General features: G+C 39.2%; 1 protein-coding gene across 1 annotated transcript; it reads right to left on the bottom strand.

Annotated features, from left to right (window-relative positions):
* Positions 1-72,781: 72,781 nt before the first annotated feature.
* Positions 72,782-271,804, bottom strand: LOC131560121 (BMP/retinoic acid-inducible neural-specific protein 3). Its single transcript, XM_058808788.1, has 8 exons — positions 271,699-271,804; positions 253,372-253,657; positions 162,916-163,106; positions 153,449-153,639; positions 135,462-135,567; positions 132,842-133,078; positions 111,222-111,444; positions 72,782-74,154 (listed from the first exon to the last, which is right to left on the bottom strand). Exons 2-8 carry the CDS (start codon positions 253,605-253,607, stop codon positions 73,038-73,040), a joined length of 2,301 nt encoding a protein of 766 aa, XP_058664771.1. The 5' UTR covers positions 253,608-253,657; positions 271,699-271,804; the 3' UTR covers positions 72,782-73,037.
* Positions 271,805-288,358: the final 16,554 nt, after the last annotated feature.

Here is a 288,358-nt window from a genome sequence, read left to right as displayed (position 1 = left end):
AACTTGCCTGACTTCTCCAAGTATTAACTGCTGAAAGAAGCAATGTCCAGTGTTTAATCCTTGTCCCAAGACAGGGGAATCCTGTGAAAAGACCATAAATTAAGGAAATAACTCTAAATTGGCATTGCATTAAAGAATTAACTGATCTCTACTTCTGAAGTTTCTGCTTTGCACAATAAGTGGCCGCAAAATTACTTCACATGTGAAAATCTTATTCACTTCAGTAAATGTCATGCTCTTAATACAGTCACTTTTCAAATACTATTATATCATACAATGTTACAGAAAATAATAAGGCTGTTTTATAATTAGAACTATGAAGGATCACAATCTCAGATTACTCATTTGCTTGAACATTTCTTTACCACCAACTGTCTGTGCGACATTTGAATGTCACAAAGCTCCTGTTATTAATATTTGCCCAGTAGTGTGCAATAATAGTTTGTACATTTGCAATGAGCTCTTCTGAGATCCCATGTAAGCCCCAGATATGCTCAGCTCCCTGCAGAGTCAGGCATTGTCCTTAGGGCTGGATAAACAGCTCCAGGGAAGGGGTAGGTTCAGCTTTTTAGGGTGAAGAGAACCAGGTATAAATGAGCTGAAAGAAATACATAAAAAGTCCCAAGAATAGAGGTAATGAAATGAAAGACAAAGTCTCAGATGTCACAAGGTAATACATCCCCACTAATTTCCTCCAGACCCACAAAGTGAAGGAACCAGGTTTAAATAGGGAAGGGGATGGGCAACTTGTTAGTCACCATCCTTTGGTTTTACAGCTTGATGCTCTTAGGCCTAAAAGAGCTGGGCTTTAGGAAAAGTGGTGGAAAATTATCCTACATGGGTATAATGCATATGTGCCTAAAGAGATGTTTCAGTCTCTGTTTCATGTTCTAGTGCGTAGAGATCATTGCTACACAGAATCATAGAATTACAGAATATTCTGACTTGGAAGAAACTCACAAGTATCATCAAAGTCCAACTCCTGGCCCTCCTTAACATACTACAAGTGGGCTCTTTTTGACTCTTCAGTTCTCACCCGGTGGAGTATTTTTGGTCTTGATTTTTTTCTCTTGGATTTCTTATTTTGTATTTTTATTTTTAATTGAGGTTTTACAGGATTTGACAACCCCAGGCTCTAAAGTGACATTATTGTTCAAAATAAGGAAAAGCAATAGATTGATTTATGCAACTGAATATATTCCAGGATATAATTGTTTTTAAAATTTATTAGTAGTTTTTTTGCAGCATAAAAAGTCCTCTTCTGTATTAACTATTAACAAGATACTGGAAAACTTTGTGTTAATTCAGGAAATGTTAAGACGACACCTGCCATGCTTCTACTGTGAATTCTTATAACTTTTACAAACACCACCAGAAATCTAGAAAAAAGTGATTTTTCACTAATGTTTTTTCTTTAACAAGAAGGTCCTAAGGCTTGTTCACTAAGTGCAGGATCTGGATGTAAAACTTGTGCAATTTGTCACAGCTTGTACCTACATGCATGACAAATTTACTGTTCCAAATACGATAAATATCTCTAAGCAGTAGTAAGAAGTGAACAAAAGAAATATTTTCTATAAATCATCCATTTAAAAACAAACACATCTTTTTCCTTCTGTGTATCTTGCTAAAAAGAGCAACAATAATTCATTAAACATTTTAAGCCAAAGAATGTTTTCCCTTGTGGACATTAGCTCTTTTTAATATTTTGCTACAAACATGTATTAATTTCAGATTAACACTCACATAGGATCTTATTTTATTTCCAAGAAATAGATTAAAATGGTAGAGGGTGGTATTGGTAGTGTTCTATGCAGGGCCAAAAGTTGGACTCTGTGGGTCCCTTTCATTTCAAGATATTGTGTGATCCCATGAAAATAATAGTAATAATTGATATCTGAACTGTTTGTTATGTGGAACTCTTTTAGTCTTCAAACATAATGAAATTGGAAAATTAGTGAAACAGAGGGAATGTCATGCCTGCGGTCTTGTGCACCATTTCACATGATGGGAAAACAGTTCCTTTAAAAGAAGCACCAATAGGAAATTTTTTCCTGAAAACTCTTTACTTCAAAGAAGTAAAAATCCCTCATCTCTGGCATGGAAGAATATCTGATAGATTTTTTTTGTTCAGACATCACACCAGCCATGGATTTTGTTCAAAGCACAACAGAATTATTCTGAGGATTGAAAGTAATTTAAAAAATTGTTGACCCTCTCAAACTATTAATTGCCAGATGCTAATTCCAGATGTTATATAATTTGTACTTTATCTTTTTGAAATAGCTGCCTTTGAATGAAGATACAAACCAACCAATCTATAAAATGCAAAGTTTCTCAGGTTTTTAAAGTCAGATTTCTAAAGGAATTTATAAAATTTGTTAAGTAGGTCTTTTTCTGATCATCCATTGCTATGTATTTATAAATACTATATAATATGTATCTTTTAATTTAGCATCCATTCTATCTTTGTCTGGGTTGTTTCCTTTCTTGTTCCAGACAGACATTAGGAATCTCACGCAGCTCCTACTCCTTGTGACAAAGTGCCACTAAAAACCTGCAGGAAATTTTGAGTCTGGATAGGGAACTATTTGCAAGCAAAGTTCTCAGCTGTCTCTTTGCAACCAGAAAATTAAATATTTTCCTTTTGTTTTCAATATTTCATTGTAATTTTGATTTCTGACTTGACTTTTACTTTGCAATTTCAAGTGGTGTTTTTTCTCCCATGAGTATGATGTATTATCTTTTCTTTACACAGTATCCTTTAACTTGCAGATCTCTACTTTGCATTATGTTTTTGTCATTCCTGATGTATTTCACTTTGCTGTAGGCTATGAGGTGGGACTAAAGTCTGTTGGAAAGACTTGCTGTACCATTTTCCACATGGGTATTTCTGTTCAAGCCTGAAGTGATATTTAAATGTCTTCTCTAATTCAAGTTTCATAATCCTTTTTCTGAAGCAGAAAGTTAAATGACATTTTAATGTAGCCCAAAAGTCTAGAGAATTGTCATTATCTTTCGAGGTCCTGAAAGAGAACACGTGCTTGGCAAGGGCAGCTGAAACTGCAGGTTCCCACAGCCTGGACACTGCCTGTCCTTGGGGCCCCCAGCAAAGCAGCTGCTGGCTTTGTCTTTGCACTCCCAGGCTCCTGCTTGCTCCCCTCCCAAATGAGCAATGGCCAGGAGACGTGTGCAGAGCTGCCCGGGCTCCCTGAGCAGGCCTGGCAGCAGCTGCAGCACATGGCGTGGCAGCCCAGCCCTGCCAGGCTGCGAATGGCTTGGTGCTGGCACAGAGGGCAGTGCTGTGGGCTGAAAGGCTCCCTGTTTGCCAGGGTGTGCAAAGGGAAAAGGGAAAATCCTCCTGAGCTCAACCACAGGGACCTGCAGCTCACTGAAGCTGGTGCTGAGCTCCTCCAGCACCAATCTGGTGCTAAGGAGCTGAGTCATGGAATCCCAGAATCCCAGAGTTGTTTGGGGTGGAAAGAACCTCGCAGCCCATCCAGTGCCACCCCTGCCATGAGCAGGGACAACTTCCACTATCCAGTGTCCTCCAAGCCCCATCCAGCCAAGCTTTGGACACTGCCAAGGGGCAGCAACAGTTTCTCTGGGCACCCCGTGCCAGGGCCTGCCCACACTCACAGGGAACAATTCCTTCCCAATAGCCCATCTATACTCACTCTCTGTTTGAAGACATTCCCCCAATCTCTCATAAATGTGTATTTCCTTATCACTTGTAATATCCTCAGTTTCTTCAGTGTCAGGGTTCTGATCTTTGCTAATTCAATAACAGTAATTTACTAATAGAAGTGATTTTTATTGCAGGTCATTATCACAAATATTAACAAGGTTAGATAGCTTAGGGATGAGTGACTGAAACACTTCGTGTCTTTAAATAATTGAATTTTAAGTACAACTTTTGAGGAGATGACCCCCTCTTTTTCCCACATCTTTTATTTTAAATTAAGAACTTTGTTCCATGGCTGCAATGACCCATTTGAAAAACTGTTGTCACACGACAGCAATAATTATGATTTTAACTCTCTATTACAGATTCTTCACATAATATTGTTGCAGTAATGTATTTAATAACTGCCCCAATATAATTCAAAGCTGAGATGTTTTCTCCAAATATAGACAGCTGAATAGCACATTTAATTCCATTTATAAAACCTCTGATCAGCAATTAATGATGGTGTGTTTGGAAAGAATATGCTTAATCATGCTGTTTAAATTTGCATTTTGAGTTTGCAAATCCAGAAGACTACAGACATTCACTAATGACAATTACAGCATAAAAGGCAGGTTTTGCATTACAAAAAAATTAGTCTAAAGAATGGAAGATAGTATAAAAAGGATCACAAAAGAAAGCTGAAAAACACAACAGCCTTTCTTCTTGATTTTTTGGGGAAATATAAATAATTCTAGATGTCACTTCTCTAGGGGTTTAATTATTACTGACAGACACCAGCAAATGAGGGTTGATTTTGAAAAGTGTTCATTGACAATCCAGGTGGACATCAGGAAATAAGTGAAGCAAAGACCCAAAGCAGTAAATTTCTCTGAAAATTAAAATATCCCTATGGTAGTGTTGTTCACAAATTTGTACTTTATAAAGAAATTATTTTTCAGAATGCTAACCATTCCATAACAGTCCCAATTTTACTTGTTCTTGGATGCACTGGGATCTTAAAACCAGACAAAACCAGACAAAACCAAATAAATAGTTATTTCCTTTTATAGTTTCTTTCTTTGTGGTATATATAATAATAATGCTGTTTCTCTCAGCACTCATCTCCTCAAAACTTGTGTTTTGACGCCTGAAATTTCATTATTTGAAGACATAAAGTGTTTCAGTCACTCATCCCCAGGCTACCTAACCTTGTTCATATTTGTGATAATGTCTTGCAATAAAAATCACCTGTATTAGTAAATTACGGTTATTGAATTAGTAAAGATCACAACCCTGACACCAACGAAAAAACTCCAGAGATGAGCTGTTGGAATACAATTTTATAAGTGGCTGCAACTTTCACATAGTTACAATTTAAACTGGGAAATTATAAGATGAAAGAATGGTGAATATTCCAGTTTAGAAGGGTTGGTTTAGATGGGCAACTGGGAGGAAATACTTTTCTCAGTGAGGTCCCTCCTTACTCAAACCATTCTTGGATTCTGTAGTTGTCTGATGGCACCAGAAAGAAAGAATTCAGGGTTCTTGGGGATATTGATGCTATTTTTATCCTGTGCTATAGACCCTACGATCTTCACTGTTCATAAAATCTTTACAGAATTTATTGTGAACATCTATTGTCAGATGAATTTTTATGTTTGTAATCCCATCTGTTACTCATTTCCCTTGCTGCTAGGATTATTTCCCAGGAATAAGGAGTCTTAGAGTAAATATCTGTCTTCAGAGTCTCAATATCTGCTGGCTTTAGACAACATTTTTTATCTCTGTCACTTTTGCTTTACAGAGACTAAAGAAATTGGCATTTGCAGAGTTTAAAAGAGGTACAGGCACAGAAACACAGTTCAGGCATCATGCAGAAGGCAGGCACAGGTCAGGCTGTCCTGCCAAGAAAGGAGTTCACTGCCAGAGCCTTCAGCAGAACAGCTCTTGGGCAGTAAATTCACGTGCTTTTTACATGCTTTTAAGATTCTATTGGTTTGAAAAGACAGGTGTCTGCTAAGGAAGGCAGGAGCCTCCCCTGAAATGGAAAATATAAACCCCCTCCCTCTGAATTATTATAATTTTGAAATTAAGGGGATCTCAGGCAAAAATATGGGAATAGGAATAACAGTTCTTTATTAGGGAAAAAATTAAAATAAAATTTAAAATGGAGTAGTACAAACCAACACTGCCAGTCAGAGCAGGAGCTGCCCCCTGTGTGTCAGGGTGGTCTCCCAGCCCCACCCCATGGGGGCTCAGCCCTCCTGCAGTGCCAGCTGTGCTTCTGCTGGAGCAGGGATCCTGCACAAGGGGAGAGTTTCCCTCTGCAGCTCCAGGGCTGCTGGAGATGGGCCTGGGCTCCCTCTGGCAATGCAGGGCAGCAGAAAGCTGCTCCTCTGGGAATGCGGTGGGCAAAGACTGCTGTGGGGTCCCAAACCTCAGATTGGATCCAGGTAGGAATGCTTGGCTCCTCCCCTGGGCGGAGCATCTCCCCATGGGATGGTGGAATTGGATCAGCCATGCAGGGACACTCACTGGCCATGGACAGAAGATAATTAGTAAGTAGTGGCCCATGAACAGAAGAGATCTCCTGGAGGGAGGATTGGTTGTGGGAGAGATAAAGAAACCTGCCCAATGAACAGAGGCGAACTGTCCCACCTCTAAAAGATACACACAATACACACCCCCAGCTAACCTAAGTCAAAGATTTAGGCTATTTTTCCTACTGAGGAATCTCCAAAGGAGATTTTCTCCAGCTCTGAGTTAGTTTGCACTCGATGTTGACAAGATATGAAATCAAACGTTAATGTACAGGTAATGAGTGAGAAATTGCATGTTTGCACTAGTGGATTGCTGTTCATTAGCACACTCCAAGCACAAATCCTCATCAATCACTGCATATTCACCACGGCTGCTCTGCTGATTGCCAAATGGATTGCTGTACCAGAGGAAAACCTCATCCTTTATGCCATGGTCATATTTCTGTGCTTAAAGGCTGATCAGGAGGTTTCCTGTCAGACCAGGGGCTTAGAGAGGGAGGGTTTTGTTTGTTTTATTTTTGTGTCTGGCAAATTGCTTGCTGGTTTGAAAATGATATCAAGTTTTGTCTTCATCTTGATAAAGTCTTCCCATTTGAACATTAAGACAAGTTGCAGTTTGTTTACAACTATTTATTCTAAAACCAAGCATTCTGATTCACCATTCTAAGAAGTTTAAACAACAGAAAAAAAGTCTATTTTATTTTTTTTTTCTTGATTTATCTCTGCACTGCTAACATCTTCCTTTTCCAAGGATCAGATGGCTGCTGAATTCCACCTCAACATGGATGCAACTGCGTTTAAAATACCAAGATCATTGTTGACTCACTGTGGACAGATGAAAAAACAAAAATCTGAATGTGACAACAGCCTGATAGCTGGAGAATGGGAAGGAACCTTGCTGTGCCGTAGGCTGATGAGTCAGGAAGGCTGAATCCTGTTTGAACAGGGTTTTATGGCTTACAGTTTTAACAAGATACCAAACAGGCAATTAAAGACATTTGTGAATATTCTAGTTAATGAATATATGTGCCAAAAGTAATCTTTTACATAGTGAAAAATGACCCTATTTCCTGCCAATTTACCATTCTTGTGCGTGTTTCTCTGTGTGTTACACATGCATACGGCTTTCATTTTCAGTATTGTAACGCCCATAAGGGGTCTTTTTTGCCCATTGCCATTTAAGAAGCCAAATAAAGAGTATTTATTAAACTCACAGGGTTCTTGTTGCTGTGCATACCTGACTTTACAGACTCTGATGAAGCCAAAACTTGCAACCAATTCTGATATTCACATTAGGCAAGCTATCTTGCTAACAGTGGAATATTTATTTTTGGTTTTTACCCACAAATCCTTACATTTCTGTTTTGATTCACTCAATTTCTGAAGCTGCTTGTGCCATCATGACATATCTTCTATTTAATTAAACTACGTCTTAGGCAGTAGTAACTTTAGGTCGTTTGTATGTGTTTGCATCGTGTTTTTTACTCTGCAGCAGTATTTATGTGGGTGTTATTAAAGGACCTGCTCAGAGAAAGATGCCCCAAGGAGTTCTGAAGAAATGTGTCCATGAGAGCAGGACAAAGACATGGAAAAAGCATAAAAACCATCAGTGATTTTTTTGTTGCTTATTTTTGGGTTTTATTCTGTAGGATTTATTTGGGGGGGGGGGGGGGTGGGGTTGCATGGATTTTTTTCTCTCTTTTTTTTTTTTTTCTTTTAATATTAACCTGGAATTGGGCAAAATGAAAATGAAGAGTTTTCACTTATAAGTTATTGAACTGTTTGACAGGAGATGCAATCTGGTGTTTGAGTTATATTTAGCCTGTGTCAGTACTGATGGTCTGCATCATCAGAGCATGAGATCCCATGCAAAAGCAGCTCACTCAGGGGACAGGAGGCAGAAGGTGGAGACTGCTTGCAGAACCAGGATCTCTGAATTCCTTATGCCAACTTTGCTCTTTCTTCAAAAAGAAAATAACGTGACTGCAGGCAGCAAAATAAATGAGTGAAGAGAGAAGGAGACAGATGGTAAAGCATTTTTAGTACTAATAATGGGAGCTTCTAGAAATGCCACTTGCTGCGTGAATCACCACCTTCTTACATATATTTGCTTTATTTTAGGGGAAAATAAAGAAACCCTCTGTTTCATACAGTTTAAATCTAAATAATTGTTTTCTGGAGATTAATTCATGAGTGCAGTAGACCTTTCTTTACAGTCCCATACATTTGAAATATCTACTGTGAGAGACCATGAATGATTTCACTGGAATTTTTGTGGATATGGTACATAATCACCTTTGAAGGTGTGGATTTCAGGACTCCACACTGTACAAACACAGTTACCAATGCAAATATTGTTCATGCAAGTATTGCATAGATTCTCTCAGATGTGTGATATGCAGGAATGAAGAAAACACTACTTAGGCAGTCTGAGAAAGGCTTACATCTCATGAATTAATAACTTAGTGAGAAAAAAGACACTTTAAAACCTCTTTCAACCTAAGGAACATTAGAAATTTTGGTAATTTTTTTACAGGGGAGACAGGTGTTTATTTCCTACATTTTAGTTGCAGCCTTTTAAAACTTCATATTTTACTTAGCATATTTTCTCCCAGACGAGAGCACAGAAGGTTTTCCTTAACTGCCAAAATCACAAAGAAAACATGTTTTGTCTATTTTTATTACATATAAAATATATAGATATTTATTTAGACCCCAATTCTTTCTCTGGCATCTATTTGCTTCCGTGTAAATTTATGTATTCTGCATATTCATGTCCACCTTTGGGCCTGTAGCGACAAGACTGGGGCAACTCTTTTGACCCAAAAGAAGGTAAATTTGGATTTGTGTAGAGACCACATTTTTTATTATAACAATGGGGAGGCCCTGGCACAGGGTGCCCAGAGAAGCTGTGGCTGCCCCTGGATCCTTGGAAGTTTCCAAGGCCAGGCTGGATGGAGCTTGGAGCAGGCCTGGGATAGTGGAAGATGTCCCTGCCCGTAGGCAGCTACTGGATTTGGAATGAGATGGTCTTGCAAGTTCCTTTCCAATCCAAAACACTCTTAGATGCTATGATTCCTACATACATTCTGTGGATCTATGTACTTATATAAATTCATCTACTGAATACACGACCAAATATTTGCAATAATTAAAAAAAACCCTAAATCTAAGTTTTGTTAGGTATTTCTGTTGCTCCTTGGGACAGAATCATGCTGCTCAGAATAGGAAGGGAATCTGATTTTAGTAAATTGAATGTGGGCATGCTTTCAAGTAATATAGTTATTAAAATCAATATTTCTTTTCTTCATACATTCTGATAGGCAAAAAGAACCTGAATTCTTAAGGACAACACCAAAGTATAGGAAATACAGAGGAAAAAAAGCTATCTGGAAACCTTCTGATAGAATGTCTCCAACTCATTTTCATAAAAAAGATTTGTTAAGTCTAATTTATTAAACTGTCTGCTCAGATATTCTCAGAGCACCTGAGAAGCTGGGGCTGTTTTGTGAAGATTAAAAGACTCCATTTAATTCTAAAACATTTTTTTCCTCTACTGTGATGCAATCCTTTGAGGAGTGTGGTATTTCCATTTGATGGCTGCAGCAACTCCAGCATCCCAATTACGTAATTGATTTTTACCTGGTTTTGCTCAAGGAGAATCAACTTCTGAACTAATCACTATGAGCTTGCTAAATTGGCAGATGGAATTTGCAGTGCATAATGTATAAGACAGACACTGACATGTTTCTCATAGTTCTAAAAGAGAAAACATGAGTTTGCTTGGTTCTCTGCACGTCCTGAACATCAAGTTTCACCTGAAGATAGACGGAATATCCAGGAACAAGTTACTTGGTATTAAAAGCATTCTCAAGATTTTGAGATTTGACATTGACTCTACACTGGCCCATGGAGATCCTGGAATCAGCTTTGTTATGGGCAGTAGGTTGATGGGAGTAGTTTTATGGAAGTTAGTTCACTGTTGATTCCCGGATTTTGGGTAATTTTAGTGGCTCTGAGTAATGGCTTTTTATTGCTTTTTTTTTTTTTTTTTTGAGAGATTTGGTTATTGCTAAGCCTGGACTGGAAGAGGAGTTAGGTCCATACACAATAAACAAAACTCTTGTCATTCAGCAATGAAAAAATGCAGGTTTTAGAAATATGTGGAATAAAATTGGAGCCTGAAGACAGAAACCAAACTCTTCTTAGTAGCAGTGAGGGCAGGATTTTATCCACTGTCTTGATTCTTCTCTATAATGCATCAGGTCATTCTTAGAGATGTTTCCAAACATTCACAGAAGATGATGTCTGGTGTCCTGACAGTATTTGGAGTCATACAAATTCCTGTTCTTTTTTAAATCCAGAGCTAAGAGCATGTTCTACTAAACCTCATGAAACATGGTAATAATAGGAAGTGATACTCTACAGACTCAGAATCCCCTGAGGAGATTTTAGAAAGTTAAGGATACCCACTTTGTAAGTAGTCCTTCCTTTTCTGTAGAAATAATGGAAAGGGCAAAATTTTCCAGGAGGGCAAAAGAGATTCAACAAGCCAACTTCCCAGAAATTCCCCACATAAATCCTTCTTTAATAAGTTCAAAAACAGCATTCCTCGCTTTGGTGAGGCTTTAAAATATCTCCAAACTTGTTCCCATACTCTCTGCATAGTCAATGCTCCAATGTTCAGAGCTGTGGCAAACAAAATGACATCAAAAAAGCAGCAGCAAGCCTTTATAGATGGTTTTTTGACATGAAGCAAATGCAATTCAATGCTGACAAATGCATGGTGTAGGAGCTTGGTTGCCAATAGAATAACAAATAGAAAAAGAATTAAGTCTACCAGCCTGAGAGGGCTGAAAATCATCTTAGCATGTACAGACACGCAAAGGCTTCACAACCCCTTTGCCCTCATCCTGCAGTGTCTAGTGTCAATCTTTTTTATTATTATTATTTTGCTTTGTCCTCTTAAAAAGCCTTTGACTTTGGTTGGTTGTTTGTTTGTTTCTGTGTTCCCTGTGCCCTTTCCCTTTCAGGGCTGGGTGAGCACAGGTGACACAATGCTCAGTCTGGCTCAGCGGTAACTGCCCTGGGATGTTTGATACCCCACACACCAACAATGAGTATGGTTTAATGCAGTCTCACTCCAAAAGCTGGGTTAGACATGGCCTCCTCTTATTTACAGTGGTCATTCACAAATACCAAGATATTTGCATTTATTTCAAATTCATCCTGCATTCTCAAAGCCAAGCTGGTTTTGCGCTCATGTGTTAATCACGAGAATTTCATTTCCTTAACCACCTTGTGAGGCACTTCTGCTTTGCAATCTTATCATACATCAGTCAATGTAAAACTATCAAATAATCAGGTCAATAAAATACTTTAAACATAATTCTTGTAATAAATAATTTTCAGTACTGTAAGAGGATGAATCACTGTAAAAAGGAACTAAAAATAAGCAGCACACCTGTCTAGACTACAGCCTAGAGAACTCTGAGATGCGTAAAAATGTTTGTCAACTAATATTATCCTGACAGGAAATACTGGCTTTAATAAAGATAATCCAACCAAATATATCTGGCTCTTAGGATATCCAGGCAGGGGCTCAGCCACAGCAGCAGCAGCCCCCGCAGCGGGGGCACAGAGCCGGGCAGCTGCCCCGCACAGCCCCTGCTACGCCCCCGGGCCCTCGCCCACCCATCTGGGAGCTGGCCTTGCCCAGGGGACAGGGGCTCAGCTGGGGGATCTCCTGCCAGCAGCACACATTGGGGAGCAGCCCTTCCCCAAGCTGGACTGGCGCTGCCTACTGCAGACACAGCCAGAGGAAAACAGCAGCCAGCAGAGTCAGAGCAGTGAGGAAGAGAGGCCCCCCACGCCCCTCACACACAGAACATGGGAAGAGCCCTCGGAGCCTGCAGGCCCGTACCCCTTAGAGCGCTGCCGCTCTCCCAGCCCCTTGCTCAACCACCTGGAAGAGCTGGAGCTGTGTGGAGCAAGGTCAGGAGTGACGGCACTCCTTGAAGAGCTGGGCAACGAGACGCAGAACTGGTCCACGCTTTGCCAGGACAGCAGTAGTGGGGAAGAGAGCCTGGCACAGTCCAGTTCTAATGACCCCAACAAATCGGAGTCTGACATCGGCCCAGGACAATTCCAAAAGCTCTTCCTCCAAGACACGGATCAGTTGGTGTCCCATGGGAAAAACAGGAAGGGCCAGGAGTTGTGGCAGCAGAAGAGCAAGGACGTCACCATCTGCACCATCTGGGTCAACCCCCGCTACCCAGCCCTCATGCAGGAGCCCGGCTCACTGGAGACAGAGGAAGAGGACTCAGACCTGCCCAGAACATCTCCTGCCCCACTTATTTACAGTGACTCTGCATTTAATTTCTACAAACATGTTTCCATTTCTATGAAAATTATGGAAAATTTGAATTCTATACAATGAAAATTTCCATCCAAAATTCCTATACTCTGAATATTTAATATATTGACAAAGCTTACTTTATGTATAATTAAATTATATTTAAGCACATAGTCAAGCCTAAAGCATAAATGTTAATACTGGTATCTGGAAAAGGCTAAAAAACAGCTGAAAATCTACATCGTTAAAGCATCACATATATCTGGGAAAAAAAAAATAGCTGTTTTGACAGATTGGTTTTATAAAAGAGAAAAAACCTCAACCACTTCATTAATTCAAAAATAAAGTTTATTCTTGGAATTTATAGACCTGTTTTAATTGCTGTGGGGTTTTCACTTAGGTATAAAAATATAATTTTGATCGCTCAATAAAGTAAGAGCCTCAAAGATCTCATATTGAAGGGTTTTTTCTGGTAGTGGATGAGGATCACATCTGTACCTGACATTTCCCATGGAAATGATATTTCACATTTTGTTGAGCTTTTAACATTATAGTCATCAGAGTTAATGTCATTTGTGACACTCACTCCAGAGTGAGACTAAGTAAAGCCTGCAGAAAATGCACTTGATTAAGGAAAGTGGTTTGTTAGCCTGGAGAGATAGAAAACTTTCACTTCCATGCATTGGTTCCTTATTCCCTTCTTGTAGCAATTAATCTTTGTCAGACACTTGACAGAGCTTGTTTCAATATTTCTCCAATGAATTTTTTCTGTCATTTTCTTCTCCGTTTCAAATAATCTGAAGTTCAGAAATAGTTTTTGTACTGTGATTTTATGGTTCCTATTTATAGAACATGAAGTAATCCCTGTATAGCCACCTGTAAACCAAATGACAAAGCTTTGGTTCCTGAACAATTATGGCCCAAACTTCAGGAATTCTGCACTGAGGGGCATGTCCAGGGAAGGGAACAGAGCTGGGGAAGGGTCTGGAGCACCAGGAGGGGCTGAGGGAGCTGGGAAGGGGCTCAGCCTGGAGAAAAGGAGGCTCAGGGGGGACCTTGTGGCTCTGCACAACTCCTGACAGAAGGGGACAGCCAGGGGCGTCGGGCTGTGCTCCCAGGAACAGGGACAGGAGGAGAGGGAACGGCCTCAGGCTGGGCCAGGGCAGGCTCAGGGTGGACACCAGGAGGAATTTCTGCATGGAAAGGGTGGTCAGGCCTTGTCAGGGACTGCCCAGGGCAGTACTGGAGTCCTCATGCCTGGAGGTGTCCAAAAAATATGTAGACATGGCACTTTGTGTTATGGTTTAGTGGGCATGGGTGTATGTGATCAAAGGTTGGGCTTGATGATCTGGAAGGCTTTTTCCAACATTAATGATTCCATGATTTTGGGATATGTGATCCCACAGCTCAGAGCTCTGGGTTTTTTCCCCTCATGTGGCAATTTCACAAAGTTACTTTATGGCTTTGAGCTCAGCACTGACACTTCCCAAACAGCTTCCTGATGAGCTGTGTGTCCATCCAGTCCCTCAGCTTATGCTCAGCACTGATGCAGGTGACCTTTGATGAAGTGACAGCAGGAAAGGGTCCCACCCTCTCCACTGAAACCCCAGCAACACCTTGAACAGGTTTTGAGGCTGTACCTCCTAACTTTACACATTCTTTTAGGCAGCAGGACAATTTTGTCATTTAAGCAAATTAAACAAACCAATTTGCAATCTGAAGCATAAAGCTGAGGTTTACTCCCACTAACGCACCTTAAGTAAGATTATGTGTTACTCTGGGTGAGACCTGTGTTACACAAAACCACAAGACTGACGTTCATGAAGAAACTACTAATTTTTTTTATACAGTGCATTCCATTATTTCATTACTTTTTCCTGTGATCAGCATTGAAGTCACTGATTTAAGATTGACAGATAAATTGTTTCTTTCCCTTTTCTTTCACTTTTGCAGAAGTGTGACATTTGCTTCCTATCCCTCCAGATTCCTCTAAGGCATGATAGTAATATATATGTCAGGTAGAAATTTCCCCTCGGTTGAACTTTTAATAAAAGCAGGATCTTGACACATTTAAGATATTAAGGACCAGCATCCACTTTTTCTTTTTCTTTTTCTTTTTCTTTTTCTTTTTCTTTTTCTTTTTCTTTTTCTTTTTCTTTTTCTTTTTCTTTTTCTTTTTCTTTTTCTTTTTCTTTTTCTTTTTCTTTTTTTCTTTCCATAAGTTAGTACAATTTTTTTTATCTCCAGCTTTCTTATTATACATACATATATATATATATTATATATATATATATATATATATATATATATATATATATATATATACACAAATAGCATTGCATCAAATCTTTAGAGCCAAAGAGCTTTCAGCTTTCTGCAAGTTAATCAATAACTATGCCACAGAGAAATCTTAGAAATCTGGACTACTATTATATCAACAAGCATATGCTGTTTACTAAGTCTAACTGCAAGCTGATTTTAAAAGACAGGGTAAAAGCCACCCAACACAGCATCTGTTTATCAGTAGATATATCATTTTCCCATTTTGTTTCCTATGTCTTTTCCACCTAATTGGTATATTTCTGTATCCAGAAAGGCAAATCTACAGATTCTGTTGCAAGCAAATTACAGAGCAATATACAGCAAGTTGTTCTCCTTAGGAGATGTCACAAAAACCACTTATCATTCCCTTGGTTCCAACACAAACAAAGTCCAGATCTCTATTCCTTATCCCCTATGTTCACCTTTCCTTATCCCTTATTTCCCTAGAACTGAACAGATGCATTAAGTGCACTGATAAAATCTGGTGTAAAAAATAAGATTAAAGAAAATACAGAGAAAATTCATTTTTGTGTATTTCTAAGGTAGATATACAATGAGTATTCCTGTGTTATGTACCTTGTGAACAGAAAGATAAACAGAAATCAGGTGGAAAGGGGAAAAATCACGAATCCAAGGAAAAGGGGAAGAAATATTACTCAAATAATGGAAGTCTGGAGCTCAACCAGATGCGTATCTGGCACTTCCTGTTCTATTGTACTGGTCTAAAGGGAACCAATCTGTGTGGTTTTGTCATTTTGAAGATCATCATCATCATCATCATTTCCCAGATGTGTTGGAAACCAATTCCAGCTTACAGACCAGATTTGAAGAAGAGAACTTGTAGTGCCAGTTCAAGCTCTGAATCAATTCTTACATTGCCTACCAGTGAACTTGAGGAAAATGTGTACAATATCTTCAGTTTTCTACCTAACTCTTGCAATCTGTAGGACATTAAAATAAAACAAAAAAATAATACTGTTAAATGTCATTAAAGAACTCAGGATTATGGATTATTGGGCTGTTTGGGATGAATCTTGCATTTTCAATGATTATCTATCATAGTCAATGTAAGTTTGCTGTTGAATTCAAATAACTCTGGTATCCTGCCAAAATCTATGTGGAATTGAAATTAAAGGCTTGAGCTAAGAGTGTATCCATCATGAATAAATAATGTTAACATATATATATTAATAAAAGTACAGCATATATATTTGTATTTCTCATCTGCCACTGAACAACACTTAATTTTAATCACTCTTGACATAGTAAGACCTTGAAGGGCTGTTATAGTTCTTGTAAACATTTCCTGATGCAAATCAATGCGACGCAGCAACCCATGACAATAAAATGCTTTGAACTTCAACAGGATGAGTTGAGTCAGAGACCTCTGAAAGGTTGGGTTATATTAGGAGATGGAAGTTGAATGACAATGCAAGAAGTGAAACACTGCTTCTGAAAAAGAATAAACAATGGGCTCCTTGAAAGCACAGATTATGCTTAACTCTGTAAGAATCAGAGAATCATAGAGTGGTTTGGGTTGAAAGAAACCTCAATTATCAGCTTTTTCCACCTCCCTGCCATGGGCAAGAAAATTTCCATGAGGACATATAACTGTGAAAAATTACACTCACCTACAGCATGCTGCAGTTTCTATGATTCCCTATATTTAAATTAAAACCCCATGACATTTTGTAGATGCCAAATTGAAATACTAACTCCAAAAGTACTTTTTAAGGGTGCAAGTTGTGGTGGGGAGTTGCAATAATTGGATTGGCTTTATATCAGAAGGGAAGAGTGTAAAGGACTTCCTGGCAAAGTGTGAGCTAAAAGAGTCTCAGAGCCTTTGGTCTGCTTGTTTGGGGTTTATTTTAATGTTTTAGCATACTTTCATACATTTCATACACTGATTTGGAGAGAAAAATTCATAGGCATTTTGAAATGCTTTAAACTGTGAGTTTGTTTAATGCTGAGAAACATCATCTATGTTCCAGAATCTTAGAAGATCTGAGTTTGAATGAAGCTCTGGACACCATCTGGACCAACCATCCCACTAATTCCACAACCTTTCTGGATAACCTGTTTCCATACTCAAACACTCACAAAGCAAAAGGAAAAAAAAAAAAAAAAAACAACCCAGCCTGAAATTTTTCTTATGTTTAAGTGGAATTTTCTGTGTTTCAGCTTGTGCTGATTTGTCTCTTCTCATGAATCTAGGAACCACCTAGAAGAAAGAGTTTGGCTACTTCTGTGCCACTGCCTTCCCTCCTTGGAAACTACATGAGTGTTTTCTAGTAAAAAACAATAATGAGAACAAATGCAAGGAAACAGCGTGTGAAATTGCTTCTGGTATTTCATCATTCAAATGTATAAACTGAAATGATGAGACTCCAAGCAGGAGGGAGAGTTGAATGCTAAGGGAGGAGACAAGAATTGTGGGAATAAGCAACAACTGCAGTTGTAGATATTTTGTTTTTATTTTTCAGTAATGAAGCTGCAGTTAGGCTTGCCCTACTTGAGGAGACCATGTATTACAGAACCATGACAGACATTAATCTGAATTTGGGAATAGGTGGCAGCTGTGGACACAGACAACTGTCTTAAGTGTATTAAGAAAACATCTGAGTGTGAATAAAATGTGACCCAAGAGATTGAAAATAGAGCAAAGCTTTATTTACTAATTGCTATATAGTCTTAGGTTATTAATTACTATATAGTCATAGATAATTAATTGTAATATAGACAAATTCAGTGAGGTTATGACATTGCCTACAGAGGTGCTGACAATGAGCACCTCCCACTGAGGGAAATGAGAAAGCAAAGTTGTTTTCTCTCCCTACAATCAAAATAATTATTCATATGTTAGTTCCCAGATACTGATTTTTGCTAAAAGATAGTAAAACACTGACCAGTCTCCCTTTAATTATTTTACCTATAACATTTCATGGACAAAAGTACCTTCTAGAAACAGTTGGTACCTTGAGCAGATTTTTCTTTCTGTTTTACATTGTTGCATAAAATTTGTGAGACCATTTTCTCACCCAGATCTTCTTTGACACATCATTTTATTTGTACTTCTGACTAAGCAAGGTGCTCAAAATAGAGAGAAAAAGAAGGGGGAAAGTATCTTTCCATATAGTAGTAAATAAAAAACTTCATAGAGTTTGTACTCAGTCATCAAAGGGGAAGTTGTCAAATCCTTCAGAATTAAAGTGAAAGGGAAAAAAAAGCAGTGGAAAGATATCACTGAGTCAAAAGGAAAAATTGATAACAAAATCCTAGAGGTTATCTGTGATCAACTCCTTCTTTTAATGCTTTATTTAGTCCAGATCTGTGCCAAAAGCTTTGGTTAAAAAACATTAGAGCCATTCCAAATGTATTCTGGAGGACAGAAAATAAACTCATCATTTTTATGCTGGAAAATGACCAATTCTTTTTTTTTTTCCTGTTTCTTTTCTTAAATATATTGCCAAAAAAAAAATTACTAATCATTATATCATGCAGTTTATTTTTTAAACATAAGGGTTTTGTCATGAATAACCCTGCAGTTAATTGTGAAACACTGAGTAAAGTATTTTCTCAAATGTATACATATCTCCTGTTTCCACTTATTATCTTGGTGTGTATTATCTTGGTTCTGGGCATTTAGACCCCTGTCCTAAAAGCTACAAACAACCAAACCTGGCATCCACATTGTGTTACAAAATGGAATCATTCAGATAATCAGATAAAACCTACAGAAAGTTCTTTTCTAGTGTTGCACTTTGTTTAAATGAGTAAAATTAGAAAGAGAAAAAGTAAATAAATAAGTTACTTAAAAATTGTTTAATCATATAAATGCTATTGTGCAAATAATTTGTTTTTCAATAATCACAGCAATTGATTCCTAAAATGTCCAGTGATGGAATTGTCATTTTACTTGACAAAAATACATAGGTAGAAGGCAAGTTTTTGCAAGCCATAATATGAACTGACAGAACACAAAATTCATCACTTTAGTCCCATGATTGTCTGAAAAAAATTGTATTATGCATAGTTATAAATATCCATAATTGCATTCTCATTTCCATTTAGGCAAATGAAAGACATTTACCATCAAGGAAAGGTATTGTGAACTGATAATGGAAACAATCTGATGTTTGTTGAGAGATGGCAATCAGGAGGTGTGCAAAAACAAACCCCTTTTGAATATGCGTGAATGTGGCTCGAGTATCAGAAATTATCACTTCCACTGTAAAAGTTTAATTATCAGAACAGCCATTCTGTAAACCACAGACACGCTGGGATGGTAAAAAATTCTATGAGAGCTGATTTTTTAGTGAGACAATTTGTTTTGCTTCGTCCATGTTCACAAAGAAATGTGGAAGTGCAAGACATCCCCAAAGCTCCCTCTGTCTACATAAAGTCCTTGTGGGAACGTGTGGGTTTGGAAAGAGGTTTACCCACCTGCTGTAATAGCAGTTCTTCCAAAAACCATTCAGTGAAAATTCCACTCACTTATCCAATGGCTTCAATCATTCCTGAGTGAAAAAACTTCAGAAAGACAACCTAATTAAGTTTAATTAAGGAAGAGGAAGCCTCGGGCTTATCTGGTTCTTGGTAAATGTTGTCTTGAGACCTGATGTGTCAATGGCACGCGTTGATGCTGGTTTCTGATAGGATTTTATTGTATCTCCAACTGTTTTGAGATAACTCACTAACATCAAAGTCTCTTTTCCTTTGGGGGAAGCAATCTTTATAATTGGAAGCACTTCCAGAGCAATCATCCCAATACAACATCTCCAGAGTATCCAAAGGCTATGTTCTTCCACTTGACTGCATGACCCACTTTGCAAACTCAGGAATCTGTTGGAGGCCTTTCCACACATGGCACCAACAATGTAACAGGAGACAAGGGTCCTTAAAGGGGTGAGAGCACATTAGAGTCAGAGGTTGGGGCAATTTACCAGTCTGGAAATCATCCTAAACAGCAAAAAAATCTAGAGATCAATAGGGTTCATTTTTTAAAGCTGCTTTGGGTGGGGAAATTGAGACTCAAAAAATTTTATTTATGTATTTATTTATTTATTTATTTATTTATTTATTTTAGATATATATATGTATCTATCTACCCAGAATTTTAAGAAATAGAGAAAAAATAACGTTATGAAAATAACCATCAATTAAATTTTTTTGTATCCTATAGAAATAAGTAATGTGGAACAAATTATTATTATTATTCAATCCTGGGTCTAAGAAAACCTGTGGCATATGATGTTAGGTGTTCAATGTTTTTTTATATATGTCTGTGTATATATATATACAGACAAACCTATTTCTTTATATATCTATATTTATGTATATATCAGAAACACTCATCTTGGGACCAAAATGTCTGCAGTATAGAGAAGACTGTCCTCAGGAAAGCTTTTTTTCCTATGGAAAACTGATTGAGGCAATCTGAGGCACTCCAGAATGACAATTGGAAAGGAAAGAGCCAAAGAAGGCATGGATAATTCTCCATGTGGAGCAAAAACCAAGTCTGACAGACCTGATCCTAAAAGGTTCTGTTTTGAGAGAAGCACGTGACACTGAGAAAGGCAACAGAACACAGAGCACTGCTAAAACAGCATTACACAAACTTTAAAAAAAGGTTGTGTGTGGTTTTGGTCTTGTACTGAGCATCTGTTTGTATTTAATTACACTGTTACTGAAGTAACACTGACTTCTTGCCTCCTAAAGTTTGCCTGTTGGTAAGGTTAACACCACATAATTTTATCTCCACTGTCATTATGGGATCAATAAAGACACTTAGGACCACCACCCATCTTCACCTCTCCTGAATTTCAAGGCCAAATATCAGTTGGTCATTCTTCAAATGCATAAAATCATGGGGCCTCACAAAAGTAAAGGAGACTCAGTTCAAAAACTGAGGCCAAATCAGATAAAATAAATGCTTTTCCAAGTAATAGTTCAAGTGGTTTAACAGTTCCTATCAGCACAAGTGAAAGATCTTGGAAGGAATTAAATAAACTGCTATTAAGTAAGCAGCTCCTCAAACTAAGTAAAATCATATTCTTAAAAAGAACTGAGATTTCTGGAGAATTTGCAGGGAAAATGGGAAATTTATAAAAATTCATTTAGAATTCATTTCATACCAGAAAAATTCCTCAAGGATCTGTAAAGAATCTGCTTTAAGTATTTAGATGTCACCAGCTACCTCTGAACCAGCTGATTTCTGAGTGGAAGAATTCCTAAACATGGACAGAATCCTTTTGACAGCCAGCCACATCCTCCTCAGATATTATCCTGTAGCTGATTTCTAGCAAGTGCTGGAAGTGTTGGACTCTGTACAGCTCAAGTGTGTACAACAAACAGCTCAGGGAAACCTGCAAACAATGAATTATGGCATTCCAACCTCGCTGTGGTGTGCCATAAATCAAGAGCTGTGCATCCTGCTGAACCAGCAATGTCCTTAACCTTGCTAAATTCCTGATGTGTAAATATGAAGACTTAACAATGTGGCCTCAGAACAAATTTCAGGGTCAAATATAACACCAAAATTATTCAGCAAGGAGGCAATTTTCTATTTCCAACCAGTGGTACCATAAATGAGGTGCTGCTACTTAGCAGGCAGCGGGCCAAATAAAATCAATTCTGGTTTAAGCACCAAATGTAAGCAGACACTCCACACTTAATGTCTAGTAAGTATCTTTCCAGAGTGGAGACAGATTTATCTAAGTCATCAGGAGCTGTTTGATACACCTATTATATTTGGATGTCATCAGCATAAAGACAATAATTAAGATTGTGCTTATAGAACCAACGACCCTGCCTGGAGCTCACGCTGTGCATGTTAAACAGCACTGGACTGGCATTTCCAGGCTTTGTCACTACCCTAACACTTATAACCCAGATTTTTAAGAAATAAAGAAAAAATAACTGTATGAAATTAACCATAAATTAATTTTTTTGTATCTTATAAAAATAATTAATGTAGAACAAATTATTGTTATTCAACCTTACCGTGGGTCTAAGAAAATCTGTGGTTTATGATGTTAGGTGTTGAATTTTTTTTGGTGATTCTTTTTTGCATTTATTTTACAATCTGCCAAATACGTAGGTGCACAAGAAATACTGAAATCCTGCTCCCTATTCATGTTGAATTAATCAAAACTACTAATAACTGCATGGAGTGGGGGGAAATTTAGAAAATGAACACACAGTATTAGGATTTCTAAACTGCTTGTTTTGCAGCTCTACTTAAATACTACCACCTAATTAGTTATCCACTATATAAAAGGGGAGATTAAAGAGATACTTCTGCTCTCAGGAGTAAAAAGTCTGTTTAGAACTTTGAATTTAACTTTCATTGTTGAAATTTGTTTCAGGCTTTCCTACAAATGATTGCTTTCTATGTCACAGGCATGAACTATTTAGCGCTTGTCCACATGTTTCCAAGCCTTAAAATGTGAAGAAAAAAGTTTAAAAGAAATTCAGAGGAATAGATTAATTTATTCTACCCCCTTTTTAGGTTACTGGTGGGTTTTTGGTTTGCTGGAATTTGCATTCTTTTAATTAATTGCACTGGGAGCTGTGCAGAGGAGAGGGGATTTGGGGAAAAGCTCATAAACAAGCAAGTAAAGCAAAAGACTCTACTTGAAATACAGCATTAAACTTCTGAGTTCTGTTTCCTTTTCTGTGAGCAATATAATGTGTATTTAATGTATTCATCACTCACTTTAACCTTCATATATTCACATGAATAAAAATGTATTTAGTCTGACAGCTTTTTTAGTTTATATAAATAAAGAAATGTATTTTTAAATTTTCTCTGCAGCTGAGCAGAAATGCTCTTCCTGAATACTCTTTCTTTCTTAGTGATGCCTAGATATGAATCTGATAAAAAACAGGATAAAATAGGAGCTTGTTTTGCACAGAATACAAAATTCATCAGATTTTTCACAGGTTTTTTATTATTTTTCACTGCTGCTGTGCCTGTTTATTTGAGAAACCTGACAGTTCTTTAAAATTGTGTTATATATACACACAAAATAGCTCAGGAAGAAAGAAAAAAGAGGAAGTAAAACAAAAGAGAGAATGTAATTGTGCTGGGTCAAAATTTTTTATGAAGTGAGGTAGAAGCAGGATGGCACCATCAACTGTCCTAAAACTATAGGAATATCATTATTTGATGTTCTGGAACCTCTTCTTTTTTCCAGGTAATAGTAAGAGAAATCTTTTTTCTCTTTTCTTTTCTCTTTCTCTTTTTCCTTTCCCTTGAGTTTCTTTTTCTTCCCTTGAGCCTATTGCAATTGGAAACCCCACCAGAATCACTGCCTTGGAATATCTGAGGAGGAAAATTAAATAAATTCAAACCCTTTGATATGACACAGCAAGAGACCCAGTCCTCACTGTGGTTTTGTGGACTCACAGCACCCAAACAGAATTACAAATAGATTTTGCAAATTCTATTTTTTCCTTTTGTCTCAAAAAAAAAATCCTTCTGAGAATCTGAGATTTTATTCTGAGGAGAATTAATAACTGAGTTTATTAATCTTAGTCTATGGAAGTATTTTAATTCTCAACCTTTAAAATCCAGTGTCAAGAATGCAGATTCTGTCCCCTTTATACAGGGAAATAAAAGTAAAAATGAATATGTCAACAGTACCCATAACTGCTGACAAAGTCCAGTTTGGGCATCATTTTTTACACAAACTGACTTTACTAAATACTTCCTTCAGAAGAGAACACAAATCTCTGTTTAGAGAATAAACATTTCCCTACATCAAATAAAATAAGCAGATTGCTGTTAAAGTGCTACCACATTTCTAATAATTATAAAGTATTTTCATGTGAAGTTTGAGAAACAGCAACATAAACTTTCCATGCCTGGAATAAATTTAGTTAAATTCAATGTAATGTGAATATCAGAGAATTATTCATAACCCTTACAGAAAACTGTCTGAACGCTCTGAGGACAAAGTACATTTTCACTTCATCTTTATTCTCCTACAGTACACAAGGGCAAATGAGGATTTATGAGAGAAATACATGAGGAAATAGTTTAAGTGAGCCTGACTCAACAAATATTTATATAAATACATACAAGGTTACTAACATTGGGCTTGATAGTGAAGATTAATTTCTAGAAAACAGCAAGAAATATGTTTTCTCAGGCTTCAACATTGACATGAGTTGCTGCATTTTTAAGATGAAATTCAACCAAGTACCTGCTTTTGAGAGAAAGGATTGTGAAGATGTGAATCATGACTTTGTAATTCTATGAAAAATTTTACAGATATTTGGTGTAAACACCTGGATTATTCCCTCATTCTGATGCTATAGTTATGATCCTGGTTCTGGAAGGACCTAGAACCTGTTTATTTGTGTTACAGGGTGACTGGATGCAGTGTTAATCAGATTATTATTGTAGTTGTTATTATGTTCTGGAGGAAGAACATCTTGCTGGACTAAAGTGTGAGGTCAGAATCCCTTCCTTTCAAGTGGATTTAAAGTTAAATAAACACAACATGCATTTAGACATGGCACACAAGTCAACAGCCTTCCAAAATGACCATGCAGAATATTGAATTTATGCACAAATTGTACAGTTCTGTTGCTACACAATGTTCAAGATGTCACTGTGGTGTTTGATAAAGAAGGATGTAGGACACATTTTATGGTACAAAATGAAAAGGATCCACCCCAGTTTATTTCATGAGTCTCTTTTCATTGAGTTTTTAAAGAACATTCCCTGTCTGTCCCCAATTGATCAGTAACAAGTTGTCACCCTGTATTGATCAGTCACTCAATCCCCCTGTGTGTACGTGCACAGAGTTTTTTGTGAGAGATAGTTTTCATTTCTTTATCTAACAGTGTAAAAACAGTTTATACAGGTGGCTAATGTTTATCACTGTCCTGGAGTTCTTTCTCAGGAAAAGCAGGTTGTTTTCCATAGTCTTAGAGCTCTTTCTCAGTGAAAACAAGTTGTTTTTCACTGCTGCAGACTCTGTTCTCATAAAGAGCTGTCAGTTTTCTCATGGCTTCTGTCAGCTCGGATCAGGATTCAGTTTGTAGGCCTTTGGCCTGCTGTTTCACCAACACAAAATATGTTAAGAAATGTTAAGAAATACAAGTCTTTAGATGCCCTACCCTTTTTCTCTCTCTGTCTCTGTCTCTCTTTTTCCCTTTCTGCTCTCTTTTCTATCTCCCTTAGGTAGGAACACTTACCCTTCTTGATCAATAAATGGTTCTCAGATCAATATTTGCCATCTTCACCCTTTATTTTCATCTCAAAAGTTATCAAAAATAATGCCCCCCAACTCCTCATTTTACAGGGGGACAGGACAAGTACTCATAGTGTTCTACCTGTCATTTCACTGATGAATTCTCCATTCAGAACCAAAAGTCCAGATATATTCCATACCCGGGCTGTCATGCATGCCACATCTAAATCATGAGACAACACATTTCCTGGTGTTCATCCCTCAAAGTTTTGATGAAAACCCAGAAAGACTGTGCAGACATTGTTTGAATTTTATGATTTTGGGTTTTTGTGAAAGTCAGGATGTTCATCTGCCATGAGAACAGAGTTCAGGCAAAGAATCAGAGATTCACAGGTGGAAATATCCCCTAAAGTCATCAAGCCCAAACATCAATCCAGTGCCACCATTCATCTTTACGTTCACAGCTAAACCAGTGCTACAGCCACACATTTTTTTAATATTTCCAAGGACAGGTACTCCAGCACTCCCCAGGGCAGAGTGTTCCAATCCCTGAACATGTTTTCTGTGAAGAAATTTTCCCAGTATCAAAACTGAGCCTCCTCTGGCCCAGCCTGAGGCCATTCCCTCTCCTCCTGTCCCTGTTCCCTGGGATCAGAGCCTGTCCCCTCTTGTCAGGAGCTGTGCAGAGCCACAAGGTCCCCCCTGAGCCTCCTTTTCTCCAGGCTGAGCCTCCCCAGCTCCCTCAACAACTCTTAATCAGATTTGTGCTCCGAAACATCAATTTGAAATACTTTAACCCTGAGCAAATACTGCTCAGCTCCATGGTAAATAGAGGAAATTTCTCTTATTATGTTAATATCTACCCACAGTGTGGACTATACAATTGTGCAGATCTTTGCAAGCAGTTCTTGCTAGGTGCATTTAGTTTAGATCTGCCCTTCCCTACATCAAGAGTTCAATTTTGCACATTAAGATAACTAATCTGCAAAAACAAAAATTTTTGTTGGCCTGTAAGTGAAGTTCCAGAAGACTTTGGTACCAGGATTGCTTCACCTTTCAGAATATATATATTAATAATATTCTGTATCTTTAGTTTCTGCATCTTAACCAGCAAACCCATAAAGGTATTTATATATTTATGATTCTGACAGAAAAACTCTCTGAGTATTCCCTGATTCTCTGGCACTGTGTCTGTCAGAGAGGTAAGACAGTCTAGTCTCCTAATGAGGATCCTTGCTGTACAAATCAAAAATCTCTCTGAGAAAAACTCTGGGAGAATCAGCTCCTGTAATGCTTTGTTCTCCTGAACTCCAAATAATGCTTTAATCTTGGATCAACAAATTTTTGAAGCTTTTTTCTAGTTTTAAAAGCCACATATGACTATCTTGAAGGAACATTGACAGTCTGAAAATATACTCATAATAACTGCCATTTGTTATGAAAACAAACAAGCATTTGTTTCTTTACAGAATCCTGAAGAAAGTGAGTTGTCAAATAAACAATTTATCTGAGTATAAAAATGTCACAGAGAACACCCCATGTCTAAAACATCATGTGAATTGCACCATCAGACCACTGGTGAAGTCAGATATTGCTAATCCATTATGCAGTATTTTAATTTTCTTGTGATGTTAGGTAACATCACAAATATGCTGATTTTCTACTCTAAATGTCACTTTCCAAATCATGCCAGTTTGATCTATATCAGTTTTTCCTAATTTCTCTATGTTTATCTTATTTCTCATTTTGTGTAGGGACAAAAATCTAATTCGTGATGATCACTGTAGCAGCTGCTTCATTACACTCACTGTGTTTGGTATCCTGATAGCATTTTACTGCAGCTGATTACTGTGTTTTAATGGTGCAGTAAATTCAGGAATACTGTAGAGCAAGTGCCTTTCTTAGAATAATAAATTCCTTTCTGTAAAAAAAAAAATCTAAAGGAAAACTCAGTCTCTATGTTCTTATTAACTCCTTCTCCTACCAATTTAAACAGATCTCATATGTACAGAAGAAAATAGTTTCTGTCAAATTCTTTAAAAAAAGTCATCATCTACTGCTTAAATTTACATTTTACTCTAAAGAATCAAGATTTTTGTTTCAAGGTCTTGCAGCATCTTGTTGTTTGTAGTCACAGAATTATTTCTATGGTGGGACACCACGCTACAGAAAATAACAATGTGACATCAGCAGCATGAGTTTTCTTGTAAACATTTGGGAAATTTAAACTCTCCAAAAATGTGGATCACTTTTGCCATTCCTGTAGCCCTGAAATGCTCCTTTTCTGCACATATTGAAATCATAGAATCCCTGGAAGTGTCCAAGGCACTGTTGGATGGGGCTTGGAGCAGCCTGGGATAATGGAAGGTGTGCCTGCCCATGGCAGGGGAGCAATGAAATTATCTTTAAGGTTCGTTCCAGCCCAAAGTGTTCTGTGGTTCTGTAGATGATTGGCTCAACTCTTCCCAGTACCAAGTTTGCAGAGGAATTTAGATCAGGGCTGATATACAAAGAAACCTGAGTATAAGCCCCCTGAGAAATCTGTGGTACGAAATACAGGTGATACTTAGGTGTGCATCACATTTAATTGCAGTTGGAGGGGGAAGACTTGGATCACAGTTTTAGACACTGGTTCTGACATTCTCTCTAAGCCCATCCTAAATTTGCAGAAATTCCACCCCATCATCTGTTTCCTGCTTCTATTTTTCACTGAATATCTAGTTTCCAATTTCCATCTTGTGTGAACAACATAGTGCCCAAACTGACACATCAAATAAAGGAGAAAGCAATATTTATGTTTGGTCTCAATTACTCAAGTTTTTGCCAAGAGAATACTAAAGCAAAGTCAGCAGATAATGATCTGGTGGATATTAAAGATGTTTATTTTAATTAATTTATCCAAAGTCTTTTGTGAGGTCACCATTTGCCTTGTAGCCATGCAGAACCAGAAATTTATTTCTCTTACTTACTCACTGGGGTTTATTTGATTTCAGATTGGCTTTCACCATTTCAACAAGGGAGTGTTATTTCTGCCTGAATTTCAGAGGGCATTTTAAGAATTGCTTAAATTACTTAATCACTTTTTCTTCTTTGAAGACATAATATGCTGGGGAAAAGTAAATCTGTTACCACTTTCTTGCTTTGCTAGCTTCTGCAAGTTGAAGATTGGGGTTCTTGATGTTGATAAGGTTGGACTCGATAATCTTGGAGGTCTATTCCAATTTTAATGAATCTATGGTTCTGTGTCATATTGGAGGACTGAGGTTTACTTAAATGGAGGCTACCTTGGAATACTGGCCAGTTTCCATTACTATGTTCCTTAAGAAATCTTTCTGTTTAGTATTTTCAATAATTATTCTTTCTAAAAGATTCTGCAATTGTGTAACTTGCTGAAGCACTTATGTCAGTCTGAAATAAATTGTTTTGTTGTGTGAAGTACGTAACCTCTGGAACACCTGATTTTTTGCAATGTAAATGTTCTGTAGAGACAGAGTTGCTGCTGGGTCTAATGAAATATCACCTGATAAACATATTCCTCCCTGTCCTAGCACAGTAAATATTCCAGGGTCAAACCCTGACCCCACCTGCACAAATCTTGCTCACAAACATACCTCCTGGCCCAATGTCCAACAGGGACACAAAAATAGTCACCAGCTTAATTGCTGCCAGAGAAATATAATTCAATCTTCATCTTTTGGTACATTTAATGGGTTCAATGTCCACTAGTTAAAAAATAAATATTTATAAACAAGACAAAGTGTCAGTGGCTTGACGTCCATTTTTAGTAATGAGAAGGATAATAATTTTCAAATGGGTTCCTAATTATGAATTCTGCCCAAAACACATCCAGTTTAATTAGGCAAATGGAAACTCTCTGTCCTTGTACATGTTTTTAGAGCAATAGGACAAAAGCTGGCTAACACAGTTATGAAAACAGAGAAGATTTCAGTGCACCCTTCTGTTTTGATTTATTTATAACATGACACTCTGCTTTTTATAGCTGCCTTCCTAGAGAAAAATCTCATCTAGGACAAGTGCAAAGTCTTCAGCAATGAACATGTCGGAGATCTCAACTGAGATAAAGCTTCAGGTTAGAAGCAGAAAGATGAACTGGTTGGTTTCAAGGAGATGGATAAATTGAAGTAGTTTTCATATACTGATGTTATTTTTAAGGGCCATCTAAAACACTGAACAGCTTCATACATTCTTCCAGCAATTAATCATCCTAAGAGCACCTTAAAATTCAACTTTGGCATTAGATTTCTTCAAGTAGCTTTTATTTGTGACCTGAATTAACATCTAACATTTGTTTCATTATCGAGTTTGCCATATATCAAGGTTTCTCTACAGATTGTTAAAAGTTCAGCCTGGCATCTGCTTTACCTGGTGTTCCACTGATTTACATTGGAAGTTTTTCTATAACAAATATTTCTCAGACAAGAAGATGGTATTAAGTCTAGCAACTCCTGGGAACTTTGGTTTGCTAATAACATTAACAGTATACGTTGGCACATTCTATATTTAACTCTATCCATTCTCTGCCCAGCATGGATTTGCATCTGGGATTGCCCCACGCAGGTATAGCACAAGCACTTGGCCTTGCTGAACTTTATTTAACCACTCAAAAGCAAAGTGAGAAAATTTGAAAAGATTTGGGCTGTTAACACCTGCTTCAGTGAAAAGGAAGGTGAAAAATTGGAGAAAGATTTTGTAAACTCCCTTGTCTTATCTTTTCTCACTGGTATCAAAAAGAAACATTCTTAAGCTGAGATCTATATACAGAGAGATTTATGTCCAGATTTTCAAAGATTTTGAAGAAATCTTTGTTTGGAGTTTTGCTTCTTAGTAGCTATGGAAAAGCAAGCTAAAGCACAATGGTTTTGATGCTGAGCAGCTCCTCTGTTCCTCTAATCCCAGCCTGGAAATGTGAGAGCACGTAGCAAATCCTGGGAAAACTTTAGTACTGGATGCTTCCAAGCAGGAGAGATGGAGCTCTCTGCTTGAGAAGGGCTCTTACAATGCAACAGCTCAGACCACTGAGCAAACACGAGGTGAGTGCAAGCAGCTCTTGTCACTGATTCCCCTAATCAGAGCAGATGGCCATTGCCATTACCTCATTACTGCTAATTAAGGGATGGAGGAGAGCTTGTCTTGCCACAAATTGAAAGTAATGAGCATGAGTAAGATGGTGGATATGTATCATGTAATGATTCATGTAGTGATATAGAATACAGTCAAAATGTGTGGAGTATATAAAAGAGACCCTGAAGCTTTTTAATTTATGGATTTTGTTTTCTTATGCAAGCAGGGGAAAAAAAGAAAGGTTAACCAAATTGTGTTGGAGTTCCTTTATTCATCTTCAGAGCTAAGGGACCTAACCCAGATCTCTCACGCCTTTGTGTTCTATATACCCTCTTCTTTGTGTATAAAAAAAAATTGCCTGTGCTGTGCTTCCTTGTTCTTATTGATGTTTAATGATAATGTAGTACATCATTGAGCTTTCCTAATGTTTTTTTTCTATACATTCTACTTGTTCAGCCAATTGATTCTTTAGCAGCTTTAATCTTCTCAATCCCAAATGCTAGCTGATCTATAAAAGCCAAGAATTGGAAAGTGGCTGGGTTTTCATGGCTGCAATAAATTAGCTGTGAGCAACTAATTTAGTTCAGAAAATGTAAATGCATCAGCAACACTCTGAACTGCTGAAGTGTTGTCCACTAAAACCAGGGGAAAGACTATTATTGACTGGGACAGGCTTTGGAGCAGGCCTTTAGCAGGGAAAAAAAATGGCAGGACTGAAATAGAGAAGAAAAAGGAACCAGATAATAGATTTACTTATAACTCCCTTTCTCTGCCCGCCTAAGTGCATGTCCAACCTCTCTATTTCTGTTGTATATCCAAGTAATGTGATATTGGCCCAAGGATGATTGTGCATATCTGAAACTTAGAAGATTTACAGAGAAATGTATTGCAGACACTACAAAAAACATACAAAAGTACTATAGTTTGTAAAAAAAGCCAAACAAACAAACCACCCTTCTCAGCTGTACTTGATAGTTGCCACGAACTGATATTTGAAATCTTTGTCAGAGTAAGTTTAATTTGCCAACAGATCTTTTTCTCCTAAAAAGTAGAGTTGTGCAGCTCAGCTCCAGGCATTTCTCAATAAACACACGGGAAAAAAGCTCAGGTGAATATTTGACTGAGAAACATTTTCAAGCTATCTGAAGAATTTCAGTGTAGGAAGGAAAAAATAAAAACCTTGAGGTAAAAAATAAGAGTTTGGTTTACTGGTTAAAATGTTTTCTGAGTAGACAGAACAAAAGGTGTCTAGGGGCAAAATAGTTGGTTTTACTGGTAAACATATTCTAGCACTGTAGATTTCTCTCCCAGTCTACATGTTTATTAAGTGTTTGCCAAAGGGAGAATGTGTTTTTCTCTCTATTTGAATTTGTCAACAATTAAATTTATTCATAAAAGGACAGTTTTATGCCTACTGACTACCAAAGCTAACTTTTGCTTTTAAAAACTGTCCTCTTCAAGAGTGACAAAAGGTTAATTTATTTTTCAAAATACGTCACATATGCATGAGAAGTTAACTGTCAAGATCTTCCTAGGGATTCTTTCAAATTGTCCATTTTATGCTCAAAACTTCAGAGGCTTTACAGAAGGAACCTTGAGAGATGGGGTTTTAGAACCCTCAGGCAGAAGCATTAATGAAGTACTAGAGGTTTCATACCCAAAATCATTTGAGAAGATAGTTTGTCTTTATTCTCCAGCATTGCAGCTCAAAGGCTGTGTTTTGCAAGACCAGGATCTGAGGGTTTGACAGAAAAGGTGAAAATATGTCTGATTTTTAAATTGCACTGAACTGCCATACTTAGGGGTTGATGCAGAGAACTGGAAAGAAAACCCCCAAAAATCCTCAAGAACCCAACGAGACAGTTCTGATAAATCATTGATCTTTTTGTATCATGATTTTCCCTGGTTTTCTTCCTTGGTAAATCCAGCCTACAAAGTTTTGTCAAAATAAACCATGGTACGGAAAACTGTGTGGAAGCATGCTTCAACTTGAAGAAAGCTCATTTTTTAACTTTATCCACTGCCTAACAATGCTGTTAGTGAAATAGTTCTAATCTTTTCAGAAAGAAATCATTGCACTAGATAAGATTATCTTTACATCTATTAACTGAAAATTCTTTACTCATCCAGGCTGGAATTAACCATTTTACAAAAGACATTTTGACCTTATTTTTGTCCAAGTTTAAAACTGTATGTTTCTAAACACTGCCAGCACATAAATGTTCACCTTTGTAAAATTGCAATCTCTCTTACAACAAGCATTCTATGTCGCTTTGCCTGGCAAACTTTGACTTTCTGTCCAAATGATCACATTAATCACCTAATAGTCTTGTGATTACCACTGTAAAAGTATCTGAGAGTCATTTCAAAGACTCCCTTCATAAAACTGAGTGCAGTGGAAGTTGTAAACTGGTCTGGCAAATATGCCTGGAAGATGCCTGATTACTTTTTTAATGTTCAGCTCTTCTGTGGCAGGGGAGGACATCCAGCAGGGCTACAACATGTAGAAGATGTAATGTAGAAGAATTTCCATAGCAGTCTCTGGGACCTGGGGCAATCCTTGATGAGGCAGGAGTTGTAGGGATTTGGAGAGTCTGGTTTGGGGAGTGGACAGGATGTCAGCTTTCTGAGGCTTTTTCACACTTCTGTGGGTGTTCTTTTGGTTAAGTTAAAATCAGGATTCCCAGTTGCGAGAAGGAAATTCTGAGTGCCAATGGGACAGTTTGATGTTGAACCAGACACCAGCAGATCCCTATTATGTTTTGCTTTTCATGTCCTGGCAAAGATGGAACAACACATTGGAGCTGTAAACACATCCTGTTGGAAACAGCATGGGTGGCTTGGTCCTGAAATTCACCTGTACCTCACTTCCACCTGTAGGATGGAGGTGCAGGACGGAGAAGGATGCTCTGCCCAAGTGGGGCCAACACAGCTCAGATAAATCCCTGTTTGGAGATGGGGATCACTTTTGGGGTTGAAGGATGCTGAGAGCAGCCTGGCTCATCCATCCTGAAGTTAAACACCAGGGAAGAACTATGTTTCCTGAGTTCCTGACAGAGGAACCAACAAATTATAGTGCTGATATCTGATCCAAAGCTGCTGAGCTGGCACAGCCTGGGGGCATCTGACTGACAGTCCAACACTTCACACTACAAAAAGTCCCAATGTTTAGAGGAGGGATCTTCAGCTCTTTCTTGGCATGTGTGTGGAGATTATTCCCTGGAGTAGGGACACCCCTCAAGGTCACTCCTCAAGGCTGAGCTGAAGAGATTTGCCCATAGTCATTGGGATGGGTGAGTGACATCAATCTCTACTGAGAAATTATTCTGCCAAGTTAAATATCACTGTTTCAACAAATAGTGCACTATAGAAGTAGTCAGAGCTACCTATACTGTGCAGTAAATAATTCTGATTAAGATCTGTAGTCTAATCATTATAATTATCATCATTAATCTAAATAAACCATTTATTCTATTTATATAAACATATTTGATTTGCCATCCTTAATCCTGGGGGACAAAGTCACATAAAGGCTCAATCACACCTGTACAGCCCCTGCCCAAGCCTGGAACTGGTATTGGATCCAGACTCCCCTCTGGGAAGGGCTCCTTCCCATATTGAACCCTGCTGCTAATAACCCCTTTGTGCCTGCTGCACATCCTGGGGGTTTCTTTGCCTGGCTTATCCTGCTGTGCTTCCCAGCAGTGCCAAGAGCAGTGCCTGTCCTCAGGTAGCCCCTGAGGAGTGGAGAAAAGCAGGTATCTATTTGCACTGATGAAGTTTTTAGGGTTCCCCTGCCTGCCAGAGCGCCTCTGATCCCTCCTGGATTTATGGTTTTGGTGATTAGCCCTCAATCCCAAGCCCTGACATTTAAATTTTGTTTCCAAAACACGCAGCCTTCCCATTTTTACACTCAGTCTTTCATTGAAAGTCTTGTGGGATGTCACTGATGGAGCATTGTGTCATATAAATTAAATGGTGGCACAAGAGAATTGCAATAGAACACAAAGAAGGATCCAGGATTACAGCTAAGCAGATAGCTTTAATTAGAACTCTACCTTTTTAAAGGGTTATTTTGAAAAATTACAGTGCTAAAAATGAAACTGTTGATTTGTTTTGCTTCTTTCTTGCTAATTTTAACAGGTAGATGTACATGAATATGAAAAACATTTGTTATGTTCACTGCTCAGTAAATTGTGGATAAATTCTCAGTGTTACTGAAAATTCCTGGGAGGGACAGGTGGAAAAGGAAGTCTTTTTTCACCCCTCCCAACCATAGAGGCAATGTGAAAGATGGCATGGATGAAAAAACAAAAAGAAATTTTTTTAAAGAGCATTTATAGAAATATTTCCTCTGGTGCAGGAAACCCAAGGTTATGAATCAGTGATGCCCTGTTGTAAAATTAGGCTCTAAAAAGCAGAGAGACACATAAGACTTACTTAAAGCTTTTGTGCATCTCTCCTTCCTTCTGGTGACCTGCTGTCATGGCACAAGAATTCCTTAGGTCAAAAACATCACTTGGCACTCAGGGAGAGAGGTGAGGCTACATCTGCCCTTCCAAATCAGCCCTTGTGACAGTGGGGTACAATTTTATGTTTCAGCAATTCCACCTTTCTGATATTGTGCTAATCCAAAGCCCTTCCATCAGTTTGGCATCCCTGGCTTGCTGGAATAATGTCAGGGGACATCTCTCTCATTATCAACACCTCTGCAGTTCCAGATCACTGAAATGTGCCAAGGCAGATGTTCTTAAGACATCGATGGCTTGGGAAGAAAAATGATGGAGGAAGCCAGTAAGTGGCAAAATCCCAAGTAAGTTTATTTAGCAGCTTTGAAGGAAGATGAAATCATGGAATAACAGTATCTGCAGGTGCCCAAATCAAGAGACATTACCCCAAGTGAAAAAACCTTTGTTATCCTTTTGAAGAAAACTTCAAGCTGGCTTACAATTAATAATGGGGCTGTTTGGGACAGGGTAAATAAAAAAGAACACATTGCTGGGGGGAAAGAATTTACTCAATTGCTGCTTTTTTTGCCAGAATTCATAGAATCATTGAATGGGTTGGAAGGTATCCTAAAGATCACCCAGCTCCAATCTCCTGCCATGAGCAGGGACAGCTTCCACCAGAGCAGGAGGTATTGAGTTACAACAGACACATCCTGTCATGTTCAAACCTTGTGATCACAAGAACAAATCCCAGGATTGCTAACGGATCACAGCCACCACCTCTGGATTTCAGTTTGTAGAATTCATTCATCTTCTGGAGAGCTTCTAAGTATTCAGCAGGCTGCAAACAGCAACTCTCCCTTATGACTTCAGTCTATTGATTTTTATATTTATGCCATAGATCCTGCTCAGTCCAAAGAGAATTTTCCCCCATTAGAATGTAAATAATTGATATGTCTATTGATTTTGTTTAATGTTTTTTTTCTGAATTTGTTTTCTTTATCATTAACTTAATGTAACAGTGGGAACAACATATTTTGACTGTCATGAAAGGTTACTCAGGGGAAAATACAATTCTTTCAAGTCTTTTCAGAAGTCTCATTACATTCTGTTGCAGAAGTTGTATGGGAACATAAGCACATCTTTTATTCTTTAAGTTTTAAAAAAAAGGGCGAAACAAATGAAAATACAAACAACAAAAAACAAACAAAAACCCCAACCATCAACAACAAAACAAAACAAAACAAACAAAACAACCATGCACACAAATACAAAAATACAAACAAACAAACAAAAATAAAAACGCAAAACAAAGAAAGAAAAAGCTGCTGCTCTGCATGGTAATCTCATCCAAACAGAATCCACATGATACTCTTTGACTTCAGAATGCTTAAAAACATCACAACAAACAAACAAGCCAAACACCTGCCGTGCTTTAATTGCATTTTAAGCTATCCATTTCTACATTTTCAGCTCACCTGTAACATCAACAAATCTAATTTTGTATTAATAAAAGAGAGAGTGGTTCATGTAATGTGCTCAGAAATATTCTCCAAACTGAATCTTCCAGGAAAATGGCCAATGACACAGGATCAAATTCATGATTCCAAAGAGATCCAGGTTCTATCACCTTTTCTGCTTTTCCTTCTACTCGAAGAGGACCAGTGAGTTCTTGTTTTGGATTTACTCTGAGCAGTTTTCATTCAATGGCTGATTTGTCTCACCAGCCCAAACAACAACAAATCCCATGTCCAAGACCAGTGCATTGTTATCCGACAGCATTGGCTGGACACTGAACAATTACACGGCACTGGATGTATCCCAACATCTTTCCGTGATCAGATTTATTCTGTTTGCAAAGCTTTTATATTTTTATACAACCTTCCTGCATTTCAATCCACATCAGGAAACTCAGGTTCTCTCAGTTGCTACAAAAATTAGGAGTTAGGACTTCTGGAAGTTACTTTTCCCTTTATATTTTATTTTATTTCTTTTTATATTCTATAAAAGGTCTGTGCCTAGCTAAGATGATGATAGATTATGCAGATATTTTGAACAAGTTGCTGTTATCAGGTTTGTAAATCAGGCTAACAAAGAAGAAGCAGCAATGAAGGAACAAGAATCCACCATCTCAATTTGGCTTTCTTCTCTAAAGAATTCAATAGCCAAACAACTCAGAGGCCTTGAAACAGTGACCTCAAAACACTTCAGCTGAAAATCTTGGCAGAATAAACATGCACATTTATTTTTAATATATTCCTGAATATAAGTACTAAACTTTGGAGAGATTATTTTTAAAAACCTCTATAATCATCAGATACATTTCATTTTCAAATTTGCTATGTTTTTTGCATTTTTTTAAACCTCTATAATCATCAGATACATTTAATTTTCAAACTTGCTATGTTTTTTGCATTTTTTAAACATATTTGAGACTGAAGCAAAGGAATGCTTTGTCTCCATTTCATTTTGAGCTCCGTTTTCCTTTTCATATTGGCCTGACACAGTTCTTTGTTGTAGAGTGACTTTTCTTGCTTATTCACTGCTCTTCTCCAAACTCCCACTGCCTTTGTCTTGGTTACAAACATAAGGATGTAAGCCTGAAAACTCCTGCTGCTCTGTATTGGGTCATGGTTTTACTCCAAGTTTCGCAGTTCTTGGATTTGGCAGTCTGGAAGTGCAAATATTCCAGGTATTGATTAGCTTCTCGGAAAGTGGTTGTAGAACAAAAAAAAAAGGCAGAAAAAAGGAAAATGGAAGTGATTATAGGCAAAAATGTGCCTTTTTAACAAGGAACTATGGTGAGGCAAGGGCCAGTTTAATTTTTTTAAAAATGGTAGATAGAAATGTTTAAAAATAGAAATTAATAATGCAAAGTTATAGAATATTACTATATTCAGGTGTTTCTTGGGATTAAAAAAAAGGTCACCTTGTAATATAGATTTAGTATCAGTTCATATAAATGCACAGGGAATTATGCACTAGAAAAATAGTCCTGTGGCAAATGAGTTTATATTTATAGAAAAAAGGTATAAACATGTTTACAGTCAAGTCTACTTTTTTACTTTGAAAAAAAATCCATTCTAGGTCTACATTCTAAGAAAAATATGTTTCTAGCTCTCGAATTCCTGCTACAGTTTTGCAGCTCATTTCTACAGCGCAAATAAAACAGACCATCTAAGTGACTCATGATATTTTTTAGAGCATGGTCTCAGTGAGAACTGGTTTACAGCCAAGGAAGAGGAAAGTGGAGAATCATTTTAAACACAATTCAGAATCACCACCCTGATTGCAGGACAGGGAAAAAAAAAATAACCCTCTTTGGGTTGTGTCAGCATCAATTTAAATTGACACTGCAAAGCTGAGGAGCCATCTGGAAGATGGAAAAATGAGTGTCAGCAGTCCCTTTTGCCTGGACAGGAGCAGGAAGTGCCTGGAGAGGAATGGCTGATCATGACACACCCATTGCAAGCCCCTTTTAGGGAAGGATGAAAAATTCAACTTTGATGATTAAATTCTTGACATCTTCTCTGGGTGGAGGGACAGTACTCCATTATATCCCTGTGATAAGATGGGAAAGTGAAGTAAAAATGTGTTTCCCCTGGCAACAGGCAGAGCTGGCCAGGGCTGATTTATACAGAAAAGATTAAATGAGAGCAGCCCCCACCCCAGCACATTTCTCTGTATGTTTGGTGGCTGTACAAACAAGCCCTATATATAATCAGCAGGCCACTGATGAATAGAGGTACTTGGTTTTGCTTACAACTTATAATTAACATTTTATCATTTCCTATCACCTTCTTATGCTCAAAGGTGCTATCATGGGCATTTAAATGATGATGTTAGTTTGTCATAGTCCCTGCAGCCATGAACCATTTTAATTGTTGATGCATGTGGAGAGATGATTGATGTGAAAAGGAATTCAGAGCAGTAAACTATTGCACCTCAAACATCTCCTTCCCATATATCACTCTACACACAAAAGCTCACCAGATTAGCCTTGTTTAAATATTATTTGCATTTAAATTGCAGGATAGGTTATAGACTGTGTATTTTATGAAGGAGGCTAAGTGCTAAAGCCAGCAGTTACATATTCCTCTAAACACTGAGATTTACAGGTGCACTTTGAAGGCTGAGTTCTAAGCAGACTGCAGAGTCAAGGACATGAGAGGAAAATCTCATTTGACTGCTATAACATTAAGGGCTGGGAGATGGGGCAGGAATGCACCCACTCTGTGTTCTGAACTGTGAACAAAGGGAAATATTCCTTGTTCTGAGGAGTGTCTCTGTAAACACATCTTCATTCAAGTATTGTACAGCCTTAACAGGGTTTTTTTATGCACTGAATTGTTCTGTTCTTTAGCAGTTAACTTCAAAATGCTGTGCAGAAGGGGACTATGCTGATAGACTGCTACCAAGTCACTTCTATGCAGAGTTTCAGTAATGAAACCTCTAACTGTACATTGATGCTAAATGCCATTGTTAGGAGGCCCAATTATATTTTTTTCCATGTACAGTAGGTCACTCATTCTGAATAACAAATCAGCTTCTTAGCCTTCCCTAGAAAAAATTTATTATTCAAAAAATTCATTTTTTATTTTCATTTTTTTTCTAAAGGTTGTTTTAAGTTTTATAAAAGCATGCTTTTCTTTTTCAAGGTCTTGCTAAATTCAGTGCCAAGTGCTTCAAATGTGTATTACCCTTGTAAAAGAAAATAATTTCCATGCAAAAGGCTATAAAATGAAAAACAGAATTTCAATTTTTCTGTGTGGGTTAAAATCTGTAGGGTTTCACTTTGTTGTGTTAACAAAGGATTGTGCATCATAAAATGACTCTTGAAATATGTTAGGGAAGGCTATGGGAATGCTCTTGGAAGAATGATAATATCAAACACCTCCTTTGGAATCATGTCTGCCAATTCAGAGTTTTATTGATGAGATCCTGGAAAACCCTGGCTGACAAAGAATCTGGTCCTAATCCAGAAAATAATGAAAGAATGGAGTATCTGTTGGGGGGGAAAAAAGTGCCTACTGGCAAAGGTGATTATTGAAAGACTTCATCAAAAGAATGAGGCTGTGTCACTGGAATGCTGGCTGTGACTTGCAGGGGATCAGGAACAGAGCTTGGGAAATGGTTCATGATGAAGGAAGAGCTCATTTAAGAAAGATGAGATCTTTTTTCCATGAAGTTAGAGAATCACTTATTGGAAACGTTCAGCTACACAATTGTAATAACTCACAAGCAGCTCAACAGAACTTTTCCTGCTCCATCAGCCACTAAAAGTTTGTGGTGTGCAAGGCAGAGGATTTGTGATGTGTTTGCTAAGGCCATGGGGCTGCTGCAGCTGCTCATAGCCTCCTCTCAGAATCTCTGCTGGTCAGAGATATGTACAAGTCTGACTCTGAGATATGTACAAGTCTCTTTTCCCAGCCTGGCAGCCAGAGAAGGAGTCAGAACTCTTCTGTTCTCGTTCTCAAGGTTGTTTATTTTTTCTTATCCATAAAACTCTTTCTCCAACCCACTGAGGTCTGTCTGGCAGGTTGGGTTGAGGCACACTGCCCATCCTTGGGGCAGTGTTATCTTTTATACTGAAAACTACATGTACACTATTTACAATAACTTCCTAATATCCATCACCTATGTTAGACAGTGAGTTTCTACTCTAAACCAATCCAAAAGTGCCACCATCATCCAGAAGATGGAGGTTAGGAATAAGAAAGAAGAAAGACAGGGCACACCCAAATTCTTCCCTCTTGGGACCCCAAGCCCCCATTCTAAAACCCTAAAAATCTATTTTTTCACCCCATGACAAGTTCACTATCATTCTGGTTAAACTCTCTTGACTTGTAATTCTCAATAAAGGTGGTAATTGTTTTTCCATGGGTCAAGATCAAAGGCACAGGGGTCTTGAGCTCTTTGTCAAGGTCTCTGAGCCCCCTGGCAGTCTTGAGTCCTCCAGGGCAGCCAGAGGAATTTCCTGGGTTCTGACAGCCTCCAAGACAAACTGCTAAACAAAGAAATGAAGAGCAGCATCAATGACACCTCTCTGTGCAACATGCACAGCAGCTCCAATGGACTGGGTCATAATTAACGGGGAAATATTTCCATGGTCTCATATTTTTCCCTTGTCATTCCTCTGTCTGTTACCTTCCAATTTATTTAGGGTCTGAGCCTCTCACTCTCCCCACACTGATGCTGGTGAGTTTGTGGCTGCTGCTGGAATGAATTCTAACCATTCTGAGCACTTTGACGGCATGAGGAAGAGCCCAGAACTGGACTGAAGACATGTTGAGAGACTGAGAGAATCAGCATTCCTACATCTGAAGTTGCTCTCCCCATCTTCTCCCTGCACTATCTCGCTTCACTCCAAGCCCATCCCACTCCTTTTGGAATCTCACAATCCCAGGCAGAGTATCTGGAACAGTCTCTGCTCCCCCAAGCAAGATGCACACACCAAAGTTGTTGTGACCCAGCAAATAAGATTTGTGATTTCACGTCTGTGTTTACAGAAGGTGGGAGGAATACTTTGAGCAATACATGTGAGATGTTTGTATAACTGTCGAGACTCAGTAAATGATTATTCATCGTGGTAGTGTTTCCAAAAAAGTGTCTGCTATTTATTTGTATCTCAGATTTGCTTCCCAAAATAATAGGCAGCACATGAAGTCAAGGGCACTGGGTTCACTGATGCACCAGCTGCTCTCCCAAGTGGAATTTGTTACAAACAGCCAATAATATGTTCTGTACTAAGATGTTTAAAGCATTTTTTATTAAACTAGGAATGCTAGAATTGTGTATATCTCCTGGTATTTCATTGAGGTTACTGGCCTTGTGTCCAGGGGGATAATAAGATGCCAGAAGGCTGCAAGAAATGCAAATAAAAATGATATGTAGTCCTAGGAGTGTTATTTGCAATACTGCAGTATTTTAATTCTCTAGCACCAGCCTTGGCTTGAGAATAGAAGGCTAAAGCTGAGAGTTACTGATGTACATCCTCAGCCTCAGGGAGAAGATTTTTTTGTGTGCTCTTTACACCATTTGTCTAGTGCTCTATACCAGGATGGTTTGGAGTAGAATTTCATGTTGCCAATTTTTAGACTGCTTTAGAAAGCTCAGTTAGGAAAGCCAACATGTTAAAATACACAAGTTAAACTTGCTCTGGTTTACTCTGTGGGGAAACCTGTCTTTCTCCTGTTCCTACAACAAGAATGCAATTCCTGGATATTTAAAATTGGGAATAATTTTCTGTTTCTCCCATTAATAGTTTTAAATCTTTGGAACCTAAGACTTTGCCTTTTGTGTGAAGTGGTAGCTTCTGTTTGCCATGAGGGCAAGACTACAAAGGTTCTTATAAGTTAATTCCAGCACAGCATTTATTCAAGGACTGGCCCATTTTACAGCATGGGGAACAGAAAACTGATTATTTTAACCCAGAGTAATTGTGAAGTGCTTTTGGGGGCTGTGGCAGAGGGTAAGAACTTGTGAGATTCTAAATGAGCCAAGCATGGTGCCTTCTCTTGACAAATAAATCTGCCAGGTTAAATCTAATCTGTCAGATCAGACAGCTCTCTGCTGCACAGAGTACTGGCAATCCCTTTGTCAGACTGCAGAAATCACCTGCAAATTTAACTTAATCTTTACTCTCAGTATTGTTTAAAATAATAATAATCATATATAGCTGATTTGGTTATAATACCATCCAGAAACAAATAAAAATCCGTCAAATATCTTTTATGGAAACCATGTAGGCTGCAGTCTGCAGGGCACATTTTCCCTTCTTTGGCTATATCGTCATCTTAAGGAAGATGTCATGGTGTTCAAGTGCTCCTAAGAGTTGTGATTTTAGAGAAGTGAATTTGAAAATTGTGCCTGGAATCAGTTACAAGAAAGCACATCGATTGTCAGAGGATCCCTCTGGAGGTGTATCAGGTAGAATATTAGGTAGAATATAAGTAATCAAAATTACTTTAATTTTCAAATAGAAATATTATTTTTGACTGGATAAATAGTGTAGAAATGCAGCACAGAGGAAAATTTAAAGGAAAATCCTTAAAGTCAGTATATTTGGGGACATCCCCACCCCTTAAGATGTCTAAGGAAGGCCTGGATGTGGCACTCAGGGCTCTGGGCTGGGTGACAAGGTGGAATTGGTTACAGCTTGGACTTGATGACCTGGAAAGGCCTTGCCAGCCTTAATGATTCTGTGAAATCCTATTTTATATTTTCACAGCATCCACTACAAATGATTCCCACCTTAGGGTGAGGCTTTTGGATCTTACCAGGGTTGAAATGTTTACTTATAATAAATCTTGCAGCAATTGTTGTAGGCAATATATTACTACCTCTGATAGGACCCATCCAACAGGAGAATAGTCTTCTGGTTAGCATCATCAGGGAAAAGAGAAAGTTAATTTCATGAGCTACTCAGACATAGTAAAATTACCAGAAAGGAAAGTTCAATTTCACTTTTAAGGCCTTGAGAACGACAGTGCCCTGCTGACCAAACAGGCCCTGACACCGAGAACAAACGGCTGCCCCTGTCAGGGTAGGAAGTTTTCTTGTGAACAATCACAGGGATTTTTATTTTTTCCCCCCAGATTACTGGAAGAAATAAGCTACTGTAGCCAAAGGCCACTTTCAGGGAGCTGAGACTCCACAGCTCTGCTGAGCTGGATTACAGAGTTGGATCCACAGGCCTGCCTTCAGCTCAGCCCCTCTCAGGAGCACCAGTGCGATCTGGACATAAATCACAGAATCCCAGACTGCTTTAGGTTGGAAGGGACCTTAAATCTCAATCAGTGCCACCCCTGCATTGGGCAGGGACACCTTCCACTGTCCCAGGCTGCTCCAAGCCCCATCCAGCCTGGCCTTGGACACTGCCAGGGATCCGGGGGCAGCCACAGCTTCTCTGAGCACCCTGTGCCAGGGCCTGCCCACCCTCACAGGGAATATATCCCCTCTAATCCTGCTCTCCTTCAGCTTAAAGTCATTCCCCTTGTCTTTTCACTACTACTCTAAGCTCTTGTAAAGTCTCTCTCCTTCTTACTTATCTGCTCCTTCACCTGCTGGCCGTCCCACTTAATTTGAATCATCCCAGAAGCACCAGTGGGACTGGGACATAAAGTCCCATTAATTTAGAAAGCTGACAGCCATATTCCATACTTGGAACTGGTAACCCAAGGTTTAATTGGCAGCTATTCCCATGGCCTCTCTGGCCACCAGCCTGTGTGGCCATGTGTGCTCCACACAAACAGCTGGGAACGTGTCACCACCAACCCTTCAAAGGGCACAGATTTCAATCTCAGCACCTAATTAAAGTCTGTTCAGAGAGTTTGATATCAAAGACCAGCACTATTTGATGTAGGCAGCTTTTCCTCTGTGCTGCTCTGATCACCTTCCTTCCAATTGCTTTAGTTGTTAGCTTTTTAATTTTTTTAATAGAGCTATGACCTTGCAAGCTCTTGTGTGAGTTCTAATGACACCACCAGAATCAGCTTTCTCTGGTTATTGCCCACCAGCCCAGATATGCAGCTCAGTCATGTTTAATTCAGGAAGATATCAGCATATCTCCTGCCATGAGGCAGTGAAGGCCCCCTCAAATGTGCCCACCTCTAATTGGTCACTGGGACAAGTGGTCTGCACACACGGACTCAGGGAACATCTGCTTATGGCATGAAAATGGATTATTTTAGGTTTACAGATCAGTGGGGGAATGAAAGGTCACATCAGCTGATATGTAAAATCCTATCTGGTGGTATGCACCAGCTAGTTAAAAAGTAAGGGTTAAATTAAATATTTATGTTAACTGTAAGCCTTAGCATAATCGTTTGCATTTCTAATTTACATTGAATTAAATGAAGAGGACTTGTAAAGGTATTTCTGAATTACATCTACAAGAATAGACAGGTAAAAAATTAATATACCTATGTAATTTAATGCATTCCATACTTATTACATATTATTAAATGTTAGAAAATGAAAAAAAAATAAAACCTAAAAGAAAAATTGTATTTAACCCTCCTGTCCCATAATAGAAAAGCTTCTGAAGGACTCCCTGTAGAACCTCTTCTAGGTTTCATTCTTCCACATTCATTCCCAAGAAACTGATGCAATGCAAAATGAAATAAAAAGGATTAAACTTCATTTTAGGTGCCTAAAGAGATAATCAGCTGAAAAATTGCATTCTGGATTTAGAATTCACAAGCCACAGAGACATGTGCGAGCATGAAAGTTTCAATAATCTGAATGTGTTATTTCTTTACATTTCCATGTTCAAGCATCACACAGTATTTGTTGCCCTAGAAGAAAACCCATTCCTTCCAAATTTAGTCTGTTTGTTGGTTGTTGGCACTTTTTAAATAAAAAACAAGCATGTTGTCACTTCATTAATATAAAACAAGTGGCACCAAACCCAAATGCCCCATTACACATCACATTCATTAAAACAAGTGACTTATATAGACATAAGTGGATTTAATTTATAATATGCTTAAAAGTGGTGCCAAGTCACTCAAAAATTAATTCCTGTTTTTATGAGATCTGTGCCTACGGCTTCATCTTCCCTCTTCAAATAGAGAATTCCTAGGAATTTGGGGGTTCTAACCTTGATCAAACAACTCATTTCCAGGATATATCTTGACAAAATACATTTGCAGAGCAAGCATGGTTTGAAAGTGTTTTCTAATTACTCTAGTTTCTGTTCCATTTTTGTGTGACTTCCTTAGATAAGTTTTTTCCCTACTTGTAAATTTTATTTCAGTGCTTCACTGGTGTGTTCTTGGCTTTCTGCAGCTGCTGAGGACCAATATTTTCTCCAGCACAGTTACTGATCCTTCTTTTGGTTTTAATATTCTTTCTTGAGAAGAAATAAGCTTAGCAGGATTTCAGAGCCCTCAGCAAATCCAACTCTCCAGCTACCAGGATGATGACTTTTCTGCCTACACATTTCTGAACAACAATATTCTGCATTTTCCTTGCTCATACAAATCACTAGAAAGTTTTAAGCAGTGTATTTTTTTTCACTGCTTTTGAGAGAGGGATAGAATTGAATCTGCCAAGATTTTAAAAAGTTTTTAAAGGGCCCTACCAGTTCACAGTGGGAAATAAGTTGGTTTATACTGTTGTCATTTCTATAACATTTTTCATCTTATTATTTTGGGTGTTTTCTATGTATAGAAGAAAACCACCCTCTATGTACACATTACTCATTATAGTGTCTACCATTTTTATAAATTCCAGTATTTAAGGAAGTGGGAAAAGCAGAATTAGTGCTTCTCTAACCCGTAGGAAAAAGGTATGGGGTTTATTCCACGATTTTATTCTAAGCTGATTAATTGTGTTTACAGTTATAATTTCCTCATTAAGAAATGGAAATAATATTCCTATTCCTTTTCCAATCTCAGAAGCTATGTAAGAAGGAATAGATCATCAGAAGTTTGGCAAATGGTTCATCAGACAATACAAGATGTCAAGTTTAGTAGGACAGGCCTTTCACAGCAAAAGACTGGCACTGATAAGGCTAAAAAAATGTCCTCACCTGTCATGGTCAGGATTGTTGAAGTTTTCTTAACGTGGACCTGAATGTATTCCTTTGTGTCATTAGCTCCATCCTGAATGATGGGTTCTGTGTAAATAATTACCACAGAAAATAGCTCCATGAAATGTCTTGTTTAAATGTGTTTCTTTATTTTTTTTTAAATTGTCTTCAATGTCATGGTGCTTTTAATCTAAAAACACAAAAAGAGAAGGTCATGACCCGGAGGGTTAGTGAAGACACCTAAAATCAATCCATCCTTCCTTCCTTCCTTCCTTGCACAGTAGGGACAGAGGAAATTTCATTGTTTCTATTTCATCCATCAGGAAATTAAAATTTGGTTTACATGGATTATGAATATGATTATGGAAGAGACAAGAAATTAATCTAGAAGTATTCCTGGTTTTATTTGTGGTGTGTTTTGTCCCCTTTTCCTGTCAAAAGAAAATCCTATCTTACTTTCATATTCCTATTTCCTTTCTGCTTCTTGTTGTGTAAAAATCATAGAATATTGGTGATTTAAAACCTCCACATTGGGTTGAATGACACGACTCTGGTTCAGCAGCCTCTTCTATATGTTTATTTCTAGATGTATAGAATAAATCATAAATTACTAAACCCCACTAAAAACATAATAGAGAGCCTAAATAAAGTAATAAATTGTCCAACATGCTTATGTAAAGCTCCAAACCTTCTCACTGGGACAAATCTTCAGGATCTAAAAAATCCCAGGGGTTATTGCTTACAGAGCTCTGGAATCCTTCTGCTGACAATGTGTTCAGCATTCATTTGAAAAGCAAGCCAAACTACATCATAAATTTTTCAAGAAAACAATGGAAAAATGGGATTTATGATCATTGACTCTTGCTGAAGGCTTATCCTGTAGATCTGTATTTGTCATTTCGATTGCACAAAGTCATTTTTCAGTTTTTCATGGCTGGCTGAAGGGCTAGAGTGCCAATGGAAACATCACGTTGAAATAACAGATGTCAGAAATATTGCACCAGGAACCAGGAGCTACTTTAACAGACCTTGTAAAATATTGCTCCTTCTTATACTGAACATAGGGGTAAGAGCATTTTTTATTTTCTTTTTAAGTCAATTGGCACTTTGTCTCAACTGGAAGCATAGGCTGAGGTTGTGAGGGAATTTCAGTTTGAGCCAGTGCATGTGAAGTTTTGTTTTCAAGGCAGTGAGCTACTGGCATCAGCTTTTGCTGAACAGTAAATAAATTGGCTATTTAAAGTAGATATATTTTCTACTATTCAATAGTAGCTACTATTAAGTTGGCTATTTAATAGTAGCTACTATTGAATAGTAGAAAAGCATTGTATCACTCCTTTATAGCTCTTCCACTGAAAAATATTTAATTCCTATCCTCTCTTGTATTCATCTAAAGAAACGTTATTAATTTTCTATCCAGGTGTGCTTTGCTCAGGGAATATTCCCCAGCGCCTTTCTGGCTTGAGCTATGTTTGAAGGTTTTCCCAGCATAAGTATGTCAAACAAGAGTGAAAAATAATTTCCTTGTCAAGTGCATCTTTGCAAGAAAATAACTGTAGGAATAAAGAATGTAGCTGGGAAAGGGTGAATTGTTAATGGTTAACCAATTTAATGCGGCTTCTTGGTTTATAGGTGTTCCATTTGATGAAAATATCATTGAATTTTATTTAGGGTAAGAGATCAATATTTCCCTGGTCCTGCACTAGAAAATGCAATTGTACATATATATCAAGGAGAGTGCTATCACTGTTAAACAGTGATCCAGGCAAGAAATTTTTTTGTTATTATTTTTTCTCCTATAAGAAAATTTGATTCAGAGTTTGCTTGGTATAGTTTTCATGAAGATCCTGATTGTGAAGGGTTAAAAAAAGCAGACTGCAACTACAATGAGAGAAACAGAGAAAATAAAGTTTTGTAAAACAGAGAGGTTCTAGTTCCTTTCAGCAGAAAAAGTATTAAATCAGAAATGGAACTCAAATACTTAACCTCAAAAATTTCCTGGCATTTATTTGTTGATCATTTTGAATAAGGGCTGTACACTCTTGTTATATAAATATTAAATATTGTAACAAGCCAAAGGCATTGCTCCTACAAAAAGGAGCAATATTTCATGTGGTGGTTTAACCTGCAGGCAGCTAAACCCCACAGAGATGTTCATTCATCTGTTTATTCATTCCCCCAGTGGGGTCAGGGAGAGAATCAGAAAATAAGTAAAACTCCTGGGCTGAGAAAAAGAAGGTTTAGAGGAAGAGGAAGGGAAAGGGAAAGGGAAAGAGGAGAAGGAGAAGGAAAAAAGGAAAAGGACTTCCTTCACAGCTGACAAGTCACCTCCAGAGGCGGTGCCTTGTGCTCCTTTCCCAGTCACTTGGTCATTGCCCCATTCCCTAGAAGGTGATCCCAGCTGCTTGGTTCCCTACCCTGTAACTGCAGGCTGTTGTCCCACATGGATTATAGGTGAAATCTTTTTTCCTGTCCACTGAAGGATGAGGATCAAGTGTACAGAATCAGGAATCACAACAATAGGAATGTGCTGGTTCAACATCCCAACTACATCCAAAATTTTCAAGAGCCATTGTAGCTGGCTTGGAGGAGAAGGGAAAGGTGAAAGGGTAGAAATGTCCTCCCTTGACTCCCCCATGGATTGGCACTGAGGAGAAAAGGTAAAGTGAGAAACTATTAATAGTTTCCCAGAGATATTTCCTGGTGGTAATGCTGAGTACAAATACGAGATTAGTGTCACAACCAGTAATTTTATCATATCATCAGCCAGTGTTACACAGCACAGAAAAATAATAACCTTAATCCAGCCCCCAGAGATGCCAAACAGCACAACAGGGAACATTCACAGGAGGTGAGGTGCTACATACCATGACTCTGGGAATGAGCACAGCAAGGCTGAGATCAAATAAATAAAGATTGTGACCAGCCACTATTAAAATAATATAATGAATTATTATAAAAATGTGGGTTTGTGGTCAGATTTATCATTATCTCAACACTTCATGCCCTATATTGGGTGTTGTGGTTTACCTGGCAGGCAGCTAAACATGACAGCCAATCACTCATTCCCACAACAAAGAGGCTGCAAAGAAGCACCATGTGCCAATGCTGGGGGTGTGAGGCATCCCAGCCCATCCCAGATCAATTCCTTGGTCACAAATTACTGCTGCTGCTGCTGGTTGAATGTCCCCTTCAATATAAAGGCCCAAAGAAAAGAAAAATAATGTAAAATTTTTAAAAATCCTCATATTCCTTGCTAGAATAATTTCATATTTTATTCTGCAGTTAATTATTCTGCCATTGGTTTCCTTTTTTAACTTTGCACAGTTAATAAATAATTTCATATAATAGGAATATATTGCATATATTAATAGGTAATAGGTAATAGATAGTAGATAATAGATAATTAATAGATATTATAAAAATATTCAATATTATAAATAGGGAATTAATGGCATTCCCAGGTTGGAAAGGACAACACTCTCAGGCACAGGGTGGGATTGTTGACATGTCTGTGCAGGGGCAGGAGTTAGACTTGATGATCCTTGTGGGTTCCTTAAAATTCAGGATATTCTGTGTTTCTGTGATATTAATTTTAAATATTTTTCAGTTCACAACAAGTTTCTGTTAACTTTTATGCAGCCTCCATTATTCTTTCTTTACCCTTATCAGGCTTCTAAACCAGGAAAGCAAGATTGTGAAGTTTTCTTTCTCTGAGTTACTCATAAATCATAGGACATTATTTATAAAGGGAAGAAAAATAAAAATAATGAAAATATATATATATCAGTCATGCATCAGCAAAAATCCCAGTGAAACCTTGAGGAATGGAAGACAAACAGAAGAGTCAGGATGCAATGATGGGAAACAGGGAAATGAACAGAAAAATACAGTGAGTGAAAGTTATCTAGTGAGAAGAGGGAAAAAAAAGAAACAATGAGCATATTCAATTCAAGGTCCATTACTTTTGCCTGGTGGGTGTTACAACCCCACTTACAGTCAATGAAATTACTCCTATTGACTTGGAAGTGTTTTCAATCAGGCCTAAAGCATAATACCTGTACCACTTGTTAATCTAGATGTGCACCATTTAATAAAGTTGAAAGGTTCTCTTTTAACCAAGAAACCTAAAAGTTCTGAATGCATTTTCATATATTTGGGGATGTGTCTAACCCAACACATAGAGCAGCAGCTCTGCAAAACAATGCCCTGAGGCAGACTGAATTCCAGCACACAAAACTCAGCAGCTCCTGTAGATCACTTGTGCATAGGAATTACAGAGACTGCTCTGAATGTAATTTCCTCCAAATTCTCACTGGAAAATAAATTACTTCAGATAGGATGAACGATCTTGTTAAAATAGTCTTTTGCAAAATGAAACTCCCATGCTAGGCAGCTCTGAATAAGTTCTGGTTGAAAATAGGATATTTTTTGTAATATTCTGTAATTTAATTATTTTTAATTTTTTTTTTTATAGTGTGTGATAATATAGTATCTGTGCATACTGAGACTTAATGGCAAAGTATGATATAGAGAGTCAATATATATATATTTTAAATAGCAAAAAATTGCTCCTGCACTGACAAGAGCATCTTTTTGTATCTATGCTCATCTGAAATACACAATGTATTCAATATATCACAGTCTGAGCCATTCATTCCAACACTGTTACTACATTATTCTGATATATCATTTTTACTATCTTGCTACTTCCTGAACAATCATAATGGAATATAAAATCTATATGCAAGTTCACAATACTTTTTTAAACATTTTTCTAAAGCCACTGCTTAAATCAGTTGAAAATGAAATGCTACTTGTTAAAATAATATTTTCCTTCAATGACAGCTTTTGGCAATTTGATGGCGCACGAAAAATTACATCTTTCAGTTCTGCAGGAATATCTTCTCACAGCACTCAGATATTTTTTCATCAGACTCTTTTTAGAAGAGGAGAGAGATTTCCAGCAAATATGCGTTTGCTTTCAAAGAGGATTTCAATGGGGATTTTTAACATGAATTTGTTATTTCTTTAGTAAACAGAGAACTTCTGTTCACATGGAGCTGTGGAAGCTCCTGATTAGAACTGGTAGCCACCAGCTTTTAGGGAAGTCACGACTTGTGTTGATTTGATGTTTACTTTGACAAAGTCTTACAGTGTTTTTTAGACAGAAATAATTCAGGAAGAATTTGAACTATCAAGCAAACGGAAAGGTTTTTAGGAGGGTAGTACTGGAGACTGAGAACTTTATTTTTTCATCTGAACTGTTAATAAACACATTTAATATGCACATTTATTCAGAGAATTGGCAGAAAAAAATACCTTATGATTACTACTGTTATTTTTTTAGAAGATCAAATGACTTGTATGAAGAAAAATAACCACCATTTTCCTTACAGAGAGGAATGGTCTATCAGTGAGGGTTTACTTTTGTGCTGGTAATATTTCTGCAAACTTGTGCTGATTCACAAAGGTCTGCTCTAGTTGAACTGGGTAATAAACTTAAATTGGGATTTATTCAGCCAGAACAATGCTCTTGACTAATCTAAATTGTAGCTGTGCCTCCCATCTTCAGAAGGCTTGGTAAACTCTTTTTTTTTTTTTTTTGTATTTTTGGCTCCTTTTCTTCCTTTTCACACCCAATGATAGAAATTCAATCACTACTCTTAGCCTGAAAGTTGTCCATTTTAAACACCAGCAGAAAATTTAACTCTCCTGAAACTGAAGAAGAAATGTAATTCTTTGAATTCATGACTTTTTTTGGCCTCTTTTTATTCTTTTTTTCATGTATTATAGGAAAGGTTGCATAGCTAAAGCAAAAAAAATGAGCTTTTGTCAATTATACAGCACTTACATCAAGTACTTCAATTAACAGTGACACAGAATAATTAAAACTGTTTACAGGTTAAAGTTCTCCTAAATATTTTTTCCAGGTCAGAAGTATGTACATTTACATAAAAAGGCAATGCACCCTCTCAATTCAAATAATATAAAATAAATATATCTATTCTGGCTACTACAAGGAAACTAGCAGCCTGCATTGGTACCATCTTTACCTGTATATTTAATCTTTTCTCCAAGTTAGAAAAGGCAAATGCAGAATCATTCCACTCCCAGTGTCATGCTGCTCTAGCCTTATTTTAGGTTCCTATTTGTTGGTGGGAGCAGAGCACTCTGCTCATAATTTGAGTGGTTACAACTCCAGAGTGCTGCACCACAGCACTCCTTCCACAACCTGAGCTAAAGAAAAGCTTTAGAATCATAAATTTAGAATACTCCAAGCTGGAAGGGACCCACCAGGATGATGAAACCAACCCCTGCCCAGATGCCCCAAAGACCCCACCCTGGGTATCCCTGGGAGTGTTTTCCAAACCCTCCAGGAGCTCTGGCACCCTTGGGGTCTCTTCATCCCCCTCCTTCCCACTCTGCCCCCACTTTTCCTTGCTAAAGGAATCAGCTAAAGCTGACCACACACAAAATCAAGAATTCCTAAAGAAATCATGCTCAGAACACTGAAACAGGCAATGAGACTAAGACAGAAAAGGAGTGGTAGCCTGCACTGGGTGCAAATAATTTCAGATCTTGCAGTGTGAGAAAAAAGCACATTATTAGCCACAAGTTAAGGAAATCTGCCTCGACTAACTGCGATCAATGAATTTATTACACCTGCAGAGCACCTATGTTTTGGCTTTTGTGAGGCCTTTTAAATGTTTCTCTAACTAAACTTTGGTGATCAAACACTGAAGGTGCAGGCACAGTTTTTCTCCAGGCACATCAAGGTTCCCTTCTGTTGTTGGGAGCCATTTCTTATGAACAATTTTTAATTAGAGAAAATCCAATAATTAATTTAGCGAGAGCTACCTGGATTATTTCAAAGTCCTTAGAGGGACTACAAGATCATTAATTCTCTGTAATTTCTCCTGCATATTTACTCTGGAAGGAAAACCATGGTCTCTGTAACAAACTTCAAAGGGAAAGGAAATTATCCACTTTCCTGTCCATTGTGAAGAAATTAGAAACCTGTGGCTGAAACCATAATCTTTTTGTGATACAACTTGATATTAAAACCATGTTTGGTTACTTAATGTAAGAGTTGGGAAGCACTGGAATAAATTATAGAGCAGGCTTCAGCCACTGAAGTTGTATGAGAACAAAACAGACTGACCAACCTCTGCCAGCAACTGCATTTGGATAGCTAGTGCTGCCTTGCTGGAAGAAAATGGGATAATTGGTGTTCCAGCAGCCCCATTTTCTGTCACTCTGGATGTGCTGGGCTTTGTGACCTTCCACAATGCACAAAAATGGACAAGCAAAGAGATAAATCTTCAGAGACAACATAGAACAAGCCAAAAAATATTGTTTATCCCTCCATGCATTTCATTATAATAGTGCCATGCCCTGCTGGCAATAGCAGGCTCTGTGGGACAGTTAATGCATGTTTGTTGGCAGATTTTGGATAAACCTTATCTCTCCCAGGAGGTCTCAATAATTCAATTCTTTTTGCAGTGGGGGTACATTGCAGTGGGTTTGGTTTAATGTAGCATGAGGTACTGTGTATATTTAGAGATTTTGAATCACCAAATTATTCTTAAGCTTTCAAATCACCAAATCTTTCCCTTTTACATGTGATGTGATTAAGTATGCTTGGTATTTAACTGTTAATATTTTTATTCAATACTGCATTTGCATGTGTATGATGGAATCTGATGGGTTTCTATTATCATAAAATAGAAACAACTTGAAATCTTGTTGGTTCTTGAAGCTTTTATTCTTGGTTGATTGAAGTAACCCAAATTTTTAAGTACTGCACTGTCCTGGTTTTATCCTTCTTAATGCTTCCTTGTTTTTCATCCAGCTCTGTTGGAACAGTTCATTTCCTTGTGTTTTAGGGCATCATTTTTGCTTTGGTTATTGTTAAAATTTATTAGCCTCCCCTCATCGAGCAGTGATAATGTTGTTATTTGGGAGAGATAGAATTTATAAGGTGTTCTGGAGGAAACATTTATTGCCTTGTAGGCTGCAATCTACAGCAGAGCTACCTCATAACTGACTTTTCTACAAGTGCTTGTGGCCACATTCTGGCATCAATGGCAGCAGCAGAAAAGTGAAGAAATTCTGCTGGCCTGATGTGGATTCTGAGTGTGAAATTGCTGTGGGGCTGAGCTGAATTCCAGCCTAGGCTGTACAAACATCAGCATTGGGTGAGGAAGATGCAGATCATTCCTCCTCCCCTCACTGGATTCTGAAAGTTAATAACATGGATTGCAGGCACCAATTGATTGATTTCATCTCAAATCTTCCATGTCCAGCAAGTGCTTTCTGTTAATTATTCATGAGATACTTTCATGATACCAACGTCAGTTGGGTACAAAAAGAGAGATAAAAACTCTGTGTCCTGTGAAGACAGAGAGGAGCAAGTGTTGAGTGACTATTTAACACCCTTGGAAGTTCCAGATGTATTTTTAATACTCTGTAATAAAACTGATGGCTTCCTTTAATTGTTTCAGGGTTTTCTACTGATCATTAGGGTAGGTTTAGGGTTTTGTCTCACCCTGATTGATGGAAGCAACAAAAGTAAAATGTCTTCTAGACATAGCAAATTTGCCAGTCCAAAATTTTTTTCTTAATGATTTGCCAAATTTTGTTAAAGTTAAGTTTGAAAAATATATAAGATTACCTCAGAAATTCACAAAATGCTCAATCTGGGCCATAAGCAATGATAGACATTTTTTCTATATTTCAAATACTATTCCTGATTGTTAGTTAAATATCTGAGCTTGCTCCTAACACTACTCAGATTCCTGTTAGGATGAGTCTGAACTCAGGCACTTCATGTACAGAATTCATAAATGAATTCAGAATGTTCATAAACATCAGTGCCTTGAACAGAAGTTGGCAGTAACTGCACAGAGCTTTAGAAAAGCATACACAGTAGTTCAACAGATCTTAAAAAAAAAAAAAAAAAGCAAAATCACTCCCTCATCCCAAACCATTTTTCATGAACTGTTGTTTGTATAAATATATCTCTATGTCACCACTTCAAAAATACAGTTGATTATTTACTTTCTTCTGACAGAGACCCTGAGGTTGTCAGTTGGAAAATGTGATGGCCCAGAGCTGCTCTAGAAGTCCGTGGTCCTGAAAGGAAACCTTGGTTTAGATTTGGTCCTTAATAAAACTTCCTGTGCCCAGGGAGATTCTTCATGCAAAATAATTCTCTTAACAAATGTCTATGTGTCTTCTGCATGATCCCCCATCAACCACTGGCATGCAAGGCTTTGGTATCTATTCCAAAAAGCTTTAGAAGGGGAATTAATGTCAACAAGAATATTCTGCTATTCTGCCTATGTGCTATCTTACAGTGGTGGATTCTGGGACCTTCTAAAAGTTTTTCTTTTTTTTTTTTTCATCTTATATAAAATAATTTAATAATTTCCCTGGGGGTTTTTGTTGTTGTTGTTTTTTGGTGGAGTTGTTTTTTGGTGTTTTCTTTTGAGATTTTTGGGGTATTTGGGGTTTTTTTTGTTGTTGTTTTTCTTTTTTATTTTGTTTTTGGGGTTTTTTTAATATATATATCTGAGAAAACAATGGTTTTAGGCCCAGAGCAATGAGAGGCTTAGAAACTCTGAGGGAGGCTATAGCATTGAAGTCACTTGTGACTTCTTCAGAAATACATAAGGTCTCAAAAAATGAACTTTAAATACTTAAAGAAATGCACAATGTTCTGATGTTAATGAACAGCCTTCATTATGAATCAATATGAAATTGCAGAGACGTTCTCCCACTCCAGATCCATTTTCCTCCTTTGTGGTGGCTTTACAATGGGCTGTATTGAATTTCTGAGCCCCAGCAGCTGCCAGGACTGAATTGTACAGTGGCAGGCCCGGTGTGCTGCTTGCAGGCGGCACGTGGAGTGTTTTTGCTGTGACAAGGGACACTTGTGACACTCAGCGATTCATTTGGACTCCTGCAAGGCTTTGTTACTAAACAATGAATGAGGTAATGAGGAGCCCTCCTGCTATTTGGCATAACAGGACAGCAGAGAGAATCAAATATGCTTAATAGCACAGGGGAAAAAAAAGAGTTAATGAGATAGTTAGTTGTTAGCAAGTGAGAGCTCTATATTGACAAAACCACAATCAGGCATCAGGCAAACAATCATTGCATTCCTGTGTTCACAATGTAATAGCAATAAGTAATAGCAGTGCTTCCAACAATGCTGGAACAAAAGCTCCCTCTCCATCCTCTCCAGCCCTTTTATAATCTCCTGACTCCTGCAAAACCAGCTGCAGGACAGGGAGGCAACAGCTGGATGGGGCTTGCAACACCCTGGGCTGGTGGAAGGTGTCCCTGCCCTTCCAGGGACAGGGGGTGGCACTGGATGAGCTTTAAGGTCCCTTCCAACCCAAACCATTCCAGAATTCCATGATTTGATTCCAGCTTCTATTCTAGAGCTCACAGGGCCCAGGCTTTTCCAGACACCATCATGGACTTGGACATATCCAAAAGTTTTCAACAATTCTCCCTCTCTCCAACTGATCTAGATACTAGATGCCGCTCCAACTATTCCCAACTTTGAGAGCAGATCAGCTGGAGAGTTCCAACAAATCCATCATTCACCAGGGGCAGTGATTATTTTTAGGCTGAATTTGCAGCAAATTTTGGTGCTGCTGGTGGTACCACAGTGAAGGCACAATATTTTCCTTTGTTTTTCTGCCTGGTTGTAAAAGAGCATAAAGAAAGACTGCTCTTTTCACTACTCTTTCCCATCATCAAACTGGTTTAGGGCGGTGCTTGTCCTACCCAAATCCTCCTGCAGTTGTGTAATTCAAATTAGCGAAGCACAGTTTTTCTCACCCTATTGAAATAGTACAAAACGGGTCCATTACGTACCCCTCTGGACTTCCTGGAAATGAAGCAGGCATTAATTCTGAAAGATTAATTGAAACATTACCTCTGGCACCACTGCAGGTACTTCAGCTCTTTATTGATTCAAGTTTGGCATTGACACCCAGCTTCCATTTCAGGTGATGATGTAGAGGCTGGTGAGAGAATAAGAAATTCTTGTTACTACAAGAACAAGGAGTTACTGAGGTGAATATACATGTGACAGATACACTCTCCTAAATCTTCCCACATAAGAGACCCATCACAGTTGTTATCATTCACCAAGGCTAGTAAAACAAATGGTTTGCAGTAGAAAAATCCATTTCATTGAAAGCTAAATATCTCATGGAGTTCTGTCTGTTTTGACAGCCTTTCTCACTGGAAGTTTTATGAGGTCCTTGTAATAGTTACTGGTAAAAACAACTGGTAATGGAGAAGATGAAATGAAAGCCAAACCTTTCCCAGCAAAAGCTACGTTTCACAAAATTATGTAGGGGGAAAAGACTTTTAAGGTTTAAAATCTTCTCCAAATTAGAATGAAAAAGAATTGAAGACATTCCTAAAATTTTTTTCTGTTCTTGGTAAACCATGTCTGTTATTCACATAGCTGTCAAATAGCATCTTCCTTCAGTCCTCTGCTAATTGTTCAGGTATGAAAACAAGAATTAGTACAGATGATTTAATCTCAGATAGTTGAGAAATAAAAAAAAAAAAAAAGAAGAAGAGAGAATGAAAAATAGAACATTTATCTAAAGGAAGAAAAGCAGAATACTTGTGTAAGACTGGAGTACTCACTGCACCTGAACTCAAGGCTAAGGCAGTCTAATTCCAGGTTTAAGAATAGAATCAGGGAAATGGAAAAGCTCTAGAGGTGTTTGGAAGTTAATGATGCAGCATCGTAGTAAAGTCCAAATTAAATTCTCACTTTTCTCAATAGAAGCACATTAAAACAAAAGTACTTCAGAATAAAGGTGTCTTATGTTGCTTTGTTGTTGCTCCCTGTGAATGGGTTTTCTTTTCTGGTTTTGCTGCCAAGCAATGACATATGGGAGGGTTTCATGCTCATACTTCTATGTGAAGCATTTTTAGGAAAAAACCCAAGGGATAGAGTAACTGAAAATATGAAGCAAGAACAAAAACTGATAGAAACTTAAATGTGTTAAATTATGTACTCTGACTGCTGGACATTACTGCCAGCAAAAGGAAAAAGAAGGGTAATTGGTCTCATGTAAGTATCCTTCCTTGCCCCAGTTGCTCTTGACAGTGGGATTGGTCTGTAACTCTGATATCTGCATCTTTATTTAGGAAATTAAATGTAGCCATCAAAGCAGTTTCAGTCTCTGGAAGTTCTACTGGGTTATCCTTACTTGTGCAGGTTGTTTAGCAAAGAGGATTAAGGTTTCAAAATGTAAAAAATGATCCTGTTGTTTTGCCACATGTGTGACTGTACACAACAGATGAGTAGAGGAGGAGAAAATTAATATATCCTGTTTGCTTTAAAAGAGCTTTCTTTGATTTCCTTCCTTCCTTCCTTCCTTCCTTCCTTCCTTCCTTCCTTCCTTCCGCCACTTCCGCCACTTCCGCCACTTCCGCCACTTCCGCCACTTCCTTCCGCCACTTCCTTCCGCCATTTCCTTCCGCCACTTCCTTCCGCCACTTCCTTCCGCCACTTCCTTCCGCCACTTCCTTCCTTCCTTCCTTCCGCCACTTCCTTCCTTCCGCCACTTCCGCCACTTCCGCCACTTCCGCCACTTCCGCCACTTCCGCCACTTCCGCCACTTCCTTCCGCCACTTCCTTCCTTCCTTCCGCCACTTCCTTCCGCCACTTCCTTCCTTCCTTCCTTCCTTCCTTCCTTCCTTCCTTCCTTCCTTCCTTCCGCCACTTCCTTCCTTCCGCCACTTCCTTCCTTCCGCCACTTCCTTCCTTCCGCCACTTCCTTCCGCCACTTCCTTCCGCCACTTCCTTCCGCCACTTCCTTCCGCCACTTCCTTCCTTCCTTCCTTCCTTCCTTCCTTCCTTCCTTCCTTCCTTCCTTCCTTCCTTCCTTCCTTCCTTCCTTCCGCCACTTCCTTCCGCCACTTCCTTCCGCCACTTCCTTCCGCCACTTCCTTCCGCCACTTCCTTCCTTCCGCCACTTCCTTCCGCCACTTCCTTCCTTCCGCCACTTCCTTCCTTCCGCCACTTCCTTCCTTCCGCCACTTCCTTCCTTCCTTCCTTCCTTCCTTCCTTCCTTCCTTCCTTCCTTCCTTCCTTCCTTCCTTCCTTCCGCCACTTCCGCCACTTCCTTCCTTCCGCCACTTCCTTCCTTCCGCCACTTCCTTCCTTCCTTCCGCCACTTCCTTCCGCCACTTCCTTCCGCCACTTCCTTCCGCCACTTCCTTCCGCCACTTCCTTCCACCACTTCCTTCCTTCCTTCCGCCACTTCCTTCCGCCACTTCCTTCCTTCCTTCCTTCCTTCCTTCCTTCCTTCCGCCACTTCCGCCACTTCCGCCACTTCCGCCACTTCCGCCACTTCCTTCCTTCCGCCACTTCCTTCCTTCCGCCACTTCCGCCACTTCCGCCACTTCCGCCACTTCCGCCACTTCCTTCCGCCACTTCCTTCCGCCGCTTCCTTCCTTCCTTCCTTCCTTCCGCCACTTCCGCCACTTCCGCCACTTCCGCCACTTCCGCCACTTCCGCCACTTCCGCCACTTCCGCCACTTCCTTCCTTCCGCCACTTCCTTCCTTCCTTCTGCCACTTCCTTCCTTCCTTCCTTCCGCCACTTCCTTCCTTCCGCCACTTTCTTCCTTCCTTCCTTCCTTCCTTCCGCCACTTCCTTCCTTCCGCCACTTCCTTCCGCCACTTCCTTCCGCCACTTCCTTCCGCCACTTCCTTCCTTCCTTCCTTCCTTCCTTCCTTCCTTCCGCCACTTCCGCCACTTCCGCCACTTCCTTCCTTCCTTCCGCCACTTCCTTCCGCCACTTCCTTCCTTCCGCCACTTCCTTCCGCCACTTCCTTCCGCCACTTCCTTCTGCCACTTCCTTCCTTCCTCATAATTATCCCCTACATTTTCTCTCACTTAATGACTCAGGTTTTATTGTGTCAGTGAAGCAATTTACACTAAATTGTGTTTATGGTTGTGGGTTCTACTGTTTAGACTCTGAAACCTTTTAAGTCTCTAACAATCTTTGTTTCTTCTTTTTCAGAGGTGTTTATTCAGGGATTGGGGTTTTTTTTCTCCCCCTCAGGCAATAATTACTCTTCTTCATCTATATTGATAGAGTTTTAGGTGTTATTATTTGAAAATTGGGAGAGTTTAATTTCTTTTTTCAATGAGAAAGGGATGGTAAAAGACAATTTGTTTTATAGCTTTCCAAGCTCTCTTTTCACAGACCTAGATTACTGAAGAAATAATAAAAAATAAATAAATAAATGAATAACATCTCCATCAGAAAGGATTTTCACAGGAAGTAGGTTGGTAGTTCCAAACAAACCTTTGCAATATTTCTGTAGAGAGGGAAATCACAGACAGTCACAGGAAATTAAGTACATTTTGACAGGTGGACCACAATATCTATGAAGAGGAAAACCAGAGAAGCAGTATAGACCTTCTCTCCTTTGAGCAGCTTAAAATTTGATATCTCTAACTCCAGCCTGGCCCCTATTTATAAGGGCAGAATTTCCTTGGCAAGGAAATAAGGATGGCATGTTCAGGACTGGGGAGGGGAGGGAGAGGAGGTTTGTTCTCAGCAGCTGGTCACAGAGAAAGGTTGTTTTCTTGGGAAGGAGAAAAAAAAAATACATTTGACAGCAGAGCTGAAAAGGTGGTCACAAAATAAACAGGGCTGCCAACAGGAGCTGTCACCATATTTAAGGCTGATGAGTAGTAATTAATGCAGATTCTTTCAAGCAAGGCTTGCAGGCTCAAATGGAGCTCAGTGATTCACAGAGGAAGAGGAAAGTGAGAGGGTCTTCCTTGGAATTTGAATTCAGTGCCTGTGAAAGCCTGGAAGTGTTGGTGCACAGGTCCCCCAGCCTTCAGCTGCAGCAGAGGAGTTCTGTGTGCTTGTTCCAATTGCAGCAGCCTTAAAAACAGCAACATTCACAAGCAGAGCTGTCTCCCATCCATTCTGAACCTCTCACACACCTTCAGCACAATTTGGAACCTGATGGAAACTTCCAATTCATTCCTGGGTGTTCATAGTCCTAAGGTAAAGATCCCAACTGTTTTGGGAACTAAAAATGTTCATCTAAGAATGTCTGAGAAAAAGCCAACAAGGATGAAGAAGTAATAATTTAATACTTGCTGTTTAGCTCTAGTGTCAGCTACCTGGAAATGTCTTCATAATTGTAGGATGTACAGGATAGTAGACATATACATATTTTATGTATAAAACCCATGTATCTCCTGCCTTATGTAACATTCAAATTATGTCATTCTTGAATTTTCAGGCGGAGATGCACTGTGTAAACTGGTTTTTGTGTTTCCAAACAATGTCATGCTGCAGAAATGCTTATAAGGCCGGAAGTACAATGCAAAAGATCCCCAAAGTCTGTATTACTGACTTTAGTGTTGATCAACTGTGACTTGTTACATCTAGAAAACACAAATAAATACATTTTACATGGCAAATGGGCTTTGCAGTCTTGATATACAAACGCATGTATTACATAAGGGGTTAAATTTAATCCCAGTGATGTCAGGGGAGGAGGTAAGAGCTGAGCTCTGCCCAGGTTCTTATTTAGCTTCTGTCTCTGAGTACAACTTCTTAGCAGTGATGGTTAAAAGCAATGTAAGCAACTGCTTCAGCACAGGGTTCAACAGAATACCAAGTGCTCATGAGAGTTCTGCCCTGAGGTTCTGTGAACATGTCAGGAAAATTAATCCACAAACACCAGAGTTTTATGTCTAGAAATGAGACAGAGGAGTCCTTTTACTCCATTGGAATCAAGGGAGAGGCCATGGGGCATTGTCCTGGGATCTCTCAAATTTTTGGAGGACACAGCCTTTAATTTTTTGAATTCAAAAATTAAAGTTCAGCCAAGGATAGCAATAGTTCTTTAATTAGTTGTGAGCTTCCAAGTAAAAAAAAAAAAAAAAAACCAGTAATCAGGAATATATATTAGCATAAATTACACATAATAAGAATGATAAGAAAAACAGCAATCTTGGAATCTTAAAAACCATGAGATTTCATTGTAATTTAGTGTTTGTTAAAGTTAGTGTATTGTTTTTAATTTTCCTGGGCAAGGACTTTCACCCACAGATGTCAGTTTCAGCCAGGACAAGCAAAATGAGAAGATTTTTGTCTTTTGGAGAAGACAAAAACTAGAGGTTTTATTTATCAGAAACTGTAGGTTTTATTTATCAGAAACTTTTATATATCAGATGGCTTTGGCAGCTTAAAAATCTTTAGATTTTTCTTTCAGCTCAAGCCTGGTATGGGACATGCCACCTGGAAAGCTATTCCCCACAACATTCCCATTATATCACCAATTATTTCTAGCCTTGAGGATATCAAGTTTTTTGTGTGCACATAATGAAGACTCACACCATGACAGCTTTCCAGGACCTGGACTTTAAAACAAATCTGGCATCATCAGCCTTACTGTAAAATCCCTGAGCTGGCAAAACAACAGAACTTTCTAAAGAAGCCAGTGCAGGCTGTCTCTAACAGGGAAAATAGAGAAAACATTTGCTACAAGAAAATTAAAAAAAAAAAAAAAAGGGGGGGGGGAAGAGAAAAAATGGCTAATCAAAACAATGATTTATTTGTACTGGTATGATTCATTCCCTTAAATAAACAGCAAGTAAAAATCAGCCTCCCTCTAGCTACAAATTGGCCAAAGCATGCACAGATCAATCTTGATCACTCTTGATAATGGGTTTTTTCCACCGAGTCCATTTCACCCACTGTGCAAAGTGCAGCTCCTTACTCTCAGCTTAATGCATTTAATAAAACTTAATTAAACATTTGTAAGCCTAATGAAGCACTCTGGAAATGAAAACAAAGGCAAGCCAACATCCTTTTAAATGGAAACTTGGCCATCAGGAAAAAAAAATCCAAAACAGCCTGAAACTGTGTGCTGAGCTTTTAATGTGGGGTTAACAGAGTAGATCAGGGTGGCATTGAAAGTCCTGTTACAGTATAATATTTATTTCTTTTTATTAGCATGTCAGAGAGATATAGGTCCTTTATGTTGTGCTGTGTATCCCAACTGGAGCGGGACAAAATCAATTTAGAGTTAAGAAAGAGAAAAAATCCCAAATATTTAATTTATGCAAAACACACCACATGCAATGAATTCATTTATGGTGGAGACTTTCACACCAATGAAGGAAGATAAAAGTGGATAAAATTGTTAGAAAACATGTGAAAATACCAAGCATGTCCCTGGGGGCTGGTGGGGAATGTGTGGAAAATCACATCCTGTTTCTCCAGGAAAGGAAATGGGATGTTGAAGGTTTTTAAGGAAAAAACTGTTTAATTAATAAATTATACTTAAATTATTTTTATTTTTAACTTAATAATTAACTACTTGTAGTTTGTAATGTGGATTTTTTATTTAATTACATAATGCTATTTAAACTTATGAAGAAGAAGGTGAGAAAGAAGGATGATTTTTTGTTCTAAAATTTTTAGGGGTTTTTTATATATATTATTATACTTTAAAACTTTAAGTTTTCTACTATGTGATATTACACATTTTTGTTTAAACTATATGCTCATAATCTTCATTTTATTATCTAATTTTGGAAGTTTTCTCTATGGTTTCAGGTTAAATCAGTGTTTTCTTGGGGGTCAGTGCTTGTCAGCATAGAAAGTCTAAAATTTTCAGCAACTAGGGTTCCAGCAGTTGCTGTTATTATCTTTGGTGTAACAGCAGCCTACTCTTTATTTTTATTCTAATAATTTGATCTGAACCAATATTAATTCTCTGATTATTCTGGTAAGATTTTGAACAGGGAGATAACTAATTCTTTGCTTTGATGTGTGTTTTATCGTTTTCTATTACAAGATTTTTGAATTATAATGGGCTATTTTTCCCTGACCCTTTCCTGAGGAGAGGTGTGAGCAATGAAGTCCTTTGGAGGAGCTTCCCTTTGGGCTCTGGGTGGGGTTCTGGGGTCCCTCTCACAGCCCCAGCTCCCCCAGCCTGTCTCTCATCCTTTAACTCTTGCACAGTCTTAGAATTGTGAATTAGTGACAATTTGTAAGGAGCAAGACAGTCTTCTCCTTATCCCAGCAATAAATTTCCAAAGCTGAAGGGGCTTCATCCACAGAAGCACAGAGTCCTTAGGGGCGGGAGGTCTCAGTTTTTGTGTTGCTGGAATGGCTCCCAAGGTATTAAAGAGTCTTTTTTCTCAGCCCCACAACCAAAGAAGAAGTTGAGATTCCTCAGTTCTGCTTTTCAAGGTTGTTTATTTTCTCTTATCTGTTACGTTCTTTCTCTGACTTGTTGGGATCTGTCCAGCAGGTTGGGTTGTGGCACAGTCCCTGCCCTTGGGGTGGTGTTAGCTTTTTATACTAAAAGCTACATGTACTTTATTTACAATAATTTCCCAATACCTATCACCTATGTTAGACAGTCTGTCTCTACTCTAAACCAATCCAAAAGTGTCACCATCACAGGAGAAGATGGAGGACTAGAAGAAGGACAGGACACACCCATATTCCTCCATCTTGCCTCTTGAACCCTCATTCTAAATCCCCAAAATTCTACTTTTTCACCCTGTGATAAATTCACTATCATTCTATTCAAACCCTTGTGGCTTGTAAATTTTCACATGAAGTTGGTAATTTTTTCCATGGGCTAAAATTGAAGGCACAGGTGTTTTTGCCCCCCTGCCAGGGTCTCGAGTCCTCCAGGGCAGCCAGAGGAATGTCCCGGGTTCCAAAAAAGAGGGACCTCTGGAGATCTTCTGTCCCACCCTTTGCCAAGGCAGGGTTGTGGGATGTTTCCAGAGTGGAAGACTCCAACCCTTCCCCGGCAGCTGTTCCAGTGCTCTGCCACCCTCCATGGAAAGAGGTTCCTCATGCTGAGGTAGAACTTGTTGGGCTTGGCTAGTTCATGGCCATCACCTCTTGTCCTGTCATTGGGCATCTCTGGACAGAGTTTGGCACCATCCCCTTGGCACCTGCCCTTGGGATATTTTTATAGATTGATTAAATCTCCTCTAAACCTTCTCCAAACTAATCTGACCCTCTCCCACAGCGTCTCCTCATCAGAGAGATGCTTCAAACCCCTTCTCACCTTTGTGATAATCCCCTGCATTCCTGTATAGTTCCCTACTCCTACCTCATAGCACAGACACTGGAGAAGGAGATATGCAGGACTTGATATTCATTTGAACGTTTTCAGATTCAAATTCTCCAAAATTCTCTGAGCAGAAAGCTTTTCATTGCTGTGAATAAGACCCAATGGCTGGAGCTATACATGTGGACACTTCATCCAGCATTATATAAAAACAAGTCTCATTTGTAGTTGTCTAAGAAAGGCATAAAAACTGCCTATTCACAGTTTTATCCAGGCCTAACAGGCTCATTTTATGTCATCAAATTTATTGTCATGCTTCCTGACTTGGACGTGCATCACTTGAAGCATTCCTAGTTTAGACAGGTGATTTATAAGGCCAGCTGAGCTCCCTGAGTTTAATTTGATTTAGGGAAATTTCCCAGAACTTACCAGGGGAAACTCAGTTATAAATCCAAACATCATATTTCATAAGGAGATTTTACATTTTTCTCCTAATGTGTTAAAAAATATTTCCTTGAGGTGTGACTGTACTGCAGCTGCGGAATTTCAGTGCATTCAGGAATGATTCTGCACAGTTCTGTCCCATAGGCAGTGGGACCAAGGCACCCTCAGCACATTCCCTATGCTCTGGGAGCCCCTGGAGCTCCATGTCCCGCCCTGGTGTCTCTAACAAAAGGACATGGAATTGTTGGAGCAAGTCCAGAGGAGGCCATGAAGGGCTCTGGAGCATCTCCCCTATGGAGCCAGGCTGGGAGAGCCGGGAATGTTCAGTCTGGAGCAGAGAAGGTTGTGTGGAGACCCCACAGAACCTTCCAGGGTCTGCAGGGGCTGTAGGGAACTGGAGAGGGACAACTCATCAGGAACTGGAGGGACAGGACAAGGGGAATGGCTTCAAACTGTCAGAGAGCAAGTTTAGATTAGGTATTGGGAAGGAATTGTTCCCTGTGAGGGTGGGCAGGCCCTGGCACGGGGTGCCCAGAGAAGCTGTGGCTGCCTCTGGATCCCTGGCAGTGTCCAAGGCCAGGCTGGATGGGGCTTGGAACAACCTGAGATAGTGGAAACTGTCCCTGCCCATGGCAGGGGTGGCACTGGATGATCTGGAAGGTCCTTCCAACACAAACCATTGTGGGATTCCAAATCATTTTGGGATTCCATGATTCTATGCAGTGGCTAAATGTAGGCCTTAATCACTTCTTAGTTTTTTTATCATTATTTTTTTAATAACTGTTTTTTTATATCTATGACTGGTGGCATTTCTCTTTCTTCTTTTTTCATTTTTTGTTCTTTCTTGCTCTTTGTCTCTAACATAAATTGCAGTTTCTTCTAGAGAAAATGGGCCTAGGCTCAATAGAATTCTCCATAAAGGCCTTAGTAGCTCTGGGCTGATTATCCACATTGCCCATCATTACACATTTAATCTAGGCTAGGAACCTTGGACCTCTGGATTGCTGAGGAACTAATGGACTAATGAGATGTCTAAATTGCCCATCAGAGCTTTATTGCAAATAGAAGAGGCTCCTGTCTGAAAGCCTTCATCAGAGATGTTGCAAGTTTGACCAGCTGGATGCCTCCACGTGGGCAGGGATGGATTGAGCCACCAGAAATGTCTGTCACCTTCAGCAAGTGTGACAAAGGCCTTGCTTACAGAGCAACTTCACCTGCTCAAGAATTGCCTGCTCCCCCAGTGCTCAGGTGGGAATGACATCTATTAACCTGAAGGTCAAATATCTGCACTTGCAGGGGGATTACTGCCCAGAGTGTCCCAGTTCTTTAGAGAATAGCTTTTCCCAGCTCTAGCAATGACATTAAAAGTTGTCTCCTAAGGAAATAAGTAACCAGGCAGTTCAATGGCTGTGTGTGCACAGAATCCAGCTGCTTTAGTAAATATTCACAGCAAAAAATTCATATATGTCTGGGTTGAAGTGGAGGAATATAGGCGCTCCAATTTATTTTAAGAGAATATGACAGAATATTGCCTTTCCAATGAAGGGGAAAAAAATTGTCATCAATGTATTCCATTCTACCAAAGGCATATTAGAAATAGCACCAATGTTTTCAATCTCAGTCACTTCATGTGCTCATTTTGCTCTCTGAGTCTGCTAAAGCTGGGAAATAATGTATGAAAATAAATGCTTGGTACTTTTACATGACTAAATTCTGATTGACTCAAGGCTTTAATGTTTGGAGTCCAGATAAAATTCATAGCTAAGAATTTCCATTTTCTATTTTGTGATGACAAGTCGGCATTTTTAAAATGCTTAGCAGCACAGTCCTCATCTTAACTTTATGCATCTAAATATTAAAAAGGCAGCTGTGATGCTCTCTGATGTCCTGCTGTTAAACAAGAACTTTCACATCTCAGGTTGTCAAACTAGTGCCTTCAGAAATTCAGATTCTGGGAGGGAAATCTTAAGCACTGGACATCAAGAGAGGAATTAAATTCATAGAAAGACAATGGTACAAAACCAGTTTAAAAAAAGTAAAATTATAGAAATATATATATTAAAATCATAATTCATGGTAGAATTACTGTCTAATCTTGTAGAAATTATCTATATTATTTTGGGGAGGTGGGGTTTGGTTTTGTTTGTTTGATGCTGAGGAAGGACTTAGCTGGAAAATTTATAATGATATGTAAGACATAGGGTTATTTTAAATTATTTGGACATCTTAGACAACCATAAAGTTCTCTCATGTTGTGATGTATTAATTTTATACGCAGAGCAGTTGTGCCTTAATACACACCTGGTAAACTGAATAACTGAGGGGAACATGAGAGGCCCCAATGAAAAGGGCACATGAAAGAAGCTCTGCACATTTATACCATGAATTATCTTTTGTCATTCCCCTATTCCTGTTTAATGCTTAAAGTTTCTTCTTCATCTTTCCCTCGCTCACTTCTGAGAGTGAGGGAAAGATGTAAGATGAAAATGTGTGTGTTCAAAACCAGTGATGGTTGATTTTCTTCTGTCAGGCTCATGCTCAGTGATTGTACATGGTCCTTGCATTTTTGGTTTTCTGTTATCCCTGTGGTACCTCAATGTTTTTGGAGTGAGTTACACAGCTGTGATGGGATCCCAAAGCTCTTCAAAGGCTCTTTGTTCTCCCCTCTCTCCCCACCGAAGAATTGTAGTTTGATATGTACACACCTCACTTTGTTTTACTCCTCCTCTTCTCTCTTCCCTGTCAGCTGAGAATTGGCAAAAAGCCTTTTTTTTCTGAAAAGAGAAAGCTCTTGGAATGTGTTGAAAGGTGGTCACGCTCTGGATTAGTCCCTCTTAGGGGAGCATTGTTTTCAGAGCAAAGCTATCTCTGCCTCCCAGGTGGTTTTAAGCTCTTTTCTGTCTGCTGTGTGCTGAGAGCAGATCACAGGCAGGCAAACAATGCCTGGTGCAGGTGTGACCAGAGGCTGGGCAGTCCTGCAGCACCTATTGCTGCTAATATTGGCATTGCTTGTGTTTCCCTTTCATACCTGCTCATGCCACTGAATGTTCCCTAAACCAGGGGAATGTGTGAGTGTGTTGACAAGTATGCTGGTATTTTTAGATGCACATTACCATCCAAGGAGAAATCTGCAGGGAAGGAAAATTTCACTATTTCTGGGAGGTAAAACTGTTTCTTTAGTCATAATTCACACCTTACTGTTGTTGGCTTGGGAGGGAAAAAATGAATTTATGTCCCTGCACTCCCACGTGCACTCACTCCCAGAGCAGTGGTACCTCTGGTGTGACCACACTGCCAAGTTTGTGAAAATTAATGTCAGAAATCCATACACTGTCCTGTGGGTAAGCTGACATTTTATCCCCTGTGAACACTGTGGGTTGCTTCATTGGTGATCTGTGTATGCAGAAAATGTTGGGTATGTGCTGCTTCTGGAGTAGATTGGGTGCTTAGAGAATGAAGCTGAGTGAAGAGACCCCAAAGTCAGCCCTGCAGTCCTACAAACTGCTCTGCTGGGCCCCCATGAGTCCTGCACATCAGCATTAACACTGCCCTTGCTCTGGTGTTGAGATCTCCCAATGTGACTCTCATTAAAAAATAGCCACAACATTCCTTGTTTCCAAACATCTTCCACACCCAGGGAGATCTTGCCCTCTGCTTTTAGCTGCAATGAGGCAAACAGGCTCTCTTGCTTGTTTAAAACCCTACTCAAATGAGATCTTGGTTGCTTTCCTCTCTACTTTTCCCTGGATTCCTCCTTTCACTCCAACCACCTTGGGAGGATCCCTGGCTGCAGCATCCAGAGGATGATCCCATTCCCAAGGGTGGAACAGCAACTCAGATTCTGTCCCCTACCTGCCAAAAAAACCATGGCTGATGCATTGTAAAACGCTGATCCTTCCCCATATCTCCTTTTCCTTTTCCAGCAGAGAGGAAGATGTGGATCACTTTTATTCCTCATGACATTTTTTTGTCCTTGGAAAACGTGCTGCATTTTCAGAGAAAAGACCTTCAGGCAGTTGTAGCCCCCTCCTCCATTCTCCATCCTCCTTCCTGCACAAACTGCTTGCTCAGCCTGGGAAAACTGACTTTTTTTGGCTTTTGTCTCTTTGCTGACTTGAGGTGTCTGCCAAATAAGCACTTTCACAAGAAATGCAGTCAACATATGCATACCTTTGGAAACAGAGGCTCTCCCTCACATTTTGGGAAGAAATGTGTCTACACCTCTCTCTGCCTTCAGCCACTAGAATATGAACTCATTTTCTTCCAGCTTAATTTTTTTTTCAGCAAGCAATGAGAGAAATGAGAGTTCATTCATGTTCACTATGTTTGAATACGATTGAATTTAGCCTATATATTCCCAAACAAGTCTGGATTTCTATTGTTCTGTTATTCTCTATTATAATCTTTTCCTTGCTTTGTTGTTTTGGGTTTTTTGGTTTTTTCCCCCCATTTTATGATGGCAGGAAATAACAGCATTGGTGAATGCCAGCAGAAAGCACCAGGATCTGATCACTCCAAATATCTGCAGATGGAAATGAGTGCACATGGATGTAGCCACAGCTCTTTCTTCTCCAACCTTGGGTTCATATCTTATTACAAAACTTTCTTATGGATCAAGTTGTTTGCTGATTTGACTCATCCAGAGTCATCTTTTTCTAAAAAACATCTTGATGTTCTTTTTTGAAAATATAGAAAGTTTCCAATTGGAAAAAATGTCAAAAGGGAAATATTATTGTCTCCTGTTTGAGAACCACATAAACCGGTGCCTATTTTTTTCTCGCTACATATTTGCAGGGGTTTTCCCCCTATTACATTTATCTTTATAGAGTCCAGTTCTGGTAAAATAAAACCTTTCCCTATTCTATGAGCTTACACTTTCCAAAATCCAAAACTAGCCCATGAACCGTGGGCTAGGAAATCTGGCACAAAGCTGGTGAGTAGTGACAGGAGCTTTCCACTTCTCCAGTCCAACATAATCAATGTGCTGTGTAATAATTAAATTATGTCCCACTTTTGGGGCTTCTTCTGATCTGTATCTTCTATTACAGATATGTTTATGTTCTGCACAGTGAAGAACTTTAAATCTTGGCAGAGAAAGATATGTAAAAACAAAAAAACCCAATTGAGCCAAGAAAGAAAAAATAGTCATGGGGGAAATCTTAAGGAGGATTCACTTGTTTGAAAAGACTACACAAGGTACTGAGTAGTAAAATTGAACTATCTAATTTTGCAAGTTATAATAGTTGCCAGAGACATAACAAAAGAGCAAAAGAAAGACTTGAGGATGGAAACAGGGATACTGAGAATTTTAACTGGGGAGATCTTACTAATGCAAGAGCAAGCCAAAATCTGGACACGTAGAAGAGGGGCTGAGATACATTATTTATCAGCAAAAGAAAGCTGTAAGTTGAAGAAAAACAAGAATTCATCCAGAGATTAATTCCTCCAGCAACAACAAAAAACAAAATAAAACAAAACACAGACACACAAAATAAATAAACCGGGGGGAAAATAGCTGCTATTTTTAGTTCTAACTGACTTCTAAGCACAGAAGGTCTGAGGAATTATCCAAATGTGTGGCAGTGAAACATTAAAGCAGATAAATCTTTATGAAAGTCAGGAGAGACAGGAATCACTAAGGAAAAGATTTCTCTTGGCTGTGGTCTTTCTGAAGAGTTTCTGCCCTTGTATTTTAGCTTCTCTACATTCACTTACAAGGTCTTTTCTCCCCTGTGCTGCTGGGGTCTTGCTGGAAGTGAGGAGTGTGTCTTAGATTAAGCTAAATTTAAATGACACTGTAATACAACAAATTGAAAGGAATAAAGTGAATTTTGTTAGAGTCCAGCTGAATTAAAATTGTGTATGAATGAAATGGGGGCTTTTGCTTTCTGTGCTTGCCGGTTCTTTATGTAATTATTTTCCATTTAAAAAATACAAATTGACTTTTAAATCTGTGACACAGATTCAGAATGAATGCAAGGAGGTACTACTAAACCATTTTGTATCAATTTCGTTCATTTTACCCTGCATCTGCTAATGGGCACTTCTGACAATCCAGCCATTTGTTCTGTTCTCTTGCAAGAGGCAGCAAAAGCTTCAGTCCCAGGTTCTGCTGTCTCAGATGTGCTTTTTTTTCTGCTGAGATATGTCAAACAAAAAACCTAATTCTGATCCACAGACATTCACATTTAATTAATTTCAGTAATTGACAATGTTTAATTAATGACTTGCACACAGCTTTATAGACTGGATTTCTTGTATCTGTAAAAGGGGATATGTTTTAAAAAACTGAAAATTCTTTCACTGAATAGAATGGAAAAAATACCCATCTACTAAACAGTTGCATTGGCAGGGAATTTTTTAACTTTAGTTAATTTTTTAGCTTTAACTAATTTTATCTAATAACAAATTTTAACTTGAATTAATTTTTTAATTAACTTGAATCTAAGCAACATGGCTGTATTTGGGTAAGCAGTCCAAAACAGAGAATTCTGAATGTTATAGTGTGTGCATTTGGGAGGAGGCAATGTGTACCTATGCTTGATTCTTTTGGTAAATATGCAAAGCAAAGGATCAGGGGCATTGAAAAGCATTTTGGTCATTTGCAGACAGCCTCTCCCCTGTCTCCTCTAGAGAAAATGCAGCCTTGCACGGCTGTGCATCCCACACCTCCAACCTCCTGCCCATCCTAAAATACTCCCTGGGATCACCCTGGTGTCACATTGAGCACCTTGGAAAGGACCAGCCTCAGGTGGAGCATCACTACACTGGCATGAACTCCTAGATCCACATCCTAAAATTAAAATATCCTATGGCTGTGACTTTGTGGCAGTTTCTCTTAAAATCTGGAGTCAATCTCTTCTTTTTGCCTACCCCTCCTGAGTTCAACACACACAAAAGTGTATCAAAGTTACTACTTTTGTGTAAGAAAAAAGAATCCCACAGCATTTCTTTGTAATAACTGTTCAGCTACAAAATTTTATTGGTCTCCTTCTATGTTCCCTCTAGAGGATGTAATGCACAAAAGCATTGCCACGGAACATATAAAATTACAAATGAAATTTATTGTAAAAAGTAGAATGTCTTCTAGACTGGTGTCAGTATTTATTTCATTCATAAACCAAAACTGCAGGTATAATATATTCATTGTCAGCAAGTTCATATGTGTAAATTGCCATCCAACAGTATTGACTGATATAAGACAGATATTGAAAAGACAATTTAAATTTACTCTTCCAAACATAAACTGTTCCACAAAAGCACTGTAAAAACTCCTTCAAAGTTTTGTGTTGTGCTTCACATTTATGGTTAACTACATAATTTGGTTGTGTCATAATCCACTGTGTTTGGCAATTTGGCATTAAAGGCCTGCAAAGCAGATTGGATCCTCACCACTTCACTGGTAGACAGTTTGAGTCTATGACGGAGCAAGCAAGAGAAGAGGTCCAGGCGACGTTGGCCGGGTGGAGAGAGTTTATTTACACGATCCCGAATCTCCAACAGCTGCAAAAGTGCTGAGTCCTGTGAGCCCTGAGTGTAGGGGTAGTCCAGCTGCAAAATCAAGTCTCGAATTGCTTCTGGGTCGAAGTGCATGCTGTAGCCAAACACTTGGATGTTGTTGATTTTCATGTAGCCCAGATTTCTGGAGGGATCGATAAATTCCAGGGGTTCGTAGTAGATGCTCTCGTTGCCGTTTGGGCCGTTCGACTTTATTCGACTCCTCAAATAGATGTGCACAGTTTCAAAAAATGTCTTCCACTTGTTGCCCAGAGTCAGCGTCCAGTTATAGCACTGAAGGGGTAAGTCCAGCTTAGTCCGCTCCCAGTCTGGGAAATTATTTTCATTCACAGGCATAAACCAGCTCTCAGAGTGGCTGCCCCCAAAAGGGTTGATATAAACAGCAAGGACGGGCTCCAAGGTGCTGTTCTTAGTCAGGCAAATCTGCAGAGACAGGCCCAGTATCATATGCACCAGGCTGGACTTGTACTTGTTGCTCTTGAGGGTGAGGAGCATGCGCTTCCTCCAGGAGGGGTCGAACCAGCTGTTGAGGCGCATGTCATTGCTGATGAAGATGGCGTGCACCTCGATCCTCCTGTCCGTCTTCTGCAGCAAGTACCTCATCTCCAGGTCCTGCAGGTCCGTCTCGAAGCCGATGTAGTGCTCGGTGGAGTCGGCCACCTCGGGCTTGCAGAGGCCCTGGCTGAGCATGTAGCCGGCGTTGCAGGCGCCGCAGCGCGTGCGGTTGTCGGGCGCACAGCTGAGGCAGGCGGGGCCCTCGCCCAGCGTGCAGGGCAGCGGCGCCTGGCACGCCACCTGGTCATTGGGGCACGCGCACGTGTGCGTCTCCTCCGAGAAGCTGCCCAGCAGCCCATTCTCGTTGCAGTACAGCAGCGACTGGATGCGGGTCAGCCAGTAGTTGGAAGACCTGAAGTGTAGAAAAAAAGTGGGTTTTAGTGAGGATTTGAGCAAATACGCGTTTTAGCAAATATGTGTTTTAGCCAATATGACTTTGTTATATTTTATTTTATCAATTTTAAATATAGTATATTTATAAGATATATATATAGTAATATAATAAAATATATGTAAATATAATATAAACTTTGTTATATTTTATAGACTTTTGTAGACTTTTAATATATATAATATATAATATATAATATATATTTCATATTATATAATATATAATAATATATATATGTATTATATAAACTTTGCTATATTTTATAGACTTTTATAGAATTTGATATATTTTAAAGACTTTTTATAGACTTTTTATATATAATATAATGTATATAATATAATATATAATACATATAAAATGTAATATATATACATATATTACATAAATGTTGTTATGTTTTATAGACTTTTTATAGGCTTTGTTATATTTTTTAATTTTATACATAATAAAATATATAATATAATATAATATAATATAATATAATATAATATAATATAATATAATATAATATAATATAATATTATGTTATATTATATTACATTACATTATATTATATATATATTATATAATACAATACGGGGAGGGACCTGGGCTTCTGAGGTAAACCTTGAAATCACACCACAACATATATATAAATAATATAATAGAAACTTTTATTTTATAGACTTTTTATAGACTTTGCTATATTTTATGAATTTTATATATAATATATATATTATATAGTAGATAATATAATATATAATACACATATAAATAATATAATCTAAAAATATATTTTAATTATTTCTAATTTATCAATTTATAGAAAGAGGAAAATAAAGCTGGTTTTAGTGTCAGGTTAAGGCACGATATCATCTGCTGTCAGATAGATACAGGTATAAATTGTCTCTTAACAATGCAGAATCACAAAAGAAAAGTTTCCTTATAAACCACAGGCATGACAGGAACATTTATTTCAGGTATTTGCTTTCTCTGTGGCTCTGTCAAGGCAGCCTGACAAAGAGCCATTTTCTGTAGCTGTCTTCAGATTAACATCTTGAAATCCTACACAATTCAGATTATTTTTGTGTGTTCTATTTGACCAAGGAAGAGTTTAGTGTATATCTAAGTGTCTACAACTCTACTGTCCCTCTATTCTATTATGAAGATTTTATTTTTTTTTACTAGCTAGAGCTGCTTTGATTAACAGACAGCAAGCCAAAATTCTTTCCTAGAATAGCACAGATCCCCACTCCCCACCTAAAGAGATTCTTTAGAACACTTCCAGCACTACAGAATCTCTACAGGAAGCCAAGCATGAGCATGTTGTGTTTACTTTTCATCTTTGGAGACAAAATTAAAAGATCACTTTAATGTTCTTCTTGTCATCTCATTTTGGTTTCACTAGGAGGAACAGTTAATGTCCTACATCACACTGGGAAAAATTCTGAAAGCAACAGTTTAGGCTGATGAGGCACAGCCACTAGAAGAATGACAATGGGAAGAGCAGAACTACATGGAAATAGTCAGAAAAATTATTTTCTTTGCATTTTTCAAGTCCTATTATTCCTAGCAATGCACAGTTTAAATAACTTGTTTTGTCTGCTGCAATCAGATCTGTTGTTGCCACATGAATGATGATGGTTGTGCAGTTTCTTCCCCTTTCATTACATTGTTTTGGAGATAAAATACAAGACCCTCATTTGTTCCTTACTGACTTTTAAGTAATCTGAATTTGCCTCAAAGAGAAATCCATGGCATCTCAAATTATGGTATTTAAGAAACATGAAAATAAAGTTCAGTAAAAAAATATTCTCATGATCTAAGTCACCAGTAATATGGCGACTTCTTAAATCTTTATAATTTTTCCTGTTTTTAGGGCAGGAATCTTGGCTGTTCAGGGGTGGGGGTTTATATGCCTACTGATCTAGGTATTTTCTAGAAGCATAAGTAAATATTATAATATGCACAACTTGAATATACCTTATCATTATTCTTCTTGGTTCATATTTGAAAGTCAGCATTAAGCAAAAATATTCTGGGTGAGCCAACCACATTCTGGGTATTCCAACCACATGGTGTATAAAACACTGGGTTTTTTTCTTTATTAATGATGCAATCTACTATTTCAATGATTATGAGAAGCAAAATTTCTATAAAGTCACTTTTTTTCTGTTCTCTTTATTTTTAATGACCTTACCTCTCTCCTTCTATTTTGTTAGGGAATACAAGCAGCAGTTTAAAAATCTGCATGAAATTACAATCTGCAAAATAAAGTAAGTTTCTTTCTATAAGTTAGTAATGTTGTTTGTAATTTAGTATTATGTAGCTTATTTAAACTGCTATGTCTTTGATGATTAGCAGTTACAAGGAGGTCAACAACTTTAGAGGGAAGGAGGTTATCTCCTTATTCCAATGAAGTTCAAAACAATAACATTCTGATATTATTGCCTTCCTTTGATTTCTCTTTACTTGATTTTAAACAGAGAGATTTCAAGAAGAATCTGCTTATACCTGTCTTTGATTATTTAACAAATACAGTCTATTTTAAAAAATAAAATCTACTTCCTTACTTAACTGCTTGTTTTAAAATTAGCCATTAAGGAGTACTGTTACTCTTTGTAAATTTATTGCTTTCAGTGGAGCAAATTAAGTAAATTATGCAAAAGTACATAAAATGTGGATAATACCTACTTTATTTAAGCCACTCATCCTTAACTAGGTAAACTCACACTGGCACATCATTACAAAATCCTTCTTTTTCTCCTAGAAATTCAAGATTAGATAAATTCTGTAGCCTGCAGCCAAGGATCAGGTTTGATTGGAAGCAGATGTGTCCTGCAGGTCACATCTGGCTCAACAGCTGGTGCAGCTGAGGCTGCCACAGCCCCTCTGGGGATGGTGGCATCTGGGGACAGAGGGGTTTCAGAGAAGGTGAGAAGTGACAGCTCAGGTGCCAGACCTACTAACCCTGTGACAAGGGCTTCAAGCATTGTTAGCTTGGGGCTGGAAAATAAAGCATCCAGGGAGAGAGGCTTTCCAGTGTGGTTTGGAACCGCATCATCCAGCTGGAACTGGATGATCTTCAAAGTCCTTTCCAACCAAAAACATTCTGTGACTGTGTGATTCATTCTGTGCAGAAAGTGTGCACCTAGGGGATCTTCTCTGTGCCTGGACATGGATGTGTGTGGGGAACAGGCAGATTTGGACACACTTCCAGTACTGTGACTTCCCCAACATCACAGAGGTGTGGTGGATGGACAGAGACTCCTTGGAGAAATCAAGAAATCAGGTAGAAGAGGAACAATTGCACTCCCCAAAAAAAGAAGACTACAGAACAAAATGTTCAGTATTGAACAAGCAATGGACTGGTTGGGATCTCCAGGGCAGGGGTGAGAGCAGAGGACAGTGAGAGGGGCACTGTCAGAACGTTTACACACTATAAGATAAAATGAAATAGGTGAAGCCTCCCTGAATTCACAGAATTCACAGGATGACCAGGCTGGAAGAGACCTTCAAGATCATTGAGTCCATCCCAGCCCCAGCACCTCAACTAAACCCTGGCACCACTTGCCACATCCAGGCTTTTCTTAAACACATCCAAGGATGGTGACTCCACCATTTCCTCAGGCAGGTCATTCCAGTATTTTATCACTCAGAACCAGAGAAAGCAATATGACCAAAGGTGCCCTGAGCAAGACTTGAAAGAGCTCTTCAATTATTCTTTTAACAAAACAAAAATTATTATTTGATTTGGAAAATCGCACATGCTGGCCTGATGAGTTAGTTTTCCAAACACTGGGGTGCAGAACCAGCTTCTAAAGCTAGTGAAACCAGCAAGAATAGTCCTGGTCACTCCACTGAGCTTCAAATAAAAATGGAATGCTTGAAATGCCTGTGCCATCCTCATCCTGCAAAGTTATGTAATAATTTATAATCAAAAGCTGTTTCTGGTCATTCACACACTTGAAATCACAACTTTACTGTAGAAGTACATTTTTAGTTGAATTAAATATGATACTTTGTGAGTACAGGATACTTGTCAAATTATGTAATGAATTACACCTTCCTGGAAATTGTTTGGAATTTTTTAAACTTCTTTTGTTTATTAATAGCAAATAATTGAAATCAACATTTTAAAACCAGCACAAAAGTACAAAATAAGTGCTAAATCTGGGCAGAATTTCTGTGAGAACATGAATATTGATCGTCCTGTTAGTAGAAAACCTGTTATCTCTAAAAGAAGAGAATCACTGCTCCGACTTATGAACATGGAAACGAGAAACCCTTCCAAATCCCAAATTCCTGCCTTTTAGTTAAGACCCCAAAACTGGGTCTCCATTATTCTGGGGTTTGAATCTCACCACTGTCTGCAAAGAACTCCTGCTCACACAAATCACACCTCTCAGGGAAGAACAATTCCTGCTCCTTATTAATAATAATAAGAAGAAGAATTCCTCCCTCCTTATTCCTCCTTGTCTGATCAAATATGTCAATGTGAAAATACCTGGAGGTGCACAACAATATTCCACAAATTTTCTCAGTTCTTAAAATTTACTTGGAAGCAGATTGTTAACTAATTCTGCTTCAATGACAACTTCAGCTCCAACTTCTACTCATTTCCTACTCTGCTGCAAGTTCAGGCTACTGCTGCAGGATGAAAAGACTCCTGTGGTTAAATCTGCTGCCCCATAAACTGCACAAGCTTTCAGCTGGAATGCTTGCAGGAGAAAGAAAGTCTGCCAGATAATCTCACTTTTACACAAGCATGGTAAAAAATATGATAATCCTAGGCAAGTTAATGCAGCAATTAACACCAGCCAAGCTTCTGATGAGAATCTTAATGGCAGACATAAATCATAATTCTGAAGTGCATTTAAAATATTTTGCAATTCTTTTTCTTACTCTGAAAAAAAAACTTTACTTAAAGACAGGATTATTTTTACTAGAGCAGTTGCAAGCTTAATCCAAACCACATGTCTAATCCTGTTCAGCACACTGTAACATTAAATGTAAGAACAAAGCACTATGGTCACCCTATAGAATAGCTGGAGCAAGTATTTAATCATGATATGACACTTTTACCTCCTTCTCTGCCTCACTAAGTGCTTAACATCTGTTGTACATCAGATGGCTCAGTAGCAGATGATGAGTACTCAGTGAGGCAGATGCTAAGTAAAAAAATGAAGACAATTTAACAAGAAGAGGAGAGGCAGTAAAATACCCATTACCTACTTTCCCCTTCTTTGGAGGCCAAGTCCAGTATAAATCTGTGAGACAGCAACATCAGCACCAAGTGCACTTACAGCCATCTCTACAACATCCTGCTCTGGATCAGGTGGATTTACATCTTGGGAAGGACAAAGCAGACTCCAAGTGCTTTGGTTCTGTGCTGTGATTCAAAACAACAACAGTAATGGCTGCTTAATTTGATAATGGTCTTGATGCGAGTGTTGTTTTCCTTCTAGGAATCAGGGTAAAATTGCCAACTGCACAGAAGCCAGGAGAGCAGTGAGTGATTGCAGAATCACAGAACCACAGAATGGTTTGGGTTGGGAGGGACCTTAAAGCCAATCCTCCCCCATGGGCAGGGACATCTTCCATTGTCCCAGGCTGCTCCAAACCCCATCCAACCTGGCCTTGGGCACTGCCAGGATCCAGGGGCAGCCACAGCTTCTCTGGGCACCCTGTGCCAGGGCCTCACCAACCTTACAGAGAATTCCTTTCTAACATTTAATCAAGCCTCTCATCTGGCAGTGGGGAGCCATTCTCCTTTTTCCTGTCACTCCATCCCTTGTAAGTCTCCCTCTTTCTTTCCTGTGGGCTCCCTTCAGGCACAGTACGGTAACCCTAAAGCTTCTCTTCTCCAGGCTGCACAATTCCAGCTCTCCCAGCCTTCCCTGCCAGCAGAGCTGCTCCATCCCTCTGCCCATCCTGGTGCCTGCCCTGGGCTCTCTCCAGCAGCTCCAGCTCCTCCCTGTGCTGGGGCAGCTCTGCAGGTGGGGTCTCACCATGCTCAGGGGCACAGGGGCACGATCCCAATCCCTCCCCTGCTGCCCAGGCTGGGGCTCAGCCCAGGGCAGGGGGTCCAGGGCTGGGGCAGCTCCAGCTCTCACCCCCAGCACCCCCAAACCCTTCTCTCAGGGCTGCTCCAGCTGCTCCTCCCAGCCTGGACTGACCCCAGGGGCTGCCCTGAGCAGCCCTGGTTGAACCTCCTGGGGTTCCCATGGGCCGCTCCTGGAGCTTGTCCAGGGCCCTCTGGTGTCACAGACACATTTTATGAAAAATCTTTTTCTTAGGATTTTTCCTCCTGAGAAGCTGACAGGCCTCAGGAACAAAATGTAAACAATGCTTATCTGCTGCTGTGGAATGCAACAAGTAGATCTTTGATTAGCTCATGTTGGTTGTTTCTAATTAATGGCCAATCACAGTCAGTTAGCTCAGACTCTCTGTCTGAGACACAAGCTTTTGTTATCATTCTTTCTTTTTCTATTCTTAGCTAGCTTTCTGATGAAATCCTTTCTTCTATTCTTTTAGTAAAGTTTTAATATAATATATTATCATAAAATAATAAATCAAGCCTTCTGAAACATGGAGTCAGAGCCTCATCTCTTCCCTCATCCTCAGACCCCTGTGAACACCGTCACACTCTGGATGTCACCCTGTCCTTCAGGGCTGTCATTGCACCCTCTGCTTGCAAACCTGCTGAGGGTGGCCTTGATCCCTCTGGCATTAGAAGATTGAATGTTTTTAGTTTATTCAGCCTCACAAAATTACCCACCACTGAAATAAATGTGCGTGAAATAATTTTCCTCATGTTACAGGTGTGGCAGTGAGACTCTTGGTGACACTGCAAATCCCACTCACAAGGATGGCAAAGAGGAGCAGTGCAGCTGCTCTGAATTCACATCTCACAATTTCACTGCTGCTCTCTCTACCTGAGCCAGGAACTTTCAGGCTGACTCAAAAGTCTGGGTTGTGTGGGCCATGGTGAACACAAAGAGTGGTGTAAAGCAGGGAAGGACTATGATGCTTTTCTAAATGTGTGTAAAGGAAAGAGAAACCTCTACCTAAGAGATGCCTGCTAACATACACAGAAAGGATATTAAAATTAGCTATGGAATTTTAATGGAAATGTCTCCATGTGCTGAAATTGCTTCCAGTATTGAAGTAGATGCAGTAACTAAAGAACTCTGTCTCAGTGTGAGGATGCTCTGGGGTGACTAGATGAACCTGGAGCATGCTGCTGGATTATGTTGCTGGGGCTCTACACAATCTAAACTGAATCTACTTTGAATTATGGAGCCAAAATACCTTGTTTTCCCTGTTAATCTCATTTAAGGAGAGTCTTTCCAGATCCCCTAGCCCTCGTGCCACCATTCTGCAGCTGTTGCCTGGGCCCCTCAGGGCTGGTACAAAATCAATAATAAATGTTCTTCCTTTTAAATTCCACATAGTCTTTATATCATGAGAAGTAGAGGAATTAAATCCCTACATTAAGTGGTTGAAACCTTTTGCATCTCACAGAGAAAACTGCCATGGGTTTAACAATATTTCAAGCTAAACAATATTTTGGCACTAAAGCATGTCATATTTCAGAGGATGTTTCTATTTGGTCTGTTATGAATTGATTTACAAAGCTTTGCAGTTTTAACTACATTTATGTTACACTCTTATAATTCTCATAGTAAAATTTTTCTAATATGAAACATTTCTGCCACACACACCCCAAAAGAATAATTATTAAGAAGAAAAAAATTAAGATAGTATATCCACAATTATTTTGACATAGCCCTAATCATAATGACCATTGCGGTATTTTTAATTGGGAATCAAACTGCTTTGTAGCACCAAATATTTATGTAAAGGGAGACAAATCAGAGAAAAGCTTTGAAAGCTTTTACTAAATAATGATCCAAAGTGCAGCAGGGACAAAGGAAATACATAGAAAATTAATTAATGGAGTCAATTATAGAACAAAAAGAATCAGAAGTGTTAGGAAAATTAAGAGTTTCCATGTAAAGGAGAAGGGAACATGCCACACGCATGCACAAAACCCCACCAAAATACTCCAACCATTGTGTGCTACTTGGAGCCACTCACCTGTTGGGTGAGTGTGTGCTTGTGTTTGTAGTGCTAGATCTGTGAAAAACTGACATTGGCTCACAGATTAACCACTCATTTTGTGGAATTTTAGGTGGAATTTTCCAGATGTGTCTTAAAGTATTAATGTAATAAAGAATTATGGAGTTATTACAAGATTTAACTGGATATCTCTGTGACACTCAGGTTAATAAACCCCTTTAGGGCACTAGAAAAGTAACAGCCAAATTTACTGCAATGTAATCATATTTTTGTGTGTGTGAAGGAAAACTGGGGAAACATCACAATATTGAACAAACTGAAAGCGAACACTGAAATGCCTTTACTTTCAGATGGAGAAGTGAGATGAGGGTGTGATAATGCTGTGTGCATTTCTGTACACAATCCTGGAACCGTTTTCATTGGAAGGGACCTTTCAGATAATCCAATCCAATCCAATCCTCCCTTATGGGCAGGGACACCTTCCACCAGCTCAGATTGCTCCAAGCCCATCCAGCCTGGCCTTGGACACTTCCAGGGATCCAGGGGCAGCCACAGCTTCTCTGGGCACCCTGTGCCAGGGCCTCACCACCCTCATCCTAAAAGGAATTTTTTCTTTATGCCCAGCCTAAATCTACCTTCTTTTATTTAAGAACCATTGTCCTTTATCCCCTCACTATAGCCCGTCTTTGAAAGCGTCTCTGCATATTTCATGTAAATCCATAAAATCTCACTCAATATAAATCTCACTCTGTATTGATGTTGCCCAGTGTATTTTCCCTGCTTTTCTGCCAAACTTTCCCTCTCAGCTGGATTATTTAGCCCCAAAAGATGCTCATGTTAATGTAGAGCAAGGGCAGTTCTTTGCTCTGTTTTCAGTAGACCATAAGGTAGAGGTAAAAAAGAAAGTAATGAAGGGACACCCCGACTTGGAAAAAGGAGAAAAATTAAATACGATTTTGAAATGAAAAGTCCTTTCACTGAATAATTTAGGATGGAAGTGTAAATGCAGCTAATTCAGGGGTTTCTTTGATTTTTAATATGTATAAATAAACCTAATTTCAGTATTTAATCTATAGGATAAAGGGAGCCAGTAGCAGCTACCAAGACCAACTGGATTCCCTCGTCAAGATCTTGAGGCCAAAAGCACAATAATAATCTGTTTGTGTGAGCTGTGCTGGAAACTATAACAAGAGGTACAGGCAGTAGAAATTCTGGAATTAATAAAAAAGTAGCTTTGACTGAAAGCTCTTTGAATACAATGCAGCAGATCACAAAAATCTAGTGAAGATGAGAACAGAGTGCTGTGTGTTTTAACTTCAGATAGGAGGAAGCAGCATCCATGTTTTTGGAGTATTTTATTGAAAATAGGAGTAAAAGAGAAAGTTCAGAGACTGAAGATAAATTCTGAGCTAAAGCCTTTCAATATATTGTCGGATAATCAAAAATCAAGCAAAAGGGCAATTATAGGGTTACTGTACCATAACAGACCCACAAAAACCCCACTGCTGACAAAAGCATCCAAAGTTTTAAAGACTAAAAATCTGGATATGAAAAGAGATTTCACACCAGAAAAATAGCCATCAATTCCAGATTTTATGGAATTATTCTGGGTAAAAGCAGAGCCTCATTAACAGTCAGTAGCAGAGAGGCAAGTCCATGATTACATCTGTGAAGCTGATACAAGACCATTCCATCTTCTCATTTTCCTATTGATTTTGAGACAGGACCTTTAGTCCTGTTTTAGGCATCCTTATTCCCAGATACAAATAACTGAAACAAAATAAAACGAGCAAACAAATAAATGAAAATCTGTTTCTGCAAACTTTGTGGCAGCTATAAATGTGGAGCTGGGGAAAATCTGCTTTTATTTCTGTGTGATGGTGGCTGTGGACCAGTCACTTGCTCCTTCCTTTTATAATGATCCTTATTTTTTCCCTGCTGTTTCCTATTTGGATTATAAATGTAGTTATCCCTAAAAGCTACTGGAATATAAACAGCAACAATCTGTCATTTTCTTCCATTGTGCAGAACCAGAAGGATTACAGCAAAGCAAGAATCTCCCCGACAAGAGTAATGGTCTTAATTAAAGAATACAAAACTCAGCTCTGTGTTCATACCTTGCTTGTCATGTTATTAAACAAAATAAACCAAAATAAGATTGTGAGATCACTGTGCTTTTATTCTCTAATTTTGTAATAACTGAAAATAACTATAATTTTGAGCAAACCCTTAAAATTTTAATATAGGCACAAAACACATTGCAGAAGAGAGTTTGGTTTTCTGCCATGGTATGTTTGAATAAATTTCAAGGAAACCCTTGAATTTCTGAAGGAAAATTAAAGGCTGTCCAGGAAAGTTGGATCCTGCTGTTTTAAAAACAACATGTATTTCACTTCACTTTAAATTGTATAACACTTGTAATAATATGTCAATTGTGTAACAGTCATAAACAGAGAAAGTATTAAAATAAATGGCCAAACATTGCATGTCTACAATATCAATTAGGAGACAGACTTGCAATAATGCTTATGACATATAACAAGTGATTGTATCTCCTAGAATATTTTTGCCTTCCTTAAGCAATCAAACCTACAGCCTGAAATGCAATATAGAAGGTGATAGAAAGGGTGAAAAAAAGAGTAATTTTCTACATGTTAATAGAAAAATTAGTGTAGATAACTGAGTGAGGGGCCAAAGCCCCACCTTGGAAGATATGGAATTGTGATGTGCACCATTAGAGGAACTCTGCATCACACCCTGAAGCAGTGACAACTCTTATTGCAAAGAAAGATCATGTTACTCCTGAAATGCTATTTTTCTACATAGGTAAATCTTCTGATGAGTTCATCCCCTATTGGCATTGTATGCCTTTAAATGCCATCATATTCAAGGTGGTAAGAAAACCTCCTCATGCAGAACTGCTTCCTTGGCACTTTGACATTTTTATTTGAGGGAATATAATTAAAAACACACACACAAGTCCATCCAAAATAACAACAATAAGCTGACAAAATACCCAACATTCTGGTCCTCTTTAAATTCCTCCTTTTTAAAATTAACAGGCTGCAACAGAAGGAATTAATTTAAGGACCTTGTCTTTCACAAAGTATTCCTAAGTGTTCACATCAATAACCAAAAGTGGATTGGAGCAGACAAGATTTCCTTCCAGGAGAAGAAAAAAAGATCTGTTAGAGAATCAGTTTCTCTGACATGTGATGTATAACATTTCAGAGCCTCCAAAGGCATGGGTTTTAAGGGATATTTAGCATTCTTAACAGTCATTCCAAGAATCTTGGATTGTAATCGCAGTGGGACACTAAAGGCTCTGGAGGAATTCTATCATTAACAAGGTCTCTAGTGTGCTTCATATAAATATGTGTATATATATATATATATATATATATATATATATATATATAAAATATTATATAGATATTAACATATTATATTATATTATATTATATTATATTATATTATATTATATTATATTATATTATATTATATTATATATATAATGTAATATATATATGTAATATACAAAAATACATCTATATATATATAGATGTACACATACACATTATATATCCATATATATACAAAACTTTCCTCCTTAATACCCCAGGAACTCTCAGAAAGGTTTATCTGTCTCTTCCAGGAAAACCAGATGAAAATCAGGGGAAAATCAAATAACAAAGCTACAAAAATCCCCTGAAAAAAAGTCCTCTGAAACACACACTCAGGGGCTCTAAATGAACCAAAGGAACAAGGGTCATGATGGCATGAGGGGAATGGTGATGATACTAATTAATGGAAATGAATGATGAAGATATAAAATTGAATTTTTTACTGAGGACAGAGAAATGGCAAAGAGCTCATTTTCTTTACCATCTTGTACAGAATTCTGCACCACCTGTAGTTCAGTACCTTTGCACTTTAAGCTCATGAAGGCTGGTTAAATTTAAGTTTGTGAATGAAGTCATGAAGCATGAAGGATATCATAGTGTTAGCTTTTAATGCTTAATTACTGGGATAAAAGCACTTCCAAATTGTCCCCAAAAAGATTCAATAAATTCTTGATATTGTAAATGATATTGCACCTTCTATTGTATTTATAGTAAAAGTGAAAAGAAAAGCCTGAAGCCATGATCCATATTGAAAAAACAACCTGCCTCAAGAGCCTTTGCCTTGAGGAGGTCCCAATCTATGTGCAAACCAGACCAAATAAATAAAAATGGGGTGTAGGATGTGCTCAGGGGAGTTTTAGAGCTGCAGTGAGGGATGGGGAGGACTGGAGGGGGATAACTGCAGAGATATGAGCTGAAGTCCAAGTCTGGATCTTTAACAGCCCCTCTGTCATGCAGATGATTTCCTGCTGTGCACAGGGAGTACCACTGAATACCAAGGAACAGCCACAAAAATAGCACTGATGTCCTCAGACAAACATATCAGTCATGGTTTCTCCTGTTTGTCCCACACATGGGGTTTGGAAATATCTTTGACATGGATTCTAGTCGATAAGGCGGTTAAGCATTTATGTGGGGAGTTTGCAGATTTTGGTGGGATTTCTTTCACTTTCTTCAATCACTGATGACTTTTCCCTCTTTCCAAGCTGTGGTGCTCCTGATGACAGCAAAGGTAAGAGGGTTTGTCACAGGCAGGTAAACAGGGCTGCAGCACAACCACTCTCACCTTGGTGAGTAATTACACTGCCTCTGCCACACCATCCATCTCCAGGGGCAAAAGGACTGAGGAGCTCAAATCCACACACAGCCCAGTGTTTCTCACAAGGCTGTTTACAGCCAGCATCAACATCCCCAGAAAGTCAGAGAAAAATTGGCTCTGCTCAAATCCTTTCTTGGATTTTGAAGTTTAATCTTAAGAGCCAAACACTCCTTCTCCAAACCCCAAACTGTCCATGGTACAAGGAAAGCAAATGAACATTGGCTTTACATCTGGCAGGAGTTTTACAATCAGAGCTGTTTATTGCAATAAAGCAATTACTAGTCAAGCATTTCTATTATCTGAATGCCTATTACTCCCTCAATCTATCTAATTCACCTCACTATGGGCTTGCTCTAAAAAAAATTATGGCAGTAGTAAAGAGGACCCCTTTAACTTGAGAGCATTCCTGATCAATCACTTACATAGTCCTAATATTTTTAACACCAGCCTGTAGCTCTGTGAGAAACCACAGGAGCTCCTGCTCAGTGATGTAATTTTAAAAGTAATTTTAAGAGTACCACCTGTCCTTGTAACCAGCAGTATATTGCCAGTGATCCTTATTTACTCAAATAAAACTTGACTGAATTCCTTTAAAACTCTACAGCAGTTTTCACTGGCTGTCTTTAGTTTCTATGGAAACACATTCAATTATTATTTTGTCACACAGGACTGAATTGCTGCATAGACTCCCCACCACAAATGGGTACTTGAACTCTTGAATATCTCTACCCTCAGCTCCAGAAATAAAGGTTTGTTGGGTACTCAAAGACCATTTAGCTTCCCAGCATGAAATGATTGTGATGGAGGAGAATATTTGAATTGTCCTGGCATAATCTTTAATGCATCCTACTAAATCCTGCAGTTTGAGGATCTCAATGATTTCCCATCTTCTAGTTGAGGATGATATTAAGGTAAAAATAACCATTATAAAGAGGAAGATAGGGTTGCTGTGGGAGAAAGCTTCATTGTCTTGCTAAGGGAGTCATTGCTTTCCTGTTGATCTGCAATATGATTGATTCTTCTACTTAAAATATTCTGCTGAAGTTGAGCATGGTTGCTGAGGTTGTTTCACAAACCTTTTAAACTTTGACCTCTTTAATACAGTTTATATTTTCCTCTTTTATGGTTTGCAGGGAATGCTGTTTAGCATGTAAAACACAAACCCATAAACATGAACCCATTAGATGGAGTGCAGAACAACATCTGTTGTGCCAAGTCATAATCCCCCACCCCCAAATCTTGGTGTTGATGCTCCACGTAATCCTGAAGTCTAGCCCAGTCCTCAGGTACTGCCACTGTGATATCCTCAGAAAAGAAATGTAAACAATAATTACCTGATTGCTTGGAACGTGGTTTGGAGGTTCCTTACAGGTGCATCTTGGATTGGTTTCATGTGAATTGTTTTTAATTAAGGGCAAATCCCAGTCCAGCTGTGTCAGGACTCTGGTCAGTCACAGATTTTTTATTATTATTCTTGTTTAGCCTTCTGATGTCTCCTTTCTCTTTTCTTTAGTTTAGTTTTAGTATATAATTTTCTTTTTATATAATATATATAATAATATAATAAATCAGCCTTCTGAGAACTTGGAGTCAATTCTCATCTCTCACCTTGTCCTGGGGACCCTCACAACACCACAACAATTAATAACCACAATGTACAGGAACAGAAGGAGGGGAGCAGTAAGATTGGCTGAATTCTGCCAGGAGGCCCTACAGAGATAATTCCTGTGGCCTTTCCTAAAGCATAAATTATGGCTTGGACTCAGGGACTTCAGATTAGAGACAGAACCACTGAACTTCAGACAAAATGGACACAAGGTGAAGAGGAGATGACCAAAAGTGCAAAAGCCTGCTGTAGAAACCTGGCTTTAGCATTGTGACAGCCAAAAAAAAAAATCTTTCTCAACTCTCATGCTATTCTGCAGTAAAATTACATTTATTTTAATGTTGGAAAGCATTTTTTTTTCATTTTCTTCTTGACTAATATTTATTTTTGTTTTGCAGGTAGTTGCTTGTTTTGTTTTTTAAAAATTTTCACTGATTCATTTTTCTTTATATAAAATCTCTTTGGAGCACAGAGTGGCAATATCTTCCATAAACAAACTGCTAATTATGAACACCTAGTACATAACACTGACCAGCTTTTCCCCTAAATATCACAGGGAGATTCATTACTAATACATGAAAGACGGTCTACTAATGTTTTCTAGGCAAACTCAGCAAATATTGAGGAAAATACATAATAACCATTGTGCTGGGAATTGCCTTACTCTGGTTCCAGACCCAGAGCAGTTAGAGAGCAGCTCTCTTTTTGGGAGGAGGGTGGAATCAGTCTGTTGTCCCCACATCAGATAAACGGCAATGGATAATACATGACTTTTCCTCCTTTTGCCAGTGGCTGACTCATAGTGGACATGGCTGCAATGCTTTTCCTCCTTGAGCAGGGCTCTTTCTCAGAAGTGATTGATGGATGAGATTTTCTGCCCACAAAGGACAACATGCCAAGGACAAAGAGACACAAAAGGGTCATATGAGATCACATCATAGTGAACTCAGAACTAGCACTCCATTACAACTTTTCCTTTCCTTTTCCTTTCCTTTTCCTTTCCTTTTCCTTTCCTTTTCCTTTCCTTTTCCTTTCCTTTTCCTTTCCTTTTCCTTTCCTTTTCCTTTCCTTTCCTTTCCTTTCCTTTCCTTTCCTTTCCTTTCCTTTCCTTTCCTTTCCTTTCCTTTCCTTTCCTTTCCTTTCCTTTCCTTTCCTTTCCTTTCCTTTCCTTTCCCTTTCCCTTTCCTTTCCTCCCCTTCCCCTTCCACTTCCCCTCCCCCTTCTCCATTTTTTTCCTTTTCCTCATCAAATACCAACCTTAAAACAGTAACAAAACCAAAGACAAGAGAAATCCTGCAAAGTTCAGAAGTGCAAATATTTGGGCTGATCTCTAAAACCAGGCTATCCCTGTATTCTATACAGATACCCCCAGTCTCTTTAAATATTTATTTGTCTCTTCATTCTCTTACACTGAAAATGGCTCATGAATTTCTCATGTTTCAGTTCAGTTGCCAGAGACCTTCAGCCCACTCCAGTGTGTTGAAGGCACCAGTCACCTGTGTGTGACATTTTCAGAGCCTTGGAGCAGCAGGGACTGAGCTGAGCTGTACAAAAAAAAAAAAATCAGCTTCTCTCATCAGGCTCCACTACAAGGTAAAGGATTGGTGGAGATGCTGTTCCAGACACCACTCCTGATTCTCCTGGTTTGCAGCTACAGGAGTGGAGTCACTGAGCAGTGAATTTAATTTTGTGCATGAGCAGCACTCATGTTCTGCATGACAATAACTTGCAAATACTTTCTTAGGCACTACATTTTCAGGCTCAGGGACCCCTTTCCAATTAAAAACAGATTGTCCTTAATAGAATCTATAAATGTGAACTAGAGTGTCTGTCCTATTTTCTTTTGCTAGATTTTTTTCCCTTTGTATCAAGTTTAACCCAACTGTTTTCAGCTTTATTGTCCTGATAAGACAGCAAATTCCATTTCCTGCCATCTGTTGCTAAATTTGCTATTTTCCACATGATCACTAGGTATATAGTGGGGGGAACTTCTTTTTGTTACTTGGGAGAACTTACTATGGACAGGCAAAATTATTCTCACATTTTTGACTTGCCAAACCCTACCCTGATGAGTATTTAATACAAATATTAAAGAAAAAGGTGTTTAAGATTCTGCTCCTACATCCTCTATTTTGTGAGGCACTTTGTCAGTTTCATCTGTTTCTTCAAACTTACAGTTTATTTTCTTGGATGTGATGATTTTTTAAGCTTGGTTTTTAGGTTTATTCAAGTGGCCTTTTGCATTTCCTATTAACTGCTTATGTTATCCTTCTGATTTTGATGGATCCCTCCTTTCAATACCCAGGAATTTGTAGAGATGAGTAGTTTTGCTGTAGCACTGTTCCAGTTACTCTGGACTCATGTGGAGATAAATTTGCTCTTTCTGTTTAATCTTAAATCTACACATAATTGCTTGTCAAACTCACATCTCCTTGGTGTTCTTCAAAAGCTGGAAAAGAGGATCCATCCATGAGGATGGTGCTGATAATTAGAGATATCTTAAAGCAAATGGAAAAAAACAGCAAATAGATGTTCATAAATTATTTGAAAGTGAGGGAATTTTAGGAAAAAATGTCATCATATATGAGCACAGAGTTGTTAAATGTGTAGGTACAAAGGAGATACTGAGGATAAACCCTCATAATTTGGCTTCTGGTTCTGATATTTCCAATAATCTCACTGCCATTTAAGTGTTCTCATTTGGGACCCCAAAGGAACCTTGTTTGGCTTGTTTTGGTTTAATGTTGCATGTGTTCCCACTTGGGTTCTGAGGGGGAAAAGGTTTATTTAGTAGTATTTTCTGTCAGTGCTGCCTACCATTCCTCTGCTATTTCTGCCAACAAGATCTAGAAGTGTTCAGATAATATCTAAAAAATTTGGAAATGGTCAGAATTATTAAGAGCATTGAGTTTCTCCATGTTTTATGAAAATAGTAAGACAGTTCATAGAATGGAGAAACTGTTAATTTGCAATGTGAGCCCAAATAATCCATAGATTCAGATGAGAATTCAGCAATGAGAGGTTATTTTATAGGGATACAGGACTTGATAATTTCAGCATTTGCAGAACAATTTTCTCCTTAAATCATTTTTTCTCCATTGTTTAATTAAAAAAAAAAAGATTCCTGAAAAAAGCCCCAACTATTATTTTGACATATTTTTAAAAGCATAAAGAAACAGAATATGTTTTAACCATAGACCACAATATGTTGATATGCATTTACATTATTTATCACTCAAAGGGTTTTGCTAAGGTTAATATATTTGCATTATTCCTGCTTGTTTTGAGGCAAAGCAATATCACTTGTTATTATTCATTTTTTGCTGACCTGCTAAGTATTCCTTATTAAATTTATGCTTCTCCTAGTGGGATCTATCCTTCTAAGAACTTAAGGAGCACAGAAGTGGTACTGCAGTAATGCATGGAAAATAATTCAGTGTTTAGCTTTAGTTAAGGACACCATCATTGCCTCATAAATTTGTGCTTACAAATAAACAGATGAAAAAATTGAGATTTTCCACAGAAAATTAGGGGGGGTGGTTAAAATACAGTTAATATTTTCTCTTATTCATTCACCAAAAGTGTAACATATCTGTGAAAAAATAAAAATTATTAGAGGAAACCTTGTACTGAGGCCATGTCAGCAGCTGATCTGATCCTTAACATACACTCTGAAGAACACAGAGTACAGAAAAGTGGAAATAATGACTATTATTGTTCTACTGAAAGTAATTTTTAATAGCTGAAATCCTATTCATTAAATTTTATTTGTGAAAAGAAACTTTAGAAAAATTTTAATTATTTATAGTTAATATTCTTTGTACTGTATCTCTTTGCTACCTGCCAGACTGAGAGCAAGATTTTCTGCAGATCAATACCATTCCTGCTGCAGAATCAACCTGAATCCTTTTAGATATGGATACAGTTAAAATTAATGAAACTAAAGTATCAACATTTAATTACTGATACATTTATATTGTCTCACAAATAACAGCAAAAACAAATGGGGAAAAACTTAAGCAATAAGAAATTTCTATTTTTGTGACTCAACTGCCATAAATAATGGAATCAAAGACTATGAATCAAGGAAAAATTGATTTTTTATTAAAAAGCATTTTAACTTAGAGAGTTGCCATAAGGGAGAACCATGATTCTTTTGCCATGAGATCAGTGGGCATCTTCCAGCTGATGCCAACAGCCCATTAAAAAATCTTCTTTTATGATAGGGTTTTCACATGACACATGGCAGCAATTCCAGTTCCAGCTGGGCTTCAGCAGAGTTTAGATGACTGCAAATTTTTATCTTGTAATTAGTGGGCAATGAGAACTATAAGTCAAATACCCTTTTATGCAGACCTGTTCACAGCTCTATTAATATATTTCTCCTCTATATCTAGATAACTTCTGTACCTCTCACCTCTCTCTTGCTGCTCAGGTCATCTAGGTGCTGGTGTGCAGCTCCCAACATGGATGCACTACCAGGACACTCTGGGGCAAATCTTTAGGCTCAAAAACCTAATACTCTTTTATGCAGAGCTGTTTGCAGCTCTATTATCCATATACAATAATATGTTTCTCCTCTATATATAATATATATATTTTAGATAGCATACATATAATATATATAATATATATTTTATATATTATTTATTTTATATATTTTATATATTATACAGTATATTTATTTTATATATTTTATATATATATATATATTTCTCCTCTGTATCTACATAACTTCTGTACCTCTCACCTCTCTCTTGCTGCTCAGGTCATCTAGGTGCTGGTGTACAGCTCCCAACATGGATGCAATACCAGGACACCCTGGGGCAAATCTTTAGGCTCAGATGTTCTCTTTGAACCCATTTTCCCTCTCTTATCATGGCTTTGGGGCTCAGGGAACAGTGAAAGCTGAAACTCTGGTGCTCAGGTCACCTGTGCCCAGCCCCAGCCATGCCCATCACACCTGCACAGCCCACCTGGGCCACAGGAGCTCAGCAAAGATCTCTTCATGCTCAGCCAGGTATTTACACATCTTCCAATATTTTTATGATGACCCCAATGTCCCCCAAACAGCTTTCCAGGTTTTTTTATGTTTCTCATCCTCCTTGAAGGGTGAATTCCACAGAGGAGGACTGAGCTTCTAGGAGTACATTTCCTTTTGTAAGAACATGGGAGCTGTTAAGGCTCCAGTCATCATGTAGCTATTCACAAGTGCTATGCTACAATAATCCACTTTTATGGGAGTTTGGAAGATGAATATAAAATAACATAATCCCCAGCTGTGCTGTTATGTGCAAAGCCATCCCATTAATCACACTCAGTTTTACTTTACAGCTTAAAGGTATGCAAAGTGTTGCTGCCATTCAGGTGCCTTAGTACTGGCAGTTGCACACCCTAACTGCATTTTAAAAGCTATCTTCTCAAGAAATTAAGCACTCAATCTTTTCCCTTCCTCCAGTGGAAATGGTAATTCAGCACCTTCTGATGTCAACAACATATGCAGAGCAGCCAAAAGCTCTAGGTGAGCAAATGAAACCTCAGCGCTGTGACAGCCTCCAGACCTGAATATAACACGTTAAACACTTAAGAAAAACCCAAAGTAGTTCAATAATTCTGTTTCTTTATGGGTTATCTTAACTGATTTAAGATCTGCACTTTTCATGAGGCTACTGAGCACAAATGGCAAACCCACATCATTATGGGTACAAAGAGACTAGAACATTTAGGGTTCACAAGCATGAATTCATGCTGGATTGATACTACCAGTAAAGACATTAAATTCTTCTTAGGGCCTGTGGGAACTTGCAGACCTAAGGGTGAAAACAGGTGATACTTAGAACTGCTCACTTCTTTCCTGGAGCTGAAAGCATTGATGGGATGGTTGGATTTGAATGGTGAGCAAGAAACTGAGTTTAGATCTTAAGAAAAAGAACATGAATTAGATTAGGTAAAAGAAATAAATTCTTCCCTGTGAGGGTGGGCAGGCCCTGGCACAGGGTGCCCAGAGAAGCTGTGGCTGCCCCTGGATCCCTGAAAGTGCCCAAGGCCAGGCTGGATGGGGCTTGGAGCAACCTGGGATAGTGGAAGGTGTCCCTGCCCATGGCAGGGAGTGGCACTGGGTGGGCTTTATGGTCCCTTCCAACCCAAACTATTCCATGATTCTATATGACAAGGTCAGGAAGAGAGGAAACAACTATTTTTTTATCTGGTTACTACTTTTTTATCTGATAGTTACAAATCCAATTTTCTACTAAATCATCAAGGCAACACCTCAGATCAGACCCTTGGAAAAGATGGGAACCAGCCTTTTCTTCCAAAATGTGGCAAGTTCTGTGACTCAGAGGGATCAATCTGTGATGTACCCCACTAAAATGTAGATTCTCAGAGAGTAGAAGCAGAAATCACACGTCAGAACATTTTTATCAAACTCCTGAGGATGGATTTGAGAAACCTTTTTTTTAAAGAGGCAAATTTCTGTGTAACTTAACTTGTATGCTCAAGAAGTTTTTACTTGACAATTTTGAAGGAAAATTTTATACTTTAGTTAATGAAAGAGTTCTTCAAATGTTCTTTTATCACAGGTAAACATGAATATGATTTTATGTGTGCAGTGTTGTATATTTTATATCAGTTTTTAAGAATTATGATCTGCAAAGGAATTTCTGGTTGTGTTTACTATTAGGGTTAGGTATTTGAACCAGGAATTGCATACAAATTTTGTGAATTTCATAGACACAGGATGTCAGTTCCATTTCATTTTCACTGTCATACACAGGGTAACAAGAACATAGTGAATGCCCTCGAAAACTTCAAAGGTGAAATAGATTAAATCAGTTTTTGTGAAACAAATTTAAAAGTTCGGGTGAGATGTGTGATCCCCTAGATTGTGAGCCTTGCAATGTCATGGATTTCACAAATGCATGGCACCATTCATCTGAATTTCTCTATAGAGCTCTATAACCAGATGTCTGTCTGCTATTCAGCTAAAAAAGAAGAAACAGGCTCTGGAGTCATTATTAGCCAAGATTCACAGGTGCGTCATGTAGAAACCCTCTTTATAAAGCTTCACTGCTCTGTGTCAGGACACTAATCTCTATTCAGTGCAGAGAAATTCTGCTTTTCACAGACAGAGGGTCTATTTTTGTCTTTGAAGTTAATCCAACCCTAAGTTGCAGCAACACTTGGAAACCCAGATGCAGAAATTCTGTATAGACTTCCTTTTAAATATTCATGGCTGGAAACCTGTTTCTCTACTTCTGTCATTTCAAGCTGAGGATTCTGGCTTTTACGGACTTTTGCTCATCTCTTAATCCACAAGTAAAATGTTTTCTCTTCCCCACAGTTGATGTTGTATCCAAATGTGGATGTACATAGAGGAGTAAGTTGGAATATGCAGCAGATGGTCAGCAGAAGAAATAAAAAATCACTTAATGCCCAACAACCAAGTGGCAAGACTCATTAAACCATGGGCTGGACTCAGCAAGACAGAAACTGCTGCTCAAGGGTTTTGTGAGGTATCGAGGGCTAAACTGATGAAACAGAAAGTTTGCATGCTGGCCTGGGATTTGCTACACTGGTCTCTGCTCAGAGCTTATTTGACTGAAGTTTTGTCAAGGAAGGCTGGGCCAGCCCTGTCAGCAGCTCAGCTTTCCATTTCCCAGTGCCTTGCTCCCATCTTGGCCACATTTGCCAAATGTCTGGTTTATATTTATACTCCATCTCAGCCATCACTCCAGGAATGATCCAACCCAGTAGTGCTTGCTGTAGATAATGCACTGATGAAGCAATCTACACAGATGGTAAGCTATCAACTTACATTAAAAAAATCATCAGTTATTGTTCCTAATTTTTTCCAAAATTAAGGCAGCTTTTTTCAAAAATCTGTGGAAAAATATATCCACAGTTTCAAGGACAAGATGCCTTTGGGGTCTTCTGAGGCCAATTAAAGAATTGTTTAGCATTTCATCTTCACTACCATCAACCAGTGTCTGAAATTTGGAAGATTAAAAAAAAAACACAAAACAAATTAATAAAAGTTTAAGGAAATTATCCTAATATCAGATCCTGTTGGAAATATCACTGTTTGAAATAAGGAATGGAAATATAATTAAATATAACAAAGAAATTTAACAAAGTCTAACCCATTTTGATAAAGATTTCTAATTGCTTTTTAAAAGGAAATGCCTTTCAAAAAGTTAAATTCATTCCAAACTTCTTTAGTTTTAACACAAAGACATACATTGTTTTCAATTAATGCAACAAATGCTGATGTTTGCTGTACTTTTATGTAAGAGGAGAGGTTTGAAGGCATGAATGAATAAAAAGCCACATAGGAAAATAATAAAAAAATTAAAACTCCACGATTTTTATAACAAAAACCTGGAGGAAGTAAATTCTATGGTTAATATGGTGGCAGCTTCACAGTGGGGGAAAAAACAACTTGCCTTTCTGTTAAGGTTGTGATTACATTTATAACTTCTTGAGTTTTAAGCAAATCGATTCATTGCAAAGAGAAGGTAATTCTGGGTGGAAGTCAGAGAAGGCTTTAGTATGGTTTGTGTCATCTTCTTACTTTAATACCTCAACAGTTGAGATAATTCAGTTATTAAAGATAATACAATATAACTATGTTAGAAAATTAGCAAGTGTCTCCTTTTGTCCGGAGTGCCATTAGTTCTGCTCCTTGCAATAGGTAAGTCCTTTATTTTATACTCACCATCACCCATCATTTCAAAGATCAGTTTCTAGAAATCTGATATAATCCTGACTGGGATAAATTCCTTACAAATTAATTGGAATTAATGCCTTCTGCAGCTGTGCTGTGTCATCTGCTGCTTGATGAGAATTTTGTATTGGTCTATGCTTATCCATTTTAAACTATTGCACTGATTGTATTTCAGAGTCCAAAACTGGGGGTAAACAGACTTTATGTTCTGAGTCAGCATTGCCTGCCTGGGATAGATCCCATGGGATCTCAGGATGAGATTTCCATGAGTTGCTCATATGAATTCTGATGCCCTGTGGAAAAAAACCCCTTCCTGCCGTTTCCTGCAGGGGTGTGGGCTGAAGCCATGGGACTCAGATGTCTTGGACATTTGATTTTCTCTTTGCCATTGGTGATTATGCAGGTTTAGGATGAGGAGACAACTTTTTAATACCAAAACACTGGTCAGGATGTAGTGGTGAGGCAGGAACTTGATAGCCAAGGCAATTTCATTTTCATTTCAAAGGTTGCTTTAAGGCGCTGATCTCCTTCACTTGCTGGTGAAATAAAATTCATTTGCATCCTCTCAGCCGGAAGCTTTTTTGTTTCCTGCCTAAAAATTACTCTAAAATTTGAGGTTTTTTTAAAGAATATTACTGATAACACAGTGCTTTATATTCATTTTCTGAAGTATATTCATGGCACTTCTCCAGAAGGATAAAAACATGGGAAATTTGCATTAGTGTAGGTCTGTGCCTTTTGTACAATAACAAAGGACAGAGAGGATGGAGCTGGAAGGTGCTTGGAGCAACCTGGACTGGTGGAAGGCATCCTCTTCCCATGGCAGAACATGGGACTGGATGAGCTTTAGGTCCTTTCCCACCCAAACAACCCAGGACTGAAGGATTTCTGTTAGCCAAGATCTCTAGGTGTACTGAGGGGCTACACTGAGTTTATAAAAAACCTGTCATGGACATAAATGTTCTGGCGGCACAGAACATGAGGTGAATCCCTCAAGAGCAAAGCTTTTCCCTGGGTGACACCTGTGCTCACAGGACATGTCACACCACAGCCAGCAGAGAATAAAACAACTCTGGGTTTATTGTTTATCATGGAGTTGCTCTCACCCTTCCAGCTGGGATCCTTCCCAGAGAAGGTGACATTTCTTGGCAAAGCAGTACAAGCCCGGACCTGCTGCTGATTCCTGTCCCTCCAGGAGCACAGAGGGCTGGATGCTCCTGGGCTGTCTGCCTGGCTCCTCTCTGGGGGGAAAAATTCCTTCCAAAACAGAAGTCTTTACCAATAGGGATATAGCTACTTCATAAGACACCAGTAATGACTTCTTAATTTTAATTTTTCAGAGGCTTTTTTATGTGTCTAAAAACAATAAACACTCTTGTATATATTTTTTCTAATGTTTTTGTTCATAAATTACACTTGAAAGTATCCAGAGTAATTATGCACAAACTGAATTCTTATCTAACAGCTCAATCAGAAAAATCAAATGTTTCCTCACACTTTACCCTTCAACTACTTTTTATCCACCTATTTTCCTCTTATCAAGATCATATGGGAGAATAAAGAGAATATATTACACCAAAAATTAACAAAATTTCACTTTACAGAAGACATAATAAATTGTAAATAAGAAAGAGTTATTAAGTTTTGATAATTATGAAGCTGACATATACAGGTTATTTCTTTCTTTGTGTTGCAAATGGAAAAACAGCCTAGCAGGAATCGGTGAGATGAAACTTAGCATAAATCTTCTCATAAATTCATGGAATGGTTTGGACTGGAAGGAACTTTAAACTTTATCCAGTTCCACCCCTGCCATGGGCAGGGACACCTCCCACTGTCCCAGGCTGCTCCAAGACCCATCCAACCTGGCCTTGGATATTTTCAGGGATCCAGGGGCAGCCACAGCTTCTCTGGGCACCCTGTGCCAGCACCTTAGCACCCTCACAGGGAAGAATTTATTTCTTTTATGTAATCTTTTTACATACTGGCCTGATAGAGAGCTTGTTCCCATAAATATGTCTTTTGGAAGTCCATAACAATGTGGTTTGTGCATTCTGCATGTAAGAAACCAAGGATTGATTCATATATCTATAAGGAATGAAAGAGTAGACACTGGACATTGTGAACAAGTCAGATACACATTTACAGTGCTTTCCAAAGTATTTTTTAAAGTCAAAGGCTTGAAATTCCCATCATCTGCAGGACTGAAAGTATGCAATCTTCAAATTTATCTATTCAAAGCAACTACATGTAATCATGTAAGATGATCTGGGGCACAGCCCTGAAGTTTAAATAATGTTGTTTGATGTCCCCTTGAGGAGCTGGTACCTCACCTTGTGAGCAATCTCTCAAAGTAAATTCAGTATGACTTAACCCAGGTGAGGAATATCAGATACTCACTAGTCTCTGTCCATTTCCATGTCAGTGCATGTCTCACAGTTCTACCACTTATTTAACAAAGATTTTTTTTCTGATTTTGATAATGAAAAGCTCATTTTCAGTGCTGACAGACCTGACCTGACAAGCAGGGAGCTTGTGGTCAAATTGAGGCATCGGAGCCATGAAAGGCTTTGCCTAAAATATGGATATGCCTGAAAATATCCCACACCCCACAAGTCCAGCCTTCATCCCGCCCTTTTCCTCTGCACTTGTGTCAAAGTTTTCCAGTACTTTGCATTGGCACTATTGGCACAGAGGTATTTTCCTTCAAACAGCACAGCCCAGAGAAGTGTTTATGTTCCAGCAGCTGATGGCAGCCTGGGTGGGACACCTCTGTGACAAACACCCTGGCTGTGCTTGTGAAGGGACACAATGGAAAAAGATAATGAGGGAGATCAGGTCTAGGCCAGAATGGGGAACTGTGCTGGCTATGGAGTGAGGGGCTTTGGTGGCTCCACAGAGGATTCCTGACCACAGAATCACAGAAAAAGTTGAGTTGGAAGGAATCCAATGGGGTCAAGTCCAACCCCTGTCCCTGCCCAGACACCCCAACAATCCCACCCTGTGCATCCCTGGGAGCATTGTCCAAACCCTCCTGGAGCTCTGGCAGCCTTGGGGCTGTGCCCATTCCCTGGGGAGCCTGGGCAGTGCCAGCACCCTCTGGGGAAGAACCTTTCCCTGAGCTCCAGCCTGACCCTGCCCTGACACAGCTGCAGCCATTCCCTGGGTGCTGTCCCTCTCACAGGGAGCAGAGATCAGTGTCTGTCCCTCCTGTCCTATTCACAAGGGAGCTGTAACTGCACTGAGGTCTCCCCTCAGTCTCCTCCTCCCCAGGCTGAACAGACCAAGTGCCCTCAGCTGCTCCTCACACGGCTTCACCTCGAGGCCCTTCACCATCCTAGTGCCTTCCTCTGGATGCTCTTCAACAACATTAGACATTCCTCATACTATGGTGATGCTGAGGACAAAGCTCATTTTTACTTAGTTTGTACATGTCTCTCTTAATAACTCATAGATGATAAAAGATATGCCCTTATGATAGATTTTATAACCTCCCTGTTCAAATATGCTGTTATTATACAGCAAATCTGGACAATACTAAAACTTTCTGGACTTGGGAGAGCCTGAAGCCCAGGGTGCTCCAAAATCCAATATCTCCCTCTGGTGTCCTTCCCTGACCTCCAGCTGCATTTTCAGAGTACATTATCATGCTGAAGGTGCTGGGGTGCTGTCCAGAGAGGCTCATGGCCACCGTGTCACATGTCATGGCTGCAAACACAGATGGTCACCAGGCCAGGGGCAAACAGGAGCTGCCAAGCCCAGAAATGTGTGCCAGCATCCATCCACATGTCAAGTAATTATTTTAAAGTGTAGACTTCCAAGCCTTGTGAGTCACCACAGTGCTGGCTCTGATGTTGTCTCTGCAAGTGATTCATGTGGATAGGTGATTAAGATGTCTTTAAATCTGGCCTCAGGAAAAGTCCTTTACAGCAGTTTGGTCACAGTAAAAGCCAAAAGGCCAAAAGCAAAGTCTTCAGTACTGTGTGTCTACACTGGGTATTAAATGTGCTGAATATTTTATAGCTGAAATTCTTTAGCAGCTTTTTCTTAACCCATGTTTTTCTTTATTTTTTTAACACCATATATCTACAAAAATAAAATATTATTTTAAGCGCATTGTATTTTTTTTTTCAAATTTTCAGGTTAGTTGGATCAATTGAATTACAAAATTTGCCTGGGGGGCAAAAAAAAGAAGTTTGGACCTTTGGGTTAGAAACAAAGAGATGTTTTGTTAGATGGAAGGGACAGAGATAATTTGAAGTGATAGTAAATTAATGTCAGCAGATCTGAAATAAATGAACACTCTAGAAACTGTTTCATGAGGGAGAAGAGGAAACTGAGCCCAGCCTTCCACTTTTTCAGAACTAGATTGTATAGAGGAAATTGATGTTCCAACAGAGTATGTGATTTCTGTTCCTATCACCCTGTCACTCACAGAATTGAGCCCGCAAGGAAGTCACTGTCCTTGAACAGATGATTCCTTCAGTCATGTTCTGCTGTTGCACCTCTGAATAGTGACTGCTTTGAAATGTTGTCTGAAAATCCAGCAGTCACAGCTATTCTGTGGACTTGTGATAACAAGCCACATCTGTTATGTCCTTTTAAAGTATGGGCTGTTTGCCATGTGGTCAGTGATTCAGTAATCATATTTTAGTATTGCAAGTCTCAGAACAAGATGTAACTCAGCACCCTGCAATATTAAATCACTATCATGTCATGTATCATATCTTCAATATCATTAAATCATGTATCTTCTTGCATTGGTGTAACACCTTTCATCTCAGATGAATCTTACTTTACATTCTGTGGCAAAATGTAAACTATGATTGCCAAAACACTGCTTTTAGGGGACAGTAGCACTGTTAAGTTGTTTGTAATTGAAAAGCACAAAACATTGGTGTAGAAATGTGATTTCATTGCACATATTGCACATATGGTGTTTCCAAAGCAGGAATATTCCTGCCCTGTGACATTAATATAAACCCTCTACTCATTTCACTGTCTGACATGGTGAAATTACTTCATTATAATGTTGCTATTCATCAAAAATACCAAAAGTGGAGCTGAGGAGCAGTTGGAAAAAATTTTCATGGGTAGCAGGTGGTCAAGAGCAGCCCCTATACATGTGCAATAAAGAGCTGCTCCATTAGAACCCCAGATCTCCTTGAGAGGAAAGGTGTTCCAAGGACAGGTGCCCTGTGTATATAGAGCTCCTAAACCATGTGTGAAAACACATCTGTACACAAGAGTTTATCTCTGCTTCTCCTTGTTATCACACCTATTATTTGCAGGGCTCCAGATCATATTTTCATGTCTGTCACGTTAGTTTTAAATAACTCTAATCCCCAATCCAATTAAAGGTATCACCTCCAAGCAGATCATTTTATTTCCTTTGAGAACAGATGCAGACTTAGTATTCGGGTTAGTAAAGCAGCCACTACCAAACTGACCTTCCTTTTGTCTCTCACACTTCATCTCATCACCTTCCTTGTCTGTGGCATGTGACTTTCAGATGTGCACTTGGTGTGTCACATCCAATTTAAATTTCCACTGGACAGGCATTCCTTTACATTAGAATTTGTAAATCCATTTTTGACTCCCATTAGAATTTGTAAAATAAAAACATAACAGTTTGTAAATTGTTTAAAAAATATTGAAATTTGTAAACATTAAGCATTAAAATTTGTAAATCCATTTTTGACATCCATTTGACTAAAATGCAATATCTTAATTGGAGCAGAGACAATAAAAATCTTTTCTTCTTTTCTTTTGTTTAAATATGCTAATAATAACAATGCATTTTTCTTGGAACCACTTTTGTTTAGAAACATCTCTGTGATCCTTGTCCTCTATTAAAGAAGATGTTCTGAAAGCAGACAAAATACTGTTTATTTAGCACTTCGTGTTCAGAAGAATCATTTATGTTAGATCCAGCCCATCCAGAGGAGGTTTTGCTGTCTTACTCTGCCTTTCTAAAACATAATTTTTCTCTAGACTCACTGCTCCCCTTCACTCCAGCAACCTGTTAAGTGATGGATAATTAGATTTTTTTCCCCTTACATCCAGTGCCACAAATGCTCTTTAAGATGAAAAGTCTCTGTGTGATGCAGGGAGAAACTTTCATACCTTGAACTCTGTGGCTTCCTTGGTGGAATATTTTATTCCTTAGTAATGTTGTGCCCATGAATCAATTACACTTATAGCAAAGCAATCTAAAGGAGCTGATAAACAACTTTGGGATGTAAGGAGCAAATCCTGCATTACATCCTGAGGGAATTGGATTAACCTGCACTACCCCCTTTATTTCTTATGTATTTCATTCTGGAGAGTTCTGAAGGAAACAGGTTTCCAGGCCTGTGTTCTGATGGACTGTGTTCACAGATGCTGTAAAAAAGTCATCTATTTTAAATCTGTTTTTCTGCCTATGCATTGAAGAGAGGACCCAAACAAAAATCCCCTTCTCTTAAGTGTTTTTAGAGTATTCAGACATTGTGCTTCTAGGGCATGTGAATATTTTGCTAAGTGAAATTAAAAAAAAATATGGAAACAAGAAAATGGAAATTCATGGCTCTTCCTTCTTTCATAGCTGTCTGTTGTGCATTTTGTGGGAAATTCCAGGAAAAAATCTGATTTTAAAAAGCACAATTCTTTCTGAAACTCTTGGGTTTGATGTAACTATTCACTGCCTCTAGTGATGAACTCCTTCTAAATCTGCATTAGCTTCAGAGTATGCTTCTTTAAAAAAATAACTTTCATGGAGATAAGGACATGCTTCAAATATAAGGCTACCAATAATTACTTTCCTTCCAGAAATAGGGGCTTTTATACGTTAAAATATTTTTTTAAAGTTATTAAGAAGTTTCATCTGTATTTGTCTTCAGTTTCTGTTACCAGAATAAGATCCTTTTTTAAAGTGTCTGAACTATTGATATAATTATCACCTTCACTTTAAATTACATGGTAATATTAAGCATCCAGTCTTTTCAAAAATTCAAATACTAACATTCTATTCAAAACTCCATGCTTTTGTGTGCACATGCCATTTCTTGGTGTTCTGAGATTGAAATTCTTATTTACTTGAGATGCTCATTTGCAGCTTATTGCACCAGGTTTCCATTTAGTTATTATGCAGGGAAGATGCAATTTTTTTTCCCACTAACTTATTACTGTATTTACATTACCTCTCTCCTTTTAATATTTTTGTTTATATCTTTATTAAATCACAGATGGTGCTGATTAAATTAGACCTTTAAGTGATGCTTTTTCATGATGAAATTATTTAAAGTGCATACAGATAAGGTTCATACCTACAATAATGTCCTGTACTGAGTGTACTCACTTAAAAGGATGATTAGTGAAGGAACCCATTTGAATGACACAAAAGGAATGAAACCAAGTTATAAACTGGCACTTCTGAAGGAAGAAATGAAAGCTTCCCCTCTCTTCCATCTCTTTCACAAGTGGTTGGATATTAAAGCAAATCAGAGGAAATAATTGCTGTCCTTCTTTAAAAGTATTTGGGAAAGGGAAGATTGTCCTTCTCCACCCAGACAGTTAATAGTTCTTTTAATGTTCACAAGCACAGAGATTCCAGTCCTCTCCCTTTGGTTCCATAATTCGGGTGGATGTGACTGCCAGGACACCCCTAGCTCTGGCTCACACCAGGGGTTTCACTGGCAGAAATTCAAAGGTAGAATCAGGTCTTCTGTTCCTGGGATTTTCAGTTTCTCAGCACAGTCGTTGCATTTAAAATGAAACCTTACTGCTGTGTCCACCAAAACAGAAAGAAAACCCATTTTCTCTCCCCAGAACACAACTGTATAACCACACTTTTACTTGCTGCTTCACCTCTTATATGTGAGCTGCAGTGGCCATGTGCAGTACAGTTGATATTTACTAATTCCTTCCACTTATTTTTTTTCTTTGAGAAATTAAAAGGTTCAAATGAAAAGGTTCAGCCTGAAGGTGATGTTGGAGTGAGAGATGGCTCACAGGTGTCACCCTCCAGTGGGGGTGTGAGCCAGCAGGCTCAGCCTAAGCCTGTGAGGAAACTTGCCTTCACTCAGTCAGTAGGACATCACTTTCTGACCTCATCTCAGGAAGATGCTGCTGGAATCAGAGCTGGGACTAAATGCCCAGTTTAGTCCTTTTCTCAGGATGGATGCACTCCACAACAAATCCTCTCCAAAGATTACCCACTGCTCCTCACAGCTCATGCTCCTAACCCAGAAATGCACCAGATGAGCTCAGGCCACACACGTGTTTTACACCTCAGCTTGATTCCTGCAAACCAAATGTGCTGTGCTCCTTGTGCTGTTCAACCATCCTCCCATCTGTATTTTACACCTCCTGCTGATTCCTGCAAAGCAAAATGTTCTGTGCCATCTCTCAACCATGTTTTCCTGCAAAGCAAAATGTTCTGTGCCGTCTCTCAACCACATCCCTGCAAACCAAAATGTTCTGGGCCATCTCTCAACTACATCCCTGAAAAGCAAAATGTTCTGTGCCATCTCCCAACCATATTTTCCTGTAAACCAAAATGTTCTGTGCCATGTCTCAAACACGTTTTCCTGCACCAAGGCTGCAGCAGGAGCTGGCCATCAGGTAGTACAGCAATTGCTGCACACAGTGGACTCTGCCAAGAGAACACAAGAATACTCCCTGTTTTTAAGGCTGATGTGTCAGTGCAATGAGAACATACTGGAAATAATCACTTCAGCCTCGTGAGGCAGCAGAGCCTGAAATTCATGGAGGGAGAATCTCACCTGGTAGTATCACTCTGAAGAACACATTTCTTTTTCAGAGTGCAGTTTTTTTATCTTGTTTTTCTCTTTATCTCTTGAAATTGAATGTTTTATTAACCCACCCTTTATACACAACATGGGAGCAGACTACCTGCACAGAAATTTCTCTGGCTTTGAATGTTAGGTGGTATTTTTTTTTTGCTGAATTCAGACAACCAGTAAATACTCCACTGATTACAGATTGATTGATTAATTGAGGTGAATTTTAAAACTTACACTCAGCAGTGTCACAATGGAAATCTAAGGGTATTTGATGTATCTTGGCATGATCTGACTTTCAGGAAAAGGACCAAATGTCTCTTTCATGTTAATGAAAGCAAGCTTAAAAGCTGGGCAGAACATCTGGAACGTGAAAAGATTTGAAGTGAACAGAATAAAATAAAAGTTGCAATCCTGGGCCACCCCCACTGTACACAAAAGTGCTACAGTAAATTGTTCTGACCCCAAGTGCAAACTGAAAAAAAACTATTTGTACTTTGTTCTAGCTGAAGAATATAAACTATGTCCAAAAAAGAGACATGGAAATTTAGTTTCCTTTAACCTGCAAATTAATTGAGTCTTTTTTTGCTGTGAACAATGATGTTAGAAGAGTATTCAATGGTTTTTTGGTTTCAGGATTAGAAAATTAAAATATTAATGTAATTTAGTATTATGATTACTAAGTGGCTTGGTCTTCAGGAAATATGAAAGAAATTGCAAGCAATTCTGTGTAACTCATTAATTAAGTCCCATTTAAAACCATCAGGCAACAATTTGTTTCATGTTCAGGAAAGAAATTTTGTAGCCAGAGAAAAGAGATTATTTTTTTTTTCAGTAATAATGATAACCTTGACTGTATGCAGGAGATCCTTCAGGCGTGACCAAATGATTTCTGGCAGACTGCATAGATAAATCCCTATAAAACTCCAGTCTCAGAGAAAGTTTTCATGAATTACATTAAACTTTGAGGACATACCTCCCAGTTTCATGAAAAAACAGCCCTCATTCTCAAGATATGCCTTGAAAAATTCTTTTAAAATATATTCTATTGATTAGTGAAATTCTGTATAAAATTAAACATTAGCAGAGCTGGTTTTACTCACTGCCAACACCATGACCTTTACTAAAAGTTGAAGCCTTGCCTCTTTAATCTGTATCTGAGAGGACACCTGCCCAAAACTATTGAAAATAGTATTTATAGCTTCATTAACTCAATCTAATTTCTCTTTCCAAAATAAAATTCACCCAGTAGCAGAGGCCAAACATTAACCTGAAGGAGTTGTTTAGAAAATCCTGGAAAAAATACATTTTGTTCCAATTCTCCTTCTTGTTTCTTTGAAGCCTAGACTGTGCATGGTACACAGAGTCATAGACTGTCTTAGGCTGGAAGAGACCTTAAAGATCACAAAGATATTTTTTCTGCTTTTATTTCTATCTTCTCTTGAACACAAAAAAAAATTGTACTGGGGTTTGGTTCTCTTATTCCCCTCACTGTCTGCTGAAATGTTTGATGTTACAGGCTGAGCAATGGTTCCTGTTTCTCCATGGTATTACTCAGGTATTCTTTCTATATTCACTTACCTGTTGGCAGGTATCAAAAATTCAGTATTTCATCTGGATTAGGTATATTCTCATCAGGAGGAATATCTGAAAACTATTCTGTCAAGGTCCTGTTTTCTTTCTCACTATTGGTCTTTTCACCACTGATATTGCTTTATCCAATACTTTATCTTGATCTATCAGATTTTTTAAATGAGCTTGGACATTAAACCAGTTTCTTTTGACCTTTTCCCCTTACTTCTTATTTTAAAGCTCTACTTATCAGCCTTAAAAGCCTGGATGTCAGAAGGCAATTTTCCCAGATAGTCAGATGGAATCCAACCTTTAAAATTTGTCTCTTTTAGCAAATGTATCCCACTGGCAAAGTATTCCCAAGCCTGCTTTAACACTGATATTTGAGTCATCTGTTGCTCATCACTACATCATACGCCCTATCTCCCTCTGTAGTGACAAGGAAAAATTTCAGAGTAGTCACTAAAATGAGACATAATTAACTCAAAAGTAAGTGATGGTATTTCTGAGTTTGAGATACACTGCAAAATCAAACTGCTGTGAAAGTTTGGTGCAACTCCCTGTAGAACAGACTCATTGCTGTCATAGAACCATGGAATGCCTTCAGGCTGGAGGGGATCTCAAGGATCATTTGGTTCAACATTTTTGGCAAAAGTATGGCCTTGAAAAGATGGCCCAGCATCCTGTCCAGCTGCATCTTAAAATTGTCCAGCACTGAGGAGTTCATTGCTTCCCTGGAGAGGTCATTCCAGTGACTGCTGTCATTGTGAAACATTTTCCTCTTGTGTCCACTCAGAATCTCCCCAGCAGTACCTTGCACCCATTTCCTCTCGTCTTTTGCATTTGACTCCTCCATTTTCTTTGTTTCCCTCTTTAAATATGGAACATGGAAATTAAGGGCTCTCCTGAGCCTTCATTTCTCACAGTCTCTCATCCTTTCCTAATGGGGCAGCTTCCTCTTCTAGTATCATTTTTGTGGCCCTTGTCTGGACCTTTCCCTGCCTATCCACATCTTTTTGGCACAGTGTCACATCTTTATAGGGAAAAAAATAATGAAGTTGCAAGTTCTGCATTGAAATAAAAAAATCCTTTATATGACAAGAAAGCTGTGTTTTGATCAATCCTTGCAATTTTACATATCTCACTTCATCTTTATCACTGCCATTATCAATGGCAACCAAATGTTCCTCCAAAGCCCTGTGGAGGTTATTTTAGAAGGCCTGATTATTTTAAGTTATTTAAAATCTATTGTATTTAATTTTGGTGAGGGCAAAAATGAGTCTGGACTGTTTCTTGTGTTTTAAGAAGCTCTGGGCTCCTGAAGAAGTCGTTCATGGTGAATTATCTCTTTGCAGGATGCTCATTCAGGTCATGGCCAAGACACACCTGACAGGATACGAGGCTCTGCAGTGATTACATAACCTCTCTTGGCAGAATGTTTTCTAATCACAAAATGACCCCACGAGTGAATTTTTGGTTTCAACTAACAAGTCACAGCACAAAGCACAATATGTAGAAGAAAGGCAGCATGAAAGCTACAAGCACAGCCTCCTGAAAGAAGGGGGAGGGCCACTGACAGGCAAAGAGGAATTGATGGTGCTTGAGCTTGCAACAGCGGAGTGGAAAGCAGGGGAGTGTAAAGTATCCCTGGCAGTTCTGGAACACTGAACCTAAACTAGATTTCTTTAAAATCAATTGAGAAACGTGCTAAATGCAGGAGTCACTGGACTATCCCACAATACTTGTGCTCAGAAGAACAATGTCCTTAAAGCTCATTCATTTCAGATTTACTGTAGTGTCATTGCACTAATTTCAACAAAACAATTTTCGACCAGGAATCAAGTATACCCACTTTATGCTAATGTAGATTTGATTAGCTGGCTTTCAGGATCTCTCTCTGTTTCTAGGAAGGACTGAAACTCTTCTATTTTCTTTCCTCAGGCATCCTTTGCAATCTAATTCATATTTGACAAACAAGACGAGAAATCAATTGTGTGTAGTATACATTGTATAATGACCCACAAAGTTCCTAAAACAGTTGTGCCTGCTCCAGAGCAGTTATTCAGGATTCTGTACACAAGTCTTTGGCACTGTTACACCTGGCCAAGTGCCATGGAAAACATGGCTCTGTAAAACAGGCAAACCAAATGGGATGATGAATCTGTGCTCGTGTCACATCTAAGTTGCCTCCTATCCTACACAGTCACAAACAAATCAGGATTTATTCTGACCTTTCCCATTGTATTTAGAAAACAGGAACAGAGTGATATTGCAAGCTGGGACTGTTCAACTCCTAGAAACATAAGGACTGTACCCTGTGGCTGTACCATTCCCACATCTATGGCCTTGAGGAGATTTTAGTGCCACGTTTAGATTTCTCAGGATTTCATAGAGTGTTCCTTACTATCTCAGGTTTAGCTTGGAGTGTATTCAATTCCCATCTGTCAGAGGTGAGGCAGTTATCCTCTTTAATGGGGCAGTTTTCTTTATCTCTACCACAACCAATCCTCCCTCAGGAAATATCTTCTGTTCAAGGGCCATTAATTATTAATTATCTTCTGTTCATGGGCCAGTGAGTGTCCCTGCATGGTTGATCAAATGCCATCATCTCATGGGGAGATGCTCCACCCAGGGGAGGAGCCAAGCATTCCTGCCTGGATACAATCTGAGCTTTGGGACCCCACAGCAGCCTTTGCCCCCTGCATTGCCAGAGGAGCAGCTTTCTGCTGCCCTGCATTGCCAGAGGGAGCCCAGGCCCATCTCCAGCAGCCCTGGAGCTGCAGAGGAAAACTCCCCCCTTGTGCAGGATCCCTGCTCCAGCAGAGCCACAGCTGGCACTGCAGGAGGGCTGAGCCACCATGGAATGGGACTTGTGATAGATGAGTAATGTTATGATTGACTCTCACAATTAATTGACAAATATCATGTATATAGGCTTAGAAAAGTTTATAGATTTATAGTTATGTTGTACCTCCTCATGTGGCTAGTCAGGGACAGCTGGAGTTGGGACATCTGGGAGGGCTGGCTTGTCACTATGGTGACATCTGACCTCCAATGAGGATTTGAGGAAGAGATCTCCACCACTGGACAGCAAAGAAGAGGTTGATGGGCAGAACTTTGAGAGGGATTAAGGGGTTAAAAAGGGTAAAACCTCCATTGTGTAGGGGCTGAGCACATAACAGGGAAAATCTTTTTGTTCCCAGCGCTGTAACCTTTTTTCTTTATTCATTCTTGTGTTGTATTTTTGATAAGATTTAATAAACCTGAACTATGAAAAGTGAATAGCTATTTCTCACAGACTGCTGCCACCACCCTAACCCACAGGGTGTCCCCTTCTATTCTGACTCTGTCAGGGTATTTTTTGTTTTGTTTGTACTGTTGCATTTGTATTTTTAATTTTAGTACGGAACTGTTATGCTTATTCCCACATCTTTGCCTGAGAGCCTTTTAATTTCAAAATTATAATAATTCAGAGGAAGTGGGTTCACATTTTCCATTTCAGGGAAAGTTCCTGCCTTCCTTAGCAGACACCTTTCCTTTCAAACAAGGCACTTACCTCTGCCTTGGCATGCGGATGAGGGGCTGCTTGTGGCACCTCTTGCTGAGGCTGAAGAGTTTGTGCACCGTTCTCTGGGCCTTGAGGAAGAGTTGCTTCATGCTGCTCTCCAGCTGCTCGTAGCGGCGTTGGAAATTAGAATCCATTGTCCACAAATGCATCACAGCAGATGTGTTCAGGAAATAATTCAAAGGCAGCCTCTTCATAAATAATTTGAATTCATCTGCAAAAAAAAGAATTATGTGGCTATGGTTATTCTTGCAGCAGAAATTAACTTTTCATTTGTTTTTTTCACAAAACAATTTTCATAAACTCAATCTTTTGAAATTTTAAAATTGAGCATTTTAACTCTTTCTAACTAGAAAGATGACTACATTTTCATTGGTAATATTAGAATAAAGTCAGCAAAATCTAATATTTCTATAATTTAAAAATTAATATTAAAGCAAATACAAGCTTTGTCCTTGTTTCTCAACCTGGGTAATACGAAGATTAAATAAGAATCAGAGTTTCTTACCTTCAAATCTGGGATCTGAAAGCAAATGTGCATTTAATGATCAATGTTTATTGACTCATTTGAAGAACATCAGAAACTGTCTTAAAAGAAGTGTATTCCAATACTTAGGACATGCAAGTAAATGTGATTTCACAGGCCATTGCTCTTATATATATGTTATTTCACCCGACACAAGCCATTAAATTAGACTTTCATAAGTATTTACAATTAAAATGGAGCCTTTCAAAGCATTTTATGGTACTTCAAAATTTTATGACACTTCAAAAATGTTCCCATAACTTCTTTTTTGTCGCTAAAGTGGTGGAAAGGAGTTCTTCAATCACAAGGTCATATTGTTACTGTGAACATGCCATGCTTTGTGACTTGTTCTGGTCGCTCAGTCCACAAAAGATATGTAGACAGAATCTTATTAACAGAGTTTTATAAATTAAGGAGTCTGTTTCCATAAGTAGAATGATGTATAACTTCTGAACTTAAATAGACTTTCATTAAAAGGGCTCCAAATACTGGGTAAATATGTGAGAGTGAGTGGCACACTTGAATGCACATGTTTATCCTTTATCTTTCTTGTTTCTGTATATCAGTATGTTTTCCTGCCTGCCCTTCTGCCTGCTGCTATCCTCCCACCCTTCACAATCCTTTTTTTTTTTCAGCTTGTTCCTGCAATGAAGTCACTCATCCCACAGTTTGGCTTTCACCCTGCCAGATGCTCCTTTTGGATGGTTTGTATTTCAGCAGACTATGTGAAAGCAAAGATCCTGCTGCCTGAGATACCCTCCCTCTTCAAACAAAAATAATCATAATATTTAACATTGGTGTCATTTTAGGTTGCTCATGGAAGACTAGGGAAAACGTCCACTCACATCAAAGAATACTCCATTGACATCCTTGTTTTTAAGTCTTTTGATTTAGCTTTAGGTTTTTAAAGATTTTTACACAAAGCAGGCAAAAATATTTTCCTTTTTATGGATGGAGAAAAAAAGATCATTTATAAATATGCTGTAGTGACCCTTGACCATATAGTGAAGGACACAGGGCAGTGATGGAATACAACAGTCCCACTTCAGCAGAGTATTTTCTGTGATGGGTGATGGCTCATAACAAAACAGAAAGCATTGAAAGTCTTCTGGAAGGTAAAAAATGAAAATCAAGGGAAAATTATGATGATTTTATGTTTAAGAAAATGTTTTTAATAATTCCTCTGGGAATGTGTTGTTCATTTTGCCCTCATGCCTTTGTCTTTGTACAGCCCCTGTGCTGTCCTTAGGGCATGAGGGAAAGGAACTGTTTCTTTATCTTATCTACTATTTGGAGCCTTTTATCTTTTGCTTTATCCCTTCCTTAATTTGTCTAAGTTGCTTTTTATCCTCTGTCCAGCAAGAATGTCCATTCCTGGGTGTACAGCTAACAATTTGAATTAATGGGAATATTTAATAAATTCTGCATTACCAGATGAGCATCTCTGTGAATCTTAATGTAGTTTTGGGATAGACAGTTCTGTTTTCTCCTTCCCCAATGACAATTATTCCTACCTTACAATTAGAGAATAATTTGGGTAAGAAAGGACATTTATAGTCCAACCCCCACTGCAATGAGCAGATACCTTCTCTAGATTAGGTTGCTCAGAGCCCGGTCCAACTTTGCCAACCTCTAATTCCTTGTTGGAAATGCCATAACATTCTTTTTATTTTTAAGCTACTTTAGTAATGGATTTGTTCCCCTTTGCCAAGGGGGAGGGGAGCTGGGCTCTGCTGTTGGTTTAATCTTTAAACCAGCAAGGTTTTGGGTCAGGCTGGGCAGGGCCTGATAAGTTTCAACAAATAAAAAGGGCCTTTGGAGGTGTGGGATTTTAAAATTTATATGTTGGGAATTTAGAAGATACAGAGGAGGTAATCAGACATTAATCAGACTTTAAACTAATGAAAATCTGCCTGGCAAAGTTGGAGACAACCCCTCTGAGAGAAGAATGATAAGGGAACTACAGAGCTGGACCAAATAAGCATGAAAGGCAAAGGGATCAATATCCAATAGAAGATCACACACTAACTAAGGAAAATAATTGTGTAGAACCAAAGAATTCTTTGTTTTCTACAAGTTTATAGAATGTCCAAAGTCTCATAATGGACATGTATAGTTGGAGTGATTTCCAGTGCACATCCTGGCCAGAATAAAGGAATGCCTGACTCACTGGAGCTCAAAGACAGTGCCAGAGAGTTTTGTCCCTTCCTGGGCTCAGTGACATCCTCACACTGCCCTTCCCAGCTCTCAGCCCCTCCCAAGTCTGCACAGAAGGTGTGACAGAAGGTTGTGTCTGCCTTGGCCCATTGGCTTGGTAAAGCCCTCCAAGTCTGAAGACTTAAAAATATTAAAAATGGTCATTTAAAAAAAATTAAGTAATAGGAAAGAGAGTTTATTGAGCTGATACAAAGTAAGTCCTTTTGCAGCTTGTAAAAATCTGATAAATTCTACCAGATTTAGAGAACTGAACTGTAAATATATTTTTTATTTATATATATACTATATGTATATAAATATAAAAAATAAATATATCATTTACATATATGTATATGCTATATGTATATAAATATATACTCTGACACCTCTGGGGGGGATGAGATCCCAAAGCCACATTCCTTATTACCTGCTTAATTCCTATTGTCTCTTTTCCTTTCTGTTCCTCTGAGGCACTGGTAAAGCTCTTTAAAATGAGCTTCATGAAGTCAAAACAAAGGCAACTCCCTCAGGAAACAACAGGCTCAGAGGATGCTTTTCAGCCCTCACATTGCTCTAACCATGTATTTAAGGAATGTTGTCACTTTGCTGTCCTCTGCTCGATGGCACTAATCTCTACAGCTAACAACTGCTCCATGCAGTGTTTAGAAGTGATAAGGAAGGTTTACACTCCTCAACTTGCAATGCAACAGCATTTCCAATCAGAAAATGGTTTTTTTCTCCCTGTAATAAACATCATCTTTGACTACCCTTGTGCCCTGTCTGATCCTGCTAATGAGCTCCATAATGCAGGTGAAGGAGAGACAGAGATAAAATGAGCATGGTTACACAGTGCCTGCTGCATAAAAAAAAGAAAAAATTAAAAAATAAAAGAAGATAATGTGCCCATATCTTAAACAGACACATTTCATGATCTGTGAAACTACAACATGAACTCCTAACACTGAGAGATGATTAAACTATTACACTCTAATCAACACACAGTGCCAGCCATTCCTGAGGATTAACAGCCAGTATTACAGTCCCAGGGGCCATAGAAATTGATACTTTAATTCATAAAAGCAGGGAATATCCTGAGCTGGGAAGGACCCACATGGATCATTGAGTCTAACCTCTGGCCCTGCACAGGACAACCCAAAAAACCAGACTATGATTCTTGATTACACATAAAATATGATTACAGCATTTTCTTTTTTATTTTTACGTGGGTAGCACATGCAATGTGATTTTAGATATCCTTCGTTAATTGCAAATAAGGTTAAAAAGGTAAAACATTATATGCAGTGGTGGGTCAAGCAAGTTCATTTGCTGGCTGGTTGTGTCTCTTTTCACTTCTCCTTTCTGCCAGTAAATCTTCCTTGTGTCACAAGTGCCTGGAGACAGAAATGGCATCCCATATTTCAGTGGGAAAAAATAAAGGATAAATATCATAATGGGAGCAAACATTCCTGCTGAAATCAGGTGAATATCAGACATATTTAGGCTGTGAGAAATACCTAGAGCGGCAGAGGTGTAAATTGGATCCTCAGTGTTGTTTGGTGTCAGAGCAGGGCTCAGTGCTGGGTGCAGTGGTTACAACTCTGCAGACAGAGCTGGCAAAGGCCAAAAAAATCCAGAAAACCTCACCCAAGGACCTGACGGTGCTCTGCTGCAAGGGAAAAAGGTGCCATGCTTTATGCCTGCTTTATTTCTGAAGGAGTTTTGAATGAGTTAGTGATGGGGCTTCTGAGTTGTTTCTGATGATGCAGTTTATTTTCTTATTTTCTACAATATTAGGAAGGGTAAGTTTGGCTCACATCATTATAGCAGGGTTCAGAAGGTCACAAAACTCCTAGTTACAAGACTTTTTAAGGATTTGTTGACTAATAAAACACTGCTAACAAAGATATTTATGATTTTGACTTAATCTTGAAATATTTCCTCTTATGTATTTATGTTACAGTGCAAGCTTTCATAGATAATTATGACACACAAACCTACAGTACTGCATTCTAAATTCCTTGTTTACCTCTGTAACTACTTTTATTTCTATATCTTGAATGCTAAAACTCTAAACTTTCTTTTTAGAAGTTCTGAGAGTTCCTTGCATTTCAGATTCCAGCCCCTGCTCACTGTTGGAAGAGAGCAGGAGCCCTGATATCCTGTGAATATTTTGATGTTCCCTGGTATTTTGCTACAAGACTGTCCCACCTACACAGCACACTTATGCTTTTGTTTGTTTGAGTGCTTTGTGGAGCTTCTCCGGGGTGCCAAAATGTCTTGGTTTGGCTTGTTTCCTAAGATCCCTTGTGGAGGCACCCTTGGAAGTCAGTGGATTCAGAACACCAGGTGATTAAAGGTGCTGCAGGCTGACATCTGACAGCAATGTCATGCTGGAAATACAAACCCACCAAATTTTACCACTGCACTTTTGTCTCCTATTTCCTTTAGAGCAAACAGAGCAAGTCCAGGACTGAGCTTTGAACCTGTCATTCCTGAAATTTCCTTTTAAATCATATCTGCACTGTTTCCCCAGTCAAAGTAACAGGGATTAGCTCAGGACTAAGGACCTTGGAGCAATTTCCTCCTCACAGCCCAGACTTGCTCTGCTCAAAGGCAGGGAAGAGTCTGAACCTCTGCAGTCAGGGCAGCAGGAGCAGGGGATAAAACAACAGCTCATTTAAGCCATGGCTTCTGTCTAGGGAAGTCTCAGAGATGTGCTCATGGAACACAAGAACTCCTGAGTAAATAGGAAAATTCAAATTTGACATGGATTTCTATCAAAGGAAAGATAATAGTGTTTGGTTTTTTTGTTTGTTTTTTTTGTTTGTTTTTCCTGCTGGTTCTTATTATGGCTGAAATTAATGATAACACACACGTGACAATAATTGAGGTGAAAACCTACTTAAAATTTTGGACAACAAAAAGCACAGTTTGAAAAGAATGTGCATTTGGTGATATGCTAAGGAAAAATTGTTTCATGGCCACAAGAAATTTCAGCCACCTTCTCTCAGACTCCAGAAATGACAGTTTCTGCAGAGATGACATTGCATCAAGTGTTATTCTGTGGTATCATTTAATGCCATATTTTTTGATGAGCCATTTTACCCCAAATTAAATAATATAATCTTATGGAAACAAAACTTTTAGCATTGGAAATTGGAACACTGAAGCATGGTGCTTCAGTAAATATATAATCCTGTCTAATTGTGGATTATATCATCTACCCAGAATCAATTTTAATTTTTTCAACACTATTCAGACTGTAAAAAAGCAATTATGTTTTCTGGGCAAAAGCAGCCTGACAATAACTGAAAAAAATGTAAGAATCTTTTGTTGACTAAAACATACTATTCACAATTTTATATAGTCTCTAGGTATCTTCTAATATTAATAAGAATTTGGGTTTTAGGGTTTTTTTATTTAAAAAAGTTCAGTAAAAATATGTTAATAGGAGAAAACCCCTTTTTTAACATTATCATGTCAAAATCTACCATTAGAGAGGAATTGTAATGGGCTGTTTTGTCATTTCTCTAAATGAAGCTCTAAGGAAACGTTTTTCTCCCTTAAAAATCTTTATATCAGTCATTTGTACACCCATCCTCTTTTTCAGTCAAGTTCTTTAACTTGCTTTAGAGGTATCAAAATTCTGCCATCACAGTCTAGAAGTGAGTAATACCTCATGCAAAAACTGTTCTGCTTTGGCTCTGACAAAATGTTACAGTGGGATTGAGGCAAACTAACAGAAACCAAGTTGTTTTTAACATGTGAGGGTGTGATGAGTCTGAACAAGCAATGATATGGACTGATGTGCTGCTCCAAGCCAGAGTGCTCCAGACAGCTTCAAAATTAGCTCAAGCAAATTCTCCCCTGCATTTCCTCTTTTCTCACTCTCATGATGAGAATTGCAAATGATCACTCCTCTGCACAAAGCGCTGCTTCTTTTGGAATCCAGCTCCCTTCTTAAACCAGAGAGAGTTCTGGGATCAGGTGTTAAGTCAGGCTTGTTATTTCCTTGGGCAGTCTGTAGTCCAAGGAGAGATGCTCTTGTGCTTTAAGCATGTCAACTCTGACATCAGATTAACTTGCTCAGAGCTTGGTCCAGTCAGGATTTGGAATCTGCTGCATTCAAAGCTCAAGTGCCCTTATAGGGAACATATTTCTCCACATCCCCAGTGTGAATCTCTCTTGTTTCCCTGCCTGTTGTCTCTCCCTACACAGCCTGGCTCTTTCCCTCCCTGCAGACAGGGTGGCTGCTCTGAGTTCTCTGAGGTCTCCATGCCCAAGGCTGACCAACCCCTCCTGGGGCCTCTCCTCTCAGGGCAGCCTCTCCAGTTCACACCTGAGGACACCCCTGACCACACTCCAGCTTCCTGATGTCTTTCCTGTACTGTGGAGCCCCAAACTGGATGCAGCTCCTGAATGTGGTCCTAAAAGCACTGTGGCCAATCCCCTCCTTGATCTCCAGGTCCCTCCTTTGTAGCACCCACAGTGTGGCCTTGGTTTTGTCAGATCACTTCATCCTCTACCCCAGGGACCTTCTAGCATCTTCCTGCCCCAGCTGATGCTCTGCCTGTCCAGAACAGGATTTTTCTTTTTCTTGTTGAACTTCACCAGGTCCCTGTTGTCCTGGTCCCCAGCTTGTCCAGCCCTGACCTTGAAGATTTCTGTCTCACTCCTTCAAACTGGCAACATCTGCAAACCTGATGAGAAGGCACTTTCTCCAAGTCATTGCTGAAGAAAGCAAAGAGCGCAAGTCCTGGGACAGACCCTGTCTGTATTGAACTTGCCACCAGTTTTCAGATAGGATTCTTCCCTTTTCCTCACAGGCTGAACCCTGTGTGACTCCTGATGGATCCCAGCTGTACCATTCCCTCTCTGAGCATCATCCAATCCATGAGATGATATTCCAGAAGCATGTGCCTTTCCAGATTACTTCCCAACAGACAAAAATCTACTTAAGGAACTGAAAACTTTACATTAAATTAAAAAACAAAATTCAGCTGCAGTTTTGGTTCATTCCTGTGATGTTTTTTCCTTCAAAGTTACCTGTCTCCTTGTCTCTGCTAATCATTTGCCTACACCTGGTTTTAATGGGACTCCAGCCTTCCTTTGGCACAGTTCCTTCTAACAGCAAGCCAAAATAAACAGATAATATTGCATAAGGGAAAGCAGTGACAATCAGAACCAACAAGAATATTCAGACCAGAAGCTCTCCTTGGAAAAAAAAAAAAAAAAAAAACTTAGGAAATATCTCTAGTAGCTCCGGAAGCCTGATTGTCTGCTGGTGCTGTAAACAAAACTATTATTTAATATAAATACTGGCTGGTTTTTCTTCCATGTTAGGAATTGGAAAGGAGACTGCCAGTTCATCATACACAACAGCAAAGGAAAGCTGCTAAAGCTACTCATGTCACCACCAAGAGGGCTCTTGAGTAGAAATGTGCAAAGAAAAGGAAAGGTGAAAGGATTTTTAGCATTCCAAAGTTATTTTCAATCCTTAGAATTTTTTTTTTTAATTTTCCAAATGCCTCCAATTTCTCTGATATCCTGTAAAAGGAATATTGCAAAGTTTTCCTGTTTTGCTTTCCTTTGAATCGCCTTGACCTTGATGGAATAGAAATTTTTTGTTGTTATGTCAACTTCATGTTGTTGTTGTTATGTCAAGTTTCAAGTGGTTGTTGTTTTGTCAAGTTTCATATTATAACATCAAAATTATGAAGTAAAAAATTTTAAAATGAATAAACATTTCAAAGTGAAGGTTAAGTGCTTTACTGCATTCTTAAAAATATACATCAAAACAAACAAAAAACCCAACAAAAAGCAAACAAATAAACAAAAATCCCCAACAAAAACCAAGCAAAACAAAAAAACCAAAACCAAAAACCAAAAAGCCCCCATAATTTTGCAGTTACTGAAAAATTATTCCTGGCTGGTTTATTCAAAGTAGCTGTCCTGTAGAGTCCTGTATACAAATATTAATCTCTGCTACACTTCAACATTTTCTGTTTAGACTGCAAGCTCTTCAGAGAGGCCTGGTTCTTATTATATCTTTATAGGGCAGTCAGCACAACAGACTCCAGATTTAATTGTTGCCATTTATTACAAATAATAAAAATAATTTGGCCTATTGCTCCAGACAACTCCAGACAACTCTTCCTTGGAGTCCTCAGTAAGAGCTGCAATTCGTGTAAGGGGTGAGAGTTCTGGAAGGAAAGATCTCCTAATTCCCATTTTATCTCACATTTTACTGCATTGTTTGTGTAAACCTGTTGCTGCTCCAGTGTGACCACCATGTTATCAATCCTATTCAATAACAATATTTTTTTTTATTTTAATCAGGGCATTAAATATGATGGGGAGTCAAATACCATTGTCAGCTGTAAATCAGGACCTGAAAGCACAAATCTGGAAGTCTGAGAGGATATAAACCATGGGACCCACATTTCAAATGGTTGGATGTGATTGCTGTTCATTAAAGCGCTGCCTCAATATTGTGTAGATGTTATTAAAGAGATTTATAAAAGATAGATGTTTTTAAAAATGTCCCACCATGATGCAGAAGCCTGGAGAAAACAAAGTGCTAAAAATGAACATATATTTGTTTTTATGTTGCCATGAATTTTAGTTCTTTGTGATGCATTACTCAATTTGTCAAAGAAGTAGCAGCTGTGTTCCAAGAAATATATGTTTGAAAATAATCCAATTCAAAGAAGCAGAAGACTGCAGCTGGAAACAACCTTATTTCTTCAGAGAAGAGACAGTAAATCTGAATTTTCCTTCCCCTTCTCCCTCCAATTTAGGCTAAATTAGCCAGCTCTCCTGATAATTAAAATAGTTCCTTCTATAAAGCAAAAGATTTCTCCTTTAAACTTTCTGAAGGACAAAGGGAAGGGAGGAAATATGTGTTTTCTGCAAGACATGGTGTCTGTTTTTCAAGGAGGAAAAGATGATCACACTTCCTTTTGGACAGACTATTTGAAGTGGAACAATCCAGCTGCTGCAGAAACCTCAGGAAAACAAATTTGGATGATTCTGGCAATGGGGTGGATTTGGAGGGATGGGGGGAGTGGTTTGGTTGATTTCGTTTTGAAGTGAGGAAAGCTGCAAGGACAGCTCCTCTCATCCCTGTGCTCTGCAAGAAAGAATAAACAGGGATAAGTGTCAGTGTGAAAGTGGAATTGGTGAGGAACAGAGATCCTCTGGTCAGTCCTTTATACACATAACTGAGGAATCTCATGTAAATGTTAGAAGTGATGAGAGGAAATAGCCTCAGGGAAGCTTTAGATTGGATATTAAGGAAAATTTCTTCATGGAAAGGGTTGTCAAGTATGGAAAAGGGTGTCCAGAGCAGTGGTGGACTTACCAGTCCTGGAGGTGTTTTAAAAATATTTGGACAATAGGGTGGTGGTGCTGGTTGTTGGTTGGACTTGATCATATTAAAGGTCTTTTCCAACCTTAATGATTCTGTGGTTCTATGATAGATGTTAGATAATACATATCTATATGTATATACTCATGTGTTTGTATAGTTATACACATATCTAACATCTACCATAGAATCACAGAATACATCAGACTCATATAACATACAACATATATGTATGATGTGGAGTTAATGCTAATAATGTCAGCCTGTCATAGAAACATAAAAACAAAAATCCTCCTCTCACAAGCCTGGAAAGTCTCCTGGTGTCACATAAAGATGAAATAATTTCAGTCCAAATCAATAGTGGAACCAGAATATCATGCTACAAATTGTAGATTAATTCAGAAGTTCTGCTGGGCAGGAGATAACCTTGCCTGGAAGGGCTCACATTTCCTACAATGAAGCAACACGTTTCTTATTGCAATCTAAATGTGACTTTGGCAGCAAGTTCCCTTTCCTGAAACCAAAAAAGCCAGACTCCACAGCTGTCTCTGAAAGTCCCAGCATTTGAAGGGCATTCCCTTCAGCCTGTCAGGTTTGATTTTGGTTCATTAGTCCTTAAAATGTTTCTATCCCTGCCCTTCAAAGGGATGCTTCCCTTTCCAAAGGGAAGTCACAGTAAGCTTTCTAGGAAAATGTCTCAAAAATTTATCTACAGGTTATTTTGGATTTTTTTTGGTAAATATTTTTATGACTTCAATATGACTTAGAAGTACTCCTGCAACATGGATGTCCCAAAGCCCTTTATTATCTTTCTACAGAGCTATAAATTCATTTAATGCATAAGACATATTCCTTATGGGCAGATATAGACATAACCTCTGTCAGTCCAAAATTTACCTCAGTTGAACATGCTGGAAACTCCTAGAGTTTGAAAACTGGGTAGGGTAAATAAACATGTAATGATTCACAGGAGGATAAAGGAGGGAAGAGAATGAGTGACACTGAAAAATGTTCTTGGAAAACACAGTGAAGTAAATAAGCAGTGTTAAGCTGTTCCAGGAGAAGATTTAAGAAGCTATGAATCAGAACAGACAACACTGCCCTAGAACAAAAGAGAGGCCACAGAGTGACATCACTCTTAATAAAGCAAGCCCAAAGCTGCCAAGGCAGATTGGAATTCCACCAAGAACGAGGGGATTTTGTCACTAGCTTTGAAGGGAATTACATTATGTCCTGCACATGGTGGACATAAGTAGAATTATATTAGATCAAGCCTTCTGCTCCTCCTCTTATTACAATGTCATCACAGTGTTTGAAGCATCTCAGAATGCGGTGCCACGTGAAACTTTATAAAGTTGATTTGCCAGGTGCAGCAGAAGTTGGATAATGCTTTTAGTTTTGGAACAGGGGCAGCTGTACCATCATTTCTGAAGTAGAACAGGAACAATTTAGAGACTGACCCTCCAAAGACATTATGCACATCCCACCTGTTCATTTTATTAAAACAGAGACACCTCCACAGGCAGGAAGATCTGGGAGGGGAGCATTGGTCACAGAAGGAACGGCAGCTTGGTGTATCTGCTCATGTTATTGATTAAACTTCCTGACAACCACAGAGAGAAGTTAATTACTGGGAGGCAAATTAACACCCCTGCAAGATAATGGAGAAAACAATAATTGTATTAAGAACTCAGGGGGCTAAGTTTTCCTGGCCCTGAGCCTGAGGCTGTAAGCAGTGCTTGAAAGCAAACCACCGCTCCACTGCTCAGGGGCAAATAGTTTGAACCATATTGATTGAAGTCTTTATTCTCAGTGATTAAAAAGCACCTTCAGCTGCCAGTGAGTCAGTTCAGACTGTTCACAAGGAGTCTTTCAATTAAGATTTCAAATGGGACTCACTTTGCATGGCAATGGCTCTGTCCTGGTCAGCAGAGAGAGACAGACTGTGCACAGTGACCCAGGCACATCTGCGATGGGCTCCGTGCAAGGAGCCTTGCCCCAAACTCACCAAAACAAAGCTCTTCAGACAGCAAGCTTACATTTGTGGTGTCCATAAATTGAAGAAATCCTCCAGCATTCCGTTTGAATTCCAGGTTTCATTTTTAGTCTCATTTTACCTGAATTTTAATTGAATCACTGCAGCTGGAAAAGCAAGAATATGTCACTGGACTAAGAGGGGACTTCCAGTGCAAACTGCCTTCGCTGCAAATGATGGAGTGAATTTACAGTCTGTCTGTGAAACCTTGTCATCTTGTGACATTATTTAGGATTTGAAATCTCAACACTGAGCCTGAAAATCAGTCTGGGCATCTTTTTTTCCATTATAAATGCAATGAGTTTCTTCTGATCAGAGTGTACAACACAACATCTCTGTTTAAACTGACATTTCCAAATTATGCCTGCAGTTACCTTCTGCCCTTTTACTTTCCTTTTAGTAATTTGAAGCAGGTATAAATGAGACATTTGGTACATGTTTTAAAATGTCTGTCTTAGAATGTAGTTTCTCTTTGAGGGATTTTTGTTGGCCTTTTTTGGGGGGAGCTTTTCTGGGCTTTTTTTAGGGGGGGCAGGGTGTGGTTGTTTTCTCTCCTCCTATAGTAGAAGAACCATAACAAACACTATATATTCCAAGATAATTTTTAGCTCGAGATTAAATGAAATTTTTTAAGACACCATTGCTGTATTTTACACAGGAGTTATTGAGGGCATTTTTTAGCTGTTAGGGTTGTCATTATCACTGCTGGTAAGAAAGAAGAAGGTTGGGACCCAGGTCAGTGTCTCCATGATATCAATCCACAAGCTTGGTGCTGGGAAGAATTACCTTTTTTACTTGTCAGCCAGGTGACTTTGATTTGGATGCAGAGAGAGGCAATAAAAAGGAATCCCACGGTGTCCTCTTCTGCTAAACAGTTTTAAGAAAGGATTTGTGCCACAGGAGTAGCAAAAATCTGCACCTTATTGAGGTGGCAAACAAAATTACACTTGATTTTTCTGACTAGATAGAGGGATTTTAAAGATTAAATTTCACAGGCTGAATGCAGATTTGCTGCAGCTTTTCTGGAGTTGTCCATCAGGAAGAATATGACAGCAATAGTTTAAAATGCTTGTCTGATGGAGAGGAGGAGAAAGACTGTTCCACTGGTTGTATGCCTTAATGCACTGCCAGGAAATATTAATATAATCCATAATTAAGATGATTGCAGAACAATGGTGTATGAAATGGTGAAAAAGCTACTACTTATCTAATGATGCAGACTTCTTGCCCCCTGTGCCTTTATGTTGCGGTTCACATTTGATCTTGAAGATTTGAATTTGTCTTCGGCTGCCTCATAATGTATTCTGTGCATCACAGAAGGTTTCTGCCTTCAGCGCTGGACAATCTATTCAAATTTATTTACATGACTTTTTTTCTAGCTTGAAATTTAGTCTATTCAAATCTAAGTTAAAGATATAACTTTGTATTTTGTTTAACTGCCTGGCTTTGCACTTGCTTTCTCAAAGCATCAATATATTTTTAGCAAATTAAGTAAGTCCAGCCATATCTGTTATTTTTTGATTGCTACAAAAAAATGGATGAAAAAAATAACTCAACAGATGTATCACTCTTTATTGCTATGTGCTCAGCATCTTAGGGCATCTACATGCAAGAATTAGGACTATAATTCTCTTTTCTAAGAAGTACTGAGAGATTTGTGTAGATTTTGAGATCAAATATGATCACTTGCTATAGCTGGGTGTATTGATTGACTGTTGGACTGTCTCTGATGTTGAGACAACATCTGAATTCTATTTTGCGGCTTCTTTACAGCCTCAGCAATCACAAAGGCAGTGCTGTCCATCTGTAACAAACACCTGAAGCTGACAGGGAGTGTAAGGAATTCTCCCCTGTGCGATATTTTGGGGTCCTAAGGAGGAAGGAAGAATTGAGAATCTGACTATGTTTTTAGAAGGTTAATTTATTATTTTATGATACTATATTATATTAAAGAATGCTATACTAAACTATACTAAAGAATAGAGAAAAGATACTTACAGAAGGTTTAACAAGATACTCACTAAAAACTCTCATGACTGCTTCCAGTCTCTGCACAACTAGATAGTAATCGCTTATTAAGTAAAAACAATTCACATGAAACTAATTAAACACCTACTTGTTGAATAAACAATCTCCAACCACATTCCAAAGCAACAAAACACAAGAGAAGCAATCAGATAGTTCTCTGAGGCTTCTTAGCTTCCCAAAAGAAAAAATCCTAGCAAAAAGGATTTTTCAGAAAATATAACACTAACACCCCTGAGCACCTGCAATGTTCATTTTCAGCTTTGATTTTGCTGTATTTTACAACAGTTTGCAGCCTGGCAGTTGGAAGCAACTTTCAGTGTGAAAACAGGGAGAGTGTGAGAACACTCCTCAAGAAATAGTGGAAGAGTTTTGAAGCCAGGAGTGAGGCAGGGTCCTGTTTTATACAGACAGGGTGTGACCACCAAAGGTTGGTCTATCTTCTGTTGTGCTTGGCTGTCCTAAACCAGCTCCACAGATTTGATGGAAAGAGTGGAAAGAGCCTTTCTTATTCCCAAATTGGTATTTTTCAGCATAGGCTTACTTCATTTTGGAAAATATGAGCTGAAGGAGAAGTGAGAGTAAGGAAAGTGTATCAGCAAAATACGGTGATTTTCCACGTTTTGCACTTTTGAAAATGGAGATATAAATACCTGGCACTATTAAACGGATAATTCTCTAAATCTCACTGCAGATTATGGAATCCTGGAGATGATCTTTCCTATTACTTTCTGTAGGTTTTGCATAAAAGTAATTATATAGGATGCAAATGCTACCTCCCAAAAAATAATGAAATGGTTGGACTTCCCCACCTTCAGTATTACTGATTTTTAATTCAGTAATAAGCTTATCATCTCCTCTATTAGAATCCACTTTCTCCAACCCTTTAAATCCAATTCTTTTATACAAGGGATTTTGGGAACATCATTATTTCAATCACTGTAAAGAAAGGGAAAAATATAATTGAACTGAGGAACAGGACTCCAAAGTCTCCAAAGCAATCTCTGCTGAGCAAACAAAAAAACTTTGTTAACATCTATGCAGTGCTATGTATTAACTGAGGTTCAGACCTCATTTTCAGGTGAACCTTTCTAAACTGTGCATTTTTTCAGATGATTTTAAGTCTGTACATGTAAAGGGTAACCAATGCTCAATATCAAGACATCCCAGAGTTATTAAGGAATTATGGAATGCCTTAGACATGAAATCCAAATCCAATGAAGCCAGGGATTTAAGAATAGCTTGCACCAGCAATTCATTTCTGTTAGTACTTTGCAATCAAAGCACTGATGGTGGATGGATGGACAATGAAAAATAGTTTCAGCAAATATTCATGTGAAAGTTAATATCAATTTACTTTGGCTGCACTTTCATGACTCGCACTTTCTGTGATACTGAAATTTACCTTTTGAATTATCTCTGTAAAGCAGATACAGAAGTGACCGAAAAAAAATCAAACTCGACATTTTGAGAAGTTGTTTGTCATTTAAAGCTGTGGATGGATGCACTTCAAAATATTTGCAAGGTGACTTCTGATTAATTCTGTCTGTGTCCATCGTGTCTGTTTGTGTTCTGTGGTCAAACCCTTCAGGGGCCTCCATGGCTCTGGCTCTGCTTCTCTAAAGCTTCTACTGGACATTCAAGTCAAATCCCTGAACTTAATGGACTACAAATTGTTTAAAAAATGTTATTTTCACTTCCTCAAACACTTCAAATGATTCATACAAGCACATATTTCAGTGCTTCACTGAATCACCCTTGAGCCCAGCTGTGACAGGCAAATTTCTGTCCAGTTTGTGGTGGGTGTGCTCTTTCCTTCCATCTTAGCTGGTATTTAAACTAAATGTTTAACAGAATGAGTTTGTTGTTTCAAAGCTACTTTGAGTTTATGTATCATAATATTTATTATACATCTCCTGATCTCATGCTTTCCAAGGATATATTCCAAAAGGAATTTTGTTGCCTTCAAGGAGGAAAAAATCCAATGCTCAGCATATTGTGAAATATGCAGAGAGAAGGCAACAAGCTGCCATTGCATGTCAGATATGTGAAAAGAAATGCTTGATGGAAGATTTTACTTTCATATTTCCAGGAGGTCTCATAAATGCTAGTGATATAAAAGAGAAATTATGAAAACGCAATTTTGCCATTTTCTATTTTTTGAGCAACATTTTCAGTGATGTCCTTATTTATTTTGATAGCCTTTTTAATTCTGAAAGATGAAATTACACTGCAGGAACTGCTACATTTTTTTTCAATGTCAACAACCAGATCACCTTAAAAGAAAATTGCTGTCATTTAAATTGTTTAAATGGAGTGTTCAGGTTTCCAAAAATACTCAGCAGCCAACCACACCAAAATAATGGCACAGGCATAGTGTGATCATGTTCTTATACTGGTTGTCAGAATCCAGAGCTTGTGGATGGTTTTGGGGGTCTTCTTGACTTTACTATATTTTAGAGCAGAGCTTGTGGATGGTTTTGGGGGTCTTCTTGACTTTACTATATTTTAGAGCAGATCATGATCTCTGGAACATGCTAAATTGCCATTCAGTGTTTTATGTCAGAATTAGTTTCTTTGTATATTAACTTTTTATCACTCTCAAAATCTTCCCAAATGTGTAACACAGCAAATTATTTATCTGCACCATCTTCAGCACTGCTCCAACCATAAGCTGTGGAAGTCCCACCTACTTCCAAAATGTGAGAATATTTTCAAGGAATATTTGACACTCTTTATTGGGGGAAACAAAAGACATCCAAGTGCTCTAGGTCAAACCTTTTTTCTGCAATAGAAAGGTGGAGTTCACTGAGGCAAGGTAGGAGAAACACCTGGACAAGAAGGTGCTCCTGTATTGGGGCAGAAGGGGAACAAGAAAATTTGCAATATTAAAGAACAATTGAACACTGAAAAGGTTAGGAAGGCTTCAGGGACACTCGAGAAGGTTGCACAGCTTTAATCTAACATGGGTGGACTCCACAGCCTGGAATCTCAGGGAAACTGAGTGACCTGTGAAAGCAGCAGGTCAAACTGCATCACGAGTTTGTTTGTTGGTTTTAGTTGTCCTTTCAGGCTACAAAGGCTACTTCCATGCATATCAGGAAAGGAAAATGGAGCCCTGCTTGGTTCCATTAGATATTTTCAGTGTTAGTAGTAAGAACACAGCTTCTTGGAATGATGGTCTCAGGGAGCACTTTGCCTACACAGTAATTCAGCCAAACTCCTCAAGAAGTTAATGAAATTTGTTAATAAAGGTTGAACAGCTTTCGTACGGATTTTTGATAAGGAAACAGCTGCTCATTTTCTTGGGTAGTAGTAGAGTCTGGAGGCCACAAGATCTGATAAAGGATAAGCAGATGGTTCAGAGTAAACAATTTGAAGGAAGGTCTTGTAATTTTTTTAAGATCTTGGTACATAACCTGACACTAAGAGGTTATACAAAGCTCATTGAGCTAATAGTGATCAAATATTTATTGCTGGAGGGCAGCTAGAGAAATGAAAAAGGCAGCCAAATTTACTGAGAGATAAATAACATATTGCTGCACATCTTCCAAAATGGGATTTGAGTAGTTAAAAAGTGCCAGAAGAGCCTGAGCAAAATGCAGTCTGCACATAAGGATAAAGAGCACATTCTGAGCTGGGATGTGTTTGGTCATGTAACCTGCAACAGCCAGAGGGGCTCAAGAGAATTGTCACTACCAGCAGGCCCAGAGTGCAGACCAGAGTCTTCCTGTGTGGAAATCAGGAAGATTTCCACAAATCTTTGATCAAAGAATGGCTGAGATGGGGAAGAAACCCTGGTCCAAACTCCTGCTGAGGCAGGGCCACCTAGACCCAGCTGCCCAGGACCATGGCCAGTCAAGCTTTGGAGAACTCCAGGAGAGGAGGCTCCACAACTTCCCTGTGCCAGCACTGGGTCACCCTCAGTGAAAAACTCTTTCCTGGTGACCAGAGGGAACCTCCTGTCTTCCAGTTTGTTCCCATTTCCCCTTCTCCTGTCACTGGGTGCCAATGAAGAGCTTTGCTCTGTTCTCTTGGCACCCTCCCTTCAGGTATTTAATACATTGTCCCTGAGCCTTCTCTTCTCCAGGCTGAACAACCCCAGCCCTCTCATCCTTTCTTCAAAAAAAAATCTTTCCTCAGTTGTTTTATCTTGAACAGACAGGAGGAGAGATAACACAGAGAATAAACAAACCCTCTTAAATAGAATATTTACTTCCTCTTTAAACTAAATCCTGCCCACAGTGAATGGCCTCAAATGACCCCAGTAAGTTTTACATGTCAGTATAAGGGGACAAGATTTGTTTCTGGAGTCAGAAGACTGATTTGTAACATCTAAACTAAGAAAGGGTTTGGAAGCAGAAAAGGTAAAAAATTAATTCTCTTGTATTTGCCTTTAGTTGACTCTGGAATTCACAGTGTCATAGAAGGGAATTAATGAGTTCATTAATTCCTCTGCCATTAATAGTAGATTATATGGGCCAGCAGTGACTGCTCTGGATTATTTTGTCCCTGGCTGCTCAGACTGAAATTACTACATAATCTGGCCTCCTTTCTAGTGAATTTATTTTTTATTATAAATAGATTAGAATAAAGCAACATACTGTTATCTAAGAAGCTGATTTCCACTGATTTAGAAAAAGACTTAGCAGTTTTCTAGTGTTCCTTAATAAAGGTCACTTTTGTTGCCAGAACGTGCTGCTAACATGGATCAGATCACACTGATATTTGTTCATAATTTTTCATTATGGAAATATTGCTCAAGCTCCAAATGTTTCAGAATATGTCTTAATGGTTATAAATATCTATATATCTGTATATCTACATGTATATATATACATATATATAGATCAGTGTGGCTGGAAATGCTTACAGATCATGTGTGACAGCACTGGAAGAGCTGCTCAGTGCTAATATGTGATTTATATGAGGTTGGCTGCTCAATGACTAAGTTATCAATCAAAAATTCCCATGCCAGCTTTTTTCCAAGTTCAGACCCATACAAGGTTACCTATCTCATCTTCCTATGACCATCTTTATGCAAAACACTTTATGAGACAAAAGCAGAAATATTAGAAGTTACCTCTGAGTTGTGGAAGTCATGCTTGGTATATTTATTAGATTTTAAATTATTTAAATATTTCAAGGGCTAAAGAGGGGAGTGTGGCATATGTCTTAATGATGTTAATAACCTAAATTTCACACTTCTTAGTAACCACACCTACTAGCAATTACCAAATTGACAGATATATGTCAAGTTGGCATTTTAGTGATTCACCCAGCAGAGCTAAAGAGTCTTTTAAAAGCCCAGAATTTAACTCTTACCAATTTTCCCCTGACATTCGTGTCACAGACCTGAGCATAGGACTAGAAATGTAGCTGACAATGATTCAAACTCATAATTAACTTGATGTCCATTATACAGCTCGCCGTAAGAACCCTCCACAGATGTATGTGTTCTTCCAGCTTGAGTAAAACTGCTGTTAAGTAGGATCCTGCAAAGGACATTTTTCAGGCACTGAACAATGTCACAGCCCATTCAGATAAGACAAAATATTGCAAATATGTGCCATTCTGAAAAGTCAACATATTTGCCCTAGTTTGCAAAGTAGTAAAAGATAGCATGGCTCCAAAAATAATTAAAAGTGTCCAAATAGTCATTGGGAAAATGCACCCAAATGTACACAAAACCAACACATTTATTCCTGCTTTTACAGTCAGAGATGTCTGTGGCCCTCCAAGGAGAAATATTGTAAATTCTGATGTCCTCCTGCTAAATGTGAGAATGGGGATAGAAAAAGGGCTTCAGATCTTCTAAACAGACTCAGCTAAAAAACAGCATCAGGTTAAAAATTGCAACAAATGGCATTTAACTGATACAGGGTCTCTTGAAATTACCAGCTCTCTTGAGCTGAGGAATCAGTCTTTAACAATAAAACAAGAAATATAAAAATGGATGTCTATAAAGTACTGTTCATCGACACTGTTTTACTGATATTTATTCTGCCCTTCCCTTAACCACTGTATGGTTTTCCTCCTTTTCTCTTCTACTGTTTTGTTCTCCTCCTCCAACACAACTCGTTGCAACCTGTGATTTTTGTATTCTTTCTGACTTTTCCTATCTCCCTCAATTCTTTTTTTTTTCTCAACAATTTTTCCCAGGTCTGCTGAGCTCTCCTTACTTTTCCCACCATCTGGCCAGACAGCTGTTTGTGATAGCACTGAACAAGTGACTTGTGAAAACAGTTGTTCAGAAGCTGATTTTACCTGTAGCTCCCATTCTCTGTGGGACAGGAAATTCTGATGATCAGGACAGATGAAATGATGCATGAAACTGTGGATTTTTTGTTTTTTTTTTTTTTTGTTAAGGCTGGGATTAAATTAATGAGATGGTATTTTTGGTTTGGATTTAGATATTTATTAGATTTTATTTATATTATAGTTACAGTTATTATATTATTATAATATATTTATTGTAACTGTTTATATAGAACTCACAAGCTGTGAGTTGTATAGTATTTTATTTTAATAAACTAAAAATGGAGTTGTATTTTTCTTTGTATAAATGGAGAAAAATTTTTAAGGATAAACTGTTTTTAAGAAATTAAATTATTTTTACTTTTAACTCAGTAACTAATTACTCATGGTTTGTAATGTGGATTTTTTTATTTAATTATACAATACTACGTAAATTCATGAAGAAGATGAAGAAAAAGGACTAGTTACTGCTTTAAAAATTCTAAACATTCTAAAAATTTTAAAAATTTTTATATATATTACTATATTCTAAAACTTCAAGGTATTTTACTATGTGATATAATATACTTCTATTTAAACTATATACTTAAGATTTTAGTTCTATTATTTAACTTTGGAAGTTTTCTTTGTGGCCTCAAGTTAAATGTAGTGTTTTCTTGGGAGTTATTTTTTGTCAGTATAGAAAGTCTAAAATTTTTAGTAATTAGGGTTCTGACATGAAACAAACCTTGATAGATTAAAGAAAAACTAATGTGGTGTCACACCATCATATTTTCTGAAAAATCCTCTTTGCCCAGGATTCTCCTCCTGGGGAGCAGACAAGCCTCAGAGAAAAAGGAAAACAATATTATCCCGTTTCCTTCTCCCTGTTTTGCTGCTTTGGAATGTGATTTGGAGATTGTTTATCCAACAGGTGGTTAAATCAATACAATTCACATGTTGGATAAACAATCTCCAAATCATATTCCAAAGCAGCAAAACAGGGAGAAGGAAACGGGATAATATTGTTTTCCTTTTTCTCTGAGGCTTGTCTGCTCCCCAGGAGGAGAATCCTGGGCAAAGAGGATTTTTCAGAAAATATGACTGTGACAACATGGCATGAAAAAGTTGTAAGAGCGTGGCTGGGGCCAGTTGGAACATAAACCAATCTATGGGATACAGCCAAAGAGGGGGGGAAAATAAATTTAAAAAAAAAACCTCACCAGATTCTTCAAATTCACTGTTGTATGCATTCCAGGTCTCACTTATGCGGAGCAGGTTCTCTTCCATGGCTTGAATGTCCATGTAGGGACAGTTGCACTCGGGGAATTTGGGGCCACACTGGCACCAGCAGTCATTGTCCTTGCAGATGAACTCCCCCTCTGAATTGCAGGCAATGTAGCTCAGAGCAGCCTGCACAAAGTGCTCCTGCAGGTACTCAGGAAGGATGACCTGAAGACCTGTAGGAAATGGAGGAAATATTTTGGTGTTAAATATAAAGTTCTGGAGCTGAGCAGCTTCACCAGCTCACACAGCAAACAAACAAAGAGTTATGAAAACCAAAAATATATGGAGTTTTTAGGAGGATTTGTACATCTGTCCAGCACTTATACCATGTCATGTATTTCCTTTCTTAAAAATTATTTTCAGACATATTCCTCACATTTCCCTCTCAGCATGGAATATCCATCCACTAATGAGTAACCTGTATTCCTCTGAGAGAGAGTTTATTGTTTTAATTTTCCTAGGGGGATTGGGTAACATCAGCTTCTCCTTGCTGAGTGAATAGCAGCCAGAGCCTTGCAGCAGGAAATCACACAACTGAATTATAATCCTGGTGCCAGCAATAATGCAGATTCTGAAAATGCTGATGAAGGGAAAGCAGCCCTGAGAGACAGAGTGAAGAGACAGCATAATCAGGAAAAGAGGTGTAAACATTTCCATCCAAAATTGGGCTTGTTTTCCATGCTTCTTTTGGCACAAGATGTAGCTTGTCTAAACAACTCATTATCTCCTGTGATTCTGGAGGGGTAAACTAAGAAGGAAGGGCAAAATTGCGTTGGTTGAAATCTTTGAAAAATAAAGTTTGGCTGATTACTTTTCTAGCATTGGTAGCAAACTGCTGTGGGACAGTCAATTGGATGTGAAGGGTAGGGCTGCAAAACCTTGAGTAAGAAAATTCATTCTTAAATCTACTTCAGTTTTAGCATGGAAAGGGTGCAAAGTCCAGCTCCTGCGGGGCCTCAAAAAACTCCTGCAATATGTGTTCCAAGTAATTTCTCATCATATGATTTTGGTATTTGGTGATATAAGTTTTTTCTCCACAGGCACTTGGATGATTTCACAGAGATTTATTCCTTCTTTTTAAGTATATACAAAACTACAGCTATAACAGGAATTTCAGAACCTTTTCAATTGCTGAAACCTGGTCTGGCTGTGCTTCCTTCTGTCTCCTGTCAAAATTTGGAAAACTCTGCTACTCTCTTGTGAAAAACCATTCTTTTTTTCAACCATAGAGGATGTGAAAGGAATAAAAAGCCCAGCTCAATTCTTCCATTAAAGAGTTTACACAGTTCTGATGATACATTTCTCCACAGTCTGAGAGATGCAAAGATTATTTTCCAGATTTTAACAGAAAAACATCATGAATATGATGGAAACCATAAAAAATTATGTTTTCTGGAAATATTCATGGCATCCCAGTGGAAATGACAAGTTTTTGTAAAAAAAAAATTCTCTCTGGGAAATAATTTTATTTTTTAATTGATTTAACTGATTCTGGAAAGAAAGGAAAGGGAGAAAACACATACGGATATTTTAAGGAAGAGTCATAGAATCATGGACTATCCTGAGACTGAAGGGACCACAGGGATCATCACCCCTGAGAGCTGTTCTTAATATCACCAACCACCTCACACTGTTTGAGTGATTACAAATTCATATAGAAAACTTTAAATCTTGGAAACAGTTGTATATCTACTTTCAACTGCAAATTAAGAATTGTATGGCTCTCTCATGGCATAGAGTCAGAGGTGTGCACAAACACACACATTAAAGAGAATTCAGTGGGTGTTTTCATAGTCATAATTTGCTCATGCTTTATTTTTGTTACTGAAAATAAAAATTATTAATGGTCTAATACCATAAAGGGGGATTTTTCAAAAATTCTTATGTCTTAATATGCAGGCCAGGAAATGCTTCTGCTGGAATTTTGAAAAAAAGAATATTATTTAGAAATGAAGACTCTCTTCTTCCTTTTGCTTCCTCTTTCTGCTTCTGTGTATTTTTCATTTTTATTTATACACAATTAGTACTATTTTCCTAATGAGTGAGATTTTAACCCTCCAAGTTGGTTTTTTTTTTTAATTTTAATTCCCAAGAGGAGGAGCCCTTTGACTCCTCCTGATTTAGAGTATTTGAAAATGTATATCCTGTTTCTCTAGTGACTCCATCAATTTTGGTGCAACAAGTGCAGGGGGTATCAGCTACTGCTCAGCATGTGCAAAGCAGGCTGAGCACACCAAATGTCACCCCCAGCTTGGTGGAATCTCTGGGAATTCAGGCTATTAAAGAGATGTGCCAGTGGATGCTAAACAGGGATGCAAAATGTTAACAGGGCTATTCAAATTATTTTCTGATGGGTGTAGAAATTGTTTCCATTTCAAAGGCACCACGAGGTACTGACATTTCCTTCACTTTGGCTGCAATGCACTCATTGCACAGAAACACACAAAAAAATTAGGAAAATGACCTTTTATGAGGTGGAAGAAAGAAAAAAACCCAAATAGTGTGATAAATGTCACCCCATTCCAAAAACAAATTAATGAAATTGCACCTACATACCTTGCAACTGAATCTTATTTTCAGGACTCTGAACCAGAACAGAGCTGACAGAATCTAGGTTGTCATAGTTACTGCAGCCGAGGGGACCCGTCCGTGTCTCTGTCACCTGGTGGGAAGGGAGAAGCACTCACTGAAATATCCAAAGCAGACTGAGCAGTTCAGAGGATTGTTTCATAAAGTTTCCCCCTATTTCACCCAGAAAAGCACGTCAGACTTAATTATGGAGACATAATTAAGAATATGTGAATATGCATAATTAATAAATAACAATTTAATTGCCAAAAGGGTGAGTGCAAATGTTTTAGCAGCAGGGAATGCTGTTTGTATCACAGAGAATCCTTACAAACACCTCACCATCACAATACTACACAAATACTACAGTATACAATGTTAGAGTGGTGTAATGCTACACCAACAGTCTGAAGAAAATTTCTTTTCCATAACTGTGGGAATTACAATGAGTTTGCAAAATACTCAGTTTATAAAATAAAATAATAATAAATAAAATAACAGCAACAAAAATATTATAAATATATATAAATATAAAATATAGTCTATATAAATATCTTATACTTTATATGCTTATTAATATAATACATTTATATATTCTTAATTATAAATATTATATATTGTTAATTATAATTATAATTAGTGTTATATTATATATTATTATATATTATATTAATAATTATACTATGGATCATGTAATATAATCTAATATATAATTATTTCTATAACATATTATATATAGTACATATAATAAATATAAAAATAATAACAATGAAGAATAATAATAAAATATAAATACTAAGTTTATTAAAATGAGGACTCTGATTTTCCCCTCTTGAAAGTCGTGCACGTGAAAAGTTCTACTTGAAGTCATGAGAAAAGCTCTGACTTTTCCAGTGAAGAAGATCAATATTTGGAATTAAAAGCCCTTTATGAGCTGTATTTATAATGGTGGTAGTGGTGGGATGTTTTTTTTTCATAAGGGAAGGGCCTAAGGTAAGTTTAGGCACAAAATTCCGAATATTCTGTCTGTTGTAATCACCAAATCCATGGCCACAGAACCAAAATACAGCAAATTTACCAAACCAGGACCTCCACAAGTAGAGCTCTGGCTTAACAGTGAAGGTTTTTATTTGGGAGAGAGCAGTTATTTATATCATTGAATCATTAAGGTTAGAAAAGCCCTTTCAGATCGTCAAGTCGAAACATTAACCCATCTCCTAAGCCCCATATCATGGTGTTTGAACACTTCTAGGAAGGGTACTTCCACCACTCTCCTGGGAGCAACCTGTACCAGTGACTGGCCATCCTTTCAGTGAAAAAATTTTTCCTAATATCCAACCTAAATGTCTGTCCCTGGTGCAACTTGGTGAGTAAACACATTTAAATAAATTGAAAAAAAACCTTAGTAATTTATATGCTTCCTGGAATATTATATATAATTCTGAAGTGTCAACAATTTCTTTCTAAAATCAGAAGTACAACCAATCCCTCTGTCATGCAGCTCCCAAACCGTTCTCAGCCACTCTCCTGGAATTTCCTGCTTCTCTTCTTTTGCTTGTTTCAGAAATTGTGGCCAGATTTACCCTTATTTTGTACCTGCCCCAGCTTTGAATACAACCACTGCTATTTTCTATTACGTCAGGTATCATATTCAGCTCTGTATCTCCTGGAGACTCAGCCTAAATTACAGGGTGAGGAAGTAGATTTTAAAAATGCAGACATGAACTGAGCAAGTGCCAGCCATGCAACCAGACAACCAATGTGAATTGTAAAAAACAGAAGGGAGATGGAAATTTGAACAGTCTGATTTGATGGGAATATGAAGGTTTTCTGATATAAACCCTGATTTTTCATGTTGCTGAAAAATCAGCAACATGTACAGACTGGCTTGGGTTGGAAGGGGCTTTAAAAGAATATCAAGTTCCAACCCTTGCCACAGGGACATTTCCACTAGACTGAGTTAATCTAGCTCACCCACAGCCTGTGGGTGGCTGCAGCTGGGCTGTGATGTCCTTGAAACCTTCTGAGTTGATGTTCTTCTGAGATTTCACATTCTTCTTGCCCTTTTGAAAAGAATATATGAGATTTCCTTTCGTTCCAAGCTCCTGGCACCTTTCCATCACTTTGAGGGTGGACAGCCCATGGAGAGGACACAGAACTGGCCCACACCAAACCTGTGAGCAGAGCTCGAGATGCATGAGGAAAAGGGCTCAAGCCAGGCTGTGTCCTCTCTGCACGTTTGGCAATCTTTAATATTTATGACAGCAGCAGATTTATCACGGTTTTTGCTTAATCATCCTGAATCAGCACAAAGACTCCAGCAGGGGGATGAGATTTGGATTGGACATGGCTGGAATGAAAATTGGTGTTTGATTCTTCAGTCCTCTGCCAACAAGTAGTCTAAAATTCCATTCTAAAATAAGATTTTTTTTTTGAAAGTACCTCCAGTTCATAAATAGAATCCTAATCTCTTTATACAATAAAAAATAGTGCTACCTAGATTAAATAAGAAAAATAGCCAGAAAACCAAAAGAATGGCAGGTAAGTGTTGCAATGAATTTTATCCTTACTCTGACATATTATGCTCATCATTCACCTATGCAATTCTTTATTTAAAGATCCATTTATTTTAATGTTGTTTTCGTTTGCACAATATTATTATGGCTTTCAAGCATTTCTCTATAAGGCAATGCAGCTTCATAAAGTTATATGGAATGTATAAACTATAAAGCAAATATTGCAATTCCTATCCATTCCTATTACTCTTTTATGGCCCCTGAAATCACAAAATAAGGAAGGGTGGTAAGTAGCTTTGTAGTTATTGTGCCCCTTTTTGTTCATATTTCTTCACTCTTATCTGAGTTATGCCAGACATGGGTAGAGACTGCCACTGTTTTGAGAGATAACATTTATAAATACATTGATTCAGAAGAAAATTATACAGAGCAGTTTTGATATGAATTACAGACAATCATTACAGTAAAGCAATTAAAATTAATAATAATAATAATAATAATAGACAATGCTCTATAAATACATCAATAAATAAGGACCTTTTCTAAATGTTCATTTTTTATTCCAATCTATACATTTATATTATTCATCCTTTTACTTTTCCAGGTACCTTCACACCCTCTGTCAGCTGCCTTGCTCTGGTACTCTTATCTTCTGCATAGAAAATACATTGTAACAAGAAATTCAAAATGAATAGTCTCAGTATGTAAAAAAGAAATGCTAAAAAACATAAAAATCATCCAACCTTCACCTTTTGATGGATGACAATTCTAGTCAGAGGTCAGAGCCATGCAGTTACATATGGTTTTGTATACACAAATCCTACTCCACAAAGACTGCAAATGAGAAAAAATTCTGAATGATTTATTAATGAAAGCCTCAAATTTCTATCAAATTTTCAGACCAGATGAAAGGATTTGATTTTCCTAAATTATACATGTACAGACTGGCTTGGGTTGGAAGGGGCTTTAAAGAATATCAAGTTCCAACCCTTGCCACAGGGACATTTCCACTAGACTGAGTTAATCCAAGCTCCATCCAACCTAGCCTTGGACCTTTTGGGGTAACTTTGGTGATAAAAAGACAGACTAGAGAAGAAGAAAAAAAATTTTGAAAGGATAAAAATACATTAATTCTGATTTGAGCCAAGTGTTACTGATGATTTTACATTTTTGTTTCAGCAACAATAGGAATGAAATTGGAAAGGCAATGGCACGCCTTTAATTATCTTCCAAGCAGAGAAGTGTGACTATGCTCAGTCCCAAGATCACAGCTGAAAACTGTTCTGTCAGAATGTGTATGAAAAAAGATAGACCAAAAAGAGGAGAGGGACAGATAAGAAAATAGAAATTCAGATTATGCTGGGAGGTAGCATTGTCCAGAAGTGACTAACACTGTGCAAAGAGCACCAGAACCAATGTTTGTTTTGCATGACCTGCAACCCACAAAGAACATTAACTCACAAAGCAAAGCACCACAGAACAAAGTTATTCAATAACCAAAACCCCCTAAGAACCAGTAAAAACCACCTGTGAAATCACCTGACATGAAGCAGGTAGGATGTTCTCCAGTGCCTTGTTTTCAGAGATTATCACAGAACAGGTGTCCCTGGGCAGCAGAGTTTTCAGTTCCCAGAAATAAACTCTAACATTTGGCATTAATGAGACAAATGCCTACAGTTTTCAGTCAGTTAAATCTCATAACCATGGTGATAATGACCCGATTATGAGTTCACTGAGAACATACCTCCTAGCACTTAAGCAGGGCTGAATTCTTGTGATATCAGTGGGTAGTATTTCCCTGGGAAACAGCCTGCTTTTTTTTCTCCATGATAATTAAGCCAACAGAAGACTTTCCTAATAAAAGGGAAATACATTTCTACAGAGATTTTGCTCCTGGTGAGTCCTTTTAAGCACATGTAGCTAATATTCCTAACGAAGTGCCCATGCAGAGGTGGTGTGTGCCTTGCATAAAGGACTGTCCTCTTCAGCAGGACTCCTTAAAAATGGCTTTGGCTTCTGAGGATGAGAACTGAGCCAGCACAAAGGAGGATGAGGCAATGCTGGTCACTGCAGAATAGGCAGCTGTGCTCACATTCACACAAACCTCTTTAATGCTTCAAACATTCAAATAAGGATTTAGAGCAAACTCCTCATATCTGCATGAGGGAGACAGGTCTGTTCTGAGCGGCTGTGTTGACAGAAGATGGGGCAGAAGTCTGGAATGGGGAGAAATTGGGATTCTCCTGAATAACATGACGACTGTACCTGGTGATCTTCAAGGTCTTTTCCAACCATGATGGTCCTGATTCCGTTGCCCTTCTACAACCTCACCTTCAGCCCATGCTCCCACCCCCTGTAGTCCCTGCCCATCCTGCAGTCAATGCTCTTTTCACCTTAAAAAAGAGTTGATCAAATAAACAGGCACTAAATGTACTTTCTACTTAGATGTGCATCTCCTGCCAACTCTTTTCTTTCTTTTCCCCCAGGCTTGACAGTTTTTCACAAAAGCACCTTTATTCCAGCACTTCCCTTTGCCACACAATAGTTGCTGCTCCACTGCCCTATTTTTGTCATTGAACATATTAAAAAACTCCTGCTAATGAGTGTGCAATTAAAATAAATCAAATTTTCTGAGTGTTCCAAGCACTGATACTTCTCAGCTAGGGGCTAGATGAACATTTCTGAAGGAGGTACAGACAAACCAGAAGCATTCACAATGTCAGAGGTTGGATTTATGTTTTCAAAATGATTTTTTAATTGCTAGGAATCTAAAACAATACCTCAAAGGCATGACATATTTTGAACAGATTTTCTAGCAGCATAGGGCTGACACTTTAATTTGAAGAGCCCCCTAACTCAGGAGACCTGGAAAGACTCCCATCCTCTTTTTCTGTTATCTGAAAAATGGAAGAGGAACAGTAAACTTGATCTTTCTGCAAAAGAGATAATTGCAAAATTTCCATTAACTTCATTAAAAGGGAAATAGGGACTTCTTTCAAGTTTCTGGGCAAGGAGATGACTTTGAATTTTACTGAATGCAGCACTAAAGCTCCCCAAGAGATCAGTCTAATCCTTCAATTCTGCGCTGCTTTGTTTCTACACTCCCAGGAATTTACTGTGAACCAGATTGTTACCTTAAAATAACAAGGAAATTGAAATGCATTCTCCTTACATAAAGCATTAAATACCTCAGAAACCAGAATATTTCAGGAACTGGAAATGAGCTCACACTATTTGAATTCTGGTCTGCTGCAGCTGCTGAAAATGCTTTGATTTTTTAAGGCTGTTCAGGTCAGTCTGATAGGGAACAATCCCCTTTCTGCTCAAGTCTATTCCCCACTATCTCAGGGAGCAATATATCGTCTGTGAGCTCCAGGAGAATCCACAATACTGGAATAAGTCTGGCAGCACTGACAGTTCTGGCATCACAGCCACGATTTTCCCTTTTCAAGGACATTTTCAATCCACTGCCTGTCAGGTTCCACATTCCCATGCAGCCTTCTGGATTGCAACAGGGAAGTTTGCAGGAAATGAGGCTGCTGGAAAACCAGGCAGGGCAGCCCTGCCAGAGCCTTTATTTCCTGCACTTTTAGAAATCAAAGGTGCATCAGCCTCATACAGAGAATAAGGACAGGCTTTATCTGCAAAAGAACAGGTTATCTCTTTTAATTAATCTTGAAGAGATGACAGTGAAGTTCTCTTACAGAGAAATAATAGAGTTAGCAAAAATTTAATAAAAAACAGAGGATTTTGTTTCAGTCTCCATTTAGCTACTTCTGCTTGCCCATATCTTACTTAAATTAACACTAATATTATTTTTTTTCTCAGCTTTTATTGCCTAAAGAGACAGCTGAGCAACAAACAGCAAATGAAATCTATATATTTGCTTTAAAAGCTAAAATTAGAAACAGAGAGAAGAGCACAGATACAAATTAAAATAATATTTCAAGTCCATAAAAATCTCAAGGTATCTGCAGAAAGCAAAAGCAAAGATGCCTCCTTAAGAAAAACCCATTTCCCAGCTTTACATCCTTTTCCAAACATAATTGCATTATTATATAAGGGACAAAAAGCTCCAAGGAATTTTTGGGGCTCATGCTGTACAGGTTAAATGTGTTATTACATTTAACCCAGCTGCAAAATCCCATGCAAGGACTTCTCAAGAGTTTTGGGTTCAGGGTTTGTATCTTCATGGGCCAGCTCCATCAGGCACTGCTGAGGCCACTGGGATTTTTCACTGTGTCCCCATTAGTTTCAAGAAGACAGAATGATTTGCCTTTTTATAAAACTCACAGATATTATTAGCCCCTATTTATAAAAATCACAGATATTGTCATAATAATACTGCAGGTGAATGGAATTTATTTTTTTTTTATGTTGGGAAAGTATGAATAAAAAATATAGTCCTTCCTAAATCAGGATTAAAAGTTAAAATGTTCCTTTTCTTTTTGATGTGTCAGGAAAAGGATCCTCTTGGTAATTATAAAGATCCTCTTGGTAAATATAAAAATTATCTTTGGATCATTTGGCAACGTTATACCTTTAATGTGATTAGTTTTTAAAATCCTATATGTCCTATTTTTAAGAGAAAAATAAAATTTTAAAGAAACCTCAAACTTGTGCCAAAGAAAAAATGTGATGGGTTAACATTAGGTCCAAAAAAGAACATGAAAGGCATTTAAAGTGTTGAAGCTTAAAAAGCAAAATGATAAGGGCAGGTTAATTAAGAATTTAATTTTCCATACAGAGAATCTAGAGAATTTTACCTTTGATTATACATTTCTGTGCAATTCTAAAACTTGCCTGCAATATTCTTTTCAGTAACATCTCTAACTAGTTTAAGCTGTTTCCAGGTGTTAGATTTGCTGCCCAGAAACTCCTGAGTTATTTGTGCTGCCCATGGCACTCCAGCTCAGCACACCCTGCCCCTCCCTGGCAGTCACATCTGCAGCAGGACATTTCTCATGTCCATTTTATTTTGCCATCAAACTCCCCCTCCTGGGGTTGTCATCCCAAGCTCTCACAAGGAATCACATTAGTGTCCATAACAGGGGTGTCTGCCTGGCTCACAGAGATGTGTGCAGGGATTTATTTTTAGGTTATATCCTCATTACTTCCCACCCATTTATTCCCTCTGGTAAATGATTGTAGCACATTTGCCCTTTCTGTCTCATTGGTATGGCCAACTCTCAATTTAGTGTTTTGCTGAACTCTTGCTTTTATGCAACTTGGTTTTTAGAGTGTTTTCCTGCATCTTTGCAGACCTACTACAGACCAGGCAGCTACAATCTATAATTTAATCATAATCTATAATTTAATCATTAAATACCTATCAGTTGTTCAAGCTAAATGGAATTCAGCTTTGCTAAATTTGTGTTAGAGAAGAAAAGCAACTTAATACTGAAGCTTTAAACTTCATTTCATATGGCTGCTTCATTCATATGGAAAGTTCTGTCAGGGAACCCAGTGACTCTCTATATTGTTATTTCATGAACAAACCTAGAAGAGATATTTTAATGTACAGAAAGCTGCTCTTAGAATTAGGCTCTGAGGGTAATGTTACCCAGACTGACTGCTGAGCCCAGCTGGAAAATCCTTCACATCATCCTGATTCATGGGAACAGAAAGACCTATCAAATACCAAGACCTGTTCATTAAAACATACATGAATGTGTCCTACTATGGGTAGGAAAAAATATTTAGAATATAGAATATAGGATCATATCCAAAGGGTTTTATTCATTCTTTTCTTGTCCTCACATAGATAAGCCAATGGCAAGGGCAAAGAATGATGTATCATAAGGGCAGGTGCATTTCTTCCATCAAAAATCAGAAAAAGAGAGAGCCAGAGTTCCTATGAGCACAAGAATCTAGGGAAGGAGGGAAGTTCAGAAGGGAAAAGAGGAACCCTATGAAAAGAAAGCAGCAGTTATTATCAGGATTGTGGAGCCCTGGGGAAGTGTAAGGACTTTGCTCTGCTCAGAATTGAAAGCAACTCCACCACCTGCAGGTTTTGCTTTGTTTCTATGCAGATAACCATGTGAGGTGGGACATTCCTGGATATCCAGCTCCTTTCACAATATTGTAGGTGAAAAACCCTTTGACAAGAGTTCTTTTCTCAATTAAAGGTCCTGCACATGTAAATATCTGGATTAAAGTCATATATGCCACTGTATAGTTCCTTTATGCCCTTTTGCTATCAACATGTTTATCTTGTATGTATGCAAAATTATTTCTAAGCCATTGCACAGTGGTATCAGGGCAGAACTCTCAGGTCACACACACTACAGACTTGTCAGTTTGGGATATTAAGGAAGGACAGATCCTCCCCAATGTAAACCAATACCAGAGTAAGAAAAGCGGACCAACACATTTTATTTTTTATGCCTGAAGGAACATGGGCTATTTATTTTATTATGAGCTCAGTATTCTTGTGAATGTTGTGTTTCAAATAGGGAATTGGACTAAGAGCAAACTCTACTTAAGTAGACTAAAACATGACAGGAAAAATATTTCAATAGTAATCTTCAAACCATTTTCTCTATTATCATCACGGTTTTATCATCACCTAATTTTGCACATCACCTAATTTTACACATTGAGGATTTCATGAAAAGCTGAAGAGAAAACATGGAATGATTTTTCATTTGCCAGGCTCTAGATACACTTGGAGAAGATAAAATTAAGTTTCCTTGTAAATTTACGTATTATTTGGGAGACATCCATATCCTCCACTTGCTGGAATTATTATAAATGTTGGAAAATTATGAACCATTATAACCATGACAAAAAAGGGCCTTTTTATTATTTTTTTTCATGTTACTTTCAATAAAATTCAAAGGAAGAGTACCCAAAGCCCATGAAATGCAGTAGCTATTCCCTGGGAATTAAAGGGTTAAATTTGGCTATCCAGGAGAGATGATGAACACAGTTTGATAAATGGGAAGATGGTAGTTGAGGCTGGTTTGTGAAAACCCTGATCTCAGTGATACCAACATGAATGAGCAGCAACTTCCTTGACTCACTGATGTTTATCTAAGGAAAATTAGATGTTTAGCCATGAAAAATTAGAATAATTTTTTTTTTTTTTTGCTCACTGGATTCTGCTACAAAGCCTGCAGAGCAGCTTCCAACCTTTCAGGCATTAAAGATCTGAAAATAATGATCACTCCATAGTGTAGAAAGTCTCCTGGATGAATAATGAAACCTTTCTTAAACCCTTCTCTGCTTCAGCATGTAGAGGCGTTATGTACATTATCTTGTAAGAGATTAAATTATAGTTTTGCTGTCAGACATGCAAATTCTGCTGGAGCTCTGTGAGAAGGTTTACAAGGTAAAAATAACAGTGAAGTGCAAAAGACAGCAATGATATAACTCTCAGTGCCAGTTAGCTGTGAAGGATTCCCACACAAGGGGTAATTTTTCACACTAAATGAATAGATCAAAGGGGATGATTGCAGATTGAATCATAAACCATAATAACAAAACATGCAAAAATGTATTATGGCCAAAAAAATCTCTCGGAAAAATAATGTGAAAACTGAAAACTTTCCACAGCCTTTTATTATTCTCTAAGCTGATTTGTTCTGATGCAGAGTCTCTATTGGTCTGAGATATTCTTCCTAATCTGACCTCTGTGCTCATACAAGCTGTTGATACATGCTATCTCCTATTTCTGAGAGCTCAGAGGCAGGGAAATGTTCTGTGAATTTTATAGTCCTTGCTTGACATTCTCTGACCTGCTGGCAAGCAGTAGCTGCCAATTAGAGGGTGTAGGACAGGCAGAGTGCTGAAGTTTCCCAACCCATACACAAGCCAGACAGAATAAAGATCAAATTGAAATCTGTACAAACCTCCAAACTCCTGCTGGAATGCTCTGTCTAACTGCACTGTTCAATATGTTCACTGTGGAGCTCTCAATACTAAAACCGTTCTCCATCTTCTGGGTTTATTTACTTTAGTTTCAGTTTTTTAAGGGGGATAAAAAAGAGAGAGAGTATGGAACATTTAAGAAACTGTAGTGTGAATTGTTTATAGGTTTTTGACAACTGTGATGGCAAGTGTTGTGTGAGTGCTGTTAAGGTTTCTCCTTTACATATGTATATTTATAGCTTGTTCAGGCTTTGGCAATCTTCATCTCCTTCAGTTTTTTTACTCTCCTCTCTTGACTAAACTCATAACTAATAGAAGAGCCTTTCAATTTGTTTTGTTCTATCATGTAATCTATTCTATCCCATTCTGTTGTTTGGGGTTTTTTTACTAAGTGGAGAATAGTTACCCAAAATCTTTCCAAAATGCTTATTCAAGCGTCTCTATTATGTGCTATTTTATTGTTCTGAAAGCATCTCATGCTGCATTGCCAACAAGCTGGAGATGCTGTAATTCCTTGTGCTCGTGACTCCTCTGCAAACTCTGCTGCAAAGGTAACAGAGTGCAGCTGCTACTGGAGGCTGCTCAGGGTCTTAGATTAGAAATGAGGGTGTGTATTCAATTCCCACCTTTTAGATGTGGGGCAGTTCTCCTCTGTTCATTGGGCAGGTTTCTTTATCTCCTCTGCAACCAATCTTCCCTCCAGGAGATCTCTTCTGTTCATGGGCCACTAATTATTAATTATCTTCTGTCCATGGCCAGTGAGTGTCCCTGCATGGCTGATCCAATTCCACCATCCCATGGGGAGATGTTCCACCCAGGGCAGGAGCCAAGCATTCCTACCTGGATACAATCTGAGCTTTGGGACACCACAGCAGCCTTTGCCCCCTGCATTCCCAGAGGAGCAGCTTTCTGCTGCCCTGCATTGCCAGAGGGAGCCCAGGCCCATCTCCAGCAGCCCTGGAGCTGCAGAGGAAAACTCCCCCCTTGTGCAGGATCCCTGCTGCAGCAGAGCCACAGCTGGCACTGCAGGAGGGCTGAGCCCCCATGGGATGGGGCTGGGACACCACCCTGACACACAGGGGGCAGGTCATGGTCTGACTCTGGCAGTGTTGGTTTGTACTATTCATTTGTATTTCTAATTGTCCTAGTACAGATCTGTTATTCCCACTCCCATATCTTTTCCTGAGAGCCCTTTAATTTCAAAATTATAATAATTTGAAGGGAGGGGGTGTACATTTTCCATTTCAGGGGAGGCTCCTGCCTTCCTTAGCAGACACCTGTCTTTTCAAACCAAGACACTAAGACACATCTCTAATGAGTGTCTGGTGAAATTTATATTTCATTTCTTTAACAAAATCAATAAAAACCTGCTGTCACAGGACTTTCCAAAACAATGTTTCCAACTGTGATTTTATACTTTAGAGCTGTTGCTAGGCAAATGTTTTTTCCCAGTGTTCAGTCCTTTACAACGTTTGACAGCTGTATAGTCTTAAATTCTACCCACAAACTGAATGGATAAAGTGCGGGCAAAAAGGGTTCGAGAACTGGATTTCAAAAGCTTCCCAAAAATTGGCTGTTTATACAAAACTGTGCAACCTGTTGAGATTTAGAATTTGCCAGAAATCTGACAAAAGCTAAAGGCTTTATAGTATTTCAGCATTTCTACTTTCAATTACGGCAATTACATGAATTCGCTGAAAAACAGATGCAAATAGAAGGTATAAAGGAAAAAAATATTGAACCAAGCAAGCTTTTTCAGACAAAAAAAGAAAGAAAACAGAAAAAAAAAAAAGTCTGTATATTTCAGTCTGAGTTTTGGCGGAGAAATTAATTTCATTACACTTAAGTTTCCTCTCTAACAGCCCACCATGAGTCATTCATGGGTTAATTATAGATAATCAGAGATAGTTACCACCACAACAGAGCCCTGTTCTTTGTAATCTAAACTTCTCAGATAAAACCAAATGCTTAAATCTCTCATAGCAAAGGAAAAAAAAGTGGTTTGGGGAAAGTAAAAAGCAAATTGCACAATAAAATTTAATTGGAATTACAGGGCACGTTCTCAAGGATGTTTATTCTTTCTCACTCAGATGGAATAAATGGGCTGTAAATAGCTGTAAATAGCTGGTGGAAAATTCAATTTATGCATCTGTTCTTCTGTTGCCTCCTGTTCCTTTGTTGCACTGTGGCTGTCCCAGAACTGTTTGGACTCTACAATAACACCTCTGCTGTACTCACCTGGCCCAGTTCCCACAGAAGGAGGTGTATTCTGGGATGGGAGACAATATCCTCCAAGAGACACCTATGGAACAGCCTCACTTCATTAATGCCAATGCTCTAATATAACTGTGTTTATAGTTTTGCAGAATGCACTGAGACTATTCAGTAATATTTAATTTACCGTGCAGCCAAGGTGGTTTTTGTGCTTTAATGTTTTTATGTTTTTATGTTTAGGTTCTGCACAACTGTTTGGACTCCTTGCAGAAGTTTGTTAGAGACAGTGCTGAAATTACAGCTTGTAGCAAACTGGAATAGGGGAGAGCTGGGGCCCAGGAAGCAGGGTGAAATCCAGATGTACAGAAATCCAGATGTGGGTGGCACAGCTCTCTGCCACCCACCCACAACCACAAAAATCTCTAATGTGCTGGTAGGAACGTGGCCACACCACCCGGGCCAGATCAACAGGGTCATTCTGCCAGCAGGCAGTGACAGGACATGGGGAAAAATGCTGCCTTTATCATCTGTAAAACAACCCCTTTATCTGTATTCTGTTGCCTTGATTTGCATTCTGCTCCCACAGCTGGGCAGGGTTTTATTAGACAAGAGCCCCATCACCCTAATAGGTTGTTAATAAGGAGAACCAACAGCCATCCGTGCAGCTGAAGGGAGGTTTTGGTAGGAAAATGCCTCCAAAATGAGCGTGCCAAGGAAGTGATGTTGGACGTGTCATATTTCAAACACAACAGGCTGTATGTTCATGTAAATGTTATGCAAATGAGACACAGCCCTCAGGCACCTGGTGAGCTTCCAGAGAGGCCCTGGAGGCTCCAAACTGTTGATTTAGCACATGAGCCTTAGCACTTGTACTGAAATGCATGTGCTAAAATCATACTGAAAGAATCTATGTGTCAGGGACTTTGAAATATATTAAATATTGATACGAGCTATGGGCTCTTCCCATGGACATTTTGATTTCCAGTCAGAAAATGTTGCCATGGGATGATGTTAACTCTTTTAATGTGGAATATTCAGTGGATTGTCTGCATGATTAATTCAAAGCCTACATCAGCAGCAGCCTCAATCCTACTTTTAAGGATAATTATGTCACGGGTAGCAGGAGAAACAAAAAAAATTACAAGAAAGGACACAGAATTAATGTAGTCGTTTGTTTAGAAGATACATCACATGTGGATACAAATTATCTCTTTTTTTAGGAGAAAATATGCTTTTTATTTCATAGAAATAGGGGAAAAAAAGAGGTGTGAGAGTGATGTGGCCTAACCTGAAAGGGGATGCTTATACCAGTCCAGAGGAAAAAAGAAAGATCACATATTGGCTTTGTTTGTGGGAGGTTGTGTGGTTTTAGAGAAAAGAAATTGTATTTGTAATCTCTCTTCTCAAATAATATTTTAGAGGTGGCCCAGCCATCAAGAGAGCAGTCTCTGAGCATTACAATCAGAAAACATGTAGGTGTGCAAGGAGTTGTTCTATTTTTCCCTAACTCCTGCTGCAGTTTCAGACTGCCTAGCGTATCAGGAAATGTGACAAACAATAAGTCAAATAGCAAAGCAAATTATTCCTGTTCATTTAGAAGCCCCAAATTCCAGGAACTTGAGTGGCAGATTTCATTTGTGCACCAGAGTGCTCTGATTTAACTGCAAATGTCAGGGCTTCTGATTTGTGTTTTAAGCCTTTTCTGTTCCATATCATATTTTTGTTTGGTCGGTTTATTCAGATATGCATTCCCAACAGAGTAGTTATGTTCTTCCTAGTAAGACCATGAGTTATATGAAACATTTTTGATACTCTCGGCTCTCTTCCTAAAATATAAACAACTCTTGTTAATATTGTAGAGTCTAGAATACTGCATATGAAAAAGCCACCCAAAATGAATAAAAAATTACAGTATCAAATACTAACTAGGTCCTGAACATGATTGTTGTTTTTGTTGTTGTTGTTGCTAACTAGTTAGCAATCAAAAATGACTGCTGAGAAAACTTCTAATATTACTTCAGAACTTTAGGGATTTGTCAACCTGTTGCAGTATCTTTATCTTGGATTTCTTTGATGCTGGTAAAAGGGAGTTATGCCAAGCTGTGAGACTTTTCCTTGGGCTCTTTTGGCAAATCCATCCAAAAGAAGGAGGCTTTGAGCAGAGCTGTGGTGAGCACGCCAGACAGAGGAAGTGCTGGTGTTGGAAATTATATAATTTTAACATTTTTAACCAGCTTTGGTCCAGGGGGTTGTTTGTCTTTGCCCAGGAAAAAGGAATTAAAGTTTCTTTTCAAAAGTCACTGTTGCCTGGGCAAGTCCTCATGATTTAACATCTACAGCCTGGGAGCAGCACATGAGGATCTAATTAGCATTGAAGGTGAAGGGATCAATACCCACAGGAACACAAATATTGAAAATTGTGTAACTTGGGACCAGTAAATGGCAAACCAATGAATTTCTCTGAATTTTGTCTGTATGAGTATGGGAGAAGTCTAGTAAAGAGCCATGTGTGATGGAATTATTTACTCTGCCACACATGGATGAAATTATTTCTGCTCCACATCCTGGCCAGAACAACATCATTCCCAGAACAAAGTAACGCCTTAATTCTCTAACACTAAAAGTGACGTTGCAGAGTTTTTGTTTTTCCCACAGTTTTGGTGACACTGGGATTTTAAAAGCTGCTCAGGAATCTGTGGTGTAACAAGCACTGGGGTTACTTCTCCCTGCAGCAGCACAGGAGAAGAGGCTCTGATCATCACCCTGGTCCCCAGGTCCTTCAGGGTGTCACTTCTCCCAAACCAACCCTTGGGCTAGGACAGAGATCTGGTCCAGCAGCTGTATGGAAAGTACTCTAACTCAGGTGTCAGCATATATGTGATTGAAGAATGTGCTACTTACACCCTGGATCTAAAACTTTGCTTGATGGTTTTCCAATTTAAAAACAGCAGTCCTTCAAAAACCTGTGCATACAGAACAAAAAAAAAACAAACCTTCCTTGGCTGCTTTTGTGCTCCTGCATTTCAACAGGAACAGGATTTTGTTCAATTAAGTGTTCTGACAGTAGAAATTTGTCTTGCAAATGTTCCCAGCGTCTCAATGAAAGTGGTGGGAGAAGCCAGGGTTTCATTTATCAGCACTGGTGCATCTGATGTGAGAACCATTTCCTGGAGGCTCCTGCTGCCAATTAACCAAATCATATTTGCTGGTGGACTAACACTTGGTTTGCATCGACCTCAGCAGGAGTCTGGAGAGAAATCTTTCATTTGTAGTGGTTGTAGAAATCTTGCAGAAGGTTACTCTGTAAATTGTAGCTGGGCAGGGTTGAATTTTGCATTGTGACACAAATTTTCATAAAAACATTTCAGTGGCCAGAAAGGGCAGGTTTCTTTCAGGCTGTGTTTTGTGTCTACATTTCTGTGTTCTGTCACTTGAGTTACCACTGGTTGCAGTCACCAATTATCATCACATAGAAGGAATTTTTGCATGTGGAGGGGGCCTGGTTTTAAGGGTTGCTGTACATCTACATAATAAAATCAGGTTATAAAGGTAAGTCACATCTGAGGGATGGGAGATACCATGGTCTGCAGCAAGGATCAGACAATTCAACCATTAAGGTTGAAAAGACCTCCAAGAACATCAACCTTCAAACTAATCTGTCAATTAATCCACATCTCATCCACTCACTTCTTGAACACGTCCAAGGATGGGGACTCCACCTTTACCCTGGAGAGCCCCTTCAAATGCCTCACCACGCTTTAAGGGAAGGCAGTGTTCCTAAAATCCATCCTGAACCTACCCTGGAACAACCTGAGGCCATTTCCCCTTGTCCATCGGTAGCTGCCTGGGAGAAGACTCCAGACCCATCTTGCCACAAGCTCCCAATCCAGTCCTTCCTCCAAGACCAGGTGATGAGATGGGCAGCTTCCACCAAACCCTGGATTTGTTCTGCTGCACTCTCAGCTCAACTCTGGCACCAGCAGATGACCAGCCCTAAGCTGGGCTGGGCTGAGCTGCCATGGCACCCTTCCAGGATGGATGGGACTTTGGGAATATCCTCCAGGGACCAGCAGCCAAACTGAACATGTGCCCTGGAGCCACAAATTCTGGTTGTATCCTTCTCCCAGTAAAGGCACTTCCTAGGAAGTAAATTTATATTTGCTTGAGTAACAGCTAAGACAGTTGGGAATTGCATCTGGTTTCAGGTGTCTTTAATGAAGATCTTGGTTACCAGTGGAAAGATTCAATGAGCAGAAAGGCTCCTGAATCACATCTTGCATCGAGAGCTTCATAATTACTGCACATTCAACTGCAAGTTACAATTTTGTTTGCTCTTCAAATCTGGAAATAAACTGGGAGAGACTTCATACTTCAAATGAGTAACGTAAGACTAGAGATCTCCTCAGGAGGACATTGTTGATTTGTGTCCTACCTGGGACACTGATCTTGGCCAAAAATCCTCCAGTGCTAGGAGAGAGCTGCAGCAGTCAGCACAGAGGGTGCTTCGACTGACAAACTGTGCTAAAACTCGATCCTAACAGAAAATGATAAAACTCTGGAGCCAAGACCTCCAAACTGTTCCAAAGGTCATAAAAAAAAATACAAGCACAATAACTATATCTAAAATAAATTTTAAAATAAATAAATAAATAAATATTTTTTCAAAAAGGAAGAAAAAGAAAGATGTATGAGAAATATAAATCTGTCTGTAAATGGAGTTACTGATTACACATGTTCATGAGGTTGTCCCAATCACCAAACACTTCTAGAAACACTTCTGTACCAATTATTCATCACTAATATCTCTAGTACATCTTTAGACCCTCTGCCATGCTAGCACCTCCCTTATAAATCGAATTCTTTGATTTGGGCAAAAAAAGAGAATAAAACCAATCAAACCACACTTCCTGAGGAGCTGGTGAAGCTGAGATCTCCCCTGGGGGTGTGCCCTGGAGCTGTCCTGTGGTGGTGTTTGTGAGGGTCCCCAGGACAAGGTGAGAGATGAGAATTTGACTCCATATTCTCAGAAGGCTGATTTATTATTTTATGATATTATATTGAAAGAAATGCTATACTAAAACTGTACTAAAGAAAGAGAAAGGATACATCAGAAAGCTAAACAAGAATGATAAAGAAAGCACGTGACTGACTCCTCAGTCTGACACGGTTGGCTGTGATTGGTCATTAATTAAAAACAACTCACATGGAACCAATCAAAGATGCACCTGTTGGTAAACAACCTCTAGACCACATTCCCAAACAATCAGATAATATTGTTTTCATTCTTTTCTGAGGCCTCTCAGCTTCCCAAGAGAAAATCAGGGGCAGAGAGGATTTATTTTTCAGAAACCATCTCGGTGCCACAGTCCCTACCTTGATGGCGGTGGAGGCAATCTGGATGTGGTGCAGCCGCCGCAGGGTGCTGTCCCTGTCGATGAAGTAGGAGGCTGCCAGCTGGTGCAGGGTCTCCAGGGTCACCACAGAGCTGTTGGCACTGGGGTCGCTCCCTTCTGACCTCTTGCTCAGCTTCCGTTTGTCCACAAAAATTGTGAGCGACTCCTCTCCTGGGCAGGGAGAGAGAAGCCCCAGCAGGCATCAGCAACGTGCAACAGTAAGGAGAGATTTTGTAAACATTCAACTTGAAGAACATACAAAATATGTTTATTTCCAAGGTCACTTAGTACAGTCATTCTGTAGTGTTCTGTGTTGGCATAAAAGAAAATGTAAACACTGTAATACTTGGGATGTTTGCTTGTTTCCTTCTCTCATCGCTGATTTTAGAAGAAAGGCACCTTGTTACACCTTGTTATGAGCAACCATGTGCTTTCTAATCAATTCAGCAGTGCCTGAAATCTGATAGAACAGTTGCCTTGAACCAAATTTTTCTAACTGAAAAATGTGGAGGTTTCAGAAAGTTGGTGTTTTTCCAAAAAAAATAGACGCTTCAGCATCTTGTGTTGTGGATTTCTCACTTCCTATCTCTTTGTAGAGACGTGGATAAATACTGTTGAATTCAGAAATTTTAATTTCTGTAAGATTATTGAAACCCAAAAATCTGACTTGCTTAACTGAGTTCTTAAAAACATTTTCAGAACACACCTACTGATACTGTCAAATTTTCCATGTTTATCATCTAGTTCATGGATATATTCTTCTATGTTTCAGGCTAAGCAATAATTCGTTCATTTATTAAAGTGTTTAGGCAAAACTCTTTACATCACAAAACAAATTGGAAAAGTTATTTCTGGACCCAGTATTTTCTTTTGTGCAATTTATGTCCAAAATAAATTGGACAGTAGTAAATTTCCTCACTGTCAGAGCGTGTGTTTGGTAACGTGCATCCTTCAACATTTAGCTCAACAATTGATTAATAATGTCATTATACCTGGATTTTAGGTTCTGAACAACTCCACTGAGTGCCTTTTCCTAGTTCCTGGAAAGGAAGTTACCCTGCTAAGGTCTGACTTGCCACTTGTGCTACTTTCACTGCTCACCCATCTGCTGCAGTGGCACCATGCCCGTGCAGAGGATGCCAACTTCAGATGGGATTATGTGCCAAAAAGTAATAGCTGTAGGATAAAAATCTAGGATGAAAACATGACATCATCTTCAAAGGGAGCTAATCTTGGTGGTGAGCAAAGCTAAGTGAGGAACTTGTGCCTGTGTGCAGGACATCACCTCTGCTGGCCAATTCTGACTCACAAAATTTGTCTTTGGTTAACACAAGCACGCTCCTTGCTCCCCAATGTACATTATGTGTTTCCCAGTCTCTCAGAAATTCAGAGGACAGACAAGCCCTTCAGACCTTACACAGGCAAAACTTGCATTATACAGGAGCTTTTTATCTAATTAGACCTGCAGGGCTTGTCTAGAATATTCCTTTTGTCCTGGGAGGGACAGGTGGATGTTCCAGATGGAGCTTACCTCAGCTTCCACCACTACATTTATGCTTCTCCTCCTACAGTTTCCTAATGGGTCATTATTTTGTGCATGAAGTCATCAATGCAGGAATTAATTGCCTGAAGCTCCAAAGAACTAGAAATTAGCACAGCCTCCTTAAGTAACCAGGATTTCCCCACCCAATTATTTAATCTTTCTGCTATAATATGTGGACAAAGGTTCACAACTGCTGTGAGGAGGGAACTGGGAAAACACAGCAAACTCTAATGACCTGTCCCCTGAGAGAAATCTGCCATCAGAACTTGCTCTGGGTTCCAGCTTTGCTGGCATTCAATATGCAATAAAACCCATGCAATAAAACCTGATTTGTCACAACCTGCCATGTGACTCCAGCCAGGAGGAAAGATGTTTCTGGGATCAAAAGCAATGGAGTCGGCTGAGGTTGCAGCCAAGGGTCATGGGCTTTGTGCAGCTGTTTGTGGAGCTGCAAAGACAGGGTTTAGAACGGATTTTAGGAAGGAATTGCTTTCTGTGAGGGTAGGCAGGCCCTCGCACAGGGTGCCCAGAGAAGCTGTGGCTGCCCCTGGATCCCTGGAAATGCCCAAGGCCAGGTTGGATGGGGCTTGGAGCAACCCAGTCCAAGGATGCTTCCAGCCCAGACCATTCCATGGTTCTGTGGTATCAGAGAAGACAACAGCACAATTCAGAGAGTGAATATTGTGCCAGCAACCAGTTCAGGCTGCACAGATTAATTACAAAATTTTCCTAGGAGCTTTCTCTCCATGTTTTCCCCTTTTCCAGAAGGCTGAGGTAGTTTGTTTAGATTAAAGTGGCTTTTGCAAGGTCAACCATCTTTCCATTGAAAGTATAATGAATTGTAAGGGCAAAGAAACAAGGACTTAAAGCTGCAGAAAATCTCTGGAAAAGACTAAAAAATATAATTTTTAGGTTGTTTGTATTTCATTATGACAGAATCATAGACTGGTTTGGGTAGAAAGGAACTTATGAATTTTGTCCAGTTCTCCCCATGCCATGGGCAGACCTTCCACTAGCCCAGGTTGCTCCATGCCCTGCCCAACCTGGCCTTGGACACTCTTTTTCTTTTTTATAAGACCTCTTAAGTCCTGTAATGTCCCAGTAAGGTCTCCCTGGAGCCTTCTCCAGGCTGAACAACCCCAGCTCTCCCACCCTGTCACTGTAGGAAACCTTCTCCAGCCCACAGAGCATCCACCACACCTTGTTCTCATGTAAACACTTTTGATTGATCTGTATTAGTCTTTAATAGAGATTGTGGGGGTCCTTATAGTTCAACAGAATTCTGCTAAGTTTTATTATTAAAACAGAGTTTGAGTTTTGTTCACATAAAAAAAAATCTCAGGCGTTTTTCCGTTCCCTGCTCTCCATGAGCAGACAGCAGAACTGCAACAAAAACTCACATTTCAAAAACAAACAAACAATCAAACCTTGAAAAAAGACAGGGCTGTGTGTTATGATGCTTTACGTTGATTGGAACATCTCAGGAAAAGAATGTTTGGACCATGTCAGAGTCATCACATCATCCTATTTGCTTCATCCTGCTTGACTCTATGCTTTCCATGCAGTGGCTGCTGGGTGTGTTCTGGCAGGATCCCCTGGCACCCCCAGCCCTGCAGGCTCGGTCCCTGATGCCTCAGGTTTTAGCTTTTATATTTTTCAGAGTCGGAACTGCTTTAGTGTGTAGTTCTGAGCTTCATATTAAGGACGGTAAGCTTTCTTCACAGAGTAGAGAGACAAAACAATTCCTTCTCTAGCTGGGGACCAAGGACAAATGATCCAAATCTCAGGCCCAAGAGCACAAACAATGGAGGAATGAAGAGAGGAAAACAAGAAGGATGGGACTGGATGGGCTAAAGCTGGAATTGGACAATTAACTGCAATATGCAAATGGAGCAGAACTGATCAAAGTGAGAGACCTCATGCCCATTCGAGCATTTTGTGACCATTTTGGTTCACCTTGGGTGTAGCCCTGGCTGGGCTCCTGTGCTGCTCAAGGTGGATGCATTGAGGCCCTCTAATAAATCCCTACTTCATTCTTTAACTCTGTCTAACCTCTGGTCTAGGTCAGCCTTCTCAAGGCATCATCCCCACACCCTGACAGATATATTTGGGTTTTCATTCGTTATAACCAGACTGAAATGACTTTGAATTCTTACATGGCATCTCACACAAGAGATGTCTGTATCACTCATCCTGGCTCATCACTGGCATTCCCAGGCACTGTGCTACCAGCAGGTGCCATCAGGGGCAGCTCAAAAATATTTGCTGCCCAAAAGACTTTTCACATAGTTTTTCATCTGTCAGAGCTGATTGAGCTCTTCTAGAAAAAGTGGATTACCCTCTACATTGTTGCTTAGGCACCCGTGTCCCTGCAGAGCTGTGAAAAGGCTCCCTTCAGCACCTAGAGCTCCAGGGTCTGGGAAGTAACACTGCTAACTTGGATTTAGGGATGACAACTTGAGTTTTAAGTTCATTTGGAGAAAATGAAACCCATGCCAAAAGAGACTCTTGTGTCACATTGAAAACATGGAGGAATCTTGTTTTTCACTGGTTACTGTCTGTCACCATAAAACAGGCTAAGACATCCAAGCATCAGCTAAAAACAAGTGTGATTTAGAAAACAAGGTTATGAATTTTAAGGATTGAAAAGGAGTAATGACAGTGAACATTTATAAAACATGATTATTCAGCATCAAATCCTCCCAGCTGTGCTTTTCACAAGATCTGAAAGCTGCATTTGCTCTCCTTCCCAAAATTCAAGAGACACTAAACTTCACTTTCTCAGGTTTAAAGGAAGTAGCATGGAAACACACAATTATGCTCACAAAACAATGCCACATAGCCCAGTTGAGTGGTTCAAGAAGCTCTCAGTCACTACAGGAATGTTTTATTGCCATGTAGGGCTGTCCCTGACAGATTTTGTCACTGCAGGTGCAGGGGACTGATGCTCATGCTCTTCACTGACCTTGCCACAGTGTCCAGTCCTGTCCCCACCAGCCCTGGAATATGCAAGCTTATAACTTAACTTCAATTTTTAATTCTTGCTAAGTTTATAGGAACATATTATCCATGACATATATTTATAAATTCTACTAGGTCCCAACAACATGAGAAAAGAAAAGAAAAGAAAAGAAAAGAAAAGAAAAGAAAAGAAAAGAAAAGAAAAGAAAAGAAAAGAAAAGAAAAGAAAAGAAAAGAAAAGGGAAAGAAAAGAAGTATATGGGAATTTACCCAGATATTCAACCTTCCTCAGACCATTTAGATGTAAGGCTCCTAAAGAAAAATAGGATTCAGAAAGTAGAAATTAATTTTGCCTTTGTCTTAAAACATATTCAGGTATTATTTAAATTATTTTAATTATTAATTATTTAAATTAAAAATATAAATCTCCATCAACGTGATGGAATTGGAATAATGCTGTAACAACTGTAACTAAATATAACCATCTATTGAAGGAGTAAATATATTTTGTTATACATAACAATACATATTCATATGATTTAAATAGTTAGTGCTATTTTCTGCCTCAGTTGTTGAGAGACTGTTTGCCTGTCCCCATATCTTTGGAATAATAAAGAGATTATAAGCCTTGATGTTTCATATTTTCATCTGTAGACTGGAAAGTGGTAGGAAAAAGAAGTTATCCAAGCAGTTCCCATCACTTCATGTCAGAAAGAGAGGAAACAGGAATAAAAGGACAACACTCCAAGGTAGCCATAGCCTAGCATAACCCACAGATGCCTGCTCAGAGCCCTCTCTTCATACACAGAAATGTATCTTACACAGGACTAAAGGTCTTTGGTTTATGAACTCCTCAAAGGTTTCTGATTAAATGAAACACCTCAGCTACTACCTAAATAACTACACCTAAATACATACACCAGCTACTACCAGCTAGTGGAAAATCTATTCCTGTCTGGATCACCAAAGGTACCATCAGGGTTTTATCAGGTCATTTTCCCAAACTAAAGCAGATGCTGATGGAAATGCACAGGCTCAAAAACTATATAAATTAATGTCACGCCAGATGTGGTATCATTTCCATGGTTCAAGTGAATAACAGTGCACGTTAATTCTATACAGACCATCTGTTTAAGGATTTAAATTTTTTCTTCATTAAGTAAACGGGAGAGGAAAGAAAGTTAATGTGTTTTGTGCTTTTTTTTCCCCTCCCCTTAGCTTCCATAATCTTAAATTCTGGGGAATTTACATACCCAGACGAGGGGTGTGACTGGTATATGCAAATCAGATGCAAAATTTTCAAGTTTCTTTCTCACATCAGTCATTTGAGGCTGTGCCCTCCTTCCCTTATTTGCCAGTAGTTTGTACCTTACCTTGAGAGAGTGTTATGGAAAGCAAAGGTCGCATCAGCAGTTAGTGTAAGTGCTAATAAATCCTTCAGAACCCATTGAGATTCACTGTTTTACACCACTTGACAACTTCCCCCGTCTCTGCAGGCAGAATAATTTGCAGCTCCGGGGGAATATTAATGAGGGACAGAAAAGCTGGAAAACTGAAGGTGTAACCATCACTCTCGCAGGGCTGTAATCAGCGGAGAGAGGTTGGGGTCCAGCTGATCTGCCCACTCCTGTTAAGACTGTCTGTTTTAAAGACAAAATTACCTCCTTTTCTTCCGATTCATCAAGCCTTCAGCAGCATCAAGGGCTATTTCCTGACCCGGAGAGCTGAATGGATTGATGGTTTGGTAATGAACACCTTGAGCAAAGATGACTGACAATAGCAGTAAAAATAAATCGACCTGGAACTTTTCAGATGACCACTTAGGCAGTTGCCTAATGAGGTTCTGGTTTCACAAGAAGCTGTGGGATTGTCCTAAAAATTGGTTTATTCAGAGCAGTTTCCTGGTGCAAGGAGCTCTTCTTTGAAGAACGTGCTGTCTTCATCTTGCAAAGCACCCAAATTAGTCTCACTTCACCCAAATGCCTGGAACAAGAGCCAATCATTGTGGTGTACTAATTATCCTCATCACCAACTCTATTGCTTTGCTAAATGGCCTTTTCTGCAGGAACAGCATTAAAGGGAATGGCTTTAAAGCTGGACGGATTCAGTTTTGTCCTCCTATATCCATCCCACAGCGGTACCCCAGGCTTCCCAACATCCTCCAGCTTCGAAGCTCACATCTGGTTTTTTGCAATCCTTTAAAGTGTAGCTCCAGCAAACTGCACCATCCTTGCATAATGTTGAGGACAGGCAGAAGAGGAAAGTATGAAAGCAAAACAAAAAATGTATAAATGCATAAGGAGAGAAAGTCATAGTAAGTGCTCAGTCCACTGGGTCACACAAGGTCCTTCGATCATGCAGCTCGTTATGGACTTTGGGCTTATGGCACCAGGAGATAAAATTTCCATAAGAAATAAAAGCAGTGAGAAATGTCACTTTCCACATTATCTTGTGGCAGCAAGAAATATAGAACTTTTTTCCCTTGGTTCTCATTTCTGGATGCCCTTGAGGAGTGTATTTCTGTGTTTGTGAATAAAGACTAGGGAATGTTTCACAAACAACCATGTGCAAGAGTTCCCTTTATGCTCAAAAAGGGATCTTTATGGAAACCAAATGGTCACAGAGGCACACAAATCTTATCACAGCCTCGTTCATTTGCCAAGTTTTCCTTTCTGTCCATGAATACAGATGATTGGGGATTCATTAGATAAAAGTACTGTGCACACTCCATTTGGTCTTCTGCTTTTAACAAGCTACATAAGTGACAAGCTTTCACAATAAAACAACTTGTAATTAAAGGGAAAGTACTAATACATTATTAAAATAATAAAAAAATCTAATTATGTGTTAATCAAATGTGGACCAGCATCTGTGGGAATCCCCATTCAATCCAGCCTGAAAATGAGAACTAACACATCCAGGAAAGTATGGGCTTATTAGCTACCTCATGAAAGCTTTCTTAGAAATTACTAATTCCCTGTAATTATTGTAATTAAACCGATTTTTCAAAGTATTCAGCACCCATCCAGTGATAATGGAAGGCAGCAGGTGTGCCTCAAATCATGCCTAAAAATTGAGACTGGGGACCTAAATCAATCCCCACGTTAATATGAAATCTCCCTTTGACTGCATTAAGCAGTGACAGAGCCCAGAAGCCAACTCTGTCTCCCTCTGAGTGAAAATCTGGGCAAGGCTGGGGCCGCTACTGCATTTTAGAGCCTTTCTGAGGTGAGAAAATGGTGCCCTACCTCAGCTACCTGGCAGCAAATGCTAAGGCTTTGGGGAGAATACTGAAGGTCCAAGCTAGAATTTTCAGATGTCCTCAAAGGAAACGCCATTAAGTTTTAATTTTTCTTAGGTCCAGACCTCCTGAAGGTTGTCAGCTCCGTGGCTCTGTGGTGATCAGTGTGATGCTGCTGCTTTGAATGTAAAGATCTGCTGTGGTCATGTCAGAATGTTTTCTGAGAGCTGCTAGATCCAGTTTCACCTTATCAATGAGTTTCATCACATGACTGAGGAGCTACTGCTATTTACATTAGGTAATAATTAGCCGATAGGTAGCAATATTGAAAAATAATTTTTACCATTGGATAATCCTTGAAGTGGGATGCATGCTGCAGCCAAAGCTTTAGTTCTTATGCTTTATATTTTAAGGAACATTTTCTTTCTCTTCAGCATTTAGTTTTCCTATTCAAATGTGCCATGTGTTCTATACTCAAGAAATCAGTCATTTATAAAATGTGTCTATTTGCATAGAAAAATATTCAAAGTAATGTAAAAACTTCAGGGATTTCTGTTATAAATTGCTGGTCAACACACATAAATTGTTCTTCAAATTCTTGTGGTAAAGCCACAGAGGTACTAGTTCCCAAAATAATGATAGAAATTAGTTCTTAATTTTTAAAAATAACTAGAGCAAGACAGAAATTCCTCTTGTTTCTCCAATGGTCTCCTTCAAAAGAAAGCCTCTGTGAGCCATTTGGGTTGTTACAGATCTCAGCTATCAGCCAAGAGAGACTAGGAGGGCTCTCATTTCCTTTACAAATGGCTAGGATTCAGTTATGAAATGTATTAAAAAGAACCATTCCTCAGGTGAATAAAGGATTTCGACAAGCCTGTCCTGCTGGAAGGACACTCAATCACCAGAATTATCTTTAATATTATCACCCACGATGGGATAGAGCTGCATTTCTAAAATGTCAGTTCATTGTGTAATGCCTGGATGGGTAATCACAGGTAGTAATTATCTTTCATTCGGAACAATTTAGGCTCTCCCTTGAACATTAGGCCTCTTCACTGGATTTCTTCAATCCATCTGGTGACTGGATCCCAATTATCCATGGGGCTACCCTTTCCAGATTAGTCTGGGGGGACTGAAAGATGCAGATTCCATTAAGTTAATGGGAATGACATGGCAAAGCCTCATCATCCCATTTTGAAAATGCAGTCCCACTGGTTAAGTGAAGACTAATTCTAAAAAGGGCAGCATGACAATATACTTTTCCAATGGACAAAGTAGTTTAAAAGTCCCATAAATTAAAAGATTTGTTGGAAATACTTGCTACTGGTTTTCTGGCTCCATTTCTGCAGGACTGCAATGGACCCAGATATTTCTGTAAGCTGTTGTTATGTTAATTGTTACAAGGACCACTTACAGAAAAAATAAGTCACTCTTCTTAATTACTTCAGTGCAGAGAGAGACCCCCAAAAGAAATGGAGCTCAAGTAAGGTACCTCCATCTTAGCAACTGGATTTCTTCTCTTTTTCTGCACCAAATTCTACACCCAGCACCAATAAAGAGAAGGACAGCCAAGAGTGAGCAAAATCTGCTTCCACAGCGAGCATTGCCCATTCTGGCGGCTTGGAGGAGGAAGAGTTGTGACCAGCACTTTTAGTCAACTCCCACCAAGCTCACCCCCACCATTCCCAATAATTAACCCTACCTCCCAGGGTAGCTGAGAGCAGGAAATGTGTCCCATATTTCTTGATCAGGTTTTCTGTGATCTGCTGAAGGGTCGGGCGCCGTCCCAGCAGCCTTATGTTACGGAAGAACTCGGGGGCCAGTGGCAGTGGGGAGCCAAGGAAATTTCTTCTTTCCACAGCAAGATTGTTTACTTTCCAGCGGCCAAACTCTCTGCAAAAACAAAGCAGTTCTCATTCAGAAATGTGTCATTCAGACAAATGTCCTTCATTTGCAAACGACTCTGCTCTGCCGGGTAGCTGGGGGCGACTCGCTGGGAATTACAACGGGCCTTGACAGTGATACTCTGTCATGTGCTATAGACAGGACAAGCAACGAGGATTATTTATTAGAAGTAGGGAAAGTAGTCCATAATAAAATAATTGTTGGGGAAGAAATAAATAAAAACGAAGCCACTTAGGTTGCTGCTGCTCCTGTTGGTTTTGTGTGACCTCTGATGTGAATATAGCTCTAAAACAACCAAATTTGGTAGAAACTGAAATTAAAGCAATGATTTCCCCAATTATGGACCTGATGCAACAAGTATTTTTGTTAGAACAAGGTAAATTTTAAAATCATAACGAGAAAGAGCCCATCTTCTTTGCCTTTTGATGTTAAGTCACTTAGGTACATAAATTGGATAACCTAAAGAAACACTGTCACACCACATTTGACCTTACTGTGATAATTCTAGTTTACTATACTTCTGGCCTCCATTTTGAGAAAATACACAGACAGAAAGACTGATTCCTAAAAAGTGATGATGTTTCAATTGTAAGAGGGATACAAGTGAATTCAAAGACTTGCCTCCTTCCCCTCTCCAAAGTAAATCAATGACAGCAGGGAAAACAAACAAGCTCATTGCACAGCAATAAACACATCTTTTATTAATTTACTTGCCAATTAAGATACCAGATAGAGCTATTAGTGAGAAGGACTCATTGTCCTCAAATCTAGACAGGACAGGCAGCCTTGGCAGTAACTCAGCTTCTCCCAGATACAGAAAAAGCAGTTTTGGGTACAGACTCTGGGAATTAAGTGCAAGGCACCTGAGGACTCAGCCACCACTTTGTTGAGTCTTTTGTAGAGCAACATCAATTAGGATTCCTCTTAGACAAGATTGTGGAAAAGCAAAGAGCTTAGTGACCTTGCAATGTCCTGCTGAAGGTCCCATGTAAATAGAGAGAAACACTCAGGTACAAAATTAACTCAAAAGCAGGAATCAAAGATGCAGAAAAAAAAATTGAGGGATGCCAGAAACCAAGGGGTGCCAGCAGCTGAATGACCAGGGCTGTAACACATACTCAACAGTGGGATTTTTTAATACTTTTAAGTCCACAGTTAGCAGCAGAACTCAGATAAATACATTTTTGTGTAGCCCTTCTGCTTTCCAGCATCCTTCTCTTCCTCTCCCAGATCCAAACTGCCTTTCCTCTCAGACACATTCTGGCAGATGCCATTTTTTAATCAAAAACAAATGAAGAATGATGGTAGGGAGAGATTTCTGTAACTTAACTGAAACTGAATGTGATTTACCAGTCAAGGGCATGAGGTTAAGCAAGACCCCATAGTTCTTAAAGACTCTACACATCACCAGTGTGCTAAATTGGTATTTGAGAATTGGTTTCTGATAGGGGATTTTCTTAGTTGTCAGGTCTTGAAGTTTTCTCTCACAACTTTCCTTTCCTGTTAGGAAACTAGAAAACCTATAACTTCTATTTGCAGCTTTTATGGAACTACTATAAATGAGTAGGGAGAAATGAAAATATTACACACAAATATTTTTTGCCTGTAAAGTGAAGTCCTCATTGTGTATATTGATCACATTCATGCAGACTCTAAAAACAGTGAATTACCCTGCACTGTAAATGTAATTTTCAACTGAAAAAACAAACCAAACCACCAAAAAATAAATCAATTACAAAAAAAAATCTATTTTTTTGTTGTTTAAATTCTCTGCTTTCTGGTCATATTTTTCATTTGAATACATAAGAAAATATTGGTTAACTGTAGTTCCTGAACAGACCAGAAAGACAGACTTGCTTTGGCACTAAGAAAATATTACAAGTTTTATGTTGTAAAATATTTATTTTATGCCTTGAGGAAACCTTTTGTTCTAAGCTCTCTATATGAGCTGAGGTTCAAACACAATATAAACAGAAAAGATACAATTCTTATAAAAGACAGTTTTCTGCCACCCTTGATATGATTTTCATTGTGAGTATTTAAGGACAGAGAAGACCATCCTAATCCCCTCAATCTGCCCCCTTTTTGGTGAATCCCACCAAATGCCTCTTGTGTCACACCTTTGGGACTGGGAAGAAACTGTCCCCCAGAAAAACATCTACATCTTGATTTAAATTCTGAGGATTTCTCAGAAATCCTCTGCAATCTGTTGTGGCATTTAACTACAGAGGGTGCATTCTATTTTCAGTTTGAATATTGCCAATTCCAGTGTCCAATTTTTAGAGCTCTTAATGCATGCTGGGCAACTGAAATTTTTTCTAAATATTAGGTACATTCTGTGCAAGTAATTACAGCTCTTGTCTGAATCCCCTCTTAACCTTGGGCTGAGCCCACTGCCCTCCTTGGTGTCTCTCTGTCAACAGTGGACTCAGAAATTATGTCCCACAGCCCTTCTCCACAAGCAGAAAATCCTTTCTTGGAAGAGTTAAACTGGAATCAATGGCCATATCCAGAACAAATTCAGATGAATTTCCAAGTTGAGGTTGCCCTGACCTACTACAAATCATTTATTTACTGAATCCAGGGACTGGGTTATTCTGGCACTGAGAGAAACTTGCTTGGCTTAAACAAATTTGAGTTCCTTCCACAGTTTTTTGCTACAGAAGGATTTCTTTTTTGCTGTAGGCTTAGAGTAGGCAAATGCTTTTGTAAAAGTTTTGTCTTTAGTTATTTTTTTTTTGGTTCAGAATGTACCAATGGGAACATTTATTAGTGTAGCAAGTAATCATCCTTTGAAATTCACTGTTGAGGAATCTGGGGGAGTAGAATATGGAAGATGGAGCCCTTTTAAAAAGATGACAGTTTTATAATTGCGCCCCAGACAGAGCTGAAGCATTTAGAGATTTTAGAAAACAGTTTTTTTATTTTGCTAGAGTCTTTCTTAAATGAAATATTTTAGAATATGGAGAGATGAAGACTTAAACTCTCTGGGAGAGACAAGAAGAAGATAAAATAGGGATGCAGGGCACTAAAAGTGTCTGCCTGTCTTAAGGAGCAGGGACACCTGGATTTGGACAAGAGAGAAGTGATGAGCAGCTTCCAGAGCTGAGGAAATATTTCAGACTTCAGAAGGAGCTGTATTTATGAGAGCAAAGTGCAGGAGCAGGGTAAGAACTGGGATGAAGTTCAGGGTGAGGTGTTATGGTGCATTATTTCTAGCACATTGAGTGAGGAGGTTTTCACAAATGCTTTCTGGGTCACTAGTAGCTCCTAAAATTAGAGCTGATTTCCCTTTTTAGCAATGTCACTCTGAGTAAAATCATACCCTTATCTTCCTTTATATATGACACATAAATATGTCTATCTATATACCTGTCCATATATAATTCATGGTTTTAATCTTAATTTCACTTTGCAACCCTCTCTTGTCAGCCCTTTCTTTACCTGTTTGTCTTGCAGTCTCTCTAACACAAACTCTCCAGCCCTAAACATTTTTTTTAGTGCCCAATGTACATTATTCCCCTTCAAAAATCAAGATCCTGCCCATTGCCAAAGGCACACCAACCGGTCTGATGGAGTTCATAATCTTACTCTGAACAGAGAAAATGCTGCTTTCCAGAGCCACTGAGTTCCATCCATCTGGAGAACACTTCCCATGGAATAACAAGGCACCTTCATTCTTGGATGATGAGAACATGACAGCTGTGAATGGGCTGGAATTACAGTGGCAGACTGAATCCAACGTTTTCCCATGCAGCTGCAAATTCTGCTGTCGGCAGAACAGCTCATTGAGGGAATAGATGGTGGTTTTTTCCTCCTACCTTCTTTAAAAGCCTCAGGATTTCAGAGTTAATAACCTTACTCTGAGCAGAGAAAATGCTGCCTTCCAGAGCCACTGAGTTCCATCCATCAGGAGAACACCTCCCATAGAATAGCTCGGCATCAATGCAGGCTGCTGCTCAAGAAAACTGATTTTCCACTGAGAACAAACACTGGGGCTAAGAGAAGTTTGTCCTTTCCTACTCTTCCTCTTCCTCTGCTCTGTAAGAGCCCAGCCCAGCAGCCTCCATGGTGCTCTCAAGGAGAGAATGGCAGGTGGATGTGCTGCCCATCTATTTCCAGGGTGATTCACTGCATGGAGTTCTCCAGTGCTGCAGGCAAAGCCTGTTGTGGAGAGGGAAGATGGCTCAGAGTTCCCAGGCATGCACAAGAAAGAGGAAATCAATCAGGCTGGCTCCTAGGATGAAGCCTATAATGGAATCATGTATTATCATAAGTAGTGCCCCAGGGCATGGGCAGCATTCTCTCCATCTTCCCAGATATCAGAGCCATGGATTTGCATGTGCTGCCCTAAATCTGATCCCTGGCTGCTCCAGGGAGCTCCCATGAAGAATGACCAGAGTCAACAAGGGAAAAGAAGAAGCATACTTTAAAATGCAGTTGTCATTTCAACACTATTTCTTTTATTAATGACATTGAGAGAGATGTTTAATTTCAGGAAACCATTAGTGTTCTGACAGGAAAGACCTGTTAGTAAAGCATCATACAAGTTTTGGACAAGTTTTTCTCTTCAAAGAAGCTTAAATTGCAAGTCGATCTGAAAGGAATCCTAGGGCTGTCAATGTGTCTTGTGAGTTTCAGGCCATAGCTTTTTTTCCAAATGTGTACATTAATTATAGCCTTGCTTCTATCACTGTATTCATTTAAATACAGTTTAAATCTTATGGCATGGGGAGTTATGGAAAGCTCTCTATAAAACAACTAGATAAAGGAAATTTTTAAAATGCCATTGTACTCTAAAATGGTAGTGTGAGGAGATTTGAAATGGAAATATGATCTCCTCCATTGCAGTGACTAAATGAGCCTATAAAGAGATTTACTGTGAGTTTGATAGAACCTTCCTAACTACCTAAGGTCAACCACTCACAAAACAGAGCCCAAGCAAAATTAACAATGCTAGGCCTCATTTGAAGTAATTTGTTGTGTTATATAATTCAATATTACTACTGGTAAGCATAAATGTTACGGAATAATATTGGGGCATAATGTGGAGAACACTCTTGGGAAATGAACTTCATACAATTTCTAATACAAAAGAATTCTTCTGCGTTCCTTTCCCTTAATGTCTTCTAAATGAGGCACCTTCACTCTTGGATGGTGAGAACATGACAGCTTTGAAGGGGCTGGAATGACAGTGGCAGCCTGAATCCAATGTTTTCCCATGCAGCTGCAAATTCTGCTGTTGGCAGAACAGATCATTGAGAGAATATATGGTGTTTTTCTCCTCCTACCTTCTTTAAAAGCCTCAGGATTTCTAATGCCTGAGCCCATGGTTTGAATAAGGCCAAGATGAGATGAAGGCAGTTTCATTTTATATTAAGCTTCTACCTGCTAGGAGTTCCAAAACAGGAAGTAGATAAAATATTTGCTATGAAAAAAAAAAAAAAAAAAAAAAAAAGCTTTTAAAGAGAGGATTCACCCAGATCTAAAATCATGTAATATCCAAGACTGTATTATTCACAGATGGCAAGTGAAAAAAATTCTCCTTACCAGCACAGGTCATAGAACTTTCAATGCTTATTACAATCAGTTAAACAATGGACAATATGCCAAAATCTTTACTAAATACTTGTTATGGTTGATTTTTCTATCCAAGGTGAAAAAGAAGGGAATTAGTTACATTGTGGCTGAGCAGCCTCCTGAAAATCTCTACCCTTGTATGGAGACATGACAATAGAGAAAAACACTGCAATATGAGCAAAGTAAACAGAACAACCTCCCTGGAGGAAAAGAAGCAGATAGCACAGAACACATCTCATCTGTGTCCCTTAACATTTTCAATTATCTACATGTTTTATCAGAAAAAAACCTACTCAAGAAATAATAAGCTCCTTTTAAACATATTTGCCCTTGATGAAATGGAAAGTATTTCTTCATCAGCTTTATGCTTGTAATTGTCTGACATTTTGCCAAGGTCAAAACAGAAAGTTTCCTGAACATATGCATTTTTTTCCATATTATTGCTTTTATCTTGCAGTGAAAAAGCACTATCAGTAGGATTTCTTTTAATCCTAATATCTTTTTATCCTAGTAATTTTTTTCCTTTCTATGCCTTTTTTGCCTTATCAGCTTCCTAGCATTTGAAATTCTACTTCCAGAACTAGAATCCATCAGTATCAGCTTCACTATCTTCTTGCACTATGCATATGAAATACGTGCAAGTGTATTAATGAATTTTAATACAAAAAGTACATACATTATACCTAGAATGTACTCAGATATATTTCTTTTTTATGAGTGCTGATAGTCAGATTACTGAGTCAGCTACTGGGACATCAATGATTTCAAACTTCTTGCCTGTCATGAGCATCAAAAGGGGCACAAGAGGGAGGGATGTGGCTTTCCTTTTGTGCATGTCTCATTGATATTTAGGGTCTATAACATATGTACTGAAAAATTTCCTCCCCTGATGAAATCCAAGGGGGAATTATTTCTGTATCTTGTCCTGTGGTGTTGTTTGCCTTTTACCCAGACTCCATGATTAACTTCCCAACAACTTTGTGAACATTCATTCAGGAGCTCACCATCCACATATTCAGCTGGACCTATATTCATACAAAGGTATTTTGTAGCTCCTAATGACTAAATCTAATTTACCTCCTGTCTCAGAGGCATAAGCAGCACAGAATAAAGCAGAAATGCACTTTCCAAGAACGTGTTGCAAATAACACAATGGATAAATGGCAAGTACAGGAGGAGTGAAAACACTTCAGAACTCTGAAGTGTTTGTATGAACCACCTGAGCGAGGAACTGGTGAATGATCTTGTAAGATGTCACCAGTTTGCACAGGCTTGTAAGACAAGGGTTAAATTACAAGTAAATGATTCATGAGCTCTGCATTTCAGGGAGCAGAGCGGAAAGGGATAATTCCCAGTAAAACCCTTGCCTCTGCTACATCTGAGACGGAAAATGAGTGGGATGCTTGGGAGGTGTTTCCTACAGGCTGAGTAAACAGGAAACAGATTTTGCACCTCTTTTCTATTTCTGGGGTTCATTTTCTCAGATGTGCTCTGCCCTGTAGTGCTTCTAAGTGCATGCAATGTGTGGATATACACAAGGGGCCTGAACCAGAAGTAAAAGTCTCTCCCAATAACTAGAAATCTGGATTTAATCCAAAGACCAGATCTGTTGAGCAATACCAGTACATTTTACATGGGTGCTTTTAAGCATGGAAGTACCCTCTACTCAGAGGTAAATGCCAAGAGGATGGGGACAGACCCTTCAGTGGTGCATAGGAACAGGACAAGGGGTAACAGGCATGAACTGAAACACAGAAAGTTCCATCCAAATATGAGGAAAATCTTCTTTTCAGGCTGTCCAGAGGAGCTGTGGATTCTCCTTCTCTGCAGACACCCCAAACCTCCCTGGGTGTGACTCTGTGCAGCTGCTCTGGTGACCCTGCAGGGCTTGGACTTGGCCCCTTCCAACCCCAGCCAGTCTGGGATCCTGTAAAAATTATAATCACAACTTGGGTTTACAGCCTGAAGGTAAGATGGTGACATATTTGGAGACAAAAGTAGTTGTCCATCCAAATAATTACAATAGTCCATTCTCACTGGTTTATATATTTATTTTTCCTTGCAAAAAGTATTGATTTCATGGTTTGTCATATGTCCTGGAGGGATTGGAACATTGTTCCTTCTCCCCTTGGCAATATCAAGAGAGTTTCCAACACCTTGTACTGGCAAGCTCAAAGCATCCTTCTTTCCCAGTTCACATCAGCTCATAGGAATCATTTATTATCTAAACAGGTAACAGATTTGATAAAATGGTGCACTTGTTTAGACTGGCAGAAGACAAATGAAATCCAAAAAATTCCTCTGACTGGAAAATTCTTGCTTTTTTTTTTTTCATTTTATTTGTGACTGTTATGAAAGCCAATATTGCCTGAAATTCAGTGTGAGGAAAAGACATGGATTTATACTTTGTAAATGGGTAAAAGGCTGTTTCACTTCCAGAGAAGAAGGTATCTTGCCTATAGCTAAAACAGCAGTTAACCTTTGAAATGGAGAAGACTGGCTTGGAAAAGAGTTTTTTGACACTATAAGGAGAAGAGTTATTAGAAAGAGAAGCAAAAATCTGGTTTTGCCTAACCTTTAGAGCCAATTGATATTATGGTCCTGTCCCTGTAGCTAATTGTACAGGAAAAAAAATTATGGATCCTAAGAAAATGACAGTCAAAAGTCTCTGGAACTCTCATTGGGACTGGACTTTGGGTATTCGGCTACACCTTATACTGCTTCCAAATCAGCATGAAAATCATGTTCTTCTTCAGTCTCTTTTTGTCCTGACTGAAAACAAAAAGAATTGAACCATGTTTTTTGTAGAGATAAGGAAGAAATTTGAATCTGTGGAAGTGTTTTAGTGCATAAATCAACACATGGAAATACAGTTTATGAAGAATGAATCAGCATAAAGATCTGCTGGAGAAAATAAAACAGAGCAGAGGATTCATAGATTCAGTGTTGATTGATACTCACAGATGAATCACAGGGGAAACACAAACTGCTAAAATTCTTCATCATTATGTGATACAACTCATAGTCTCAAAGTCTTTGAAATGCCTTTTATTACCATTTTTGCTACTTCTGTTTCAGAACTTCAAATTGATCCGCAGAACTGGGCAATGGAGAGGCCTACAGACAAGCCCACACCGTGATAAATGATTTAAAGTTCCAAGGGGGTGCTCTTGCTCACCTTAGCTCTTGTTTGAAAAATGAGGCACAGCCAGGATAAGAATTCTGGCAGTGCTGTGAACAGCCGTGACCTCCTTCTACCCCGTACCCAGAGCCAAATAAAAAAACCTTTATGACCTGGATAGTGTGGCAGGGAATATGAGTCATTAAAGCCTTTGGAAGCTGTTTGCTTGCTTGTTTTTGAGATGTTACTGATGCTCAGGATGGGTTTGTGCCTGGTGCCACAGAGACCAAATTGCCTTCTATCCAAAACAAAAGCTGATGTTACTCCTGACTGCCTGCAAGAAGGAAATGGTACCTAAATTTTTGGCTTCAAACAAAAATATATAGTCTCTAATATTTTCTCAAAGAAATACTGATCCAAAGCCTTATTTATGAAGCTGTATATAAAATTCAGAATTGTTCCTTTTCCAGGAGGAATGTTGTATAAACTTAACCTTCTACAGTGTGCATTATTTGGCTCATTTTCTATTCAATTTATAAGTTTATCCTTCCAAAGTGGAGGCTTTTTGTCTCCAGTTTGATGCCAGCAGTGCTATTTTCAGCACTGATGGATGACAGTTACTTAACCTGCACTTGAATTTATAAAGGCAGTTGTTTCTACCAACCCTCTGGGATGATTCTGGCTTCACACAAGTGTAAATCTCACAAACACATGCATAAATGTTGCCTTGATATTGTGAAATATAACATCTGCACTATTGTTGTCTGTAGCAATTCAAATTATTGAAAGGAGTAGGAGGTAAACCCAAATATTTCCTGAAAATACTTTGGTGTTTTATTTGTTTGTTTTGGCTTAGCTCTTGGGGGAATGTGCAGATGATCTTCTTTGCATCTAAATGTTCTCTTCCTATGCAAGTGATGTTTCACTGGTAGCAGGAAATGCTCAGATCTCTACATGCACACAAAAAATTAATTCAAAATTTCTTATTCAGCATATGAAAATGTTTCTACCACAGCAAAGGATGAGTCTCTGTGAGGAAAAACTATTTGTATTAATTCCAAACTAAATCTGGAATGTTAGTTTATTTTAAATGGTCCTGGTGTTCTTCTTTTTTCCAGTGGACTAAATTGCAACTATCTCTAAAGAAGCAGTGGAATTGCACTGGTGAGCTAAACAGAGAATCAGGGCAAGAAAATTGTCCATATAATTCCAGATTATAAACACAGAGCTTCCTAGTGCTCTTAACTGAATGAAAGCATTTAATGGGAGTTCACTTAAGAATTTCTGCAACAGGAACAGTGAAATGTTAAATGTGTTCTGTGAAAGAAAAAAACCTGTATTTGTCTTACTTTATAGAATCACAGATTCATGGAATGGTTTGGGTTGGAAGGGACCTCAAAGCCCATCCAGTGCCACCCCTGCCATGGGCAGGGACACTTTCCACTGCCCCATATTGCTCCAAGCCCTGTCCAGCCTGGCCTTGGACACTGCCAGGGATCCAGAGGCAGCCACAGCTTCTCTGGACAACCCATTCCAGTGCTTTACCACACTCACAGGAAAGGATTTCTTCTTAATATCTAATCTAAACTTGCTCTCTGTCAGTTTGAAGCCGTTCTCCCCGGCCCTGTCCCTCCAGTTCCTGATGAGTTGTCCCTCTCCAGTTCCCTGGAGCCCCTGCAGACCCTGGAAGGTTCTGTGGGGTCTCCACACAACCTTCTCTGCTGAAGGCTGAACATTCCCAGCTCTCCCAGCCTGGATCCATAGGGGAGGTGCTCCAGAGCCCGTCATGGCTCCTCTGGACTTGCTCCAACATTTCCACATCCTTCTTACATTGAGGACTTCAAGACTAGACATAAAACCCCAGGTGGGGTTTCACAAGAGCAGAGCAGAGGAGGAGAATCACTTTCCTTGACCTGGTGGTCACAGTGCTCTGGATGAGCCCTGGGCTCTGCTGGTTTCTGGGCTGAGAGCACTCAGGACCAGCTCATGGGGAATTTTTTTCTCGGCCAGCATCTCCAAGTCCTTCTCCCAGGGCTGCTCTCAGTCCCTCTCTGTTGGTAATTTGGGATTGCCCTGGCCCAGGTGCAGGACCTTGCACTCCACTTTGTGGAATCCATGAGGGTCACAGAACCCCAACCTGTGCAAGCCTTCTGGTTCATCTTTCAGTCCTTCCTGAGTGGTAGGGATGTGGAAATTGCACAAGGTGGGGAAACAAACAGGGAAATAAACCCTTCAGGTCTCTGGGAATCATACAAAACTGGGTGCATCACCCTGTAGTACATCCATTAGAGAGTTAACATTCTGTATGCAACTAGACCTATTCTGAAGCTCACCCTACATTAAAAATTCTGAGAAAATTACTTAACCCCTCTACAGAGTGCAAATATAAGCTTTTTAAAGAAGCTGTAAATAGAATGACGCTGTACATATTTAGTATTGTAAAATATTTGTATTGAAAATGCATTACTATAAAATTTCTGTGCCTCTGAATTCATTTCATTATCACTCCCAGCACCTTTGTAGAAGAGGTCTTAGAGTGAAAAATAAAGGTGATTTTGGAAAATTTCAAATGGGATATAAACAGCAGAGGGAGATAAAATAGTATTAATAATGCCATGTAGTTATCATTTACACTGTAGATTTTAGTTATAAAACCACAAGTCCTGACACAGAGTGGGAGGGACTGAGACTTTGGGCACCCAGCAGAGGCTGGGACAAGAACTGCAGACCAGGGACATATTTTACAGCCAAGAGGAGCAGTACATGACATACACTCCCAAACATCAACTATGGGCAGGGTTACTCTGCCTTTCTCTTCATTTTTTTTCATGGAACATGAGTGTTAACATATTTGAGAGCAGCATAAGATATGCAGGCTGGTTGAAATTAAGAAGAGGCAGAATAATTTAACTAAAATTAGCATAAAGATTATTGCTTATTTTCTAGGTATATTTCAGTTTGAGGTTGATTAGTCAATAATTTCAAATTATTTGTCACAGTATAGCAACTGTGCTCTGGACCACATTGTCCTGGCTGCTGTTCTGCCTCAGGCTCAGGATTATGAAGGCCTACATGAACATTGCAGGTTTTTCCTAGGAAGCTTCCTTAGGAAGAAACAGAATGAAACATAAAGATCTAGAAATAAACCCAAGATTAACTGACTTCCCAATCCATATGCCAAACAGACGTGATGGTGTTTATTCTCCAACATTTTTGGGTAAGGAACAATGCTGAGCAATTACCAGGGATTCAGTTTTGGCCAGAATAAATTTAACATTTGCTCTTAATGTCTCGGCCAAGATGATTTTTGTTTGGTTGGAGCACTCAGCAGCTCTGCAATGCTGCCAGGAAAAAACACCAGTGTACCTCTTGCTTTCCCTGAATGGAGATCAAGTGTTAAATATAGTCCAGTATTTTATGAGTAATAAGAATATATTCCATTAAATGAAAGGTGTGAGAATACATGAGGTCATTTATACTTACGGGCAATGGTAGAGCACAAGACAAATCTGCTGATTTGAACAGTTATGAGATCTTGCCCTTTGAACTGCCAGCTTGAATTCAGTTTAAGGTGTAAGAAAACAGGAATTTTTGCTATCTGATACTTGGCAGTGACCAGAGTGAAGGGACCCCCAACTTCACTTTCTGGGGGAAATATATCAAAATATTGCAGGAGCAAGCTAATCAGCACATTCATAAACAGTCTCACAGAAAACAAGGCAGAAACTGCAGAAACTGGGGTCTACTCTTCCTGTCTCACTGCATGTAAGCAGTGGGAAAAAGAGACAGGATGGTTGGAAATTTCCTTTTACAGAGAGAAATGCTCACTTTTTGCTGCTAGTACCTTGACTTGTCCTGTATGAGAGGAATAGTGGATTTGTCTTTACAAACAAGCTGTGGGTGTGCTAGTAGATAAAACCAGCACTGGCAGATAAAAGAAACAATGGAAGGGTTCCACTGATTGATGGATGGAAGAAGATATTTGTTTTACAAATAAACTTTAGGTTTGTTGATAAACAAAATTAGACATTGAAAGATGTAAGAAACGATAGATAAGAAAAACCCCTAAATTCCATAAGAATTAAAAATTAAAAGGGAGGGTTATACATTAGAGAGGAATCTTTGGTATCAGGTGTTCTGGGAAGTCTGAACCTTTCAAGTACCTCACCCAATGGGGAAAGAGAGAAGGGAATTGTGGCCAGGAAATTGAGATAAAAAGGAAGCTGCATCCTCCAAAAATTGGAGAGACCCTAGGGGAATGCCCCATGGCCTCTCCCTGTATTCCAATAAAGCCAAAAAGGACTCCTCTGTCTCCTTTTTGGACATAAACCTCTGATGTTGATGTTGGACTCCCCTTGCCACGGAGTCACCTTGATGCCTTAAGTTTTACCCTTCATATTTTCCAGATTCTGTACTGCATTATTATATAACTCTGAACTTCATATAAAGTGTTAGCAAGTTCTCCTCACAGTTTAGTTAGATAAAACAATCCTTTTCCAGCCCCAGAGCCAAGGACACCATTGCAGCTTCAGGCCCAAAAAATATAAACAACAGCAAATTGAGGAGAGCAAACTGGGAGGATGGGACTGCATAAACTGGAGATGTAATTGGACAATTAACCCCAATGTGGAAATGGACCAAAACTTATAAAAGTGTTTAAGAAAATATAAACTTATAAAATTTTAAAAAATCCCCAAACTTATAAACTTGTGACCAGTCATCCATCTAGGGTGTAGCCACAGCCAGGCTCTTGTGCTGCCCAAGGTGCATCCTGTGAATGCCTTTTAATAAATCCCTACTTTATTCTTTAACTCTGTCTAGCCTCTGTTCCAGGTCAGCCTCTTTAGGCATCAACCTCAGAGTGGTGATAATTCTATAATTCTTCCTCTCCCACAAGTGAGATCTACTCTTGGAAGTGAGGCATGTTACACAGAGCCTTGTTTTATATATATTTATACATACATATATTTATGTAGGCATGTATGTATATGTATAAATATATACGCATATATACATATATATGTGTGTGTGTGTATATACATATGTATGAATATACACACACTGCTGCCTCTCTGGGAGCAATCTTGAGCCTTTTTCTCTTTTTTTTTTAAATTGTTTTCTAAGGAAATTAAAGCAAAAGGAAAACACAGGGATATTCTGCTCTGAATCTGGCTAACACCAAAAATGCCCTTGATATGAAGAATTAGGAAGTGGTCTTGGATCCAACAATTCTGACAGAGCCATGAATCCCTGCACCCTTTCAAGAGAAAACTTGACCCAGCAACAGCTGCACAGATAAGAACAAACGCTTTCTTCACCTCTTTAACTTAAATAAGCACACGAAATTCGCTGCCAAATAGGGACTATTTAAATGCTAATTGGGACAGCAGGTGATTTCATTTCCTCACTGATTTTTCCTTGAAACGAAATAAAAAGAGTTGCAGCAATCCGAGCCTTTTTTGTTATTAAAATGGTTGGTTTTGTTGTAAGCTGTTCTATGTTCTATGTGGTATTGCTGCATCTTGTGATAACTAATGAAATTTTTGAAATTGAAGGAAATTACAGGAGAAAAATATCCTCCACATCTTATATCCATGTCACATTAAAATTATTTTACTGAACGAAAGAAAAGTTAAAAGTTGTTATAAATCAAATATTTTCCACTTGCACTGTAATTTTTAATCTCTATTCTGGTTAATAGTTAAGTACAACTTTCCTTATGCGAAAATAACATAAAAATATAAAATATTAACCATGCAAATTTCGGTTTTCTAGTCGAATTTTTGCAGCATTCTGCATACACGAATTGCACATTTCCAAAAAGTCCACCTAATTATTTTTTGGAAATCCAAATCTGCAATCTCTAAAAATTCTAATATAAAACAAGAAGGTTTTATATGTGACAATAAAAAAATTAGTTCTATCACTTTCCAGAGGGCTGCTAAGATGCCAATCATACACCAAAGAAATAAAATTAAAATATAATAAAGGAAAAAATAAAATATAAAACAAATTATAAAGTAAAATAAAAAATAAAATAACTGTTAAAATCATTTTCAAAAAAACAAACAGATAAAAAAGGTATAAGAAATTCCTTAGTAGGAAAGGTTGCACAGTTGGATCTTCTTGGAGAACATAAGACTTTCAATAACATATAGAATGTTATTCAGAAACAGGAGGTGAACAATTGCTCACTTAGGAAAAACAAACTTTATTTGGGGCAAAGAAGGCTGAACAAGAGCTGTGTCCCAGTGCCTGTACATGCATAGGAAAGTATTGGTCTGTTGGCAAGTCCCAATCCACAAATTAATAATATTCAAAATTATTGTGCTCTCTCAACTCAATAGCTCCTGAAAAGTAGAGGAACGTAGAAAAATAAGGGACTGTCAGCAAAAGAATTGGGTTTAATTATATTTTATGCAATGTGGGTTTGCTACAAGTTGATACAAGAACATGAAATAATAGAAATTATTAAGTGCTGATTATAATTGCTATGTTTCATAAAGGATCAGTCATGTCGTGGAAGGCACAGGATGCAAGGGGAATTATTCTGAAATGCCAGAGTGGAGCTGTAGTCAAGAATGTTATTTTCACTGAAAATGTCAAATATGCAGTAGAAGCTGCCTGTTTCAACATTTCAGTGGGTTTACCGTGCTTAGATAAAATGTTTTGTTTCTGTGATTTTAAAATTATTTCAAGATTATCTTTTAATCAATTCTAATTTTATTTAGGCTGGTATTTTTCTAAAGCTGACACATTTTGACTCAGAGACACCAAGGAGATGTCATTTTAATTACAGAGAAGTTGGGCAATTGAAAATTTTACAATGTGAAATTTTATCCTCATGGGATTAAAAATAAGGAAAAGTGCAGATATGTATAACTTCTTATTACTATTAAGTTCCAGGTTTATTTGAACCATTTCAGTTATTATTAAGATTCTGATTTATCATTTCATCTCACACCCAGGAAGAGGAGGAAAAGAAATTACATATATCCATACAAATAGCAGTGCTTGTAAACAAATTGCTACTCATCCCTGAAACCATGGGATTCTTTGTGTTTGAGGTTGCAGGAGGAGGAGAAGTGAGTCCTGCCCATGACAGCCAACAGGTATTTTTGTGGGATTTGAGGGAAACCTCACAGAACAAAACTTAATTTTGCAATGAAAACATGGAGTGTTTTTCTCCTTCAGCTCCTATTTGCATTATGTTGTTGCATCTTCTACTGCATTTTTCAGTCACTGCTTGACCATGCAAAGTGCTAATTTTGTTTACATCACTGCTGCAGACTAAAGTGCTCTCTGGCAGCTCATAGCAACCATGCAACTCCTGAAAAAAAAGCCTCATTGTAAAACCCATAAGGATTAATCCTTATAGAGGATTATTTCGGGTGAACGAGCTGAGAACAGGTGACTCTTTAGAAGCTGATGTCCTCAGAGGGAAGGAAAAGAGAAGGAAAAATATCTCTTTCAAACTGGAGAGCTGTTTATCAGGAAGCAGCATTTCCAGGCTTTCTATGGGTCTGTTGTAAACTGCATTTTGTAGCATTTTCAGCTGTGCCTGAGCTCAGGGATGGTCACTGCCCTGGCAGCTGGATAGGGGGACCAGCAGCTCTTCCAGGGGACCCTGGCACAGCTGGAATGTGCTGCCAGGAGAGAGCACATGTGGGAATGGATAAGCAGCAGCAGCCCCCAGGTGAGGGGCAGAGCCTTCCCAGAGTTCTGCTCTCATTTTGGGAATGCTGTGATCCCCAGCAGCAGGATTCCCACCATGCTGGAAGCAGAGGGGATTGACCTCCCATCAAACATTTGCAAGGATTACAAGTGACCTGTACAAGAGGAAATGTGAAACCTCCAGAGATATGCTGAAGATTCCAGGAACACCCTGCCTTTGATGATAACATCTTGGGGAGCTGAAATGCTGTTTTAAGACTCTATTCACCTTAAATAATCTTCAGGCTTTTTTAATCAAAATAACTTTTTCTATTTGTTCAGCCAACAACTGGAATGCAGATGGTTTGTCCAAATATGTAGTGGACAAGAGCTGGCATCTCTGTTTGAGCTCTGTTCTCATTTTTATGGGGAGCTAAACCTACCCTATGTAGGTACATTATGTTCTTACACATTTACACTGCATCAGAATAAATATTTTCTTTTTTCTAGCAGGTGTTCCAGGATACAAACTAGGTGAGTGATCAGTATGTACCTGACCTTATGTTGTTTGGGAAGCAGCTTTAGGGATTTTAAGAACAAAATGTGTTTTAAGAGTCTCATATGGCCATTGACAATTGCACTTGTTTAAACACAGAGAACAGCCCCTTCCAGCGTCAGTTTTCCCAGTTGGAAAATGATGAGTATTGAGACATTTATGGGAGTCGTAATACCTGTATCTGTAAAATATTATTGAAAGCACGATGGGATGGGATTTTAAATGGGTTTTCTGTAACAGACATATTTTCTGAAAAATCCTTTTGCCAGGATTTTTTCTCCTGAGAAACTGAGAGGCCTCAGAAGAGAAGAAAAATAATTATCTGCTGCTGTGGAATGCAACAGGTGCATCTTTGATTGGCCCATGTGAGTTGTTTCTACTTCATGACCAATCATAGGTCCAGCTGTGTTGGGACTCTGGTCAGTCACAAGATTTTATTATCATTCCATTCCTTTCCTTTCTAGCCTTCTGATTATATCCTTTCTTCTATTCTTTAGTATAGTTTTAATATATAATTTTCTTTTAATATAACATACACCATAAAATAATAAATTAGCCTTCTGAAACATGGAGTCAAGATTCTCGTCTCTTCCCTCCTCCTGGGACCCCTCTGAACACCACCACAGGTTTTCCAGCATTACATTCTTTCTGCAAAAATAATTTTAATGGGGATGCCCTTTGATCTGTGTGGTGTAGAGGTTCCTTTTCCCTTGTGTTTTAATGGACCTTATTTCACTTCCATGCAGCAATGGAGCCTCCCTAGCTTCAAGCAATCACTGCAGCCCCTAAAAGGCATTTTTTCTGTTCTCCCTGGGATGCTCCAGCGGTAATTATTTGTATCTCTGTGCAGATGTTCTTGAGCCTCTGAGCTGCACTCCAAAAATAACACAAGAAGATGGCCTGTAAAGCAAAGTAATAACCATGGCACCAGAGGAGGATCTAAGCCATGTATCAATAACTACTAAAAATGTGCCAGTAACCAAAGTTGACAAGATTCAAGTATATTTAGTTTAACAGGCAAGTAGGACATGCCTTGGACATTTTTAGGAAGGTGAAGATGGGGATGGATGGATGGATGGATGGATGGATGGATGGATGGATGGATGGATGGATGGATGGATGGATGGACGGATGAGTTGACTTTTAATTTCTCTTTCTATATAACACAAACAGAAGCAATGGAAGAATTGGAAGCACAGCAGTCCTATGCAAAGAATCACAAAACAATAAACTTGTTATTACCTGAGAGGGATTCGTTTGCCCATATCTTACCTTAATCAAGATAAATCAAAGAGTAGAAGCATTCTATAGAAAGTCACCCCTCTGGAAATTCTAAGCATTGAAAATGTGCCAAAGAGAACTATTAAAATTAAAGATAAAGTAGTTTTAATTTAAGGTAGAATCTGGTCTTCTAAATTCAGCATCTGCTTCAGTAAGGAGTAAATATGCAAAGTGTCAGTAATTCTCTTCCACCTTTCCATCTCCCACCTGGCTTCTGACTTAATTGATTAAAGACAATCAAAAATAGGCTTAAAAAATTGTAAATGCTCACCTTTGTTTTAATCTATACCCAGACATTTGAACATCTAATTTCTCCCCAAGGCATCTTTACAGGGAAGAGCCTTCAAAATCCTCTCAACAGCTCCAATAAAGCAGTATTCTTCTAAATAAAAGTTTGGAAGCATGACTAATGAGGTAAACAATGATTAGTTCAGAAGTGGCAGGGGAATGAGGAGTGAAGAACGTTTGTTCTGCACCTGCTGGAGTTATGCAAATTTGCCATGAGCCACTGGAGGCCTCGCCCTGGGAGGTGTCTTCAATAATAAGGCAGAAGTTGGTGTTTATACCAACATCAAAGGAAAGCAACTTTCTGGGTTTATCAAGTGTCTAATAAACATACTCAGGACATTGATGTTGTGATGTTGTGCAAGAAGATTTTGAGCCTTAGGATTCCAGCCTCACTGATACTGATGAAAAACAAGAGGCTGAAATGTTCTCATCCTGAATAGACACGGTCACTTAAAAAAATATCTAAAAGGACCTATTTATTAATTTGTAGTAGGTCTAAATAAGGGTCTATATGTATATTTGGGGGTTATGTAGCATGTGTAAGAGATGTAATTTAATGATACACTAAAATATCTTCACTCAGGAAAATAATGCCATTAGTGAGCTCTGCTGACAATCCTACTGCCCTGTAAGTAAATTAAAACCAAGGCCTGTCAGAAAAGCTAAAAGTCTCAAGGGGTTAGAGCATCATGTTTACTATATTTAGAAATTTTAAAAGAGAAAAGAAGTTAGTAGATGCAAATTATTTTTCATATCAAATGCTAGCACTATAATTACCATTATTAAAAATGGTAAAGTGGACTCTAAGCTTTGTGACATCTAATGTAAGTCTGCTCTGCAAGAGCTCAATACAAAGCCTACTGAAGTAAATGAAGAGACAGAAAATAAATCCACAAGCCAAAAATAATTTAAACTGGTTATTTTAGCTCTCTGCTCTTAAAATTGATTTAAAACTATGTATTTGAATAAATTATTCACAATCAATGTCTGATCAATTTGAATTCTTTTTGTTCACAACATGTCCAGAAGCAGATTATTTATGTAGTTTATTCAGTGTTTAAATGCAGAGAATACTTCCCTTGTATTTTGTACTGGGGATAATTCATTGTATCTACTTGACACTACACCCAGAGTGCCAGTTAATTGGGATCACTGCATGAATCTCCTCTGATTGGATTAACATAAGTGGGATAAGCAAGCAGATGTATAGATGAGCTGAACCACATGGGAAAAGTGCTCATCTGCCCACTTCAAACTGTTTCTGTGGCTTCAGAGAGAAAACAATTTGAATTCACATACTTATTTTCTGGAATTGTGCAAAGAGATGGATACTAAGGTTTACCCGCTATACACAAAAAATAAAGTTCAATCAAAAAAACCCCAAAAAAATAAAATTACAGCATCTGAAACCCTCAAAGGAGATACCAGAATCTTCCCATTGCACACCATGAACCTGGAAATCTTCCTTATGCATTTGGCATCCAATAATTCTGGAAGGATTGGATCAATAGAAAGTTACCAAGGCCAGAAGTCCAGATGGTGCTGGTTTCAGCCAGCTAAAATTAGCTTCATTGGGTTTGGCTCACTTGTCTATTGCTGTTGATCCACGAGAATTTATGGATAACTGGACAAGAGCCAAAGCCATACCCCATTCATTACTGGATGTGCCTCCAGTTTTTCCTGTTAGAGTATAGTAGATGATCTTTTTTATAATCTGAAGTACATAAGAAATTCTATTTTAACCAACAGCTTGATTCTCTGTGATGAAAATTGTGTATCCGTTTGTTAATCAATTTTCAGTACACAAATGTTAAATTTTTACTTTATCAACCAAAACCTCAGATGACTTTAACTAATGACTTTTTAATTACCCTCTGGATACGTCAGCCTTGTTGGTTTCAGATACAATTTGTTCTTCTTTGTTATTTATATTTTAGCAGTGCCCCAGTACTTTTTATTAGCCAGGTTTATTATATAAAATTAGACACCACAGCGAGTTGTAGCTGAAATTTATGCTATTAATAAGTAAAATAAGTACTGATAGGTGAAAGTACAGTATTTTTCTCTATATATAATAATAATTATAATATAATGTTTTACAAACTCTGTGCCACTATCATAAAGTGATAAAATATGCATCTACAAGATATGTGAATGATAGGAAATGGTCTCTCAAAAAGAAGGGTTATGGTGTTAAATAAAAGACATTCCCAAATGAAAGTGTCCTTATCAGAAATTAATCCCAGGAGAGGTGATTATTGCCCACTGACTACTGGTGTATGACACAATTTGTAAGGCCCCTAGCAAGCAAGTTGAAAGGCACATTTGAAGTGCAGTGATCATGGGTTTTACCTTTCACATCTATATTTAGTTCCAGCTGTACCAGGTCAGAATCAAAGGCAAAAAGGTAGAACTAGAAATGCTCAGATTTCAAAGTGCAGGAATGTTGACTCAGAAAGGTCATTGCCAGTTAATCTGGATGTTTCTGTATTGTAATCTGAACTGTGGGTGGTTGGAAGGATTTCTCACTGCTACTCACACCTCTTCTTAAGCAGTACCATAAGTAGATAAAAGGGAGAAGGGTTTGGTCAAAACGTCCCCTGGAACTCCCTGACAATGAGAAAACCTACCAGCCAGAAAAAGTTGCCTTTGTCTATTTCCATTTTGTATAGAACAACCAATTTTTACATATACACAGAGCATCACAAGGGTTTTGTTTTCAGGGAAGGACTTACAAAGTTGTTGACTCATAATCTCTGAGTTAAAGATGTCCAACAACTTCTGAATGGCAAAGGAAAGGCACATCCAATTTAATGTAAAATGGGTAAAATTATACTGGACATATTTTGAAATTGAGAAGGAGAAAAAGAAAACCCTTCAAACTGCCATTAGTCTAAAGGCATCAGTCACATTAACCCCAAATTGCAAAGCTGAGGTAACTTGCAGGCCATGGTGATGGTCACTCGATTGTGGCCACCTCTAATCACAATTATATTGCCTGCATGTTCTGTGTGTACATCCATTTCATTGTTCTGTAAATTCAACTTAGAGAGTGAATAAAAAAATTCAGGATGACTTTAATGTAGCAAAAATCCATTGGTGTGGCAATTACATATCAGTGGGTATCTGATACATAATTGCTTCATGTCTGTTATTAAATATTATCTTCATGTCTGTTATTAAAATTAGAAATTCAAACCCTGTCCTTTGTCAGTGGATCTGTTCACAAAAATATTTAAACTTACTCAGTCTTCCAGATCTTGTGCAGAGGCTACAGAGAGGAGTGAAGAGGAAGATACACAACTAGGTTTGTTTGAAGCTGAAATGAGAGAGACATCATTCTTTGCCTTCAGCCTTTTCCTATTTATTGTTGTTTTGCTCTGCAGGAGAAAGTGGCTGCAGATAAATTTCTAAAACTGGTGCCTCTTGCAGTTCATCGCCCTGCATTCCCTGAGTGCAGTGGTGACACATGGTGGCAAACGTTACCCTCTGTCACACTTCAGTGGAACTTCTGTCCTTTGTCCCCAGTGCCCAATTTACAGCAGAAATCAGCGGAGAGCATTCGCCCTCCTCCAAGTGCTCCGAGTGTCATTCCCCTGTTTCTATGCTTGATAGATTCCCTGTGAGGAGGCACAAGATATTTCCATCTTCTTCCATGTACATTTGCCTGCTATTTCATTATCATCTGCTAAACAGCATTGCAGCAAATACTTAAATGCATTGTCTGGGCTAACAACGGCGACATAGCTGAGAATGTGCTGAGATTGCTGCATGTGCCGCAACTGTGTCATTGCTTCAATGTGAGCCCGTCCTCCCCCAGGTTTGTTTCCCTCTCTTTGTCTATCTTGTCACCATACTTCTGGTTTGGCAGAGAACTTGAGTTTTATTTATTGCATTTCTGAAATAACTTGTGCATTCATGGAGGCATTGAAGAGTTTCTTGCTCGAGTGTTATTGCCTCGGTTCCCACCTGGCTCAGCGCTGAGGCAATTACACACATACTTCTGACAAAAATTATCTGTTCTCCTCAGGAAAAAGGCTTGGATTTATCAAGCAAGGAAATTTGCTTTAAATCCTCGTGCCTTTTATCGCCCCACAAGCACTGGCACAAAGATTACTCACAATAGCCAATTCTCAGCCCTTCCCAGGAGCTGATCTCAGGAGGCAAGAGGAAGGTCTCATCTCCAAAGCAATTCCACCTTTTTCATGTAGGGTGATAATTCTACTCAGGTTTTCTTTACTTTAAACTCCTACTTTTCTCCATTTGCTCTCAGTCAGCTTTCATGGTGAGGAATTACTTTTCTCATTATAATCATGAGCTTTTCTTCATAAGATATTGCAGAGCTCAGAGATGACTTTGAGAGTGTCCTTCCCCCGTTTCCCCATCAGTTGGCATGGAGACACAACAGCTGCTACAAATCACAGGAAAGATGCTTAACGGGTACATTTTAGAGAAAAGTTCCTGCTAAAGAAACCACTAAATTTGCAATCATAGCCCTTGTTCTTGGGTGGCTGTAGCAAAGGGAAAATATATTTTGGAAGTGCATACCTAAGGTATGAGCAAGCTCGTGCTGAGAGACAAGCTGGGATGGGTCTGAAGCATTTACATTCTGTGCAGGAGGTGATTCTTGGCTTCATGGCCAGAGATGGAGCCCTCAGAGGTCAGGATCACACAGACCCAGGGACACCAAGGTGCAGCAGGAGATGCTGCCTCAGCTCTGAACTCCTCTGGCCTTCCATGCCATCATGACTCTCCAGCACTCAAATATGTGAGAGTTCAGAGCTAAGGCCATCATGTACAACTGTAATATTCACATTTTCTAGGGCAGCCACACACTGGAAATCATGATGTGATGGTGCAATGAATTAATCTGTGCTGTCTATACAGTCCTGCATGCCAGAATCAGAACCAAGCCCCCTCTCCTCCTCCCATCCTGCTTAGGAGCACATGGAGATGGGCCAAAGCACACTGCCAATTCTGCCTGTGAGTGCCTTTCTGGATTACTTTGGATTTAAGGATGGTATTTTTCCAGATAATTGCTTTATCAGACCATGTAACTTCCTTATCAGACCTTACATAATTTGTAACAGTCCTGTGTGCGCTTCCTTTGAAGATCAGTGTTCCTCTATCCCCTGGGACCTGTTTGGAAATTCCCAGTGGCATCTTAGGATCAGAGCCAATTATCTTCATTCTTTTTACTAGGCTGTATTTTGGGGATTTTTTGCCCCCCCCCCCCCCCCCCAAAATTCTCCATTTTCAGACTGTCACTATTTCCTGATTTGTGTTAACAACATCAAACAGGTCAAATAAGTCTTTTTCCCCAAGCCCATTCCTTCCCCTGGTAGCAGATATTTCTCGAAAAAGAGGTTTACGGACCATCTGGAATTCCAGCCAAGATTTAACAAATCTTCAAAAATTAAAGTCAAAATTGTGGATGGTTGTGTTTTCAAAAAGAGGCAAGTGACTCTCTTTAAAATCATTAACACTCCTATAAGTGGTAGTGTGCTCGTATTTGATCCTGGAAGTTCCCTTTTACTGCTTAGAATACACTTTTTGCAGATGAGCAGCATTCCCATTAAAATGAGGGTTTCAATGGAAATGCTGACATACTGAAGCAGAAAAGCTGGGGCTTTTGAAATTATGTGGGATACATCAGGTGGGATATATTCTTTCATAAAAATTATGTTCTTATAATTACATCACTCTCCTTCTGCAGTGTTGAGCTGCTGACAAGTTTAACCTATGTTTTTTGGGAATGTTATACCAGATACCAGTTCCTAAGAAAACAGTGAGTATTGAATGAGACAAACCCTCAGCACGAATGTGAGCATCAATCCTGACCTTCCTCCCACATCCTTAACTGCTTCTATTTTTATTTGGCAAATCAATTTAGGATTTGTGAAACCAGCACTTCACTTTCTATTAAAGGTGAGATACTAATAAGGGAAGTGACCATGACTATTCAGGGAACCACTTGCAGACACAAATGTGGACCCAGGTGTCCTGTACCTGTCTGAAAATGCCTCCTAGCAGAGACTTAATTTTCCTTTAGGTCACCTTTAGGATGGTGAAAGTGCCACTATCAACAGAGTTGAATTTTTCACTCCTAGAATTATGCACGTGGAATGTACACGCACATATTATAGTCATGGATAGTGATGGAGGACAGAGTCAAATAACTCTTTTCAAAAAGGGTTTTTTCTCCTTTCTTTCTTTCTTTCTTCTCAACACCACTATGGCTGAAAAGAGCATCTGATAATTCCACCCTTGCTAATGTTGATTTGAAAACTAAAAATGAAACAGGAAAAGTGTGTTCTAAGATTAGAGAACACAAATATGCCCTGCATGTTTGGAGAGCATGTTTGGTGAGCTGTTGAGGGGTACTTGTGACTGAGGTTTCCACAATGTCTGTGGGGAAAAACAGTACCAGTGCTTTTGTGCCGTTGAACCCAAATAGCTCAACTTCAGTGTGGAAACCCTGATCAAACCAGACAGCTGAATCCATCAGACCCTAATCCCCCCTATATCCAAGAGAAGGGAGGTTTCTAGCCTCACTACACTCAATACCAATGCTACCAAGTTTTGCAGTAAGTTGAAAAAGACTCAAAGTAGAAAAAGTGTTCAGAAAAGCACTTTCAGGTATTTGTGTTGAGAGATGAAGGCTCTTGCACAGCAGGCTGGGGGCTCTGTGACACAGGTGCTGTGTGTGCACATTTATGCACAGCTCATGTTCAGCCAGGGCTGTGGCACAGCCATAACAAAGGGGAAAATCACCCCAGCATCATTCCCGTGCAGATTTTTATTTTATAGAAGAATGGCTGCTTTCAGAGTCTCCTTCAAATGTTTGAAATGTCTGGAATAAGAACTCAAGTCTCTGTAACTCTTCAGAGGAACAGAAGTCTTTTAGATGTCTGCTATGATCCCAAAAACTTTTATTTTTGGTAGCACTGTTGTGCTTATGTGAAGTGCATGGTTCAGAGGTACTCAAGGTTCTGACCTGTTTTTATGTTTGTTGCTGATCAATCAGAGCTTGAATAACTTCTGCTACTCTGAAGAAGCTTAAACTGAACTTGTGGGAGTAGCAGGGAGAGGAGGTGAGCTGAGGAGCTTGTTAATGAAGGTTTAGAAATTACAGGAAATCACTGTTTGGATGCATTGCAATTTTTTTGCAATGCATTTTTTTTCCCATCTAATTGGTCTTTGCCTTTTCTATTTTGTCAGTTTGCATTTCCAGGTAAGGTTATGAGAGAAAGAGAAATAATCCTATTAAATAAAAACACAGATTTATATTTATACACACAACTTCCTAGAATATTTATTAATATAATTCTGATAATTCATAAGCAGATATCTTCCTCTTCAACATCTTCTGCACATTGCATACTAATCCTCATGGTGTTTCAATGACTTGCTTTAGAAAGCAGCATACAATTGGTATTCTCAGAAGTTATATACATTTCCTCACAGCTCCTGCTTACTGTTTCATGTATGGAAGGAGTGAAAAATTCATCAAAAATGGAATTTATAAGATAATTCACAGACTTTATTGTCCTGCATCAGCAGAACCTGTTTGCTCCCACCTTGCCCTCCTAAGCACCAGTTAGGTAAGAGGAATCCCAATGAATGTTTATTTTGTGCTTAGTAGTGTGTTTTGATTCTGATTTCCTTTAAGCAAAGGAGGTTCTTCATGCACAGAGGTAAAACAAAACCTGCTAGCAAGGGTGTGAAATGGTTGTGAAAGGATGGAACAGCTCTCCCAAGAGAAAAGGCTGGGAGTGTTGTGACTGTGCAGCTTGGATTTTGGGATAAAGCTCCTGAGTCCTTCCAAGGAGAGATGGAAAGCTTTGGGCAAGGGCTTGGAGTGACAGGACAAGAGGGAATGGCTTTGAGCTGGGAGAGGCATTTTTAGGCTGGATATTAGGAAAAAAATCTTCCCCATGAGGGTGGTCAGGCCCTGGCACAGGGTGCCCAGAGCAGCTGTGGCTGCCCCTGGATCCCTGGAAGTGTCCAAGGCCAGGGTGGACAGGGCTTGGAGGAATCTGGGACAGTGGAAGATGTCCCTGCCCATGGCAGGGGGTGGCACTGGATGAGCTTTGAGGCCCCTTCCAGTCCAAACCATTCCATGATTCTGTGCTATTGCAGGGTACATACAGTGATGAGGTCAGTATTCCAGGAATGGCCACAAACAGCTACAAGATTTAGTCAAATGCCCAAATCTGCCACTCTCCCATCTGCATTCCTTCAGCTCTGGCACAGACATTGGTGCCATTTTCAGCTTTCCAGGCTCCAGAGGACACATGGGCAGTGATATCTCAGCATCTCCTCTCAGACTCTCCCCTTCCAGCTCCTGGGCCTCCCCAGGGAGAGCTGAGTGATTTGTGCTGTGAGTTCCCAGCCAGCCCTGAGGGGGTGGAAGTGGGTGATTTCTGCTGGGTGGCAGCATTGAACCACTGCCACTGTGATCACCCCAATCAGTTATTTTGTTCAGCTTCTTCAGCACTCCCTTCCCCAGCTGTGCTGTGGCTGAATGGTTCTGTGATGCTTTGGAGAATTATGAATTCTGTTCAGTTTTGTGAACACTGTTTGTAATTGCAATAACTGCTGTGGATTAAATCACTTTTCTTTTTTTTAATTTTTTTTTTCTGTGCAAAAATTGCTACACATTGTGGGGATAGAGTCTGAAAGACTGCGACAAAGAAATCCAATTTTATCAGTGTGGAATGACTCTTCCCAGATTGAATAATGGTGCTACTGTCAGCAAGGCTTTTAATTGAAATGGATTTTATACAGAAAACTAAACCAAGCCTGGCCTGGCCTGAGAGACCCAAAGTCCTCCAAGTGCCAGCTCACCCAGTGACTCAGAGAACTGATTTACACCACTTGGCCCAGAAATCTGGGGAGCTTTGCCTGTTAGCCTGCAATATACTGTAATTCTTTGAACCAGGATATGCTGTGCACAAGCATTAAAAAATAAAATAATTTATGTTATTTTATTTTTTAAAAAATTATAGGAGAGGTTGGAGCACTTCTGCTATGGAGACAGGCTGAGTTGGGGCTGTTCTTGAAAAAGAGAAGATTCCAAGGAAGAAATTATTCCCTGTTAGGGTCCTGGGGTAGTGGAAGGTGACCCTGCCCATGGCAGGAGGTGGCACTGGTTGGGCTTTAAAGTCCCTTCCCATCCAAACAATCTGTGATTATATGATTCTGTGACTCTATATTTCAACTTGATAATACAAAAAAATGCTGTAAATGGCTGTGAGCAGCCTTTATTGGCTCCTGGGGCTGTGCAAACAGACATTTTGCAGTATTGGGCACCTTTTAAAAGCACCATCCTGGTTATGAGGAGCAGTATAGCTGCACTGCATTAATTATCCCACATCAAGGAAGCAAAAGTGCTGCCTGTCAGCTGAGGCCCTGGAGTACAGAAAGACTGGAAATGTGGTTGTTTTCCATTTACAAAGGTGTTTATTTACACAGTATATTGATGTTCAACTGCCTGCTGTGATGAGCTGTCTGAACCAGGCTTTCCTACCAGAATCCCTTTCACCTCACATTCAATCTTGTTTTGTCCCAACAAGCAAAGACAATAAATGGAGAGGAATCACACACATGGCAATGCAGCTCTGTCCATGTCTTCCCTTTCAACACTCTACTACATTTATTAAAGAGTGTGATGCCAGCTGTAGAAAAGTTTCAGTCACTAATTACTAGTTCCAAGATGTAGTCAGGCTGTGATTTTTATTTTTTTTCTGCTCAGTTCAGTGCATTTTGGACTCCATTCCACATCAGCAATTTGGGTCTCTTAGTATGAAAATTAAATACATTCCAAAACCTGTGTAAAAACTAAGAGAACTTAATAGCTGTCAAAGCTGTATACACAGATACAAATTGGCTAAAGCACAGGTAGAGGGATGGTCACCATCTGGACAGCATTCACGTGGTAACCACACATTTCTCACGTTAGGGTTTTGGCATTTCATTCCTGCTGAGCTTGCTGCCAGGCTGAAGGCACCTGAGCAGAGCCCAGATTTGGAGCTTTTCAAAAGTCCAGACCTCCTTTCTATGGTGTCGAGTCCAACAGCTTTTATTTGTTGAAATAGTGTTAAAACCAGCTCTTGTGAGACTTTTCTTGCTGTTTGTGCATCAAGGTGCAGGGCCCCAGAGGGACACCAGCCAAATGCCAAGGTTTGTCAGTGCAGCTCATGCAGCTCATATGATTCTGTGACTCTATATTTCAACTTGATAATACAAAAAAATGCTGTAAATGATTGTGAGCAGCCTTTATTGGCTCCTGGGGCTGTGCAAACAGACATTTTGCAGTATTGGGCACCTTTTAAAAGCACCATCCTGGTTATGAGGAGCAGTATAGCTGCACTGCATTAATTTTTATTAATAAATAATACTTGACATCAAGGAGTATTATTTATAATACTCCTTGATGCCAGGTATTATTTATTAATAAAAAATAATAATTACTAAATAAAAAATTAATAAATATTTACTCCACATCAAGGAAGCCCAAGGGAGACTGATGTGCATCCTGGCAGCGTGCACCAAGGTGAGGGGATGCCCCTCTCTGCAGGATGGAGGTGACTGCATTAAACTCCTGGCTCAGCACCTGTTCCTGATGGGATGATCAGCACGCACAGGTTTCTGTGAGGTCAAAGGACAGCATCTATAGATTGCTGCCATGACAGGGAACGTTTTGCAAGCTAATGGCTCAGCCACTGCTGCTGGGAGGTGACAAGGCATTGAGGTATGGAGTGCTCATTAATGCAGCACTGTCCTTGTGGGAATTCAGTGTCAAGAAGCTCAAAGACTGGGTTCATCTTGAAGGTTAGATATGTGGGTTTCAAATTATTGATTGTGCAGTGCCTGTGAAGCTGCAGCTGGTACATTTGAGACTTTTTGATCAGGTTTTTGGTCATGTTGAGTTCGTTGCCTCTTTGGTATTGATGTGACAGAACAAAGTTTGGGGAACCATGTGTCTAGTTTTTTCTGCTGTGCCAAAGTGTGTGGCTTTTGTAGAACCACTGGAATATCACATTTAGCTGCAGGGTCTAATAATGTACTTTGGTATTGTTGCTGTGTCAGCTGGGATATAGAGCACATGTGGAGGGCTTTTTCCATTTTTAAATCAGTTTGTCATGTATGGATTGCATATGATGGCAATTACATATATGGTCAATACATAATATGGTCAATATTTTATTGGATTAATTAATTTTTTTGGTAACTTTTGGGTTATATCCTTTGGAAAGATGCTTTTTCCCAGCCTCCTGGTGTACCACTTTGTTATGAGGTTTTGCAAAGCATGAAGATGTAACAAGGATGGAAATCAAACTGGATTTAATAATGTACTTTGGTATTGTTGCTGTGTCAGCTGGGATATAGAGCACACACGGAAAGTTTTTTCCATTTTTAAATCAGTTTGGCATGTATGGATTGCATATGATGGCAATTACATATAATATTTTACTAGATTAATTATTTTTTTTGGTAACTTTTGAGTTATTTCCTTAGGAGTGATGTTTTTCCCAGCCTCCTGGTGTAGCACTTTGTTCTGAAGTTTTGTAAAGCATGAAGAAATAACAAGGATGAAAATCAAACTGGACTTACCAAAGCATCTTCAGGTAATTTTATTGTCAAATTAAACTTGTTAATATTTTGGTAAGTGTAATACTATGCAATAAAGGAAAAAGAATACCAAATTTCAATAATAAGTTTAAATTTCAATTTTTCTTCTGATTTTATGGCTCTTTTAACTTGAGGTTTTCAAAGGGTCTAGAAAATTGGGCACACAGGTAAAGGACTAATCCCTGACCTGAGAAGTGAACAGACCTTGGGAAACCACCAGGAATGACATGAGAAACTGATGGATGTAACAAAGAGCACGGTGATAAGCAAATAAAATTACAGACACTGCTGTCAGGAATGGCCAGGTTTTCAGGAGTTTAATGGGATTTAGGGGAGAGAAAGGCACTTCTTAGAAATATTTGGAAGGGAGCACTGGGGACTTTTTGTGGTGACAGTCTGAAAGGCCAGCAGCACCCAGGGAACTGTGTCAGCAATTCCAGGATTACCCTGGAAATGCTGTCAAACATTCTAAATTTGTGTGCTGATATAGGAAAAATGACTTCTTGTGGGGGAAAAGAAACCAGGGACAAATGATTTAGGGGGAGGCGAAGACAGAGAAGGAGAGAATATGTAAAATGTTTACTGTGGAGAGAATATGTAAATATGTTTACTGGGGTAAAACCAACATGGGAAACTGGTGGGAAGGGGCTTAAAAATAATTCTTGAAGGTTTTGTGCTCAGTTGTGCAGCTGCTTCTGCACCCCTGGAATAGGTGCTGAGCCAGCAGGGTGCCCACCAGGGAGGAAGGACACCTCCCCTGTATCATGAAGCCCAATATTCCTACAGAATTCCAGCAGATTGGGATTTCATTGGCAAAAAGTCTCAGTGTTTCCCCTAAGAAACCACTTTCATTTACAGTGTTAATGACAATGTAGGAAAATGGCAGCCCCTGATATTTTTCAGGGGATTTTTCACAAAGAAACTAAAAACATATGTTTTATGATATTTACAGAAGATCATCAGTTATCTCTGCTTTTTAGAGTAAAACACTGAAGTCCCTTTATAACCCATGCATACTGCACATAAAGTCACTTTTCTCTGATTTCCACTCCATTTCCCTAGGTGTAAAAATATTTATTTTTCAGTCCTTTATAGGAGCTTAGACATACAAGTAATTGCTCAGTCACCCATGTGCAAGGTGCAACAGGTTTTATAAACTGAAAAAAAAATCTAGGGATATTAAAAGCAAGGATCAAACAGATATAGGTTAAAAAAAGGTTTTTATTTTGGGGGGTTTTTTTGCAGTTTGAGTAGTAGGGACTATTTTTTCAATATGTCTAACAAATAGGACATGTAAGCTTTGATTGATCTGTGTTTACCATAGCCAAAATATAAAATTTTTCTATAAATGCATTATTTTACCGTTTTTTTTTAAAGAGGAACAGCCCCCCACACCCTTGTAAATCTGATGTTAAAGGATGATTTAATAATTTAAAGGATTATTTAAATAATGCTATTTCTCTGCCTCTTTATGCAAATAAACCTGCAGAGTTCCCCTTTCAATTTTTCCTTGAAGTTTTAAATTTATTTTGAAGATTTTTTTTAATATAAAAATTCAGGATAAACGCCTAAAATCTGGTTTCTGATTTGCTCTCCTGAATATGTTTTTTATTGCAGGGGCTTATTTTTATTTTCCAGATCCTGCAATAGCAATGTTACTATTTATTACTTTGGCTGCACTTTCCTCCTAAGAACTCATTCCTTTCTCTAGGTGCTATTTCACTTTTTGCTGAGGGACAGGAACATATTTCTGTCTGTTTGTGCCAGATTAAAGCTCCCTGGATCAGTTGTAGAAGAGTAGCAGGAAATTAGGGGTGTACTTTTATCACTCATTTATTTATTACCATTGCTTATCCATTGCATTGCCAATATTGACTCTGAATGTATCCAGATAGCCAACTGTTTAGCATTAACACACTTTTTCAATTTCAAATTGATTTAAATCTCATGAAATCACTTTTGGTTTACAGGAGGTATCTGTGTCACTGCTGCATCAGGGCCTCTGAAGCTTGTAGTGTTGGTTACATAGGGTAAGAAAAAATCAGGATGACAGCTAGTGGAGAATCTTTCTCTCAGGATCTTTTCTTCCTTTCCTCATCCCAGTAATTTTTTAATTCTTAATGCTGTAGATTTTTAAATAAGACTGGTACTTCTTATGGTGGGACTGGGCATGGATTTTTGTCAAAGGTTTTCTTTTAGGCTTACTACAGGAAAGTTGAAGCAAGTCCTGCTCAACTTCTGCCTTTTCTCAGTGTCCTTTAATCTTGTTTTGGGTGTGCCTCACCCTTCTCCTAACATTGGAGGAAGTGTACTATGCTATCAAATTCAGCTCAGAAGATAGAACCAATCCTAGTTCAGGTATTTATTTAGGATGTTGATGTTATTCAGGGTTTTTCCGCCCCCACAAGCCTTTTCCTTGCTTTGCTTTGTAACCTCACAAGGCAGAAAAGGCTCATTAACCCCTGCTCAAGCAGTACATAAACCAGCAGCTACGACTCCACTCACCACATTCATTTTTACTATTGTCATTTGAAAATGTCAGGAGCTAGAGAGCTCAACAGTCTGAGGACTAAATGAATAATTTGTCTGAGCTACACATAAATGTTTCCAGAACTCTGGACAGCTCCCAGCACCTGCATTTGTACTTCCCAGTGCATGACCTTGACAGATCAGCTTCCCAAAAGGAGAAAAGCAAGGGCAGGAGGAAAGGGAGGGAGGGAGGGTGAAACTGCACCTTTATTTTTCTGAAAGCATTATTTCCATTCTTTTCAGCCAGCTGAATGGAGAATGGCACAGTGAAGTGTCCACAACAGCAAGAAAATGAAAAGCAATCCACAGGTCACACTGGATGCATTTTAAGACAACTTTCTAGGAATGCTTATGCATAATTAAATGCAGTGGAAATAATTTGTTCAGTTTGTTGGTTGGGTTTTTTAGGTGGCAGTTGAAAATATTGCACTTCCATGAAGCTCAAAATGCAAGATGAAAGGTGATTTCTGTCCATCAGATGCAAAGCTGCAGCCCCATAAGGCAGGAGCACACCCAGCTCCAGGGCACCCTTTGCCTTTGAATTCTGACTGCAGGGAGTGCAAACTGTGCTTGTGCTAACCCTGGTGATTTAAGAGGCTCCCATGCCATAATTCCTGTCCCTGGGATTACAGAAGGAGAACAAGCACAACAAGAAAGACAGCAGTGTTAAGCAGCTGCATAATTCCACAACCACGGAAAATGCTGTGGCTACAATTTCTGAGTGCATGAAAAGGAGGAGAGAATCTTCCAGCAGAATCAAATGAAAGCCTGCATGAATAAGAATGCACAGGGAGAAAATGCATCCCACAAGCAAGAAATAAGATCAGAAATTTATAACTCCACATACAAATAAATATGAAGAAGAAGCTCATAACTCCTGGAGGAGCAGAATGCATTGCAAGGTACACGAGCATCACTGAGCCAGGCACCTGGACCAAAAGTTGCTCACAAAATCGTTATATGAGCTCCCATATTTTATCTCCTCACCTTAATTGCCTGTCTTGTGCATCTCTCGTGCTAACTGAAGGCCCAAGTTGGCCGTTTGGGGCACCCACCCTAGGGAAGCCAAGCTGATTCCAAGTACAGCCACCAAGGGCAGTTCAGATTTTTCTGGACTTCCAGATTGTCTTGCTTTAAGCTGAGGGGTGGTAACTCTTATGTTCCCCCAAAAGGGAAAGGCCAGCAACTGTGGTTACTCAAGAATTTTCAAGAGCTGGAAAGAAAGGAACTGTTGGAGGGGCTTTTTTTTTTGATGGTGGAGTTATTTGACAGAGAGAAAAGTAAAAAGGAATGGAACAGACCACAAACTGGAATTATTCACTTTTTTTTTTTAAAGTAAAATATTCTCAGAAAACTGTCTCAGGGTTCTTGTCTCTGGTTTTCACTTTCCTACTCTATTTTCATTGGCAATAAACAAAATTAATTTTCCTTATTTAGCCTGGTAGTTGGGTTGTGGTGTCCCTGTCTGTATGTCAGTCCATCAGCTTTTTCATCTCATTCTCACATCCTATTGAGGAGAGGGTGGCCAGCAAAGGTCCAACAGCCACAATGCTAAAAATCTCCAAATTTAGAATGAGAATTTAACATGGAGTGTTCAAGAGAGCCACAAATTTCCTGGCTTTCCTAATCCTTCCTGGGTATTTATATAACACGTTCTTACCTAGAAAAAGTTTCAGTTCCCCTAATTCCTGTTTTCTTGTATTTTAGCAGCCTCTATCAAGCTGCCTGGTTCTCAGACAATGTAACCACAAAATATCCCTGCTGTGCTCAACGTTTTGTTTCTGTTGTCATTTATTTGTGTCTTTTTCCTTGTACAGTCTGCTATAGTTTTAAATTCATATTTTATTCATCTCTATTACCTGCCTTGATACCACAAATTAAAATACACAATAATAACAATTCAGATTAAACAGTAATAATTTGGTTTTGTATAGAAAATTATTTTTGCACTCAGATTTTATAAAGAATGTATTTCTTAAGTGCATTATAATTTTTAATTGTGAAAGACAAATGACACAGCAGGTATTATAAAATATTACTGCAGCACGCACCACTCACAGAAAAAAAAAACAAACACAAAAACTATGTAAGCTTTTAAAAAAACCTTACTATTTAAAAGAATAAGAAGTTTGCATTCTAATACATGACTTCTACTGCTCAGTACAAGGAACTGCTCTGTTCCTGTGAACTGCTACTTGGAATAATAATATTTTACAGGCTGTTTTTGTGAGGAGGTTTGTAAAAACAACAATACCTGCTGGTGATTTAGTAAAGGCGAAGAGCTCTTAGGAAATAAGGGCAGTATTTTCAGCTGGAAGTTATTAAAAAGGTGCATTAGAGGGTAAAGAAGAGAAGTATTATACCCATGGAAGTGTTGCTAAATAACCACTTTTTATTGTGTTCTGTGAGCTATTAGCCTTCAGAAAGCTCAGCACAATAACATCTAGAGACAATACAGTAAAGAAAATACAGCAGTAAAGAAATCCTTTTGTGTATGCATCACCTCTGCAAATACCAGCCAAGAAGCCACAAGGTCTAAAGAGAAGCTTTGTAATTTCTCACTGTTTAAGCTGTAAATAATTGCTTTCTGTATGCTGAAATGTTTACTACAGGCATTAAATGTCAGCATCTCCACTGACCTTGTATCCTTGCTGTCAGGGTTGTACAGAGTTTTGCTGCAGGGGAAATAAGGCAACAAACAGAAAATCTGATCTAAAGCAGTTTTTTTAAAGCTATTTGTTTTCTGTGAGGTCCAATTTATCAATTTTTTAGTCAATCACACATGTGGGCATGCAATTAAAGTATAAAGATACAGTTTAGTGGCCCTGATGCTGTACTTGATCATGGCACACGCACAAAAAAGATTGAGCAAAGCACTTTAGCAAGTGCAACTACTCTTTAAATTGATAGTTCCTATCATTTTCAAGGCACAAGCTGCACAAAATTTATCTCAGTCACTAAAACAGCCTAGAAAGCATCAAACTCCACTGCCCCAGGAAAAGGCAAATTCACACTCAGCCTAAATTTTAAGTTCAGAATTCTCCAGCTTGTACATAGGCTATAGGGAATTTTGGGAAAAGTTGACTCTGGGAATAGGAAATTCTTGGTAAACACAAGGTCCTGAAAATGATTAAATTTGTGGCTGTGAATGGCTTTCTCTCCATCACTATGGACAAAACCTAAAAGACGTAAAAGCCAGCAACTAGGTTAAAATAAATCATCCTCAATGGTCATAACCTTTGTACTTCAAGGTCAGAGTAAATTGAGTATCTGAGTCTATTCTTGCTTCTTTCTGCTCTACAAAAAATGAACCATCTGACACTTCCATGGCATTTGTGTTTCACCCAAGCACTTATCAATGCCCATCAGAATGGCATCTGCTGGTGTCTCTTTCTCTAAATGGCGATGAAGGAGCAAAGTCCTGTAAAAAGGTGTGGGTGGGGTTTGCTCTTCACTTGTGGCACCACAGCAGCTTTAATCTAGCTGGGCTTTGAGTAAGTGCTGCCAGTTGTTGGCAGAGTATCGTTAATGGTGTATAAAATATTCTTTTAATTGGTGAAATGCACCCAGAGGCCTCTTAGGGAAAATAAGCCAGGGTGTATTTATATGCAAGGAAGACTAAAATGGATACTATTGAAAAGCAGAATGTCAGCCAAAATATCCCAGTCACTTATAGCAAAGCACTTTTCAAACACTTTACTGACTCCAAACTTCCTCCCTTGAGTAGGATAAGGGACTACATAAATGATATTATTTTTATTTTTATTCTGTGGGCTGAGGTTGATATGATTGCTCCCTAGGTCAGCTACATCCTCATAGACAATCATGTTTAAGCATTTAAAAGTATTAATTCCTCCAAAGGATCATAGTCAAGCCAAGACAGATTATTTTCATGATTAATTCTTGTGAACTATGATATCAAATTCTTTACTAAGTTCAGATATTAATCTAATGCATTCTACTGTTCTCCCCAGAATATGGAAATTGGAGTCAGTGGTTCAGAAAATTCCTCAGCAAGGCTGGAGGTCCTTGTGGCTGAAGCCATGAAATATAATATCTTTTGCTTCCAGAATGGATGGATCAATGAATAAAAATGGGATAAGTATCCCTCATATTTTCAAAGCTCCTGGAGGGATATGAAGCCTTATTACAGTGCATGTGAATGAATTTGCTTGCACAAACTCTGCTTAGACAGATCAAGGCTTAATGTGAATGAGATGTGTTGGATTTGAACATCCCATAAATCATCTGGGATGATTGCTGAGGCTGTTTCCTTTGGCAGCACCTTCTAAAATGTAACTGTAGGGATCAACTTGGTGGAAAGGTTTAGAAGAAAATCAGCTGTGAAACAGCCCCACTCTTACACCAAGCAAGGCCAGGTTATGCCTGAGATTTACATCTAAGTGAGCAGAAGTGGAAGGGCTTTTTTTTAAGCTCTGTGTTGTCTGAGGAGTAAAGTTGGGCTCTCTCTTTGCAAATTGCAAACATTAGTTCCCCAAAAATACAGAGATTGGGCAGGGATGGAGGTAAGGTTTCTGCTCCCTGATGTGTGGGTCAGGGTTTGCTATCAGCACAGTGTTACTCCAGTCTGTAGTTCCATCATCAGAAGAATATTTGCAAACTGCACCAGCAGGACCAGACTCCACTCTGCTAAATGTTCTCTAAAAAGAGACTGAAAACCACCTGGTAGTCCACAAGGATCATCCAGTGAATGCAACTAGTTCCAAAACAAACTTTATCAGGACTAATTGGAAACCTGAAATCAGGGTGTCTCAATCTCTAGCCCGTACCTCTCCCATTCAAGAGCTCCCACTAGGATTCCACAACGAAATATCTGGTTCAGAATTTGAAAGTTCTGAGAAAACAAATAAGGATTGTTTGGTTGGTTTATTTTTAATATGGTAGAATTTATTTCAAATTGCATCACTGAAAATTGTTTTACACATGAAACTCTCTTGCTTTAGTTTCAGGAAGTTTTTTCTCCCTTTTGAACTTCAGTTTGGATATAACTCTATAAAATCAACAGGGGCTCATTTCCCCTTTTCCAACACAGATTACATAGAACTGTATAAAACCTCTCTCCACGAATTAAAAAAATAAGTTCCAGATTCTCTTCCTAATGCAGATCAGCTTGTGCCCCCCACTGCCAGGAACATTTTCATGAATATGACCCCAAATCTTCTGTTATGAGAAACAAAGGCAGAAGTTCAAAGAAAACCTCAATCTAAGATGAGCCACTGGAGATGAAGGCTCTGATGATAAGACCCAAAGCAGATTAAAATGAGAAAGCAGGGCAAGAGAAGAAGAGGTAGCAAATTTTTATGATGAGAAATATCATAAGCTGTGATGTGGACAGTGAGCAAGAAAGGCAGTGGAATTTAATTAATGAGTGGTGTCATAGAATCACGGAAGGGTTTGGGATGGGAGGGACCTCAAAGCCCATCCAGTGCCACCCCTGCCTTGGGCAGGGACACCTTCCACAATCCCAGGGTGCTCCAAGCCCCCATCCAGCCTGGCCTTGGACACTGCCAGGGATCCAGGGGCAGCCACAGCTTCTGTGGACACCCCGTGCCAGAGTCTCACCCTCACAGGGAAGGATTTCTTCCTAACATTTAAGCTAAGCCTTCTCTCTCTCAGTTATAAGAGGAAAAGAAAAGAAAAAGGACAAAATCCATAGCAGAAATTTGGCATCATAAGTCTGTCTTTTCATTCCTCTCTTATCACATTAAATTAAGAGGACTGTTGGGGAATTTTCATGGTACCCCTTGAGGTGAATAAAGTACATGTTTGTGCTTAAAGATTAGCAAAAAGAAAATCAAAACCAAACACTTGATTTAACAAACAACACACTGGGCAGAGTCCTACTGCCTTAAGCAAGGAGATCACAAAGCTATGTCACCAGCCAATTCCACATAGGCTATGCTGAACAGTTACAATTTTAATTTTGCTTCACTGTAAAATAGTGACAACTTATATATTCTGCAATATAATTTAACCCTGTCTCATTTGTACACACCTGAGAATTTGCTAGGAAGCAAACACAACTTCCCCTTGCTCAAAAAACCTGAAAAGCTCACATGGAATTCTTCACCAGCTGAAAATTAGAGTGCTAATACTCTCATGCATGCATATTTCTGGTGGTATTTCCACAGTGTTTGCATTCCATAAGCACTTCCAGCACTGATGTAACACCTTCTGTTTCACAGATGAACAGAACCAGCTCTGGCCAGTTACTCAAGATCAAGCTGAAAGTAAATTATCTCACACAACAAGGGAATACTGTGAAAGTTCTGTGCAAGTGTGACTTGAATAAAACATGGCACACAGCAATGAGGAAAAGAAAGCTCTTCTTGGTTCAGCCAGCTGGACAAAGCTTTGAACTTAAAGAATTCTCCCTTTGGAGGAACACTGTCTGCTTGTATTCTAAGCTATGGATTTGTATCTGTGTACTCTTAGGCACATGGTGATCAATTTTAAATTAATTTAAAGATGAAATGCTTTTATCCTGTCAAAAGTAGCAGCTCAGTCCGTGTTCATGACTTTTGTATTTTGAAAATGCACACTCAGTAATGCTGCACCTCGCAGGAGGGAAGAAACATTCCATTAAATAGCAGTAAAAATACTTCCACCATATTTTGATTTTTGACTCCAAGAAATAACTGCTTCATTCCCATACTTCATAGACTCATTAAGGACAGAAAAGACCTCCAAGGTGTTCAAGTCCTGCCTTCATCTGAGCCCCACCATGCACATTAAACTATATAATGAAGATTCCTGTAGATGTGGTTGTAGTCCTGCATCAAAAAGTAGCCACACATATTTACAACACCTACACTGAAACAGTTGAGGCCTGTTTTATCTTCTGGAAGCCTACAGTTTTGATCTAGTTGTTTCTTGTAGAAAAATGTTTACAGTGAGAACATTTCTATACACCAGATTTTTCCATAAGCATTCCAGGGTGGTGCTGCTTGTCTGTGCAAGTGAAAACAGCTTTTCAACTCAACTAGGTCAAGTCTCTAACAAATAAACTGATAATTATGATGTGCATCACTTGTAAATAATAAAAAAGTGTTTTGGACTGGGGGTGTGGGGTGGGTGAGTGCTGTAGGGAGAATGGAACCAAACTGAAGCTTTCTGTCTCTTTCAATCAACCACAATAATAAAATAAACCACAGTATTCGGGATCAGCTTCTTTTCTATTCTGTTTCAAATCCCTTCTACCATTTCTGGCAGGAGAAGAAAGTCAGCCATGAAAGAATTTAGTTGAGCAGAATAAACTGGCAAGGAGCCACTGCTCAAAGCCCCTCAGCTGAGTGCAGCCCTGGGCTTGTGTGTGTTGGAAAAGGAGCTGTGGGAGACACTATGGCCTGACCCTGCTCTGAACCCACCCTAAGGCTCAGCTTCACCTTTCACCTTCATGCCAAATTGCTGTGCTGTGCCCACAGGTGTAGGAATGCCCAGCATTACAGATTTTTCTTTGGGCTGCAAGGGAATGCTCAACAATATCATTTCTCAGGAATATGGATCGTGCTTTAGCCAGCTTTAATCCTCAGTTGAATTTTTTCCCATTCCTGTGACCAACCTTTATTATGGGCACAAGATCTCAACATACAAATTGATTTTTTACAAAAGTAACCTTCAGCTGCAAGAAGTGAGTTGTGTGTTTTGGAGACAGACCAAATACTGGAATAGAGGTGCCCAGGTCAAGAAAAAGATGTGATAAATGCTATTGACTCACTGTAGGAATTCAAGGATGACAAAATACAGAGAAAAAGAGGTTGTTGCTGCATGTGTCATCACCTGAGCACATCACAGGGCATGAAAACCTGTAATCCTTCCTTTCTGATTCAGAGCTCTGCAAATATTTCCTTAGCTGGCGCAGTCAATATTGGGATCACTTTGTTAGACATCTGCTCAGAAGAGGCCCAAAACTGTAAGACATCCATTCCCCAGGAGACATGATAGCACTTCTGACACCTTTTGATAGTCTTTTAATTCTACACAGCTGATATTTAATCACTTGGGCATTGAAATGTCCTTTCCAAGGAAACGTGTTATAAATTTGTGTTTTCAGTACCCTTCAGTCTTTGTGAATAATGGGACTTAAGTAATTAATTAATTGTGTGTCCCCTTTTCATGTAGGCAGAAATTTTCTTTCTAGCTGGCAATTTATAGAATTTATACATTTTTCTTTATTTCAATAGCCTTGCATCAGATTTTTAAATCTATGATTTCCAGGAAAAACCATGAAGAAAACATTAATACAAGGGAGAAAATGTTCAAATTATTTGCCTCTGTGCAGCCTTCCATAGAGCTGGTTCCTGTCAGGGATCTTATCTCTTCTGCCAGAGCTCCTCTCCTGTTTTCCCTCTCTTCTGAGCAAGTGAATGGTAATACTTAGTCCCAGACTTGAAAAACCAAAGCTTTAGAATAACTTTTGTTCAGCCCAGTTTTGGGGATTTAGTGACCCAACAGGACAATCACATTAGTGGCACCTAGTGTTGGAGTTCCTGTTTCACAGTGGAAGGGAAATTGGAGTGAAAAAGTGATAGAAATCAAAGTGATGAAATTCCTAAGTTGTCAATTCTGTCAGAGTTCCCACCAATGTTTAAAAGGAAAAAAAAGTGACTTATCTGTGTTTCCTCAACCATCTCAAGAAGCAGGCCTTCTACATTCCTTGTTGCCTGATGAGATTGAGTTATTTTGTCTTTTTATTTTGGGTGGTTTTAGCTAGTTTTGGCAATAAACAATTTCATATATATCAAGTATAATAGTGCCAGTCCCTTTGTAAGTCCTTCCTCGTGGTACCCTATTTGCCAAAGTAATACAAGGCTGTCTGCATTAGAGACTGAGAGGTGCTGCAGTAATGGGCACATTTTTAATTTCTATCATCAACAGAAGACTTAGATTTAAAATATTCAGAGGTTTAGCCAGGCATTCCTTAAGATTACTTAAGTTGGGGTAGTAACAGTAGCTGCAGAGAGAATGCTAGAGGGCACAAAGAGAATTTTGGGAACTAATTCTTCATTTTGGTACCCCTTCACAAGGCAAAAAATATAAGAACAAGACGAGCAGTTCAGGTAACTCTAAGCATCAGTGAATATAGACTCAGCCTGAAACAGGAGGCTTCTGCTAATGTGAGAACAACCTATTTTCCAGGATAGCTGATCAGTTGGTTTCATCATGGAACAATGACAGGATTCACAACTATGAAGCTCAGTATTTTTAAAATGTACTTTTCCCTCTCTTTGAAAGAAAGAAAGGAAGACAGCTTCATTCAGACAAGTAATTCTCTGAAGACATATGACATCTTTAGAGTTTTACCTTCAAGGTCTTAACAACTTTTTGATTCTGAGATCATACTGTGTAGAGAAGGTTAATTCAGTGACACTAGAACAAGAATGGAAAGTGGCAAACTCAGAAATACACTTGAGATAAGACTTGACATGCTTTAATGGAGAAAGATATGCTATTCTTGAAAACCCTGTTGCTTTTACAGGATTTTCCTTTGCTTTTCAGGAGAATTTGTTGTTAAAGTCTCACCTTCAAAGCTTGAACAAGAATACAAAATAGCCATATCTCTATGCATACCTGAACTAATATTTCTCCCTCTTAATAAGGTACTTGTACTTGAGATGCTGAATAAAAACAAAAAAAAAATTATTTGTTAAGCACCACTCTCTAAAATCATCAAAACTGTAAGGAAATCATAAAAATCCTAAAGAGACTATAAAATTAAAGAGGTGGTAAGTTGGAAAATCATGGTGGGTACTTTTTAGAACCAGAGGAAGATGAATTATATTTTTTTTATTTCAAAAAAATGCATCTATTTCCAGAATGGTGAGCTCATGTAGCACAGGCTTTGTATCATGGATGTTCAGTTGTTGATACAGGAACATGAGGTAAAGACGTGGAAATTCCTAAACAAAACCTCCCATAGTTCTCACAATCAAACCCAGCAGTTTAAACTGATGGCTGCCAGCCCTGAAGCACACAAACTGGGCTGAATTGCCTGTAAAAATGCATGCAATAATATCATATAATCTTTGGAACTAACTCTGACTCAGTGGACCAGCCTCACCAATAATCCAGCAAAAAATGATTACAATAATTGGGTTCTGAGCTTGCAGCAGGGCAAATCTTTACTGGATTGTCACCAGTAAAGCACAAACCAGCTCTGTGTCTCAGCAGAGTCACAAAACCTACTAAAAAGTCATTTACTAATAAGTACAATCAAAACCTGGGAAGAGCCTTGAACTTCATCTGTTTCTCAAGCTTTCAGGCAAGTTTTCTCTAGCAAAGAAGCCAAGAAAGTATTATTTCATGAAAATAATCCTTGTCCATCACATCAGTTACCTTTTTATTTTCGTCTTGGAATGAATGAAACCTGCTGCCTCCAATTCATTACCATTTGGACTATTTTCAATCTGGAAATGTCCTTCTGGCACAAACAATATAAATCCTGATGGCACCAACATATTGATGTATCCAGCCTTGTGACATCAGCAGCAGCTTTCAAGATATGCCCAATTTTACATGTTTCCTAAGTTACAGCTGGGTCAGTCATTAATTAGGAACTCATTGCCAATGATTTTCCAAAGCATGATTAGGTACTTCAGACACACCAGCAGCACCCATCAGCCCCCAGGCCAAGAGAACAGAGTTGGTTGTACTAAAAAGTGCAACATAATCAAGTTTTCATGGTCCCAGCCTCAGTTTGAAGCCTGGCTCTGCTGGAATCAGGTGCACTGCTAAAAGCAATTTTCGAGAACAGGACAAAACTATCTAGGAGGACATTGATCATCATTGTCTCACTGAAGAGCTTCTTCTCCCAGCCACTTTTCTCCCACAAGTAAAATTTGTGAAGAGATTATAAAAACCCTGGTGTGAATCAGTTCTGAGCATAAGCAGACTCCAGATAATTCAGCAGAATATTCCAGCACTGGTTCTTCCCCTGTCGAAGGGATGACAATGACAATCAAAACTAAACATACTTCATTAGTTGACCCCAGCAGTTACAGCTGAGCAGCCCCAAGGACCCACTACTACACCCCAGTCCCCATCAGGGGCTGAGTTCAACCCTGCAAGAGAACAGCAGTCTTCTAAAGTCAATCCTAAAATGATGAGGAATGCACCTAAAATCAAATGTTTCCTTTCCAGAGAGAAAACAACTCCAAATGAATATAATTTGAGCAAGTCTGGAATCCATATAGATTCCAGGAAGCTTCCTCTTGGAAAGCAAATGGTGTCCAGCCTATACCATATTTACTTTTTATATGTTGTCAATACCTTCAGCTTGCTTGTAATCCAAACCGGGCCAGTTTTCCCACACAAATCCATGTATTGATCTTCCTCACTTCTTCTGAAGCCTTATGCAACCATGAGCACACTCAATATATGTCTGTTTAATGAAATAGATGCTGGTCTATACTACATATATTTTGAATCAGATGGTCTTCATAAACCACCAATTTCAAAGAGAAAATACAAATTTTCCATAGCTCTTTGATCATTTTAAGAGACACATGTCTCTCTGTACTGAGTTTGGCTGGGATGGAGTTAATTTTCTTTGTTATAGCTTTTATGGGGTTGTGTTAGGATATGTGATAAAAACAGTGTTGATATCACAGGCTTAAGTTTTTTAAGAAAGCTGATAGACACTTCCTGATGCTTTTTTTTCACTGCCATCAAATATATAACACTTACACTACTTGTCTCAGTAGAGTTTTGATTTCAATAATATGTATTTGTAGGTGAGAGAGACACCTATGAAATAGACATTAATTATTCATTATAAACTTGGGTATCATAATCGAGCTCTTAGCAGAAATTTCTGGGGTGGTACACAAAAAAGAAGAATTATGGATGTGTGCTGCTGATGGGAAGTAGAGAATAAAATCTTGTTGTTTCATTGCTTGCATGCACAACCTTTGGCTTTTTTGTGAGTGAACAGATTTGTCCTGACCTGTGAGGGTTTTCCTTAACTTCCCCAGGGCATAAAGGAAGACTGATGTATGTGCAATTTCCTCAATCCTCCTTTAAGCCCTTTTTGTAGGTAGGAGTGGCATTAACTTCCTTCTGGGACATCCCCTGACCGCCACAACTCCTCAGAGATAATGGGGTGTAGCCTCAAAATTACACTAACCAACTCTTTTAACATCCTCAGGATTTGTAAGGCTCAAGCTCCTCAACAGCTCACACACAAATCTTCCTTCACTGGTGGTGGGTCTGTTTGCATGGACCTGGATTGGTGTTCCCAAAAACTGAGGTCCAAGAGTGTCTGGTGAAGACTGAAGGTAAGGGATGTGCTGAGAACCTCCATCTTTTCAGCTTTGCTGGTGACACTTCTCCTGTTGAACTGTGGGCTTGCTTGTATTTTTCTTCTGTTCCTGCTTATTGTTTCAATACCTGATGGACTTTTTCTTGTATTTTTTTAACATCCAATGCCAGGTTGAGCTGAGATTTTTGCTTTTCTAACTGCTGGTCTGCACATCCTGGCAATGCCCTTGGAGTTCTCTATTGCCACATGTTCACAAATATTTTTATTTGCATATTAATGCCAGAGCACAGAACACTTCCAAGTCAGCATACCGTCTGGAAGCTCATAATTTACTCCTGAATTACTACAGCCCTGTCATGACCTCTAACAGAAAGTTAAACCAAGCAGTGTCTAGTCTAAAACTGGCTTATTTTGCAACTTTTTTTAAAATAGGCTGATATTAAAATACAAGCTATGTTGAAATAAACATAATTATTCATTGTAGGAAGATTTCTGTGAAAACTACAGCTTTTCTGTGTTGTTCTTGAAGGTATCATTAGTGGTTTGGAAATTTGGATGCATCAAGAATTTTGTTTTTAAGGTAACTTTTGTCCCAAAGGGCTGTCTATGAATATTTTATCCCAGCTTATTTTATGACTGTGTGAATTCACCATTTAAGGTCCAGTTATCTGACAAAGCAGTGTGACTCATTTTCTGCTTGCCTTTTCAGGTGTTTAATTCAGAACTATTGGGAGAGCATGTCCATCCCTCATTATCCTTGGAAAATGGCAAAACTGATGAAACAGAAATAACACCAAAAAGAATTATTTCTCTCCTTCATCTTTAATTGCAGATTTGTGTGGACTCATGCAACTCTAACTTACCTAAGGCCTTGGACTGCTGATTTTGTTGTTGTTTTAGCTCAGATTTTTTAAATTCTTCTTGTGGAAAGAAGAAAAAAGAATTGCTAATCTCTGTGTTGGTAATGAACCATTTGTGTGCAGCTTGCACTGTCTGAATTTAATTTAGGTACTCTTACTGATCTAAAGCTTGGTCAGCATTCCTACATACACAAGTTTATTTCCATTTCTGTTATCCTACTGCTCTAAACTAACCATTTTCCTCAAGCATATAATGATGTAGAAGCACCCAAATATTCAGGTTAGAATTATTCCAAGCAAGCAATGATGCAAAACTATCCTTAAATAAAACTGCTTTTATGGCCTGCAAAAACTACAGAGCATTTTGTGAATTTAAATAGGCTGTTTGCATACTCTTCAAATGAACATATTGAAATCAGGTGATTGCCTGCAAGGCACAGTGCACCATTTAAAACAGGGATATGCATCCTACTTGGAAAGATTCGTGGAATTCCGTGTACAGTGTGTGTTCCTGCCACTGCTTTAAAGGCTCTAAATATTGAAGTGAAGGGATCATGGTAGTAAAACAAAAGTTCAATATATGGCCTATGATAGCTTAGTATTTTAATCCCCAGAGAGTTTTTGTGTGACCTTAGTGCTTCATTGCAGCCATCTAAGAAACAGGAATGGTAAACGTGTCTTGTCCCAACTTCCTTTTAACTCCCTGTTTTATTACTTAAATATACATGGTTTTTTATATAAAAGTAAGCATCAATATGCTTTCTCTACACAGGTCAATGTTTCTTCTCAATACATGTGAAGTTTTTTGGCAGTTTTTTCTCACGGCTGCGCTATCTGAGCAAAACCCTCACTTCATCAGATGAGAAATGCTGTGGGTCAATCAAAATGCTTTCCATATATGTTTTCTATTATTGTAGACTCACATGATTTTCTCCCCCTTTTCCTCTTGGCTGCCTATGGGACCTATTCCTCCTTATCCCAATATGAAGAATTTTTCTTCCCTAAGCACAAGGAGAGCCTTTGGTGTAGACCAAAAGACTTTTTAGAAGGTTAAACTACAGGAAATATCTAAAAGGAAAGAAGAAGGAAAAAAATGGAGTATATTGATTCAAGGGACATTATCAGATGGATTGAAATGCTCCTCTTCTGCTCTGCTAAAATGACATGTTTAAGGAAACCACCTTGATCTCTCATGAGCTTTAAAGGAGCAGACACCACGGGAACACACATTCCAAAATTGTTCAAGTGCCTTCCTTTAGCTAGGAGCTCACACAGCCTTTTGATCACTGGTTAGGATCTTGTTTCATCAGTTCAGCTCACTGATCTTGCCTGGATTTGTCAAGCTTTTCATGACTTTCACCCTCTGCAGGCTGTCCATGGGCTGCATTTCCCCACGGAACTCTGCCAATGCAGTCTGGCTAACTATCTGCTGGTACTACGAGCTAATAAATCTTTCCAGGAGTACAGGCAGCCTGAAGAATGCTCTGAATTTAAACTCTGCTTCATGTCCTTGGCTCAGCAGAAAAATTCCCTCCCTGAGAACAAAAGCTCCAGCTCTTAAGTAGAGCTGAAAATTCTTGAAGTGGCAAAACATTCCCTAAGTCTGGGCTGAAGTTTAACTCTGGATAAGCAATCAGAGCTGGGCACTGTCTGAGAAGCTAAACCTTACTTGGACTGGCTTTTACTTCAGACTTCAAAAACTGACCTAATTGCCTATTATATTTCTCTTCTCTTAGTAAAACTCATTGCTGTTTCCAGAGAGATTCCATATCGGTTCACTGCAAAATTCATTCAAATTGCTTGAAGGTTAGAAATCAATAAATAAAGTGACAGAGAATAAAAACCCATCAAGAAAGGAGAAAGCCATTTCTTAACTCATTTTTCACCCCACGATCTCTTTGATAGAAAAGTGGTTTTGGTAGGTTTGGAAAGATTTTGTTCTAAGTGTCTTTCCTTCTCTAGATGTGGATCATGCTGGAGCATCAAATAAAGGATATATTTTTCCTTCCCAGTAAATACTGCTGGTTTTTCTTGCTTTTTGGGAGGATTTACAACACAGTAGAGAAAGAAGTTCTGAAATTTATCACAAGGGGACTTCTCCAATGAACTGAAGAGTCATGGCTCAAACAGGAAATAAAAGCATCATGCCAATATTGTATGTATTACTTTAACATTCAAATGGATTTAATGTTTTTGTCTGTATGAGGATTTGATATAGTTATGAAATATGATTTCTTTCTGTGCAAGGCTATCTAAAGCCCAGAGTTCTTGCACTCTCTGACACATATCCTTTCTGTTGATGAAATATGAGATTTACAATAAGCTCTATGTCTAACGTTGTTCTTTACACTTTGATGAATGTTACACTTATCCCTAAATTTATGAGCAAATGAAAAACTTTTACAGCTATGGAATAGAAAACAGAAAATAGTTTTCTCATTTTAATAACTTTAATTAAATTTTTCTATGTACTGTAATTTTAACACTCACAAACAGGAATAGATACACCAGCAAGTAATAAATCAGCCTTGCCATTCCTCTGTTAGTTCCCACCATGAGTGAATGCTACAGATTTATGTTCTGGTAATTCATCACTCTCCATCCATTATCCTGTGAATAATTTGGTGTGTTTATAATAAGAGATTCTAAAACTCATTATATTTAAACCCCCAGAAAGTAGAAAGTGCATAAATTTGACTGTAAAAAAAAAAAAAAAACCCTGAATATGCTGAATATGAAATCAGCTTTGGTAAAATACAGGTCCAAATTTACAATTTTTTAATTTAAGGGATAATAAAACAGTATTTACCTGCTGCAGCTGAGAAGGGTATGGTGGGTAAAGCCTCTGTCATGACAACTATAGAAGTACATAAAGAAGCAAAGATCAGCTCACAACTACAAGCCCAGTCTCCTAATGGTTGCAGCCTCATTTTCATTAAATTAAATACATTACTTCATTAGGTGTATTTTTGTTATGTGAAAATCTAATCAGCTTTGCTGTCCAAGATCTTTACAATCTTTTATCTGTCTCTTATTAAGTTGTATTTAATCTATCTCATAGCATGACTCCGGTGATCAGCCAAAGGTTGGACTAGATGATCTTAGAGCTCTTTTCCAACCTTAATGATCCTGTGATTCATGCCTCATATTACACTGAATGGTTGGATTTTGTTATAATCTAATTTTTATAACATCACAACTCTGAAACCATTGAAACGGGGAATGTATGCTGGAATAAATACTCAAAAAGAAAACTTTAAAACTCTGCACAAGGGCTTGGAGCTGTGTCAGGGGAGGTTTAGGTGGGTTTTAGGAAAAGTCCTTCCCCCAGAGGGTGGCCAGGCACTGGAACAGAGACTTTTCTCAAGTTTAGACCTTTGATACCTTAAATCTGAGTTCCACTTTTCTTTCAGCTAGACGTAAATAAATTATAGTTTCCCTCCCTATTGCAAATGTGAAAAGAATCAATCAAACACAAAACTGAAGGAGTCTAATCAAACTATGTGCTGGGAAGCAAATCATCACCTGGTGGAGCTTGCTTTGTGACCCAAAATTCCACACTGGGCTTGCTTTGAGCATTGAGGTGGAGACACTTGAGAAACAGCAATTTCCCCCAGAGATGGGTTTCCTCTGGATGAAAACATTGAAATGGCAGTGTCACAGGTGCAAATGGGTTTTACTGAAGACAGACTCCTTTAAATTTTATGCAGGTAAATATCATGTAATGGCACCATTCCAAACCAGGGATTCTGAGAGTGGGACACCACACTGCTGCCATGTGCTCAGACCCTTCACACCACTCCTGAGATGGGAACTGAGAGAAGATCAACAAACAGACACTCAGAATCTCAGATGAAAAAAGGATATGGCCAAAATAATGAGCATAAAGTAAAAGACATAAACTTGAAAAATAAATTCTATTAAAAGGGGGGGGGGGTGGGGCAGAAATTGGTTACCACAGCACAAAATTCATCTTGTAAAGCAGAAACTGTTTACACATTAATTCTGAATCTTACTTCTAAATGACCAGTGGTGGGTGGAGATGTTACAGAAGAAGAGATCCGGAAGCTCCCTGTTCAGAGGGTTCCCTGTCTGAGCAAACACAGGCCCAGCAAATGGCAACACTGTCTTTACACTGATTTTCACAACCTTTTTTTTTTTTTTTTATCTTTGCCATTAGGCATTGTCATTATATTGCAAAGGTTCTACGGTCATTATATTGCAAGGGTTCCATATTGCTAGAGTTTCATACCTCCTTGATGTTTCCTGTAGTCATCTCCTCTAAGCACTGACTCTTCCTTGTCCTTACAGCAGCCAACAGACTCCAATTCTTCCCTCAGCCAACCAATCCACTCTTTTATAACACTCTTCTTATTGGCTACAGCTGTGGCCTGTTAACATCAGGCCTGCTCCTAATCTTTAGTAATTGGTTCAGCGGCAACTCTTTAGGGGATAAGATTACTTTCTATACTACCTTTATTTACCTATATTCTATTCCCCTACAATAAGGTCAATTTACATTTCTCTGTGCAATATAACATTTTTTAAATGGGAGAATTTTGCAAGACTTGGGAACAATTTTGCATATGAAAACCTAAAGGGAGGTCATCAAGACATTACACATTTGCCACCACATTTGTAATGAAAGCTTAATCCTAAATTCATCACACCTTCCCATACAGGTATGTCTGGCACTGTTGGTAATCCATAAATGAAAGACTGAAGAAAAGACCTGAGGAAAATTAAGCAATATGCAATCTACAAAAAGTGGGGGGAAAATATATTCCTACAAAGAAAAAAAAAAAAAAAAAAAAAAAAGAGAATGAAAATAATTAAATAACTCAAGTGTTAAACTCTTGCACTCTTGCAGAGCATTTGTGGCTTCATTTTTTTCCTAAAAAAAAAACCAAAACACAAAACAAAAACAAAACCAAACAAACAAAAAACCAACCAACCAAACAAAAAACCCCAAAAATCAAAACCAAATCCACAACATTTTATTCTGAACAGGTGCTGGTTGTGTCAGTAGGATCACAGGAATCTCAGGATATATCTCGTCCAACTCCTGCCCAAATGTGAGGTCAGAGCAGATTGCTCAGAACTTCATTCAGCTGGGGAATAACAGATTTATCTGCTTGTATTCTTGAATAATTGTAAGGCTATGAAGGAAAGCAATTTTTCCAGACAGATTTCCAGTCATGAGCTATATACAAATATTATATTATATTATATTATATTATATTATATTATATTATATTATATTATATTATATTATATTATATTATATTATATTATATTATATTATATTATATTATATTATATTATATGCAAGTGTGTAAAATAATTCAGTGGGCCATGCCTAAGCAACTCACTGTGTTTCAAGGTATCAAATCTGGCTCTCAAGAAGACCCAGAGACATCATCACAATAATTTAAATTATATCAAGTGATAGTGTATATAAAGCAAGAAATCCTTTCTAAATGAGTGCATAATACAGAATAATTATTTGCAACACAGAGAGTGGGCAACAAAACCCTTGCAGTGTTTGGAACTAGACACCTATGAGCTGAATTTATAAAAATAATGATGTTGTAAGGGGAGATCAACTGCTCTAGAAAAAAATATTTAGGGGAAGAAAGGGATTGTGAGAACTTCAGCTCTGCTAAGGATATTTACTGTTCATGCAGGCTGGAAGAAAAACAATAGGAATGTCCTCTAAAAATTGTTTAACAGCAGTAAATGTCCGCAGAACATATATTGCTAGAAATAATTAAAACTGCTCTTGATAAGTACTGGAAATAGTACAGAAAAAAGAGACAGGGTGAACCTGCAGTGCTTCCCTCAAACAGATGGAAGTTACATACTGGGGATAAACACTTTAGTGTTTATTCATTTATCAAAATAGAGATTATCTTAAAAAGTGATAAGGAGCTAGCACAGGACCTGCTCTTGAAGTAAAACCCTGTCATCAATGCTGCCTGGGAAAAACTCCTTTGTTTTCTGGAGAACAGGCAAAGTATGTGCAGAAACAGAAAATGGATATAAATTACATGAGACTAATGTCAGCTTGCTGAAAATCACCCTTTTCATCACTTCATGATACAAGTAGATTGGGTGCTGCTTTAAACCCTGAAAGTAGCTAAATTCTGCTTCTCTTTCTTATGCTTGCATTTCACAGAATTGCAGAATTGTTAGGGTTGTAAAATCAAGCCAGCACCACCACCATGTTCACCACTAAACCACGTCCTCAAATGTCACAAACACACAATTTTTGAACCCTTCAAGGCACCCCTGCCCTGGGCAGTCCATGACAAAGCCTGGCCACCCTCTCTGTGAGGAATTTTTGCCTAATATCAGATCTAAACCTCCTTTGACACAACTTAAGGCCATTTCCTCTTGTCCTGACTGTCTGCTACAGGATGACTTTTCATTGTTTATTATTTCACCATTAAGAATACCCTGTCAGTCCGGCCTGTGCAAGCACACACTGTGATATTGTTCAGATTTAGAAAGGGATATTAGTTGCAATTGCCAAAAAAGCCAGAATCCCTGCAATGTTCCAATTCATCCTGAAAATTAATGATATCTTTCAGCAGGAGCCTGAGCAGTTGCTTGAGCCCAAGCCTGCCTGAGACTGAGCTCTGTTGATCTCTTCTTCCTCTGAAAGACACCAAGGGAAAAAACTCCTGCCCCTAATGACCAGCTAAAGATTTAAGAAATTAATAAATAATATCAGGCCCTCCAACTTTTAAAATACACAAAACTCAAAGCAACTGGAAAAGGTAAGAGAGAAATTAAAAATTAATTTATGCATTGTTTTCTATCTGTTGCTTCCTGACTTGAATTTTACCAGCACAGTTAACAGTTATCAATACACTGAGTCCTAGCTCTTGTTAGGAAACTTATATAATAATAATCTTTCAAAAAATAACATCAGTTTTCATTTTCCTTTACTGGAATCATGATATGGCTGCAAGGACTCTGGACCTTCAAAATAAAACATGGCAGACTCCAGTAAAAGCAAACATTTTAATCTATCTCAAAAATAAAGAGAAAAAATTTAGAATTAACTCATAATTAATATTTAGACTCTTTAGAATCTTCAAATAAAATATCCAAAATGTGCTTAACATATCATTGGAAATCTAAAGGCAGACTAAACAAATTTGTAACCAACCACTATGCAGAGAAGTTTACAATTAAGTTCTCTGTTTCCAAATACAAAAAAATTAGTCAAGAAATGTGGGAGTTTAATAGAGCCAATCACAAATGAAAAAAATAAAGCCTTGTCACTGTATATGGGATGGTAAGTACTATCTTGTCTCTTGGACAATTTAGGTGCATTTAAGAAGGTTTTCTGCATTAATGAGCACCCCTGTAAAGTTTGTGTTTCCACCTCAGTGCACAGAGATGAGCTGCACAGGCAGAAATCTCAGTGCCAGAGCTGATCACCACTCTGGAGGCTTCAGTCAGCAATCCAGAAACAGGAGGGAAGAAAACCTTCCAAAATTAATCAGTTGGCTCTCCCTGACCAAGGCACAGCATTTTAGAAGAAAAGAATAAACATTTTAGAAGGAAAGAATATTTGTCACTGAAGGTTTTACTGGTAAAAGCATTTCTGACTTTATTCTGTTCCCTGCAAAACCCTGCACACACAATTCATTCAAGCAAAATGCCAGACTCTGAGGCACTCAGGTGCTGCTGCAATGCAGGTTCCAGAAGCTGAGCCCAGCCCTAATGAGTCCATCAAACATCACCTGGATGCAGAGTGCTACAGGATGAGCTAACAGCTTGGGACAGGACAGTTTCTGCCACAGAGCACCTCTTTTCACATCTTTTTACCACAGAACCAGGCATGGCTCTATGGTGGGGCAGCAAAGACAGAGCAGGATTCAGATTTCTGGCAGGAGGACTTGATGTGTCACCACCTCCCACCCTTCTTCACCCAAAACCACACTGCTTTTCCAAACGTATTTCCATTTTTGGTGTGTTCTACTGTACCTGAAGGGACATGAACAGAAATACAGAACCACAGACCCACAAAATGGTTTGGCATGGAAGGACCTCAAAGCCCATCCAGTGCCACCCCTGCCATGGGCATGGACACCTTCCACTGTCCCAGGTGGCTCCAGAAGCCCAGACTGGTTTGAGTTGCAAGGGATCTTAAGGTAATTTTAAAGTTATTCTAAGGTCAACCATTGACATTTCCACAATCCCAGGGTGCTCCAAGCCCTGTCCAGCCTGGCCTTGGACACTTCCAGGGATCCAGGAACAGCCACAGCTTCTCTGGGCACCCTGTGCCAGGGCCTCACCACCCTCACAGGCAAAGATTTCTGAGATATCTAATCTAAATCTAAATATATTACTGTAATTAGTCCAAAAAATACCAGCATAATCTCTTCACTTCCAAAGGTGTAATCCTAATAATTTTCAAAGATTTCAGCATCAAAACAAGGAGGTGTCTCTCATTCTGGATAAATTTCAGGCTTCATTATATACTGTATAGGAAGTTATCTCCTATGGTTTCAGAATATCCTTATATTTCAGAAGTTTATTATTAAGGTCATGCAAACTGTGGACAGACATTTGTATCCAAAGATGTAGCCCCAAAAATTGTCACACATCCAAAACTTGCCTTGCAATATTGTTGATATTGGATAGCAAAGATTATTTTTCAAAGAACATAATTTTTTTCTGAAAATGAAAATTGCTACACTAAAGAGAATACAATTAAAATATAATTTTCAATAACATCGACTTTTGCTGACTTTTTAATGTCGTTTTTCTAAATGGTAATTCTCTTTCCAAGTGAGAAAATCTGTATAACAACAAACACCAAAACAAGACTCCTTTGAATTTCTATTGTCACTAAACAAATTGTTTTCTCTATCTGCACATTTAAGATAATATTAAACCTTTGCTTTTTCTTGTTAAATACTCCAGTTCTCAAATATCATGCATTAGTTACTAAAGGGATAGAAACTAAACCATAAAAATAACAAAGATCTAACAGCGGATGAAGAAATTAAATACATAATGCAACTAAATAAAAAAAAAAAAAAAGAAACAGCCCTTCCAGGGCTGCATTTCACCTCCCTATTGTCCCCTCTTCAGTAATCTCTTTGTTAAATACTACCTGCAACACATTTTGGATTGTATATTATAGCTGTATATTGAAGCTTTTCTGTAACCTCCTCATAGCTAAAGACATTTCCATTATAAAGCTGTCCCTGCAATCATATGGTTTTGTTACAGCTACAACTTATCCTACAGAAGAATACGTCATTTACACTGTCCAATATAATATCTGGTGATTTTAGTGGAATTGTAGAGAGGAAAAAGATATGTTTCCTATCTTTTTTCAATGCAAGTAAATAAAACTCAGTTTTAAAATAAAATCCACATGCAAAGGCATTATCTTCTTAAAATAAAACAACTTTGCAAGAGTGAACTTCCAAAACTTATACACAACTTTATTAAAATAAAGAACATTGCTGTGCACATTTCTTCAGTATTTCAATTCATTCAGTCTCATAAAAATAATTTTAGCCAATAAGCCAAAGTTACTCATTTGCCTAAAGATAAATCCCATGCTAACTGAAATATTTTAGGATCCCAAAAATTAATTCTGAGAATCCCCTCAGGAAGGTGACTAGTCCAAAATACTGTCACAAGCACAGCCCAGGTTTCCGAACACATTATTGGCTGCCATGCTTGTATTTCTTGTTTCCTGTAGTCCTCTTTAACCTGAATTGTGAGATGTGCTGCACACGCTGGAAATGCCAAAGTGGCACTCAAGATACTCCATGTATCCATGTAATTCTTGGATCTATGGACTTCAATATCTGTGTTGATAATTAAAGGAAAAGGAAACCCAAATCTTCTTCTGCTCTGTCAATATGAAATATCAAGGGACTTCTTTTCCCCTTCTGTACTAGGTACAATTTAACCTTATAACCTTCTTATTTATTATTTTTTCAGTTAATTTATACTATGAAGTAAAATAATTTTTATTATTCCTTAACATAAGCAGCATTTTTTTTCCTAATTATCTAGTTACTAGAGGCAGAGGGAACCATCCTTTACTTATTGCCTGGCCTTGGCTCAAGCTAATTTAATAACTAACACAGACAGTGATGATGTTATTATGGGATGGTACATTGAAATGTGAGGAAAAGAGCCAACAAGAAAAACAGAACATCTTGATAAAGACAAGATGTTTTTGGTTCAGGAAGGATGCCATTTAAAATTTGCACTATTTTTGTTTTCTCAACTAAGAATAAAGTAACTAAAATAAGCAAATATTTTGATTTTGATTAATATGGAAAAAAATTTTCATTTGTATAGTGGCTTTTAAAATACGAAATAGCATTAAGGTCTCAGAATAACTTTGAGGTGTATATAGGCCCTGTGGCTGAATCACTTCATCCTACTGCTACTGCTGCTGAAATGAAATATGAAAATGTTTCAGTTCATGGCAGCCCAGGCACGGGAAAAGAACCAAAGAGCAGCTTCTCAGTGTAGAGCTAAAGGGAAAACAAACTTCATGAATGGAAAGGGAGTCAGGCTTTTGGGTTCCCATCCCTTTCCTTTAACATTTCTGTGCCTTTTGGGTCAAGCAGTGTTAAAGGAACCCTTTGGCCAAGACACTCAGACAGATTGTGGATCATATATCTTCCAGTCATGTGTGATTATTTCTATAGATAGATCTTTTCCAGCTATAGAAACACTTTTTCCGCTCTCTATTATGAGAAATATCTGTAGAGTTGACAACTACTACAGCATTACTATTAGTGCTACTGATTTTTACCCCATTTTCTGCAATTTGGCTTATTAGTAGCTTTATTCATAAACCCACATTGAGTGACTTGCTGAATTGTTTTCAATTCCTGGTGTCTCAGATAACAGTTTTCTTCAGAGCCTCTAGTCCACTGCAGAACAGCATTTTCTCACCAAGAAAAGCAGTAAGTCTGTCCTCTGCATTCCCAGGAGAATCCTCCCTGCTGGCATGTGGAGGGAGTGGGTTGTCCACACAGGACAGCTGGGACTGCCCAGGTGCTCTAATGTTTCCTTCATCTCTTATATTCCAGATTCTTCCATCCCTGCAGGTACACTGGAGTCTTTTGCACTCAAGTCCAGCGTGTCAGCTAATATATATATTTTTTTTTTAGTCTGAACACAGAGGGAACCCATTATAACACATTTTGTTTAAAGCCTTAAACGTGCTGGAGTGGTGGTACTTTAAAGAAATGGCAGCTGCGTGGCCCCAGGACTTTTTTCATCCGTCCTGCCACTGTGATGCAAATAGCATAAGTGCCTATAAAGACATGGCCCAGCTGGGCATGTTAAGAGGCATGAGCACTCATAAAGACCCAGTTCTATTACTGGCACCAAAGGCGAGGTCAATTTAGGAAACGCTGCCGCTGATTCACAACCTACTTCTTGCTCCTTGTTTTAATGAGAAAACACAGTATGGCTAAAACTGGAAGCGAGACCTTGCAGTGCAGCTCACATTGCTTTTTCTAACAGTATTTATATGGTTCCTGGCCATACTCGCTGAAAACAGGCTTTGACTTTTTATTATGTCCACTGTTCCTTACCTATTTCCTAAACAATATCTGCTTTGACACCTGAAAACTAAAGAAATGCTCTTAAAAGTCTAATCTGACATATTTCTATCCTGCAATCTTATCCCACAAAGGCACAGAGAAATGCATAAATACTTCTGAAAGACACAATATCCAAGTGGCTTGGAGGACACTTCCAAAGTAGAGAGCATTTAATGAATAATGCCCTGCTTTGAACTGTCAGGATGCCTTGAAACATACAACATTTTATATAGAAAAGCAACAACTAAAGCTCTACCTGCCTAGAAAATGAAATCATTATATAATTGTTGAGACTTTTCAGCAGCGTACATAGGAAAAGCTGATTAAATCTGCCAAGGCTGATTTTAAGGCTGCTGAGTTACAGACAGCTGAATTGTACATCTCATACAGACTATTACTGTGGTTACACATCTGTCTATTTATATATTTCCTGGATTTCATTTCCCTGCTTTAATTACTGAGGATGAGCAAGCCCTCAAACCAGAGCTACCCAGTTACTAGGGAAGGTGTTAGGCCATGTCAGGTTTAAGGAAATGACTGAAAAGGAAGGTCACAAAAACAGCCTCTGCATAAGACACCCGAAGCATGTGTAATTACCCCAGCTAAAGCATTTTAAGTAACAAAGAATAAAAAAAATTATTTGCAGTGTAATAATATTTAGATGAGGAGAAGGGTTATGCTTCAGTGGGTAAAGTCCTTGAATATTGCAGGCTGACATCATCTCCCAAGGAATTGCAAAACAAGTGCCTTTACACGAATGTAAGAGGTTCTTTATGTTGGATGTGCCTGGCTAACCTCAGACATACTCCTGGGATTTTGGAAAAGGCAATATAGTGCAGAAGATCCAGAGACTTGTACATTCATTAAATTATAGAGGCAAGGAATTATTGTAGAGGAGATGGACAGAAATGACACATTAAGCAATATATCAGAGGCTTTTTTTTTTTGCTGCTTCTTCTTCTTTTTTATACATTCCTTAACCAAGCATGTTTCTTGACAAATCCTGCACTTAAATCATTGGTCACAATAAAAAGCTGATCCTATTTATTGGTACAGAGGAATCTGCATGAACCAATTTGGAAAGCATTTACAAAAATCCTGAAGGCATATACTAGTTTTGTTTCTCTGATTGCAAATATCCCTTGCTTATCTCTGTGCTCTTGGTTCCCATGCAAATGACCTTCCCTTCCCTCCTTCCCTTTTCAATTTCTTCCCTTGCTATCCCAAACTTTTGGCTCACAGACCAGCTGTCAGCCCCCTCCAGAAGGAATCACTAAAGTTGGAAAAAACCTTTAATGACATACAGTCCTTTCTGTGATATTTTTTCCCCCCTAACAGCTAATCTAAACCTTTCCTGGTGCAGCTTGAGGCCATTCAAAGAACTGTTGCTGCTTGCAAACAAATCAAAAGCTTCTGCCATCGTACCAAGCTTCATCATTCCTTGCACAATAAAGGGGACTTGAAAACAGAAAGAAAATAAAAAACAAGCTAATGAAAACTTACTGTAGCAAGAGTCATTAACTGCCTAAATAAATGCAGTCTCTAAGCTTATTACATTAGAACTAGTGTCACTTTTACTGACTTGAAAATGTGTGGAGCTGCTGCAAACTACTGCTGCATCCCCATAACTGATAAAGAAAGAAGGATTTTATAGGCTCACAATTGTGTTTACCACGGGCTAGAAAAAGGAAAAAAAGCTGGTCAGATTAAAAAAAAAAAAAAAAAAAAAAAAAAAAAAAAAAGTATTCGTGTTTAGGGTAAAGAAAGGGATAATTTGCTATGAAGATAAGAAATTTAAACCCATTCCAATTCTTCTACTGCAAATGTCCATATTCATCAGTTTGTTTATTTCCATTTTTGATGGAAAGATACTGATAATTACCCAAAGGCTCTCCAGCCTACCAAAAACACATAGAACTTGTTTTCACTTATGAGACTGATTTTTTATGCAACAAGGTTGTACACCACTTTTCTTCCCTTCCCACTGTGAGGTCAGCTCTGCAAGTTGAGAGATCTTTCCTTTAGCCCAATATTGTTTGAAAGGAAACTAAAGGAATGAGATTTTTTTAGTTATGGCTCTGCTCAGGGCTAAGGCTCCTCTGTACTGTGTCTCACATGTGAACATTCTAGGAATGTTTTCCTTCTACAGTCTTCCTAAGGGCCTGGCTCAGAGCTCTCAGATGGAAAGGGTAGAGCAGCAACTTCCCCAGATATCTGAAAAGAAATCAACAAACTCCTAGAGGCACATGTGTGTTGTGTGATTCTCAGAAGGGGCAATAAATGGAATGGAAAAGTAATGGAAAAACAATTAATTTATTTACTGTGATGATGAGGTGCAAGACTTACAGACATTAAAGTATATAACTTATTACACCATTTCTCAATTTCCACTGGAAAAAAAAAAGGAATTTCCTTGCTTGACTAGGGACAATTATTAGTGAGCTGTGACAGTCCTCTGTAAAAGGCAATTTGAATATGCTTTTAATCATGACCTCATTGACAGGTGCAAAACTATTTTAAATGGAGGTGAGATGTCCAAGGCAAATGGTGTTTTATACTTTGCATAAACTTCATTGCTTTTTGCAGCACAGATTGGAAAAAAAGGGAAATCTAACACCTGTAAGCAGCTTTTCTTCTATTTAAAATCTGTATATTTTCATCTCAACACCCAGGTAAAACATTAAGTTTAGCTAGAGGAGGACAGATATCAAATTCTAAAGCTTTAAAGGAAAAGAGTGAAAGGAAAGATGAAAAATATCTTAAACGCTGGTTTCTGCAGAAAATATAAGTATTACCAGTTGAACAGTGGAATTCATATGCTTTAGTGATATATTAATTCCTCCCAGGTCAAGGGCTCCTTTAACATACCTGCTGATGTGTCATAAGGTAGTCTGAATGAAGTTCAATACTTATGCAAGGTTGGAAGTTGATGATGATTCAAAATCAAAATATTTTATCTGTGAAATATTCTACTGAACATTGGCAGCTGATCAGACCCTTGATTTGCTTTTCTCCTGCTGGAGCTAAACTTTAAACCCAGGCTGCAACTTGAAACCCAACACAACTGGGCTAAGAAATAAAATCCTTTTTTGTTTCTGACATTTTAGTTTCTGTTTTTCAGTAAGAACTCTGGATTACATCTGGCTGGGATTCTTACCAGGGCAAAAAGCCTTTTAGGATTTGAGGTTGACTTTATACTCTTCCCTTGTATTCTTTTCTCCCATTCCCCACAGCACCTCTCTCAGCAATGGCCTTGAAACACAGTAACTGGATCTAGACGACAGTCTCCATGTGTTGCCAAGTTTGCTCTTTTGATGATTTAGAATGATTTTTTAAGTAGTCTGTCACTTTCAAAAGTTCTAAATGAGCTAAATAAAATTGATAAATAGACAGTAAATTTATAATATTAATATGAAGAGGAAAAAAAAAAAGAAAGTAATTACATGTTTCTCTCTTAAATGTATTTCCTTGATCTGTCCTGCCACACATTTCAGTGCAAGTATAGGAAATGGCCGTGGTTTAACAGGCTATTTTCCCTGTGTTTTCTGTATCCCACCTCCAGCTGGGGTAGAGTGGATGGTTCACAGATGGATGGATTAACATCTACAAAGCATCTGGCAGGGAATGCAAGCCTGTGAAGTATTCAGCTTCCCTGGAAGCTGAAGGCATTCAGCACTCAGCCGAGAAGGTTTAATTGTGCAGTGCTTTACCATGGAAGCAAATTTCTTCATTGCCCTGTTGGTTACCAGCTCAAAAATCAGAATATGAACATTCGCAGCCTTGTCAAGTTCATATCAGAAAACAGCTGTCATGGTTTCTCATAGAAATATTCACATAGATATTTCTCCTTCTACTATCTTGTCACAGCATATTCCGTGGATCTAGTTGTGCATTACCTCTTGTACTTTTAGATATCCTGCCTTCTGTTTTTAGTGAAGTATTTGGAATCCTGGAAGTGTTCAAGGATGGGGCTCAGAGCAAGAAGTAAGCAAGTAAGCAATTAAGCAAGTTCTTGCACATCAAAGAAAAAGAATGATTTATAACCTGTAACAACTTTGAAATTGGATTTTATTAAAGAAATTTATTGCTTATGATTCTAAGTATAGTTGGAAAACACTTACTCAGACAGCAATGAAATAAAATGTGAAGATTGCCTAAGTAGTCCCTAAAAATAAAAGATAAAGTGTGATGAGTTGGTCTAGTGGAAGGTATAAGGGGATTAGAACAGGATAGGCTTAAGGTCCCTTCCAACCCAAACCATTCTATGATTCTACAAGAGGATTCTGTGACTTACACTAGAAGCATGTGGAATGATCCCATGAATTTGGCACAGCTTCCCCATTGAAGCAAGAAGGGCAGAAGGCTGATGGACAGGTGGAGCTGCACCTTGATGTGCGTGGGAAGTGTATGCAGCATTTTCCATGCTCATTTTCCTGTCTTCCTTATGGTTTTTGTCATTGATTCAGTGCCCCAGAACTATGCAAACATATTATTGTACAGAATCATGTTGCAGAATCTCAACAGCAATGGTTTGGGGTGGAAGAGACCTTAAAGACTGTAGAGTTCCACCCCCTGCCATGGGTAGGGACACCTTCCACCAGCCCAGCTTGTTGGAGTCCCATTCAATATGCCCTTGAACACTTCAAGAATAATTTTAAAAGTTTTGGCAAGCTAACAGATAACAGAAAATATCAAAAGGCCACTCCCAGTGGACATATCACATTCTTCAACATGGGAGAGCACTGCTGCTTTTCAGATGAAATATTAATTTCCCAACAAATTGCTGGGTCACACTTTCTTAACCCTTCTTTACCCTTATCTTCTCTCCTGCCTCTACAATATCTTAAATACAGGACTAACTTAATGCCACAATTACCCCCTTGGAGGCAGAAAAAGGCACAAGACAGCAACAAAACAAGTTTTGGCACAACTTGTGCCAAACTACAGCTTTCATTTACAAATCCAAGAGATGGAACACATTTCTATCCAGTGAGATCATTGTGTACCACATGAATGATATTCTGACTGAGAATAACATGCAAAATAAAAACTAACTGACATTTTGATATAACACAAGCAAATGCTTTGCTTTGGAAAAAATGCATGACCACTCCAGGATAAATTTCATGTCAAAATTGAGGTTTAGCTGACTCATTTTAAAAAGATATTTCTAAATCTACCACATAAAAACATGAGAAAAACTCAGCCTGTATAAACTGTCGTAATGCAATTTTTTTCCCAGTATTGTGGAAACTACCAGCTTTTAATCAGGATCAAGAGGCACATGAAAATACTTAGGTGTTTTACAGTATACCTTCTTGTAGTTGTTCAGTGTAGTTTCTTTATCCAAGACTACTAGCAGGAAATTTCCTGGAGAATAGACACCCCACCTTCCACATAAGCATTTTTGATTTCTTTCTCTGTTCACAGTTGGCATCACTGTCAGCATTCCAAAGGTCATGTGGATTTCTGTGCACCATAAATGGCACTGGAAAGGTACTGAGGCCTCTTTTACTACACATCTGCTACCAAGCCCACAGGCAACCTGGCCTGCCTACTGAGTAACAGTAGAAATTCAATTTTCACTTTTCATTTACAGGTTAAATTTGATACAGCTACAAATTAAATGAGACAGATGTGATCAGAGGGGGCAGTGAGGACACATGCTCACCTAGCTCTGCCTCCTAGGTTCGGTTCAGGATTTAAACCCAGGAATTTGGGTTGTGTGGGTAGGAACAGGGTCTGATCAACAGCACAAGGGAGTGTTAGGAAAAATGTCTCTGGCGAGGCAAAAATAGTTGCTCTGCCTGTGGCAGGATTTGTCCCAGGATACCACTGCAGTATGGAGGGAAAAATGGGCAGGCTTTGATGATTTCAGTGTAGTAATGACACTGGCTGTGCTTGGTCCCATTACAGCTCTTCTGGAGGGGAATACCAGGGGGAGCATGTTCCCTTCTCTATCCAAACAAAAACAGCTTCACTTTCATCTTAGAACACCCAGCTTTCTAAAGGCATTACAGAAGTTTCCTAGCCAAAATCTCCTAAAGAAGCTGTGGTGCAATGGGACAAGAGAAAAGATCCTCTAGTGGATTGTTGAAAGATCGGAAACAAACATAGGGGAAAAAAATGATGGGTTGTGCACAAGGGAGAAGATTATTGTGTCCCACATAGATCTCTCTTGTTCAGCATACTCCTAAATCATCTGGAAAATGGTGCGAGTAATGAGGTGAAAATGTCAAAATTCAACACTTTAAAAATGCAATAAAGACCTTCAGCTGAACTGAATAATCCCTCAATGGATTTTTCATTCATAAACACTTTTATATTTAATCTGTTCACTCCAGTATTTGGAGCCTATTTTTAACATGGGAGAATATTTCTTCCCCAGATCCATTTCTTCCCATTTACTCGATTTGCTGAAGAAATAGTCAAATTTTGATGGCAATTACAAAAGCCACTTGCCAATCTTCTCCCCCTTCCTGAAGAACTACATTTGTGTCTTACCTCTTATTCAAATTTTTTCCCTTTCACTGACTGTCTCCAAGATTGTTAAGAGATCATGCTGCAAAACCTTGATCCTTGTTGTTTGTCCAAGCAGATCAAAGAGAGAAACTTTCCTGGAGTGACTTTATTGCAGTCGTCATCACCTTCTCTGGGTCAAACAAGCAGATTTTCAAAAGGTGATCACAGCGAAAGAACTGGATGTGAATTGTTAAAATTTGTCTTACCTGTAGTGCTTTATACATATTTGTTGACTCCCAAAATAAAAACACATGTCTCAAATGATTCGTGGGGGGAAAGTGAGAATCAGATAATCCCTGTGTGCTTTCAGTGAGGAATGTAGTGTAAATAGTGGAGGGAAGGTAAACGCAGCATTAAGATGCCCCATTGTAGTATGTGGAAAGTGCAGCAGCTGCTCTCATTGCACAGACAATGTAGTGACATTGTGATGTGATCACTACTCATTTGTAGTGACAGGGTGATGATCTGTGGGCAAGGAGCACCACTGTTTCAGAGATTCTTATATCCATGTGTTTTAAGGTCAAGAGGGACTGTGGAATGCATCTGATCTGACCCAGTACAGTGCAGGGCAATGAGTGGTGCCCCACAATTTGTGCATTAAAGATTCCTCCTCCTCCTGTGAGGGAATTATGTTATTCCAGGAGCCATGGCTGAACAACTGGCTCTCTCTTGAAGTACATCCAACCATAAATTAAGCACTATGAATACAAATCTTATTTGCAGCTAAAAAGCATTGAATATAGTGATGGAATCCAAGAAATGCCTACAAATTCTTCTGTGGCAAGGTGACATTGGAAATTAATATTTATTGGATAATCCATTGTAATCCTTTGTTCCTTTAAGGTTCCAGTTTTTGAGACAAACCTTCCTTCTTCTCCCTTTTAGTCCAGAGAAAACTTTAATCAGGCTTTTTTTACCTTCTGAGCCTGTACCTCACCATGGTCTGCTCCAAGAGCTTGATCAAGAGATTTGTGTGGAGCTGTTTTAGAAATACATCTGCAGCTCACATCTCACAAAGCCATCACATGGAAACCAGATCCTGCTTATGGTAGGTGAAAGGATTGGACAATCTGTCCTTAAATATTTCATCCATCACTTTGCTTTTTCTTCTAGAAAGAGCAAAGAACACCTTGAGTAGAAATCACACCTGCAATACACAAAAGACACTGCAGTAAACTGAAAATCCCAACAGTGCTGAAAAACCAAGGATTAAATCATGCAAGATTATGGTTTCAAAAAAGAAAAATTCATCCCTCTGTGCTAACAAAAGTGCAATTTATTCATCCTAAGCTCAATTTATAATCACAATTATTGCCTCCTACTATGTTTTTCATTTCTAGATGATTCAGGTGAGAAGACACACATACACACATGCAGGAAACAATCCCCTTAAACCTATACATAAAGTTAAAATTTAAATGAGAAAGGTCAAACAAGTTCAGATTGAGCAAAAGTGGAGCTCAGTTAGTTTCCACACCCCCTACCCTTGTCACAGTACCTGGGCACATTTACATTTATTCCTTCTGACAGATTCCTGTGAGGCAGGAAATTGGTTTTATCTGTGGCAAAGCAGGCTAAAGGATTTGTGCATGGTCACACAATGAATCTATAAGGGAAAAGGGATTTGGGCAGAAGTTTTCTCAGTTGCAAAAAGCACTCTAAGCCCTGGACTCTGAATCTATTTCAAACAAAGGTGTATAAGCTTAGTCACCCATATTTTCTCAGTTAGAAGTTAGTTCTGAGACCCTTAATGAGCTGTATAAATCAGCATTTTTCTAGAACTTAATGCAGAAAGACCTGAGCCTACTCTTTTAAACCCACAGAGCTAAATCTGCCAGAGTACATACACCACTGACTATTTTTTCATCTCATAAAGCAGATATGTTTGAACCATACATAAAGAAAACACAATGGAATATCCTGAAGATAATACAGTGGAGAATCCTTTCTCTGCAAGAAATGAACAATGTACCTGGACAAGGATTTTTCTGCTTTTAAACTCTTTTCAATAGGAAAATGCTTTTCATCAGTTAGAAGTATAGACAGAATGTGTGTCTTCCTCCAGCTTCATTTTTTCCTTCTTTCATGAAAAGTTGTGTTTTCGTAAATATAGAAGTGGTGTTCACTGTGGTTTGGGAGGGGTTAGGGAAAAAGTTCCTCTATGTTTACCCAAAATGGAAAGTGTTTTCTATTGAAAACAGTGTCATGGATCTTTCTGAAGGATTCAGCGTGCTCACCTCACCCTCAGTGTCCTCCTCAATGCAGCTGCCATCACAGCACTGCACTGCAATCATCAAACACTGCAAGAGAGATCCTGAGCTGTTAGAAAATGCATGGAGGGACATGGAGATGGTGAAGAGTCTGGAGGGCAATCGGCACAAGGAACAGCTGAGGTTTTCGGTCTACTGAAAAGCTGATATTTGGGAGAAAAATATTCTCTGAACACTTGTAATTGCAGCCAGTGCCATCTCACTAGCTCAGCAATGTTATAAGGGTCACAGAACCACAGGCTTAAGGGACTTGAGAAGGTCACTAGTCCAACCTCCTGCTGAAATCAGACAAAGATGAAAACTGCACCATCTCTTTGGGCAACCTCTTCAGGTAATAATTGTCCTCATGGAGAAAAAGTTTCTCCCCACATGTGATATGAACTACTCTTGTTTCAGTTTATAGGAGGACGGGATGAGGCCCCTCACCCCAGACCATCTGAAAGGAGTCCAGCTGTGTTTGTTGTCCCTATGATTGTCCTCCCATCTGGGCTGCAACATCAAAAGTTGAACTCAAGCACATTGTGAGACTGTCCAAAGCCTCACTGCAGTGGAGGTATGGGCCAGTCCGTGCCCTCAGGGTGATTAGGTGAGTCACACTTGATTTAACCTTGGTCAATCCATGTTGTTGTCAGCCACTCTACATGGCCATCATGTCCCCAGAAATGTGCTCCTAGAGGTCTCACTCCATGATTTTCCCATTGATCCCAACCAAGGTGATCAGTTTCTCAGACTATTCTTTGAGAAAACTTCCATGTGGTTCCAGAATCAAATCTTGTGAAGCAAATGGTTTAAATTGGAAGGCATCTCAAAGCCCATCCCATACCACCCCCTGTCCCTTCCACTAGACGAGATTTCTTCAAGCCCCATCCAAACTAGCCTTGGACACTTCCAGGGATGAGGCACAGAATTTCTGGGCAACCTCTTCCATCCAGTCTACACAAGAGATAAGTCGTAGGGAAGCTGTAATGATTTAGTAAAACAATGCTCTTTCCCTTACAAGAGAAGCATCCCCTTCTGTTGGATTTACTTTCTCCACTAAAAGCCAGTTTTCTTAAGTAAACCAAAGTGATAAGAAGCAGATAGGGAAAAAAGATTGCCATAGAAGGGAAGATAGATGGAAAACCGAAAGACTGCCTTGGGTCTAACCTGGCCTTTCACCTGTTGTTCCTTAGAGGTTTGTGAAATCTGGAGGCCAGATGGGCAAGCACACCTATGAGCCTTGCTCAGAGGAATCCCTCTGCTCAAAACACTCTCTCTTCATCAGGTTTGCAGTTGAAAAGAGCTGCTCACTAATTGCAGTAATAGTCTCTTTAATTACATATGCCAGCACACCAGAAATTTTGAGCAATTTTTTCTTTGCCCTCCAAGGACAACTTGTGACCACTCCAAAAGTGTCAAATACAGATATAAATATCAGAAAGGAGCCCCGAAGCACTGCAGAAACTCTGCAGTTTATCTTAGAGACATGCAGCAGCTTCCTGACAGCTTGGCTTCGACTTCAATTTTCTTTCTCCCTGCGCCAGGCACCATATGCTGACTGTTACACTGAAATGACACTTAACCCTCCAGCCTGCAACAGAGAGACTATATTTAAATTCAACTGTTAGGTGAAAGTGTGTTTTAGAAAAACCTCCAGGAAGCTGCATCCAGATGGTGACAGGGAAGAATCTATATCTAGGGATTTGGGGGAGGATAACAGGTTACAGCGGCATCACTTCTGAAGTTGTGGCTATATAGTGATATTCCCTTTGCTTTCAGGTAGCACTAAAACCATTGCATAATGCAACGTTTGGCATTCATCAGCTTGACTGTTTGGAAGAAAGAAAATTTTAATAAACTTGGTTTCTCTGGGATTTTCTGCACCTGTTTCTCTCTGTATGTTATCAGGCTCAACTTCTTACTTGAAGTTAACCTTACAAAGTAAACAGAAATATTAATACATTTATTTCAACATTTTGTCAGTGTTACTTTCTTTTTAAATGACAGAAAGACATGGAGGAAAGCTCTATAACTGTTGGAATTACCAGCACTGAACACTGACATTGTGAATTAGATCATCCCCAGCATTTTAGCCTGTTCCATAAAGGGAGAGATGGCAGTCAGGGAGCTGATTCTGTTTTCCAGATTCTCAAAGAAAATGTCAGTCCTGTCAGTACCTAAAGCAGTTCAACAAAGCTGTGACATTGGCACATTTTTTGACTTCAGTTTTTTGGAGGAAATGCTTTGGAGTACCTGAAGGTATTTATTAATTATTTTGAAGAGTTCTTTACTCTGGCTAATGACCCACTCCAATTTTCAAATCAGTTTTGGAGGTTGAGAACAGATGAACATGCAAATATCCACAGGCTGATCATGCATTCTTGAGATAAGGGGAACATCTGAGCTCCAGTCCCTGATATGACACCATATATTTCCATTCTATATGTCTTTTTTGAAGCAAACAGATGAAACAGGTGAATAAGCTCGCATTTCATTGTTTGGACTCAGATGTTTATTACTTCTTTTCTATGCTACAGTCTCACAAACCCTAACTTCTATAGTACTCCACTCAAACTTAAAATGGAGCTGTACCTCTCTCTCTACAAAGCTTTTTAAGGATAAAGTGTCCAATTAAGAAATAATATCTAAATTATTTTTATTTTTAACCCAATAACCAACCACCCGTGTCCCACAATGGGGAAATTTTTATCCAATTACACAAAACCACCCAAATCCATGGAGAAGAAGGTGAAGCCTCTGCCCTAAAACCTCCATCTGATTTTTTATATATTGCTATATTCTAAAACCTTAAACTAAGTTTTCTACCATGTGATATTACACACTTCTATTCAAAGGACACACCCATAATCCCAATTATCAGTCAATTACAATCCCAAATTATCATTCCACTTTGGAAGCCTTCTCCATGGCCTCAGGTCAAATGCAGTGTTCTCTGGGGGATCAGTGCCTGTCAGCACAGAAAGTCTAAAAGTCCCAGCAACCAGGGTTCCAACATTTCATCTAGATGTTGATGTTTTCATAGTGATTGCATGAAGCCATTAGTTTAACATCATGTAAAACATTCCTCAAAACTAGTTCTCTTCAAACCCCTCTGCACACACAAACATGATGTTAATACTTGCACACATGATTACTACAAAGGATATTCATGAATATTTTGAGTATTCAGCTAATTTCAGAGAAGTCCAGAACTTTCTTACATTTTCCCAAGGACACTGTAACAGTAAATATGAAGGCAGGATGCTCCCAAGCCCACCTAAAGCCCTCCCTGTGAAGGGAGGATGATGGAAAATGGTATGTATGTGTATGCAGATACACATACATGTACACATTCAAACTAGCAAATTAATTTCAGAACAAGTACATTATAGAATATTGTGATTAGGAAGCTGTCAGTATGCTTCTCACAGAGAAAACCATGAAAGCCTGTCAATAAACAGCAGAAAAACACAGAAAAAGCATCTTTTTCAAGATAAACTTTACCTTGAAAAAATAAATTTACACCTCTAAAGCTTGATTGAATTGACCAACATTTCTGTTTGACTTGGTTAGTCCCCAGCACAGCACCAATCTCACACAAATCAAACACACCTATTGTTTGTCCTCACACTTCCTTAGAGGTCTGGGACACTTCAGTTCTGCTCTTCCCAAAAGTTCTGACCTGCAAAATTCAGTGTAAGAAAGCTCAAGATCGATCTTTTAAGATTGGTCTCAGCTAATGAGGCATGGCTTGTTGGCAGAGCACTCTCCTTATGGCCCACACTGGCCTTATGAGACACATCCTGTGCAGAGGAGGACAGGTTTCCTTAGACATTCTTATGCTCCAGTGTTAGGAGCCCACAAATTTGCCATTTTTGCACCCAGTTATTTAGCTGTGCTGCAAATTCATCTCTAATCTAATTTACAAATTAGTATCCAAGTAAGAAATAGCCCAGCTCATTTTCACTCAGCCTAAGAACAGAGATTGACTTTTTAGTGACAATTACAGCCAAGCAGAAGAAGAAAATATATCATATGAGGCAATTTTACTGTGAGACCTCCAATCAGGCTACCCATAGTCCCCTCTACAACCAACACCGCTGAACTCAGCTCTAGAACCCATCTGGCAAAACCCAAAGCCTAAACAATCCCCATCTGAACACATATTGACTAATATATAGGAAAGATTGTTACACTGTCTTTTAGCTGTCATTTTTCTTGGGGGGTTTTAATCCCTCTTTTGCACATGGGGATTTCTTCTAAAAAATAGAAAGTAAAGTAGAAAGAGGTGCATGGCTTTGTCCTGCCTCTGTTCTGCTGCACTGTTAATGCAGAATACTCCCTACCCCCTTGGTATGGGACGCATTACAGAGCACAGCTTCTAAAACATAGAATTGCAGAATCATGGAAGAATTAAGGTTGGAAAAGCCTTCTAAAATGATTGAAGCCATGCATTAGGATAACACAGACAGGCCCAGCACTAAACCACGTCTCTAAGTGCCACATCTAATGTTTTTTGAGCACTTCCAGGGATGGTCACTCCACCACTTCCCTGGGGCAGCCTGTTCCAATGCTTAACAATCCTTCCAGTGAAGAAAATTTTTGTGAGATGCACCTATAACATGGAAGCAAAGGAAACACAGGTTGGGCAAGTAGATAACAGTAAAATTTCAGCCAAAATGTTTTTCTCCTTTTCAAAATATTTCTTGACTGGTCCAGAATATTTGAAAAAAAATAACAGTTCCCAAAAGAAAGGAAATAAACACATCACCACACAACTGAAGTGCTTTTGTTGTTGGATTGGGGTTTTTTAAATAAAATAAGTACAAACTGTTATACCTATAATAGGTAGTATGTAATATAACAACAAAACCCAGAGATATAAAAGTTTATATCATTGAAGAACTGTTAGTTTGCAATTCTAGCTGCTCAAAGGTAGGGTATGCCATTAGAGGCCAGAATGAATAGGAATTCTGCTTTCTTCCACATCTGACATGGGGTGAAAAAATCTCTGCAAGTAAACCAAGAGCATGACTGTCAGTGCCACTGTCAGAAGCCAGCACCAAGGGTTCAGAGCCCTAGGAAGGGTGGAGGGGAATGGGATCTCCCAATTCTATAGCAAAAGTTGATTATTAGCAACAGAGAAAGTAATATTTTAGTAAATTATACAAGAAAATAATTTGGGTTTAGGTGAAAGATATAGTGTCATTCAGTGCCATAAACTGGTGTCAAAATTTACTTAAGGCACGATGACAAACTATATAAAATGAAGTTGAACCAATATTATGCAAAAAAATGCAGCAAGAAATCTTTTGAGTTCAATTAGATCTATTATCTGAACTACTCACCTGTAAATTTTTCCTCATTTCTTTTTAAGTACCTCAGAATTTCATTGCCCTGTATCAATGCTGTTGCTCCGCAAACTCCTTTCCTGCTCCCTAATCATTAAATCCACAGTACTTTGCCACCTCCTGTAAGTAATTCAGTCCCATGTATTAAACTCCTCTAATTCACAAAATCCTCAATGATTCCTCCGGTCAGACTGAGATTTTTTTTATTTTATTTTTACAGCCTCCCACCGTTATTTATTGTATTCCTCCGTCATTCTCTGTCCCAAAGTTTTTGCAATCAGGATTTGAACCTACTAAACCTAACCAGGAGGTAAAATCTTATTAAACAATCAACTATTCACACAATTTTCCACTAATGACAGTGGAACCATCCCAGTTAATGTGAAACTTGTAAGCCATCTTCTTCAGCACCGCAATAATTCTCCTTAGGTACCGAAATAAACAAATGTCACACCGAGGTCTGGTCTTTTGAAAATCTGAGGTTCTTTTGAAAATCTGTTTCAGAATGCAAATGCTAAGCTGTATAGAAAATGTCAGTGATTGACTAGTGGGGAAAAAAAATAGTACTCAAACAGCATATTTAATTGATATGGCATTAGCCTCAATGACATTTAAAGAACATCAAACACAGAACACATCTGTACCATGAGGAATATGAAGCAAAAATGGAACTTCAGCAGAATGATCAAATTTAATTCAATGAGCAACAATAGTTAGGATAACCAAATATGCTATGCAGTAAGTTTACTCATCCTCTTAACTGTATTTGTGCAGCCTGAAATTGGATTCCATAGAAATGCAAAGTTTTACAGATTGCTGAGATCTGAACCTTTATCTTTCCTTGCAGGCTATTTGTATTAATCTACTTTTCTTTGAAGCACAGAGCTATTAAACTGTTAAAGCTCATTTAAAATGAGGCTGTATTTCTATCAATGGACCCAGATAGTTGAATTATAGATTTTAATTATGCTTTTTATACTTCGGACATACTTACTTAGAAATATTTGCAACAAAAATACACAATTAAAGAGCTTTTATTGCTGCTGATTGGTGAACTGTATCTATATTGACAGCAAGAGGTGGCTTAGCATATAGGAGAAATTATATGGGCCACTTTCTATTAGTGACTAATACAAAAACCAGAGCCAGCTTTGTTCCCCTACCTTTATTAGTACTTTACCAAGAAATCAAAGCATGTGCAAATGTAAAATGCCATGTGCTTTAGCAGTGATATACAAGAATATTTCACACTTGACTAGCACCAAGCCTACAAAACCAGCTAAATACATAACTGGAAAATCAGAATTTATGCTATTCATCTGACACATCTCACTAACTTCTCCAGTTCAGCAGAAGCAGAACTGAACAGTTTCCATCCTGTAATATTCAATCACTTTTCCCATTGCAAGCTGCAACTGCGGGATGGCCATAACGCAGGGGAAAATGAAAATAAAACATAATTTAAAAAGTAGGAACAAGCACTGCAGTAAAATGGCAAAGGCGAACTCCATTTGCTTTACAGACAGCAAGCAATACGTTACTTTGTGTTTGGCAGATCTGAAATTTAAAAAGTCATCTTGTACCATCAAATACACCTGGCATCAGAGTGCAAAGAGATACAGAATAAACATAATTCTTTCACAAATACCACCACCCTGATAAAACTTACCCAGCATGATATGAGCATTACGAAAAAACAACATAAAGGAGGTGTTTATAATGGACAATTCTTTTCTTCCAGAAATTTATTTTGTTCATTTAAGCTTATCAGTATTTTAAAAAAAATGGCTGAAAACAGAAATTACTACAAACTGCTTCAGAGGGAGCACAGCGTTTGTGTCTAACATCCTCTCTGGCTGAAGACTAGTTCCAAAATCTGCACACACATACTCACACATATTCTCAAAGTTGTATTTCTTTAGTAAACAATTATCTAAATTACTTCAGTGAAAAAAATGCTTTAAAATTTTATTTGGTACGAAAATGGTGTTCAACCAACTTGGAAATACCCAAGAGAAATCAAATAATCATAAAATTGCTGATGGTGGAAAAGACTTCTCAGGCTATCAAGTCCAATCATCAACTCAGCACCATGTTCACCTCTAAACCGTGTCCTCAAGTGCCACATCAACACACCTTGTGAACACCTCCAGGGATGAGCACTCCACTATTTCCCTGAGCAGCCTGTGCCAGGGCCCGAATGCCATTTCAGGAGAGAAATTTTCCCAAATATCCAACCTGAGCCTGCCCTGGCCCAGCCTGAGGCCATTCCCTCTCCTCCTGTCCCTGTTCCTGGCAGCACAGCCTGGCCCCCCTGGCTGTCCCCTCCTGTCAGGAGCTGTGCAGAGCCACAGGGTCCCCCCTCAGCCTCCTTTTCTCCAGGCCGAGCCCCTTCCCAGCTCCCTCAGCCCCTCCTGGTGCTCCAGACCCTTCCCCAGCTCTGTTCCCTTTCCTGGACACGCTCCAGCCCCTCAAGGTCTCTCTGGCCACGAGGGCCAGAACTGGACACAGCACTCGAGGTCCCTCAGCAAGGCCAGCACAGGGCACAGACACTGCCCTGGGCCCGTGCCCACACCAGGGCTGGCACAGCCCAGGGCCCATTGGCCTCTGCTCCATCTGGGCTCATTTTTAAGTTCTGTCCCCAGCACCCCCACAGCCTTTCCCAACAGGGACTTTCAGCCTGGAGCTGCAGGGGGTTATTGTGCACAAAGCGCAGGCATCTGGCACTTGGCCTTGTTGAGCCTCACACCACGGGTGTTGGCCCATCAATCCAGCCTGTTTGGGTCCCTCTGCAGGGCCCTCCTACTCTCCAACACTGTCGGAACCCAGGACATTGCTCTGGCTGACCTGGAGGACTCGAGACCCTGGCAAGCAGCTCAGAGACCTTGGCACAGAGTCAAAGACACCTGTGCCTTTGATTTTAGCCCATGGAAACAATTACCAACTTTGTGTGAAGATTTATAAGCCCCAAGAGTTTCAGTAGAATGATAGTTAATTTGTCACAGGGTGAGAAAGTAGAATTTTGGGGATTTAGAATGGGGGTTCAAAAGGCAAGACGGAGGAATCTGGGTGTGTCCTGTCCTCCATCCTCTGCTGTGATGGCGACACTTATGCATTGGTTTAAAATAGAGACAGACTGTCTAACATAGGTGATAGGTATTGGGAAATTATTGTAAATAAAGTACACGCAGTTCTTAGTATAAAAAGCTAACACCACCCCAAGGGCAGTCACTGTGCCACAACCCGACCTGCTTGACAGATCTCAGCAGGTCAGGGAAAGAATGTAACAGATAAGAGAAAATAAACAACCTTGAAAAGCAGAACCAATGAATCTTGACTTCTTCAGTTGTGGAGCTAAGAAAAGAGACTCTCTAATACCTCGGGAGCCATTTCAACCACAGAAACCCAAGACCCAAAATTTTCTACTGCACTCAGTAATAGCTGAGCTCATAAAAAGTAAATGTACAGTCCTTGAACACCCTGGTTGTGAAAGCTTCTGCCTTCTGCCTGTGAGGAGCATGACTGTTTCTCATTTCACAGCATGGGAATTAAATCTCCATAGTACTATTCCAAACTCCATCATTTGCTATCAGTGAGAAAAACATCATCACTCTTTATATTAGAAAGGAGTTAAATAAATCCCAAATCCTAATCCTTTTGCTGGATTAGTCTCAGCATCAAGTCCACAGTGGACACATTTATACTTTTATATATTTCCCTCTGTATGCCTGTCAACTTACAATGAAGATCAACATAACATTTCATGCTAGTCTAGACCCAGAAATTTCTGTAATTTGTCAGTTCAGCCCCCCTGCTTTAACTAGAAGTGGATTACTTCATCTGAGACAGAGAGTTTAATATCCCACAAGACTAATTCACAGGTCATGTCAGTTTTGCATAATGTTATTACAGAGATAGAATGATTCCTGATTTTCAAGACCTGGTAACAGCCAAAGGGCAAATAACACAAGTGTCTTTGCCTGGGGCATTTGTAATGTGAAGTCATTAATTTCACTCCTTTCTTCCTTTTCAGCATTGACTAAAAGGGATTATCAAACCTTGTGGCAGGACAATTTAATTCAGCAAGCAGAAAACACAGGGACAGTTTTGATTCTGAGTTATAAGTTGTAGGGCACCTTCCAGATCATTTAGCTAAGACTGAACTTTCCTTTCAATTTAATGTCCTACTTTGCAACTTTTTAAGTTTAAAACTTCTTTTTAATTACTTCTAAATTCCAATGAATTACTATGGTTAAAATTCCTTTTTAAGTGATTGACATTTTACTAATCTCATAGAGTGGGAAAATGACCATCACTTAAAAAATTGAACAGTTTGGTTGTTTATTTAGTGGTTTTGATTGTTTTTGTCTCTCTGAAAAAACAAGTGCCAGGGAGTCTGATGTATTACATTGATTTCTAAGACTTCTTCATGGTTTGGGTGCCAAGGAAACACATACCCAAGTCACACAGAGCTGCTACTTCAGAATGTGTAAACAAGCACACATTTGTGCTCACCCAGGCCAAGGAGTCAGCAGTAAAAATAGATATAACCATTACTTCATCAGGCAGAATCTTAAATAAACAAACGTGCCTTTGAAGTCATCCATGTGAGAAATAGTTCTACTTAAAGGAACATCATATTTCAAAGGCAAATACAATAAAAATATCTTCCAGACACTACACAAGGCCTGAAACAAAACATAACAACAAAAAGAAAAACATATATTTTCTTAAAATGTGTAAAGGCAAAGGTATCTAAGGAACAAAGCAGTCCTAGGCGAAGAGCTCAAGAACTCCTTTCAGATTCTTTGAAAGTTTGGAATTGTGCACCACCTCTAATGTTTATCAAACATATATTGACAGCTCTGAACACCATCAACACATGAGCACATGGCAGACCTAGAAATGAAGGTACAGGTGGAAAATCTATAGCATATGAATTTCCCATTACATTATCACAGAAGGAATCTCTAGAAAGCTGAGATTTAAATGAAGAGCTTCTGTAGTCACACACATACCTATTTTTTTCTGTACCTTGTCAAGGCTAATTTCATTATCTATATCCAGAATCATATGCAAAGACTGAGAAAAAAAATGGAGCAAAGTCATGGTAGCTCCTGTATGAAAAATAAGTTTCATGGTAATGAAAAGGAAAAAGAAGTTTCATGGTAATGTGTTTCAGTTACAGATTCTCAGAAGTCTTCTACTACAGCCACAGCCAAAATTTAACGGACAAGTTTTAGGCATAATCTAGAGTTCACCAAAAGCATGAGAAAAGGCAGCAAGATGTGACAGAATGTTTCTGCCATAGGCATTTTAATACAAGGATCTAATCAGGAAAGACCTTTTGGCATAGTCAGGGTTACAAATCTTTTCTGGATGTCTGATTCATGAGCAAATGTCCATAGCGAACTTCATTAATGGCCTTGGCCAAAGGCTCCTATTCAGACACCAGACTGCAGAGGATATAAGCTTTTCTTTCTAAACAACAGTATTCTTCTCCCTGCAAAAATGTGAATCATTAACTTATTTACTCATCTATATCTATCTTTACATTTATGCATGTATCTCTACATTCATACACATGCATATCACAGAATCACAGAATTTTCAAGACTGGAAGAGACCTATAAGATCATCTAGTCCAGCCGATGTTCTAACTGTTCAGCTAGATCATGGCAGCAAGTGCCACATCCAGTCTTTTTTTAAATTCTTCAAGGGATGATGCCTCTACCACCTCACTGGGTAAATGATTCCAGTTTCTGACCACTCTTTCTGTGAAGTATTTCCTTCTTACTTCTAACTTACATCTAGCTTGACGCAACTTGAGACTGTGTCCTCTTGTTCTATCCGTTGTCGCTTGTGTACAGAAATATATACTCATGAATATATAAAAACACATGAATTCTTATTCACACTGATTCATTCTCACACTAAGCACCAATATTTGGGCTCTAGACCATCAGTAAATTGACAAGAACCATAGTCTATATGTTTTCCACTTATTCTAATTTATCAAGCCTGTTGATTTGCTACCAGAAACACAGAATCTGCCAGTTTGGAAGGAATCCACAAGGATATTTGAGTCCAGCTCTGGGCCCTGCACAGGGCACCCCAACAATCCCACCCTGTCCCTGAGAAAGTTTTCCTGGAGCTCTGGCAGCCCTGGGGCTCTGCCTATTCCCTGAGGAGACTGTTGAGTGCTCACCACACTCTAGAGAGAAGAACTATTTCCTAATATTCAACCTAAACCTCCTCTGATACAGCTTCAGGCCACTCCCATGAGTCTTGTCCCTGGCTATAAGAGACAAGGATCAGCATCCATCTCTCCTCTTCCCCTCACAACGAAGTTGTAGCTGCATGAGGTCTCCCTCAGTCTCCTCCAAGTGAACAGACCAGCTTCCCCTCAAGGAAAGCCCTCCTTTGGATGCTCTCTAATAGTTCAGTATAATTTTTTTATGTTGTGGCAGCCAAAACAGCCCCCACCCCTCGAGGTGAGGCCACCCAAGAGCAGAGGGGGACAATCCCCTGTGCTGGGCATGGTGTCCCCAAGACAGGGATGTCCCTCCTAGCTACCAGGGCTCTGCTGACTCAGATCCATCTGCCATGGACCAGGACCCCCAGAGTATTTCCCACAGTTGCTCTCCAGCCTCCTGTTCCCCACTCCATACACAGAGCCAAGGTTACCCTGTTCCAGGGGCTGTCACAGACATCTTTTATGAAAAATCTTTTCCTTAGGATTTTTCCTCTTGAGAAGCTGAGAGGCCTCAGGAACAAAATGCAAACATTGATTATCTGCTGCTGTGGAATGCAACAGGTGGATCTGTGATTAGTCCATGTTGATTGTTTCTAATTAATGGCCAATCACAGCCCAGCTGGCTTGGGCAGAGAGACTGAGCCACAAGCCTTGGTTATCATTCTTTCTTTTTCTATTCTTAGCTAGCCTCTGATGAAATCCTTTCTTCTATTCTTTTAGTATAGTTTTAATATAATATATATACTAAAATAATAAATCGGCCTTCTGAAACATGGAGTCAGATCCTTGTATCTTGCCTCATCCTAATACCCCTGTGAACACAGTCACAAGGGGCAGCATCTTCCTTGTTAAAGTCCATGTTTGGTGATTGCCCATCTCTCTAATTTGTTGAGGACTTTCTGCAACACCTTTCTGGGGCAATCAAACAGCTCCTCCCAAGTTTTGTATCATCTGCTGAGTATCCCTTCCAGTCCTATGTCCAGGTGGTTAATGGAAACATTGGAGAGCTCAGGGCTGAGGATGGAGTCCTGTGAAACCCCACTGGTGACAGGTTGCCAGTCTGATGTCATCCCAGTCACTATCACCTTTTGTGCCTGACCTGTGAGCCAGATGCTCACCCATCTCATGATATGTTTATCCAGCTGTGGGATGGACATTTTGTCCAGAAGGATCCTTGAATAAAGTCTGGAAAGTTTACTGAAATCCAAAAATGTTACGTCAACAGGCCTCCCTTGATCAGTCAGGTGGGTCACCTTATCATGAAAGGAAATCAGGTTTGATAAGCAGGACTTTCCCCTCATGAAGCTGTGCTGGCTGTGACCAATGACTGTGTTGTCCACCAGGCGTTTTTCAATACCTCCCAGAATAACCTTCTCCATAATTGTACTAGGCCCTGGAGAGCGGCTGACAGGACTATAGTTTCCAGAGTCCTCCTTCTTGTCCTTCTTAAATATCAGCAGAAAGCAGAACACTTGCCAGATTTCAGGTAGCTGGGACCTCTCTGGATTTCCAAGACTGCTCAAAAATGGTCTTGCAAAATTTTGCGATGACTTCAGCAGCTTTTTGAGTATTGTTGGATGAAGCCCACCAGGCCCCATAGATTTGTAGGGATCCAACTGGAGCAGGAGATGCCTCACAAGTTCCGAATAGACTGGAGTTGATCATTCTCATAGGCAGAGTCCTCCAGCTCACAGCAGTGAAACTCTCTGGGTCCATCACCCATGCTGAAGACAGAGGGAGAGAAAGCATTTAACACCTCCACCTTGTCTCTGTCCCACTTTGTGAGGTGACCATCCTCATCCTGGCATGTGCCCAAGGTATTTTTACTCTGCCATTTGCCATTAATCTATTTGAAAAAACGCTTTTAATTTTCCTCCACAGTTCCAGCAACCTCAATTTCAGCTGAGCTTTAGCTGCACAGATTTTCTCCCCACAATGGAAAGAAGCATCTCTGTATTCTACCCACATCATCTGACTGCTTCCACACATTCCTTTTTAGCCTTATTTCCAAGACAAGTTCCTTGTTCAGCCAAGCAGGTCTTCCACCTCTTCTGTTTGATTTCCAGCATGTGGGAATTGCTGACCAGCAAAACTGACCAGTGCTGATGGGCCCCAGCACCTTTAAAACATTTTTCCAGGGGACCTTGCTCACTAGTCCCCTGATCAGCCTGAGGTTGCTCTCCTCATGGCCAGAGCTGAGGTTTTGCTGGCATTTTTCCTCCTGCCACCAGAGATTTTAAACTCAAAAACTCCATGTTTGCTGCGGCCAGGATGGCCCCAAGCTTCACTCTGCTCACAAAATCCCAGCTGCAGACACACAGGAGATCCAGGAGGGCATCTTTCCAAGCTGGCTCTCACAGCACCAGTTCCAAAAAGCTCCAAAAGTTCATCCAGGTGTTTTTAGGGCACAGGTGGTGGTAGTCCCACAGAAGGTTTTAGGTTTTTAAGTTTTTAACTTTTAGGTGGTCTCACAATGATAGAAGGACTTCTGCCCACCTCATCAGTTGTCTGGACTTCTAGTTCCAGAGCCTCATGCCTGGTGCACCCCTGCTTGTCAGATTCTGAGGAGGTGAGGAGGAGGAAGAAGAGCTTTATTCCTGTTAGGTGCAGGCACTGGTTTCCAGCCTTCATCTTCAACACACCCTTGGCTAGTAGGCTTTTGACTAATTACCCTGCAGGGCTGTGAGCTCCCCTGCTTCTCCACTTCAAGGGAGGCCTGAGATTCCTGAGAGTCTTGAAACTGAAGCATCTCTGAAAATAATCAGTCTCTTGCTTGTTTGCTTGAATCTAATGTATTCTGCTTTAATCACTTGAACTTATTAATTATTTTTAAAATTTATTTTGCATGGGAAATACATGAAATGCAGACAAAATGCCATGTTCTGTTTGTTAATGCAGGTTATCAGACTGCTTATGCTGTGCAAGGTTTAGCCATCATCATCATTATCAGTACCCAGTATTTTCTGTAAATGGCTAAAGATGCAGCTAAATAAAATGCAATTAGATGTGACTTGATAACAAACCAATATCTTCGTTTAATTTCTATTATTAGAGCATACATATATCAGGAAGCAAAGATGATATTGTATTTCAGTTCGTAGTAAAGCATCCAATCCATTCTATATTAACTATAGTCAAGAACAGTAAGGAAATAGTTCAGAATTAGCTGAAACACAAATATTTACTTTAGATTAATCAATTACATTTCCTCAGTACTCAGATTCTGCTTTTTTTCTGAATATTTGGTAGTGTCTGTTCTGTTTTGATTTTAAATTATGTCACTTATAAAATCAAAACCTCTATATGTGCTTTTCCCTCAAGAAATTAGCATTCACTCCTCAAAGCCAGTTTCTATCTCTTGGATAGAATGGATGCATGTGAGACCTGCATACACAACTTCTAAATTGCTGATGGGATCTGTGTGTGCATTTTTCATAGCTCTGTATATATCAAATTGTCTGGTCAGTAACAATATCTTCTCTTCTCAAGCTGCATAAATAAAGTAGAAATTGAGAGTATCAGAAGATGAATTGAGATACAGAGCCATTAATGACCTTAAGAACACTGTTATCCATAACAATCATATTGGGATTCTAGGCAGAATCGAGCAACAAGACATTATTTTGAAGTATTGCTTTTCTTCACAAGGGTCTCTGCTGGAATGAAACTGTAGCTACAAAAAAAAAAAATTCACAACCAGCATAATACTGTGAAAACCTGTAGAATGAATCAATCCGAGCTACAAGACAAGTAAGATTTGGATTCAGAGATATTGACCACAGCCTTAACTTAATGATAGTAGAAGAAAATGACAAAAATTCTTGAGTGAGCACATTCAGTGTCAGTTGTTCTTTTTCCTGCATGGAAAAGGCACAAATGCCTTTCTATACAAAGAATCACACACCCCAATCAATATCACTGGCTTTTTATACCGAGAAGGTTTCCGTACCACTCAGTCATTTTTCTCTGCATAAGGTACAAAGTGCCACCCATATAGACTTAACATATAGTCAAAAAGAAAAACCTGAAAGCCATTCTGTTTGGAGACAGCTACTGCCCTAGCAGTAAGAGAAAACAGCAACATGGCGGTTCAAACAAAAGCACAGAGGATTTGCTTCAAGTAATAAAAAAAATTAAATCCTTTTTTTCTTCAGTAACTAAAAGAAATCTTAGTAATTGTTTTCTCCTTTATGAAAGTCATCAGCGTTTGATATCCTCTACATCTTGAACATCACTGATAGTACCAGCAGGGATACTGAAACAAAGATGAAAAGGAAGGGCAATGAAAGAACAAAGACCAAACTAACAAAATGTCTTCAAAGAATTAATGAAAATGACCTGATTTCATGTGCAAAATCCTGTCAGACTACCCTGCTGACTGAAGAATGTATCTGTTATTAGTGTTAAACAGCTTTTACACTACTTCAGTGATTGCATGAAACCATTAAGTTACAGCCTCTATTATACTAATTTTTTTAGGGCAACTTAAATGATTCATGAACTCACTAACTGAAATGATGACACACCATATTCTCTAAATAAATGTTCTTTGTTCTTGGGAAACATATCAGTAGGAGGTTTGATCTAATAATTATCTTTAAATATTAGATTTTGAAAGAGAGTATATTCTGGAAATAGATTATAATAATGTTTACAAAAAATAAGATTTGCTCTTCTCTTGCCATTTGAGTTTCTTTAGGATCTTTGATTAAATACACAGAACAAATAGGGAGAAATACAAAGAGAGATTGTCAAAACACAGACTCCTGCAGTGTATTATGAAAAAAAGATATACAGAAGGCAATCTTGGCATCAATAATCTCCTTTGTTGCCAAGCTGAAACATGCTCATGTTCTTGTCAAGCTGACTCCTGAGAACACTCCTAATCCTCCTGGCACAGCCAGCACTGCTCCCCAGCACCCTGCCCAGTGCTGCCCCAGCTCATCAAGAGGAACTCCACCCTTCCTCTGAAACCCAGGAGGGTGACATTGTGTGGAGTGAGGGGATATGGGGTAGGTCTGAGTCTGGTCCCAGGCCTTTGGGATCTGTAGAATTGGGCTCTCTGATCAATAAAGTCTTCAATAATTGAATGACTCTCAATAACTCTCTTGATAAATAACTGAATGTTCTGCAGACCCTGTAGGAAGCCAGAATCACTTAAAAAAAACACTGTGCCTCCATGGGCTGTCATGCTTTCAGAGACTCACAAAAATGGTTTGGTTTGGAGGGGCACTTAAAGTCCATCTTATTCAGCCCCCTGCCATGGGCAGGGACACCTTCCACAATCCCAGGCTGCTCCAAACCCTGTCAAACCTGGCCTTGGACACTTCCAGGGACAGGGCCTTTTATCCAAGGCCTCCAAACGTGGGCTGATATTGTGGAGCAGTCTCAAAAATGAGCTTGATTTCTTCTTTGTTCCTGACTAAAAAGTGCTTTCCTTCACCAGCAGCACATGACTTCTCTGCCATGCTAGTTTAGAGATGTCAGAGAGCTGGAAAAATGGGGTCATTTTGGGAATCAGAACTGCCTGGCTTGTTGTGATTATATTGCAAAAGTTCCATATTATTGTCTCCCTATTGCAAGTGTTTTATACCTCCTTGATGGTTCTCCTAGGCAGCTCCTCGAAGCTCCAGCTCTTTTCTCAGTAGCCAACAAACTGCAGCTCCCCCTCAACCACCCAACCCACTCTTTCATAGCACCCTTCTTCTTATTGGTTACAGCTGTGGTCTTTAAAGTCAGGTCTCCTCCTAATCTTTAATAATTAGCCCAGCTGCAACTCATTAGGGGTAAGATTACTTTCTATACTACCTTTATTTTCTTATATTCTATGCCCCTAGATTCCTGTCCATGTCTGAGCCCTTATTTCTGTCTGCCCTTTTCCTGGGACACAAGTACCCACCAGATCTCAGGCTTTTTCATTGTTGCCCATGGAAATGTCATTTATCCATGCATGGCAGACCCCTTACACAACTGGGATTGTGAGCGCAGACCTAAACAAGCGTCCAGTCTTTATCTTCTCCATCTTTCTTGTCTCTGATATCCATCTTTGGAGTCCCCTGTTTGCCCCAGTGATATTGGAGACAGCCAAACCCTCCTTCACCTTTGTGAACCTCCAGTCTAGGGACTTGTCAATCCGTTAATATTCTGGCTAAACTAAACTAGGTTCTGGTTATAATTCATCTGAAAACATGTTCTAAACTTTTCTGTTATGTATGCATGGCTTCTCAGTTTAAATTTTCTCTTATTTCCACCTTTTCACAAGCACGTACCCTCCAGAGAATTCCCTGGATAAAGAGAAAGAAACTAATATCATATTGATATTATATAATCTTGATAACAGGAATTGCTAATTGTAAAACATCATGGCCTGGTATGTTTTAGGCTCTAAAATTAAACAAAAAATTCTTTCCTATGAAAGGGGTTTGCATTTGGAACAAAGGGGTGGAAATTCAATGATTTTGGAGGATGTTATCCAGGTATTTCTAGACCTGGAAATATGGTCATCTAAAGTTTTAATTTTGCTCAGGCATGCGCTTATTCAAGCAGTTTCACCACACCAGTTATTTAACTGGTGCCATGTTTTTCTATGTCCAGCTATCTAGAATAAGAGAGGCTGTTGTATCACAATCCAAAATCAAACTCTTTGATGTTTTTCATATCCAGACATTCTTAACAATGTACTGGGCTACAAATATTATATTTCTAGTGGAAATGTATCAACTCAAAATCCCTAAAACTCTCTTCAAGCTCTTCCCTCTTACCAGCCTGTGAGCCCCTGAAATTCTAAAGAGGATTTAGTGCATTCTCAAATCTAGACTTTTGCAAATATTCTGATGATGATTCACCTGATTTCTGTACATTTTATCCACCAAGTTGAATGGAATAATCCCTAAAGGAACCAATTACAACACAGACCAGAAGCTATTTACTGATCGAGCCAATTGCTGGAAAAGGCAGAGATTTCTGGTTTTCCTGTTATTCCCATTAAAACACCTGTATTGAAACCCACTTTTGGAAGACCTTTGTTAGTTCTTCTCCACACTTTGAAATTCCAGATTAATCAGTTCAAATCACTCTCAGGAAGAGCACAAGGAAATGTTATTCCAGATTGACTAATGTTGGCCCTATTTAGGTTCACACACAGGAGTTGAAACATATTAGTGAGCGCCCTGTTACAGTCTTGAGTCTTGCTCACTTTGCCCTATGGGTTCAGAGGATTCAGAACACAGGAGAGGAACCCATTGTGTTCTTATCTTTAAGTTGATAGCATTATCTTCAAATGCTTCTATTTTTGTAGCTGTTGATGAACACAATCACTTTTAAAACAACCTCTAAGGGAATCTTCTCAAGCTACATGAATGCCAGGCTGCCAAGGGCAACTCACTGCTTCAAGGGATTCCTTTCTTTAACATTTTGCAGAGCAATACTGGGCACTTGTTAGGTGTAGTTGCCCCAAAGGATGTCAATGGTCACTAAAACTTCATCCACTTGTATCTGCATCACATCATAAAACCCTTTCCTCCTAGGGTTCTGTAACTTTGTATGTCCCAGAATTACTTTAATGATTAGGAACCTTTTCTCAAGAACCAACCTAAATTTATTCATAGCCAGTTTATACCAATTCAGTTTTGAGACAGTAATGGCTTTTGGTTTAGATAGCTCATCTTACTTTATAATATGTATTCTGTTGGCAGGAATTGTATCCTCTTTCAACTCTGTTTTTCCCCCTCTAAATATTGTTAAGTATTTCCACCTTAAAAGAAAGAGTGAGGCTCTTTCTTCCCCTGATTTTTCACATCTGTTTCAGGTTTTAAATCATTTTGCTTCAACAAAACTCCACACTATCCCTGAGGAGATTTCCTCAAGACCTTATTTGATAGGTTGAATACTTCCCTATCTCTGTAGAAATTACCTCTTCTGATACAATGTAAGTTCTTTGCATAATTTCACAATCACTCTTTCCATCCTGGTAACCTCTCTGTCTCATTTCTGTTTGGATTTAAATTCCTTTGTCTGGGTAGCTGATTTACATAAGAGGCACAGCACTCCTTTTGTGTATTAAATAACGAATTATAAACTTGGTTTTCCTTGCCAAAATACTTCTTGATGCTAACTGCTGGAGCCACCTTCCATGAAATGTTGACAGAGCATTCCCATGGCTTTAGGGGTTTTCAGCAGCCATCCAGGTGCCTTCTTGGTGGTTTTCTTCATAGATCAGTGATAAAGAATACCACCAAAAACTGTGCCAATTATTAAATTTCCTGCAGGAGGGTATTTCCTTTGAAGCATTACAGGGAATAGAGCACTGCCATAATAATCACATAATCAAAACAACCAGCCCACAATTTCCAACTTATTACAATGTTGATAACCAGTTGTATATTATTTAGTGTTCTGCAATATCAGATTAAAACTTATTTCATATTTATTTGTCTCTTTCCACTCTGTTCTGTAACACTGAATACTCCTGGCCTTGGAGAGAGCCAGCTTGTTTGCCCATGAACATAACTGAACCTTAATTTATAGAATAAAACATGGGTGGCAGATTATTTTTCTGCTGGTACATTCCCACAATTGATGCACTAGTTGGTTTTATCACATGATTGTTTGATGCTACAAAAGCCATTCATGGAGATCAGAAAAAATGTAACTTTTATGCTTAAAAAAAATCTGATAAAGACCTCCTATTAGAAATTGGGCTCAGTTAATCAGTGTGTTCCTTGGTGCAAATCCTAGGCTTCATCCCAATAATTTATAACAGATTCATGGTCAGATGAACACTTGTTTAGAGTGACCACAGGGTGTGGATACAAAGCAGTTGCTTTTTGCCTTATTAGCATGCAAACAGGGAGCTTTAAGCTGAAAAAGGGTAAATGTACATTGGATATTTTTCCCTGTGAGGGTGGTGAGGCCCTGGCACAGGGTGCTCAGAGAAGCTGTGGCTGCCCCTGGATCCCTGGAAGTGTCCAAGGCCAGGTTGAACAAGGCTTGGAGCACCCTGGGATTGTGAAAGGTGTCCTTGTCCATGGGATCTGAGGGATCTTTAAGGTCCCTTCCAACACAACCAATCAGTGATTTCACGAAAACAGAAAATTGAGTGATCAATTTTCTTATTTTAGCCTAAAAGTCTGACTGCATTAATTTTAAATGGAAACAGGTTATGTAAAATAAGAACTGAAAAAAGTAAGCCTACTGAGTATCATTAAAAACAATTGCCACATGTGAAATTAAACTTTAAAATCAGTCTGTCTCCTGCCACACAAGTGACAGAAATAAAAGAATTAGCACAACATTGTTTTACTCAATAGCTGAAAAATAATGACAATGTATCCTTCGAGTAAATTCCATTTTAATATTCTTTGTTGTTCTCTCTACTGGGTGCTTTTCCAATTTCTCTGTCCTATTATCTGATTTTAATTATTCTGTATCTTTCATGGGCTTGCAGTGCATGACCTCGACCCCATTTAAACCAGTGTCAAACAATGGTACAAGACAAAGGCCTTTGCACCTGTAACTTTGGTATTTACAGGAAAATGCATTACTTAATATAACCAAGAGCAGAATAACATGTATTCTCTGCTTTTTAATATGATTTTGATTAAAATAGAGAATGTTTTTAATGAGGGAATGAAATAAAATCTTGTGATATTACAGATTCCATCAAGATTTAATTTTTTTCCACATCATTACCGCCTCTCCTGAGACTGCAAATGGAGGGGAAATGAAAATACCATTCTAGTCACTGAATAATTGTTCCACTGTTGGAAAGCAAAAATCAGACAGCAATCTCATGCTGAAATCTCCTGCTACACACCTTGAACTATGACATGGAATATGGGCAACTCACTGCTGGCTTTATGTTATTTTTATTAAGGCTGTTTCATTTCTGCTAGTTGTAGACAAACAGTCCCAGTGTGAGGTTGTTCTTCCTAAGTTGGTTCCCATGGGCAGCAGGACTTGATGGGTTTTGGCAGAGAGATACAATTGGTCATCTCTTGGGTCAGCCTGGAGACCCAGGAGGTGAGCTGCTAATGCTCAGAGCCCTGTTGGTTCTTCTGGAGCCAGCCCCTTTTAGAAGACAAGCATTCCTTTAGGTAACCTGCAGCCTCTTGCCACATTTGTGCCATTAAAAAAGAAAAGGGGTCCTCAGTCATTTTCTGTCTGACCCCACTGTGCTACCAACATCCTGCCAGGAAGGGTTCAGATGGGACACAATCCCCTGGAGTCCCTCACCCTACACATCTCACTCATTCTTCACCACATAGATTTTGAGCTGGCATGGATTTAAAATCAAGGAAGAAGACTTTCCTTCATCCTTAACCTTTAAATTTCAGGTCTCAGGTGTGTGGTTCAAGGGCTGAACTAAGGGCTCAGGGACTGGAGGGGCTCTGTTAGCACCTTTCTCCCTGGTTAATTCAGCTGAGTCCCTGCAGGCAGGGGCTTTCCTCCTCCTTACCTCTCCCTTCAAATAAGGACCTGGCCCTGAGGGATCCTTTCCATTAGGTAAAAGACAGGTGAGGGAATGAACAGACAATAAGGCTCCAAGTCCTAAAGAAGCAACAGAGAGTAAATTTACAGTGTACGGCTTCTAACAAGGTCACGGTGTTCTGCACTGCTCACTAATGGGACCATATTTTACAGGGAAACTTTACAATAAGATTTGTTTTTGGAGGTTGAATCAAAAAAGTACAGCTTGTGGCTCTTTTGGCTTCCTGGAATAGGCAGAGAATGGAACTAAAGCTGAGAAACATTTTCTGTGGGATTGTGTAAATTAAAGTCAATTGAAACCTATGCACAAACCCAAATAAATATTAGCAGTGTGATTACAGATCTGTGAAACTTAACAATGTTGCTGTAATGATGGCTGAGAGGAAGAAAATTCTCAAGGACCTGATTGTAAGAGCTCAAATGAAATACAATTCCATCTTTCATGTTTTAGCAAGATAATTTTGGTTCAGTTTTGACTAATACAGAATAATGGGAATAAAATATGCTGCCTCAGTCTCTGCATTATTGGCTTTACATTATTGGTCCTGACAGCTGGCTTTTAAAATGCAGTAAATATTGGGCAATGCTGTTCTGTTAAGACAAGCCACTTCATCAAGCATATTTCCAAATCACACTTTATTTTCAAAATGGGTTTAATTTCTCTGTAGATCGCAAAGGAGCCCACTGCAAAATTGACCTGCGACAGAGTGCCCTCTACTGCATGTATTTGGGAAAGGAAAATAAAGCCAACTCCTTAAAAATAAAATCTTTACATGCTGAGGCCCGCACTTTTGTCACAGGCTACTGGACACTGAATTAAATATAATATACATATAGACATATAGCACTCTTACCTTCTTCTAAAGGACTAGGGAATAATACAACCTCTTCTGTGCTTTTCAGTGAAATCAGTGTGTGTCTTCCCATACCAACATGGTCTGTGTTTGTAGTATGGACAGTTATTAAGGGAGCTGAAAATCTGTCCTGTATTGCCCTGCTGCCCCACTTGCTTTTGGCTGTTGGGAGGAATTCATCACAATTTGAAGTAAAAAGTCTCTCTGCTTATAGATTTATTTTCCCAGTCTTTAATCTCTCCTGGTCTCTCATTTGTCCTTCAGTCTATTTGCCATTAGGTCACTCATATTAGACTGAGCTCCCCTTTTCCTGCCCATATAATATTGGATGCTTGATAATATTGGATGCTATTGAGTTACACCCATTGCACATGATTGAGGAGATATTTCACCAGTGCTGTCTCAAAATAGAGACTTACAGGTTACAAACATTTCATTGAAGCAATTCCACAGCAAAGCCCAAATCCTCAAGCAGACCTATACTTTTGAAGTCTTCCTTTTATTTTTCTTTACTTTGGGCCAGCCTAATGCTGAGATTTGTGATGGACCAAACTACCTGCAACCTCTGTTAAAATTCACAGTGGCTCTTATCACTCGATTCCTCAGAGAAGCAAACACCCCTTTTCAAAGCAATGGCATAGATAAACATTAAATGGCATAAACCAACATTAAACATTTTTGAGTCACTTTTGAAATGCCCTCCTTTGTACCATGAAGTCTGTTCTTTTAGCAGTATATGCAGAGCCACAATTTCATTCTTAAAACCTCAGCTTAAGTCCTGATGAGCCACACAGAAAGCAATTGATGCACGATCAAAGGTGATCCCTCTGCAACCAAAGGTGGTGTTTGAATCCCTAGCACATTTTTGACCATATCACTAGGACACAGTAGAGGTAGGCAGTAAACAACAAAGTTTTTCAGAACAACATAATCAATTATCAAAAGTTCTTCAAACAAAACAGATACAACACAAGCAGCATTCCCATAATACACAGTGGCCTTGCATATATTTCAGCAATGAATTTGGTGTCTATAGATTTGTTCCCACAACTGAACCTTTCCCTTAAAGGAAATCCTTATTGATAATTTACAACTTCTAAGGATGGCATCTGTGTAATTGCTTTCCCTTTGCTTCATACCTGTAAATCTTGTATCTTGTGCTAAATCCCTGTCGACTTCTGTCCACAAAATCAGTGTATTCCTGTGAGCGATGGAAGGGTCCCTTATCAGAGAGGAGCCAGTCGAAGGGGCTTGTGGCATGCTGATCCGAGACAGCAGCAACTGCTAAAACCCAGCAATGAAGACTCAGTGCTATCCACTCCCATAGAGCCATCAGAGAGAACAATTCAGCACCAGCACTGCATCGCCATATCATGCTTCCACTGGGGACTTAGAGCCTTCATTCTCTTAGCTTTCCCTCAACACCTAGACAAAATACACAGTCAATTAGATAAGCACACACTAGGCATCCCTTGGAAGTAGAAACAAGTTTCCTTTCTTTCAGCTTAAAGAGATAGTGGCCTCCACTTTATTATATTTTACATTAGCATAAACCCCACTAGGCTAGTTAACAGTGGAGTGTTTCAGTATTTCAAATGCTGTGAAACTAATGTCTTCATTAACATCATCAGTGATAATATTTACTGTTGAAGGGAAACCTTCACAAATCATCAGGGGAGGGATTGTTGGGGGTTTTTCCCATTCATGCTAGTCATTAATGAAAAATATGCAACATCAGGTTCTTGACTGTTAGCAGCAGTACAAAAATCATTCAGCAATGTCTGTACATAATCATGATGTACACTAGTACAAAACCATTCAGCAATGTCAATACATAAGCTCACAGTTAACACATTGGACAGAAAATAAGTGAGATTCAGAAGACCCACACTGCTTTCTCTTGGGAAAATTGCATGGTGGTTTGTCTTCACTGCAAAATGTGGTTAACAGAGACAGTTCCTCTGTCCAAAGCAGCATCACTGGACAGAGTGACTGCCCTGACCAAGAGTTCTGGAGCTGCCCACAGTGCTGAGCTCAAGTGACTTACACCAACTCCAGATGCTGAAATTTTGGGTATCCCTAACAGCAGCATTTTACTTTCAGTCCAAATTGCTTCAACTCAGTGGATCAGCCTAGAAACACTTTTTTTTAGCACGTAAAAATGGTGCCTAAACAATTTTTTTTTGTGTCCTGTCACAGATCAAGTATTGATTGCATCATGTAGGAGCTCAGTGAAGACAAGCCACAGCTTCCCTCTGTACCTCAGACCCATACCTGTGGAATGGGCTAATATTTCTAATATCCTGCAGAGATTTAATTGAAGCATCTATGCATGATCATGAGGCTTTCAGAGATGAAAAAGGTCATGTTGATTCCTAAATTTATAGAAGAATTCACTTCCAGTTTTCAGTCTAAGTTGAAACAGCACAGAATGAATTAAAATACATGAATGTGAGAGCTTTAATTTTTCTAGCTGATGAGTTTACAGGGAATAAAATGCTGGATTTACATTCACTCAAATCAGCACTCATCATGACATTTTCACCTTTGCTAGGGTTTTTGGAACTTGGTGGGAAATTTTTCCTTCCTATCAGTAAACTGGTCTGTAAGTGAACCCTAAAAGATGGATATTTCCAACAGAACAGTCCTGCAACTGAACACCCCCATCCATTATAATGAAAATTGTGTCACTGAATAAATTTGCTCTGTGCATATATGTGAGATATTAATATTCTCAAGAGCCTACAGGAAGCTGACTGCCTCCAGGAGAGCACAGAGGTTCTTGTGAACCAACAGGAATTTACAGCTGAAGAATATAATAACCTCTCTATACAACCAGATAAATACTCAGGCTTTATGTGGTGTAATTGTTTGTAACATGATTTGGACATGATTCTGCAAACAATAAATGTATAAAGAAAGACCCTGCTCATATTTCACGCTGAGCATGTACCAAGACACTGAATTATAACCATAAACAGTTACAGCCATGCTGTTGTTTCTGGCCATAAAACACAGATTGCATTAATTTTATAAATCCTTTTGAAATTAAATTCCAGGAGTCTACAACAGAGACCTCTCAAACTTTTATTTATGCTCCCAAGCCATCACTTCCATGTAAAAAGAGTCTGCATATTGAAGTTTGAGTATCGTATTCCTAGGCTGGTGGTGTTTTGGGGTTTTTTTCCCCTTCAAATTCATGTATTTTAGATTACTCCACTGCATAACCTTGCTCCCACTGTATGAGACAGTCTGCACAGATTTGAAGCAAAACTGAAATGCAATAGATTGCTCTACTGGCCCATAAAAGCCATAAGGATCATTTGGTTGCCGTTTCCTGTTAAAAATAGATCAGTATAAATGAAGAAAACATTCCTGTCACTTTCAGACAGGCCAGACCAGCCTTTACATCATGACAGAGTGAAAATCCACAAATGCTTTTGTCTCTTTTGATCATTAATCAGGGAAAAATATATTGCACAGCATATTCATTCCCTTCCATCATCATTAGCACAGACAGGGAAGATGCTGGTCATAATTTTTGACATTATATGAAGCTACAGAAAGTATGTCATGAACATTTCAATTTCCATACCTAGTGCTGTATTAAAATTTCTAACTTTTCCATTGAAAAATTCCCATACTTGATTAAATGAGAAGAGATAGGAGTTTGCTTTTTCAGTTACTTATTAACACTAAAGTGTTTCAGGCTGTTAAACTGTAATGATGACTAATTGAGTCCCTTTTGAATTCAAAATGATAATATTAGGATTGGGAAATTAATTACTGTGTATATGTAGCATCTTCCTAACACTAGACTAAACCAGAACTTGGAAAGGAATAGTGGAAGAGCCAGGAGTTTATTTTTGGCTTAATGCTGCACCTCATGGTGTGCCATAAATTAAACACTGGCAAAACACCTGCAGAGGACCTCTGCAGGCACTGAAGAAAATAATCTTGGTTTAAAGATCTCCTTGTTTTAAATATCTATGGAGGTATATTCCAAAGGAGCATAAATATACAGGAGAGAAATAAGGAGAGAAAAATCATGTGTGCATCTGTAACTGGTATTTATGCACTTGTGTCTGTTGTCCAGCCATTGTAAAATCATTCTGCATTGCATTAATCCTCATAACACCCCTAGGAAGGAGACTTTAATAAGCAAGGACCAGAAGCCTGAAAAGATGACTGCTAAGGGAGGGGTTAAGTTGTTATAGGGATCTAAATGTGCGTTTCCTATTATAAGATAATTTAGAAAATTCCAGCCAAAGGATTTTTGCAAAGCTTACAGTATGAGAAATATCTAAAATTTTTGAATATTCAAATTCTCTAATTAATGCAAATGCCCTGAAAACATTTTCTAAAGTCTGTTACAGGCATATGGAACACACAAAGTTTGCAGTTACAAAGCCACAATAGAACTCCAGGTAAGAACAATCTGTATTAAATTTGTGGTAGATAAAGGGTGGGGCATGGCAAACAAAAACACCTGTTAAGTAACAGCTGGGAGATTTTCAAGTAGAGAAGACATTATACAGAGAGCAAATAATGCAATATTTATTCTCTGATAAAAACTGTCATGTCAACAATGGTCTCTTTGAAGTGCTGGCTTAAAGGACAATTCTCAGGTATAGATGCTCTGCACATTTATTTTCTGTTATCCCCATGGTTTCACCCAGCTGCCACTTGTAAATGCTGCTAAGCTTTTGGTCCTTTTTCTAAATTCTGAGGTTAAGGTGAGTTCAAGAAGCAACACAGGCTAAATTCTTCTTTGTTAGAAATCTATTGTCTCTTCCCTGGCATTAGTGCAGCAGGAATTTGACTCAGCATCTTTGGGGAATACCATAGCTAAGTCCTAATTCTCTTGAAAATGTAAAAGTTCTGGAGACTGGCAAAATCCATGTATTTACATCATGTGGATGTAGAGCTGGCAAGAGCAATGCAAACATTTTGGCCACTGGGACAAATTTCATCAAGCTTCAGCTGTGAACAAGAGAACAGGATGTCTGTGGTCAATTTGTTGTCATCATATGGTAGGGAAAACCCCACCAAACTCAGTCTTTTTAGGTAAATTTTTAAAAAAATATTAAAGTTGTGTATAATTACATATGGTATTTCATGGACTCACTAAGACACTGAGCTAAAATAGTGCAGATTGAAGTGTCTGCTTGATTTGTGGGTTGAGCTTTCTTGCTTACAGAACATTAATTAATGAACCATGTATACCAAGATGCACAGAATAATATAGAGCCAGCCCAGATGTGTGCACAGCAATGCTGAAGAAAACAAAAAAATCAGTAAGTTTAAATTCTTTCTAAAATGGAAATTGTTGAAATTTTTATGAGAGGGGGAAAAAAGTCATCTATTGTTACCTCAGCACATGTAATCTTTTGTTTCCCAGGACGTGAGGGTCAAGCTAATACAGATTTGTTAATTTACAGTAGAGATATAGCAACTAAATTGGTCATTTTTGGTTCACTAGTGGAGTAGCCCTTTATGCAAGAGTCAATAAAGTTGATGTTATGCATCACCAGTAACTTTTTTGGGCCACATCTACCTGCAGTTCTCAAGGATCAAAATAAAACAACTGTACAAATGTATAGACATTTTTGATAAGATCAGGTTTGGGGTTTTTTCAATATTTCTCTCTACCCTGGAATCTGAGAGATTTTTCTGAGACCTTGGTCTGAGATCCCCTTTTGTCAGTGGAAATGCAGAAGACCAGGGTCTCTCTGAAGTCATTTGGTTTTTATGTTCACTTGGACTCCAAGAAAATGCTGATTTATCCCAGCTCTCCATGGAAAATTGAGAATCCTCTGTGCCAAAGTGGGATTCTCCTGGCTGTAATTTCCCATAATGATGAAATAAAAATTTAAGACTGTTTTTATCAGATATGTCCTTTCAAAGGAAAGTAAAAAATAACAACTTCCTATAACATTTAGAAAAATTTTAGAAAATTAACATATCTAAGATGGTGCTTTTTTATGCAAAACACAAGGCTTGGCTTTCCTTGAACTAATCAAAATATTAAATACTACTTGTATATCCTTTAAAAATAAACATACAAAGAAAAAATATTATAACAGATGGTGGGGAATACATCCAATTCTGTTTGTAGGCAGTTGGATTTAAGAAAGGTCATAATTTTACCATTTATGAGGGTTTTGGTACTCCATCCCTCCATTACTTACAAGCCTTAGGGATTTCAAAGTTACTGCTTTTGATCAAATGCAGTACATGGTGTAGCAGAGTACCCTTCATATTTCTTTTAGATTGCACATCATGGAAAACAGGAATGGAGCAAACCTTTTGTTTTCTAGGTATTACACAAAATTCTCAGGAATGCTACAACTTTGAATCAATAGCAAGACGCAACATTTTATTTACTGCAGGTGGATGGGAAACAGTAAAACTCAGAGAAGGCAAGTCCAGATCTTTTTTTAAAAACGTATTTTGACACTGAAAAATGGAAAGACATTTTACATAAAGAATAAAGTAATAGTCTGTGTCTCAGAGATTGCTGTTATCTGCTGTAAGTCCTTGGGTTTATCACTTCATGTGTCTCTGCTTTCCCTTCCCTGTCTGAATTGTGATGATCACATTGCCCACCTTTGCAAAGCACCACAGGACCTCCTGTGTTATCATCAGGGATTCTTATTCTTCCTTCAAGGAGCCATTTTTCTCATGCTAACAATTTTTAGTGAATGAGACCTGAGGAGGAACCTGCCCATGGAATTCTCACACAGCCCAGCTGTGAAGCTGATGGTGTGCTGTGGGAGAAAAGAGCAGAAAGGGCTAGAGAGGAGAGCAAAAAGCATCTCAGGTGTGCTTTGCTCTAGGCTTAGCCACCACACAGGTTCTGTTCTCCAAAGGAAGGTACTCAAATCTGTTGGGGAAGATGAAACAGGAAAGCTTCATAGATATGATTGCTTGGCAAAAGATTTTGAAAATATAGAAACTATAAGCAAGATTTTTACAGTTATTTGGTGTGAGTGTATGTCTTTTTAGGGTATTTTTCAGCAGTTGCTTAAAATATGGAGAGCAGATACTACTGTCTTTTATTGCTTTTCACAATTCTTTTGTCTCATGGGTTGGGTAGCTACTTGTGTTTTAGGACTACTGGTTTCTTGTCTGAATAGCACAGGCATAGCTAAAGAATTTAAACTTTCTTCTTTGCAAATTTGGCATCTGACTTTATGTTAGTTTGTTAGTTGAAAATTATCAAAATATTTCTGGGAATTTTCTAATTTTGGGATTAATCAGTATCAGCTAGAGAGGAGAGCAAAAAGCATCTCAGCTGTGCTCTGCTCTGGGCTTAGCCACCACACAGGTTCTGTTCTCCAAAGGAAGGTACTCAAATCCACAGAAAAAAAACATCTCCCAAGCTGAATTTCCTGAAGGACAGCAAAAGGACCTGTGAACTGAGGTGGGCTGCTCAGTCCTGTGGTCACAGCCAGCTGTTGGACAGAGATGAGCTCTGCTTGAAGTCCCCCCAGATGTCTGGGGCAGGAGCAAGAGACCAAGAACAGAGAAAGAAACAGGGTTTTTTGGGCATTGAAGTCACTGTATCACAGGGTCACAGAGCTTTGGGTTGGAAGGGATCTCAAAGCTCAGCTCCTTCCAATGCCAAGTGGCCCAGGTTGCTCAGAAGGACCAGGGTAGAGGATGGTGAAGCCTCCCTGCCACCAGATCTGACCTCATAAGCTGCAGGGGACAGCGTGTGACACTACAGAAAAATTAGAAGGCACCCATGTAGACAAGTCATATTGTCAACATGGTTTTCCAGGGGGGGATTGAATCAGCTTGTTCTCTGGTGGTAATTCTGAGCTACAATCATCTGGGAAAAAATCTGAAAGGAGAAATTAATTCTATGTCTAACAAGCTTAGGAGAGTTTTACATTCCAGGCTTAAGAATAAGTCTTCATATCAGTTCCCAGTATCAGTTTTGATTAAAGGCACTCTAAATCAGCACCTTTTCTTTATTCAAACAGAGCTTCATGCACTGCCAGATTTTAGCTTTCTTCTCCCCTCTCAAAGAGAAGACCCCTGTAACTATGTCCTCAACAGTCAAAATAAAGAACAAATAAGATGTCTGATTTTTATTTTTTTTAGGCAAATGAAGTGGAAGAAACATCAAATGCCTCCATGGAAAGAGAGAATTTATGTCAGCCCAACCTCTGCAGCTGTGCTCGGGTCTGTCTGGAATGATGGAGTGTTACAGCCCTTGCCACAGAGCCTGCCTTGGTATTTGCCCTGTCCCTGCAGAATTTCACTCCTGCAAATGTCTGTGAGCCTTCAGCTGATGTCCCCATGTGATTTTGTCACTCCCCAGTGCAGCAAGTGCCAGCCTCCTCAGCCCATGAGCATCTGCTGGCTGCCAGGCGTGCAGAGGTAATTGCTTCAAAGTCTGATATTTGTAAAAGACCTGAATTTTTTCCTTTGCTGCCCAAATCATGATGTATAAATCCCCTCGGGCGCTGTTTAAATCTGTTAATCTAAGTTCATCCTCCTGTGCAAATGGATCCTTATGTGTTTTAGCTGATGATGTCAAGCAGCATCCCCAAAATGCCATTGCAGTCTTTCTGCCTTAATGAGTGAATCTGTTTCTACAAGGAGCTCATTGAGGGGAAGATATTACCTGTCAAAGCTTTGAGAGCACATAAAAGCCTCAATAGCCTTGACCAGGCTTGTCAGGGTCCTCCACCCACCTCTGGCTGACCAGGGCCTCCAGGACCTCCAGTCCCAACTTGTGTGGTGCTGGTGGGACTGTGGAGGTGAATAATTGAAAGGGAGAAATCATTGAGCCACAGAATGGTTTGGGTTGGGTTGGATCACTTAAAGATCACCCAGTGCCAGCCTTGCCATGGCAGGGACACCTTGCACTAGCCCAGGGCACTCCAAGCCCCATCCAACCTGGCCTTGGACACTTCCAGGAGCAGCCACAGCTTCTCTGGGCACCGTGTGCCACACTCACAGGAAAGAATTTGGTCCAATATAAATCCTAAATCTATTCTCTTTCCGTTTAAAGCCATTCTCCATTTTCCTTTCACTACATGATCTTGTAAAATCCACTCCAGTCCTCATTGTGTCCCAGTTCCTCACCTTGAAATGGGGGCTAGCACCTAATTCTTGATAGACAACAGGTACCTGTCACACAAGGAGCTAAAATGAAGCTGATTTATGGAAGCCCTGGGTTTCTGACCAACACCAGGGTGCCAAGAAGACACAGAAAACCTACTGCTCCCAGCTTGAAGTCTGCTCCAGGCTGGATGACTGCACTATTGCAATCATAAAAGTCTGAAGGGATGAAACCTTAATCTTTGCAAGTCCCCAAGTGCACACAAACTATCCTATGTGCAAAATCCCTCTTCATGAAAACTCTGCATGACATTTCGGTCTTAAGCCACTCTTCCATTACACAAGTTATGCTAAACATTCTCCCAAATTGTCCAAAAATTTTTGGCTAAAGCATCTGATGGTAGGAAAAGTGTTAGAAGGGCATCAGAGCAAGCTCTCTTGGAGCAAGTTTGGAAGTTGCTCTACAGAAAAACAACAGCTTTGGGAGAGGTTCTGGTCTAGCAGACCAGACTCAGCGCAGACTGACATGTATTGCTGTGACATACAATTTTGCATACTGGAGCTTTCAAGTTTGAAGAAAATCCCAACAGGAGACATATATTTAGAAACCTTGATTCCATCTTGGATTTTTTTTTTTAATGAATGCTTAATTTCTGATCCTCCAGCATTCTCCACTCTGATAATCTCGTTGGGTGTGTTTTAATGGCAATTGAGCTGCTTCTCAGGTTTTGTGAAAGCTACCCCCTGACATTAAGTAATAAATGACCATTGTAAAGTCATGACTTACTAGTTCCAGCAGCATATCTCCTCTTCACTCATAACTCTCAGTCCCCAGACAAGTTTTCTGACCCAATTTGACAGCTAAGTGTCAGTAGGATACAAAGATACTAAGACACATGTAAATTTGGTGTATCCAGTAAACCATTCTGGAGTAACAAACAGCCCTTTCCTCTTTTAATCCATCCTGGTACTAGTTTTTAAACCCAAGTGTGGCATTCACATTCTCTGAAAAAATCCCTTCACCCAGGATTTTTCTCCTGGGAAGCTTTCCTTTCCTCAGAGAAAAGGAAAACAATTCTTATCTCATTTGCTTCTCCTGTGTTTTGCTGTTTTGGAATGTGTTTGGAGATTGTTTATCCACAGATGATTGTTTCATTGGATTCTGGTGTGAGTTGTTTTCACTCTCTGGCCAATTGGCACCAAGCTGTGTCAAGACTCTTTCCAGAGTCACAAGTTTTCATTATTATCTTTTTAGCATTTTACTAAGTATCTTTTCTGTATTCTTTAGTATAGTATAACATAGTATTCTTTAATATAATATAGTATTATAAAGTAATAAATGAGCCTTCTGAGAACATGGAGGCAGGTGCATCATTCCTGCCTTCGTCAGGACATTCCCAGAAAATACAATACCCAGGGATCTTACAGCTGCCACCATCTAGAGCAGGAGCAAGCAGCTATTTACACACTGTACACCCAAGCTTTGCTTCCAGAGGCTTTGAAGCCTGAGGAAAAATCCAAATATAACTGATTAGTAGTACAGAAGGGCTAAAATGAGATGGAGTGGGAGGAAACTTTGCTCGCCAACAGATTGTGGAGCTGAAGAAGATTCAGGTTACAGAGAGGAAGGAGAGTACTTGGAGCTGAGCTACCTCAAAGTACAACTTTGATTGTGCTGTATAAACCTTGCCAAGTGCCTTAACCTTCTTTAATGACAGTTTCTATCATGAAGCCTAAACAAGCAATGCTTATAGAATGCTTACAAATTACTGGATGGCAAAAATGTTATAAAATAAAAAAGAAGTTGATTATTCCATTAACCGAGTGGCTGGCTATTTTTGTTGCTGCTTAAAATTTCTGTTCCTGGACATTTTGCAAGAAATGCTCAGAAAAAGGATGGAGAGGAAAGGATTTGTCAGTCTCAGGCAAAAATAGAAGTTTCTTTGAAGTTATTGGAGTGCTAATATTGTATAATATATGTACAATAACAAAGGGAAAAAATAATGGTGTATAGCTGTTTTCTGGACTTAAGAAGAGAGCCAAAATAGCAATGTACTGTACTGATTGCAATGGGGACATATTCACAAAATCCAACCTAATTCATGTACTTCCATCCCCTCAGATATTACCTGACCTAATCCACAAGTAATGTGGTTGGTGGTTCTTTTATTTCAAAGAATGGTTTTCTCAGTTTAGAGGCTCTGAGTCAGGTATGGGAGAGAGCCCTCTAATTTTAGCTAAGGCTAAAGGATTTATACTCTTCCTGATTTTATTCTCCATGTGAAAATTAGTAGTTACAACTTAGATGAGTAGTTAAGAATAACATCCATAAAGTTCTAATGGCATGAAATTTTTCTTTCAATGCACTTCTCTGGATGCCATGCTAGAAGAATGGATTATTTTATATATTTTATTTCTTAACAATGATATCTAATTGAGTGGTAATGTTTTTATTTTGTCCTTTTATTATGTCTTTCAGACAAAAGTGTTCCAGATCTTACAGCATATTTTACAGCTGATTTCACAGATGGCATACATGGTGTTCAGCTGATATAAATGGATGGTTAACACTCCTTTCAGGTTCCTCATCTTCAACCTATTTATTCTAATAGGAAAAAAAATCAACAAACTTATACCATTTGTTGTGCCAGCTCCCAAGGCAGGATTCATAGAAGCTTCAAGAGACCATTTTTCTAGAGCTGGTGCTACTGAAAACTGTTGCAGGATTTTTCCACAGTCCCTTTGCTGCAGCATTCCAAGCCTGTAACCACTGCATGGGCAGTAGCCAGATCCTCTTAAATGTTCATGTTATAGCTATTAATTTTTTATAGCAAGAGTAGGGACTTTATGGCTGACTGAGCAAAGATTCAAGCTCCTGCAAACCAGTCTGGGGCTAATTGCAGCTCAGGATGGATAAAGCCTGATTGTACAAGTAATAATTATGTTATGTGTACTGGGCAGCCTGCTATCTCACATAAATCTAGCGCCAAAGCTAGATTTTTGACAAGACTAAAAGCTTAAATAAATAAATAAAGCTTAAATAAATCTAGCTCAAAGACTGAATTTTGACAAGATTAGAAGAAATTGCAAAGTTACAGAGAGGGAAAAAAAGTCCGTCTGCTAAAAGATGTGTTTCTTATGAACATCATGCTACAAGGAGTGAAAATCTGAGTTTGCATCAGGAATTGCAATCTCTCTACTGTTTTAATTTAGATATGACCAGATCTGAAACTGCCTAAGTATGAAATTGTCACTATTTCTTGTTGTAGCTCATAGAAAAACACATTCTTATTTAGTAGAAATTTGTTAAGCTCATGTTGAGGAGCTTTAAACATTCAGTAGTACCTGCACAGTGCTGAATGAGAGACACAAGTCTATTTATGAGGAATTACAGATCACTGCAGTCTCTCTGAATATGAGGATCATCAGTTTTCTTCATTATAGCCTATTTTTTTCCAGAAGGACAGAAAAAATGTTCTAGACTTTGCCTGGCCATGACAAGCAAGCATGAAGAAAGCTGGTTTATAAATAAGAGTAGTTTAATAAAAAAAGCCACTACCATGTCTTCAACTAATGTGAATCAATCTAATAAACTCAAGCTAACAGAGAGCTTAAAGGGTACTTAGGTAGTAACTAAAGCTTTTACTTTTTAAGCCAATGAGTCAGATTCACATCCCACAGGAGCAGTGACTTAAAAAGAGAACATCACCAACTGATGGCTCTCCGTGAAATAAATCCACAGTCTCCAGGGACTGGCAGCAGGATGAGTCTTGACCTGCATAAACAGTGCTGCTTTACCTTAAACAAGCATCTTCCTTAGAACGTTGGTACAGACCTAAAGGAATCAGGGGATTCACCCAAGGAATGCTGAGCAGCTACATGTTCTGGAGAAAAAGAGGTGGGTATCATCTCTGCCCTAAACTACAACAGTTCTAACCTTTAGGGCAGCACATTAAGTACAAAACACATAGAATTATAAAATATTAAAATTGTTGTAACATATATGTGCTCTCTCTGTCCAACAAATTGTTAATGAATAGGGATCAATAATGTTTTAGGTGAAATAAAAATATACACTTGGGCCACCTCCATCCATTATACTGTTTTTCAGCATTTAGCAGTGTTTTTCACCAGTGATGGTAAGCCTCCTTAGAAACAGATTTCAAATAAAGGAAAAAAAGAAAATGCTAAAAAGTAACACTTATAATGGATTTTAACAATCCCATTTGACTCCAGTGAGGTCATCAATGTTCAGTTAACCAGGTGGTTTTGTTATTTCTAGTAGATTTATAAGTACTGAAAGAGCTAAAGTAGCCCTACAATATTCTCAGGAGTCATGAACAATATGGGATTAAGGGTATAGAGCAGTGCTCTGAATCCCCAGATTTACATCCTTTACTTGCCAATGTATAATAAGTGCCTTATAAACCACTTTTCTCATTAATCAGTGCTGCTGGATGTGGCAATGAAGGTGTTACTGCAAATCAGCAGAATTTTTCCCCATTAATGTAACTGTTACAGTAAGGGTATGTGACACATGAGCCTTACGATCTCACCTCATTATAAGAGAAACCACTACAGTTAATGGTGTTAATTTAGCTAACAATATATATTGCTTGGTCAATCTTCTTCTGAAGGTGGAACAAAATCTGTGGCCTTTGTGAGAGGCTCATTAGTTAAAGCTGAAAAGTTCTGATGTGGCAGAGTGTCCTTCTCCCCTCCCCTCAGTGCATTATTTTGTGGCACACAGAGCAGGTGAAGACTTTCAGTGGGGGATAGGAAAGAGACTGAGCTGAAAAATCATTCCCATGGTATGAGCAAGGGCAAAAAAGCGATTATACAGACCATGGGTGTGGAGGGATGTGTAGCGCATATCATGCATATTTATATCTATGTATAAACCATATTTGTGTATGCACACAAACTGTGGTACATATAAATTAGTAACTTCAAAGCTGGAAGACCAAATTTATTCACACTACAATTTTCAGCAGGGTGATGACTCCAGTCACAAGGTGCTGATTACCTGCAGCTCAGTGGGGCTTCCTTAACTTCATACAGAAAAATGTTTATTTATCAATGATGAAAAAGTACTGAGGCCTAGGTCAATGTAAGATCAGGTCACAAATTCTTAATTCTTTAGTATTTTAATAATATTTGACTCAAGATATGTAAAGCCTCCCACTGCTCAGTACGCAGCACGAAACTTCATGATGCTCCCCTTCTAAATCTGAAGTTCATTTGGGTTCCAAAATAGTGTTTTGGAAATTGATCTTGCTTTTATTGAAGTTAACAGGGATGTTCTGATCTCCTTGAATTGTCCAAGATCAGGCCCTCACTGAATACACATATACTGAGCAAAAGGAAAACAACGATATGAAGAGAATGTAGTTGCAAATTTATTTTTTAAAAATGTTCTCTTACACTGATATAGGATGAGATTAGGAAGAAGTCAGATTACTTTTCCATAAAATGACTGGCTGTATTCTACTAACAGGACAGTGGCTTCAGTGCAACCTTTCTCAAAGAGCACTTGGGCTCTGTTTGTCAAAGTATATTTCTGATGATTTTGCTCCCATATGAGGTTGCTAGTGTTTCAGGAGAGTAAAAAAAATGTCTGCTTCTAATTTTGAGGAGAGGTGAAGCTTTGGGAGGATTAAGAATGAGCTGCACTAGGTAAGCCTGAGAGCCAGAAAATAATGTTTCCAGAAACTATCACCTAATATTTTCCACCGCTCTTTTTCTTCTAAGGAAAACTTAGGTAAGTAGTTTGATCATCCAATTTTCCATTTAGATTTTCAAAAACTGCTGAAGAAGCAAGCTTGCTGGTAGAAAGATCTTCCTTTTGTTTTCAGCAGGTGTTGCATCTCAAGCAAGAAATTACTTAGACTGATCCCAATCAGATATGATTTTGAATTAATACAAATGAAGTAAAAATATTTGAGTCCCATAAATCATTGTCAGGGACTGAGAGGAGTGACAAGTCACTGCAATCTATGTGACTAAAAAGTAAATTTTTAGACACGTTGGTGTAAACAATGAATTGATTTCTGTAATTAATTCTTCACAAAGGCTTTCAGAGAGGAGTAGAAAAAATAGGAAAGGATAAGACAGGAGGATTGCATCACTTGAATATTCTCAAGTTGTTTTGTTGGCTTGTTGTACAAATGCTGCCTCCTGCACTGAGCTCTGTAAAAACATTCAGCTGCTTGTTTTCATGTTTCTTAGTTCTCGTTTTCACTCACAGGGTTTCAGCATTTCATGAACAAGCACCCCAAACACAACTCCTGTGAACTCAGCATCTGTTGGGGAGGTTTGCTCTCACTGGAGGTGGATCGGCTTACAGAAAATATCACAGATCTTTTTTTTATTCCTCCCCTGCTTAAATTATACACGTCTGAAAGAGAAAAATGCTTGGAGGCAAGAATTTGTGGGTAGTTTCTGGATGGAACTCTGCTGATTAGCACTGCAACAGCATCTGAGACTGAGGGTCTGTTGCTATGCTTAGATACAGAGAGGAAGAGATCCAGTCAAATGTTTCTGTTCCCAAAGCTGGTCCTGTGGTAAAGCTGATAGAGCACCTATTTAAAATGAGTAACTCCTTGTAGGGAAGGGGTTGAGCAATGGCAGCAGTCTGTGAAGTCTGATATCTAAACGGATTGCTCCTCTGAAGTTATTTCTTATATCCTGTAAATATTAGCAGGGCCACTCTAGCTTTATCTCTGTACACTTAATGTGTCAGAGTCACATATCTCTGCACATACAGACTCTGTAAGGTTCTGACTTCACTCCTTTTTATAGCATTCTTTTGTGATGTTGTGCTTAATAAACATGGGGGTTTTTTTCCTAAGAATTAAGTTATTTTTGGTTTTATCTGACAGACTTGTTTGTTAGATACATGAATCTGAATTACTCTACATTTTCTCAAAATCAGATCTATCTCCCACTAGCCTTCATTTCATATGGATCCGTAACTGATTTTGCTGCTACAACAGAACAGCCTTCTCTTATCACATGCATTACATTTTTCTGCCAGTCATGAATTCACTTCACTTCACATGCATTCACTTGCTCAATCTCTACATGAAATCATTACAACTCGAAGCTGACGTAGCCTTTCCAAACGGCTCCCGAGCAGTAAATCATGCCACATTCCACTTTCTCCCCACTCTGCGCTACACAATTTATCACTAAATGAAAGCCACACGGAAAACGCACTTGAATCCGGCAGTGAATCACGATACAGACTGTCGGTAACAAAGCCCTTACCTTTTTAAATGCATGATGCTCTCTAAGTCTCTGAGACATCGCAGCCCAAGGAGCGGGTCCGCCTCGCGGTGTGCGCTGACAGTTTACACCCTATTTTCTTCACCTCCCTCCTTCCAGCATGCTACATCTAGTTCACGCTGCTGTCTCCAGGATTGGCTGGTGCATCTCAGAGGCGCACACAGGACTCCAGCCCGGAGCACCCCGCAGCCCCGCGTTAACCCTTTGCGGTGAAGCCTCTGCTCCCTCTGCCGCACGGGCTGGCGGCACCGCTCCCGGGAGAAGGGGGTGTTTTCTCTTTTCCCCTCAAAACGAGCTGCCTTTAGCTGCTGAGGATGAGGAGGGGCGAGCCGGGGGTCCCGCAGCCGGGACAGGCGCTGCCACCCCCGGCTCCGGAGCCGGAGCATCCCCTCCTGCTGCCGGCGTGGTCTCCCCGACCTCCGCCGTGTCACCCTCCCAGCCCTTCCTTCCCCCGGGACCTGCCCCAGGACACGCGGAGGAGCGGGGCAGATGAAGCCCGGGAGGATGAGGAGGCAGGCTGGACGCTTAAAGGTGTTCCCTGTGCCAGGGCCACCTCCCTGGGTGTCCGTCTGCCACCGCCAGTGTGGGAAATGGGGACATGAACTCCCGGCCAAAAGGGAGTCCCAGATCCACGCAGCTTCAGGGGAGATGGAGTAATCATTGGCAGTGAAGCCAGACACGGGCAAGCAGGGAGTCTGGGCATCTAAATGCAGGGAAGAGAGATGTTTGGGAGCGTTCTGTCAGGAATGGGCCGCGGGGCTCGGGAGGTATTTCAACACCGCCAAGGTACTGTACAAAAAGCAACTATGGCAAAGCAAAATCCTCCAGGCTGCTGTCCATTATTCCTGGGTTTTTTCTGAGTCATCAGCCCCGTGTGAGAAGGAGATATCCCTGGGCTGGGGGTGCTGAATGCTGGAAGTCAAGGGGAGTGGGAATATTCTCTGTTTACCACGCCTGACTCTCGCTTGTTGCAATCGTCCATTAAGCTCATGTTAATTGCATTGATTTATTTGATGCTGTATGCAAAGGGGTTGATGTGCATCGCCTTCCGCTGAGTACAGAAATGCCACCCGGTCCAACCTGTGTCACTTTTGCTGCCCAGACACCGTTTTACTGCCACCCGTCACAGTGCCTGCGAGCCAAACAACTCCACTGCCCTCATGCTGTGCCTTACTGTCTCCCATCCCCGTCAGCAAAGGGAAAATCGAGCGCTCTTAAACCCGGGAAATATTCCGCTGATGGGCACATAAATCTCTTCTGCAGAGCGGTAACATTTAAGCAGCACGGCACGGCGATGCTCACTGGCTGAGCTATTCCCACTATAACAGAAATCCCTCAGGACTTGCTGGGTTGTTTTGGGGTTTTCTTTCTTTATTAAAGGTTTAGGGGGGTGGAGGGGGGAAGATTAAAAATCAGGTAGAGCTTTTGAAATACACTCCCTACCTAGGGAGGGAAGGGGGATATGACTGCACGGAAACTTTCCTGAGCAGCCTGGTGCGGAAGGATCCCGGCAGCAGCAGCGCCAGAGGCGGGGAATTCAGGGGAAATGTCTGGGATTTGGTTCATCACCTCAGTTATGGAAAGGTCCGGGGCAGGAAGAGGAGGTGGGGATAGAGGTGCAAGTCAGCAGGAATGGGAAAAACCTGCTGGAGTCTCCCGGAGAGGATGCTGAGCTGGAAGGAGATAAGTAGGCATGGTGGAAGAAGAGAGGCGCTGGAGGAAGGGTGAATTTTGGATCCCATGCTTGAAGGGCTTTTTCACTACTCCATTCCAGACAGCAGCCAGCAATCTGGCGGCCGAAGCGGGAGGCAGCAGGGCGGGGAGAGGAGGGTGGAGGGAAGAACAAGGGGGGAGCACACTCTGGCATTGAATTGGTCTTTCCCGTCTTCTGCATGCCACCAGGCAATAAATTCAGATCTTGTTATTTCTCCCTGGCATCTCTACCTGCCTGAAAGCCTCGAGCACCTTCCTGGTGATCTCTGCAGGTTCTCCTTTGGAGACATGACCGCTCACACACAGACACACACGCACACACTTATCCAAATGACAGAGTTACACGGAGCCCAGACCTAGCATGTTTCCTCCCTGCCTTCTGCTATTGACTGTGGGAGGATCTCTGCCGCTAATTAGAGACACTGAAATCCTGGAAGTATCAACCACAAATAACACTCTGAGGGCACTTGTCCTTTTTTTTTTTTTTAATGTAATATGTTTATTTCCCTTGCTTGTTCTCTCTTTTTCTTTCAATGTAGCCCTTACTTGATTCAAGAGCTCTACCATCTATACTTCAGGTACATATAGGTGGGTGTACGTTTCCCTGCGCTCCTCAGGAGCCAATTTTTGGCCAGCAAAAAATGCAGGTATGCCAGAAAATAGTGATAAATGAAATAAGGTGCAATGGGATTAAGAAATGAGGAAAGAGAGAGGAGCGAGCGGCTGCAGAGGCTGGACAGAAGCCCTGGCAGCAGCAGGACAGGAGCCCCGGCCGCCGACCCCGCTGCTGCCCGGCCCCCTCTGCCTGGCCACTGCCCCCTCCCAGCACATGCGACAGGGCTGGAGATCTGGAAATCCTTTCCTATCCCTTCTGGAGAATCCTTCCCCACCCCCAATCCTGTGCAAGTTCTTCAGGGGAAGAGGGACAGCAATGAACTTTTCCAGCTGATCTCCCCCCGCAGGTTCCCAGACATTCCCAAGGATGCTCCCGGCTGTCTCAGCCAGCAGCAATCCCGTCCTTTCCTTCCCTCGGCACACTGAGCCCTCCCAGAGCCCACGTCTGCAGGGGTTAACCGGGGAATGAAGCAGGTACCGTGCCTGATGGAAACATGAATAAAATGTGATGAATAAGCAGCGAAACGGTGACTCTGGAAGCGGTGCTGCGGTGCGCGCTGCAATCAGCGCCGAGCGCGGTGGCTGGGAATGAACGTGAGCAGAAAACTGGTGCTTCCTAATTCCTTCGAGTTTAGAAAGTGGAGCCCGCCCGTTGGGGAACAAGGGGAAGCAAAACTTTTCTTAATTTATTTTTTCTTTTTATTTCTCCCTGCTGTATTTTTGTCCCTCCTGTTGGAAGCACGCCACCTGAACGGGAAATCAAACCTACTCACCGGGTGAAATTGCAGGAGGCGAAGCGGCTGTGAATAAAACGCATCCCGGCTCCAAGCATATAGTCCATGATCTGCGGCTTCAGGCTAGAGGAGGGCTGAGCAGGCTGGGGGGACTTTGGGAACCAGCAGCGGTTCTGCGTGTGTGACAACCCATTTACACCGTGCGTGCCTGTCTGTGTGTGTGTGTAGGGCAGAGAGAGGCTCCAAACCCGAAACGGGGGAAAAAGGGAGGGGAGAAGGAGGAGGAGAGAGGGAAGCAAACCCGAATAGCAAGAGGACTTGCGAAGAGGGATGGGATTCGCTGGGGTAGATGTGTGGGGTTGGTGGGTTTTTTTGGTTTTGGTTTTTTTTTTTGGTTTTTTTTTTTTTTTTTTTTTTTTTTTTTTTTTTTTTTTTGTGGTGATGGAAGAGATTCTCGAGGAAAGAATAACAAATTGTGGGATCTCAGCCGCAGGTAGGAGGAGAGGGGCTTTGCCCACGCAGGTGCAACCCAGACAAGACCGCAACGAGGATCGAGAGGCTGGAACCAGCCGGGAGTGTTGGACAGCGCCGGGGGTTCATCCCGGCAGCCGCGGCCGGGGGGGGACGCTCCCCTCGGGGCGGAGGGGGCGCGGGGAGCCGGGACCGAGAACCGAGCTGGGGGGAGCCGGGGGCAGCTCCCGGGGCACTGCGGGGACGGGGCTCGGCTCGGGGGCAGCTCCCGGTGCGGGGCACGGCTCGGGGGCAGCTCCTGGGATCAGGGCTCGGCACGGGGGCAGCTCCCGGTGCGGGGCTCGGCTCGGGGGCAGCTCCCGGGGCACGGCGGGGACAGCGCTCGGCTCGGGGGCAGCTCCTGCAGGCTGCGGGTGGCGCAGCACCAGCCTCTCCTCCTCCTCTTCCTCCTCCTCCTGCGCCCGCAATCCAGCTAGCCACGGCGGCGATCCCGACCGGGTAAGAACATACCTGCCCCCCAACCTCGGCCAGCCCTTTGTTTCTCATCTTTTTATTTCGTATTTTCCGCAGCCTTGCTGCCCGCCCGGCGCCGCTCTCGCTCGGAAGGGATGTGGAGATCCCCGAGCAGGGAAGCGGATTTTGGGAGCGACCCTGCTGCGGGGAGAGGGGATGGGTGGAAATTCCCCCGCTCATCACTCGAGTCCCTCTCCTGCCCCGGGTAAGCGGAGCATCTCCTTTCCATTTCCCCCGCTTCTCGATGCTTCCGGGCTCTCGGTATGGAAATAATGACCTGGCTCGTTGGAAAAACCACCTTTTTCCTCACATAGTGGCTCCGGAATGCGTGCGGAATTTTGAGGTGTGTGGGATCCAGCATTTATGGAGCTTGATGTATGTACCCCCCTCTCCTGGTCCCTTTTCTGCTGTGAACAGACATGCGTTCATGGCTAATAAAAATGCTTTTCCCTGGGTATAGTGGGGCTGAGAGCTAAGCACGGGTAAAGTGAAAGGCAGTCCGTGTCAGGAAAGCGTGCACGGAGCTCTGGCATCCCTGCAGGGCAGCAGGGGATGGGTGCAGCTCACGCTCAGCAGGATCAATGAGCGCAGTAACCACGAGATTATGTGATGTATGTTCCAGGCAATATGGAGAGTTACAGCAGCACTCGTCTGCTGCGCTCTGTGCGGTCTTTAAATGAGATGGCAATTCTGGGTTTTTATTAAGAAGCTTTTTGTCTTCTTTCTATTGTCTCTATAAGCACCAGTGTGAAGCTTTCGTGTCTGTTTGCCAGCCTGGCAGGTTGAGGTTTCCAGAATCTGCTGGCGAAAAGTCGGAAAACGCAGGAACCCAAGATTCCGCTGGCATCGCATTGGTTTGTTCCTGTCAGCATATCTAATCATTCTTATGCTAAAGAATCGTGGAGTGAGCTGATCTTAGCAATGATTTACGCTGCTTGGGGCTTTATTGATTTTTTTTTTCTTTAGCGAGGATGTAAGAAAAGGAGTGAAGGAAGGATGATATGGTTTGTAAAGAGAATAATTCAGTGTAAATTTCAAGTGTAGTCGTTGTTAAATATGTAGATATAGATACGATTCTTTATGCAGTCATATAAACAAAAGGTCTCTTTGCCTCAGGATATGATTTCTCTTACAGCAACAGGTAGCAAAGGCTCCTCTGCCCCTTTCTCTCCCCTTATCTCCTCCCCTTCAGCTCCTCCTGACAAAATGAGGTTTAAAAGGTCAACCTGTTTATGTAAATATTGTGCTTTCCTTAACAAAGACCGCTGCACATCAAGCCTGCAGTGACTGTCAAATAGATTTGGGATTCAAGGCATTCAGTAAGGGTACTGTCCGTTTTCTGAGACTGATAAAATCTGGCAGAAAACAAAGGAGAGACGTAGTGTGTGCCTGGGATGGATCAACAGCGCTGGGGAGCCCATGGGCAGCAGCACCAGCGCGGCAGAGTTCGGTACTGCAATGTCCATCGGACCTTTCCATCGCATGTGGGTGACAGAGGGACCCACAAAATGTACAAAAAGAGATTTGCTGCTATGCTAATGCCTTTCTGCTTTTTCCTTCAGGTTTCTTCTGCTCTCTAGTGACGTCCTAGGCTGAACTTGCTTTGCAGCTCCTTCACACCAAAGGGAGCTTAACTCAGCCAAGGAGGGTTTTGAGTCTGACCTACCTCACCCTCCCAATGAAAGAGATTAACTTCATTAGTCCCTGGCTCAGACACTTCACAAAAAGGTGGAGTCTCTATTCCATACCATCCAGAGGTGCAGTGGACATAGCCTGCTCTTTTTTTTCACTGCGCTCTCTTTCCCTCCCTGCCACCTTCTTTCACCTACAGAGCAGGACACCTTGGTTTCCTCAGGTAGCATCAACTCTTCTGGTTCTTTTCCACTTAAAATTGGAAAAGAATATTCTGCAATTATTTTCATTTCATAGAATCACAGAATTATGGGAAGGGACCTTAAAGATCATCTAATTCCAGCCCCTTTATTCATTCCACTAGAACAGGCTGCTCAGAAAAGATTGTGTCCATTACCAAAAGGTTAAAAAAGTTACTTTGGAATTGCAACACAGATCTTTCCCTGTGGTCAACTCCAAGAGCTAATTGCCCCACAGTTTGATTTGAGCCCTTAAAATCATTCTGAAGCAGAGTTAAAGGGTTGTGGAGGATTATGATGCCTTTTGTTCAGTGGTGTTAATAATCTGTGGCCTTAAAATATGATATTATAAAATCTCATTTTAGGGCAGAGTACTGAAGTCACAAATAATGGAACAAACTGTACTGAAAGAGGCAGAAACTTAGATCCCCACCAAAAAATGCTAACTCCAGATTGGGACCCTGTCTGCAGCAGAATCGTGTGAGGGAGGAGTGGCACATCAAATTCCCTCTTCCCGAAAGCCTTTTTTGACCCCTGAATTAGAGGTCATTAGAGTCCTTTGTCCTGTAAATCTGCATTTAACAGCAGTGTATATCTGTATAAACACATTTTAACAGCTTATCCCATAACATTTTTTTTTGTCTACTTCATATGATCGACTACTTGGTTCTCTTTCTTCCAGAACCTGCTAAATGCTTCTCTTTAACTACCAAAAAATGTAATTTATTAAGGCAGCTCTGTAGCTAGTCTTAGTTTGCAACAGGCAAACCTATTATGCAAACAATACTGTCACCTTCTTGCAGTGACTTCCTTCTCTCAGCTTTAATGAATTCCCTGCATGCTACTCTGCTGTAAATTCTCCATCTAAAAATTCCATCCACTATGTGATGTGTCAGGGGAAACCACACTTGACTTTTGAAACAGTTGGGAGGAACAGAATGATAACCTACTAAAGTGCCTTGCCCTTAACAGAAATTATGGCAAGCAATTAAAGTTGGAGCAAAAAGACTTAAGCTTTGGACTGCTTATGTTCTTAGTGCTTTAACTTGGGTGAAATTTTTTTTTTAGAAGTCTGATTTGAATGTCAAATTTGCATATTTATCCAGAAAACACAGGGAGTGCTTAATTGCCTGTGTCCAGCATTCATATTTTGCTTGGGAAGCAATGCTTCACATATTCTTGAGTTTCATTTCTAGCTCCTGTTTGCACCCATCAATTGCCCTGCATATCTAAACAAGCCCTGTAGTTGCTCATTAGAGAAACAAATGTGCCATATTTAAAATATCTCAGAGACACCTGAGGAGATGCTTCTGCTCCCCCGGTGCAGTGGGTCTAGCTGGGCTGTGAAATAAACACGGGCAGGAGACCTCTCTCCTTTTAATGCCTTTATTAAAAGTGGTCAGCTCGGCTGAGTAAAACCGACGGGTCCGGGCTCACGCTGCCACTGCTCCCAGGAGTGACTCGGATCGGAGGAGGAGGAAGAGTGCAGCTTCGTCCACTGGTCTGTGAGCGGAGCTGGGGGTTCCGTCCTCACGAGAGTATAAAGACATTCCCCAACTTTTCACTTTAACATTTGAGGTCCTCTGTCCTCTAGCTGACATCTTTTAGGTTAGGGTGAGGAGTAAAAAGGGTCGTAACGGAAACTAGATTCTGTTCCTCACATCACTTTGATTTGTCAATTTTGTGTTGGCTCGTTGTTTATAGGGGGTTTTGGCTACTTTTGGTGAGGGGCTTCTCCTGTTACATGCCGGTTTCGATGTCATGTCCCCCGATGTCCCCTCCTCTTCACCGTCCTGGGTGCCATCCTCCAGGAAGCAGCAGGGTGCCACTCGACAAAAGGGGGAATTTTGAACCATCAAGGACAGGTGATTAACGAAAACGACAGGTGATTACAGCAATAAACAGTTAGAACTCCACCCCGGCAGCAACTAGCCCAACCTGTGAACTCTGCAACCTTTTAAAAAAATTGGCAGCTTTTCTACTCATATCAGGCAGGGTTCATGCTCCCAGAGCATCCCTCAGTGCTGTGCTTTGCCCTGGGAGCTGGAAGGAGCAGATAACACATCAGCCTTGGCTGCTGCTGGGCAGGGCTGGCACAGCTTCACTCTGTCTCTCAACATTCCCTGCCATGGAGGGGCAGGGAGAGGGCACAGCCATGCCAGCTGCCCCAGACTGATCAAATGGACAGTCCAGAGCATTCAGACACAAAAGTTAAGTGGGGGTGGAGGATTAGGGAGGAGGATGTGTTATTTTCAACATTTACCTTCCAGAGCAGCAGCTCCATGTGCTGCAGTCCTGCTTCACAGGAAGAAGCCAGACCTTGCTAGCTGGATAGAGCAGCTTAGTGGGCACCTTGCATTAACAGAGATATGATTCACTTGATAAAATTATGCCCACTGAGTTTTTCCTCCCTTGCAGAGGTGTCACATTCACATTTTCTGAAAAATCCCTTCATCCAGGATTTTTCTCCTGGAAAGCTGAGAAGCCTCAGAGAAAAAGGAAAACAATAATCATCTGATTTGTTTCTCCTGTGTTTTGCTCCTTTGGAATGTGTTTGGAGATTGTTTACCCACAGGTAATTGTTTCATTGGATTCTGCTGTGAGTTGTTTTGACTCTTCGGCCAGCCAGTGCCAAGCTGTGTCAAGACTCTGGAGAGAGTCAGGAGTTTTCATTATTATCTTTTTGGCATTGAGTAAGTATCCTTTCTGTATTCTTTAGTATAGTATAGTATTCTTTAATATAATATAGTATAGTATTCTTTAATATTAATATCATAGAATTATTAATTAACCTTCTGAGAACATGGAATCAGATTCATCATTCCTTCCTTCCATTGTCTGGGGAGGACACAAATATAATAGAGAGGAGAGTATTTTAGGATCTCCCAATATTTCACCCACAGAAAAATGAACCCATTTTTAGGATCTCCCAATGTTTTAGGACCTCCCAACATTTCACCCACAGAAAAAATACTCTATATTTTTTTAAATTTTTCCCCCAAAATATCAAAGATCTAAAACATGGTTGCTTATTCACTTGCCCTGTCCTTTTGGCAGCAGGGGACAAACGTAAACGCTGGGTTTTTTTCCAGGCTCTTGCTGTTATTGAAACACCAGTTTCCTAGAGAGAATAACCTCTTTGAAGAGGTGGTATTTCTCCACTAGAAGGTGTTAATTGCAAGACCTGTAAGCTGAACTCAGCAGACATAGCCAGACACATATGTCTAGGAGGAACACAAAAGCACCTGAGATGCGGAAGCACAAACTTCTGTAGGGCCTGCCAGCTTCCTGAGCCCTATTCTTGAAAGATTAAGCTTTAAGATTTAAGATTTATTCTGTTGAACCTTCCCAGCTGCTGTCATCCGTGCCATGTGAGGTTCTCTTCACGGCTGTCCTGGGACAGGCTTGGTTTACACTGGTTAATCCTTAAGGGATATAAGGCAAAGGATGTCTGCTGTCACACAGTGTGAGAGGGAAAATCAGCACTTCAAAGTGCTCCCAACCTTGATATTAAAGCTGAAAAGGTCAGCAGGAAAGGAGTTATCTTCAAATCCATGGGACAATGACAACAGCAATGTGCTGCAATACATTCCTGACTCTATTACTATTTTTTTGAGTTGAGACATATCTTGCCAATGTTTCAATGACCAATAGCTATGCAGGGAAAAAGATGGGTTTGCCATTTTTAAAATATCCTCTGATGTATTCAGGTATTTCTTCCACCTAACTGGACTTAAACACGCAAAAGTATCTGTTAATTTCAAGAAGTGTTTGTAGAGAAAAAGGTAAAGGAGGGGCTGCATTTGAAATCATGTTGAAGTGTTGTGGTGGAGATTCCTGTGCCTGCTTTTCTTTAGAAAAATATATTCAGTTACTGAGAAGGCCTATGAAAGTAGTATAATGTGTATTTCTGTAGTTGATATGATGGAAAGAGAATGGAGGCCCCTCTGCCACAAGCACTACTGACTTTACAAGCAGTGTGAGGTGCCCTGACCTCTGCAGATTTGTACAGGAATTGAGGTGTAATTTTAGTGTGCTTGTGTTTAAATAAAGGAGTCATGCACCTCCTGTTGGATTTTAGCCCCATGTGACCTCAGTATTGACACACAGAGCTAGAAAAAAATCCTACCATTGGTGCTGATAGTCAGAAAGGAGTCCCTTCCAGACCAGGCAAGGTATTAACACAAAAAGCCTCTTCCTATTCAGTTTGGATCTGAAATGAATTTGAATTCATGGTGTAGGACAGAAAAAGAGCTGCAATTAATAGAAGACCCCTCAATTAATTTTCTGTGGCACTCATAAAAGAACAAGACCCACATTCAGAAAAAAATGAGTGTTTGGAAGGGTGGTGGAGTCAAGTAAAGTTCAGATGATTCTTTGCAGAGTCAAGGAATTGCAAAATAGAAAGGCAGAGTTTTGCAAAGTGGCTGTGCTATGAAGAAAAACTTGTAGAGAATGCAACTTGCATTTAGAAAATAGATTATTTTACAGATATTGGTTCCATTTGATAGTCATTCCCTGAATAACATCTGTTGCATTATCTCAATAAATCTGGTTATCTCCCACAGAAACGAGCTGAGCAAAAGATCTGCAGTAAGTTTTGAAAATAACCTTTGTTATTATGTGTCATTAACTCATAAGAATCAAACTACATGGCCACTAATGACACTGAACAAGAACAATACAGTTTCTTGAACATTCTGTTCCATGCATTTCCAGTCTCTAGCCTGCACATAAAATACAGCAATTTTACAAGCATTTCTCATTTGCCTAGGCTATGGAGTTAATGAGATAGAGAAAGCATGAAGAATTTGTATGGATGAACTCCATTTACCTAATTTTCAACCCAAACATAACAATATGAAAAATAAGTGTTATGTGTATAAAATTGTATGGGGTTTTTTTGTTGGGTTTTTTTTTTTTTTTTTTTTTGTTTTGTTTTGTTTTGTTTTTTTTTGCTTTTCACAGTTCTTGTCTTGCAGCAGTCTGGGTTGAGTCATTGTGGCACACAACAGGTAAGTGTCTTGTCAACAGCCATCACCCTTTTGACATTTCTCCCAGCTGCTGGGGGGTAGAGCAGGGAGATATCAGCTTCTCTTCTCAGTCACAATAGAAAGGAGGCAGTAAAAAAAAACAAAAAAACAACAAAGCCAAAACTTTCTCTTCCATCATTTATTTGATTATGTTCTCCATTTGTCAGAGCAGCAGAGCACAAAGGCCACATGGATTTTGTGAAGCACTCTGGCTTGTAAGCATACATTTAAAACTTCAGCAGATGAGGATGGCTTCGTGGCTTTAGCATGTGTTTTCAGCAAATCACATGCCAGCAGGAATTTATTCTTTTGAAGTGTTGCAAAATGCCTTTACCAGAGCCATGTTTCAGTTGCATTTCTTCAAATGAGGTTGGAGAGAAAATAAATGAAATCTCAGAACCCAGTTCAAAAAAGACATAATCTCAATTTCAAGTTAGCTCTGTTGATTTTCTGAACCCTAGAAATAACGTTCACTTTTTGGCATAACTCTGACACAGCAGAACACTGTCTTGTTCCTAGTAGAACATTGAGAAACCAGACATCCATTCTCTTGCTTGTTTTTTTATCAGATAAAGACATGAAATGTACCACTGCCAAAGTGTATTAACATGGGATAATGTCAATGTCCCTATTAGGTGTACACTTTAAATGACAGAGTAAAAAAAACCCTACAAGGATAACAACAACACAACCCTAGGGAAACATTCTCACTGAGCACTACTTGAACTGTCTAGAGGAAATGGAAGGTCTTCTCAACCTGGAAGTTATTGGGCAATTAGTTGTATGTAAGTCTATAATTGGCATTATATATTAATATAGAATATAGAATATATAAGGTATTCTATATAATACACATATTTTCTATATTATACATAGACTATAGAAAATTATATATAGCATATAATATATATAATTATATAATTGTCAGTATATAATTGGCATTATGTATATATTATATGGTGAGCATATGTGTTGGCATTTGCTCTTTTTAGACAACTGAGCACTATTAGAGTCTGAATTGAGCTTGGAGTTAGAAGATGGTATGTGTATTAATCCAATTGTTACTGCTACGGTTTAACCAGTCTGTACCCTAAAACTCTACCCTACAGTTAGTGCTCCAATCATTTTCTACTCTTAAGAAATAACCCTAGTCTGATTCTTCTCCCAAATACAAAGACTTGCTTAAATAGCAAAAAAAAAAAAATTGCTGCTACAAATAAATGAAGAAAATATTTGCAGTTTCTCCGATTTGTGAACTAGTAAAAAAAAAATTTTTCTGTATCATTAAAATAAGAAAACCAAAGGTGAGACTATTTATCTTGTTCTACAACAACAACAACAAAAAAGAATTCTCAGAAATTAATTTTCCTTTCATGGTAGGAGGAAAAAAGATCAATGAAGTACCAAAAAAACCCCTCTACTGCCACACCTTCAAACCAAGTCACTTCTTACAAAAACAGACATCACCAATTTTCCAAAGCAGCCATTACTCACAGCCTGGCTTGGCGCCAGTCTGATAATGGGAGGTGGTCAGGGATTGCCTTGGCATCAGCTGGGGGTTCTAATTTAGTTTGGTTGTTATTGTTCAGGGGTGGTTTTTACAGCCATTGAACTCTTTTTGTCTCAATCCATGAGTTTTTCTCACTTTAGCCTTTCCTGTTCTCCTCTCCCATCCTGCTTTGGGGTGGGAGGAGGAGTGAAGAAGCAGCTGGGTGAGCTGTTAGCCAAGGTATTTAACTCTCTACAGGCTCCAGAACCAGGTTTGGAGATGGAGAAGTTGTTCTGCCTTAGTATTTGTGGAGGTTTTGGCACAGAATTTTCTTGTCCTTAAAATACAGCATCTTCATGCAGCTTTCCTTGTTCACTAATCTCAATGTCTGTTAAATTGAGACATTTCCCATGTTCCCATGTTCCTAACATATGTAGTAAAACATAGAAAATAAGAACAAACCCTTGAGAGGGTGGGAGTACCAAAATACTAATATTATTAAGCTGAAGTTTGCTGCAGTGTTTCATTCTCTGAGTAGCCGTCACCATGTTTCTCTGCTTGGTGAGTTCTGATTTTTTGTGTTTGCCCTTTCCTTTGGTCATTTATTTCCTTGATAACTGAGCACAGTTTGTACATCTCCTGCTACTCTGCCCATGGCTGAACACACACAAAAATAAGTCTTTCACAGAAGCAAGGAGGCCCAGCTGTCCTCATTTGCTGCAGTTTTGCTTAAAAGTCTGTGTATAAATGTCTTGGTTTGAAAAGGGAGATGTCTGCTTAAGGAAGGCAGGACCCTCCCCTGAAATGGAAAATGTACACCCCCTCCCTCTGAATTATTATAGTTTTGAAATTAAGGGGCTCTCAGGCAAAGACATCAGAGTAGGAATAACAGTTCTTTATTAGGGAAGAAAACAAAACCAGAAATTAAAAGATTAAGTAATACAAAACAACACTGCCAGAGTCAGAGTATGCCCTGGCCCCCTGTGTGTCAGGGTGGTGTCCCAGCCCCATCCCATGGGGGCTCAGCCCTCCTGCAGTGCCAGCTGTGCTTCTGCTGGAGCAGGGATCCTGCACAAGGGGGGAGTTTTCCTCTGCAGCTCCAGGGCTGCTGGAGATGGGCCTGGGCTCCCTCTGGCAATGCAGGGCAGCAGAAAGCTGCTCCTCTGGCAATGCAGGGGGCAAAGGCTGCTGTGGTGTCCCAAAGCTCAGATTGTATCCAGGCAGGAATGCTTGGCTCCTCCCCTGGGTGGAGCATCTCCCCATGGGATGATGGAATTTGATCAGCCATGCAGGGACACTCACTAGCCATGAACAGAAGATAATTAATAATTAATGGCCCATGGACAGACAAGATCTCCTGGAAAGAGGATTGGCTGTGGAAGAGATAAAGAAACCTGCTGAATGAACAGCAGAGAACTGCCCCACCTCTGACAGATGGGGATAGAATACACGTATATCTTATACACCAGGACAATAAGCATCACTGGAGGATCCTATCACTGCCTTAATCCTCCACTACACTGCCTTATGCTTGCCTGTTATGCTCTGGCCCTGCTGAGGCAGGAATTGTTTGGTTAGGAAGTTCTGGCTCATTATGAGTTTGCTCACACAGCCCCTGCAGAGGTCCAGTGCTGCCTTGTAGCATCACAAGAGCACAGCAGGAGAGGAGATCCTGCTGCTCCATTAAATGCCACCACACAGGGATCACTTCTACCCACACCTGTCTGTAGCTAAGACATTGTTTTATATTTTCTATTAAAAAAAATCTTTCAAACACATGAAAATCCAAGATTATATGGAAATATATATTTTTCACAGTCGGTAAAATAAGATTGTAAAATTTTTCCTGATTTGTTTAGAAGTTGGAAGTAATTCAAAATATGCACATTTTTATTCAGAACACTAGCTAATAGTCTCAGTTGTCAATGAATATTTGGGTTTTTGAAGATTTCTTTTATAGAACCACATTGGGTAGACAGGCACTTGTTGCTGAATTAAGTCCTCTGAAATGAGCCTGGCAGATTGCTGAATTAAGCCTGATAACCAAAAATTTAACTCAAGATAGGAAAAAACCCCTTTTTTTCATGTTCATGTTCTATTGGCAAGTTTCTGACAGATTTTACCAGGCATTTCACTGCCAACTTGAAATCAACTTCAATTGTAAATACATTAAAGGATTTATTTTTAACTGAACTTAGGATAAACCTGCCATTAAATTGAAAAATAATAATCATTTAAAAAAAACAAACCACAACGAAGAACTCAAATCTTCCATTTCTTCCAAACTGCAGAATTCTTAAAATAAAAAGTCCCCTTCACTTTTAGAAGTCTGTGAAGAAAATAACTTGATGGCCACCAGCTATTAAGGTTTTTTATTAATGTGAACTCTTTCTCTAGAAATACAAGGTAAATGTCTTTCAGACTTTGTTTTTTTAAATTTTATTCATGTCATGTTTGCATGCAGATTGTCAGTAAGGTACCACATGCAACAGTTAATTAAAAAGTGTTTAATTGTCCTGGTTTCAGCTGGGATAGAGTTAATTTTCTTCTTAGTAGCTGGTAGAGTACTGTGTTTTGTCTTTAGAATGAGAACAATGTGAATCACACACTGAGGGTTTGGTTGTTGCTCAGCAACCCTCACCCTAAGTAAAGAATTTTCCTTATATTATTATTTAATTTCTTTCTGTTATTAAACTGTTCTCAACCCATGGGTTTTACCTTTCTCCAACTCTTCTCCCTGTCCCACTGGAAGGGTTGGGGATGAGTAAGCAGCTGAGTGGTTCTTGGTTGCTGGCTGAGGTTAAACCACAACACTCATAAATAAAGTAAAGTTTTATGTTTGTCACGGGTAATTGTGGTGCACTTTACAGTGGATTAGTCAATCTCTCTTCCTGTAGGGCTGTAAAGTTGGCAAGTGGCAAAGAAGAAACCTTCTGCACAGCCTGCCACTGAGTTTGTTTATAACAGTACTGGGAGTATTTTCCATTTGCAAATCAGCAATTGGAACAATGAAGTAATTTTAAATGATGCTGTTTCTGAATGTGTTTATTGCTCAGTGATTACTGCATCATCACCTGCAACATCTTGCAGTGCTGGAAAATGAAAATCATTATCCTAACAAGTTTTCTACAGGATTTTTCATTCAAATTGGCTAAAGGATATGCAGATTGATTCTGCTAGCTTCTTCATGAAAATCTACTTCTGCATCCAAAATTATTCTCATCCTGCTCAAATATGGTCCACTTTAAAGACTCCTCTCCCAAAACACTTCACCATGATGATTGATGTCTCTGACCAGCACTAAACACAATCATTTTTGGTCACAGAAAACTTTTCCTGGAGACAAGCTCTCCTTGGTCTCAACAAATACTAAACTTAATTTGTAAGCAGCTTGAGAAAAAATTCTCTGAAGTATCTTTTGGTAATCCATCATCATAAAGGTAAGATCTCTACCTACATTCACAGTGACCTAACCCTTCAGCACTGCAGCTGGCAGTAATTACACACAAACCACACAGAAATTGCTCCATGTGCCTCCTTTCACAGAAATAATTTATACCAGTGCTGGGCTGATTTTGGCCAAATGCCAGATGTTCACCCTGCCACTTCCACTCACAGAATCATGGAATATTCTGAGTGAGAAGGAACCCACAAAGATCATCCAGTGCAACCCCTGTCCCTGCCCAGACACGCCAACAATCCCACCCTGTGCATCCCTGGGAGCATTGTCCAAACCCTCCTGGAGCTCTGGCAGCCTTGGGGCTGTGCCCATTCTCTGGGGAGCCTGGGCAGTGCCCAGCACCCTCTGGGGGAAGAACTTTTTCCTAATATCCACTCTAATCCTCCCCTGGCACAGCTCCAGCCATTCCCTGAGTCCTGTCCCTGTCATAGAGATCAGTACTGCCCCTCAGAAGGGACATCCCCTCAACAGGAGAAGAAGATAAAATCAGATTAAAAAGCTGGATGGGTTGAGAGAAGGACAGGGAGCCCACCTATGAGTTACTCTCATGGACCAATCATACTTAGCTTGGGAAAAATTTATTTATTACCAGTCAAAACCAGAGTTGCTAAATCAGAAAGAAAGACAGAAAATTAAAACAGCACCTTCTCCTCCTGCTTTTTCCCATTTTACCTCACTCCACCATTCTCAGCCCCTCTAGCTCCCACCCCAATGCTGAGCAGCCCATGGGGATGCTGTGACCTCACTGAGGATTGTGGTCAGTCCCTAACAGCTCCTTTCTGCTGCTCCTTCCTCCTCACACTTTTCCCCTGCTCCACTGTTGTCTTCTCTGCAAGTGATGTCATCTCAGCCCCCTGGAACACCTCCTCTCCCTTCTCCACTGATCTCAATATACGCTGGGCTGTCTCTCATCTTTTCCCTCACTCCTCTGCCTGTCCAGAATGTTTTTTCCCTTTCTTAAACACATTTTCACAGGGGCGCCACCAACATTTCTGATGGGCAGCTTTGTCTACACCTTTTCTTTGAAGGAAAAAGAGTAAAACAGAAGAGGGGTTGACTTTCTGGATGAACTAACTCATCACTACATGGAGAGACACCTTTGCTCAGTTCAGATTTCACATTTACCTAACTCTTCTTATAAGATTTATGGTTTTGCCTTTGCTCAGGTGCTCATATGCTTTCTTGAAGAGAAACTGATAAAAAAAAATACACCTGAGTACTTTCTGAGGTGTAGCCAAAATCTCTATGTAAATAGAGAGCCTATAGTATGTGAACAGAGTCTGCTCTAGAATATTTTAAAAACATCACTAGGGTGAAAATCCCCAAACTCTGGCAAGCACCTCTCATAAGTTTTCGATGCAGGCAATGAACTAAGTCCAAAGCCAAGGGAGAAGAGGTCCCCACTTTGTATGGCAGCTTCATCAGCTCTCACTGAGAGAGCCACAGTAGAGTATTGCCTAGGAGATTATTAGCTTTGATAATTTGCCTCTATTCTGCAATCCTAGTGACACCACCTGCACAGTGACAGGCTGAAAAAGCACTCTAAGCTTCTCTCCAAGTGGGATTTTGAGACAAGAAACTGCACAATAGAGCACATGACATAAAAATCTAATATTTTCCCTTTCTATGCAAATCACAGAAGTTTGGAGAGTTGGGCAGTTCTTGAAGGTGGTAAATAATATTGTTTTAATTTCAGGCTGAAAAGTAACTTCCATTCAGTTTTTTAAAAACCCCCAAATGCTGCCAAAAAATAAAGGCTTCAAAAGAGGGGACCAATAGAGAACCATGCAGTTGATTGTTTTCTTTTGTATACACTGGCTACACAAAATGGGAAATTGTGCCTTTACTTCAGCATATTTCCTCCACACTAAGAAGCCTGTCTTTGAGGGTTTTAGGACTGTCTTAGTAATAATTTACATTTTTCACATTTCATATAAACACGACTTTTGGGATAGCAGTTTTCATGTTATCTTTGTGGCTGAACTCATAACACCAATTGCAATCACACTTCCAGAAGCATGATTTCCAGTCTGGGAACTGTTGGTTCAAAGGAAGGAGCAAGATGGTCTCTGTCTTCACATGGAGTTTAGACCCAGAAGGGCCCAAGCTTGGTTTGAAAATGAGTTTTCAAGCACCATGCGGTGCAGCTTCTCTCCACTGCAGAGGTTGGAACCATAGCTGTCTGTGGAAATCTGGATATAAACGGAGCCTTAAAATGGCAACTACTTCTGAGCTTTTGGTGTAGGCTCAAGGGTTAGAGATGCAGAACATTCTTCCTTCAGCTGCACAGAATATGTTATTATATAATTATATAGGCATGCTGCTAACTGAGAGATCACAGCCAGCAAAGGCATTAAACCTTTCTTTCCGCCTCCCTTGAGCTGTCTACTGGATTTGTGGATTAGAGACACCAGCCTATGTTAAAGGGCTCAGTGGTGTTTGAGGTCTTTTCCAACCATAATGACTTTATAATGCCCACTAAGGATTGGAAAGTCCTATATTCCCAAAAGGTGGAGCATAGCCAGAGGGGATCTGTACAACAAAAGTGTTAAGGATGTGGAAACCTCATCATGATTTTTTCAGGTAGAGAGGTGAAATTACATTAGATAGATGAAAACTGTGGCCTGTCTGCCTGCTAACACTTACAGCTAGTCTTTTATTTTGATTTTATTAGTAAAGATTCCAGTTTGGGAGCTCCAGGATTGTTTGGTTCTGAAAACCAAAGTGCAATAATTGATGTTGATGACCAGATGCACTTTAAAAGCCCACTCCTGGTTTGGATTCAAATTATATTCCCTTATTTTATTTACCTGGAGGAAAAAAAAAACCAGTTAGGGCTCCTATTTATTGCATCTAAGTGTCAGTCGAAGTGGCACAAACTGAGAGCACCTGACCATCAGAAGTTCCAGTCCTGGGAGGCACAATCAGCACAGGTTGTTCAGAGAAACCTGATCTTTAAAACCACATATATCCTTCACTATTTTCTCCCAAATCAGTTTTTTCTTGATATCTCCTAGGAAATACTTATAAAATAAGAGAAATAAAAGAGCCACAAACAATAATAGTTTCATTTCAATGGATGTCTTGTACCATCTTCAGCAAAGGTTTAACTACTCAGATTTCCTTTCTGATCTATTTATGCATTAATATATGCCTGTTATCATCTATTTCAACAGAATAAGAACACTATAAATTAATTTATCATCTAGTTCTTCAGAGTAAAATTTAGAAACACAAGAGATATAAATTCTCCTTGGCACTACAATTAAAAATTTGACACACACCACTATGTATTAACCCAACTCTCCTTTCATGGTAGTTGCTTGAGCATTAATAGGGTCTCTTCATGGTAAAAAGCTCCAATATATTTGTGTCATGACCTTATAGTGGAGAAAAAGAACACAGCTACTACCAGGGAGACCTTTTAAATCAGTACAAGGTCACATAAGCTCATATCTCTGTCATCAAACTTTCAATGGGAAAAACAGCTGTTAATTTATTTTGAACCCCCAATTTATTAAAAAAATGATAGAGTCGAAAGTGTCAATTCTAATGAAGAGTTTGGTAAGGAACATAGGTAAACAGATCTTCTATTAGATGTTAACTTTAAGGCCATGCTGTAATTGTTAAAGAGTTTGAAAATTAATATATAGCACATACATACTAAAGGAATTGTAGAAAAAGAAAATAAAAAGAACTGGAAAAGCACAGCAACGAAACTCACTATATCTGTTATCTGTGTACTTACTTACAGTTTTTTATACACTCAGCTATCGCAAAAAATTAACAGAGATTTTTGCAGAAATTTGTCATTTCAGCTGACAGATCCAACATCTCACAAAATTCATCCATGAAGAGGGAA

The sequence above is a fragment of the Ammospiza caudacuta genome, chromosome 7 (genome assembly GCF_027887145.1).
Source record: "Ammospiza caudacuta isolate bAmmCau1 chromosome 7, bAmmCau1.pri, whole genome shotgun sequence".
Lineage (NCBI taxonomy): Eukaryota > Metazoa > Chordata > Aves > Passeriformes > Passerellidae > Ammospiza > Ammospiza caudacuta.
Note: the sequence above shows the minus strand (reverse complement) of the source record. Positions and strands in the feature narration are given on the sequence as shown.

Excerpts from the sequence above, each read along its gene's own strand:
- LOC131560121 (XM_058808788.1), bottom strand. The coding sequence starts at position 253,607 with ATGATATGGCGATGCAGTGCTGGTGCTGAATTGTTCTCTCTGATGGCT. Across the intron at positions 153,640-162,915 it reads GCTCTCAGCTACCCTGGGAG|GAGAGGAGTCGCTCACAATT; the intron begins GTAGGGTTAATT and ends CTCCCTGCCCAG. Across the intron at positions 135,568-153,448 it reads TTGCCTCCACCGCCATCAAG|GTGACAGAGACACGGACGGG; the intron begins GTAGGGACTGTG and ends CCTTCCCACCAG.